General features: G+C 44.3%; 4 protein-coding genes across 4 annotated transcripts; 2 read left to right on the top strand and 2 right to left on the bottom strand.

Moving 5' to 3' along the window:
- Positions 1-5,174: 5,174 nt before the first annotated feature.
- Frem2 (FRAS1 related extracellular matrix 2) lies at positions 5,175-131,260 on the top strand. The gene is made up of 24 exons (XM_057756986.1): positions 5,175-10,308; positions 15,189-15,278; positions 61,452-61,598; positions 65,842-66,072; positions 73,880-74,005; positions 74,660-74,911; positions 95,635-95,784; positions 97,755-97,964; positions 99,970-100,167; positions 101,557-101,721; positions 102,715-102,897; positions 105,981-106,111; positions 108,218-108,376; positions 109,826-110,129; positions 111,538-111,669; positions 111,923-112,254; positions 121,348-121,540; positions 123,779-123,883; positions 124,835-124,962; positions 125,047-125,181; positions 125,883-126,009; positions 127,023-127,210; positions 127,420-127,566; positions 130,653-131,260. The coding sequence occupies exons 1-24, from the start codon at positions 5,175-5,177 to the stop codon at positions 131,160-131,162; spliced, it is 9,477 nt and encodes a 3,158-aa protein (XP_057612969.1). The 3' UTR covers positions 131,163-131,260.
- A 10,016-nt stretch (positions 131,261-141,276) lies between these two features.
- Stoml3 (stomatin like 3) lies at positions 141,277-157,195 on the bottom strand. Its single transcript, XM_057757139.1, has 7 exons — positions 157,081-157,195; positions 151,868-151,971; positions 151,719-151,791; positions 148,581-148,663; positions 147,174-147,377; positions 144,308-144,442; positions 141,277-142,259 (listed from the first exon to the last, which is right to left on the bottom strand). The coding sequence occupies exons 1-7, from the start codon at positions 157,118-157,120 to the stop codon at positions 142,035-142,037; spliced, it is 864 nt and encodes a 287-aa protein (XP_057613122.1). The 5' UTR covers positions 157,121-157,195; the 3' UTR covers positions 141,277-142,034.
- A 5,074-nt stretch (positions 157,196-162,269) lies between these two features.
- Positions 162,270-181,710, bottom strand: Proser1 (proline and serine rich 1). Its single transcript, XM_057757160.1, has 13 exons — positions 181,038-181,710; positions 178,794-178,859; positions 177,006-177,074; positions 176,213-176,307; positions 175,320-175,413; positions 173,967-174,077; positions 172,503-172,586; positions 169,553-169,631; positions 168,530-168,625; positions 168,271-168,315; positions 164,506-166,189; positions 163,999-164,149; positions 162,270-163,539 (listed from the first exon to the last, which is right to left on the bottom strand). Exons 1-13 carry the CDS (start codon positions 181,080-181,082, stop codon positions 163,417-163,419), a joined length of 2,742 nt encoding a protein of 913 aa, XP_057613143.1. The 5' UTR covers positions 181,083-181,710; the 3' UTR covers positions 162,270-163,416.
- Positions 181,711-182,054: 344 nt separating this feature from the next.
- On the top strand, positions 182,055-192,699 carry Nhlrc3 (NHL repeat containing 3). Its single transcript, XM_057757308.1, has 7 exons — positions 182,055-182,283; positions 182,859-183,011; positions 183,558-183,705; positions 186,511-186,711; positions 187,695-187,786; positions 190,074-190,186; positions 190,611-192,699. Exons 1-7 carry the CDS (start codon positions 182,200-182,202, stop codon positions 190,861-190,863), a joined length of 1,044 nt encoding a protein of 347 aa, XP_057613291.1. The 5' UTR covers positions 182,055-182,199; the 3' UTR covers positions 190,864-192,699.
- Positions 192,700-288,358: the final 95,659 nt, after the last annotated feature.

Here is a 288,358-nt window from a genome sequence, read left to right on the forward strand (position 1 = left end):
GTGGTTGCTGGGAACTGAACTCAGGACCTTTGGAAGAGCAGGTAATGCTCTTAACCTCTGAGCCATCTCTCCAGCCCCTAACTAAAAGATTTATAATAATCTATCACTTTTTTAGCCAATATGGTAATGGTTTGTAGTGTCCATAATTTAAACTCTCTTTCTACTTAAAAGAGTGGTGGCTGTTCTGTTAATCACTAATAATTTAAGACGGGGTGTGGAAACTACGTTCTTTCTGCCATTCAGATCACTTTTGCCACTCCAAACACGTTAACCAGAAACTGGAACCTATCCCCCGCATTCATCTCTGACCCACAAAGGATGGAGGGAGGCATAGAGAGGGAGGACACATTTATATAGTAGAGAAGAACCCCATCACTGTGCATATGCAACCCTGCTTCAACACTCATGGGTTCTCAAACACAGCGGCAAGGGTTCCCAGATGTGTCTTCAGGGGCAGTGGGGAGAAGCAGCAATATTTAGTCCGTACAAAAGATAACAGGCAGGAGAAGTGACTGCGGGCGGGAACGCCTGAGGACAAGGGAGTAGGGAGAATCTGTTTCGTGCTGGAGACAGAAATCTCGCGGAGGCTGTCGGGGGCTCTCCAGGAGAACCGGCATTGCAGCCACTTTAGCTACAGTGAAGGGCCCGACTCCACACGGCATGGCAAGCTTTCTGTTGTTGGTAGATGTCTAGCAGCAACCCAAGGGACAATCTATTACATTGTACGGTATACTGAAGTCTGGACAGGTGGAGAGATGGAAAGTGAACTTTAAGATTTTCTTTATATGATTCTTGTGCTAAGAAGGTTTGTGCGAGCAGTTTGGTGCCCCAGTTTGTTTGAACCAAACAGGTAAGCTTTATAGACGGGGGCTGGGAAATTCAGGGAAAAAAAATGTTTAGGGATTAATTTTAAACAATAAAAGAGAATATTTTGGAAAAAGTGTTAACTGACCTTCTAATAAAATCATTCTCAAAGCTGATTCATTTGAACGATGATTTCTAAGATTATTTCTGTAGAACTGAATTATTTCTAAGAGAAGGAAAAACACTGAGAGACCTTTGCTAAATATCTGTGCCTCCCATCAACACTGTGGAGGTTTCTAAGGACACTTATCGCAATAATCAGGAAAGAAAATTACAGTCAGAAGCATGTGAAAGTACTCATGTGCAGTACCTTTTAAAGCTTTCAGTAAAAATCACAGTAAGAGAAGAGCTTTGTTCCTTTTTTGTTTTTGTTGGTTGGTTGGTTAGTTGGTTGGTTGGTTGGTTGGTTGGTTGGTTGGTTGGTTAGTTGGTTGGTTGGTTTCTGGACTCGGCCCACTGATGATCAGTTGTTTAAATTGTTTGAATTCTACTTCAATATGAGCTTGTTTGAAAACCTGCAGGTGGAGAATCTGTGACTTTTAATGCAGAAAAAGAATAGAATCAGAATTTAACTTTAAGGGTAAAGCTCTTTGTTCTACATCTGAGACCTAGGTAGGAAAACAGGAGGCCTTCTGCGACAGCCCCCTTAGCTGGAAGGAAGGATACCCCTCCAGATTAATGTTTGTTCTCCCTTCCTGCTTCTCCAAAACCGGTCAGTTTTGTGTCTGTAGGAAAGCCTATTTTTGAAGCTGCTCAAAAATAAAACTCTGCTGAGAACCAGCAAGTGGTCAGCACAAGGCTGTGTTCATCTGTCTCAGGTGCAGCTGGCTCTATGTATCCAGGACTTCCGTAGCCTTTCAGTCAACAAACCACTGACTGAAGATATTCAGAAAGCCTTGGTGTCTGGGCTGAACATGGACAGATGGTTCTTACATGCTTGTCCTCTGAAAAACAGCACACCCATCTACACATTTATAGCATCGTGGATACTATAAATAAACTAGAGGTGACTTAAGTGTATGGGAGGTTCGCACAGATGATGCACAAACAGTACTCCTGTTTTACACAAGGGAAACACACATTCGGATTTGGGCTTTTGAGGGAGGATCCTGAAGCCAATCAACCATGGATATTTAAGGAGGGCCAAGCATATTTTTAAAGTGCCTCTGAGACTATTAGAGTCTCAGGAGCCACTAGAAGTCCATGAGGAGGGTGAAGCAGACTCTAGAATGAAAACTAATGTTCAAATTTAACCACCTGCTCCCTTAGCGCCTCCCTGGCTTTGTATTTCCACACCTGCTGGTGCCTTTCCGGCTGACTATCTTGCCTGCATCTTAAATACCTCCTTTACTTCAGGAAATCAGTTTCGTGCTACTTAACCTTAGGCCGGAAATCTTCCAGGGTTTCGGCAATCATTAAATTTGAGTTCGTTGTTTTGAAGAGACTCTTTGTGTGAATTTTTTAAGAAGAGGAAAAAAAAATAAGACTTTATCCTAAGGAATATTTTGTCTGGGTTATCTACAAGAAATGGCACAAGGTTTAAGAAATAAGACCTAAAGAACTAAACTGGGATTTAAAAATAAACAAGCATTTGTATTTGTTAGCTTTTTCGTCACCTTTAAGATCAAGAACATTTTCCTTAAAATGATATTTCCGTGCTAACTTCAACACATCTCTTTTAATGTCAAAGTATCAATAGTAATTTCTCTCTGATAATAATGTACTATTTTACTGTTTTTAGCATTGATCCTCGCTATAAAAGATATTTAAGCAACTCTGCATAGCTAGCTATCTGATTTTTAAAAAGCTAAAATAATTTTTTTAAATAAAAAACGTTTCCAAAGAAACATTTCGTCACTTCAGTTAAGGAAAGCTAAAATTAAAAGATACAATGAGTCCAGTTTATTGATTTTCTTAGTCCACTTAAAAATAAACTTGAGCCTGTATTCTTAGCATGAAACAAAATATTGAACACTACCCTTCAGGCATCCGACCATACTTCAAATACTGATCTTATCACTGCTGGAAAATCAAACATTGGTGGACTTTAAAAGGAAGAAAGAAAAACGCCTGAAGCCACTGGGAGCCATCAGAGGTCCAGCTATGACTCCCAGTCAGGCCAACACACACACACACACACACACACACACACACACACACTTATAAGGACACTTATTTGGCTTCTTTTTCAATAATTAGGATTTAGGACATGATACAGAAAGCCTCTTATTCTGAAACTGATCTTCTACCCTCCTTGAGGTCTCCCTGTGCATCTGCAAACAGAAAATGGGATATTCTCATGTCTTGGTCACTTGAGTTCCGAATGAAACCATAAATCAGCACGATAAATCATAAAATAATTAAATCAAGAGAACTGGAAATTGGCCAGGAGTCGGATGGGAATTTTCTCATGTGTTTCAAGTACTGGCAGCATCCTTTCTATTTTTGTAACAAACTGTGATATATAAGTAGGAGTTGAAGGCTCCCCAACCGCACAAATCACACAGAACAAGGCTAAAGCTCTGCTGACTAAATTTTCCTGGTTTGTTTGCATAAATGTCTCCTCTCTTTTTAAAAAGACTTTCAGAATCTTTCACTTCGGATTCTCAGAGACCAATGGCCAGTGGGTTTCTTGGAACAGAATCCGACATTTGCCAAAGTTAGTGTTGTGTAAATACATCAGGCAGGAGTAATCTCCTGAAATAGAGGCGCTCAAGCTGATCACAGAAAGGGCTAAGATGATTAACATTTCTTCCTAAAACTCGCCACGCTTAAATCTCTCATTTTTCATTTTGACTGAAATTTAAAAGGGTTCTTCACACACCCCTCTTTTTCAAATCAAGTGTTTTATTGAAGAAAAGGGGGAATTGTTCTATTATTCCAATTTCTTGTTTCATAGTCAATTTGTGTTATTGGAAAAAAAAATTTTTCGACCTAGCAAGCAAGGCTGGCCAGAAATCCACTGAAAACAGCTCTGGGTTTTGATTGTGAGGGGCTGCGGGTGCAGGGAAGAGAGAAGAAAACGTTTTAAAGGGTATCTGCCTGCCGATGAAACCCGACCAACCGACGCAAGGGGGCAGGAAGCGCTCAGGGTAAAGAGTTTCAAACTGGGCTGGCTGACCCCGAGACACTATCTAAATTCTTCTTGGTCCTCCGGGTGTTTATCAGTTGTCTCAGCGTGCGAAGATTTGCGACGTTGACAAGTGGGTTTTGCTTGTACTTCGTCTAATTACTGCGAAGGGAACAGAGAGCTTCTGCTGTGACAGCTATCCTCCAGCAGTGGTTTGAAGACAGCCTGGGGCTACATTCTCTGGAACACCTCTCTTGGAAGACTAGCGTTTCTGATCAGACTGCATTTCTCACACATTTCAAATGCCTTCCCCCCTCCCCCTTTAACTCTGTGAACTTTGGTTGTAAAGGAGGGTCTTGTTAAAAAAAAACCCACCAATCTGCGGACTATGTCCATTGTAAAGTATGGGGAAATCAGTGTAGGGAGGGGAAAAGGGGAGGTGAGGGTTGCAACCTGCTCTAGCTAGCCGGGTCTGGTTTATAAATCTCGGATTCTTTTGAAAATCCCCAGTGTCTTCCCAAACTGCTCTGAGTTCCTATTCAAACTCAGATGATAAGGTCGTTTAACTTTGCTCCCACAGCTTCGAAAGTTTCGGCGAGAAGTAGTCCTCCTGGGAGGGATGTCAATGACCAGGAAAAGGGACTGAAATGAATTAATCTTGGCCCCAGACCTGAAAACCTGAGTCCGTAGTACCGCGGGGGGTGGAAGGGGTGCTGGCGGAGCCACAGTCCCAGGTCCAGGGACATCTATCCTCCAGCAAGCAGATTCAGGAACCTGCTCTGTTCCAATTAACCTGTTGCACCTCTCTCTGCGCAGTTTCCCCGCCTGGGAGCTGATTGACAGCAGTCACTACCCAACCCTGGACTCAGAACCTCCTCCAGGGACCAGCGATTGGCCCCCTGGCAGAATTGGAGTTAGGGGGTACGAGGGGAGGGATTTCCCTCAAAGTCTAAGGTCCCGGGACCTGGGAAGTCAGGACTGTTCTGCCTGCCACACGTCCCGGACGCTCTGGAAGTGTTTAGCATCTTAGGTTGCCGCTCCAGGTCGGGACCGCACGGCGCGCTGGGCCATCTCCAGGTCCTGCCCTGCCACGGAGAGGACCCCACAGGGGCCGCGCCGAGTTTTCGGCCCTTCTCAGCGGTCTCTCTGGAAGCCTGCACTCAGACTAGCTTTGCTTACGCGCCGGGTGAACTATCGGAACCCTAACGCCGGGACCCTGCACACCACAAGGACTGCAGGGATGGCCACCCGAGCGCGCTTGAGAGTCAAATTCTCCGGCTTCCAGACGATACCCAAACAGTCCCCCAGGCTGCTCGTGCTGTTTCTGTCACTGGTAAGCCGCGTCTCCACACAGCCTGCTGCCCCAGGCGCAGCACTTCTGTCCCCGGGTCTCTCCGGGGCTTCTGGAATACCTTCAGAGGACGCTATAGTGGTGGCGAACCGCGGGCTCCGAGTGCCCTTCGGTCGCGAAGTCTGGCTGGATCCGTTGCGTGACTTGGTGCTGCAGGTGCAGCCAGGGGACCGCTGCTACGTGACGGTGCTAGACAACGACGCGCTGGCCCAGCGGCCAGGCCGCTTGAGTCCCAAGCGCTTCGCGTGCGACTACGGCCCCGAAGAGGTGCGCTACTCGCACCTGGGTGCTCGCAGCCCTTCGCGAGACCGCGTCCGGCTGCAGTTGCGCTACGATGCCCCAGGAGGGGCGATAGTCCTGCCGTTGGCCCTAGAGGTGGAAGTGGTCTTCACCCAACTGGAAGTTGTGACTCGGAACTTACCTCTGGTCGTGGAAGAACTACTAGGGACTAGCAATGCCCTGGACGCCCGGAGCTTAGAGTTCGCCTACCAGCCTGAGACTGAGGAGTGCCGGGTGGGCATCTTGTCAGGTTTGAGTGCTCTGCCTCGTTATGGAGAGCTCCTTCACTACCCACAGGCTCCCGGAGGGGCCAGAACGGGAGGGAGCTCGGAGACCCTTTTGATGGACTGCAAAGAATTCCAAGAGCTGGGAGTGCGCTACCGTCACACAGCCCCCAGTCGCTCACCGAACAGGGACTGGCTGCCTATGGTGGTGGAGCTACATTCGCGAGGGGCTCCTGTGGGCAGCCCGCCTTTAAAACGGGAGCACTTCCAGGTGCTTGTGAGGATCCGGGGAGGAACGGAGAACACCGCCCCCAAGCCCAGTTTCGTGGCCATGATGATGATGGAGGTGGACCAGTTTGTACTGACCGCTCTGACTCCAGACATGCTGGCGGCTGAGGATGCTGAATCCAACCCAGACCTTTTGATCTTCAACCTCACCTCTGCCTTCCAGCCCGGGCAGGGCTACTTGGTGAGCACCGATGACCGAAGCCTGCCTCTCTCCTCCTTTACACAACGGGATTTGCGCCTGCTGAAGATTGCCTACCAGCCTCCCTCTGAAGACTCTAACGAGGAGCGTCTGTTTGAACTGGAACTGGAGGTAGTGGACCCCGAAGGGGCAGCCTCAGACCCTTTCGCCTTCATGGTGGTGGTCAAGCCCATGAATACATTGGCCCCAGTGGTCACACGAAACACTGGCCTTATTCTCTATGAGGGTCAGTATCGGCCGCTCACGGGTCCTGTGGGCAGTGGACCCCAGAACTTGGTCATCAGTGATGAAGATGATCTAGAAGCCGTGAGGCTGGAGGTGGTGGCCGGGCTCAGGCATGGCCACCTTGTGATTCTGGGTTCTCCTGGGAGCGACTCGGCTCCCAAGACCTTCACAGTGGCCGAGCTGGCATCTGGCCAGGTTGTCTACCAGCATGACGACAGAGACGGCTCACTGAGTGACAACCTGGTGCTTCGCATGTCGGATGGAGAAGGCAGGCACCAGGTTCAGTTCCTGTTCCCCATCACTTTGGTGCCTGTGGACGACCAGCCGCCAGTCCTGAACGCCAACACTGGGCTGACGCTGGCAGAGGGTGAAACCGTGCCTATCCCACCCATGACCCTGAGTGCAACTGATATGGATTCAGATGACTCGCAGCTGCGTTTTGTGCTGGAACCACCTTTCTCAACCACCGGGCACCTGCTTCTCCGCCAAACTCACGTTACCCGGGAAGAGCAGGGGCTGTGGCAGAAACAGGGGCTATTTTATGAGCGGACTGTGACAGAATGGCGGCAACAGGATATCACAGACGGGAGACTCTTCTACAGGCACTCGGGTCCCCACAGCCCTGGGCCAGTGATGGACCAGTTCACATTTAGAGTCCAAGACAACCACGACCCCCCTAATCAATCCGAAATCCAGAAGTTTGTGATACGCATTCATCCCGTGGACCGCCTCCCTCCGGAACTGGGCCGTGGCTGTCCCCTTCGGATGGTGGTCCAGGAATCCCAGCTCACACCACTGAGGAAAAAGTGGCTGCACTACACTGACCTGGACACCGATGATAGAGAGCTACACTACACAGTGACCCAACCCCCTGTGGACACAGATGAAAACCACTCGCCAGCTCCGCTAGGCACTTTGGTCTTCACGGATAATCCCTCAGTCGTGGTGACCCATTTTACCCAAGCCCAGGTCAACCATCATAAAATCGCTTACAGGCCCCCGGGTGAGGAGCTGGGAGTAGCCGCTCGAGTGGCGCAATTCCAATTCCGAGTAGAGGACCGAGCTGGAAATGCGGCTCCGGGCACCTTCACCCTTTACCTGCAGCCTGTGGATAACCAGCCCCCTGAGATTGTCAACACTGGCTTCACGGTTGAGGAGAAGGGCCACCACATCCTGCGGGAGACGGAGCTGCATGTGAATGATGTTGACACCGATGTGGCCCACATCTCCTTCACTCTCACACAGGTCCCCAAGCATGGGCACCTGCAAATATCTGGACAGACGTTGCACGTTGGAGGACGCTTCCATTTAGAGGACATAAAGCAGGGCAGAATTTCTTATTCAAATAGCGGGGATGAGTCTTTGATGGACAGCTGCTCCCTGGAGGTCAGCGACAGACACCACGTGGTGCCAATCACTCTCAGAGTGAATGTTCGGCCCACCGATCGTGAAGGTCCCATGCCACTCCTTCCGGCTGGCACTCTGGAGTCCTATCTAGATGTCTTAGAAAACGGGGCTACTGAAGTCACTGCCAATATCATTAAGGGGACCCATCAGGATACTGACGATTTGATGCTGACTTTCCTATTGGAAGATCCACCCTTGTATGGGGAAATTTTGGTCAACGGGGCTCCAGCTGAGCGGTTCACCCAGAGGGACATCCTGGATGGCTCTGTCGTCTATGCCCACACCAGCGGTGAGATTGGCCTCTTGCCCAGAGCTGACTCTTTTAACCTCAGTCTGTCAGAGATGTCCCAAGAATGGAGAATTGGCAGCAGTATTATTCAAGGTGTTACTGTCTGGGTGACCATCCTCCCTGTGGACAGCCAAGCCCCGGAGATCTCCGTTGGTGAGCAGTTTGTCGTGCTGGAAGGTGACAAGAGTATGATCACCCTAACCCATCTAAGCGCTGAGGACATGGACTCCCTCAATGATGACCTCTTGTGCACAATTGTCATCCAACCCACCTCAGGTTATGTCGAGAACATTTCTCCGGCACCAGGCTCAGAGAAGTCAAGAGCCGGGATTGCCGTAAGTGCCTTCACGATGAAGGATCTCAGGCAAGGGCACATTAACTATGTCCAGAGTGTGCACAGAGGGGTAGAGCCTGTGGAGGACCGGTTTATATTCCGCTGTTCTGACGGCATTAACTTTTCCGAGAGGCAGATTTTCCCCATTGTAATCGTTCCTACCAATGATGAGCAGCCAGAACTGTTCATGAGGGAATTCATGGTGATGGAAGGCATGAGTCTGGTGGTCGACACGCCCATCCTCAATGCGGCCGACGCTGACGTTCCCCGGGATGACTTAACGTTCACCGTTACACGGTTTCCGACTCACGGTCACATCATGAACCAGCTGATCAATGGTACGGTGTTGGTTGAAAGCTTCACCCTGGACCAGATTCTAGAGAGTTCCAGCATTATTTATGAGCATGACGGCTCTGAGACGCAAGAAGACAGTTTCGTGATTCAACTGACCGACGGCAAGCACTCAGTGGAGAAGACAGCCCTCATCGTGGTCATCCCAGTGGATGATGAGACCCCCAGGATGACCATCAATAATGGGCTAGAAATAGAAATTGGGGAAACCAAAGTTATCAACAACAAAATACTAATGGCAACCGATTTAGACTCTGATGACAAATCGTTGGTGTATATTATTCGTTATGGGCCGGGACATGGCTTGTTACAGAGACAAAAGCCTACAGGTGTCTTTGAAAACGTCACTCTAGGCATGAACTTTACCCAGGATGAAGTGGACAGAAATTTAATTCAGTATGTCCATTTGGGACAAGAGGGCATTCGAGACCTAATTAAATTCGATGTGACGGATGGGACGAACGCCCTTATAGATCGCTACTTTTATGTGTCTATCGGAAGTGTGGACATTGTCTTCCCCGATGTGATAAGTAAGGGGGTGTCCTTGAAAGAAGGTGGCAAGGTCACTCTCACAACAGACCTCCTGAGCACGAGTGACTTGAACAGCCCTGATGAGAACTTAGTTTTCACCATCACCAGGGCTCCCGTGAGAGGGCACTTGGAGTGCACAGATCGAAGAGGGACGGCCATCACGTCTTTCACTCAGCTCCAGCTGGCTGGCAACAAAATCTACTACATCCACACAGCTGAGGATGAGGTCAAAATGGACAGTTTCGAGTTTCAAGTCACTGATGGACGGAACCCTGTCTTCCGAACCTTCAGGATCTCCATCAGTGACGTAGACAATAAAAAGCCAGTGGTCACCATCAACAACTTGGTGGTCAGTGAAAGTGAAAGCAAGCTGATAACTCCCTTCGAACTCACTGTGGAAGACAGAGATACTCCGGACAGGCTCCTCAAGTTCACTGTCACCCAGGTTCCTGTGCACGGTCACCTCCTATTCAACAATACGAGGTCCGTCACGGTTTTCACCAAGCAAGACTTGAACGAAAACTTGATCAGCTACAAACATGATGGCACAGAGTCCACGGAAGACAGCTTCTCCTTCACGGTGACTGATGGCACCCACTCTGACTTCTATGTCTTTCCGGATACGGTGTTTGAAACAAGGAGACCTCAAGTGATGAAAATCCAGGTGCTGGCTGTTGATAACAGGGTCCCCCAAGTTGTGGTGAACAAAGGAGCTACTACGCTTCGGACTCTGGCCACTGGCCATTTGGGCTTCATGATCACAAGCAAAATACTGAAAGTTGAGGACAGAGACAGCCTACATTTTTCTCTCAGGTTCATTGTGACAGAAGCCCCCCAACATGGCTACCTTCTTAACCTGGGCCAAGGTAACCACAGCATCACACAGTTTACTCAAGGTATGTTCTTTTCTCTCCTTATAACCAAAGCTCATGCTGGCTTTTATTTCTTGAGAATGAGCCCCTCACTAAACCTTATAAGTAGAGCATCAAGATTGAGTTAAAAGGAAGAGGAAGGGAAGGGAGAAGAGAGGAGGAGACAGAGGGGAGGAGCGCGCATAGATACCCACAGCTCTGGGGAAACACCTGCTTTGCTGGGTGTTGCATTGCAGAGACCTTTGTCCGAGGGACAGTAAAGCCACTGTGACCTTTGCAAGATATGCTTTTGAGGCAAGGATGAGAATACAGGGGGTTATGACAGAGGCTGACTTTGCGATGCTGTTTCATTTCGCCAATTTTCTTGCCATCCTCTGCTTTGTACACTGCACATAGCCCTCAAAACATTTAAGAGCTGTTAAGAGAGACAATGCAGTACAAATTTCAGAAAATCATGTCTGCATTCATTGGCTAACTAGTGACCCATCTCATTAAAGTCAGCAAATAGGAAAAGAGGATTAATAGCCAAAGGAGTGAATTATTTCATTATTATTTTTCATTATTCTACCTCTTTTATTATTATTTGCTATTATTTACTTTTTCCTTAATTATTTTATTACTCGCTATCATGTTATTTTTATTGTTGTTATCATGACATTTCATCGTTCTTTTTCATTCACTGTCCTTCATTCATTATTTCTTCAATGCCTTGTCTTCTGCCCTGTCCCAAGCAAAGTGTCAGACACCCCTTGCCTGAAGCACCTGCCTTCCTGAAGCCCCTGAGGCTGCAAGCTCTGACGAGGTCAGAGATGGAAGGGCTGGTGACCTCTGCAGAGTGATTCAGAGCAGGGAAGGGAGAAGCCATTCAGAGGCTGGCTGGGAGGTGAAGGCTCTGTTCTCAGACCCTGCCACTTTCATTACAAAGGGATTTGTGTTGTTTTCAGGAAAATCTCTCAGCACCAGAATGGATACTGGATCTGGCACTGTAGGCTCTGGGGTGGAAATGGAGTGTAACCCCAGGACATCCCAGCGGGGGTGTTCTTTTCCCGCTGCTGCTTTCTGCTCTAACACAACAAACACTTTAATAGACGTGGATGTTGTGTTGAAGCGATCTACTTTTCTGTTTGATACTGGCAAACAGCTTCACACTCCAAACCTCCAACTCTTGGCTGAGAGCCTGCGTGTATCTCGGGCCTGCAGGGACAGGAAAACCCCAGAGTCAGAGCCTGGCCTTTTCTGCAGTGTTAGGCTGCCGAGTTTTCATGTGAAAGACAGAAGAGTAGAAAACCTTATTTCTCACCCCGCCCCCGACTCCAAACCAATGTGTTTTCACAGCATTTTTGTTATTTTTTTTTTTTAAAAAAAAGAATTGGAAGAAGATAAACTAATAATTTCTTTTAAATTCTACAGGCCAAATTCCACAGCTCTAAAATAGCTCCAAATTATTCCTCATTTGTTGAACTTTAAAAATTAACTATTTTATTGTAGGCATTTTGTTTTGTTTTCACGGGGTTCCCATGATTAAATTCTATTATCCCTGTAATCATAGAGTAGTTATATTTCATTGCAAAAATTATAGTTTTAAAAATTACATTTTAAAGGAACTTATCACATCCTAACACAAATTCAGACTCGAAGGAGGAGCTCTTCTGATATTTAATCACACCGCACTCAGCTGAACAAGTCGAGGCCGGAGTTCGGTTCAGAGCAGTTATTTATGGAGATTAGATAAGTAGTTAAGGATGCCAAGGGCTCCTGCACAGCTGGCTGCTCCTCCTGGAGGGGAAATGGGAGCCACGCGGGGCTTGAGGACTGTGTGTGCAGTCCATCTGGTTTGGGTTTTCCCTTATGAAGAGATAAGTGAGACTAAATTCTGACGACAGAGTTAAACACTTTCAGCAAAGGCGGCCAGAGAGGTTATTCCTAAGTTGATTAACTAAATGGCCCTTGGGGGACATTTTAAATTTATTTCAAAGACTTAGGAAAAGGCATTGTCAGGAAAGGTTCGCGATGCAGAATTCGCCCAGTTAGAGATCGATGTCCCTGCCTACAGTGGAACAGCTTGCTCCCAGGTCTGAAGCGGTTGTCTCAAGTACCTAGACTTTCCTTTTTTTCTACCATGAGTACATAATGAGGCTGCAGAGATGGCTCAGCAGTTAAGAGCACTGGCTGCTCTTGCAGAGGACCCAGCTTCAGTCCCCAGCACCCACATTGCCGCTAACAACTCCCTGTAACTCCAGTTTCAGCAGATCTGTTGCCCTCTTCTGGCCTCTTTGGATGCCACGCAAGCACACAGTGTTCCCTGGTGTGTGTAGGCAAAGCACTCACATACATAAAATAAAAACAAATAAATAACGAACACATGCTGATCTTTTGGTTGGATAATTTGTTAATCGCTTCCAGGCATAAGAGGCATGAAGGCTCCTCCTTTTGTACCAGCTGTGATTACCAAGGCTATTTGATTAAAATAGAAACTTTGGAACGGTTGTGTAGATCAATGAAATAAAAATATCAAATAGAGCAATTAGAAGAAAGTCTAATTCTTAAATTACTGTTATCACAGTCCAGCTGTCTTAATTATTGTGTTCTCTTTTTACTTAAGAGAAGTAAATGTGCACATTTACAGTTCATTAGTGCTTTTGACATAACTGTGCAATGGCAGCATTGTCAGTGAGGGTCTCCCAAAGTTGGAGGGAAAGTGATAAGCTTTGAAATGGCCATAATTTCGGTGGCATTTTCTCTTAATGTTGTATATTTTAAAGAAAACTTTGACACATGTTGTATTAATAGAGGTTTATTTAACTTATATCTTTATTTTGTTTTTATTGTATGAATGTTTTACCTGCATGTGTGTCTGTTTGCTGTGTGTGTGCCTGGTCCCAGAAGATCAGAAGTGGTCATCAGCTCCTCTGGAACAGGGGTCCCCAGTGGCTAAGAGTCACTCTGTGGGTGCCTGGAATTATTCCCGGGTCCTCTTCAAGAGCAGCCAGTGCTCTCCACTGCTGAACCTCTCTCAAGACCCTGAGCTTCATGTTTTAATTGGTTAAAAACTTCTGTTTAGACTTATTTTATGTGTCTGTGTTTTGCCTGGGTGTATGCAGTGTCCAAGGAGGCCAGCAGTGATCAGTAGAGCATCTGTCACTGGAATTAAGATGGCTTCGGATGCTGCAAACTGAACAGTGGTCCTTAGCAAGAGCAGCTGAGCCATCTCTCCAGTCCCCTATCATGGTCATCATCAGTGATTATTATTATTATTACTATTACTATTATTTTAATTGCCAAGTAGTACCTTTAGACTTTCATACAAAATGTAAGAGAAGATGAGAAGTTTAGAATGGAGTTTCCCTCGTGGCTGCAGGTCATGGCAGGTACTATAAGGATGCATAGTCAGCAGGGTGCTCATCACGGCTTACTGACCAGTTAAACAGGCCAAGGAAGGGCTGTGCAGGGCTGTGCAGTGGCGGTGGTACAGGGACTGTGTAGGGGGTACAGGGACTGTGTAGGAAAATGCAGGGGGTGGTGCAGGGCTGTGCAGTGGTGGTGCAGGGGCTGTGCAGGGCTTGGAGGAGTGGTGCAGGGGCTGTGCAGACACTGTGCCTCTTAGTCTCACAGAGGCTTGCTCCAGGTTAAGGTGGAGACGTGGGTGAGTGGGTGAGGCCACCTAGCTCTTTCATTTCAAGTTAAGACTCATAAGAGCATTTGCTGACTGTAAGACCTTCAATAGAGGGCCGTGGCGTGTAAAAATGGAGGAAAAAAACCCTTCAGACTTTAATTATGTAGGAAAGAAACCTGTGCAGATGTATTTAAACACTAGGCAAAAGGAATGGGCCACTGTGGCAGGGCTAAAGATAAAGTACTACAGGGGTGCAGTACATTTGGACTTGGTCCTATGAACTAAAAAGCAGACTTTCCTATTGCCAGGAGTGTTTCTTAGGCAGGATAGAGTTCACATGTCATATCTCCTAAGGAGAAATTCAGTAATCTTTGGCAGAATGCGCTGACTCCAAGCTCTCTGCTCACCCCAGACAACTTTCTCATATTGTAGTGTGGTTTATTACCCCTGAGAGCTCCGCAGCACAAACCTCACAGAGCTTGTAGAAATTAGAAAAGTCACAAACACACAGGAGACAGATAAATACTACGTACCTGCTTGACGGTGTTTCTAGCTATATTCTGATGTCCTGTAGCCTTAGAAGTTCACTTACTGGCCCAGGTCTAAGATAGATAATGTTTTAAGTATCAATGACAAAATGATATTGGTTTCATGAAATTGTGTGCGTGTATGTCATCATTAGAAGGAGAAGCTGGTAAAATGGATGAATTCTTAAAATTGTGTATTAGTAATGTCGACAGATCTATGCACACGAGTTTGGTGGACGTGGAAGCAGTGAAAGGAGCCATTCTGAGGCGATAAAACCTCTGCCATGCCTTAAAGTTTTACAGCCGTCTACTGTACCATAGCAGCTAAGAAAAATCACTACCCTGGGGGAGAAAACCTCTGCTCCTTCCTTTGGCTTCCTGTAAGACTCACCCTGCAAGGGAGGCAAAGCATGCAATCTCAAGAGGCCCAGGAAATCTGCCATGCCTCAAAATATCTTCTTCCTTCCCACCTGTCATGGAGCCTGGCATGCCGCATTTAGAGAGCCACTCCTTTGGTGGGAAGGGACGCCACCTTGCTATTATTACAGTCTAAGCCTGACCCTCTGTTTCTCTGTGTGCAGGATCATATTTCTACAGGACAGCTGGTATTAGGGTGTGGAGATAGAAAAGTAAAGAGCAGCGTTCCCCCGAAAGGGGATCTAAACATGGTTTCAGAAACTCAATAGCCAATAAGATTTATTGTAAGCACAAGCTATCTGTTTTGGTACAGTAATTAATCACCTTGCCCTTTGATTGCTTTTTAGCTGACATTGATGACCTGAAAATATGCTATGTCTTGAGAGAGGGAGCGAATGCCACAAGTGATCTGTTCCATTTCACGGTGGAAGATGACGGTAAGCGTTCCACTCTCTGGGTGGTGAAATCGGGAGGCCTTTTCTTAATTAATTAATTATTTATTTATTTTGGTTGTTCTTGGACTACATTGCTACAAGGAATCTTTAGCGGATGTTACTTTGTGCTCATATGCTTTTATGCAGAGTGAATTCTGTGTCTGCTATAGAAGGTTTGGTCATTTCAATCAGACAGAACTCTATCCTTTAGTGGATACCAGGAAATATTGCGTTGTTTCTGTCTTGTGGTTTCTAAGAGTGACGGTGGCAGGAAGAGAGGAGAAGAAGGAGAAATCTTATATGAACAGGGTACCTCTTCCCTGTTCACACTACTTAGGTAGCGGGAAGATGCTGAAATCTGGCCATGCTCTGTACCTGCCCTAGTGGGTCTTCCCCAAACAGGATCCCCTTGGGTGCTGGCTGTACTCAACCAGAACTCTGTGATAAATAAACATGGCCTCGTGGCCCCTGTTTCAGGGTGTATACTGATCTTAGCTTGGGGGATTTTTGTGAGTTGGTCTAGCTAAAAGCTTTCCTTGGCCAAGTTTGAAGAACACTGTAGAAACTGGTGTGCGCCTTTCTATCTAAGTCTCCTAGACAAGAAGCTTTATTGCCACCACTCACCCTCAGGCCTGCTCAGGTACCCTTCTGCTCCCAATGTCTTTCTTCTCACCCTGCAAACACAGACCTGGAAACATCTAGCCACTTCTGGACTGAGGATGACAATGTTTTTGTTGTCAGGTGTCCTCGTGGCAAGCCACGGAGTATCACCAAGTATTTGAACAGGACGCAGGAAGTTTCAAGAAAGAAGCCAACATGCTAGGAGAATATAGAGAGGAAGACTCACTCAGACTAGGTCTGAGTCTGCTTCCTTGTGACACTTTTAAAATATGGCCTACTGTCAGGTTGTCTACCTCAAAAAGAGGTGCTTCTCGCCCTCCACATGCACCGAGGCATAAAATGCTCTTGCTTAAAACTCCACCGGATACAGCATGACCAGGTGTCTGAAAGCGATGTCTATTTCATGCATGCCAAAAAGACTAAAGAAGGTTTCCCAACATGGGCAGAGTTATTTGATTCCTACTTCAAATCCAAGGCTTAACATAGCTAATGCCTGTGTTTGAAAGGAACCAAATCGTAGTTTAGTATTTGACGTACTGGCAAAGGAATCTCAGTAAGGAGCAAAGTCCAAACCAACTGACAAAGCCAAAGCCGTCTCCTTCCCAAAGCCTGCTGCTCAAAGGCCAAACTCTGCCAAAAGAAATGGCAAAATAAGACCCAAAGTGATCAAATATTGATTTCAGGTAAAAGGTTTGTCTTTACAATGAGTGAACAAGCCGGGCGGTGGTGGCGCACGCCTTTAATCCCAGCACTTGGGAGGCAGAGGCAGGCGGATCTCTGTGAGTTCGAGACCAGCCTGGTCTACAAGAGCTAGTTCCAGGACAGGCTCCAAAACCACAGAGAAACCCTGTCTCGAAAAACCAAAAAAAAAAAAAAAAAAAAAAATACAATGAGTGAACAAGTCTCAATAACAAAAATAAGCTTTCTTAAAATTACAAAACCATTAAAAATCCCGTGGCTTGCTGCTAGAGGGATGGCTCAGCAGTTGAGAACACTGCTGGCTCTGGCAGAGGACTCGGGTTGGGTTCCCAGCACCCACAAGACAGCTCAGAACCATCTGGAACTCCAGTTCCAGGAGATCCAATGCCCTCCTTGGATCCTTCTGATCACATTGGGCATCGCACACATGATCACATATACCTCAAGTACAAGCAAAATACTCATACACATGAAATAAAAATAAATCCTTTAAAAAAAATACCACAGCCTTTACTTTTAAAATATTTCTCCACATTTCTATATACACCTATAATTATTCTACTATTCCACACATTTTCTTGCTGGGTGGGATGGAAAAATTACGCGAAAGCTGTATTCAGACTTTGGAAAGTGTTGTATTGTCTATCGTATCTCAAAATGGTGAGTTAGGATGCATGGTTAAAGAGGTCAGGTTTATATTTAGGTTGCTGAAGATGTGGTGGGAGTTTCTGGAGATGATCTTTATGGTTTTGAAATTGGAAATGAAATCATCCCAGGAGTTCCTTTTGAGCTTCATTTTACACGGACAGAATATCTTAGAGATATCTGTCTGTGCCTTCCTCTCCACAGGTGTAGCATTACCTGCAGGGCTCAGCTAGATCCTGGCAAAGGGCCATTAATCAGAATGTATCTGGACCTCCCTGGTGTAATAAAAGTTCCTTTTGACAGAATAAACAGGAATCTACAAGACCGAAAAAAATCAAAAGTTGTATGTGTGTCTTAGAACTGAGTTCACCGATTTTTAAGCTGGGTTGTTGTTGTTGTTGTTTTATTTGCTTTTTTGAGACAGGATTTCTCTGTGTAGCAGTCCTACCTGTCCTGGAACTCACTCTTGTAGACACACAGAGATCCACTGGCCTCTGCCTCCCAAGTGCTGGGATTAAAGGCGTGTGCTAGCACCGCCCAACTTAAGCAGGGTTTGATGTTATCTTGCAAAGGCTCTATCATTTGGATGAAGCATTCAGTTCTGCTGAGACATAAAAATTATTAGCCATAATGATCCTCTGCTTTATATGAAGAGGATACGTGCACCTTTAAGTCACCTGCGAAGTGTGTAAACAGCTTCCAGTATCTCACATCTGGGCAGCTGTCAAATACCACTGCACAAGATTAGGAACTTTCAGTGTTCCAGCCTCTTTCCAACCCGCTGAAGTCATCTTCTTCAAACCCACAGGATTGTATTTAGAATGGTGACTAGCTACGCACATTCCCAGGACAAACGTAATCCTTGGATCTTTCTAAAAACAAAATATTACAGCCAGGCAGTGTTTGTGCACACCTCTAATCCCAGCACTTGGGAGGCAGAGGCAGGTGGATCTCTTGAGTTTGAGGCCAACCTGGTCTACAGAGCGAGTTCCAGAACAGGCAAGGCTACACAGAGAAACTCTGTCTCAAAGTAACTAGATAAATAGAATATTACTTCATGTCAAGGATCAAGAAATGGTTGGAAGCAGAAGCCTTGCTTCTGATTAGTCATGTTTGGTTAGAATTTGGTGGGTCACAGGATTCTCCTGTTGTGATGTGGTCACGAATGGGTGACCGTTCACCATTCAAGGGATGGTTTTTGGGACACCCTCTTTGCATTTGGAGTTTGGAGCACAACTTAAAATTGTAAAGAGAAATAATCATGTTTCTACATGATGTACTGTAGAACATACAAGCCACATGAAGTCCTTAGATCTCAGAGATCTCACAAGAGGCTTCAACCCTTCTGAATGATTTAATGTTGCCTGCACAATTTTGCTCTCACCACCTCTGAGCTTAGCACAACAACAGCAAAATAGCATTGCTATTGGGAAGAAAGTGAAACTGAATCACAGAAATGAGCCACCAGCCTCTTCAAGTGGTCCAAGTAGGAAAAGAGGGACTGAACTGATGAAGCCCAGGTTCTTCCACTGGACACTGAAAACCTGTGACTTCCCCAACAGTTGCTCATCTGCCGAAGAAAGCAGACTCCCTTTCAGTATACTGAACTTTCAGGGCGAGTGGTGGTGGTGCACGCTTTTATTTTTAGTCCCAGCACTCCAGAGGCAGGAACAGGCGGATCTCTGTGAGTTCAAGGCCAGCCTGGTCTACAGAGCAGGTTCCAGGATAGCCTTGGCAACAGAGAGAAACCCTGTTGCAAAAAAACAAAAGCAAAACAACAACAACAACAAAATGGAATCAGAACACTGTCTGCCTACAGAGTGCCTTCTAGATTATTTTTTATTCTAAAACACTTCATATGTCCTACGGTTCTCAACTTTGTAGTCTTCTGCCCTGATACTGTGGTTTAATTGTTAATACTACGAGGTAGTTTCATATGAAAGTCATTTAGGGGCCTTTGTAATTTTCTCTCCAAGGGACTACTCTAGCATTTCAAGTAACTATTTTAGCTACGTCCCACCCTCAGCCCCAATGACTGCTAATCTGCCCTCAGCACCAGCTCAAATGTCATTTCCTCCCCAAATCTGTTCCCTGTACCATGAGTAGAAAGCCACTGCCTTGTTGGTGCTTTATATTCCTAACTTTACCTACAATAGGAAGGCCTATTGTGCTAGTTAGGTTATAGTGAGGGTCTCCATCAATACAGAAAGAACACCTTCATGTAACCTTTTGTCCCAGGACCTCCTGAGAGATGAACATGCGGCACATACAGGACCAGTGTTAAAATGGATGCGGCCGCAAATGAAGGTCAAGCCCTTTCCTGTGCAAGGATCGGTTAAACAGTACCCAAAGGGACGTTTCTATAGCTGTTTCCGGGGGAACCTTCTGTAAGAATGTTCTCTGATCCCAGCTTTAACTTAAATCCCTATGGCACCGACAAGGATTCTTAGTTAAGCCTCCACGTTTATAAGCATGCAAAACCAAGTGCTTTGAAATCTTCAGTGAAATGGACTTAAGATCAGAAAGAGACCCAGTTTAGAGTTCTTGTTACTATTCTTAAAGAAGCATTTTTTGGGGGGAGGGGGAACAGTTTTTGGTATATTGTGTAAACAATTCCACAACTTCAAATTTAAAGAGATATAAGCATTTTTGACATCACTGAATTTTTAGAGTGAGACCATAATTTTTGGCAAGTTCTTTTCTGCGTTGGTCACCCCAGTCTTTATTTTGAGGGGATAGGAGATTTCTAGAGAAATAGAAAGCCATCTTCATGTAAAGGATGCCCAGGACTCATCTGAAAGGTGTTGTGTTATTTTTTTTTTAACTTACTTTTGTTGTTGTTTGTTTGTTTTGAGTCTCCAAGACTCAGTCACTGATCTGAGATGGTCTTGGAGGAAGACAGGGATTCTGGGGTTGCGTCAGACTCATGCTTCACTACTGAACTCCATTTCCCTAGGATGTTTCTCGATGAACCTAGGATTTGGCTATGTGAACAGCTGGCTTGATAAGCGATGTGAGAGGATTCTTACTTTTATTCTTTATGAAACTGGTTTAAGTTTGGCACTTCCTCATCCAAGTTCTCATGTGTCCCAAGCGTGCCATCTAACTCCGCTCTGCCTGCCCCTCCTGGCACTGGAATGGAACAGCAGACATAATATTGATCTGTGTTGACTATTACAGTGTGTTTGGTCCACAGCCAGGTCATTTGCTGTGTTGTGGCTGTCTTTGACTTTATGGTGGCCAAATTCCCATCCGCCCGGATCTTTAATTCATGAGCCACTAAAAGATATAAATAGCGCCTTCAGCTAGTGCAGGAAGTCACGGTCATTTCTGTCTATGAAAGATCAGTTAAGGTCAAGGCTTTCAAGTTCTTATTCAACATTTGACAAACTAAATACTCAAATACAAAAGGGTCTTGGGAACCTTTTCATTCTAGACAGAAGGAACGATGAGTCTTGACTTGAGTCTGGCTGTTACGTCAAGATTGGAAGCAAAGTAGTTACTGATAATTAGCTTGAATTTAGAGAAAGGGCTAAAAAATATAAGTACAAAATGCGGAAAAATGAAGGTTGTGAGAACAAGCATTGAAAGATCACCCTGACGTTGAGCTGAGAGGGAAAGAAAGGTTTGCAGGCAGTCCAGTCACTGGCTGAAGACAGAGGCGGAGGAAGGGTGGCGGAGTCAGGACCTTAACTACAAGATGGTGTAGTGATATCAAGACTGAAGGCTTTAAACTTGATGGGATACAGGCTCCACTGGAGTACAGAACTTGGAAGGACATTGGCTACGGTGGTTATGGTCTGTAATTCCTGCTTTATTCTTTGAGCAGTTAGAATAGTTCCGGTCATCAAAGTCCATCTCTGGTGAGTTATCATCTTCAAGGTGTGGCTCTAACAATACACCTGCTTAGCCTCCGTGAAAGAAGCTACTCTTTTGGTACAAAAAAAAAATGCAATTCAAATTTTAGCAGATGTCTTTACATTCATCCCCAAAGTTCACGTCATACTAATACACACTTGGTTTTATTCTAGTTGTTATTTTCCTTACATCATAAAACCACTGGCAGAGATTGAATTCCTACAGAGAGACTTAACGTGAATCCATATTCACACCCCATAGAAATAATAGTCCCTTTAAAAGCTAAATAAATCTTTCTGTCACAGGTAATTAAAAATGCCATAATATCAAAGCAAATATTTATTTGTGGTACATGTTCTAAAACTCAGTGCTATCTTATCCTATATCTTGTAAATTTGTTCTGTGTGACTGAGACAAAGGGAAGGCTGTTTTTCATAGTCAAATTTACAGTTCTAATCAGCTTTATTCTGTATTTTGTAGAGTCAAATAAATGAAACCAAGAAACCAAGTGTGATATAGGTGAAAGGTCAGAATTTCTGTGGTTAAACTTATTTGCTATAGAGAGAGTTGATGTGGTATTTCCCTCTGTATGCTGTGACTACTATTGATTAATAAAGAAACTGCTTTGGACCTATAGCAAGGCAGAACTTAGCTAGGCAGATAAAACTAAACTGAATGCTGGGAGGAAGAAGGCAGAGTCAGAGAGAAGCCATGGAGCTACTGCCAGCAAGCAAAGCCCATTCTGAAAAATACAGCTAAACTTTGTTTTTTAGCCTGTGATAGGGCAAAAGAGTAGAGCTAGGTGGGGAAAACTAAACTGAATGCTGGGAGGAAGGAGACAGAGTCAGGGAGAAGCCATGTAGCCCCACCAGAGAGAGAAGCTGGGAACTTTACCCGGTAAGCCACAGCCACGTGATGATACACAGACAGGTTAAATTAAGATATAAGTGTTAGCCAATAAGAATCTAGACTAATGGGACAATCAGTGTTTTAAATAATATAGTTTTTGTGTGATTATTTTGGAGCTGCCGGGCAGCCAGGAAACAAACAGCCCTCTTTCCAACAGAGAGTCTTTATTTATTTGTTGAATCAGTCAACAAGTTCTTTTTACATTCCCAGGATGCTTCAGGTGGGAATGTGGGAAAACAGCAATAAATATATAAATATAAACATATATATTATAGTATAAAAATAAATAAATATGTTGATTGATGGCCTTGACCTTAGATCAATCCCAAGAATTAAGCAATAGACAGAACATTCTGGAGTTTATGAGCTAGAAATGCAGCTCAGAGGAAATGTCTCTGCAAGGTGATTATTTGAATGTAGGCTTAGGATGAGCCACATGTGGCGTGGACTTGAGAGGGTCGGGCATGTTGGTACACACCTTTAATACCAGCATTCGGGAGACAGAGGCAGACGAATCCCTGTGAGTTTGAGGCCAGCCTGATCTACACAGTGAGTTCTAGACCAGCCAGTGCTATAAAGAGACAGACACCCTGTCTCAAAACAAAACAAGATCCAGAGACAAGAGGTTAACCGTCCCACAATTTTGAGTCTAAATGCATAGCACCTCTTGTTGGTTCATTGAAGAGGAAAAAGGAGTGGGATGTGAGCATAATTCTGCATGTCACATGGAGAATGACAGTGCTGTGCACCAAGATGGAGTGGACTGGAAGGCCCTGATACTGAGCCAAGGTTGACGCTTGGGTGGTTTGGGCATACTGACTATGAGAAGCCCCACTTCTCTGAAGCCTGTGTACAGAAGGCTGGCCTTTGATTCTGCTTCTCTGCCTCATCTAGCCATCTTAGAAATAGGAATTGTAACAAATGCTAATAGGGACCCTTTCCTTCACTGAAGACCTGACCCTGAGCCAAGCATCTCCCACTTGCCTGGTCTCGGTTGCAATTATAAAGGGGTTGGAGGTTGAATAGTGAGCAGCTAATGGGGCTCTTTCAAAGACTGGGTAAAAAATGCACAGAATGATTGCTGTTTGTACATCTCAGTTCCCTGGGAGGAATTGCAGGGAGTGCTTCTGTCCAGCTGCTGCCCTTCCCTGAAGACTTGGAGAGCTTCTGACTCCTCCATTTCTCCTCTCTTCCCTACTTCCCCCTTCTCTCAGTTCTGTATTTGTTTGTTGAGGCAAGGTGTCATTATGTAGCCCATGCTGGTCATGGTCCTCCCTGCTCAGCCTCCCTGGTGCTGGCATTTACAGGAGCATGCCACCATGGCCCTCCCCTTCCAGCCTTTCTAGTGCTAGGATTTAGAGGAGCATGTCACCCCACTTATGGTCCTCCCCCCTCAGCCTCCCTAGTGCTAGGATTTAGAGGAGCATGTCACCACTCATGGTCCTCCCCCCTCAGCCTCCCTAGTGCTAGGATTTACAGGAGCATGTCACCACTCATGGTCCTCCCCCCTCAGCCTCCCTAGTGCTAGGATTTAGAGGAGCATGTCACCCCACTCATGGTCCTCCCCCCTCAGCCTCCCTAGTGCTAGGATTTAGAGGAGCATGTCACCCCACTCATGGTCCTCCCCCCTCAGCCTCCCTAGTGCTAGGATTTAGAGGAGCATGTCACCCCACTCATGGTCCTCCCCCCTCAGCCTCCCTAGTGCTAGGATTTACAGGAGCATGTCACCACTCATGGTCCTCCCCCCCAGCCTCCCTAGTGCTGGCATTTACAGGAGCATGTCACCACTCATGGTCCTCCCCCCTCAGCCTCCCTAGTGCTGGCGTTTACAGGAGCATGCCCACACCCAGAGTATATCTTTTTTCTTTGTAATCTTCTTCACGTGTCTCTGCCTCTGCACTTTTCTTGTTTCCTTCTCTTCCTTCCCTTCTGCCTTTTCCATGGCAACTCTCTGTACAGTTTGACTGGCAGCTTATGACTGACAGGTGAGGGATCTACAGACATGAAGACTGGAAGGTGATAAACTTCTCTTCAATGCAGAGGGCAGAACCTACAGATGCTTCAGAACCACTTTGCAGGGTGTCAGTGGCCTAACTAAGATTGTCGTGAGGAATTTTCCCCATGTTTAGATAGCAGAGATATACAATTCATATCTCTTCAGCTTTGTTAACTTGTTTGGTTTCTCCTTTCCTACAGCTGGGAATATACATTTTATATGACTGAAAGTGAAAGAGAGTAACTTGATTTTGTTAAAATTGTGTCTCCTTAAACAGCTATATTTAGCAAATGTTCAGTCAAAGGATAGTTTTATATGGAAATTTCTAGTACATGGTAACATTCTATATTCAGCTCTTCAAATCATCTAATTCTGCTTCATATATATACACACATGCACACACACATTGCTGTAGCCACTGTAGTGACAGATATTAGTGAAGATTGTAAAGGAAAGACCACATAAAAAAATGTACAATTGAGAATATTCATAAATACAAGCAGTGAGAAGACACAGTCTAGGAAACTCTCTCCTAAGGTTATTGAGAGGCGAGTGCTGAGTACCTTCCTTCAAAAGCCAAGCATTGCCTCTGAAATGATTTATAGTCTAAGGTGCCCTTTGACCCCTTGTAATGAGCACTGAAATAATTATTTTCCTGAGATTAGAGGAGAACTTTGTAGTATTTAAAATATTGTAATCCTGAGGCTTTTGTAAGCAAAGACTGGGAAATAAATGAATTTTACGTATCATTTACAGTGATAAAGTTTTTATCTTCTAAATGTGAAAGCCTTGTGTCTCTGAAATCCCAGCGAGGTCAAAGGTGCAAAGTGACATCATAATCCTCAGTGCAAATAAGGGATAATAAGATGTGCTGAGCTTGAACCTGGGGAAATAGGAATGAATAACACACACACATAGAACATCGGTGACTTTGTTCTTTCTGCATACACGGAGACTGATTTCCTGAGCACATTTCCTTAGGGCTAAAATATTTATGTAAAGGAGAAAGAAATTTTTATCATCAGCATTCAGTTTTGGAACATATACTATACATTTGCTAAAATTATTAATTTACTAATTTGTCTCTGGCTTTGATCATTTTCAGAAAACAACACTTGAGAAGTGGCTGGATATAAGCAATCGTTTAATGTTAAGAAAGCCAGCGTACCTTCAGCTGATTTACATATAGAGTCCTGACAATGTTGCCAGGGGAACTTTCCAGAATGAATTATTCAACTATAGCTAGTTACCATTTAATAAAAAGGTGGTATACTAGTTTTAGTATCATTTGAACAAAGAAACTTTTTTAAAAAGGCTGAAAGATAATTACAGAGCTATGTTTAGTTTAGTTTTTTTTTTTTTAAGTAGTTCTTTGTTCTTAATGTTAAGTTTGATCTAAGCTTGGAAAATAACACGCTTCATGCTACCTTGGATGAGGGAACCCTGGCGACAGTTCTTAGTCCCACTCTGGCAACATTCCTTCAGATGGAGGGCCCTTGCTCCTCACTCCCGTGCCGGATGCTTGAGCCGAGAAAGCCATCCTGTCTTGGTGATGCCACCTACTCCCTCTGACTCTGCTAGGCAGCTGTGAGTTGTTCAGCACATTGAAAAGGGTGTTTCATGGGGTGTTCAGGAAAGCCGCTTCAGAAAGTGAAGAGAAAGCCTTGAAGCTAGTCAGAGAACTTTAGAAATCCAGGGGGCAGGAGAGAGCCATTTTGTGTTCCTATAATTCTCTTCCTTTTGTGCAGAAATGGCTGAAAATTGAAGTCATATCATTGTGGCCATAAAACATGTAAAACCGCATTTGAGAAATTGTTTTATCAAACCTTTTCTTACTGTCTGGACCTCAAAGTCATTTTGGCACACTATCCATATCTACCTAGGCCCTAAATCCAGGCAGTTTTATGTAACCTTTGATTTCTGACGAGCTCCACTCACACTTAATTCCCTGGCAACTCTTTCCATTATGAGCATAACCAAGTAGATGTAAACTGCTTAAAATAATGGCTGGTACAAAGTAGGTGTAGTTGGCATTTTTTTTGAGTCAACAACCAGCTCCCAAATAAGTACACGGAGACTTATTATTAATTATGAATGCCTGACCTTAGCTTAGGCATATCCCACTAGCTCTTTTAACTTAATTTAACCTGTTTCTACACATCCATGTTTTTCCTCAGGGCTTTTTACCTTTCTTTCATTCTGTATGTTCTACTTTCCCTCTCCATGTCTGTCTGTCTGGCCCCTGGCATCTCCTTGGCATCTCTGTTCTTTCTCTTCCTGCCCCCACCAGCCTAAATTCCTCCTTCTACTTACTCTCCCTGCCCTTAAGTCCCACCTATACACCTGTATCTCCTCTCATGTTATTGGCTGGTCAGCTTTTTTTTTTTTTTTTAGACCAATCAGGTGCCTTGGTCAGACAAGTAAAACAGCCAATGCTCTGTCTTATCATGGGTCTGGGTCCATTCTCAACTCTCCTAAGGTTATTGCCTCCAAACTGCTTTTTTGTTTGTTTGTTGTTTTTCAAGACAGGGTTTCTCTGTGTAACCCTGGCTGTCCTGAAACTCACCTGTAGACCACACAGACCTTGAACTCATAGAAATCTGCCTGCCTCTGACTCCCAAGTGCTGGGATTAAAGGCATGCACTACCACCATCTGGCTCCAAATTGTTTTTAACTTTACACTACGGGAGAGCTTTTCATACAGCCAGTATCTGTATGTATACATAAAGTCAAGATGGAAATCACATTCAGAGCCAATAAACGGGAAATATGGATGGCTGTAAACCACCACATGGATACTGGGAATTGAACCTGTGTCCTCTAGAAGGGTACTCTTTACTGATGAGCCTTCCCCCAAGTCCAACCTTTGCATGGACTTTTATGTCGGCGTCAAGCTGTGTCTCACTTTTTAAGAACTGCTCTTCTGACTCGTGTGTGTCTGTGTACATGGATGGGGGAAAGGCATTTGCTTTTTGATGTCTCAGCATTTGTCCGTGCTACAGCTTCTTTAGGCTGGCTGCTGTAATAAGCATATGCGTATGTTCCAGACCCCACTGAGAAGGGAATGAATTGTCTCCTCTTCTTAATGGGTTGATTTTGCCCCCTTACTCCACATCCCTCTGCCTTCTGTCAGCAGCTGCTGCATGCCCCTTCTCTATGTCTACCTCAGACCACTCTGCACCTGGTAAGAATAAACATGTATGAGAAAAATCAGAATCTCAGTTGAGTGGCACGGGGTACCTAGTCATGTAGCATGGAAACAAAGATCATACTGGCAGACACAACGTAGACCAGCAAAGGATTTCGTAGAAGAGAAGTTCCCAAGTAAACAAGGACCTTAGATAATATGATATAAAGTAAAGGTCTCTGGGAATAAACTCCGTTTAAAAGCTGTCCACTTTTGTGGATCTCTATTGATCTTAAGTTGATGACACAGTAGTTGTATTAATATCTGTGTGACCATGATAAAGACCTTGTATGAGAACGGTTTTGGAACTGTAAATTGCTCAAGTGGGTTCTGCCATACCTAGTCCTTCCTCACAGGTTGTGTGGTCGCCTTGACTTTCTCTAACACCTATTCATTTGATTTTTGTTAACTACAGCCAATGAGCTCGCCTCTGGCTATTTCTCTGTTGTATAGCACGGTTACTGTTTTCAACTAAAGAGTAGTACTTAAGCAGAATTGGCTCAGCCTGCACCTACATAGCCCCATCCCCACACTCTTAGGGAATGGCATTGGCATTCTGTGCCCTGGCATTGGACATTTTCAACACAGAACCTTTGTGTCTTCCTCCCCATCCTTCTCACACGCCCACTCCACTGTCCGGGATAGGAATCCTCTCTGGTATCTGTTATTTCCGGTCATGCCAACACACCTGGGTGCACAGTTACACACTTGTGCACAGGACAGCACTATTACCGTCAAGAATTTAGGGCTGATCCCTAGGTGGTATGCAAGCAGGGGCAATGGTAGTAACTGAATTTCTATGACCCCAGAGTCATTGAGGAAACCTTTCAGATCCAAAACAGTTTAGTCCTTTTCTTGATAACTGTAAATGTTTTCTTGAAAAGTTTTTCATTTTATCACCTGAAAGATGATTATGGTAAATTTTATCAATGGGATTCACTGGAAGTGTTCTTTTTACACAAATATGCATATTCATTATAGGGAGATACTAAATATAAAACTAAAATTAAAACCATACATCAACTTAATCTTAAAAACCAGGCAAAATCACAATTACGTTTAGCAAAATATATTTATTATGATTTTTTCCAGATCATATGTTTTAACCCCAAAAGGCGCTGTTTAATATAGTCTGTTCTAATGCCGAATTATTGAATTTCTTGGTACCTTTTGAACATTTTCTACATCAATGAATATAGATCAAGAGGGGGTTTTGGGTGTGTGTGTTTGTGTGGTGTTGGTGAGGCATGCTTGTGAGTGTGTCGGTGCCTGTACTCATGCACACACATACAAAAGCCAGAGAGGGATGTCTTTTCTCTACCTTACTCCCCTGATAAATGTACTGTCACTGAACCGGAAGTTGTCATTCTGGTGCCATTGCTTGGCTGGCTAGTGAGCTCCCGGGATCTGCTTTTCTGTGCTGTCCCACCCCAATGTTGGGGTGACGGGCATGCACAGCCTTGCTTTTTCATCTGGGTTCTAGGGATTCCCACTCAGGTCTTCATGCTTGCACAGCAAGCTCTGTCACCACTGAGCCATCTCCTCAGCCCGCCCCTCCCCCAGAGGTTTCTAATGATAAGTCTGTGATTTGCTATGTGGTGATATTCTGCAAATTACTTAAACAACTGCAGGCATTTAAAAAAAAAAACTCTACCTTCACATAAGAAAGCTTAACTACCTTCCTCTGCTGGGTGTGACTAATTATGGCACCCCCTGCTCTACAGGTGAAGGATATTTTGAAACCGCTCAAGTCTGTTCCGTCTTCTGTTGCTAACAGGTAGAATCTTGCTGCATTCTTGTGCTTTTTTTTTTTTTCAGCGTTGATAAGAATGAGATCCCATCTGCCATGCCTTCTCCTTATTATTAATAGAAAGAAGGTATAGTTTATAATGGCTTTTTGACCTTGGCATTCCTGGCATGCTTATTCAGAACATTTGCCAGCTCTGAAGTCATTTTATATCCGCGTGTGATAAGTCCTGTGTAAACAGTGTTTCTTTAGTATGTGCTAATGGTTTCTATTCCACTGGTTTCGATTTCTTTTGCTGTTAAAAAGGGGGAAAAAGACTTTGCAAATATTTCTTTTAAAAGATAATTCTAAGACAGGATTAGTGGGGCCTGCTTGTAATCCCAGCACCTGGGAGGCAGAAGCAGAAGGACCAGGAGTTCAGGGTCATCCTCAGGTGTTTATGGAGTTCAAGGGCTACATAAGATTCTGATTTAACAAAAAAACAACTCATGAGGGAGTGGGGAGAAAGTGGAGAGAGAGAGAGAGAATTTTATAATAAGTAGTAATTACACGTGTCCGTCCCTAGTGTTATGAGCACAATTGCAAGGGTGGGTAGAGGGGAGAGAGGCGGGGTTGCTCAGTCAACATTTCCATCAAGGCGAGCACTTCGCCCTAACAATTTAGCTGACCCAGTTTCTAGAGCTTCAGCCAATAGTTCTCCTTATCTACATTTAACACAGGAGAAAACGAAAACTCAAGGATTGAACCAAATTTCTCAGAGGTGGAGGAGCAACCCAGTAAAGTAGGTGCCTGCCATTGGCAAGGATTTGAGTTCAGTGCCTAGGCCGTCCCAAACAATCAAACAGACAAATTCCTCAAAGTTTCCCCGTTTATTTCCTATTGTTATAACACGTTGTCACAGACGTGGTGCCTTAAAGCAGCATGAAGGCATGAAGTCCAAAAGGGATCTAAGTACAGCAAAGTCAAAAGTATAGCCAGGTGTGTCCACCTGGGAGAAAAGTACAGGCAGGTGTGCCTCCCCTAGAAGAACCTGTACACACACGTATATATGTATGTATACATGTATATACATATACACACATATATGTTTATATACCTATATAAATATACACATATGTATACACACACACGTATATACACAAGGCTGGAGAAATGGCTCAGTGCTTAATTAAGAGCACTCACTGTTCTTGAAGAGGACCCAGGATTGGTTCCCATCTCTGACATCAGCTAACTTACAACCATTTGTAACTCCAATTCCAAGGGAACTGATGAGCTATCTCCACAGTGGGATGTCCCCTAGCACAAGCATGGGAAGATGAACACACAGCATCGTGACACTGAATTGGTACCCTTGTTTACCCCTGTGCTGTTCAGACTTGATGGACCAAAGAAAATCACTGGTCCACTACCAACTATATTTGGATGAGTGGGCAGAGATTGACAGAAGGAGCAGCCAATCCAAGTGGACACATTTTCATTAAATACCTGGTATACACAGCACATCGGTGGAAGGTACAATGCATATCCACATTCTAGAAGATTCCCATTGCGTCTCTCGTTGAGTAGATCCTGACACAAGAGAGTAATGCATATTTTTAGCCTACAGCTGAAGGAGAAAAAGGCTAAAGTCTTCAATACTTCACTAGGGTGAGGAGGGAGATGTCGGCATGCCCAGAGGGTTGGGGTCTGAAAGAAAAATTTCTTCTTCTGAAAATACATGAATTCTATCCTTGATATAGGGCCTGTACTACTAGGACATTACCAAAAGTGGAAGGGTATTGGAGATGCTCAGCTAAGGATAGGGGCATGCGCTTGCGCATACACACACACACACATTTTTTTTTTTTACAAGTTGAAAGAGACAAACATATTTTTATGCATGAGGTCTTTGAAACTAAGTTCCAGTGTCCCTAGAACTCAGTGAGCAAGGCTGTGCAAAGGAGAAGCCTTGGGTGAGCTGCAAAGCGGTGAGGCCGGGGCCGTAGTCTCCTGGGGGAGCTGTGCAGCAATATAGCCTGACAGCCCATAGTCACGGGTGCATTTTCTGTGTGTGACAAACCGATTCTCATGGCAGAGAGGGGTTGAAATTTGTATCAGACCACTGCTAATCTATAAGTCAAATGTGTATGTGTGTGGGGGGGTTGTATCTCTATGTAGTTCAAGGTGGCCTAGAATTCATGCTCCTCCTGCCTCTGTCTCCCAAATGCTGTGTTCACAGGCGTGTGCCTCATGCCTGGCTCCGAAGGCAGTTAAACAGTAAGTTTTACGACAAAATGTGGTTGGCCAGGCTATGCATATTCCAACCATGAAACAAGCTGTGAGGTTGTAGGGCAAAAGATGCCCGCTGGTTCTCACTCCAGTTTCTGGAAGTAGTCTTCCCTCTTGGAAAATGTTTTAGCGCTGATGGATCCAGTCATCTTGAGGAAACTTGCCAAGCTTAGTTTTGAAAACCATAAATTAAGCAGCCTTTACTCTCATGTGTTAACAGAATAACTGCAAGTGTGTTACCTCCCGGTGGTACCCATGTTACTCCTGTCAGACGGAATGCCAGGATAGACAATGAGTTTTTGTCCTGCTCGGGAGGAACTGATGCTCAAGGAGAGGGTGTGCACCACTCTGCAGGACCCTGAGTCTCCTGAAGAGGTTGTGCATTTTCCTATCACCAGACAGTTCCAAGAACTGCAGCCTCTAGTGCCGTGGTTCTGATGTCTGCAGAGGCTCACACCTGAGGATGCCTTGACTCTTGGAGGAGACATTAGGCTTGGGCTTTTGAGCAATACTAAATAATTAGGACTTCGGGGATTTGGGGAGATGGGATGGATGGATGTATTTTGCATTGTGAAATGGTCATGAGTATTGGTGAGCCAGAGGACGAACACCTTATTATATACCTTAAGATCCCCCCAAAGACTCATACACTAAAGGTTTGTTCTCCACCGAGGTGCTACTGGGAAGTGGTAGACACCTTAAGAGGTAGGGGATGGCAGGATTAGTTTCTAGTCATTGGGAATGTGACCCTAAAGACTGGCTGACACCCCAGCCCTCCTCTTTTCTCATCCTGGTTGGGAAGTTTATGGGCTTCCTCTAATTTTATGCTCTTGCTGTGCTATTATGTCTCCAGTTCCAGGGGATCAGGCATCAGACACACATATGGTACACATGCATACATGTAGGTAAAACACTCATACACATAAAATAAAATTTAAAAATGAAAACATCTAAGGTTGGAGAGATGGCTCAGTGGTCAAGCGCACTCCCTGCTCTCGCAGAGGACCTAGGATTAGTTCTCAGTTCCTGTTTGGTGTCTCACAATCATCTGCAACTCTAGTCTTAGAGTTCCCAACACCCTCTTCTGACCTCCACAGGCTCCTGCACACAATGTTATGTGTACACATGCACAAACCCCTGCATACACAGATACACATAGATCAGATGAACAATTAAAGATATCTATTACTCCCGTTGCTGGTTCCATGCTGTGCAAGGTCTCACAGTGAAGCCTCGGAGGGGTCAGGAGCAAGGAGGAGACATGGGCATGCACCTCTGTTGTGGTGTGTGGGGGCAAAGCAAGGCAGAGAGAGCAGGTTGAAGCCTGGCTACTTTGAATAGTTTCTGCAGGCTTCAGGTGCAGGGTCTGGCTCTTTGTCTAGTTGCTTGTCCTAGAGGTGACTTGGCAGAGAAGCTGATTGTAAAATGAAGGGCCGTCTATCAGAGGTGTGCTGTCAAGAGCAACACTTGCTATCACTAGGAATTAGCCAGTCTTAGCCAGAGTAGGTTCTCCTATGTTGGCATGGTTCCAAATGCCTGGGCAATCAGGAATACAGAAAATAGAACCGATACTGGGGCCGAGGTAAGATCTGAAATGAAATCTATCCTGGGGGAAATGGGTGGAGAAGGTTGAACTGTTGTAAAAGAAGATTTCTTTTTATTGTTCTTTTGTTTTCTCAAGAATGAAAGACTGGCGGGGGTAGGGGGGTGGGGGGATGTCGACAAAGAAATAGCAGTTGTCTTTTCCATATCCATCCTGTTGCCCAAACCATTTCAGTGTATTGTTTTACTTCAGACAGATGGCTGTGGGTGGGGAAAATAAAAATATTTACCCACTACGCACATAATGAAATGACAGCCATGGCTACACCTTAATTTGTGATCTCATGGGTGTTTCCGAGGAGCTAAGTGGCGGTTCCGTTAATCGGTAGAATGCTGCTAAGCTGCTGGGTATGTTAATTAAAACGGTTGAAATGAAAGGTGGTGATTGTCAGCCCTGATGGAGGAAGATCCTTTATTGACTTTAATTAATGTGCAGAAAAAGTATTGTTTTAATTCTTATTGAACATAGTTGTTAGGTCTTCAATACACTTTCAGCTGCACTTAACCAAGTATTTTCGTCTGTTGCGAAAAATATCTGAATCACAAGCATGAGAGTTTTTGATTTGGAGTGAAGATATACAACTCGTTGCTGTTCCGTTGGTAAAAGTAATTCTGAAGTTTTGTTGTCTTGTTCATTTTAAACATCGTAAAAATGCAGATCTGCTTTCTGCGTTTGAGTATTTTCCTTATATAGATAAAAGGCATCATGAGTTGTGCAAGGACCATTTTCTATATAAGACCTCAGCACCAAGGAAGCCCACTGAGCATCTAGTGAGTACAAGAGCAAATGCACACGTCATCCATTCATCGGGGTGGCAGCTGGCATAGCTTCAGCCACCGATATATTCCAACACAGGCCCCGGGAGAGGTCTATTTCTTCAGCTTTCCTTCTCTTTTGCTTCTGACAATAATATTTTGTCATTTAATTGTATAATTTTAGGGACAGCAAAAGTCGATCACATTTGAGCTAGAAAGTTAATTTCATTCCCCTCTCATTATAATGGCAAATTAGCCTGAGCTTGTCATCTGAGTGAGGTTGAAATGGCAGCTCGTTCTGAAGCCACAGCATCTCTCAAACTTCCGGGCAGGTTTGCTGAACTACACAAGTGCCTATCTCAGAGATGGGTGATCCATTTCTTGGATGAAGGAAATAAGGGCGGGTACCTAATGAGTCTTTTGCTGTCCACCATCCAGCTCCCAAATGTTGACATGAAGACTTCTTACTAATTATGAAAGCTCAGCCTATAGCTTAGGCTTGTTCCCAACTAGCTTTTACAATTTACATTAACCCGTTTAGATCTACTTTCTATCTCATGGCATTACTTCTCTTCCTTCTTGCACCATGCGTTCTCTCCATGTCTCCTGGCTTCTCCGGCATGCCTCTATTCCTCCTCCTCTTCTTTTCTCTCCCTGAAAATCCTGCCTCCACCTCCTCCTAGCTATTAGCTGTTCAGATTTTTATTACGCCAATCACAGCCATACATCTTCACACAGTGTATATATCCCACAGCACAGTAGAGGTGGAAGGCATGTTTAAGCATCTTCTTCAAAGGAGGGTGTGCACATTATAGTCCCAAGACTTGGGAAGTTGAGGCAAAGGATTGCCGTGAGTTTGAGGCCAGCCTGGGATAAAGTAAGTTTAAAGCTAGCCTAGCTACAGAATGAGAACTTGTCTTCAATTTAATTTTCTGGGGCCAGAGAGATGGCTCAGTGGTTAAGACTACTGGCTGTTTTTCCAGAGGAACTGGGTTTAATTCCCAACACCCACATCTGTAACGCAGTTACAACCATCTGTAACGCAGTTCCTGGAACTCCAATCTGGCATCTGTGGGCACTAGGCACATGAGTGATGCACAAATGTACACACAGGCAAAGACACTCATACACATAAAATCAAAGTTTTTTCTATGCATGTGCATATAATATTGCTTTTTTAGTGAATTATTTTACTTATGAGATAACATCAAGATAAGAATATGTATGATATTCCTGAGACGTGGGGCTGGATGACTGTCTAGAAACAGTGAGATTTATACCAGCTGCAAAGATGTGTCCCCATTTGGTTTCTTTATTGTAGCATCCTCAGACTGTGAGGATTTCATTTAATTTTAATGCTTTTGGCTAAATTACTGACTTAACCAGGAACTTAGGCAAGTTTCATATATATCATCTTAAGTCTTACTAAAAGATTTTAACTTTCTTTACCAATGAATACTAATGTAAAAGTTTGATTGCTGTGACATGTACACCTGACAAGTCTCTGCCACTGACACACCAGGTATCGGTGTCAGGAGGAATCTGATTTCTATTTATTTTTCAAGACAGGGTTTCTCTGTAACTTTGGAGCCTTTCCTCAAACTTGCTCTTGTAGCCCAGTCTGTCCTCAAACTCAGAGATCCGCCTGCCTCTGCCTACCAAGTGCTAGGGTTAAAGGCGTGCACCATCACTGCCCAGCTGGAATCTGATTTTTCTGTGACAGTCTATTCTCTTCCACCTTGCAGACTGGAGTTGTGAAGAAGCACTCATTTCCAGAGGGATACCTTCTCTACAGAAGTAGGGTTTCACACCTGATGAAATATTGCCAGATTCCCATGGCACTCTAAAAGTAATGATTCTCAGATTGTCAAGATGGCTCTGCTGGTGCAGGTGGCACTTGTTGGAAGCCTGACATCCTGAATTGGATCCCCAGAATCCACAGGGTGCAGAAGGAAAAAAAAGACTTCAGTCTCTTTGGGGTCAAGAAATATATTCATAAAAATGTATTGCCTTAGGTGGAAGGAGAGCACTGACCCCCCCAAGTTGTCCTGTGACCCCCACACATGCACTGTTGATGTGCACACTCATGCACATGCACACACAGAAATATTAAATGCACCATGATTTTCCCAGACGCTAGTTGGATATGTACTGACGTTTTGTATGAATGACTTTGTCTGACTGTGGTCTGTTACATAGCCAAGTTCATCCTCAGTCATCACACTTGGGCAGTTGTTCTTCTCAGAGATGTGTTGAACATCTAAAATTATGTTTCCTTTAAGTTCCTGATGCTAGAGGAAGGGATGGATGGTCATACTGAGGTTGAGCTGTAAGCATAGCATATCTTTATATTGCTTAAATATAGCTCTATCCAGATGCAGACAAATAAAGAGCAGCTCTTCATTTGAGGAATAGTCTACCTCTTGCTGTAATTATTAGGAGTTATTAAAGGGGACTGAACCCAGAATGGTCAAAACTCCAGAAGCTGTTAAATAGACCAATATCTTGTCATCGGACATCTCCTCGGGCCACCGGCATAGCTGCAGTGTGAAGGGGTCTTTGCTGTAATTAGAAATTTCCAGTTCTCTGTTTGACTGCCATGGCCTTCATATGACACATTTGTTTAAAAAGTGGGGAGGGAGGGATTTGTTAACATGTGAACTCTTTTTAAAAATGATATCTCTTTCTGTTTATAAAGTGGTTCTGTCTGCTAACCATCGTTCAGTGGTGAGACCTCAAATGGAATCCAAGAATTTAAATGTAAGGAATACACAGGGAATTTGAACAGGGCATCTGGGCAGTTCTTAAAGGCACTTATAGGCTCAGCAGAGGGATTTCTTGCGTTCTTGCTGTTCTGCTGGTGTGAATCTGTACCCACTTCTGGGAGGAAGGAATGTTGGATTGCTGGAGTGTCTCATTAAAGCTTGGCACTTTCTTGGAAAGACTTGCAAGAAAAATGAGAAAGAATTACATCTGACCTGTTCTTTGGGCAGCCTACTCTCCTCTCCCACCTTCCCCCCAAGCTATTATTTGCACCTCAGGTTTTGAGATAGGTTTATGGCTTCGCTGGTATAAGATGAAAATGCTTTTATCGAACTATGATTTGTCATGTGGACAAGGCTCATTTTGTATGTGCAGATAAGATGAGCGATTCGGGAATATCCCTGCATATTACAAAAGAGAACGGGCAAACTCTTGAAGTTTTTGAACAGTAAAAACCTGTCACATGAACATGGTTACAAAAATGCTCTTGGGCCTGGGGAGGTGGCTCAGTGGGTAAAGTGTGCAAGATGAGGACCTAAGTATCCAGAGCACACATAAAAGCCAGCATGGTGAGACACGCCTATAATCTCAGTGATCCTACAGCGAGCTGGGAGGCGGAGACAGACAAATCCCTGCAGCTTGCAGGCTAGCTAGCCTGGCATACACACACAGCAGTGAATGATAAAGAGGTAATCCTACCTCAAACAAGATAAAAGGTGAAGACTGACACCTGAGGTTCTTCTGTGACCATCACATGTGCTCATGCCTACATTGCAACGCGCGCGTGCACTTACACACACCCACCCACCCACCATATTCTTATGTAGCTCATTTTCTCCCACTTCTCAGGTGTGTCTTTGCTCAGAGATTTTTCACATATATGTGTATTGGAAAATAGTTGAATATTGCCTAGAGAATCCATAGCTTTCTCTGTTGCCTTTAAATTCAAAGTCAAGACTCACTAATGCCCAACCTCAGTCTTTTTTACAATGATCCAAAATTCTAAAAAAAAAAAAAAAAAAAGTCTCAAGGAAATCTTCGAAAAGTTTGTGTTAACATCTATAAAATGCTGCTGGTGCCGTAGCCGAAAAAGAATATATGCTTAACTGACTTTCTTAGGGGCTGTTATAAACATTAAGTCAAGAAAATTATAGTGGCTAACGGTGATGTTTTTAAGAGGTAAATGATTAAAGACTGCTCTCATATAAATTGCCTTTTTAAAAGCACATTGTTGGAAGATCCTTGATAATCTAAAATGTCCATAGAGAGAGCCAAGAAGCTAGGCATTTGATGAATGGGCTAGCTTGACAAAGGGCCTTTTATTTCATTACGGGAAAGGATTGGGTGGAAATATAATTTATTATCAAGCCAGGCTATTCTGAGAGACAAGGACACTGACCATATTGTACACAAACGCAACCATGGAAACGGGGACAGTCCTGAACGAGGAGTAGACATACAGATGATGGACTTCACCTTGCCTGCCCATCTCAACTCATCCGCATTAGCAATTACAAAATCAAATTATTAACACAAAAAAGTGGTCTTAGCCAACTCCATGAAAAACGAGCATACCTTTCAACTTGAAGCAAAAGAAATTAATTAGAGACTAAAGCTACGCCACGAGTGAAAAGTGATCCAAGGAGCTGAGTTTAAGGCCTCCTAGGAAGCAGAGGACTCTGAAGCCTCATTGCTTGATGAGTTACCCGCTTGGAGGTCCTATACCATCTGCCACTTCATGTTCAGTTGATCTGGTGACCACAAAAGAGAGATGGGAAACAGCAGTGTGGAGTATACATGATCCCTCTGCCTTTAGAACAACATTCTTAAATAAGTAATCTGGGCTTCTTCAAAACCCTGCTATGCAAATGTAACCCAGTTCGGGTCTTTGGTGTTCCTTAAAGTTCAACTGAGTATGCATATATAGACAAGTCAAAGAGTGTCATTTCTGCTTCCATATCTTGCCAGTTTACTAACTGGACTTTACTTCTCCGTGGATCCTGCTAATCAAGCAGAAATTACCACCCAAAGTGAAGCAATTATGAAAACTTGTGGCTCCTTTTTCCTTTTAAGCCTCTCTCGTTATAACACACATTGTTTTCAAAGTGTGTTACATACGCAGTTCATAAGACTCTCTTAAGACTCATGGGAGGCTTTACATTAGGCTCTGTGTGGTTATTCATGATCAGCAAGATGGCACCCGTGTTGGGGAGGGTGTAGGTGGGAGGGTGCTTAGATACACAGCCCTTCTGCATGTCACCGATGCTCACTGTAGGAGGCGACGGAGAGCCTCACCAACTCAACAGTGCACTGGTGGGCAGAGAACACTGCCACACATGGGTCTGGGAACCCCAGGGCTTGGGGGTGTCATGCCGACTTGGGGGTGTCATGCCGACTTGGGGGTGTCATGCTGGTTTGGAAATAGTGAGACGGGTTACTGTGTTGCTGGGAAATTGTCCCAGTGACTAACGAAGATTTAACAGCTGTTGGAGGATGAGGGGGACAAGGCCAGAAAAGAGCTTTGATGAGGACAATATGGTGGAAGCTTTGATGGGAACAATACAGAGCGAGCTTCATCAGCTTCCATTGCTGCTCCGTGAAATATGATGATCTTGCCATTAGACAGAGGATGTCAGCAGGTGACAGAGAGAGCTGAGCTACAAGCCAATTAAGAGGATGATGTCTTAAAGGTCTAGACCCAAATGCGGCATCTAAAGAAACAGAGTATACAAAAAAATGGGCTGGGGGGATGGCTGAGTCAGTGAAGTGGTTTTGTCATGCAGACATGAGGATCTCAGTTTGAATCCCCAGGACCTGTTTTAAAAGCTGGCATGGCTGGAACAGAAGTCTAATTACATATACAGGTACATATGTAGATAGATAGTTCCAATCCTTTGTGTTACTGGTTTTAATTTTTATTCTTAGACTGTTAGTGTTGTCGAGTGAAGTGACTTTGTGAGTAGAAGGACCTGCTGCCCTGCCTGAAACCTGAGTGTGGTCCCCAGGATCCACATAGCAGAGGGAAAGATCTGACTCCCACAAATTCTGACTTCCACACTCAAATCAATTCCCAATCAAGTTGGGATGTAGCTACTGATGTATGCCTTTATTTGAATGTTAAAGTTATTCCAATATTAATTTAGTGATCCTTTAAATGTAACAATGGACTTATGTTTAACAACATTTTTATTTACAGTCAGTAAAAATCGTAGGGCGTAGAAGATCACATGTTTAAAAATAGGTTTAATACCGTGCTTCCTAGGAGACCGCTGGGCTCAGATCTGGTTATGTTCCATCTGGTTATTTGCCACTTGGGATGACCTGCCTTGAGAAAGGAACCTTCACTGCTTTCCCTCCCATGAAGAATTCTATCTGTACTTAACTCTTAAAAAAAAGTCAGAATCACCTTCATGCATAAGAAGTTAAAGTCATCCCAGTTTGCAACAGTCCTCGCATTATAAACGTCCCTCTTACTTTAGAAGTCACGTGGCTCAATTTAGATGACCAGAGACCCAGCGCAACAGCAGCACCCACCCAGTGACGTTTCTGGTTGCCAGTGAAGTCCCTGAAAAAGGGAAAATACTTGTGCCCTTTGATGCGTCTCTCTGATTATATCTATAGAAGGGGTGGCCACCCCTTTGTCATTTCATTTCCGCTTTTATTCTTACTAGAAAAAAATCATTTCTCAAAACAGTAATTACTTGCCACCCTCACAGCAGAAAACACGGGCTGGGGAGTGACTTAGGAGAACTTAGATGCCTGTGGCCATAAAGCTCTGTGTGCTTAATGAAGAGTCCAAGATGACGGGGTTAGCCAGAGGCGAAGCATATCTGTGGTGGACTCTGAGAGCTGATGGGGCTCTGCTCCTATGCGCTGCTCCTGACAGGGAAGCCTGTGAGGGGCTTTGAGCGCCTCGCCTCCTCTCTGAGCGCCCCACCTCCTCTCTGAGAGCCCTCCTGCACCCATGGCTCCTGGTGACTGAAGAAGGAGCGGCCATCTGTCTGCCTGGCTTCTTCGAGACAGAGAGGAGCTTTCTTGGGAAAGCCGTTGTTGCCTGTGGTTCCTGGGTCAGACAGCGGTGGTCAGTGGTAGGGTGATTGTGAAGGTCCCTGTGAGTGTTAGACCACGCAGTGTCCTGACTGTCCCCAGCCCCCTCCTGGACTGGTCCTGATTGCACTGCATATTAGCTCAAGCTCTTCTCTGCCATAGATGTCCGCTTAATGATAGAAGCTGCCTCAAACCTTGAGAGATAATTTTTAACTATAAAGTAACCTACTTAGAAGAAGGAGGTTTTAGCAGGTGGTTCTAACTAGCACATTTCCTGCCCTTAGGAAGCCGGAAAGTGTTTCAGGAGAAAGGTAAATGACTTAAAATTGGATGCCTGGAAATTAGAGTACAGAGACTGATCTGTGTGGAGAACGAATTTAGAAGTAAAATGATTCTGTTAACGGATCTTTTATCGGGACCTCTCTGAAACCAGGCAGCAGTTTTTTGAAAAGCTAGAGACAGGAAGTACATTTGACTATAGGATTTTATGTTAGTTCAACACGTGAAATGTTTTTGAAGGTTTGCAATGAGCATTTGCAGTATTTGTGTGTGTATACTCACACACAGATGCACACAGCAGGAAGGAGAGGGAGAAAGAGAGGAAAAGAGAGGAAGAGACAGGGAGGGGGAGACAGAGAGGGAGAAGGGAGAGAGGCTACTGTGCCCACGTGTTTATTTAAGACATGGTTCTGTCTGTCCACTGTTAGATGTGCTACATAGCGTTATATGGCAATGCTATTTTGAGCATGAGGCTTATGGAAGAGGACAAACCACAGGTCTATGGTTAAGCCTCCCCTGTTAGAAAGACAAAATAAGAATCACGGGCTAATCCTAGTTAAAATAAACCATGCAAATCATCAGGGAAACATTCGTATGGATGATAACGTATTCACTTGCTTTAGGAAAAACCAGTAAGGCCCTTCGTGGTTGCACAGACCTGGACCTCACTGACGAGCTGTCTGCTCTGTTTCCTTCTGCTTTCTCCCTCCACACTCACTTTCAGGGGTGTCTGCACTTCATCTCTCTGGCTCTAGAGCTTTTACGGCTTTCTCAACTTAGACTTGATTTGCTTTGTTTTAGACTCAACTTCAACATGCTTTCCTTCTGGAGTGTTTGCCGCCGCCACAGAGGCCTCTGTGCGTGCTCTGCTCCTGCTGGAGGGAGTTCCGAGTGAGGTACACAGGTCTGGGCCCATCTGTCACCTTCATCTTGTTTCTTCTATCCCAACACAGCTCCTTAAGCCTTGCTTATGTTAAGGTGGTGGAAAAAAAGAAATAAGACAATTATTGAACTTCGCTTTTGAACAATCAGGGACTGAAGAAATTCTCCAGATGTTTGAATATTAGAAGTTTGGAGTACATGTGGGTATGCATTCAATATTATAATCCATGTAATTCATATTGTTATAAATTATAATCCATATAATCCGTTCACCAAAGACATCAAAAAGATTGAGGAACCATATTAGAATATTTCTATTCAACATCTAGGGCAAAGTACAGGCTGTTATAGATGATCCAGTTTATAATCTATGTTTATATGTACAGTATACAATCTGGTTCTGGACTCTTAATTTGAAAGTTGGAACTAATAGTAAATTTAAAGTAAATGACTTGAGAGTTTTCTAGAACACAGGACAGGGTAACAATTCAACCAGTGTTTAGTGAGCGCTAGATGTTCACTAAACATTGACTCCTGTTGAGAGGACATGGCAAGGCCTCTTCATGTTGATAGACCAGGATAGTTTGGGGGTGGTTTACATGGAGGTATCTGAGAAGCCAGAGTGGGAAGGTTGGGGGAGGTTCGTGCATCTTCTGAGGTTTTAGATGTTCTTCTCAAGTCAGTGGGGAGTCGGGGAAGGGGTTGGAAATTATGAATATGCTTTGCTGGCATAGTCAGGGTGTGTGGAACCTAGATAAGGGAGAAGAGCTAGGACGCAGACAAACCAGGTAGAGAGATCACGTGGCAGAGAGAACAAGTTGCTATGGCAAAGGAAAAAGGGAGACGGAATTCCAGAGATGTTTAGGCCTAGTAGCAATTAGATAATGGGGCCCAGTGAATGTGGGGGAAGCCGGTGTAACTCGCAGTGTTCTGCGTAGCTGCTGAAGAGGGAAACAGCATTATTCGTATTCTCTGTCCTATGAAACACAAGAGGTAGCTAAACAAAACATGGTGCGGGTTCAGCTTTGGGATGTGTGTGGGATCCAAGGTCCCCGGGGGACAGTGGGGCTGACGCCCTGGCAATGCGAACGGATGATCCAGCTCCAGCGATGAGTGGCCACGCTGCAGTCTCTGGAGAAAAGGGCGCCGGCCGGGTCTGTGAGATGAGCTCAGTTTCAGACAGATGCAGAGTGTGAGAGAGGCTGCGCACTCTGAGAGCTCTCGCGAGTGCTGCTAACAGGAGGTATTGTGTGGAAACTGAAGAGTCCCAGGGAGCACGGAAGAAATCTCAATGAGCATGATGTCCTGCTCCATGATCCCACTTCTCAGGCGAGGCAGTTTTCAGTCCCAAGCCAGCTGACTGCACCGCACTAACTAGGGGGAAATGTTGGAAGTGAGGGACCGGACGGAACCCAGGTTCCTGACTGGAAAACAGGCGCAATAAAACTATCTACCTTGCTATGTTCACATGCGGACCTGAGAATGCCACATGGCAACTCTCAGCAATGTCTAGTCCACCCTGGGTACCGGAACCAGTATGTAACACCCCTCTGTGGCCTCTGCCTCAGCTGCTGCCTCCAGGTCCCTGCCCAGCTTGAGTTCCTGTCCTGACTTCCTTTGATGATGAACTGTGGTGTGGAAACATTCACTGAGCAAATGTTTTCCTTCCCGGGTCTCTTTGCTCATGGTGTTTCATCGCAGCAATAGTGACCTGAAGGCAGGGAGTAAGAAATGAAAAAAATCTCCACCAGGTGGTGGTGGCACACACCTTTAATCCCAGTGCTCAGGAGGCAAAGACAGGTGGATCTTTTAGTTAAAGGTTAGCCTGGTCTACAGTTCAAGTTCCAGGACAGCCAGGACTACACAGAGAAACCCTGTCTCGAAAAACAAAATGAAACAGAAAGAAAATTTTTTTTTAATTATTTTTAATTATATGTAATTAAAAATACTTGTGCATCTGTGTGTGGGGAATGTGCATGTGGGTACAGGTGCCCACAGAGGCCAAAAGAGAGCACTTGGTGTAGTCGGGGTCTCTTTGGATCACCAGCTCCCAAATAATGACACGGAGACTTCTTAATTATGAAAGCTTGGCCTTAGCTTAGGCTTGTTACCAACTAGCTCTTGTAACTGAAATGAACCCATTCATATTAACCTACATTCTGCCATGTTGCTTGTTACCTCTCCTTAGTACCGTAGGTCCCATTTTCTCTGTGCCTGGCTGGCAAATTCCACTTCTCTTTTTCCCATAGTTCTTATCTCTTCCCAGAGGTCCTGCCTATCCTCTCCTGCCTAGCTGTTAGCCATTCAGCTCTTTATTAAACTAATCAAGGGGCTGGAGAGATGGCTCAGAGGTTAAGAGCACCACCTGCTCTTCCAGACGTCCTGAGTTCAATTCCCAGCAACCACATGGTGGCTCACAACCATCTGTAATGAGATCTGGCGCCCTCCTCTGGCGTGTGGGCATATAGGGAGGCAGAATGTTGTATACATAATAAATAAATCTTTTAAAAAAAATAAAATAAAAATAAACTAATCAAAAGGTGCCTTTGCAAAGACACATCTTCACAGTGTACAAAACAATTATCCCATAATACCTTGGAGCTGGAGTTATAGGCAGTTGTAAGTTGTTCGACGTAGATGCTGGGAGCCAAAGTTGGATCCTCTGCAAGAGCGGTACATGCTCTTAACCGAGCCATCTCTTCAGAACCTGAAAAGGACTTTATTTGTTTTTTATAGACAAACTCCAGGATAGGATAAAGGAATAATACAAATATTGCCAAATGTCCAGTGAGCGTGGCAACCTAAATTGGATAAATGCATTTCTGGGGTCAAGAAACCCCACTGTTCTGAGGATGAAGTTCACAAAAGGTGAAAGGGCCGGGGTTGTGGGTGTTGAGTTCTCTCCTGATTGGTACGGGAAGGAGAGTTAGAGAACTCTGAGCTATAGGGTGCCCCTCTTGGTCTTCCATGCATGGATGAGCACGGCTTTTCTTCCTGTGCTTGTCTGGTGGATGTACGGGGTCTCCCTTCCTAGGAATGGAAGCCCATGCTGCTCCCTGCCCAGCTGCCCCAGAGAAACTCAGCTCTGCTCCCTCTTTGACTGGCTCTTCTGTGTGAATCACGGTACATAGTCCCTCCTCTGGCCTCACAGCCAAACGCTGTTCATGTGTTATCCACAGATATTCTATGAGAGTCTATATAGAGCGGAGACGTCTTTTCTGGTCTTAGCTGATATGGGATACATAACTGGGCCTTGCTTGTTGAGGATTATGCAGTGATTGGAGTACCCTACAACTTAAAGTTACTGTCTGTGCTGCTTTAGAAAATACTGCTGTTGATGTCAAAAATCTCTATTTTATGTTCATAGTTAGGCCTGAGAGCATTCAGAGAAGAATAACAGTGGTCAACGATAGCGGTGCTTTTCCCACTCCAATGTCTGTTAAGGCTTGACTCTAAAGCCCATGGAGTGGTGCTAGCAGAGATGACGCTCCTCCCAGGGTAGGGCCTCATTGGAGGATGTGGATTTAGAAAAGCAGATGCTAAGGGCTCTATCCTGTCTCTTTCTTTTGTTCTTTTTTCCTCCTTGCTTCTTGGCTGCTGAAAGGTAGAAGCCTTATTTCCCAGCATGCTCTCTGCCACGATGTTCACAAACCCAGAGCAGCAAAACCATGAGCCAAAGTCAAATCTTTCCTCTTGTCAGCTGACTCGGTATTCTCACAGCAACAGAAAAAACGAGCGCAGAAGCTCACGTTTAGGTTTACGGCTGCACATCACCCCTCTTCCTTCTAGTAACTGTTTACGCCTGCTGGGTAGCACAAAGCCAAAATAGCCAGAAGCTTATCACAACCGAGCCATATTATATAAACACTAAGGGGCATTCAGCCTAACCTAGGATCTAGGGTCTTCATCCGTGTTTTTATATAAGCAAGTCCACTTGTAACAGTATGAATAAGTTTGCTCAAATATTTAATCTATAAAAATTACTTAAAAGGACATTTCATTATAGATTGTATTTTATCAGTCTGGAACTACATTATCTCATCTCATAAACATTAAGGACTTATGAGCGAAGGATGAAATAAAATGAGTGGGGTTTTAAATATTTAAATATTCAGTAATTTCACAATGGGGCTTAAACAATGCGAGCACTCAGAACCAGTGACTCCCAAATAGACCTGAGGCAGAATTGTTTATTGAGTGTTAACCGAAGCCAACAGACAAATCCAATGATCATGTGGCCCGTCCTCCTCAAGAACAAAACACAGAAGGAGTTGTCAGTTCCCGTTTCCAGTCGCTCTTCCTCATAAAGAAACAAATGGATCCTTCTATATTCTGTTCATTGTGTTCTCTGGCTTCAATGCAATACCTGCCGTGATGAAAGGATACATTAGACTGTTATTGACTCTCTGGGCATCAATAACTGCTGCAGATAATTAAAATGTTAATTGCAAAGAACCACCATTGTATGCTACCACTTTTTAAAACAGTTGTGCCCTTGTATGCTGCACTAAGTCATTAGGAAAGTTTTATCCATGGCATCCTTTCAGAGACTGGCCCTTTTATGACTAGTTCCTGTTGGAGGAAGAGGAATGGAAGAGCATGTGGTGATAGTCATTAGTGAGGAGTGATATGGTAGACAGGTTCTCTAGTAAGGGAAAATTAGGAAGGCAGTGCTCACCCTGTTTCTAACAGCTTGATCCCTCTGCCTGTTCTCTAGGGAATCTCTCCTCACCCCGGGGTGAAAGTACTAATTGAACTCACCAGAGAGTTTCTGTGGGTCCTTATTGCTATCTTTACTCCTCTGTCCTGAAGTAATCCTCTGGAACTCTAAACCTAGCCTCAATAACTCCAGGTCCTTTCTCTGCAAAACAATGTCCCAGCTTCATTGAACTCTTTGGTAAGGCTAAGAGATGCTTATAAGGTAGAGAAACCTGCACACAGCCAAGCTTCTACATGGCTTCAATCTGTTACCCGTGATAGTTTTGCAAAGCTGTCTAGGAATGTCCAGCATAAAGCATAATGAAGTTCTGATTAAGACTTTTTTTTCTAATACATTAAAAATGATAGCATCCAGGTCACATTTCTAGGTGAACCTTTTCATCTAGCAGTGATGTGAGTGAGGGATGGAATGTTCAGGAAGTCAGAACTGGAAGATGAAGTAAACCAACCATGATTTCATGAACTGATATATAGGAAATTAGTGAAAGTCATGGCGTTGTACAGACAAAAATCATTGAAATGCTCATGCTTATTGAATCCTCTTTTCGTTAGAATATTGATATTGGGACTGGAGAGATGGATCAGCGGTTAAGAGCACTGGCTGTTCTTCCAGAGGACCTGAGTTCAATTCCCAGCCCCCACATGGTGGCTCACAACCATCTGTAACTTTAGTTCCAGGGACCCAATGTCCTCTTCTGGCCTCTGTGGGCATCAAGCACACACGAGGTGCACAGACGTGTATACCTGCAAAACAGCCATACACATAAAATAAAAATCGTAAAAGTAAAATAAAATATTCGCTATTATACAGCTCTCGTTTCTAGGAAAACTTGAAAAGAAACGCCCGTGTGCAGTGTCAGCTGGCTAAGACCCCTGTGTGTAGTATAAGCTGGATAACTAACTGAGCGCTCCCTCTGCATGGGACAGACAGCATTAGGTAAAGCACTTATAGCAGAAGTTAGGAAAAAGGGGAAATTGCTCAAGGGAACGATTGGCATGAAAGGAATGAAGGTCCTAAATACCTAAAGGGACTTGAGTCCTAGAACAAATGAAGCCCTGGGGCGGGGGGGGGGGGGGAGGTTACCTAGACAGGGGTGCACAGTTGCCCACCTCCTAGCTGGAAGCATTTCCCAACACTGGCCCTGCAGCCTCTAATCCAGGCCAAGTATCTTAACTCAGACCTTGTATGCAAGTGAGGGCAGCTCAGCCTAATGGCCTATGCCCCGATCTCCTTGGTCCAGCATGTATAGGTCCCACTGAGCCCTGGGCTCCTCTGCCACCTGCCCTGTCCCTGGATCCTGAGACAAAGGATACAGGATTACAGCCATTCTCTTTGCCACCAATAAGGTAAGAAAAAAAAATACCATGAAGGTTTTCTGTGAATCTTGAAATTCCTAAAACATGGTTTTTCTACTGTTCTTTTAAGGGTACTGATGGCTTTCTGAGTGTTCATTGTCTCAGACAGTTAGTAGTTTCAATTTCTAGGGGGCATAAAGTTGGACATTACACACACACACACACACACACACACACACACACACGAATCTTTGTATCCAGCTGCATCACAAATGGGACTAATTCATGATTTTAATTTGAAACATGTTCTATTCTTCTGAAAAGCACAGGAATTTCCCAGTAGAATATCTCAACATCATTGCAAAAACCCTTCTGAGATGTGAATCAAAATGTCATTTCTATTTCCTCTGAAATTGAGGGGTACCTGGGACTGGAGAGATGGCTCAGTAGTGAGAACACTGGCTGCTCCTACAGAGATGACCTGGGTTCAGTTCCCAGCACCTACACCATGGCTCACAGCCTCAGAACTCCAGCTCCAGGGTTTCTGATGTCCTCTCTTGGCCTCTACAGGAACTGTATGCCTGTGGTACATACATATCAGCATGCAGGCATTTCCTCTCTCACACACAAACACATACAATAAACATAAATGTTTCTGAAGAGATGCTAGACACCGAGCTGTTTGCTACAGTTCTCCTGGGAGGGAGTAGCTGATGAGTGAGAAATAAGTACAGACTTGTGGACCGTGGGCTTCCAGAATCTGTTTCTGTTAATCGGGGTTTTAGCCTCTTTCCAGAGCCCTGCTAAGCCCAAGCTGGTGGTTTCCTTGCTGCAGAAGCGTTCTTCTTAATAAGCCTGAAAATCCTTTATCCGAGTTGGACAGATCATGGAGTTTAAATGTCCACAGGGAGCAAGTTTAAGATCAACTGAAAACCAGGTGCTAATGTCACTCTACATTGCTGGCAGCTTTGGCTAGAGTTTTGTTTGTTTTATTTTTAAGCTGGAGAAAATCCTGATCTTTGTCTCCATTGAGATCTGATCCTACATTTGCTTAATTTAAAAAAAAAAAAAAAGTGGAGCACTCTGTTGTTACGTCACAAAAATCACAATATGAACATGTGATTCTAATGCTCAGTGTGTCTTCTATGGGACCAGTGTATCAGGAGCCAGCTGTATTTATTCGAACTCGCTTTTCTTAGCACCCTACAGATAAGTATATTTGCTTTGCTATCTGAATTAGAAATTAGGAGCACCCAGTTTTAGTTGCTTTTCTCAATGCTGGGTTGAAATACCCAACAGGAAGCAACTTACAGAGGAGGGGTCACATGGCGTCCACAGTAAGGAAACACTGGGAGATGAATGCTGGTGCTTAGGTTCCTTTTTCTTTTTGTTTTCTTTTTTTTAAGCTTTGAATGTCCTTTATTTTTATGACAATTATTTTTTTGTTTTTTTTATATTTATTAAAGATTTCTGCCTCTTCCCCGCCACCTCCTCCCATTTCCCTCCCCCTCCCCCAGTCAACTCCCCCTCCCTCAGCAGCCCCAAGAGCAGTCAGGGTTCCTTGCCTTGTGGGAAGTCCAAGGATCTCCCACCTCCTTCCAGGTCTTAGATTCCTTCTTATTACTCAGTGTAGGACCCTACCCCACGGAATGGTGCCGCCCACAGTTAAGGTGGCTCCTCCCACCCCATGGAATGGTGCTGCCCATAGTTAGGGTGGCTCTGCCCACCCTAGTTAACCTAATCTAGCTAATTCGAAAGATGTGTCAAGAAGTCTGTCTCCTGCATACTTCCAAATCCTAGCACACTGACAGTTGAGATTAGTTATCGTACAACTGGAACAAGAATTTCTATTTCTTTTTTTTGTTGTTGTTTTGTTTTTTGTTTTGTTTTTGTTTTTTTTTTTTGGTTTTTCGAGACAGGGTAAGAATTTCTATTTCTGATAGGGAAAAAAATATTTATTAATGGTATTGGATTTTGCTCCTGAAATTTCTGAAATCCCATCCTACCTGTTGGTGAAAGATGATGGGACAGATACCCAGGACCCTCTGCTTGGTCTTTGTCCATACTAGAAGCCGACTTGTGCCAAGATGTACCAGTTAGAGGTCACTTAACAAATGGGATCCCTTCCTCGTAGGCCTTCAAGACACAGTCGTGACTCAGAGTCCCCAGGTATTCCTTCAGGATAGGCCTTTTATACAGCTTAACGCTGTCTAACTCTTTCCTAGTCAATGCAGTGTGTGTGTGTGTTATGTGTGTGTAGCGGGGTGACAAAAAAAACCCCACACAATACGGGTCAATGTCCAGAAAATACGGATTCCAAAAGAAAAATTGCCTCCTGCATGTTGGAGGAAAATGTAAGGGGTGCTATATGTTCTATGCTTTTGTTTGTTTGCTTTTATGTGTGTGGATGTTTTGTCTGTCTGTATGTATGTGTACTACATAAATACTTGGTGCCCTTGGAAGCTATAAGAGGCCATCAGACTCCCTAGAACTGGAATTACAGACAGTTGTTAGATACCACATGGGGGCTAGAAACCGAACTTCGATCCTCTGCAAGAATAGACAATATTCTTAACCACTGAGCCATCTCTCTAGCCCTGGTGTGGTATGTACTTTTGGAAACTGTTTCATTCTCTGTAAAAGGAAAAGTGAGAACGTGCATGTATGAGAATATGTGTGTGTGTGCATGCATGTGTGTGCATGCACGTGTGTTTACACTCAAGTGCACGCTTGCATTGAATATGCAGTATTTCCCCGATTGACTGCAAAAAGTCCTACAAAGCGAAAGGCGAATAGCGTGTGTCCGGTGCTGAGCCGTGTTGTCTACAGCGACTTCAGGAGACTTTTTCTGCCTTCGTGTTTTCAGACTCTCAGGTGCTCCGGTGAAACCTCATCTACTGAACGATCTAGACTAGAGCAGGCCAATCTGATACTTGATTCCTATTAAAACCTAAGCTAGGTGTAGAGTTTCACATGGACCCAGTGAATTTCTAAAGGTCCTTCCTCACCCCAAGTGTCCCCTGGGATTGATTAGCTGTAAATTTTAACTGATTGGGAAAACTACCAGCTCAACTGTTTCCTGTAGAAGGAAAATAAAATGCCTTTGCTGGAAACGTAGCTGCACCAGTGGGAGAAGGTCTGAGCACTTACACAAGATCAACATACTGAAGATACAGTAAGAAAACACGGGTTTGCCCGGGGCAGTTTGCCGCTGTGCTTATATTAGGTACCCATGGACCAAGGCCTGTCTGCATTAGCCATGTTGATGTTTGGTGTCAGTTAATTCTCTTCTTAAGACACAGTTGGTTTTATTTTTATTTTGAAGTATACGTAGGTTTGTGTGAGTGCTCGTGGGCACATGCTTGTGAGTTCAGGTGTCATGACACAGGTATCTGATCACTTAAAGCAGGGGTTATGGGTTGTAAGCCACCAGATAGGGGTGCTGGGAACTGATCTCAGGTCCTCTGGAAGAGCAACAAGTTCTCTCGACCACTGAACCCTAGGGAGATAGTTCTAAGGATTTGTGTATGGATGCAGGGTGGGATCTGTCTGTCCTGGGTATTGTAAGACCCTTGGATTCCCTGAAGATGTTGTTCCTTCCATCTTCTCCCCATCCCTCTCTGCAGTTATGACAATCAAGACTACCTTGTCTAAGGGCTGAGGAGATGTCTAAGGGGCTAGAGAGCTGTCTAAAGGCTGGGAGATCTCAGTAAGTGCCTGTGGCACAGACATGAAGGCCTGAGTTTAGATCCCCCAAGCCCCCATAGAATCAGGTTTGATTGCCCCTGTCTATAATTTCAGCTTTGGCTCTCAGGAACTCACTGGGCAATCCGCTAATGGGTGAGCTCCAGGCTTAGTGTGAGAACTCTGTCTCAGAATATGAGGTGGACAATGAGTGATTAAAAACAAACACCTAATGCTCACTTCTGGCTTGTACATGTACACTCAACATGCAGACACATATGCACATGTACATGTACACTCAACATGCATGTGTGCACATGTGTAAGAGCATAAAAACACAAAGGCTCTAGACTTTGCCAAAATGTTCCCCAGAAGCAAAAATCATCACCCATTCCCAGAGAGCACTAGGTTAGACTATATTAAAGGCACTGTGTTTGCTGTTAAAGGGTGCCCTTTAAAAATGCCTGCCTGGGATAGGTATGACCTCTGTGTTGTGACTGTTATCTCAAAGCGTTAGCAGGTTCACCATGCACGGCCCATTAACCAAGTAGAGAAAAATGTCATTTACTTTGGCCTAAGAGACCAGTTTGTCAACTGGCCTTCATTTTCTACCAAATAGACACAAAATTTTAAAATTCCACAAGAAGCCTGGTCAGGGCTTCATGTGATTGTTCAGAACAAACGGATGCTGGGGTTACCTTTCTTAACAGCATTTTCTGAAGGACTGAAAATCACAGCAGAAATGCTCGGCATTTGGAACATTACAAAGTCCATAGAACATAGACTACCTAACGTTAGGACCCACGAATGTAGCTCTGCCTGCTTCCACTTAGTTGTAATACTGAAGAAAATTGGGCTCGCGATTTGTTGGCAGCGACTCTATAAATTTTTATCCCAAAATGCCATTGAAGATTTACAGGGATACCTTATCATAGCTAACCTGATACTACTTCTTATTGTTAATAATATATTTTTCCCTCCATAAGACATTGTTGCTTAACAAATAAGAATAGTAAAGTACTCCTAAGACCTTTTCCTAGCTGAAAGAAAGAAAACATTTTTAACTAGCGCATGGTACCACACTCTTTTAATCCCAGCACTCAAAAGGCCGAGGTAGGCAGATCTCTGTGAGTTTGAGTCCAACCTGGTCTACAGAGTGAGTTCCAGGAAAGCCAAAGATACACAGAGAAACCTTGTCTCAAACAAACAAATATATACATATACAAATACATTTATATTTAGCTTGAAAACAGTTGGATCCAAGCTTTAAATTATTTTCCAAACACAACACTTATAATCTTGGTGTTTTAAAAAGACAGAGGTGCCCTTTTAAAAATGTGCTTGTTGAAGTGTGGACAGTGGACACTTGATAATTATGTAGAGGAAAAATGGGTCCTGTCAGTTTCTTCTCCTGCTTCTCCTCCCTCCTCTCCTTCCTTCTCCTGCTCCCCTCTCCAACCTCGTTCCCATCCCCCTTCCTCCTCTTCCCAGCTAAATATGTAAACAAATTATTGTGTTTTAGAGACATACATCACCAGAGGATTCCATTGTATTGCCTGCCTAACTTTGAAGGGATCAGACCCATTACCAAAGGGTTTGACTAATTAAATCCTCCTGCAGGTTAAGCAGCAAGGCTCCCTTTGCAAATCTAATCTGAAATAGATGAGAAGAAACAATGAACACAATGAACTGACCTGAGACCCTGAGGCTGCCCATGGTCTCTGTCTCTCTCCCATCTCCTCAATGCTTTTCTTCCTTCCTTCTCTTCTTTGTGGACAAGGCTGTGCTGATTCCCGCAGGTGCAATAGCTGGATAACCAGGCATAATTCCATAATTGTTTTTAATTGTAGAAACTTAACGTTTACAACTTCAAAAACAAAACAAAACAGAAAGATGGCTCATCAGGGAGAAGGAAGCCAGGGAGTGAGTGTGGGGAGAGGAAGGCAAGAGAGATGTGACTGGTACAGGGGTGGGAGCTGGTGTGGCTGGGCCAGCCATGCATGCAAGTATAGAATGTCACAGTGAAACCCTTGAATTTGCACAGTTAATATGATTGAATCGTTATGATTTTAAAAAGAAATCCCAAATTTCAGAAACTTAATTTTTTTACTGCCAAAAATAGAGCCGAGAATGTGTGAACAATTCAGATTTCAATCTGCACAGCCAACAAATAAAGAAAAATTAGCTCCAAGAAGGTTTTTCTTAGTTCTGGCCTCCCACTGTCTGAGTTCAAAGTCAATCCCAGCGTTTTGATCATAGAATGACTTTTCTGCTCCCATCTCAACCAAACCTCCCAGCCTTGCCATCAAATTTAAATGCTGGTGATAATGGGACAAGGGGAATTAAGGGCTTGATTGTTGTTGTTTCCTTTTCAACAATCAGCTTAAGAAACATATACTTTTTCCATTTTTGTATTTTTGTCTGTTCCCGTGGATATAACACAGAAGAAAGCATAGTTGGGTTATAGTGCCCGTGGCTGTATGGCTTCACCTCACTGTGGTGTGGGGTACTGTCACACTGATGGTGATTAGAAGCTTCACCTCACTGGTGAAACAGCTACAACACACTAAACCGGTTACTCCTGGAGGTGGTGGGCCACGCCCCCTCCCTCCCCTCCCCTCTTCTTGGGTTGGGGGAGCCTGTCTGGCCCTGGCGCCACAAAAGGAATTAAGCTTTGGTTTGAATAGAGACCCGGAGGCCATTAAGTTTATTTTAAGAACCCGTTGCCAGAGATCTAATAAATTTATTTGTAGCTTCAGGCAGGACTTGCATGAAATCTTGCTGCACCAGGTGTTTGCTTTTGTGGTTTTTTTTTTTTTTCCTCTCCCCAGAGGGTGATGTGGGTGTGGATCTTCCTAACTCTGCTCTCTGGAAAAGAAGTCAGGGCTTCTGTGAAAATGTTTGTTTGCTTACGTCTTTATTTCTATGGGAAATCAGTAAAATGATAGCAAATTAGTTCTAGGTGACTTTAAAAAAAAAGAGAAAAGGTAAGACCTCCCCAAAGTTAAAAACATACACAGGTATATATTAATACTTTTATATTTCATATTTGAAATCTTTAAATATATAAGCCTATCAAAGGGCCACTAGAGCAGGCTCAAACCACCAGGTAATATATTCATCTTTCACAGTAAAGAAATGACTTTACAATCAGCCCATTGAAACTACACCTTTCTGAGACATTGATAAAATAGCAAGTGAGGATTAATTGCGGGTCCATGCCCTACTGTAAAATACCTAATGTCTGTATTTGTGCTGTTCAACAACATAATTATTTCTTTAATGTATTGCCTGATCAGCAAAATTAAGTGAAAGAAAAAAAATTCCTTAGCTGTTTGCGTGACAAGAATGAAAATAACTAAGCATTAGCTTCCAGGCTGCAAATGCTCCTGGAATAGTGGGTGAGAGTTCACCTTGCAATTACCTGTGTTTACTTTGTCCTTTGCCCTTTTCAGGTGCACATTCAGGTGGATGTGCGCCGGAATTCCTCATCCTGAGCATGCATACCAGCAGCCAAGACCTTAGTTCCACCAAGTCTAACTCAGGAGATGACATGTGACGCAAACCAGTCAGGCTTGATTGAGCAAAGACTCTCAAACCCTAGGTCAGAAGATGGACATCAGTGGTTCTTCTGTTGTGAGGGGGTTGCAAGAATGAAAATAAGCACATTGGTTTTTATTTTAAATTCCTTGTTTGTTGGGCGGGGCAGCGGGGGCAGCTGAAGCTTAGCGGGGAGGGAGGGGTTGTGCTTAGTTACTAGAAGGAGCCCTGAAGGCTCAGGCTTGAGGCTCCCACCCATCTGTGGCCTGCTGAACCCCTCCATCAGAAGCAGCTACCTCTCAGCCTACTCAGCCCAGCCTTGAGTAGCCTCTGAATCCCTTCTGAAGTTAGAGACTCTGAGCTCTTGTGTTCATTTCTGTGTTCATCTTACTGTCTGGGGGCCTCGGGGTCTTGGCCAGCAGTGGAGGGACAAGTCACTCAGATGGTGTTGCTTCTATCTCATGGCATCAGTTTATGAATTCATTAACCTGAGAAGATTAAAAGGGTGCTAGCATGGTCTGAAATTCAATGGTGACCTCAATGAACTGATCAGATGACTCGGAAGAAGCAGAAGAAAAGAATACTGGAAGTTGGTGTTAAATTGGCCCTGATATACTCTATACACGGATTTAACCCCATGCCCTCTGACCTGGTTCTCAGAGTGTAGAAATCCCTGACCTACTGTGTGTTGAATGGGGGTAATAATGGTTCAGGTGATTACAACTTAAACACCATGTGCCCATGCTCAAGACTGACCACTGAAATGCCTTATGTTGATTTTAGGGGTTGCAGTTACATTGTTACGGATAGGTGAGTTTGCAAATATAAAATGGAAGATTCGTGTGGACTGGGGATATATCAACCTGTGGTGTAGTCTGTGGATATGGATTTAACCCTTCGGAGCCTTGTGTAGCAGAACCCATCATGTACCACCTTCCATAGCGTTCGTGGAAGTATATATGGTGAGCCACATCCCAAAGGAGCACCCTACAAGGCGTGCTGTGGACTGTGGTACCCTTGGCTTCTAAGGGGGATGGGGATGTTTGTCAGCCTCGCCATCACATCTTCTTACAACTGCTTATCTGCAGAGACTGCACAAGAATAAAGAGTAGGGTAGATGAGATGGCTCAGCGGGTACACTCGTCGCCAAGTCTGACGACTTCAGTCCAATCCCCATAACCCACATGACAGTAGAAGAGAGCTGACTTTCAACGCCTACAAGCTGTTCTCTGACCTCCACTGTGGACCCACACAGTGCACACACACACACACACAAAACACCATATACATACATGCATAGATACATACGAAGAGTAAAGTGTGAGCTAAGCCACACGAAAGCTGCTCTCAGCGTTGTTCATGGGGCAGCTCTGAATATATCCTGTCTCCATCACTCTCTTTTCTGTGATGGGTACACTTCTTTATGCCTCCCCGGAAGATAGCTCTGTGTGTGTGTGTGTGTGTGTGTGTGTGTGTGGTGTGTGCCCATGCACACATGTAATAATATCCAACTGTGCCCCGTTCCCTTCCACTTATACAAGTTCTTTTACTGCTTAGTGGATCTGATCTCTTGTTCTCTGCAGCCTCTTTTATGCAACCTTTAAGGCAGTGGAAGCGGGGGTGGAGCTACACAGGCTGAGGAGCTACACAGAATGATAGGAAAAAATGATTTATCAATGACCAGCTGTTGCATGTATCAGTAATTTTAATGCCTTCAACTGACATACACTAATTAACAAAACATATAAGCATTCACTGTAGTACGTAGTCTGGAAAACAATACAAAGTATGGGCAATCCTTGGTCCGCCTCCCATCGGTCCCAGTGGCTTCAGAGTCTGAGGTGTTCTTATCTGTGTGTCTGTGTCACCTCAGGCTGAGCCGTCCCCTCCTGCCCTCAAGTCAAACGTTGGGCGAACCTCATCTACAGTCAGCTTCTCTCTGATTTCCAGTGACTTCAGTAGCAAAAAGTAAAAAATAATATGTAGCAAATTTTCTAGACACCCACAAAACTGCGTTCTCTGAAGTTCTTGTTCCTGGGTTTCTCATCCAGAAGCGCTTTTCCCTCCACCACCCTGAATGTCCAGATAACACCCTGACTTAATGACCGTTTAACCACTGTCTCTTCCGTGTGTTGTCTCGGGTTCCCTCTGGGTAAAGAAATTCCTCCTCCACATACATGCAGCTTCAGCCGCAGGGCAGCACCTCGCAGTACTTGACAGTCTCTGGCTTGTAGGGTTTGCGTTTGCGCATGCGCCGTGCCCCATAGTTGAAGATTGACCCCTGGGATCCAAAGACCCAGGTCGGCTTCTGTTTTGTACCAGGCGGTATTCAGAGAGCAGTCTTTACTTGCTGCTGACTTTAAGGTTCAGGGGTCTGACAGTCTCTCCTATGAAGAGCCTAAGGCCAGTGCAAAGTTAGAGATGCATCTTGTCACAGACACGACAGTGTCTTTCCGTGAGTGTAGCAGGAATCACGAACTCCCATAAACATAGCCGGAATCTCACCAACTCGGTCCAGATGGTGATTGAGTCTGGCTTGCTTTTAAAGAACAAAACTTTCTAAAATTTGCCTAAAAATAAAATGGCACAATTTTGCCTATAAATCAGATAATAATAATGCCTTAAATCTTTTCCAATATAAACACCCATTTTTAGGTGAGCACCCTACTATTGGCCTACATCCCCAGCCCTTAAATATCTGTCTCTATCTTTGGCTTTGAAAGGTTAAATCCAGATTAGCTTTTGTTTCATTGTGGATGCCTATGGAAGTCTCCAGATTGAACCTTATTCTTGGCAAGTGGAATTTACCATAAAAGGACACTTTTCTTCTAATTAACTTTTGTCTAAGGACAGATTCCTCATCAAAGCTAAATGTTGGGCCTCCTCCCTCAACAGCACAGGTCAGGGCTGTGGCACACTGTGTGGTGGTTATTATGTGCCCTTTGTCTTAAGGGAACTCAGGAAAGCCAGTGTTTCCGGGGAGGGATCTCTGAAGATCTGCAATTCTTTGTTATTCTAAAGTCACTATTGAGTCTGAACTGAAAGAGAAAATTGTAGCAGCCTAAAGACCAGCTGGAAAAGTTCAAAGGAAGCCTTCTCATCAAAACCGTAATGGCTCTTGTGTCAGGGCTTGGGGACAAAGCATTGGGGAGTGTGGTTATCAGCTGTCACGCACCTGTTGTGGAGATTTATGACAGAAGCCATGGGCCTTAATTTGTTTCCAGCTCCTCGAGTATCTGATACCGGGGTGTGCTTTTAAAAAGCAGCCAATCACATAAATAAAATTTGTCTGGTTTTTAAGCTGATTAATTTTATGTACAATTCCACATTCGGTCATGTAGCCTTAGTTCACAGCATTGACATGTATTATTCCCATCTACGGAGGTTAGAGGCGTTCACATGGTATATAAGAAACAAGGTTGATTTCCACTGTGTTCGTAAAACACAGTTCAGTTCTACAGGAGCAATCACACTCTTAACACACGGAGTTAAAGTCAGCCAAGTTTAGTCCCTCTGTGTCCCGGCATCTTCCTTACCCAACAAGGGACTGCTGAGGTGTTATAAGTTCTAAACCTCAGGATGGCTCACGTGTTCAGAGGAGTCAGGTGGCAGCTCATTGTTTGGAACTGGACTTCGCAGGTGTGACTTGGTATGCTCTAGTAAAATATCCACTGAAGAATCCCAGCTTTATATTAAATTCTAAATCCCTGTGATAATTCACCTGGACCATATCATCGTCCTTACAAAGCAAAGGCTCCTGGTACTGTTTCTGGTTTTCTTTCAATGAAAGTGTTGGGAATCCATGAAAATATTTATTCAGCCAGATGTGACTGAGAACCTGTGGATAAACCAGTAATTTGGTACCTGTTGCAAAATGAAAGACAATTTAGATGTATCCTTAAAAACAATATTTTTAAATGAAAGTATTCGGTACTGGACGTTACATAAGTGTCATATGACCCAGTAAGTGGGGCATTTCCTTTAACCGAAGCAGCAGAATTCTACTCCATTTAGTGACCTTTTTTTCCCCTCTAACAATAATCAAAAAAATGCCTGCTCTCTAGATCAGGGGTTAGACTCAGAAGAGGCAGAAACGATCAGTCAGAAAATACGTTTAAGAAATGAGGCTGTGGAAAGTGTTTTGTAGGAAAACGAATCCAACAAAGGGGCCAGCGAGTGCTACAGCTTGCTGGGGTGTCTTGATTCATTCAGGGGTGATCAAAGCCCTCCACCACCCAGCAGTCTTCAGTGTGTAGTGTTTAGAAGACATTGCCACTTCTTAGACTATTTCAGGAAAGAGAATCAAATTGTAAGACTGGCTAAATATCGTCAAATTTGGAAAAATAGACATTGCCAAGAGGAGGAGAAAAGTCATAGGTGTTAGAAAGGAGACCATGTATCATGCAAACCCCACCTCCATGTTCGTACATAAAAAAAAAAGTGAAGTGTTGGATATGACCGCATCTCTTCCTATACAAGTGATGGTGCACTGTGATATCCTGTCTGTGTACGCGAGAGGTGCTACTTACATTCGGTAGTTAGGGATTCTATCCCTTTCTCCTTTCTTCGTACCAGAACCTTCAGACTCTCTTCTAGCTGTTCATAAACTATGCAATCAGTTAGATCAGGTCTTCTCTGCTGTAACAAAGTGCCTGAGATAATCATCGTGATAAGAGCACGGGTCTACTTTGGTTTATGTGAACAATTGGCCCTCGTCCTTTGGACTGCGGCATGATAACAGATCATGGCTGTCTCCCTGACACCCATGTAGTGGCTCGCAACAACCTGGTACTCCAGTTTCAGGGGATCTGATATCCTCTTCTGGCCTCCACAAGCACCAGGCAGGCTTATGATACACACACATACATGCAAGCAAAACACCTATACACATAAAATATTAAAATAAATATCTAAAAAATTTAGAAAGTAATTATAGAGGGTGTGTTTACCTGTATTCAAGAGACTGAGTTAAGAGTACTGCAAGTCGAAAGTCTGTGTTCGCACTGCGTAGTGAGACCCTGCCTCAAAATCCAAACCAGCAAACAAACAGTCAAACCAGAAATTAACTAAAAAACGGAATTGTCCAGCACCTCATCAGCTCTAAGAATACAATAATCCTATGTGTACCGTACATTTTATGTAGCTGCAGCCAAAGCACATGTTGTCACTTCTGCATCACAGTTTTAAGTGCTTCAGTAAGGATTTCATATTTATTGATTTCTGTGGTGGTGCAACCACTCGGCGGTATGGGGGATCGAACCGAGAACCTTGTAAACACCAGGAAAAGTACTACCAGAGTTGCAGCTCTGCCCCTGAATCTTCTATGCAGTGACTGAATGGCTTTGCAGTGGTCTGCTGTAGGACAGTGGAGTAGTAAGCCTTGAGTTTTCTCAGGTCTGGGGTGATGAAGGAAATAATTACAATGAGTGCTTCCTTACAAATCTGTTTTGGCTCCTTTGGGGACAAAATTCCCATGGAAGACTGACAGGAGCAATAAAACATTCCTTTGCCTCTGGCATGCGTTGTGGGACTTTTTCAGAGGCTGTGATGCCAAGTCAGACAATAAGAGAACCAATTTCCCTGCATAGTCTTAGCTGCATGAGGTTTTCAGGTTGTCAGGTGTGAGAGTTGATAACTCAAAGTCACCATGGTTTTTACTTATAAAAAGTTAAGAGAAAGCAGACGGTATGTTTCTCCCCTGGTTGCTTTGCCTTGTATAGATTTTCACTCAGCCAGTTAGAGTCTTGACATTTCTCCACCCCATTTTTCTCTACATAGCTCTCTTTGTGTAGACTCAAAAGAGAGGAACCCAGAATACAAACCATCGCTTTAGCTGTGTTTGTTATTTAGGCTTTGTCCCCTTACTCTTTTCCAGAAAGACTTAAAAGGAATTAGTGATGCCTTTGTTTATAAACCTCACAGATCAAAAGACAAGACGTTGAGGGATAGGTGTGGAGTGATCAGCTGATAAGCAGTTCTTTGATTTACTCAACAGAGTAGCTCTCCATTAGAGAGATCACACACAAGGTTCTCTTTCTCCCTAGAGGCTGCCAGCTCCTTTTTGGTGGGAAGGTGGGAGGAGAGGGGAGGCCAATGAAAAAGGCTGTCTGTTTGCTTTCAGGAATGGAGAGGAGTCTGGTGAAAAGGGGGGTGGAGCAAGAATATTTGTTTTTCTGTAAGTGGTTATAATTAAAGCCTTCCACCCAATTGCTCTGTGAACCAGAAAAAGGTATTTGGGAAGGTTTTTGTGTGTGTAAGAACATTGCAACCCTCTATAGAGAAAAGCTTGCTCACCAGCGGCACCTTGTGGTGAGTGGGTTTTTTTAAAGGTATCTTTTTATTAACATACAGCCCATACAAGGTATTTCCATCACATTCATCCCCCTGCTGTTCCCAGATCTACCCCTCCCTGTTTTATGACTTTCTTGGCTTCAGAATACTACGTGATCCTTTCCGCTTCCCACCCTTCCATCCTGAAAGAAGGAGGAATTTCTGAGGGACCATATCGTCTGGAATGCCTGACCGTCACTGAGAGGCCGGCTCCATCTCCACACATGTGTTCCGGAGTCCGCGTATTAAATCTATTAGTATTCTTTTCAGAGTTTTCTCGTTCGTGGACAGTTAAGGCCGTCCATTCAAGAAAGCAGTAGTGTAAGGTTTTACATTCTTATTTTCCAGGTGGAAACAAGTTAACCAACCAGCATTTTCGACTGAACTGGGCGTGGATCTCATTTGAAAAGGAATACTACTTGATCAACGAAGATTCCAAGTTTCTAGACATTGTTCTTAAACGCAGAGGGTACCTGGGAGAAACTTCATTTATAAGTAAGTTTAATTTGCACTTCCTATGTGTTTAAATTTTTTCTCTCGTGATTAAACTACAACACTAATTTAGGTCACTGATCTTGGTTAAATTTTAGTGAGACGTTGATATTTAACTTCTAAGAGATATCAACAGCTATACATCAAGGTGCATGATTGTGACCTTTCTGTGGTGTAAAATAAATGCACAAAATTGGAAGTCATCACCGATGAATTCAAAAATTAAATCAAATGTTCCTAGGTTAGAATAAACTAATGAAAATCTAATTTATCTCCAGGGTACAATTCATCTAAAACAGAACTTTAAAAATACATATGACAGCTGGGCAGCGGTGGCGCACACCTTTAATCCCAGCACTCGGGAGGCAGAGGCAGGCGGATCTCTGTGAGTTTGAGGTCAGCCTGGTCTACAAGAGCTAGTTCCGGACAGGTTGAAAGCCTAGAGAAACCCTGCCTCAAAAACCTAACAAATGAACAAACAAACAAAAAAACATGTGACAGCTACTTTAATAAACAAGCAAAACTATTCAGGGAGTTGGGCCCTGTGGCCCTGTGGCTCACTGAAGTCCCTCCCTGACCACTACATGTTAAGATGTTACATGTTATATCCTAGCCATTTTCTTAAACCAAAAGCCAACCGCAAATGAATAAAACCCTTCTTCAACTCTGATTCAAGGCCACATTTCACTTCATATGATCATAAAATAGGGAAATGTGTGAAACAAAAATACAGTTTGTGCAGAATACTGAGGGCATTGATGAGAAGTGGCATTGCACCCTGGGCAATGATACCACTTTGAGAACGATGCATTTAATAGAGTGGGTAAGTGCTGAGGACGGAAATTATTAATCACAATAGGAAGCTAGAAAATAAAAAATAAAAGGGTTGTCTCTGAAATTATTACTTTGACATTGCGCTGGCCTGTCACCCCTTAAACATTAGGTCCCTATCTACAGACGGGTCCCTCCGCTAAACACACTGTTCTCCCCTGATGTGTTTGGACCCTGGATATTAATTATTCTTTCCTTTAAAAATAGGATTCTTATTTCTGTTTTTTCCTTAACTTTTGAAAAGAGTCCACCTTCAACTGGGCAGCACTTCCTGGCCCCTCGTGTGCTGTACTTCTGCAAGACCCCTCTTTACATTCTCTTTGAGCAGTAGATGTTCGTCCTGCTCTCCTTCTTAGGGACGCAGTCTCTCTGCCAGGGCTCCCCTCTGCACACCCCCAGAAGAATGTTTACTGTCAGCGAGAGGTAGGTTTTACCTGTGCTTTGTGCCTGAAAACACAGTGAATAAATTGCACTGAAAACAGGGGAAAGCAGAGCCCCTTGGTCCTTATCAACAATGTTCCTGTCTATTTGCATTCTGCCCATGCTTTTGGCAAGTTTGTGTAATTTGAGTTCACAGTTATCCTACGTGTAACACTGAGAAAGTTAATCATTGAGAGGTGTTTTAGAGACTTTCAAGTTTGAATATTTTCTCGCTCTCTTTTTTTTTCTGAATTATTATTCTTCAGTGGAATGCTAATGCATTTTCCTAAGTTATTTGTTTGGACCAACTATGGTTTCCTATGACTGTGACTATCCCAGCATTTTACAAGGGCTCCCTAGCTCTGCTTGGCTCGCCTCACACAGATACTTAGCAGATCGGAATGGAAGAATATTAGAAAGACCCTGCGTGTCCACGTCTCCCTGTGTGTCCACGTCTCCCTGTGTGTCCATGTCTCCCTGTGTGCCCACGTCTGCCATCATTGAAGATGACCCTGAAATTATGCCAGGACCTGGATTAGAGTTCAAGTGTAACGCAAAGCAGATTTATAGAAGTCTACAATGAGGATGCTGGTCCCATAAAATTTCCACTTCCACATATGGACTTACTTACATACACACTAGAATACATGGTAGCTGCAGATAGAATATCACTTGAGTACAGTGTGTAAATCAAGATTTATACAGAACATATAAATGCATTTTCCCAAAGATGACTCTTTATCTTGTAACCCCTTGTTAAATCATGTTTGCATGCCTGTGACAAAATTCTTGGCCAAAGCTACTTAAAAGAAGGAAGGATTACCCAACCCTGGCAGTGAATGGACAGAGGCAAGAGTGACCCCAACTGTGCCAGCAGAAGCAGGAGATGGGGCTGTTCACATCTTGGTTGACCAGAAAACAGAAAGAGCTAGACCAGGCCCAGGAACAAATATAACTTTCAAAGACTTGACCCTAGGGACCTGCTTCTGCCAGCCAGGCCATACATACAGCCTTCAAGATAATGCCAACAGATGTGGCCCACACATTCAGTGCATCAGCTGAGCAGGACACCTCATGTTTAAGCCGTAACAAGCTTCTTAAAACTAATTCTGAAGGTCGACATATAAGCTAATGGGCTTTGCTACGCCATTGTCATACACACATCGGCTTTGGTCCTGCGTATCTTCTGCTACTGTCCTCTTCCGACCCCCCTTTCTGCTTTCATGTGCCATGAATTCCCTCACCCTCTCTCTTCCACTCCCCTTAAGATCTCTTTCCTGCTCTCTTCGTCTCCTTTATACTTTCACAGCTTACACACACACACCTAGATTTCTCGTTAAAGAAAACCCATGTGCTTGTCTTTCTGCTCCTTGCGTATTTCACTTACCATAAAGATTCATCCATTACATTATTCTGAAACTGTCCTGATTCTGTTTTTCTTGATGGCCGAATGAAATTCCATTGTGTCTGTGAGCCACAATTTCTTTATAGGCCATCTTTTGCACGGTCATCTAAGCTGCCCCCATTTCTTAGCAGTAATCGGACATGCTGAGATCTCTATGGTGTGTAACAACTTCTTACCATCCACTGCTGAACTAAACGCGCATTTGTATTTGATGATAGTCTTTGCATCTCAGGATCTCAGTTGTACTAGTTAGTAAACATCTATTAATGGCAAGAACACCCTCAAGCCCACTGAGTGCTCTATCCATCCCTCTTTCCCTTATAAACCTTCATTCACCAGTTCCCCAGCCCTCGAGTCCTTACTGGTGCTGCACTAATCAATGGGCCTACAAAATGGAAGTGGTTGTTACTGCAATCTGAGTCTTTATCCATGGCCAGGGCTAGTCCCCAGTACCCTCCAGATCTTAACCCCACGAGAAAAATACCATTATATCTTCCACTTCACAAGTGAGCAGAGAAAATGTGATACTCCCAAATAGTCAGGTCCCAGGGTCCACACTGATAACCACTTCACCAGAGTGTCTCATAAACTGAGAGCGGTTAGGGTAATAATTGGTTTGCATTCTATTGCTGTGTGGCTGAGAGGCTTGAAAGTCCACTTTCTCAGCCCCAGAACGCCTCGTTTCAGCCCTGCACTAGCAAGAGTGCATCGCTTCATTCCGCCCCACACCGTTTTTTCTGCGTGAGAAAACGACACAGAAGTAGCTTCATTTAATAATGGAAGGGAACGCTAGTGGGTGTTTTCAGTAGCAGCAGTGGGGATTCGGTATTGCAGCCTGTGTCTCATCAGTGGATGACTCCTCTGTCCTGTGGTAAACGTGGCTGAAACTGGAGGTGACGCCCTGTAGGGTAGGAATTCCTTTCCGGTTTTAACTGTCCTCTGTATCTTCTGAAAAGAGTTCATTGCTAATGAAAGGAACCCCAGCCAAGCAGGCAGCGGTCGACCAGCAGGTGCTGTGATGCTTGTAGTGGGGAACTCAGCCAGACACAGAGAGCTGGCACTCCTGTTTGGAGCCCTTTATCCTTTGCCATTAAATACACTATACTGTCTGCTACCGAAGCAGATGCATATGTGAAACACTACCTGTCCGGTGTTTTTCGGAAGACTAGAAGATGAAGGCTTTTCACAAAACCTTTATTTCCATCTTCATGTTAAGATTGGCAGTCTGTGGTGCATTCAGATATATCCAAAGTCATTTTCTCTTTTCTTATTTTGATGTTTCGTGTTTCAAGACAGGGTTTCTCTGTGTATCCTTGGCTGTCCTGGAACTAGCTCTGTGGACCAGACTGGCCTCGAACTCACAGAGATCCACTTGCCTTTGCCTCCCTAGTGCTGGGATTAAAGGTGTATGTCACCGTCACCACAGGGACAAAGGGATCTTATATAAGCACTCGAAGGCAATTTGTTTCGTTTTCGTCTCTGATAGAGATTCAGCAATTAAGACAGAGCTGGATGCCCAGCAATGAAACAAAGAAAAAGAGGGAATCGTTCCATTTACTCTAAACTGAATGATTTATATTGTCTCTGCAGGCATCAGCACAAGGGATGGGACTGCACGAAAAGACGGTGACTTCAAGGGCAAGGCCCAGAAACAAGTGCAGTTCAACCCCGGCCAAACCAGGGCCTCGTGGAGAGTGCGGATCTTGAGTGACGAGGAACATGAGCACTCGGAGACCTTCCAGGTGGTTCTCTCTGAGCCCGTGCTGGCGGTCCTGGAGTTCCCCACGGTGACTACTGTGGAAATCATCGACCCAGGCGACGGTGAGCATGATCATCTCTCCCTTACGGGATTGCTGATGGGCGTTTAGGACAAAGCACTTTCCCTGTAGAGGAGTTTAAAGTCACTATGTGGACTTTCTACACAGAGAATTTTCTAGATTCTTTAGAATTCTCGGGTATATTGATGGAAAGGAGGAAATGCAGCCATAATGAAGGGAAGCTATATCTCAGGTACATTAACTGTAACCAATGCACCAATGCCAGGTCCTCTCCATGATTGTCATTCTAAGAACCAGTGTGGTTGGTTCCTCCAGTTTTTGTGGCCCCAGTTCATCAGCTTTGAAGTCTTTCAGATGTCTTAGAATACCTTTTAAGCAAATGGTTTGAGTGTCAGACCACTCTGGGATGAATTTGTTCCCTGTATTGCATTTTATTGTTTCCACCTTCGTGGGGTAGTACCCACCCCTTTGCTCCCGACCGCCCCTCTTTCTGCCATGAGCCATAGCACTGAATTTCTCTTCGGCTACTTTCCTTGTCAACGTGTGCACTTGGCTGACATTGTGAAAATGAGCATTAATGTTCTTGTAAGTTGACCTTCTCCTGCCCCTTGCATACAATCCTGGTTTGTCTTCATGTGTATTTGAGTTGGGGCGGGGGAGGGGGTACGGAGTGAATGGCTTTTTGAGGCCTGGCCTTTACACCGACCTCATTGAGACTTCTAAAGTTGAAATGCTGTCAGAAGCCAGACATGACTTTCTTTCTAACTGCCAGCCTGCATTATTTTGTCAGTCAGAAAATTCCTAAATGTTCTACAAAGATGCAATCTGCCGAGTTCATAAAATGGGGACTCCTGCAAATCCCTGTTTTAAAAGACTCAGCATGATTAAAGAGCTGGGGGCTTCCTGCATCCTGAGCTTACCAAATTTCTCTGCCTTCAGTCAAATATGAAGTTCCCCTGTGTTTGTAATTTGCATTAAACAATATTTAACATTAATTGCATAAATTATCTGTGAATGAATAATTAAACTTTCTTTTAGTCTGCAGCTTTGGGGATATACTTCGATAGTAACGCTTTTCTCTTTTAAACAATCCCATGACAACGTTAATACATTTAAGCTGCTCTGTTAGTTTAAGCTGGAAGCTAGCTTTGGGGATTTTATTTGCTGTTTAGTAAAATTGCTATCGTTTACGTTAAGGGATAAGACTTAAAACTTATTTCGGCATTCCTAACCATAAGGGAAGATATTTCTCTCGACCAGTGACATGTCTGAGCGATGGGATTTTAAAACAAGGGAAACACGCACACGTGAAAGCATGTATGTACATACATACACCTGGACCTCACATAGTTATAACTATGCTATTATGTACTCTATATTCATTTATTGTTTTTAATTGAATAGTTGTGATTTAGGGAAGGATTTTAAACTATTTCGTATTCACTCCATACATTAGCATCTGCAAACACACACTCTTTGTTGCTTATTTATTTAATGGGAAACCATGCTCAGGGCTAGCATGGATAATGTCTAATTCTGCCTTGCCTGCCCATATCTGTGCCCTCTGCACCACTGGAATAGGTGCCAACCTTCCACCTCCACCTCAAGACGAGGTCCAGTCCTCGTGTGCCTGTGGCATCCACGCTGCAGCAGTCTTGAGTGGCAGATACCAGGGAGGGTGCTCCAGAACTCCCCTGAAAATTTGGGGATGACCATGAATAAGAGTAAATCTCCAAGCTGCCCTGCCCATTGGGAAGGGGCTATCCAGAGGCAGCTTAGTCATCCAATGGATCTTTGTGTCTGGAGTAGACAGATTTTGCTGTGTGGGAATGTAGGACGGAAATGAAAATTCAGTGTTATTCAGTTATCAAGTAAGTAAGTATTTGCTGTGGGGGAGGGTGGAGAATGGTTAGAACATTCTTCTGGGAAAATAGATAGTGGCAGCCTCCTAGACTAATAGATTCACATGCTTATTGAACGTATCAATAAATTACATCAGCCAATTCCTAACTTCTTACTGGTTTCGCTTTCTGTATAAAACCTGGAAGGTATTAGCATCAGAGAATAAACCCAGGTATTGTAAACAAAACAAAAACAAACCAGAAAACAAGAACGCTTTAGTCCTTGTATTGTGCACCTGTGTAGTCAAAGGTTTACTGAGCATCAGCTGTGGATGCCAGGAATTCTGCTAATTGTTGGAGCCGAGGTGAGACAATGAAGATGTGCAGTGAGTGCTATGACCTTGTGACCACACTCCGTCAGCTAATAGTATAGAGAGCTGCATGCTACAATACATAATATAACCCATGGAAGGAGCAGTTAACCCATTTATGCCTGCATGCATGTATGTGTATTGTATCCAGGAAGTACCCTGGAAGCTAGAAAGAGGGCATCAGATGTGGAATTGGGTTAAAGATGGTTGTCAGTCATCATGTGGGTGCTGAGAACTGAACCCAGATTCTCTGTACGAGCAGCCAGTGTTTTGAATAGCGCTGAGCTATTGCTCCTGCTTTAACCCAGTTTTGAGAGGTCTCCAGGACAACAATTCTTAGCTTTCTGTCTATTAAATCTTGTATCTCAAATAATACCAGTGTTTCTTACTCTTTGAAACATATGGACGTTACCTGGTAGTAAACCCTTTTGTTTCTGTTAAAGGAAAATACGTAAGAACTAAACTTTAAAAAAAATAGACCCTATTTGTCTTTTCACTTCTTAATCTCTCCACTCAGAATAAAATGAATCTTTATGTATATTTATTAGGAGACCACAACCTCAAATAGTCAAATAGAAATGCATAGAGAAAACTATAGAAAGCTCATTTTTATGTAACAATTTGCCTTGATACACCTGAAATGCTTACAAGCTTTTACCAATCATGTCATTCTGACATTTCCCTCATTATATTTAATCATGACTAAGTAGGTCAGCTATTCCTTTCCTATAAATGTTTTTGGTGGAATCAAATTGAGTTGCTGCCTAATATTAAAAAAAAAAAAAAAAAGCCTGGCTGGAGAGATGGCTCAGCAGTTAATAGTACCTTCCTGCTCTTTTGGAGGACCTGGGTTCAATTCCCAGAACCCACGTGATGGCTCATAACCACCTGTAACTCCAGCTCCAGGGGATCTGATGCCCACTTCCGACCCCCATGGGCTCCTGCATGCATGTGGTACACTCTTATGTGGGTCAGGCTCACTGATTTCATCTGCTTCTTTCCTAAACTCCAGTTTAAAATGGGTCTGTATTGACTTGGTTCATTTTAGAAGAATAAATACATAACAAAGTGTTAAAGAAATGTCCAAGTTCAAGCATCAATGGCAGCATTCAGACGCTTCTGCACTGAGCATGCTTGCTGGCCATGGCCTGAAGTTGTGTTGGAAGGCCTTCTGAGTTGTCTTCAAACCTCCCAGATTCCTGTAAGGCGGGGAACACTCATTGCTTTCATCATGCCCCAAGTTCTCTTCCTCTTCGCCTATTGTGATGGGGTTTTAGAAGATCTTTTGTTCTGTCGTGTTTTTAGGATTTTCTTCATCTGTGCAGTGTAATGAGAGAAAGGACAGGATGAACATTCTCTCTCCACTGTAGCTCCAACTTTGTTTCTAAGAATTGAAGTCGCTTTTTGTTGTTTTTTTCCTAGTTGCAGCATCGTCAAAACTTAAAAGTAAAATCCAGAGTTCCAAAGCAGTACTCATTACGGTGTTGCCATGCTGGTGGATAAAGGATGCATCCACTCTATCCAGGTTTATCCTTCAAAATGAAGAATATTCACATCCACCCGCAAGTGGGAAGACAGCTCATGTTTACTGTCAGAGAGAAAATTCAGTACGCTCCTGAGACTGGGAAAGAGGAGAGGTGTGAGGGGCCCAAGGGACCTTAGACTTCCTGCTTTCTTGCCTCTACAAATCTGAAACTAGCAAGAAGCAAGGAGTGTTAATTTTTCGGTCATTATCCTCCCACATGGAGCGGCCGTGGCTGGTGTTGCGAGCGTGACCCTACCATTGCCTTTTCTCCTACTGGCTTCCGTTTGCTTCTTGAGAATCTACCAATCCCATAACTTATCCCTCGGTTCTTCCTTCATAGGCACTGTGACAGTTCCAGCCTGTTGTGTGCGGGGGGTGTGACGTGGGTGCTTCTATGATATATGTCTTTGTATGCTCTCTGTCTGTGCTGATGGATGCTAGTCACGCTACCTCCCTTCAGAATTCTGTATGTATGCAGTTATATACATAGACTAATACAGAATTTGTGTAGGAAGTTCTCAGCTCTTTTAAGGAGTCATCTAGGTGCTTGCTTTCAGCTTCCTTTTAACCTTCCTCCCCTCTCCTTGCCCTTTCTCCACCTCAGCCATGCTGAATACCTCTTGACATCAGTTAGCTTTTCCTTTCCTCGTGTGCTAGCCTCGCCTTTCTCACCCTGCATAGCAGCTTCCTTTGGGGAGAACCCTGGGCAACCATGGAACAAGGGCTCTGAGATGACTTGTGGAAGTTCAAATGCAGTTCCAGTGCCTCCCCACCTGTGTGCGTGTGCTTGTGTGTGAGCGTGCGCGCACACACGCATGTGCTTGTGTACATGTTGGCTCCTTAGAGCTAAAATGCAGATCATCGAAGTTCTTACCGCAAAGGTGATTGCAAAAATAAAGCCAGTCGATACATGTGGCATGTTTAGAATGGGACTTGGCAAGCAGTGAGGCTCTGTCGGTGTTAGCTAACTGCTTAATAAGGATGGTGCAACAATGGTACTCTTTAGCGTTTGTGCTTCCTCGAGGCAGCCTGTGTGTGCACTTCTGCTGTAGACGTGAAGCAAAGCTGGAAGATCATGTTAACCTGAACGGCAACCGGAGAAATCATTCCATTGTCTTTCTGATCCTTTCACGGTTTCGTCCACGGTTACATATTTATGTGGAAAGTTGGGTCAACAGAAGATCTGAACTCGATACGGGCGTATTTACCCTCTGTCAGATCAACTGTAGGAGTAAATTCCAGGTCTGAGGCCGTTGTCCAGGCACACGGCTTTCATCTCTATTCACGGTTCAAGCCCATAAGCACTGGGGAGAAGTCCTGACTTGTGTAATCCAATGTGCATGGGTCACGGGGTACAGAAGGAACCAGACCTTAAGTCCTCTAGGTTTAAATCCTTTGGGGGGTGCTTAACTAAAACCCTACACATGCGCCTTCCCTCAGAACATACTTGAAAACAAAACCGGCCAGGACAAATCTGCAGTGTGGAATGAATGCTGTCTGATTAACCCTGGTTTAATCAGCCCTGGCCTTTGTAACAAAATATCGTAGATTGGGTGACTTTAATATAACAGATAATAATATTCATCTGTGGGGGATTAAGAATTTGAGCTCAAGGTGAAGGGCTAGGAGTAGTGGGCTCGCTTAGTGTGCTTGCGACCCTGACTCTCTCTCCAGCGATGCTAATACAGAACCAGCAGATAAAGTTTGGGTTAGTATACTCAGGTCCTGCTGAGGATCCTCCGGGCTTACAGACATTTGTCTCCCGGGTGCGTCCTCAGTGTACCACCCAGAATTCCTTGCCTGTTGATGGAGAGAGAACTCTCCCGTTGCTTTTGTAAGAACACTAATTCCTGGCGGGGCCTCCACACTCATGACCTTGCCTATATCCACACACCTCTCATAGCCCATCTCCTACACCATCACATTCAACGTCTGAATATAGAGGTACGCAAATATTAGCATGTAACAAGCTTTGAGTAATGTTCATAGAAAGGCCACAGAGAATGGGGCCTGAAGACTTGAAGTCTGTGCCCCCACCCAAGTGAATTCCCATGAGTTCATGGAAAGGGGTCCCTGAGATTCACTGGCTAATTTAATGTTGTTTAGCACATTACGTGGTTTAGCACTAAAATCAGGACAATGTTTATGCGAAAGTTTTGTATTTGGCAAAATCTTACTTGATAATTATAGCTGTAATTCTTATTTATTTTTATTTTATTGGCGTAATCCTTACCATTGTGAAAACTTGCCTTAAAAATAAACCAACGAGGATGTTTCTCGAGTTGCCGCTTGGATCACCTCTAGGGCAGGGTGGGAGAGGGCAATGCATCCCCATCCCAACCACATCCACAAGTGCCAACTCTTGTTATCTCCTGGTCCTCGGTGTCTGTGATCTTTTTCCTGCCCGAATGGTTGCTAAGTCTTAAAACCAAGGGCTTCATGCCAGCTCCTCCTACTTCATGTTTATCATGCAGCAGCTGAAATACGTTCATAGAATGTATCAGAGTGCAGCATCCCTGCATGACCTACGCCTTCTAGTGCATTCACCTGGAGATATGGAATGGAGATCTGCTCGTCTCTGCCTTCCAAGTACTGAGATTAAAGGCGTGCACCACCACGACCTGGCATTAAATCAATGTTTTATAAGTGAATAATTAGCAATACAATGGGGCCATTCTAAAAGTGAATGTATTAGTGAGAGTCTCAGAAGAAGACCGATGATACTGGGAAGATTAGTCATTTCAAAAGCATTTCATGTTTCAATTGTCTTCCAAGGTTGGGGCAGGATCTAAAGCCCAGGCATATAAAGTGCTCCCAGGCAGTGAGGGCCAGTGTCAGCGTCACCTCTAGGTCTGGAGAGGGTGGCACATGCCTCTGGATATCTGAGAGTTGCTGGAAAACCGAACTCCAGAGCTCATTGGCTCTTAATTTTTTAAAAAAATTTCATTTATGTGTATCTATATCTTTGCATGTGTGTATGCATGTGGTGCTCACAGAAGCAAGGTGTCAGTTCCCCTGGACTAGAGTTACAGGATGCTGTGAACCACCATATGTAAATGTTAGGAACTGAACCCTGGTCTCTCTGCAAGAGCAGCACACTCTTAGCCATAGAACCATTTCTGGTTCTTGCCCTACAAGCCCAAGCCCCTTCCTGTGAGCTCTTCCCCTTTGGCTGACCCACCAGCATCCTCAGCATGAGGGAAATGTCTTCAAAGGAGCTCATCCTTCACACCCTCAGCCACAGGGCAGGGAGAACTGAACATCTTAACTGTGTAGACTATTCTAGAGTCTTTCATAACCCCAGAAGAATTGTGCTTACTGTTTCAGAGATGATCAGGAAGTGTGTTCTGTGTGGATGTTAAGGCTATCAGGGAAATGGCTTCCAGAGAAATATCACAATCTGTTTGGGGTTTATAATGTCAAACTATTGAACTAAATCATCATGAAAGTTTTACACAATAGATCTATTTTTAACAACTTAATTACACTACTTGTATTACTTAATGTACCTTTTATCTATGTTAAAAGGAATCATTAAGACTTATAATGTTATATAAACATAGTTTTTATGTCACAAGTAATTGCTATCCCACTAGGGAAGAAAAAGCATTATAGAAGTAATAAGGCACTCGGGAACTCAAAAGGAACTGTTGTCTGAATACAGTTGAACAAGTACGTTTTTAATCACGAACCACCCAAAAAGAAGCCCTTTGGATAAGAATAATAATAGAGTAGACAGACGTCACAGGATCTGAGTTCCAGTCCTGCCTAAGGAGCATGCTTGGGAGTCAGGTTCAACCGTATGAACCTGAGGTCTGCAAAGGAGGCAATTCCACCTCTTGAGTTACACCAGGGAAGATGTCATGCTGTAACAGGAGGAAAGAAGGGGATTGAGAAGAACCGCGTAGTGATATTTTTCGAGAAAAAAATGAGATGGCTGGAGAGAGAAGCTATGCTGAGCTTCGTGTAGGTGGTCTTTCTCCTCTCCCGCCCTTCCTCTGGCACTGTTCTTCTACAAAAGCAACTAGCAGAGAAATTTTAAGTTTCTGAGATAGGGAAATTCTGACCTAAAAAAAGAATGTTATAGTGACTGTAACTGTGTATTCTCTTTAGAATCAACCGTGTTCATTCCCCAGCCGGAATACTCCGTGGAAGAGGATGTGGGTGAGCTGTTCATTCCCATCAGGAGGAGCGGCGATGTCAGTCAGGAGCTGATGGTGATCTGTTACACACAGCAAGGTGAGGCGATTGCCGAGCAAAGTGAAGCAGCCCGCAGTGTGCCCATCAGCCTCTTTGTCTGCTGGAGGGAGGAGCTTGATCCTGCCTTAACTTGATATGATACTTTGTTGACTCCTATGGGAGGCCTTACTTCTTGTGAATGGAGATGGAGGAGTGGTAGGGAAGGGGGATAGAAGAGAGGTGTGGGAGGGGGACGGGAGGAGAGGAGGGAGGGGAAACTGTGTTTGGTATGAAAAATAAAAGAAGACTCAGTCTTGGGACCGAGGTGGCAGAACCAGTGTGTTGACTTCTGTATAGCTCACTTCCCCAACCCCTAAAACCCAGTAGATGGATGGAAAGACTAGGCAAACACAGAAAACACATGGCTTTGGCCTGTATATGGGGAACATTTGAATAGTGGGAGGGATTACCTTCCCTGTTTCGTTGATTTGAAAGCCTATAGGAAGGAAGGCAGGAGGAAACAATGGCGGGCCAATATTAGGTGTACGTGCGGACATTCTGCAGGAGACCGGTGATGCTAGAACACTGTAGTTGCCAGTGCAGTTCTGGGGTGTTGCAGTATACAGTCGCAACCGTTAAATACTGAATCTGAAAACAACACGTTTTGGAAACAGTGGTTCAGCCCTGACGTCTCTTGGTTCTTTCGGGCCCTAGGGACCGCGACCAGCACCGTGCGGACCTCAGTGCTGTCTTACTCGGACTACATCTCCAGGCCCGAGGACCACAGCAGCGTAGTCCGCTTTGACAAAGGCGAACGTGAGAAAACGTGTCGTGTGGTCATAATCGATGACTCCTTGTACGAGGAGGAGGAGACCTTCCAGGTCCTTCTGAGCATGCCCATGGGCGGGAGGATCGGTGACAAGTTTCCGGGAGCCAAGGTGACCATCCTCACAGACAAGGATGATGGTGAGTTTTGATTTATCCTCCCTGCAGCTTTCTAAACAGAAAAACTAGAAAGCGAATAGAATCACGGGGTGCACGTTGTTTCTCTGCTGGATTGTATGGTGACTTAGGTTCATCAAACACTGGCTACGTCAATCATTCCTCATGCCTGATGTATTGTTCCCATGCCCAGTTTCCTCTCTAGGTCCTCTTACAGTTCAACTCACCAGTAAGTCATTGCAGTCAGCTTCCATGGTGAAGAATCAGCATCCTTTTAAAAAGCAGCATGGATTGCCTTCTCTTTCCTAACTTTAACCCAAGTGTTTGAATCTGTTTTTCAAAGAAATCCATAAGAAGGGCTATCAGATGAATCACTGGGAGGGAAACAGCTATGTGGGAAGTTAAGTCTCAAGACAAGAGGGGTTGATACACTAGAACACCCTTCCCTGGGGAAACGTAATTCCGTGAAGCAACACCAACTGAAAAAGGTTTGCACTTTCTTGTGAGGAGAGAGAGAGAGACAGAGACAGAGACAGAGAGAAGGGAAGACTACAAATGATCTTGTGATGCAGGCAAAGGGTGAAGCAGACAACATTGCCCTCTCCTCCCATGGACTGGTTCCCGTCTCCCTCCCTTTTCCCCATGGCAGATCAAAGAGGATGGATGGTCCTTGCTGTCGGAGCGAAGCTGCAGGAGAGTCAAAAACCAAAAGAATCTTAAAACTCAGGAGACTGAAAACAATCTGCCAAGAAAGGTCTTGGCTAGCTAAGGTGAAGGAGAAAGCGTGAGACAAAGCTGTCAGGTTGCCTCCTTCGCGCGCGTGTGCGCGCACACACACACACACACAAAAAAAAAAAAACCTTTGTTTTGCCTCTAAAAGTCCTCTGAATTACAGAATGAGGCATTTTTATGGTTGTAAAAGTTTAAAAACACTGATCGTAAATTCAGGAATGACTTCTGACAAAAGACATAGAAAAAAGCTCTCCTGAGTTTTGATAACATCCTTCATTTTAAAAATTACTCCTCTAATGCTTCACTTAATAAAGGGTCCTGCATTTGTATTTTTTAAATTTTTAGTTATGCAGATGAGGGTGTGCTTGAGTGCAGGTCCCCAAGGAAACCAGACGTGGTAGTCAGGGTTCCCTGGAGTCATAGTTATAGATGGCTATGAGTAGATCTGAGCAGCCCTGGTAGGTTCTGGGAACTCAACTTAGATTCACTGCAAAAGCAAAATGCGTCTTAACAGCTGAGCTATCAACTCCGCCGTGTACTATATTTAAACCAAGTATAGGAATTTTATTTCAAATTGAATCATTCTTAGAGAGCCAGTATTTTAAATGTCCAAAATTAACCTCAGATTGTCCCTCTGTGACATTATAAAACTTCTTACATCTTAAATTAGCCTGTAATTCTTGTCCGTGTTAGCCACGTGGCTTGGTACCTTTTATCAGTGAGTCATTCTCATCTTGTGTCCTCTATGTCTGGGTGATGACTGACTGCAGACTGAACCTTTCTTCTTCCCAGAATTCTCCTGTTCTGGTTGCCCCGCCTATACTTCCTGCCTGGCTATTGGCCAATCAGCATGTTATTTAACCAGTACAAGTGACAAATCTTTACAGAGTAAGACCATTGTCCCACAGAGGGTAATTATGGTTTGACTTCACAGCTAAATTAAAGGGAGTAATGGATTATGGAGCCCTGAGGAACCCAGTTGTCCCAGCCACAGTGTTTTAAGAAAGCTCCTGGTGAATAGCTACAGGCAATAATGGCTGTTGAGAGGAAGAATCAGTATTTTCCAGGGGGGAACCCTCTGACTGCTTATTCAGTCCCAAGCAGTTAGTCCCAGACACATCTGTATACTAGTAGCACTGAATGGACCCAGCAGGCTATATTTGTATAGGCATATGTCTATATTTATTATACAACTATATATAACAATAATAATAAAGATAAGGTGATGGATGTGAGAGAAAGTTGGGGGGAAATATAGGAATCGGTGGAAGGGAGAGAGAGGGGTCAAAAATGATTTAAATACAACACCCTGGTATCAAATCCCCCAAAATAAAAATTAAATTAAAAAAAAATGTTTTCTGCTAAGCTCCACAGCCAGTGTCCTGGGCTCTGCGTCCATGCTGCTCCTGTCTAGCCATTGGGTCTTGGCCTTCCAAGTAAGCCCCCTCTTTGCTCTCCAGCCTGCTTTCCTCGCATGAAGCATGATACGGCTCGGCTGTCTCTGCTCATAGCGTTTTGTGGAAATTAGGTAACATTGTCTGTAGGGAAGTCCATTAAAAACTGATTCAACAGAAGACAGTGAGCCTCATGGGCAGTGAGTCTGGGAAGACGGACTCGAAGCACCTGAAGATGCCTCAAATAAAAACAGATGGTCTGAATTATTGCATAGGGAGAGTGGGGAAGTTTTTGAACAATATTGTGAAAATACCAGAGTGGGGTCTAAAGGTTACTGATTAGAAGACAATGGAAATTAACTGAAATCAGAACCAAGACAGACCTTGGAAGCAGAGGGAAAGGAGGTGAAGTTAAACATAAGAATGAACACTAACCCCAGAATGACTAGTTCTCTGCATAAGAAGGGAGGAGAGAAATTTAAAAAGGTTTGTGTTTCGAAAGTTTGTGGGCAGTTTAATGCATGGTCTATGATAAGATTTTAGGAGAACCAGTGTAGGGAAAGAGGTTAAAAAATGGTGAGATGAGAAATTTTTTTTTATTTTATTTTTATTATGTGTAAGGGTGTTTTGCCTGTGGGTATGTCTGTGTACCATGTATGTGCCTGTCCTTAGTCTGGTTCTTTCACCTAACCTTATCCTGTTCAGCTATTGGCCAGTCAACTACTTTATTAAACCAATCACAGCGACATATATTCACACAGTGTAAAGGAATATTCCACACTTAATTTATTTTGAACTTTATAAGTGAAAAGATTGTAAGTTTAAAAAAAATCACACACCAACATAACCCAAACCCAAAGACTACACAACTCAAAATCACACACCAGAATAACCCAGACCCAAAGACTATACAACTCAAAAATCACACACCAGAATAACCCAGACCCAAGGACTGTAAACTCAACAGTCTTTTTTTTACAGGAGTGCACCCACACAGAGTTGAATCCGTGGAGCATCTCATTGGATTTTACACTTTCACTGTTGAATATATATATATATATATATATATATATATATATATATATGTATGTATGTATATTTTAATTTTTAGAGACAGGGTTTCTCTGAAGCTTTTGGTTCCTGTCCTGGCACTAGCTCTTGTAGACCAGGCTGGCCTCGAACTCACAAAGATCCGCCTGCCTCTGCCTCCCGAGTGCTGGGATTAAAGGTGTGCGCCACTGCCACCCAGCTGTTGAATATATTTTTATGAACTTATCCACCACCAAAAATGAAAATTCCATGCCTGGCTTAGATGTTGAAAAAGAATTAACTTATTTCCTCTTTCATCACTCATGTCCATGGCCTGCATCCAGTCCTTCCTCATCCCATAATACTTATTTTCTTTTCCTTTTCCTTTTCCTTTCTTTTAATTTATTCTTTGTGACTTTCACATCATGCGTCTCCATCCCATTCATTTCTCTGTCCCTTCATATCTGCCCTCTGCCTTGCAACCTCTTTCCCTGCCCCCCCCCTCCAAAAAAAATTAAGAGAAAAAAGAAAAAGGAAAAACCTCGCAATGGAAGCTGTAGTGTGGCACAGTGAGCCACACAGTAAACCCTTTTATCCATGTATCTTTACTTAGACGTGTTCACTGCAGAGAGTCATTGGTCTGGTTCCAGGCCTCCGGTTTCTACTACACTGCCGTTGCTGGGACCTCCCTGGACCTCCTGTTGTTCATCCTGCTGTTGTTCTATGGCACAGAGATCCTGCAGCTTTGGGTCTGCAGAACTGCTCACTTCATGATGTTGGGGTGGGCCAATAATTCACAGCCCATGGTTCTGGGCATGGGTTGGTCAGCCAGTCAGCTCTCCACCGTCCTAAGCACCAGGGTGAGCTCTCCAGCACTGGCCTGGATAGTTTGAGGAGCAACGGGAGGTGTCAGTTCTCCTGCTTTCATGCCCTCAGGGTCATTCATCCACTCTTACACCTTCAGGGCCACCTGTCATAGGCTTTGATGGGAGAGATCTCTCCCCCAGCCACACCACCGTATGTCAGATGAGGGGCAGAGCCAGATCTCCCATGTTAGGTTCACCCACAATACTTTGCCTTTCTTGTTCTCTTTTCTATATATACTGTATCCACATATACATCTGTTTACATATATACATATATTTACTATTGGCTAGATTCTTCACATGAGGGAGAAAATGTATTTTTTTTCTCTATGAGATTATATAATCCCAACTGATTTTGAATGTTGCCGCTTTTCAAAATAACTGGAACTAGATGCGTTTGTTGTGTCTTCTTGCAAATCAAGTTAAATTTTAACTACTTTCTGATGAAGACTCGTGTTGTATCTTTGTGTAATTATGATTTCTGGATAGGCATTGCAGAATCCAAACACATGAGTGGGGGAAGATAGGAGGGAAAAGCCCCTGGGGATGTGAGGGGGCTAGTCACCAAAGAAGAGGAGGAAGAAGAGGATGAGGAGGAAGAGGTGGAGGAGAAAAAATACTGGAGGAAGGAAGGAGGAGACGGAAGAGGAGGAAAAAGGGGAGGTGAAGAAGAAGAGGAGGAAGAGGTGGAGGAGGGGAGAGGAATAAAGAAGGGTGGAGGGAGAGGGTCTTGGCCTCCCCAGGTTTAGCCACTGGAGGACCTGTGCTTCTGGGTCCCCAATTCCTAGCCCTCTCTCTTTAATTCTGTACCTCACCCAAAAAGTCAACAGGCCGTGTGTAAAGGGAAAGTTCCCAAGAAGCAAAGGACACTTGCTGAACTGCAGGAGTAGGCTCTGTATCAGTTGGGGTACCATTGTTGCAGCCCCCAAAGACCTGGCTGCTTGGGAGGTCCCTGATCTTTCCCAGTGTAGGCGCAGTTCACTACTCACTGCAGGAGAAGCACTGAGATTTTTTTCCCCACTGTACACACGCAAGCTTGGCGAGCAGCCATTTGGATCCCTTCTGTGCATTGCCTGAGAACATTACACCAGGATTACCAGAAAAGGAAAAGACTCGAGAGCGTTTTATGAGAAGGGCTAAATGTTTTGTATAATTTACATGGAACAGTGACCTTGCTGCCCACAAGGAAAGCAAGCCCAGGGGGACTGTGCTTGGACCCAGAACCGGTTTACCCAGAGTGAGCTCTGGGATCGTAGAACCTGTGTGTGCAAGCATGCACTGGAGAGGTTCAGGGCGGAGCTGTTGCATAAAAGCTGTCTACAGTATTAAGTTAATTCCTGTCTTCATTTTTCAGGGTTTAAAGAGAAGGGTGTGACTCAGTAGTAGAGCAGTTGCCTAACGTGTGAAAGGCCCTGGATTTGATCCCAACGCCCGCCACAAAAATACCACTTGATTTTCTAGTGCTGCATATATAACACATAGACAGCACTAAAACAAGCGCCTTCCTAGGTTCTAGAATTTTTTCCACTTATCACACATACATTTTGTAGAAGACACAGCATGCCTGTGTTCTGTCATTCTGTTGTACTTAGATAGCTCACCTAAGGGGAACAGCCGCAGAGCGTTGACCCAGCACAGCTGCAGAATGCTTGGCATTAACTGGGCAACCCACTTCGTATCCTACTGGCGGTGAAAATATTGAGCAAATACAGTTGCCTTCTGCTTCTACTGCAAGAGTCAAAGAATTTTGGATGCCCTAGTAGTGAACTTGCCGAATGAAGCTCTCTGCTCTTTTGTATGTCTCCAACCTCCAAATATCCTAGAATGACTGAAATATTGTAGATGTTCCAATAAGTCACAGCTGAGACATGTTGGCTCCCTCTCTGCCGACTCTAAGCCCTCCCGAGTCCTGGGGAGATCACGTTAGTGCCATCTGTTGCTTCAAGACGAAGACGGCACTGCCTTTGGCACGCCATTTGAGAACCCAGCCAGCAGAGACTGTTATCTCTGCAGTGCTGGGCTTCGGTTTGCTTGTCAGATTCTTTCAGACACATAGTGTCTTGTGTTTGGTTTGTGTTTTTCAGAGCAGCACTGTCTGCCTGATACCTATCTCTTCCACACTCGAGAGCGCGCTCTGGCTACACTATCCCTGTAGATGTCAAGAGCGTAAACATCCGGGCTTCTTACCACTAAAACCCTGGCAGCAGATCACTAGCATTCATCCTTGGGATCTCAGGCAGCGATGAGTTCTCTTTCAGTGCTAGAAAAAGTCACATAAATCCCAGTAGCCACTTTTCAAACACCAGACTTTTAAAATTTGTAAACTTAGAACTATCGAGGGAAAGTTTCATCTTCCTTTTTTTAGTATTTGGATTATTATTTATGTGTACATATGTCTATGTCTGTATATGTGCATGTACCTGAGGTTAGGGCCATCTCATGGAGCTGGAGTTACAAGCAGTTGTAAGTTGCCTGATGTGGGCACTGGGAATTGAACTTAGGTCCTCTGCAAGAATAGTACATGTTCTTAACCACTGAGCCATCTCTCCAGCCCGGTTTTATTTTCTAATTAATTTTTTTATTATTTTATTTTATATGTGTCCGTGTTTTGCCTACATGTGTGTCTGTGTACCACATGCCTGGTGCCCATAGAGGCCAGAAGAGGGCATCAGATCCTCTGAAACTGTAGTTCCCGATAACTGTAACCACCATGTGGGTTTGTGGAAATTTCATAATAAAATGCATTCAGAGACTGGACAGATGTCTCAGTGGTTACGAGCACATGCTCTTTTTTTTTTTTTTGCGGGGGGCGGTTCTTTTGGAGACAAGGCTACTCTGTGGCTTTGGAGCCTGTCCTGGAACTAGCTCTTGTAGATCAGGCTGGCCTCGAACTCACAGAGATCAGTCTGCCTCTGCCTCCTGAGTGCTGGGATCAAAGGCATGTGCCACCGCTGCCCAGCTTAGAGTACATGCTCTTGCAGAGGACTCACGTAGGGTGAGTAACAAATATCTGTGACCCTAGCTCCTGGGACTCTGATGCCTTCTTTGGAGTGGTTTTTATTATCTCTGGCCTTTTTTCAAAAAGTTATTTGGTTATATTTTATGTGATTGAGTGGTGTGGTGTGTGTGTGTGTGTGTCTGTGTGTCTGTGTGTGCATGCAATGACCTCAGAAGCCAGAAGAAGCACTCGGATACACCGAGACTAGAGTTACAGGCGGTTGTGAGCTGCCATGTGGGTGTTATGACTGAACCTGCTATGATCTTAACTGATGAACATCTCTCTAACTCCAGTCATTGGTCTTCAAACAATACTGTGTCTCACCTACTGACAAAACACTTATGAGTTCCCGGTACTATACTAATCTGCAAAGGACTTCAAGTCCATGGGAAGATGTGTGGGTTATACGCCAGTGCTGCTCACTCTGTTGAGGAAACTGCCCAGCTGTATACGTCGGTATTGTGAGTGAAAAACACAGTGCTTTGTCCAAAAAAGGGGGTAGGGGCTTATTCAGAGATTAATTAATATGAGTGACTATGGCCCTGAAACATAGATCCAGGTTTCCCTGATTGGCGGGTTCTATCATCAGTCAGGTTGCCTGAGCTTTTATCAGACACAGAATAAAAGGAAATTGTAAGTCAGTGTGCTTAGCAAATACATCCACCAGGAAGGACATTGGGTGGACCAGTGAGAGCCTAGCAAGAAAACCTCTTCTGTCTTATTCTTAGCTTTGAGGGAGGTGGAAGCTAATGTCTACTGAGTCGATATATTTCAGAGGTTGCCTAATAAAGGGATATTAAGTCAGAGATAAAGGCTGGTGATAATTAGAAATTAAGGGAGCTAAAGACACCCCAAGATAATTTTGGATTTCTGTCCGCAACATCCCTGCTCTCTGCAATCATGAAGTCCTAGCCAGTCAGCCTGTCTGCAAAATTTTTAACTCGGGCATGGCTTTTCTGGGAAACTTCACCACAGAGTGCCCACTAGATACCCTGCAGTGACCCACAGATGTCCAGGCGGTGACTGTTTCCTTACACGTTTGCTAACTACTTGTGTTGTTCAAGACGCTGTGCCAAGATGACAGAGAATTCGCTCTGTCTAACCTTTCATGTTTCCTGGGCCCCTAGTAAGTGTTGGGTAAGCTCCCAAGGTGCTGAAAACACAGCAGTGAAGAGAGATCCCTTTCTAGGAGAATCTGAACAAAGAGCTCCAGGGACCCGTGTACTTTACTGCAAATGAAAAGGGCAAGCTTCCCGTTGGCAGCTTTCTGGAGGTCATGAAATTTGGCCTTGACCTTCAGGAAGCCTTCACACCCCTTCCTCCTTACAGAAAAAAAACCTGCAATGGAGTCGCTCACACTGGCAGCTGGTAAATTAATGGGCATTGTCATGTGTCCCTTGGGCTGTGACAGACTCTCTTTTGTGAAGACAATTGCACTATTGGGGATAGCGCTGCCTTAGCAGGTCAGCAGTCTCTGAAGGCAGCCCTTGAAAAGAAGTAAAATGGTCTGTAGCTTTTTATGAAAATGCTTTTTAAGACATGAAATCACAGGCCTGTTACAGGCCTCTTACAGGGCTGAAATAGATCTCAGCTTCTGTCTCCCTGAGGGTGAGGGTGTTTCACAAATGTTTGGTTTCACTGTCCCCGGAAATGTGTTAAAAAGTGAAGCTGTTGGGTCAGAATGCCTGCAAGGGACTCGTTCTGGGTTTCCTGTCATTTTTGTTAATAATCATCCTCATCGTGAAGGGGGATTTTTCAGAATTGTTCACTGCTAGGAAGAATTCAAAAGCAAGTAAACACAAAAAGCCACAGAGTTCCCACAGCCGCAGTGTGGTAAGATGACCCTGGAGAGGAGAACTAACATGGAAAGAAATGCCAGGGTTTGCTCCGTACCTGTGCGTATGAGCTCCATGAGCTCCATCTCGGCTGGGGAGGGGGCTATCTAGACTACCCACCGTGGTCACAAAGATGCAGTGCCCCTTTCCAGGGACCCTTGACAGATGGAACCTGTGCCCTTGATGAACTTGAACTCACACGTTTGCTAGTTCTTTTCAAGGCTGGTAGGCTTGCCAGGTTGTGTGACCTGGATCTGGTTCAACAGGCAACCATTAGCATAAAGCCCTTGATTAATTCTCTGGGGACAGGAAATTGCTACTTTGATCAAAACATTTTTTCTCCCTTGGCTTTTCTAGAAAAGACACTTGAAAACTCCTGTGTCATAACAACGGGAGACCTAGGAATTTAGTTGTAGATCAAAAACATTTTCCTTTTTTTTTTAACGAAGGAAAGGACAGCCACACAGCACCACCCAGGTTCCGGGACACTAGCCTTAGAGGCCAGAAGTAAGCGGCACAGAGAAAAAAGCTTCAGTAGCTGTCACAACTAACCCTTGACCTCCCCTGGTTTCCCTCCTGACATTTTTAATTATAATAAATTATTTCATATGTACGGGTGTTTTGCCTCCACATACATCTGGCCACCCAGTGACCGCAGAGGCTGGAAGAAGGTGTCAGATCTTCTGGAACTGGAGTTTTGGTGGTTGAGCACCACCATGGTGGTGTTGGGAACTGTTCTTCACTGCCTAGCCATCTCTCCAGTCCCCTCCCTCCGGTGTTCTTCATCATAGTGAAAGCGATGCCAGCCTCTTCCTCTCACCGTCCACCCGAGATCTTTATTCGTTTTATGTCCCTATGGTTTATCCTTCTACCAGCTTTCTTCATTCAAGCAGCTCACACAACAGCCAAGCTAGCTTCAAGTGGCTCCTAGATGCTTGTACTTGCTGCCTGTGGTCCGTCCATCCACCTTCCACGCCCCTAAAGGCATCATCACTTAAATGATTTAAATTAAGTCTCATCAGCCTCTCATCCTTCTTAAAACTGAGCACAACTTTGGACCAGATATCTCCCAGGACAAGATTCCAGGCACAGGGGCCTGCAGGGCCTGGCCATTGCCACTTATTTCTTTGTTCATGTTGTCTCTTTTTCCTAAGGATTATACCACAACATGCCAAATGGTGCTGTCCCTAAGCAGGCAAGGCCATGGACTCATCCACACTGCTGCTTCTGCCCATCATCCTCCCTCCCCACCATGCCCCTCTACCTTCTCCTGATTAACTCACGTTAGTATCCCAAATCCAGCTTCTATAGCAGCATGCCACAGGCATCCTGCTTTTCCTATGGAAAAAAAGCCACCGTATTGACACTGTACACATAGCCTGACTAAAGTGTATTTTAGGTTTATGGAGCTTTCCAATCCCCTCATTCTCTTTGTACTATCTCCCAACTCCATAGCCTGCAGGGCTCGGCCGGGACCATCCCTCCGGTTATAAACTGGGGCTGCTGGCTTCAGTCTAGGAGGTTTTACATTTTTGTTATTATTCTCTGTAGATTATGTTTATTAACAAAGTAGTTATAAATCAAAGACTTTAAATGAGCAAAGTCTTAGCTTTAGAGGCAGGTAGGTTTGAGCATATGTTACCTGCCATGAGATATAAGAGTTGTAGTCCCTACATTTTTATCATATTGGTATATGGCTTCTGCAGGTGACCAAGTTATGAGACAAGAATGGTTTTCCAGCTCCCTCTTGAGAGACTTTTCTTCCCATTTACCTTCTACTCAGGAATATAGAAAGTCAACAGTGAATGGGTTGCATAAGTGTAAATAAAAAAGAAAGAAAGAAATGGCTTTAACTAGAACATACACACACACACACACAAAAAAAAAAAAAAAAAAACTCCAATCCCCAGGAGGGGAAAAGAGTGTGATAGCCTAATAAATCAGGTGATCTGACATCACATGGTCCAATTGGATTGTCCTTGTGTTATAAAGCAGAAATTCAAGACCCAGAGAAGTGACTCCCTTGGGATGAGGCTTTGCACAGTGACCCAGGAGGTCCCGGGCTTAGAACTTGGAGGAAGAAGCTCCTCTCATGGCTACACACAGACCAGAAAACCACCAGCAGAGCTGACAGCCAGCCACCCTGATGAGCGTTCACTAGGATTCTGACAGGAGAAAAGTGCATTCCTTTGCCCGGAACAGAACGGAGTGGCGCGGGCTGTTTATTCTGGACCGCCGCTGGCTGCCAGCAGACGTGTTCCAAGTGTCATTTCTTAATCAGTCTGTGGTCAACATTATTTATTTTCCCAATGTCAGCCACACACTCTTATCCCTGGGACCTCACACGGATTGTGTTTAACACTTTATTCGTCATGGTCTTTCTTTCTCCAGCTGCTGAGATTCCCAAACAAATCAGCCACAGGCCAGAGCTTTATTGATTTGAAATCTTGTAAATTTATCATTAGTTAGCAGGTATAAAAGTGTTTGTGTATGACTTATGCTCGGTGATTTCTGACGTAGGTACAGTCACTTTAAGGGCCATCTCGCCTCTGTCCCCATTGCTCCCCTTTAGTTTTTGAGTGACAATTGCATTTCCACAATTTAATACAAACACACACATTACATACTCTTGTTTTCCCGTGCAAAGAAAAGTTTTTTTCTTTTCCTTCACACAGTCATTTCTACTTATGCATCTTTAAAAAGAATATTCTAAAAATATGAACATCTAAGTATGTTTATTACTTCATTGCTTTAAACATTTTCAAAAAAATTGCGACATAGTGGAAAATAATTCACATTTTACTATATTAGTCTCTCATGTTCGAATCCTGCTTGTTCTATGCCCTATGTAGCAAATTATTTAACCCCTCCAAGGCCCAACTTGATTTTGTCAGCAGTAGATATAAATAATTACCTTGTAAGACTGTTAGCTCTGGTAAAGCCCTGGAGACAACTTAGCATAGGGACTAGAGATTTTGACGTGACCTGAGGAGGTGGACGCCCAAATGCAGCTGGCGCATCACCCTGACTGCACTGTCGCCAAGGCAGGAACCTGCTATTAACTGCTGTGTTTTCTCCCACACAAGAGGAACTGACAGCCAGAGCAATTCCTTTACATCAGATAGTCAGAAATCTTAACTTATGATCCCAACTCTTTTTCTTTCCCTTCCTTCCTCCTTCATTCCTTTCTCTCTCCCTTCCTTCTTTTCTTCCTTTCTTTCTTAGACAGAATCTTATAACATGCTGTGTAGATCAGGCTGGCCCTAAGCTTACAGAGATCTGCCTGCTTCTGTATTCCCATTGTTGGATTTAGACCTGTGACATCATGCCTGGCAAAAAGATTATTACCTTAATTTTTAATGTATGTGTATGTGTTGTGCCTTGATATATACATACATATGTACTACATGCCTGAAAAGGTAGAAAAAATATATTGGGTCCCTGAAGTTGTAAGCCACATTGAAGTTATAGGCTGTTGTGAGCTACCCAGTATGTGTGCTAGGAATGGACCCTGGGTCCTCTGCCAGGAAGTACTCTTAACCTCTGAGCCATCTCTCTCAACCTTGTTCCTTTATTCATTTATTTTATTTGGAACTAGGGTCTTTCTATATATCCCTTGCTGTCCTGGAACTTGCCATGTAAACCAGGCTGGCCTCAAATCTGCAGAAATACACCTGCCGCTGCCTCCCGAATGCTGGGATTTATGCCATCATATCCGGCAAAGGGAAACTGTACACACAGGCTTTGACATAGGCGCTGAGAGCTGAACTCTCAACGTTTTGGTGGTGAGCCTTAGCCTTGCACAGCCGAGCTGTCTCTCCAGCCCTCCTTTGAGTTTCAATTAAACACATGATGTCAGTGCAGTCTGGAAGCGGAAAGATACACGGGTTTAGAAAGAAGCTAACTTTACCCACATCAAAAACTTGGTTGATTTCCACCTGTGATTGGCTTTTGATGTTTGCCTCTCTGTAACCTTTGCCTTGTAAAAATAGATGTAATGTTGACTGAAGGCTTTTTAACTGGTCTCCCCAAATAATTACGCTCATGACTGTAAACCGTGTCCCATTAGCTCCTCAGAACCCCCAGCGATCTCCCTCTGTACTCGTAACCATCCGGAATAATTATCCGCTTTCATAGGCCCTCCAAGGCACCCACAGGTGGGAGCAGAACGTGGTAATAGACCTTACTGCAGCAATTTTAAAGAAATACATCCACAAAGAGTCTTGGAAAGCTAGCAAAGTAAAGTGGAGTCTCAAGAAGTCAGTGGAGCTTGGCTCAATGATGATGTGAATCTCCACCATCAAAATGCTGCCCAGCTAACATCCTTACTAACCTGCTCCACTGATAGGCACTTGCTTTTGACTAGGTCTCCAGCTCTTAGGCTAGCCCCACCCGCACAGGGCTCTAACGTTCCCTTTTCTGCAATCCAGGTTTCAGATCCTGTCCTTTCAAGGTTGCAAACTTCTATTTGCACCTCTACCTCTTCCTACTCAGTCAACACCCACACCCTCCCCTCCCTGTTCCTGAGACAAGTCTGTCCATCGTCTGCTGTTCCACCCGGCTCAGTCTGCAGGGCCGCTCCCTGAGCCAGTATCAAGCAACTGGCCACCCTCTCAGAACCTCCACACTGTAGGGTCTGTCACCCGGTTCAGTGCCGTGTTCCTGTACCCTGAGCCTGAATCTTATGCATGCGATTCACCTGAAACCCTTCAGAATGTTCTGTGTCCTGGCTGGTTTTGATTGAGATGGGAAGCCAGGAGCGAGCTCTGCCATGCAGATCTGTGAGCAGCTTTGGGAAACGTTGCTGTAATAAAAAGTGTTTGGTAAATCCTAAATTTCACCCCATTCGTTTGAGTTTGCCATCAGCAAGTTTTCCATCTCTTCGTTTGTTTGTAGATTAAAAAAATACTATGGGATAAAAGTTAATTAACTTATTAGTTAAATTTTGGACTGGCAGGATGGCTCAGCCTGCAAAAATGCTTGTCATGTAAGTCTGATAATCTGGGTTTGATCTTGGATTCAACAGTGGAAAAAGAGAACTGACTCCTAAAGGTGTCCTTGGGTTACTAAATGCATGCCATGATAAATACACACACCACACCATACACACACATCATACACACACACACACATACACACCATACACACACACCACACCACATACACCACACACACCACAGCACAGACATACATACATAACACACACACATGCCACCCCATACATATACAACATACACACACAAACATATTCCACACACACTCACATAGAGTCCATTTATAAAGTCTTAATCATACAAATGCGTAGTGAAAATTTTTCATGATTGTGATACTAAAATTTCCTTTAAAATGTGTGTTGACCCTCAGACAGATCGGGTCCGTTTTGGGGTGAAACTGTGTTGGCAATAGACTGGTAACATTATCTTTCTGGAGAAGGCTCACCACTTCTAATGCTTATCTAAAACCTTTGGAAGATTCCATTACTATCGACATCCTAAGTATGTTCTGATTTGTCTTGATTCTTTCTGAGGAAGCTGTTGTTGTTGAGAAAAAGAAATGTCAGAATGTGCCTTTCAAATGAGGAAGACCTTTAAACTTCCTTTGAAATATACATTTGAACTTCAGTTTCTCAACAAGAATTTTGAAAACTGTGCTCAAATATTGGACAGGAGGCCATTTTTAGGATATAGATTTATGTATTTAAAGTATTTCTGGAAAGAAAAGTGGGACCCAGCCAAAATAATTTAGGATTGTATTTATACTTCCAGATCAAGAAGGACTTACAGAGTCATTCTCTGGCACAAAGAACCACACACTCCCTCTGCGGTGCACACTGCCACTGTCTGGCACTGAGTGTACTTGGCTTCCGGCACGAGGCACATGCATTAATTCAGTTGCTATGGGCAATAAATGACCTTTACATTGTTGCTAATTCGCTCCACTGACAGATATGGATAGAGCTAGTGCCCAGAAAGTATACATGAATAAAGGAAGCTTAGCTCTGCCCCTACAGGCTGAGACAAGAGGGAAGGCAGAATGGTCCCCAAAGCAGCATTTTCCTAAGGGAAGACTGGAAGAGACAGCCAGAGGCTGGGAGAAGAACATACAAGATAGCCCCGATGCTGTTACCGAGCAGACAGTGACCAACACGGGGTATAAAGGGCAGAGAGAGACCCTAAGATTCAATGCCTTGTCGTCCATAGTGAGGAGTTTGGGGACATCCTAAGGATAGTGGGGTGCACTAGAAGCTTTCCAGCAAGGCGGTAAGTGTGGTGTTACTGCCTTTGGGGCTGACTGTTTCTGTCAAGAGTCTCTTTAAATGGTCCTTGGGAGAATTCAAGCATCAGGTGATGCTAGCTGTGTCTAGTGATGAACTGGAGAGAAGCCAGGAGGATGGAGTTATGGTTTGAGTGTGAACTGTCCCTCACAGACTTGTGTGTTTGAACACTCAGTCCCCATCTGTTGGCATTGTCTTTAAAGGTATAAAGCCTTTAGTAAGTGGAGGTTCATTGGAGGAGTTGTGTCTCTAGGGGTGGGCCTTGAGGGTTGCTAGACTAGCCCCACTTCCTGTCCATGCTCTGCAAATGAACGCGGAGGCAACATGTCTAGCTACCGCGTGTTCCTGCCATGATGTATCCCCTCAAAATACAAACCAAATTAAATCCGTCTTTCCTAAAGTTGCTCTGTGAGTATTTTATCACAGCAAAGCAAAAAGAAAAGGATACAGGAGTGGAACTAACCCTCTCCACCCTGAGGAAAAAAAAAAATGACCTTGACATGCCTGTGGGAAGTGGGTTGTGAGTACTCAGGAAGCCGTAAAGGTCTGTGCTGGTCAGTTTTTGTCAAATTTACACAAACCTCGGCAGCTCTTGGAAGAGGACATCTCGGTAGAGGAACTGCCTCCATCAAGCTGACCCCTGGCTTTGTCTGTGGAACCTTCCCATGATTGTGAATGGTGTGAGTGGCTGTAACCCCTCCCCCTCTGGACAGATAGGTCTGGGGAATACAAGAAAGGTAACTGAGCAAGCCAGGGAAGCAAACCAGAAAGTAGTCTTCCTCTATGTATGGTTTCTGCCTCTTCTCCTGCATGAGTTCTTGCCCTGACTTGCCTCAGAGTTCAGCTACAGTCCAGACCTGTCAATCAAATAAACCCTTTTCCTCCCCATGCCACGTTTGGTCATGGTGCTTATTTTTTACAGCAATGGAAAGCAAACCCGGGCAGCACTGAAACTCCAGAGAGATTCCTAGGTTAGAGTCGATCCCCTTGCATTATTTTCAATACCAAATCCAAAGACAGTGTTGATGCTTTGCCCAAAGATAGCACACAGACTTGCATCCCATTCAGTTTTAAGCAAACACAGTTAAATCTACAGAGCTTTGCTTGCCTGATGGTTCTTGGGCACACAGGAGTCAGTAAGATTAGGCACCGGATAGCAATTACAGCCTGCACCTCTTCCTTTCATCTCAGGAGACACAATGAAATCGTAAACACCAATCCAGACACCAAATAAATAAATAAATAATAAAGAGTTCACTTCCTCCCCTCTGGGAAGAGAGCTTGAATTATTCTGCAGGTGTGTGAGCTGTGTGGTCTTGCCAAGCCTTTCCCTTCACTTCCACGTCGGCAGAGGTGAAGTGAAAGTGTTCGCAGCCTGGTAAGTCTGACTCCGGCTATGAGCCCTAGTAAGTCTCCTAGCATGAGCGCCTTTGCCACCTCTGCCCTTGAACTTCAAGAGCGCCCCAAAGAATGAAGAGAGATCCTGGCTTCCTTTGGGAATTTCACACATTGTCTGCAGCAGCCTCTGAAAACTTCCCTTTGCAGGGGGGTTTGCCCATGCTTTAGATGAGACTTATCTGTCCTGTGCGGAGAGACTAAACATGTTCTCTGAACTCTTGTCTGAGAGGGATGAAGGGCCGAGTAATGTTTTCAGTGAGTGGAGGATGCAGGGAGCCTCTTCCCCTTGATAGTAGCAGCTGCTGACTGTTCCACATTAAGTCTGCGAGTGAGCTTAACTGCGGTTCAAGTTGCGGTACAGCAGTACGTATGTACTTAAGTGCCAAATTTGGCAACTGAATGGGTGTTTTCTACTTGGCTCTAGATTGTAATGTGAATATGTCTATGTCAGGCTTACAGAGGTCTCCAGTTAGTATTGATTTTTAAAACCCAAGTGCCAGCGAGAGAGACAGAGGGAGAGTGAAGCTTACCAAAGAGGCTCAGTGTCTTAATGTTCTAATGCTGTGAAGAGACACCATGACCACAGCAACTCTTATAAAGGAAAGCATTTAATTGGGGCTTAGAGTTTCAGAGGTTTAGATCATTGTCATCACTACCAGAAGCATGGCAGTGTGCTGGCAGACATGGTGCTGGAGAAATAGCTGAGAGTTCTAGATCCAGATCTGCAGGCGGAAGGAAGAGAGAGACACTGGGCCTGGCTTGAACTTCTGAAACCTCAAAGCTGGCCAACAGTGACGTGTTTCTCCCAGCAAGATCACACCTCCTAATCTTTCTCAGATAGTGCCACTCTCTGATGACCAAGCATTAATATAGAACCTATGGGGACCATTTTTATTCAAACCACTACACTCGGTAAAACTTGTCCTTATAAAAACTATTTGCTAGAGCAGACAAATCAGCTGTCCTGGGTTTTGCGTAGGTTCTTTGTCTTCTAGTGAGCTTTAGCCGTTCATTCATTCCCTCCTTTTGGTCCTGTGGTATTCTTTTAAATGTCCCAAGCACAAGGCTAGAGAGATGCTCAGTGGTTAAGAGCACTGGCTGCTTTTCCGGAAGACTTGGGTTCAGTTTCCAGCACCCACATGGCAGCTCACAACCATCTGTTACTCCAGTTCTGGGGAACCCAATACCCTCCTCCGGCTTCCCCCATGCACCAGGCACACAAGTGTTTTACAGACTGACATACATGCAGACAAAACACTCATACATATAAAATTTTTTAGAAGTTCCAGGACCATTTTACTACCTTCTGCATAAGATTTGACCCAGTAGTAGCCTTTATAAGTCCATTCAAATTTTAGAATTTATAAGAAAAAAAATGAGAAATTTAAATATAACCACCACCGTTTGAGTTTTCATTATCTATACTGAGAAGACACAAAGATGCCCAAACTCTATTTCTTTTGATTTGTTAAACAAGCAACTTGCTAGGCATAGTGTGGGGTTATTTCTTTTAATTGCTGTTGTTTTTGTGCTGTAGAAACGATTGTGTTAAAATCTCCTCAGGTTTGGGCTGGAGAGATAGCTCAGCGGTTAAGAGCACTGACTGATCTTCCAGAGGTCCTGAGTTTAGTTCCCTACAGCAACCATATGGTGGCACACAACCATCTGTGATGGGATCAGATTCCTTCTTCTGGTGTGCATGAAGATGGAGCACTCATATACATAAAATACATGAATAAATAAATCTTCTGAAAAAAATCTCCTCTGGTTTTAACTATAATCATTACAGCTGACTATTCAACCAATCTTCCTGTCACCTTCAGCAGATAGAAATCAAACAACTAACCTAAGTCTGCTGACCAAGGAATGCTTCATTTTAGAGAATTCATGTGTTACCTTTCCAAATTCCTATTAGCTTCTTATTAAAATGAGAGAATTTACCATTAAGGTCACACCTCTATTCCCCCTTCTCCTTGTGGCTAAAGGCACCAATGTTCCATGTCATTGGCATATGCTGATTCTGTCTGCATCTTGTTACAGCTTAGTCATTTCTCTCTCTCTCTCTCTCTCTCTCTCTCTCTCTCTCTCTCTCTCTCTCTCTCCCTCTCTTCTCTCTCCCTGGTTTCATCTGTGAACAGCATGTTAAGCTATAAGGTGAAAGATTTGCTCTATGGTTAGCAGGATGTGTATGAGTGCGCGTGCAAACACAATTTCTTCCACCCACCCTCGTCTCTTCCCCCATACACACACCACCCCCAGCATGTTGCTCCCTTGGTGTTTTATGATGATGCTCACGGGATTTTATTCAGTTCCATGTCGAATATTCATCTTTGAGGACTGGGAGGACGGAAGGTACCGCTTTTGCTCAGAAACCTAATTCACGTGATACCAGAAATGTAGAGAGACTTAGAAAGGTCACTTGTTGGAGGCACATGACCAAGCCTCCATGATAATCATGAAAGCCTCTTGAGGAGAAGCTGCTGTGCCTAGTTCAGCCCTCGGCTTAGAATAATCATTTCTGGCTTCTCTCCCTTCACCTTTGCCCCTCCTCAGATGTGAGAAATGTAAGGAATGTATTCGTTTGTCATTCAGGTCTGCTTGCCTAGGGTTATAAGATAACAACTCCATCTGTACAGACACTCAAACGTCCAAGTTGAAAGGAGAGCAGGGAGGTGAACCATGCCATAGGCAGATTTATCACCTCCAAACCAAAACAGGCAAACATTTCCAAGATTGATTTCAATATTATCTAAGAGGCCAGTGGAGCTAGAAGCTTTGAAATATGCCTACCAGTTGGAGGAAGAAAAGAAGCCAGCATTTGTAGTATACCTTCTGAAAAAGGTAATTAATTTGCAAATAGGGGAGTGAGGAAAGACTGCCTTGGGCTTTTTCTGTGGTTTTGTTTTATCCCGCATGCAGGGGATGGAATCCAGGGTTTGTAAAAGTTAGACAAGTGCTCTCTCCCAGAGCTCACCCCACCACCACATTCATCCCCAAAGGCACCCTGTGTCTCCCTTCCCCTTGAGCTTTTGGAGAGTTCAATCTAATTCTAAGAACTAGAACAACATCCCTTTAAGGATGCTAAGAAGCCCTGGAGTGAGCCATGTATTCTTGGATAAATTCCTTTTGAATCTTGTAAAACGAAAGACAAATAAATAGATTGCTTTTCGTGTGCTCACTTGGTTATTTTACTTTGATAATAACTGCTTATATGCTAAACTCTCAATGGGGAACTATTTGCAGTTTCCTGGACGGCTATTCATATTTCAAAATCAAGTATTTTAAAAAGTTTTCCCGTAATTCATCTGTTTTCCCTCGTCATCTACTGTCCTTCAGACCCCTGGCAGCTATATCAAGAGTCACAGATTAATCATAAAGAGAATAGATAGAAGAATTAACAGGAGCCAGCTACATCCATTCCAATGCATCACCAACACAGGAGAAAACAGTGCTCCAGAGGCAGGAACTACAGATAGTATCCTTCACATTCATGAGGATAGATGCTAGCCTCTTAGTATGAGATTATTTTAGTGAAACCTCAGTTTGTATAGAGGATACCAAAAGCCCTACAAATAACTGGCAACCAGTTCTGTGTCTCTCTCAAGTCTAGGGACTAATCCTTGTTTTATACTAGTCTAGTTTATAGAGTCTAATCCTACTAATTAAAAGTAGACTCAAATATCGTGAGTTAAATCTAAGTCCAATTGACCAGAAGATAGCTTAAGGCAAATACTACCTCTCTGTCCCACAGTGGGTTAGTGAGTGCTCAGGCAAAACTTAAAAAAACAAAGAGCCAGGCAGTAGTGGAGCACAGCTTTAATCCCAGCACTCGGGAGGTAGAGGCAGGCTGACCTCAGTGAGTTCGAGGCCAGCCTGGTCTACAAAGTGTTATGTGCTGTGCTTCATTTGATTGTATTTTTTCAGCTAAGCTTCTAAGGATGCCTAGAAGCCAGTTATAACCTACATATGAATTCATGGATGTAACTCAGTGGCACAGCACTTTCCTGGCACGCATGAGGCCCTGGGTTCAATCCCCAGCACCTGAAAACACAACAATACAGGCATTGCATACATGAAAAGCAAGCCAAGTCATGTACCTTGAGATGAGGTCTATTAACTCACTCAAAGGAAACATGGCAGTGCCAATACAAAGCAGGCTAGGGGATGGTTGATGTAAAGAGAGAGAAATAACAGCAGTGTTTTCTGTATCCTTGTTGACAGAACCCATCTTCTACTTTGGTGATGTCCAGTATTCCGTGGATGAGAGTTCCGGCTACGTGGAGGTGCAGGTATGGAGGACGGGTACTGACCTCTCCAGGCCTTCGAGTGTCACCGTGAGGTCCCGGAAAACGGAGCCCCCCTCAGCGGATGGTGAGCAGTCTGCTAAATTAGCCTTTGTGTCGTTCAACTGTGTCCAGCTACCAAGCGCTTCACCTCGTGGAAACATTCTTCATGGCTTACTTTTCCTGAAATTATTACTATGAAGTGTGTAAATTTAGACTTTACCATTGTAAAGAAAGAGATTTAGGCACCATGAACCAGAGTCCAAGTTATGAGATTCAATGGCTAAATTGCGATGTCCAGATTTGCATGACTTGGTTCTCTACCCAGCAAACCTAATACACTTAGCTGTTCTGACATTACCAGGGGAGCAGTCATACCCACCACCCTCACAGAATCTAAAAACATTTCAGCCTCTCCCCGGTGTGCCTCTTCACTTGGCTCCCTCCTTGTTTTAACAAGTGTCCATGTAAACACTTCAGATTCAGCAGGCTTCCCTCTACACAGCGCTACGTAAATTGTCTGAGGTGACACAGCACTGCCTCTTATCCCAGACAAACTTTAGGGGCAAACATGAAGCTGAAAGTTTTCTTTTCCTTTTTTCAGCTGAATATGATTTCTCTTATATACACCCGTCCCTCCTGTGTGACTAGTGTGTGACATGAGCAAGTGCACATGGATCTCATCATACACACTACCTGTTGAAGTCATCACTCCATTTTAAAAGCTACTCATACGTCCTAACTACTTGAATATAGTTAACCAGCACTGCACCTTGTACACTGCAAGTAACTACTAATATTTTTGACAAAGGTTTATGCCATCATGTTCAGCCCCAAATAATAATAATAATAATAATAGTAATAGTAGTAGTAGTAGTATTTTGAGGCAGGGCCTTTCTACATAGCCCTGGCTGTCCTAGAACTTGCTTTGTAAATCATACAGGCCTTAAACTCTGTCTCCCAAGTGCAGGTATTAAAAGTGTGCACCACTTACACCAGGCAAATTATTCACTTTTAAGAATGAAATTCAAATTGAGGCTGTGCATAAGGAAAAATAAGAATAAACAAAACAAAAAATACAAAAGAAACATAAGGAAACATTTGTGAGTGTGTGTGTATTTGTTTTTATTTTTGGTGGGAGGGGGGCGTTGGATGCTAAAGATTGAACTCACGTGCTCACAACTTTGCAAGTGACCAGTACATACTCTTCCACCCAGTTACACCTTTTTTATGGTTTCTATCCCTTATCGTTATAAGGAATATAAATTTTATTTCTTAATCAATCAAAGATAAATACACTCATAGTTGCAAATTCAGAGATAAAACAGGTGTGAGAGAGAGAGAGTTAGAATTGCCAGACTAGTAAGAAAAGAAACCAATCATACAGAATTACTGTCCCCCACCCTCAAATCTTCTTGGATGCAGTGGCTGAAGATTAAAAGACAATTGTACTTCTACCTGCTTTATATGTAAATGGAGGTATTAACACTACATATCTACTACATGGTCTCAAAAATGCTAAATTCAATATCAAATATGTCTTTGGAATTGATGTTTGCTTTCATGACCTAGAGTGAGTATGGGGGCAGAGGAACTTAGCACTGAAAAGTGTTGGGTTCTAACCAAGAGGCCACAATAGGCCCCAGTAAAATAGTCACTCCAGAAACAGAAACAAGAAAGACATTTAACTGACATGAACAAAATTTAAATATATCTATTATATATAAACAATCTTACCATGCATTTGATTGATATGCTGGTTGTTTTAGAACTGATTATTAAAGGACTTTAATAAAGATGGAAAAGAGAGAAAATGGAATGGTAGAATGTGTAATTCAAGTCCAGCCATTGGAGATAAGGTTTAGACCTCCAGTTTAGATTTACTACATCAACAACCACGTAGATACCAATCTTTTCCATCTTGTTAACTGAACATATTTCTCTGTGGTATTTTTGTATATATTTTGTAGTATAAATCATTAACTATACGTTCATCTATATAATTCATTTTTTAAAAATTTGGTCCCCGTGTAAATAATCCTTTCCTTATGGTTTTAGCTGGAACGGATTACGTGGGAATCAGTCGCAGCTTAGATTTCACACCGGGAGTCAACATGCAGACTGTTCGTGTTCTCATTCTGGATGACCTGGGAAGACCCGTGCTGGAGGGAGTTGAAAAGTTTGAATTGGTACTTCGCATGCCGATGAATGCGGCCCTTGGCGAGCCCAGCAAGGCCACGGTGTTCATAAATGACTCCGCCTCAGACTGTGAGTGACTTTCAGTTTTACAGTGCTAAGACTGAATGTGTATAAATGGCAGGTAGGGTGTTAAGCTATGTACAACCGTTTGCATTTGCTAAGGCTGACGATGCAAAGGGCCACAGACCAGATGGCTTGAACAACAGCAGCCTCCGCACTGATAGTGAGGAGCCTAAACGAGAGTCAGCAGCCTTGGTTCCAGCGGAGGCTGCAAGGGAAAGATGCCACAGGCCTCTCTCACTGACTTGTCCCCGTGCCTCTTCAGACATCCGTATGACCAGTTCTCTGTATGGCATGAGAACACCTGCATATCCGGCTGACATCAGTCCTAATGACCTTAAACTTGATTACCTGCCTATTACCAAGGTACTAGGGCTATGATTTCAATATATAAGATGTTGGCGTGGGAGACACCATTCACCCCATACAAACACCCCAAGTCTTTTCTCTTCCTGCTCATTTTGATAGATTTAGACAGCCTTTAAAGAAAATCGTTAGTGTTTTTATGTTTTAAAAAGCAATGTAGTATTGTCATTAATGTCTTGAGTGATTCAAACATGTCCTCACTACCTGCATGGAGCTGAGTGGCCATGGTCTTTTTCTACTTAACACTAAGACATTTCTGTCACCGAGCCACACCTCAGATTTCTGTAATCACGTGTCAAATAACACTGTTGTTGTGTGTCACTCCTCCTAAGGAGACCAAAGTAAGGATACCACAAGAGTCCAGCTGGTCAGACCTATAAGTTCTGTTGGGGTCACTGACAAGAAACAGAAATGTCTCAAAGTCAGCTGCACCACCAAAGCCCACCCCAACATGGGTGACAGTTCACAAAGCTGGAAACCCGGAGCACACTGTACAGTCTGCAGACAGCTCAACAGGATGGAGAGTGTCTCTTCTAGACGCTGGGGCTGGTCTCTGCCTCTTCCAGGCTCCTCGGCAAGCCTCACGGCAAAATCTCACGGCAAGCCTCTCTAAATATCATCACTCACCACAGAAATCTGCGTACCTTCCTACCATGAAATGGTTCTTGGAAGAAAGGAACCTGTTATCAATGAGGCCTGTGTGTGACTGACCTGGCTTTGATGTCTCTTAAAACTAACACATGCACACAGTCAGCTTTCCCTACCATTCCTGTATAACAGGTCCTTGAAAGGAAAGGTATTGGTTCAAGACCCCAAGACCAAGCCCTCACCACAAAGGAGATTTATTTGCCCCAGAGAGACAAAGGGCAGGGAATAAGAGACAGAGACAGGAGATCAGGGACAAGGGAGAAGGGGGAGGGAACAAGAGAGTGGTGGGCATTGGGTATTTGTCTCAAAGGGTCAAATGACTGCCTCTGGATAGAGAGACAGAGTGACCCATAGGCAAATGGCGGTTTATAAAGGTAGAAGGAGAAACCCTGTTAGGATGAGGTGTTTAATTTTAAGTAAGCATGTTAATTAGGTGAGCCAAAGGGGGCAGAGGCTTTTGGTTACTGGACTTAAATACTTTGATAGCTGAACCTCGGTAGTCGGCCTCAGGAGGAGGAAGTGGCCAAATAAAGGAACAGACCTTGCTGGCTAGCTTTAGGAATGTAATCTAATGGTTTTTAGCAAGTTAGAGAGCGTTGGAGAGAAGGACAGGCCTGCCAGAGCCACGTTTGCCAGGCCCGGGCTGGCAGTCCCTTCAGTTATTATGTGTACAATATTTCATGTTCTTCATATCAAGAAAATTTTAAAGTGTGTGACCTACCACACAGCAGTTTTGATACAAACATCTGAAAGTCGCCAGTTTTGTCTACATCTTCAGCTTCCATTGCGCATGCTTGCATCGTAACAGAGTCTGAGGAGAACTGCAATGACAGGGAAATGAAATGTTCACGGGGATATGAACTGAGCAGAGACCGAGACGCTTTTCTCATTTTTTTTTTTTTTTGTCTTATTATCTACCTTAAACCGTATCACCTGAAATGCCATTTGAAAGAAAGGACGTGTCTGCGCGTTTTGACCCATGCATTTCTTTTCTGCACAGTGCCTAAGATGCAGTTCAAAGAAAGAGTGTACACTTGCAGTGAAAATGATGCGCGTGTAGCTGCCGTGATCTCCAGGAGTGGCGATGTCCAGCACAGGTCCTCTGTGAGATGCTACACGAGGCAGGCCTCGGCGCAGGTGATGACGGACTTCGAAGAACGCCCAAATACCGATGCCTCCGTTGTCACGTTTCTTCCTGGTATGTGTGAGCTCAGAAACATCTTAAATCTTTTATTAATTTTTTGATTTGGGGTGTATGAGCATGGGGGAGGGGCGTGTGCACGCCACAGCTGACATGAAGTCAGAAGACAAGTTTTAGGAGTTGGCATTTCTCTTCCTCCCAGACCTTGTCTGGAGGATTAAACTCAGGTCATCAAGGTTATGGAGACAATGCCTTAAGCCCTTGAAGTTTCTGGGTGTAATTTAAGAACCCCAATTGTGAATTGAGAAACAGGTCATCAGGAAGAGAGAGTGAAATCAAATTTCCCAGCTTCCCAACAAGCTTGCAACATGAGCTTATGTGCATGAAATGACCAGGCATATGCATTGCAGCAGGTTGAATAGATATCCTGGGGTCTCTTCATTAACCTTTTGATTCCTAATGATGTATTTTATTGTTAGTTCAGAACTCAGCAGTAAAGAACCTATCAAATATGCAAATTTTACAAAGCTAGAAATTGAGTTAATATTGAAATGTTCTTAGGCAAAAATGCATCTCCTGCATTTACGTTTTTTTAAATTTATTTACTTTTATTTTACGTACATTGGTGTTTTGCCATGAGTGTCGAATCCCCAGGAACTGGAATTACAGACAGTTGTGAGGTGCCCCGTGGGGGTTGAGAATTGAACTCAGGTCCTCTGGAAGAGCAGTCAATGCTCTTAACCTCTGAGCCACCTCTCCAACCCATTATCTCACACTTTAATATATGTCAGTGCCTTCATATATCTCACTACTTTGTCCTAATAGTTTAATTTTGTGGAATATATTCTATCGAAAAGGACAAAGGTGTGGAGAGTTATGCTCGTATTGATGGAGTATTGAGAACAACTTAAGTGCCCAGCAGTAAAGCTTGTTTATTAATATTTGAGCATCCATATGCTTGTATGTCATATGGCCGCTCATCTGTTTTTAAAGAATTTTTAGTGAGATTGGAAAAAGTCAGGCCTATAATATTGGCCCCAGTTATTAGAGTCAAAAATCCAACTGTTTTGGGTCAATGATTTGTTCAACAAGCCAAAAGTTAGTAACATGAAAACCCTGTGCAGTGAGATTAACCGGGACCATGAGCAGTGGTCTCTTGATTCACTTCCCCACCACAGTTCTAGAAACTCACGCACAAAACCAGCATTTCCTTTTTCCTTTGCTGTCCAAGGCGAATGCTAGACTGTAAAGAGAGAAACTGCAGAACTCTTTATAAGTATGGGCCTGTGTGCAAATAGTCCCATGTTCAGCAAATAGCTATCCGAGACCTATTACAGACGGTAGTCTTTGCGCTGGCAGAGCAGGGGACAGCAACACCCTTGCTCTTCTGCTTGGTTCTCATTGTCGGTGTCTCCTTCTATCCTGTGTCACTGTCGTTTGCTCCAGGTGAGACAGAGAAGCCCTGCGTCCTTGAGCTGATGGATGATGACTTGTATGAGGACGTGGAGGAGCTGCGCCTGGTACTTGGCTCGCCGCAGAGCAGCTCTGCCTTTGGGGCTGCAGTCGGCGAGCAAAATGAAACTCTGATAAGGATCCAGGACGACGCTGACAGTAAGGAGTCGCTGCCTTTGCTAAGCAGTGACTCTGGAACTGAAGCCCGTTCCCCACCCCACTCCCACCCCTGAGTTCCTGGGTGGCACAGAAAATTATCCCCTCTTTTTCAGTGGGACTTGCAGACAACTGAGACATAAGAAAACAAGTGGGGAACAAAACAGCCCCCACACTGATAAATTTAGGGGCTAGGAGGATGTTCAGTAGATAGATAAAGTGTTTGCCAGACAAGCTTGAGGATGATAGTTTATGTCCCCAGAACCTCATAAAAGCTGCACAGGTGCGGAAACCTGCCAATAATCCCCTACTTCATTTAGGAGACAGAAGAAGCAGGATCTCTGGTGCAAGCTGCCTAACTAAGACTAGTCAAATTGGCAAGCTCCGGGTTCAGCGAAAACCTCTGCCCCGGAAAATCAAGTGGGGAGTTCTGGAGGAAGACAAGCAGCAGCAACTTCAGGCCCCAGCATGCACACATAACAAAAACTGACAAACTGAAAAGCTTTGGATATAGTTCAATGGTCACGTTCATACCTAACACGTACAAGACCCTGAGTTCAAGGCCATCACTGCAAAATTTAAAAATTGACAAAGTTCCTTGGGTTGGCTATGGTTTATGCCTGCATAGTGAAGCATAAGCCTTCATACCTATACTTGCCCTCACCCCAACATAGGTCTTTATGTCTACCCGGTCCTGGGCCAGTGGTTTCCCCTTCCATGCCCCTTCTCAATGGCATTCTCTTATAAGCTCTATGGGGACAAAGAGACACCACAGAGGACATGCCTTCTGTGGGCTCACCATTTCCCAGGAAGGATTGAGATGTCACTCACCAGCTTCTCCTTCTGCCCTCACACTAATGTTGAGGCATCAGAGAGAAGGCGAGAGGATAACAATAATAAACCCCCCTATGTGGAAAGAAACAGAAGTGGGGACGAGCACTACCCCCACCACCCTTTGCCAGCCACTTAATTTGTCTGTGTTTTCCACACTCTTAGAAGCTGTGATCAAATTTGGAGAAACCAAATTCAGCATCACTGAACCCAACGAACCAGGAGAGTCAGTGATTGTCAAAATTCCAGTGGTCCGCCAAGGAGACACTTCAAAGGTTTCCATTGTGAGAGTCCATACCAAGGATGGCTCGGCCACCTCCGGAGAGGATTATCACCCAGTGTCAGAAGGTACAGGTCTCCTAGGGTCTCTCACCAGCTAGATTGTGACTACACTGTTGGGACTGAGACTGTGAGGAAAGGTGGGGAAGGGGGAGAGAAAATAAATGAGCTTTTAAACTACCTCTAGAATGACAAAGCGCAGAATCCCCAGAACTTTCTCTGAGGGAAATTTTAGAATTGCTGTGTGTATTTGGAGCCCACGAACTGTGAGTTTTACTCCCATTCTGTGGTCAGATGTTATAGCGTATATTTGCGGTGACTTTGAAAGTGTGTGCTAGCCATGCTGGACAGCTTCATTCAAACATTAAAAGCAGTGTACTAACAGAGGACAGTGAATAGGTGATAAAATACCAGCCATGGCAGCCTGATTCTGTGGGGTGTAGGCGCCTCTGTCGTTTTCTCCTTCTGCAAGTTTGGGTACCAATCCATTGTTTACTTCCAAGAGCTAGTGAAACAACCAGATGCTTCTCTCTCTCTCTCTCTCTCTCTCTCTCTCTCTCTCTCTCTCTCTCTCTCTCTCTCTCTCTCTCTCCTCTCCCCCCTGCTCCGCCCCCATCTCTCTGCGTTGTTTGCTAACAGCATAATCATAAACATAAATTCTGCTTATCAGCAAATGTTCCTGCTTTTCTGCCTCTTACCTTCAGCGGCCCCAGCAGCCCTTACTTCTTTAATCACAGTGCTGTGGGCATTCACCTTGATTTTCTGACTCATTAACAAAATTTTACAAGTGACTGATGGGTTATTGAGTCAGTAACAAAATTAGTAAGTAACATTAATAAGAAACATCACAGCTTCTACAACAGAGCTTAGTTTCCCTTGCAGAAACAGTCAGTGTTATTCCCAGACTTGGAAGCTCGTCATTTGTAATTCAAAAGCCATGAAAACAAAACAGATTTTTCTACCCAATTACAAAATCTGAAGTCAGTTTTTCCTGTAATGAACAGATTTTACATGAAAGAAAAACTGTCGAAATGTCACTGTGTAACCTTTTAACAGAAATTATTTGTCTTAGAAATAAAGTTATCCCTTTAGGGAACAGAGAAAAATTATAAATATGTAGTAAACTCACAAGCAAGGGCAAAGTTAAACAATGCTAAATCCACCTGGGTGCCAAATAACCACTAAGCTTATTGCTTATAATAAAATTTGACAGATTTTTTTTCTAAAATATGTTTTAATTATTCATTTTATGATCTAAATTGGGGTCATGCACAATCAAATAGGGAAAACATTGCCACAAAAGTTGAACTTTTGTGAAATGAAATGAGAGAGCATAAGGCAAATGGGACTGATCTCATCAGGAAAATACACATCCAGAGACAACCATTGAGATGTTTGCAATAAACTGTTTTAAAACATCTTAGACTTTTGCTCTGCATAACTGGAGGGGGCTGCAAAAATTTGAATGCTTACACATTGACATCTGGTGTCAGAAGTGGGTGAAGTCAGGGAACACAGAGAAGCTGGAATGCTGGTCAACCTGAAAGTCCACTGTGGAGAAAAGCTCACAGGCGCCATTAATTGACAGTTACCAAGGAAGACACAAAACAACTCAGGTGTTGGTGTTTTCCTATGAAATTCCCCAATGTTTTTAATGTTAAAAAAGTAATTTTTAGAAATCACACCAGACAGATCAATCCAGATTATTTATAAAATGGCATCGCATTGTATACCCTACACACTCACACCAAAATTTGCTTTTAAAAATTTAAAAACCAATTGGTAGGCTAGAAATAATTATTTTCATCTTCCTGTGTTTTTCATGGCAGCTTAAAAAAATATCTAAAACTGTTGAACTCCAAGAGCATAATAAGGCTAGTGATGGGGGAAAATTATATACAGAATTGGAACAAAATTTTTAATTGTGTTGATTAATAGCTGGTTGTTAAATTTCTTTGTTATAATTGGTGATAAAGCTTTTTGAAGTCCAGAAGTGTGGGAAGCACGTGAGCAGTGCAGTCTTCTGCCATAAAGAATTGATTCCTGACTGCAGATGCGTCAGGATATAGCGCTGGCTCTGCTATTTGGAACGATGGTGTTTGTCTTTCTTCCTCTTTTCTTTCTGAATGCAGTTCCTCCAAAGGGGGAATAACACCTTCAGATTAACTCATCTAGTTTCTGCAGTAAGGTCTGCTGCTCAGACTTCAATAAAACCCAATCATCGTATTGCTTTAACTTTTTAAAAATGAATATTAGCAACATACTCTAGTGGTTAGATTGCGTTCCCATGACAGCATAGCTGTCCTCGCTGAGTGGGGCAGAAACTCTGTCCCTCACTCAAAACAACAACAAAAATAAGTACTTTTAAAATATAATTTAATAATGCACCTAAATAATTCCAACCCAGCCTATGTATCTCCCTACACCCACTAGCATTCAGTCATTCCTATGTATGGTCCTGTTCCCACTCACTGGGCTTCGTTAGTTTGGGAAACTGGAGTCTTTTTATAGCCCGACATAAAAACTGTTCACTGTCTCTCACAGTTTCCAAACTGTGGACCAACAAAGCAATTTAGTAAGTCATGGTTAGCATTTTCCTTTGGAGAGAATAGAATGGTAGGAAATGTGAGTGGACACTGGGGAGATACTTCAGCAGATAAGAAGGCTTATAATTCAATCACAAAACTCTCAGTTCAAACCCCACTACCTCTCTTGGCTCCCCATGCCTGGAACCCTAGCGCTGTAGGAGCCAGAGATGAGAGGATCAACAGGGCTTGGTGCACACCAGCCAAGGTGTCTATCTAGGTCCAGTGCGAAACTCTGTCTTGAGGAATAAGATAAAAAGTGATAGAATAAGGCGCTGTGTATCTTCTCTAGCCTACACACACACACACACACATACACACACACATACACACACATACACACACACACACACACACACACACGCCCGCACGCGCGACAGTATAGTACAGATAGTAGCAATAAATTAGCCGTTTGATTTGATTCCCATTAAGTAACCACACACATTCCACATGCATGCACCAATGTACTGGACCCCAGTGTAAAATGTCCTTGTTATAAACCACTCCAAAAAGATCTCAGGTTCATTTGCAAAAGCTTAAGTCAGTGACTTTGTATTTGATTTGTAGAAATCGAGTTTAAGGAAGGGGAAACCCAGCATATTGTTGAAATTGAAGTACTCTTCGATGGGATAAGAGAGATGAGGGAAGCCTTCACGGTTCACCTAAAACCAGATGAAAACATGGTAGCAGAGACACAGGTAAGTGAGACTATAAGTCCACAGCCTTTTCTTAGAGTAAACGCACGTAAGAAGTCACAGCAAAGGGGACTTGGGGTTAGAGAGATGGCTCAGCTGTAAAGAACACTTGCTACTCTTGTAGAGAACATGGATGCAGGCCCTAGCACCAACATGGTGGCTCAAAACCATCTGTGGCTTCAATTCCAGGGGATCCTATGTCCTTTTCTGGTCTCTGTGGGCACTGCACACACAGTGCTCATGCATAAATGGAGGCGAACACTCATGCACATGATATAAAAGTAAATCCTTTTTAAAGGAATGATGACGTTGTACGTGAAAGGGGGTGTGCATGATCCCTTCAACCACCCACACTAGTTTCTGTTCTGATTGGATGGATATTCCTTTCTGTCTTTGGAAAATCTTTTTGGTGGGAATTCAAAGTTGTAGTCCCTAGGCCCCACATCAGCACTCTTAGCCTTCCCAAGTCGTGACTGAACATGGAATTAGCTGCCACAAAGATGAAATAATTATTTAACAATCTTTGAAGCAGACATATTTACCCACCAAACACTTTCCTGGCCCTCAATGTGCCTACTCGTTCCTCCTACTATGGCTAGAATCTGATGCTGAGAACTTCAGGTACAAAGTTTGATAGTCGCAAAATGTGTTTCATACATCATAATGCCTACCAGATTTTCTTCAAAGTGCAATCGCCATGGAATTTGTTTTTGCACAGTGGAAATAATTTCTTAACTTACATGCCGTTTGTAGGAAGAAGTCAGTTTCAACAATACTATGTGTAAGTGTACTACACCGCTTTCATCATCTTGTTCACCATCAATAAGGAATCAATTGGGGAATATGTTTTTCTTAAGTATTTTTATTATTCAGTAAAAATGGTAATTCTGTGACATTGCTGTCCTTTAAGAATTTTTTAATTTTATTTTTTTGTATTTGTGGTGGGAGGGGGTGCCATGGAGCACACATGGAGGTCATAGGACAGCTTACAGAAGTTACTTTTCTCCTTCCACTAATATGAGTTCTGGAGATCAAACTAAGGATGCTGAGCTTAGCAGCAAGTGCCTTACCCTCTTGGCCATCTCCCAAGCTACATTGTTATCCTTTTAAGTCATATTTAGAACTCAAGATCTGCAGGTACAAAGTCTTGATCAAATAGATTTTCTGTGAATCTTTCACTGTTTGTATGGAGTGACATGTAACATTCTTTTGGGTAAAGTAACAATGCATAACTAAAGTCACTTTTACTGTTAAATACCCTTAAAAACAGAGAAATAAATACCTTTGATGTGACCATGATTCAACTTACATTTCTTTGCCTTTACAGTGCTGTAAAATTATAGGTAAAAATGTTAATTCGAATTTACTTTTATACTTATTCTGCAATCACGAGCTGCAACCCTACAGCCCTGTGTTTTTGGTCCAGATTAAACACACTTGATTTGCAGTATTTTCAACTCTTGAAAGTGTCAGGGTGATGCTTGAGAACTGTGCTATCAGTTATCAGCACTAGGAAAGCTGTTCAAGAGCCAGGGCAGAGATGATTTTCCTCCTTGGGTGGAGAGTGTCCAGAGCCGCCTTCTGACTAGCTCTCATCTTCTCTATCCCGTGGTCCAGGTAGTCCTGGCCTTTGCCCACCTAAAGCTTAGCTTCTCCCTGGCCTCTCCGCATCACGAAAGCCCACACAAGACCATGACCTTGAAAGTCTCACTTCTTTCAAGGTGTCTGTCAGTTTTTTTCCTCCCACCATCAATGGATTTGTTGTTGTTGTTCATGTTATTACAGCTTCACAAAGCCACATCTGAGTTAGCTACTAGCCTCACAACTGAAGAGAAAACCTAAGAACCTAAACATCTCAGGGGCTAGTAGCAAGCCTTTGGATGAACCACTCAAGGCTTAGGTCCCTTCCCTACAAACATTCAAGATGAGCAAGGCCACCAGGGTCACATGAAATAAACTGTGTGTGGCCTGTCACTCTGCATGGGGACTGGGCAGGACAGTTTCTCATCACAGTGATTCCCGGGGATTTTCTAGTCATTTTTCTGAAAGAGAGAAGTTCCGAGAACCCAGATAGTTAACAAATCAGCGATCGCTCTCCTTTCCTTCCAGGCAACCAAGGCCATTGTATATATAGAGGCGTTCAACAGCATGGCGGATGTCACCTTTCCCTCTGTCCCTCACATTGTGTCCTTGCTGATATATGATGACACTTCAAAAGCCAAGGAGGATGCGGGGCCTGTGTCTGGCTATCCCGTTGTCTGCGTTACGGTGAGTAAGAAACAGATCAAATTGGGAAAACTTTTAAGATGATTCATTTTTTTAAAAATTTATTTTTTTATGTGTATGAATGTTTGCTTGCATGTTTGTGCATGTCATGAGTGCCTGACACAAAGTGCAGAAGGAAGCATGAGATCCCCTGGAACTGGAGTTACAGATATTTGTGAGCTGTCACGTAGGTGGTGGGGACAAAACCCAGGTCCTCTGTAAGAACAGCAACTGCTCTTAACCCTGAGCCATCCCTCTAGCCACAGAGGACAACTGTTTAAAGTAATTATAAACTTTAATAAGCGTTGTCTTGGCAAATTTAAGGTTTAAACTTGAAGCTGTGAAAAACAGAAAATAACAATAATTAAATGAAGTTCCCATTTCCCCCTCCCAAAACACAAACAAACAAACAGAACCCTATTAACTGAGTTCACAGTGTGCGGCTTAAGACTCTGTCACTGTCAGGTAAACCAGTAAAGCATGATCTCGGCACAGAAGGGGTTAAAGAACAAGGCCAGGTGGGGAAACTCGGGCTCCATAGCTCTGAGGCAGAGTGTAAGAGCTGGCGTGGAAGCTCCAGTGTGGAGGATCACGTAGACTTCTGACAGTTTAAAATTCGGGTACAGGGAGATCATTCCACAGAGGGCGGATGTCAGGGAGAATGGGAGGGAGCCATTGCAGGTTTTGCCTGCCTTCTCATAACTGACTTCTAAGTTCCACGGGAACAAAAGCTATGACGTGTATTTTTATGTCACCGCAGCCGTAATCAGACACTCCACATATCACAGGCACACAATGAATCTTCGTAGGGGTACCAAGGCGTGAATAATATGGTGTTCGCTTACAAGGGGCTCTAAATGGCACCTGGAATTCATCTGTGGGTGGCAGGAAGTGTTCTCATGCAGAAATGCCTGAGAAGAGCGTCCTGTTGGAATGTTAGTGGAGCAGTAGTGTGTAACGAACTGGAAAGGGAGGACTTGAATTATCTGGGAAGGAGCCATTTATGGGAATGGCACAGAAGGAGTCAGCTTAAGGAACATTACAGCACAGAGTGGTCAAGGTCACCCACCTGCTGGATGTGACGAAGGGAAGAGAAGGATTGGGCTCCTGATGGATGGCTGGCTGGCACTCCTGCTAGCCCTGGTGGTGTGACCAGCCTCACGGGACAGGGAGATTCTAATACGTTTTGTAGGGCAGAGGGAGAGGGGACAGAAGCATGAGAGAAAAGGGTAAGAATGACTCTGGGGATTCAAGAGATGGTGCCGTGATTAACACTTCTGAGGTCAGAAAAACGATCACTGCTGGGAATAAGAATTCAGAAGTTCCATGACCGAACTGTAGCATGACGGAGGAGATGTAATGGAAGCGTGAGGGCTGGAGGAGCTTGAGAAGAATCAAGTCCCCAATACTCTCTGCTCTGCTCCTAACACTGTTTGGTTTGCTTTCCCCTAGGCTTGCAATCCCAAATATCCAGACTATGACAAAACGGGCTCTATTTGTGCCAGCGAGAGCATCAATGACACTTTGACCCGCTACCGATGGCTGATTAGCGCTCCTGCCGGCCCGGATGGCGTAACCAGCCCTATGAGAGAGGTAGACTTCGATACCTTTTTCACGTCATCCAAAATGATCACGTTAGACTCCATATACTTCCAGCCTGGCTCCCGGGTACAGTGCGCAGCCCGTGCCGTAAACACCAACGGGAACGAAGGCCTGGAGCTGATGAGCCCCATCGTCACCATCGGCAGAGAGGAAGGTGAGAGACCGTTTCCCTGTGAACGGCGGGGAAACACTGCGGTACCGTGAATATACCTCATTTCTGTGTGGTTTTTGTTGGTGGTCTGGTTTTGATTTGGTGGATTAGGTTTGTTTTTAAAGTTTTATTTATTTTCAGTTTAAGTGTATGTATGTATGTACCCATGTGTACCGTGTGTGCTCACTCAGGTCAGAAGTGTATGTATGTATCCTTGTATGTACCCATGTGTACCATGTGTGCTCACTCAGGTCAGAAGTGTATTATGTATGATTGTATGTTCCTATGTGTACCGTATGTACTCAGTGCTCACTCAGGTCAGAAGTGTATGTATGTATGCTTGTATGTTCCTATGTGTACCGCGTGTGCTCAGTGCTCACTCAGGTCAGAAGTGTATGTATGTATGCTTGTATGTACCTATGTGTACCGTATATGCACAGAGCTCACTCAGGTCAGAAGAGAACATCACATGCCCTGGAACTAGAGTTACAGATGGTTATGAGCCACTGTGTGTTCTGGGAACTGAACCCAGGCCGTCCACAATAGCAGTCAGCAGACTCAATCACCGAGCCGTCTCTCCCTGGTTTACTGTCGGAAGTGCTGAGAATGGAGCCCAGGCTCTTATGCATGCGAGACCAGTGCTCCAGCTCTGACTTAGACTCCTATTCCTAAATTAAATGGGTTTTAAAACTTGTAATGCACATTTTTCTATTTAAAATGTGTTTACTCTCAGATTAAAGAAGTAGGTTTAGGTAGCTGGGTTGATGGCTCAGTGGTTAAGAGCATGTACCAGAGGACCCATGTCCAGTTTCAAATACCCATGCCAGGTGGCTCACAGCTGTATGTCTGGCTCCAGGGGATGCAATACCTCTGGCCTCTCTCTCTCTCTCTCTCTCTCTCTCTCTCTCTCTCTCTCACACACACACACACACACACATGAATAGAATCTATAATGCAGCAAAGCTCTATGATCAGCTCCAGCACTGTTAAAACGCACACTCACTTCTAGTTTTAGTCTCCGGTGAGTGATATTTAATTATAGCTAGTATATGATACATATCTCACGATTCATCTTATTGTTCTAGGGTAACATTAGGATTCACCCCATTTGACTATACTTGGTTGGTATTGTATTTCACCCATTTTCATTTTATCTGTTCCCATTATACAGTAATTTTGTGAATATGCCCCTGGCATAAATGGTCATCATATATGGTCATTCTGACCAGGAACTGTTGAGAGGGCCCCGAATGCATGCTGCGGTTGCCTCTCACACAGTCTTCTCCTTCCTTCTGATGCCCATTCTCAGCCAAGTCTTAGATCACGGGGAATATTAAAATATAGAAAGCAATGACACGTACGTTAAAACATTCCTTATGTGCTTAGCATAAATGTGTTCCTTTTCTTCAAGGTCTCTGTCAGCCCCGCGTGCCTGGGGTAGTGGGGGCGGAGCCATTCTCAGCTAAATTGCGCTACACTGGTCCCGAGGACCCAGACTTCGCAAACCTCATCAAGCTCACCGTCACGATGCCGCATATAGATGGTAAGTACCGTGGGTAAAGCGAGACCTCGGACATAAAGACAGTAACTATGGTAAAGACTTGGGAGTTGGCGTGCTTGTAACCTGGTTGGTTTCACTTCCTTGATCCTCAGTTTGCAAACTGACTTTCAAGTCCATCCGCTTCTTCCAACTCTTTCTACCTAGTTTTGAAAGTCTGTCAACTTAAAAGCATTCTTTAAAATTAAAACAAAAATGTAAGTAAGGGCAGACGCCGCTTCGCTGTGCTTCCCTACAGGGATGCTGCCTGTCATCTCCACGAGAGAGCTATCCAACTTTGAGCTGACCCTCAGCCCTGATGGCACAAGGGTTGGTAACCACAAGTGCTCCAACCTGCTGGACTACAACGAAGTGAAGACCCGCCATGGCTTCCTGACTAATGCCACGAAGAACCCGGAGGTCGTCGGAGAGACCTTTCCTTACCAGTACAGTGTGCCGGTCAGGGGTTCCAGCACCTTACGATTCTACCGAAACCTCAACCTGGAAGCCTGTCTGTGGGAGTTTGTCAGCTACTATGACATGTCGGAGCTCCTGGCAGACTGCGGAGGTACCATCGGGACGGATGGCCAGGTACACCCTCCAACATCTGAGCCTTGCTCCTTGGACGAACCAGCTGCTTGGTTCTGTCAGTAGTGTGCAACTCTGAGCTATTATCTCAGTATTGGTGGCCTTTGGTCAGAGAGGGACAGTGGATGGGATGCCATCCAAATCTGTCATACAATATTAATATACAAGAGATACACAAAGCCCTCCGGCCACACCATCTAAAGACCACTTCTGAAATAATAAAGACCAGAGTCTGTGCTTAGCTTATAATTTTTTTTTTTTTTGGTTTTTCGAGACAGGGTTTCTCTGTGGTTTTGGAGCCTGTCCTGGAACTAGCTCTTGTAGACCAGGCTGGTCTCGAACTCATAGAGATCCGCCTGCCTCTGCCTCAGCTTATAATTTTTAAAAATCTAAAATTTATATTTGAAAATTATAGCGAGTATTTGAACTAAAATCCTGAAATAACAAAAAGTGTAAGAGGGATCTACACGTTAAAGTAGCAAGTGATATGCAGAATGAACCGTATCTTTCAGTATTTAGCCAAGGGCAATCTAATAGAATTGGAAGTCCCTGAAGGTGTATTTCTAAAGGCTATCCTCCTGCTGGGTTCCTAGTAAAATAAAGGGGAAAGTCTATGGTAACTGCCCATCAGCTCACTCCCACAGTGGAACTGTGGAACCTGGCTATCTCAGCCACGGTCGGTGTTCCATGTGTAGCCGGTCATGATGCCTGGAAGCTAGGGGGTAGCAGCTGCTAAGACTTGCTGTTCTCAGAAATCAGAGGCGTCAGGAAGTAGTGTGAATTAGTGGAAGCCTGTATTAGAGCATAACATAAAGGCAGTGTGAAGTGGTGGGAATAACCTGGTGTTCTCATCAAGCTAATGGATGCTTGACGTTTGAGTCTGTTGCGTTCTAGCTGTGTGTCTCCAGAGACATGTTACATAAAGCCTTCTTGGGCGGTAGTCCATTGGGTACTTCTTCCTCAGTCTGGCTTCGCCACATGAAAGGAAGAAGAGAAGGAAAACACCATCTCAGCCTTCTCTTAGATCACACACCTTCCGCTCTTCCTTCCAGAATCTGTGCAGTCGTTATAAAATCCCTGTCTCCTTTCTGGCCGCTCCAGACACAGGGTCAGTTGACATCCATGAACTAGGAGACACCACAGGATGGCACAGTGGTTTGGTTGGGTCTCTGCCGGCTTGCTTTTCTGTGCTTCAGAGTGTCTCTGTGGGCCTGTTTGTAGCCTGTTTCACCCCCAGGAACATCTTTTGTCCTCCCCACAGAGTGGAAACATGTCTCTCATCTTTCATATGTCACTCAAACTGCTAGTTTTCCCACTGCATCCCTGCCTTCTTGCTGCTAATGCTTGTTCTGCCTTTGCAGGCCAACCTAATGCTCCAAGCTTGCTTTGGAGGCAAGGCTTGCCTCTGAGCTGTTTAATTCTTCGTACTAAATCTGGAGGCTCAATGTGAAGTGTTCATTTAAGCTGATGTTACTTTGTTTCGTTTTGTTTTTGTTTTATGCTCATTGTTCTGTTGAATCATCTGGGTCCAGAGATGTTTTGTGTCCAGCAATCTCAAGTAACTGAAGCCAGGGCTGCATTTCTAATTGAACTGTGGGTGGTTCTGTTGTTAGGCTGGAACTGGCAGCTGCCAGTTTCAGTCAGGTTTGTCTTCTGTGAAAAGCTTGTATAACACACTAGGAATGAGAAAGAGCATACCCTAAGGTCAGTCAGCCAATAGTTATTTGTTGGTTGGTTTGTTTGTTGTTTGTTTGTTTGTATGGACATTTTGCTTGATGCCCCCAGAGGCCAGAAAAAGGCATCGCGTCCTCTGAGATAGAAGTTACAAATGGCTGTAAACTAACATGGGGGTGATAGGGTTTGAACCCAGATTCCAGGAAGTGCAAGTGCTCTTAACAACTGAACCATCTCTCCAGCCCCCAGGTTATCCATTTCATGTAAGCTTTTTCAGTAGATGGCCTACATCTAAGAATCCCTTCTTGGAAGGTTTTCTGCTTTTGTATTATTGAAAATCAATCTACTGATGGAACCATGATGATCAACATCACAGAGAAGAACAGATTATGTGTGAGCCACTGAGGTTGCAGGTTCTTTTATGAAATTCTAAAACCTTCAGTGTAATCTACGTGGTAACAAGCTAATAAAACACAATGCTTGCACACTCAAAGGAAAGCTTAAAAATGGACAATCCCACTCACCCCTACCTTCTTCCTTGGCCTAAACTTTAATTTCTCTACAGACTGCCGATGCCTTCTTCCTTTCTCTCCATGGCTCACATGCACACTGCTGAGCCATGGGTAGTGGGAAAAAATGTAAGTTGTTAGAAAAGAAAGCTGACCCTCCAGGACATCCCCTCCCCTTTCCTCCATTCATTTATGGATCTAAGAATGAAGAAAAGCAGTCAAATGGTAGTTCTGAAAATGAAGATAATGGCACTGGGGATGGAGATATAGCTCAGTTGACTGGGTGCTTGCCTAATGTACATGAAACCCTAAGTTAGCCAGCACCACACAGACCAAGTGTACCACTGTAACCTGTCATCTGTAGTCCCAGGACTAGAGGCGCAAGGATGAGAAGTTCGAGGCCAGCCTGGGCTATATAAGACCCTGTCTCAACCAAAACTAATAACAGCAATGTTGGTGAAAGGCAGAATAATACCTAGTATATTTATTGTTACGGGTGCGCCTTTCACTTTTCTAAACATGTTGTGTATATCTAGTCTTCCTGACCTCACAACAACTCCATAAAAATAAATACCACTCCCCGCCCCACCCACCCACTCCTGTTTACAGATAAGAAAAGAGAAAATCCAAAACAAACAAACAAACAAAAACTCAGGTAACTTGCTCAAATTCCTTCAGCTTGTGTGTCTATGCTTATCTCGTGTGCCCGTGCTGGTAACCCATCGCGAACTTATCCTAACGTGTAATTGACTATGAAATGGATACAGTCATAGACACTATTATAAGAAAGTCAACTGAGCTCCCCAATGTCCCTCAGAGATAAACATTGCACAGCATCCACTATGGAAACCATGTGCCAAAATACATCCTCAGCTGAGGCGATGAAATTTGCTAATCCAGGTCCTGGTGCAGGAGGTGCATGGGCCCAGGTGCTGGAGATGCATGGGGATGCACGGGTCCTGGTGCTGGAGGTCCATGGGGATGCACGGGTCCTGGTGCTGGAGGTGCATGGGGATGCACGGGTCCTGGTGCTGGAGGTGCATGGGGATGCACGGGTCCTGGTGCTGGAGGTGCATGGGGATGCACGGGTCCTGGTGCACTGCGCAGGCCCTGGTGCTGGAGGTGCCCGGGTGCTGGTGCTGGAGGTGCACGGGAGCTGGTGCTGGAGGTGCACTGGAGCTGGTGCTGGAGGTGCACTGGAGCTGGTGGGAAGTCTGCAGCATGAGCTGCACACAATCTGAAAGGGAAGCACAATTCCAGAGATGTTGCTCAAAGTCACTGCGTCCTAGAATAACTAGATTCTGATTTAGGAATTTCTCCAGTCTTATAAATGGTCACATTTCTGAATTAATAATTGGATAAACCAGTGACAATAAAGAACCATCAACTTGAGTGGCGGGTTTAGGGTGTAGGAGTGGCTCTGTGGGTAGTCAAACACTCCCATCAGCCATTCACACACTCGTCTGTCTTTCACTTGCCAAGAAAAGTACTTCAAAGTCCTGGCCAAGCGCCGAACAGACACTACCTCCAGCCTCAGCACCTGTCCTAGACTTGGCACTTTAGCCTAAGCTAGCACTGTGCAAACAACTTTTACTAACCTGTGCTTGCGACAGCTACCTTTGTGAAATATTGCTAAGTTGCTACCGTGCGTGCGAGTGTGTGTGTGTGTGATGTTTAAAGTTCTGTTTTGATACACAGGATATTCTGCCTCCAGACTCCTTATTCAGACTACTTCACCTTTAAGAAAGAGTTGCCAAAGTGAAGGGACGACTGGAAAAATCCAGGGTTTTTGTGCTGACAACAACGACCTTTGTTGACTTTTGTGCAGTTTGACTATAGCTCTCGTCAGCTGGTATCGAGACCTCCTTATTCAGCTGTATAAGCATGAAGTAGTCACTTGACATCTAGTCTGTACTGGGAAACATCCCAGGGACCCTGTGAGGACCCCATACACACCAGCAAAGGAGACTTATATAGGTCAAGTCATTACCCATTAAAAGGCTAAGAAGTTTGCCTCTTATGAAAAATAATTTTAAAGTTCTTTAATTTTATTCGACTCTAAAACAGTCTTTATCCATTAACTTCAAAAATGCAAAGGCAGATAACAAAAAAGAAAAGATACATATTTAATAAGTAATTCTGTTCTACCTCTATGTATATTCCGTTTCTGTTCTTGTTTGTTTTTTCTTTAATTAAGGTTGTTTGAGCATGCAATAGAAACACTTGATGGAAGTTAAACTTAAGGTTTTTTGGTTTTGGTTGTTTGTTTTTTGAGATAGGGTGTCTCTGTGTAGCTTTGGTGCCTGTCCTGGATCTAGCTCTTGTAGACCAGGCTGGCCTCGAACTCACAGAGATCCGCCTGCCTCTGCCTCCCGAGTGCTGGGATTAAGAGCATGTGACAATTGGAAGTTTTGGTGATATTTTTTTTCTTAAACAAGTTTGTTTTTTTTTGTTTTTTTTGTTTTTGTTGTTGTTGTTTTTTTGTAAAAGCATTCTCAGCTTTCCTGGCTGTGGTTCAAGGCTAACGTCTTGACTCTCTCGACTTCTTAGGGATGCAGCAGTTGGTCACGTTGCCCAACTGGCAGGCCTAAGCTGTAGACATGCAGCCCAATTACAGCTTGCTCTTATGGCATGAAATTGCAGTATACTCCTGGGAAGACAGACACTCTGCGGTCTGGAAAAGTGAACGAATATTTTTCTTAGCTGGTTTGTTTGAGGAAGAACTTTTGCTTCCTTTTTACAGAAGTGTTTGGTTTACAAACATGAACCCTGAGGCCAGAATGTGTATCTGAAGTCAGGTCTTTATGCTATTATTTTATACTGCCTTCACTGACTCTCTTACAAGTAAGTCATGCTGTGTCAGTCAAGAGCAACGCAGTTCACACAATGTTCATGATGTATGTGGTTGCCTACGTTCTCAGACTTAGCAGTTAATTTTTGTTACCAAAATAACATCGTCATTATGAAATGAAAGTCAACCCAAACCTTGCCCACTATCCCACCATGATGTCACAGAGACCCATTAATCTCTTTAGTAAACATACACATCGCAATGGTGGCGGCTTAATTTTTCTTACTTTATTTTGTATGCTGCTTTATGTAATTTAACTTGAGCATGTGCCATGACAGGGAAAGGTCTTCCGAGTTATTTTTTTTTTCCTTTGAGACAGCCTTACTACGTTGCCCTGGCTGGCTTAGAGCTCGCTGTATAAACTGGGCTTGCTGTGGACTTATAGAGATTCACCTGCTTCTACCTCCCGAGTGCTAGGATTAAAGATGTGTACCCCCATACCTGCCAGACTCAAAACTTCATGGCTGCATGGTGTTCCCCTTTTGAGTGTTTCATCATTATGTCCTCAACCATGTTTCTATGTTGTTCATTAGGTTATCTATAATCCTCTATAGCAAGCATCCCTTGAAGTTGTCCTTCATTGTACAAATTAGTGGCTCAATATTGTTGCCTACCTAGGGTCTGTGTCTTCCTCTCTGATTTGCCCGCCTACAGAAGAGCTGTGATTGGGCAGAAGCCGAGGTCTCTTTGCTCCTAAGCACTCTTGGGTGTCACTCAGAGAATCTGGCTGAGGATTTGAAATGATCCCCTCAACTGAGCAGCTAGCTGCATACTATGAGACTTGAAGCATTATTTTTTTGATGGGTGATGTTTTATATAATCACCAATACCTCCATCTTGATAGATGTTTGAAGTGATAAAAGAACCAAGAAAAAACACATCACAGTGGGGGTCATTCCCCACTCGTGGCATCCCTGAGCAAGAATTCTAACAACTCTGGCTGTGTTCTGTCTTTCAGGCAAATACAAACCACACATGTTGCATTAAGGAGCCATATACATGGGCTGGCAAACAAATTGTCAATGTTTTTTGTTTCTAGTGTATGTGGCCTAACTAAAAACCCTCAGATATGGAGATCTATATCTGTGCTGTCTGGTGTGATCGCCGTCATCTCTGTGTGGCTACTGAGTATGGGACTCTAGAGCATGGTAGCCATCAGCTATGTGTGGCTAATGAGCCTTCTAAACGGAGACCGAGTGGCCAGCTTCTGTATGTGTATAATGCCACATATGACGTTCATCCCCACCCCCACCCATCTCACACGCAGAGAGCCCCCTGCCTCAGGCCCTTAGGCAAACAATATCCTCTCTACATAATATGCTTGGCACTCAGTTGCATAATATAAATTTGACGGTATGTGTTACTTTCTCCAGGATATTTGCTCCCTTTAAATATAATCTTAAAATTGCTGTTTGCCTCTCTCTGTTAATTAACTTTAAATGTCAACAAGGGCAGTCAGTTCACTAATTGGGCCTCAGTTGATGATTTATGCCTTTAAAGGTCCCCGAGGTTAAGGTTAAAAGAAATTGAATGCTCGGGAGAGTGGCGTTGGAAATTAATGGTTGCACTGCAGTTTTTGGTTGAAGAAACAGGCGTGTGATTGAAGGAGTGAAGTGGGGTCCATGCAGTTCCTGTCTCCTCCAGGCAGAGATTCTAGGTAGCCAGGAAGACCTGGCCCTAAATAAGAAAAACAAAAATGTATGAGACGAGGGTAGATCCTATGTTGAGAAGTCACCACATCGAGAATTAAGCAAAATAAACAATGAACAGGTATGGGGACTCACACCTGTGATCACAGCACTCAGGAAGCTGAGGCAGGAGGATTGCCACTAGGCAGCATAGTAAGTCTCAAAAAGTTAAATAAAACCCAGTGAGGATCATACAGAGTGCCATATTCCAGTTATCTTAGTGAGTGTAAAAGTTAAAAATTTCCTCCTGAACTGATCCACATGACATTTGATGGAGAGTAGGTCAATATTGGTCAACATAAAGCTACATTGTTTAATTGGAAGTCCATGCCTAAAGCCTAACATTTTAACTGGTGGATTATGAGAATCCCAGAATGAGGTGTAAATCTTAACCACCAGTGGCATTATGGGTTGACCAAGTCAGTTTCCCAGATAGCCAGAGTGTTAACTGCCCTTCAGAACCTGTTGATCAGTGGTAGTAATTATGGCTGCTCTTGGAAAACGCATCCCAAAGCCTGACAAGGCTCTGACTTGTCAGGGAGCAGGGCGTGTCTGCTTCCCACAGGTGAGAACCATGCAAGTTGCTTGTCTAGTGGCTGGTTCTTTCCTGTTATGTGTATTCACATTATTGATTTGGCTTGTCGTGTATGTGACTGGAAGACTTTGTTCTCAACTCCATGACAGTGTGACTTATCATAGTGCCATTCTCATGACTGTATGTCTAGTCCCTATGTCAACTCTTTGTGGAACACCAGTACCAACAACCTGATTGGAACGTCCAAGAAGAGTCAGTTGATGATTCCTTCCTGCATGGAGAGGCAATGTGATCACTACCCTGGTCCCTTAGAGCGTTTGGAGATTAAAATGCAGTAATTTCTGTTAGGTAGTCTCAGGGCTGCTCTGCATTGTATGGAGTATACTAAAGCGTGAGAGAGATGATCGTGGTCTAGAATCTAGGTCCAAATTCCATAGGCCACTCAGGAGGTTCAGAGACTTCTGATGGGGGCAGGGGGATGGAGAGATGGAGAGGTGGCCAGGTGGTTAAGAGCACTGGCTGCACCTGCAGGCTTTGGTTCACAACACCCACATGGTGGCTCACAACTGTCTGTAGCTCAGGTTCCAGGGTATTTCACGCTTTCTTCTGACATCTGTGAGCACCAGGCTCGTACCATGTGGTACACATACATACATGCAGGCAAAACACTTATATATATGAAATGAAGATAAGTTTTCAAAAATTTTGGTGAACTTGCCCAATTTCTCTGAGTATTCATTTTTCTACCTCTTTGCTTTTAGTCATCATCCATCTATCCATCCATCCATCCATCCATCCATCCATCCATCCATCCATCCATTTATTCATTCATCCATCTATCCACCCATCCATCCATCCACCCATCCATCCATCCATCCATCCATCCATTCATCCATGTATCCACCCGTCCATCCATCCACCCATCTATCCATCCATCCATCCATCCATCCATCCACCCACCCACCCACCCACCCACCCACCCATCCATCCATCCATCCATCCATCCATCCATCAAACCACCTTGCATAGTACAATTATGAGAATGAAAATATTAAATAGTTTTCATCAGTTACCAACAGGTTGTCTGAAATGTGGAAGATACTTGACAGGTGTTAATTTGTTCTCTGGACATCTCTTATCCCACTATTGAATACCAGAAGAAAGAAAATATAAAATTTAAAGACAACTTAAATTGTTTTTGAAATATCCTAACTGCACCATGTCATTGTTAAATATGTTTGTTTTTACATCTTTATGTTCTTCCTAACTTCCTCTATATGATTAAAAAATAGTTCATAGACACATCTTTGCATAGGAGTTCTAAACACACACCATTCCTCTGATGTGGATCGATAAAATGGAATATATCTATATATCAGCCTGTTATCCCTTAATAAAAGGCAGAAGTGAACTGGAATAAGGGCAACTAGCAAGATTCATTTCTACATGATCAGAAGAGGCAAATACAGGGCGTGGATTAGCAGCCACCCAAACCGTGCGGAGGGTGACTTCCCCGGGTACCAGATTCCTAAAGTTGATTGTGGTGGTGGTTGCTTTATTCACTTAAATGGTAAATTATGTGGTATGAGGCCTGTACCTTGACAAAACTGCTGTTATATGCTGCTGAAAACAGTGTTTATTTTAAGGAAGGCTAGTGTGTATCCCTGCTGTCTGTGATAGTGGTAACAGGTATGTGAAGTCAGGAAAACAGCGCTGGGAAAGGATGTCCTTTATGGTCTTCATTGATGGCACAAAGTCCTCAGCGAAAGGAAAAGAGATGGCTTCTGCCAGATTGGGCTGGTTTGCTTAACGCTGATGGGAATGCTTTCATCGTTTTAGGTCCTGAACCTAGTGCAGTCCTACGTGACCCTTCGAGTTCCTCTGTATGTCTCCTACGTGTTCCATTCCCCTGTCGGGGTGGGAGGCTGGCAGCATTTCGACTTGAAGTCTGAGCTCCGCCTCACGTTTGTGTACGACACTGCCATCTTGTGGAACCATGGGATCGGAAGCCCGCCTGAAGCTGAACTCCAAGGTGGGTTGGTGTGACTCCTAAAACGTCCTTACCTATGGCAAGGATCCAGGAAGATAATTTTGTTTTTCTCTTAGGTAAAAATAATTGGAGCACCTTTTAATACATTTTATTTCTGTATTCACCAATAATGTGACTTTTTAAACCTTTCTCACGCATGGAAAACTCTTGTTTAACGAAATCATATCAATGCTTCAAACTTTGCATTGTGTGTGACTATGACATTTAATTTCTTTATTTCAGGCATATCCCACTCTATTTTAAGTCTATTTTAAGTGACTAATTTTTATATTTTACATAGTGAATCCATTTAGCTTCCTGGCTTTTACCAGATAGAGAGACCGGAGTTCAAAATTGGGTGTAAAATCAAGGAGTACAGTTGCACATTTTGCTTCCAAAATGAGAGGATCATTTTGTAGTCCAATGATAAACCCCGCCATGGATTCTAGTTCTGACACTATAATTAATTAACTGTGACCTGTACCATCTCAAGCACATTGCTTAAACTTGGGGGGCGGGTAATTTCCTATGAAGGGTACACAAAGTTTCTATCGCTTTCTGGTTTGAACTGTGTCACCCTGTGATACCTTAGGCAAATGTCCTACAGCCCAGGCATGGAGAGCTCCTGACTGTAGGCCCTTTAGCACCTGCAGATCTGCCGGTACCCATGTGGAAACTGTCAAATCCAGACTTACCAGGGCATGTGGCTCACACCTGTACTCCCAGCATTCAGAAGATGAAGCAGGAGGGTAGCTGTGGTCTGAGGACAGACTGAACCACTTAGTAAGACTGGGTCTCAAAAAAAAAAAAATATTAGTAAGCAAAAAGGAAGCCAAAGCCACCAGTGTCAAACTAACCCATGAACAGAGTTTGTGGACTTTTTTATCAATAGCACAGCTGAAGTCTAATTCCATCATATGGGACAGATTAAAATCCCCTTAGCACTATGGGGGAATTGCAGTGGCCACCTGGATGATCAATCCAGATTATGTCAAGGGTTTTCACTCTGCATCTCATTTTAGAAGATGCCTTTAAAGTTAGTACCTCCCCAGCTCTCTCTTTTAGGGGGTTGGGAGGATCTTACCAGGCTGGCCTGGAATTCACTGGGTAGCCCAGGCTGGCCTCAAATTCTCTCTCCTACCTGTAACTCTTCAGTGTTGGAGACGTATTTGGAATCTCCAGTTGATTTTTCTCAGCTTGTTCATCTGGCAAGGGTGCTGGTGGAGAATCACCAGAGTTTTCTCTAAACCCATAAATTTTGCAGTTGTTCTGGGAGCGCGAGCCAGTTTCCACTCACTGGTCTCAATCTCTACAGTGTCAACAAGGACATTTGTTTGTCATTTCTCTTGAATTACAGATTGGTTTTTTTTGTAAACTAGAACTGTGAAAAAAAAGTATCATAGTCATCTGTGTATTTTATAGTGACGTGACTTATATTACTTAATTTATTTTGTCCCCATTTATCCTTATAAAAGAAAGAAACTTGTACCACTTATCATTACTGTTATTATCTAGAATTCAACTAATAATATCTGCTCATAGAAAGTTTAAAGAATGTAGTGGTACAGTACTTGTATTTTTTTTTTTTTTTTTTTTTTGTGGTTTTTCGAGACAGGGTTTCTCTGTGGTTTTGGAGCCTGTCCTGGAACTAGCTCTTGTAGACCAGGCTGGTCTCGAACTCACAGAGATCCGCCTGCCTCTGCCTCCCGAGTGCTGGGATTAAAGGCGTGCGCCACCACCGCCCGGCCAGTACTTGTATTTTGATAAATAAATCTTGCCTGCAGACGAGAGGTAATCGTGACACATTTGGTGCCCAGTGTGGAGATTCAACCCATGACCCTGAGATTAAGAAGAGTCCCATGCTCTCTCTCCTCTCATTTTATATTCCCTCTAGTGCTGGGATTAAGGGTGTATGACTCCTTAGTACTGAGATTAAAGGTTTAGGCCACCACCACCACCTGGATTTGTTTCTGCATTGATCTTGTGTAACCCAGGGTAGCCTTGAACTCACAGAGATCCATCTAACTCTGTCTCCCAAATCCTGGGATTAAAGGTGTATGTCACAATTACCTGACCTCTAGTGGCTTTAGCTTTGCCTCTGGTCTTCAGGCAAGAGTTATTTATCGAAACATAAATAATATACTACTACAAAAGACTACATTAGACCACATGTGTCAGAAAGGAATCTGTCCATCGGGGTCTCCGACCATCTATATTTTCACCCTCGTGTGTGTTCTGTAGGCTCTCTCTACCCGACCAGCATGCGCATCGCTGAGGACGGACGCCTGGCTGTGAACTTCAAGACGGAGGCTCAGTTCCATGGCTTGTTTGTGCTGTCCCATCCTGGTAAGTCCTGTTGTCAGGGAGCTGCCTCCTCCCACACAAGCACATGTACAGCTTCCTGTCCACACAGGTCTCAGTATGCTTCCTGGCTGTGGCTTTGAATATTGGTAAAGTATGTCAGTATGTCAATAAGCTCATATCTGTTCGTTTTACAAAGGCTCCGTGATTAGAAATGGGTTTTTTTTTCCCCCTTTGGCTTCCCACGTTGCCCAACTGGTTTCCTGTGTTACTGCAGTGCCGCTTCTGTCGGGTTGGAAGTGGAAGCCGTCCACTGGCTAGCTTCACGGTCATGAGCTGCCCAGGCATGAGCTCTAACTAAGGAAGGAGAGAACAGCTGAATGATCCAGAAGAAAAGAGGGCCCGTTGTAATTTGTTAAGCATATTAAGCTGTAGGAAATGGGGACCCAAAAGGGATCATATGGCCTCATTGCCATGATGAGTTCTGGAGAGCAAGGATATCCAGGACTTTGGGATGTCTTCTAAGTGCCTACCTCTCTAATGGACTGGCTCTGTGATTAGCCCCGGTTGCAGGCAATCTAATTAGAATTACAGTTCATTCATAAGATGACTTGGCTAATGGAAAGTTCTGCACCTGGCTCTGGTGTACTACCCCAGCATTCGCTCAGCCCGGGTTGCTGCATGGACTCCCTTGGAGAAGCCCTGAGCCCCTACCTTTTGGCCAAATTATATAGATCAGAAATATAGCAAATGAGGAGTTCAAAGTCGCACAGCCTATCTGGGATCTTTGGAGTGTCCCCATAGTCACTCTCTGCCCAGGGCTTTTATTGTTGTTTTGTTTTGTTTTTTCTATTTTACAATGCACATAAACATACCAACCTTAAAGACTTGTAAGAACAAATTAAATTCAAGGCGATATGGTACTTCAAAAACTATGCGATTGTGGACTCTTTCAATTTAACCTCCAAACCTCTGTGACTTCTGGTATTTTTTCAGCTTCCTTTACCAGCTCGGTGATCGTGTCTGCTGACCATCCAGGCCTCACCTTTTCCCTCCGCCTCATCAGGAGTGAGCCGACCTATAACCAGCCAGTCCAGCAATGGAGTTTTGTGTCAGACTTTGCGGTAAGTGTCTCCAAGACCTTTCTCTGCTGCCTTCCGATGACACTACACATTTCAAACAGAAAATGCCTTCTCTCCTCTTCAAAGGTTCGTGACTACTCAGGCACATACACGGTAAAATTGGTGCCCTGCACCACCCCACCCAACCTGGAGTACCGGCTGCCTGTCACCTGCAACCCACGAGAACCTGTCATCTTTGACCTTGACATCCGATTCCAACAGGTACCTGTTACAGAACTATCCACTTTGTTCAAAGTTGTGATTTTCTTTAATCAATACATGTGTTTTCACAAGTAGTGGGTGACTTAATTCTCAAATACTGAGAGAGAAGGAAGTTGGACAGGAAGGAATCAAGAGTGAAAAGGAACTCATTTTGTCTGTTTTTATTTCTAACATTAAAACCATAGTCTCAGTTCGTGGAAGAACTATTTAGATGTTATTTGATCTTATGTCTCTCCTGCAATGTGCCGTCTTTGAGCTGTGACAATTTCCCATAGAATTCTACACTTCATTGTGTTCTCAGTCTTCAAGGACAATGGGAATCCACCTCTTAATATATAACTGACCTTACGTACTGGTAAAAGTCGAATACCAGTCTTGGTCCAAGAACTTATACTGTTAGCCTCTTGCTGACCATGATACTTACAAACACTTTACATATATGCCCTGATCAACCTGCAGATACAAGAGCAAGTGACACCTCTTACCCTCACTCTAAAAGAAGAAATGGTTTCATGTCACCAGTTTGGTTTCTCAATAGCAAAATCAGAATGATAGCTCCTTAAGCTACTTTGGATGGATAACTACATTTTGAGGACGGGTTCTGCTTGGCAGTGTGTGATGATCGTGTGCCTATGAGCAGGGTGGTGCCTGCCTGGACACATCAGGGCCACCAGTAATAAAAGGTTTCCCCTTTGGCGTAGGTCAGCGACCCAGTGGCAGCCGAGTTTAGCCTGAACACGCACATGTATTTGCTGTCTAAGAAGAGCCTCTGGTTGTCCGATGGATCCATGGGATTTGGGCAAGAGAGTGACGTTGCTTTTGCAGAAGGTAACACTTACCAGATGAGATGATGATTCTGTCCTGCGTGTGTGTGATGTTCTGTGTCCTATGTGTGTGTGATGTTCTGTGTCCTATGTGTCTGTGATGTTCTGTGTCCTGTGTGTCTGTGATGTTCTGTGTCCTGTGTGTCTGTGAAGGTCTGTGTCCTGCATGTCTGTGACATTTTGTGTCCTGTGTGTCTGTGATTTACTGCCTCTCCTGTGTCTGTGATACTTTGATTTATTAACATTTCCTGGGAGAAGCCTATAGCCTCTTTGACATGATAGATGAGTCTTATTCATTTTGACTTATGCAAAGAATAACTAAAATTTGGTATATGATGCTGAATGGTTTTTACATTCCAGGAAATAAAATGTCCATGTCCATCTCCATTTCCTAAGTCACTTTTGGGTTATTCTGTTGTTGTTATTGTTGTTCACTGGTTTTTCAAAATTCTTTTTGAATTTTCTTAAGTTGAAGTCTCTGGGCTGTGTGAGTAATACCTCATGGGTGAAGTCTGTGCCTCTCTTGTTCAAGGCTGTATACTCAACTCCTAGCAAAATACATATGAACTCATGGATGGGATGTGGGGAACAATGTCAGGGGCTTTGTTAAACCCACCTTCAAAAGCTAATGAACTGAATTGGTTTTTTTGTTCATGTGTTCTTTCTTAGTGTTAGTTTGTGTTGTATTAGTCAACATTTCACAACTAATTACCTCATGTAAACTGGACTTCAACCACAAAGGGGTGCTATACTACCATGTCATAGATCAGACCTTTAGATCACTGCCACACGCGGTTGAGAATCAGGGCCTCCATAGGCCTTGCTTCTCTGTGCTCAGTCTACAGGGCGCTCTAATCTGAGTCACACGGTGTAGGCCAGATTCAGAGGCTCACACTGAGAGAGCATCCATGTTCAGTGACAGGTTAGGGGGCAAAGGAAAGAATCTTTGTCTCCGTTGTCATTCGTGGTTTGCAGTGTCACCTCATTGAAAGAACTGCATTTCCATCTCTGCTCCAGGGGACATGATTTATGGCCGTGTCATGGTGGATCCTGTCCAGAACCTGGGTGACTCCTTTTACTGCAGCATTGAGAAGGTGTTCCTGTGCACAGGGGATGACGGCTACGTGCCAAAGTACAGCCCCGAGAATTCAGAATACGGCTGCCTGGCTGACTCTCCTTCGCTCTTGCACAGATTTAAAATTGTGGTAAGTGCTTTGACCCGGCGAACTGTATCAAGTGTCAAAGATGAGGCTTCTCAGCTTAGCTTATATGTTGAAGCAATATCATCATTTTATTTAAATTACATAGTGACATTTCGTGGTGATTTGTTCTTGCCCAACATTGCTGGAGAACGTTCCATTCTTGCAAGCTTGGCACTGGCTACAGAAATAATCATCTTCCTTCTTGCTTCCAGGATAAGGCTCAGCCCGAGACTCAGGCTACCAGTTTTGGAGACGTCTTGTTTAATGCCAAACTGGCAGTGGATGACCCTGAAGCCATCCTCCTAGTAAATCAGCCTGGATCAGATGGCTTTAGAGTGGACTCGACACCACTCTTTCAGGTAGGTGTGTTTGGACCTACTTATGGTAGCTATGTAACCGGTAAGTACACTCTGTCTCAGGCATCACATAGAGAAATGAACATAAGAGCAGCTATGCATATAGTGAATGGGAAGACTGGGAATGCTCAAGTTCTGCCTATTATTGTCTTATTAGTGCCTACGGTTAAGAACACTGGCCACTCTTACAGAGGACCTGGGTTCAGTTCCCAGCACTCATACATCAGTTCACAACTATGGATATATGTGTGTTTGTGTGTGTATATATATATATCCAGTTCCAGAGAATCCAAATCCTTCTTCCATCCTCCTCATGCATGTGGTACATAAACATACATGCAGGCAAATACCCAACCACATAAAATAAAAACAAATAAACCTTTTTTTCAAGTCGGGTGGTGGTGGTGCATGCCTTTAATCCCAGCACTCGGGAGGCAGAGGTAGACAGATCTCTGGGAGTTCGAGGCCAGCCTGGTACAAGAGCTAGTTCCGGGACAGGCACCAAAGCTACAGAGAAACCCTGTCTCAAAAAACCAAAAAAAAAAAAAAAAAAAAAAACAAAAAAAAAACAACCTTTTTTTTCAAAAGAATGTGTAATGAAGATTCTTATTCAACTTGTCATACATGTCTGACAGTTGCGCAGTTTATTTTTCTTAGTCCTGTGTTTTTATGATCCATCTTAGTGGAGTAAGGGCTTATATAAATTGATAGGCTCAGAAAAGCCATCATGAACAGGAAATAAAGTCTTCACTCTTGGAGAGTCCATAGACCAAGACTGAACATCCTGACCCAAAGACAGAAGGAATAGAGAGATACAGGTTGTTACGACGATGCCAGACACACATGGGTGCTGCACCTAGAATAAATGGAGCTGTGTCGTGGGCAAGGGTGTTCTTCAGGAGAGTTCCAGAGGAGTTACACAAAGAGGACTTTATACACACAGGGGAGAGGTGTTATTCTTTCTCAGCCTCAGGAAAAACATGCACATACATGCATGGGCACGCACATGATGGGGGTGGGGGTGTGTACGTGTGGGGGTTGGGGTGTGTACGTGTGGGGGTGTGGTGGTGTGGGGTGTGTACATGTGGGGGGTATGGTGTGTGTACATGTGGGGGTTGGGGTGTGTACGTGTGGGGGTGTGGGGTGTGTACGTGTGGGGGTGTGGGGTGTGTACATGTGGGGGTGTGGGGGTGGGGTGTGTACATGTGGGAGTGTTGGGGTGTGGATGCTAGAGGGAGGAAGGGAGAGTGCATATGCCCACAATACAGGGTATGTGCACGTGCATACACACGAATGTGGAGGTCAGAGAACACTCTGGCCTCTCAGCAACTGTCCACCTTATTGTGAATCAAGTTTCTCACTGTCCCAGAGCTCACCAAGAAGGCCAGACTGGCTGTCAAGCAAGCCCCAAGGGTCCAATACTTTCCCTCTTCCTATTATGGGAACTACAGGTGTGGGCCACCGTGCCCAGGTGTGGGTCACGATGCCCAGATGTGTGTGCTCAGTCGGTAGAGCATGAGACTCTTAATCTCAGGGTCATGGGTTCGGGCCCCCACGTTGGGCGCCATTCTGTTGTAGGAGCTGCGGGCTGCGTTCCTACCACCCAGCTCCCGGCCGTCTGGCTAGCTTATGCCCCTAAATAACAACACACAAACTGTATTCTTTTAAACACTGCCTGGCCCATTATATCTAGCCTCTTCTAGGCTAATTCTCACATATTAATTTAGCCCATTTCTAATAACCTACGTAGCACCACTAGGTGCGCTTACCGGGAAAGATTCAGCATGTCTGACCTGACGACTGGCTGCATCATGTCTGGCCCTGAGAGGAGCTGCCCTGCATCTGAGCTCACTTCCTTTTCCTCCCAGCATTCTGTTCTGTTTATTCCACACACCTATGTTCTAACCTATGAGGCCAAGCAGTTTTTTTTATTAATTAACCAATGACCTTCCTCCATCATGTGTGGCCAATCAATGCCCAGGTATGAGCCACCATGCCCAGGTGTGGGCCACTGTGCCCAAGTGTGAGCCACCATGCCCAGATATGGCCCATCAATGCCCAGGAGTGGGCCACTGTGTCCAGGTGTGAGCCACTGTGCCCAGGTGTGGGCCAGTGTGCCCAGATGTGGGCCACCATGCCCAGGTGACTTCTCAGGTATGAGCCACCATGCCCAGGTGTGAGTCATCATGCCCAGGAGTGGGCCACTATGCCCAGCTTTTTTACTTAGGTCTGGAGTTCACTTTACCAACCGAGCCATCTTTAAGGAAGGACTGTTTCTTCATCTGAATCTTCTCAAACTAGTATTCCACCATTTTCATTCTGAAGTCTCAAAGCAGCTCACTTCCCTAAATCTTGAATGCCCCAAAGAATTATTCTAAAAACCTTCCTTTTCCAGGTACTTTAAAAAATAAAAATAAAAACTGATTTGCCAGCAGGGCATGGTGGCTCACACCTTTTATCCCAACACACAGGGGGCAGCAGCTGGCGCATCTCCATGAGTTCAAGGCCAGCCTGGTCTACAGAGTGAACACTTCTAGGCTCCCCAGGGCTAAACAGTGAGGTTCCGTCCCACAAAAGAAACTAAGAAAAACCTGATTTCCCAACCCCCATAGTTTTGCAGGCAAAGAAGTCACATCAGATGGGCTGAGGCTTGCGCTGTGTTTCTGACTGTAGCACTAAAGAGGCGGACAAAACACCAAACTGTGTGTCCTCATTCGCCTGTTTTTTAATTAACACGATAGACTAAGAGATCATAGTGTTTACTGTGACTGTAAATACAGTCCATGGTCACCTAAGAGGGGTACAGGATGCTCGGGGGCCATAAGGCAACGATATAGCACTTGTTTAGCATATATAACGGCCTGAGATTGAGCCCCCAAACAGCAAAATAGAAAGGTGTGAGAGTCACACAGAGCATATTATAGAGTTGGGGTGCTTTATCCAAAGGCTGTCACCGAAGAGTATGGTGTAAGTTAATTCCCAGACAAAATGTCATTTCTCATGACTTCTGTCTTAATATCTCTTGCAGACATCCTGAGTTGGGACTACACAGAACTGAGTTTCCTAACACATAGGGTTGTGTTTTCTAGGTTGCTTTGGGTCGAGAATGGTACATACACACAATATACACCGTCAAGTCCAAGGACAGCAGCCATCGAGGAATTGGCAAGAGGAGCTTGGAGTACCAGTACCACTCTGTGCTGCATCAGGGACAGCCCCAGGCACCTACCAAGAGCTGGAAGAAGAGGGCCATCAGGAGCACACCCTTGCTGGCTCGGGAAATAGGGGCTGAGAACAATCGGGGAACAAACCTCCAGCACATCTCCCTGGACCGCCGTGACAAGAGGCAGGTCCCCCGTGGAAGAACTGCTCCTGATGGTGTCCTGCCCTGGGAGCTCAACAGTCCCGGTTCTGAGGTCAGCCTTATCACTGTCTTGGGAGGCACTGCAGTAGGATTGCTTGCTGTCTGCCTGGCTGTGTTTGCAGCCGTCATGTGCAAGAACAAGAGCAGCAAGGGCAAGGATGCACCACGGGGCTCTGGAAGCAGTGAGCCCATGGTGCCCCCACGGAACCACTACAGCGACAGCTCAGAGGTGTGATAGTGTTCTCTTCCTGCACCTCAGAAAAGACTGTGAGAGCCCCAACTGTCTGGGTCCAGCGGCAGAGAATTGGGGACTCCTGCGACAAAGGTGCTCAGAGACCCTGACTGTATTAAAAGGTTTTGATTTAAACTCCACTGCATCATACATGCATCAAAGGACAAATTAAGGCCACATCTTTCCTGCCCCCTGCCCCCAGAGGAGGCGTCCAGGATGCTTAGAGCCCTGGACAGCTGTCAGGGGAGGTGCTTCTTGTTGTCGGCAACAGAGGAAATGAACCTTGTCAGAGATGCTCAACGGTGCTAAAGGACTCTGCGAAGTCTGAGAGAAGCTGGCTATTACTCTATTGTCACATTGGTGTGAGCTCTGAAAGCGCATTTGTCACATTGTTCATTGTATAACTGAAAGGTTTCCCTTGGTAGTTCAGACGGGTGATGAACACACTGTTTGACAAGTTTTCCAGTCTGTGAAGACAGCATGAAGTCGTGACCAGGGCTAGCTCAACCCACAATTCACCTCTTACTGCTGGGAAAGCATTGGAATGAGTAGAGAGAAGGAAAACAGCTCACTTGGCTCTGAACTGCTTCTCATTCTCCTCCGACCTCATTTGTCTTTATTTGCTTATTTAACGTTAAGTTAAACCAAAGAGTATGTTCATTCTGGAAACGAGTTTTAAGAGACTGGTATGTTTGGTATATAGCAGTGCCCACGCTCTTGCTAATCAGCCTCACTGGTGCCCAGCCGTAGAATGGGGAGCTAGAGAGCTGTAGACTTGATGGCAAAGAGATGCCATAGAGTTAGATTCACCACAGGACAAGGTTCTTAAGAACTGAGCCTAGATGTTTGCAGTACTGAACCCATAAATCACAGGAAACATCTTTACCAACGGTGAAGGGAGAAGTCGTACTGATTTCCACACTGTGTACAATCAGAATGCCTCTTAGGCTTGCTGTTGAGAGCAGGGATGGCAGGTGATGCTAGCCCTCAGAGTCACGCCCACACGGCAACATCCAGCACATGGATCAGCCATAGGAAGTTGTATTAGGTTTATATCCGTCTAAATAATTGGAATCTCTATGCACGTCACTCGGGAAATTGTCTGGGAGGAGGCCAGTACTGTCAATCATACAAGAGGAGAACACACCTGTCTGGCCTCTTCAGTTCAGGGAGCCGGTGCTATGAGATGCCCCTCCGTGATTTTATCTGGGGTTTGTCACTGTGCAAAGGTTCCTTGACATTGCCTATCTCTTCAAAAATGGGTCTCTACCTGACGTAGGATTTTCTTCTTAGAAGAGGGGCATTTCAGCTGAGTAATGGCCACTCCCCTAAAACCTGGTGAATATATGTAATACAGAGATGAAGTGCCTTCCCCTTATAACCCTAGCCTCCAGTGCTGCACGGAGTGATTCACCCTTCAGCCGCACCCTGGCCAAGCTGGGCACCCTGGTAGCATGGAGATATGTGGAAGGCAAACTTTATTTCTGTCACTCCTGTATGTCTGTGGGGGTCTATGAGTAGCCATCAATTCAGAAAGGGGGGCTACATTACCCCTTCAGTCTCTTCCAAGGGATGAGGTAGGCCCTAGCGTACTTCTCCTGGGGAGCTTTACAAGTTCAGAGGGTCCCCCCACCCCCAAGAGGACTCACAGGCACACAAAGAACTGGCCGAGCCGGGGGTCAGATCACGTGGTTTGTTACCAACCTGACTTTGTTTTACTTCTAGCAGGTGCTCAGCTCGATGCTTGGCTACCTCGTAATTTGGGAATTCACGTGATGCCAACAGCGTAGGAATTTTGACTACTTAGCTTTGGGCCCTGCTTCTGAAGACTGCTCGAGCAACTGTTTCAGTTGGCTGTCTGTCACTAGCAGTTGAGACCTTCTGAGCCTGATTACCCTGTGATCTTCAGGTCAGGAAGTGCATAGAGTAATTTATACCACATCATTGTAACGTGTATTTTTACCAGGCAGCTCCTATGCCAAATTTCAGTCAGCTGTACACTGTTGTACTGAAGCTATTGTCTATAAGTTAAATGGTATATTAAATACAATTCCCAATAGGATAGATAAGTATTCTTTCTCTCCCCATCCCTTCCCTGTCTTCTTTTATTTGTATTTTTTCATAATTATAAAAGTATCTATTTACTAAACATGGTGCTTAAAATGCAGTAATTGTTTTAAAAGGCTTTTCAATAGGAAAAAAATTTTCTAAATAAAGTCCTCGTTTCCAATGTTTTTTTAAAACATTCTGATATTTTGAGAACAAATACATGAAATAAATTTCCATAGAGAATAGGAGGTCAACAATTACAGTTCTTGATTTCCTCCAAACCTCCTTAGACAGACCAACATCTGGTTGGTATTACATACTAAAAACAAAAATAAATGTTACCATGAGTGGTTCGTCTAAGCATACAGACAAGAAAACATTAAAATATGTGAGTAATAGGATTGGAGAGATGTCTCAACGGGGAGATACACACAATATAATATATACAGTCTGTACTGGGGATTGTACTATGACTTATGGGCCAGGTGGCATCCCATCTCTGACCTACAGCTCTCAACCCTTTCTGAACCTTTTGCTTTGAGACAGCCTAAAAAGTTGCCCTGACTGGCTGGGAATTCGCTCTTTAGTTCAGGCTGGCCTGAACTTACAGTCTTCCTGCCTCAGTCACTCGTGTACGGAGGGCCAGAGGCCTGCGGCAACACTGGCCTCTCTTCTAAGATTGTTCATCCATTCTGAACAATGGCTGGACACCAAGCTCCTCACCTTGTCTTTGGGCAGCAGGTAATCAAATACGGCTCTATCTTTGGAGGAATGGATCAAGATTAGCGGAATCTCCTTCACACGAGAACACAGAGGTGCGTATGTCTGTGACCCCCAATGAAAACCTCTTAGAATATCAGCATTAGGTTCCACTTTTTAACCTTAAAGATAATAACCCTGTGAAGCAAGACTAGTAGTAGACAGCCTGACATTTGGAAACACTCCATGTCTACTCAAAATCAGGGGGAACACCTATGTTCAACAAAACAGTTCCTTCAAGCCACCTTACTGTGAGTTCTCCCTCAGGGTAACAATAACAAAGTCAATATATAAACGTGTGTATAGACAGGTGTGGTGACTCACACCTTTAATCTCAGTACCCAGGAGGCAGAGGCAGGTGGATCTTAATGAGTTTGAGGCCAGCCTGAACTTAATGAGTTCCAGGATAGCCAGGGTTATGTAGAGAGACCATATCAAAAATAAAAATTTTAAAAAATAATAATGTAAAAACGGCTTCATGCAGTGGTGCATGACTTCAATGCCACCCCTGGGGAGGGAGAGGCAGGGTGATCGCCATAGTGACAAGCTAGAGTAACACAGAGAGATCCAGTCTCAAAAACCAAAGCAAATCGTGTATGAAAAGATTACAGAGAGCCCTTTTTCACACACAGGTGCTGGGGGTCAAACTGTTTCCAGGAGGAGAAACAAAGTGGCGATCTCAGAATTGAAGGCAGAATCATGGAGTTTAAGAGTTGAGCGTTCGTTTGGAAAATCTGTTTGATGGTGACGTGGAAACGTCCAGTTCTTTGATTAAAAAGAAAAGAAAGGGAATATTTATAATCATGCAAATTCTTTACAAATTGGAAATGACCTTGAAAGCAAACCAGGTGACCACCTTCTTGCATTGTTTCCTCTTTCAAACCGTGAAAGCATCCACGAGACAAAGAATACATAAGTTTTCACTGGCTTACTACAAATGAATGGGTCCCGAATGCCTAGGGGTGCTCAGCTGTGTGTGATTAGAAAGAAACATCTAACTACTGCTATTAGAATGCTATTACAATGCTTGCAGACACATGCACACACACACACACACACACACACACACACAAATCTCAGTTCCGGGCAGAGAGAATTGCTAAATGCATTGTTCTCATCGAAATAACATGGGTGATTTTCATTTGTAAAAACCTATTGTGAGGGTTTAAGATAGTCATTCAAAGGCTAATATATTTCCTGAAAATGTTTTCCTAGAACTGAATGACAGATATTTCAGGACAGATGCATCAGCTCACAGTCACACCTCTGTGAGAGAGGGGAGGGTTTGCAGGGTTGAGTGGCTGCTTCCACTTTGATCAAAAATTAAAAGGAGAACCTGTTTTCCTTCCTTTTCCACCAGAAAGACCACAGAGAAATCAAAGGGGGGAGGAGACCTGATGTCCTAACCCAAGCAGATAAAATAAAACAGGCTAAAATGATTCCTTTGCTTGCTGAAGAGCTGTGTTTTCTCAGTTTCTCCTGTCATAGGAGTGCGTTTGATTTCTTTTCTTTTGCATGTTTTCTCAGTGTTACGCTTTGCACCAACAAGAAACTATCCCTGTCTTGGCGTACCCTCCCCTGCCACCGCCTCCCCTTTCCTTTCCCGTCCTCTTTCTTTAACAAAATGGCCTAGATTTTTCTGTGGGGTCTCTTTCCCATGCCTCTTAGCAGCACCCTCCATTTCCTTGTGAAACCTTTAGCATTTCAGTGGGTAGTGAGTGTTCTAACCGGTCCTAATGCCACACTGCAGGCCTGCTGCCACCTTCCTGTGTAAGATATTCCAGGTTGAGAGTGGGAGAAAAGCCTTTCTGCCAAAGGAAAGGACCATACTGAATGATAGGACAGCCACGTACATCTCAATGTTATCATCTCAAGATAAATTTCATTAAGAATAAAAGTCAAAAACCACACATATAAAATCCATTAGACTAACTGAATACTTTGTCACAAGATCAGCAGTCATGAATGTCAAGAGCATTGAGGCTTTTAGAATTATAATTGTTAAACACCCAGTGTTCTTCTGCTATTGGCCAGACAGTGCCTTCTCTGACTACGTGAGTGCTTCAGCAACCCAGGCCAAGTTCCACATGCAATTATTTTTTCCAGGGCTTGGACACTCCTCCACACTGTCAGTATTGTGCTCTAAAGAGAGAGGAGGGGCGAGAGAGAGAGAGAGAGAGAGAGAGAGAGAGAGAGAGAGAGAGAGAGAGATCATAGATTTTTAACTAACTAAAAAAAGGGAGCATATAATAAAAATGACATTGTAGAAAGTTTGTCTTGGATTAGAATAAAACATCAATTCTGTACGGTAGCTCACATTACCACCCACAATGCTCAGTGGTCTTCTCCTGTGATGGGACTTTAAACTTCCAGCAAGGTTTCTTTGGTTTGTCTTTTTGTTTTTTAATATTTTTTTTTTGGTTTTGGCCCTTTTATGTATAAAACAAAGCTTTATCCTGGACAAGGACTGTGTTTTATAATTGTATTAAGGACGTCCTCCCCTCTAAGGTGACTTCCACTACATTAGCAAGCACTTATTTATCTACCACTGAGAGGCACATCTGGGTCATGGAATTATTTGCAGCCTTCCCCGTTTCCGGTGGGAATGCTTCAGACGCTGACAGGGTCTCATTGTTTGGTGTCTTTGCTAAAGGTCTGCATATTTGCTGGATATTAAAGTTTATTCCTGAAAATCCAATTATGCAGATAGTTTGGAGCCATGCACTCTTAAATCCATGTCTTAAATAACTCCTCCTGTTATTTGTATAGCCACACCTGTTCTGCTTCAGATTATATCATGTGCTTAATATAAATAAAAGTCCGTTATCACTTGTGTTCAGATGACCAGTTTATCGCAGTGTGTTCTGTCACTTTTGTTTGTGCTAAAGTGAGAAACTCCTGCAGGCTGCTAAGAATAGCGTTCTGGTTCTGGATTGGGGCTCGCATATGCCTGTTGGTGGGTGTGTGACTTCCACTGTCTTTCTGAAACAGGTAGCAAACATATTCTGTCTCTTAGCAAGATAAACTCACAGGTCCAGGGGCTTGCCCACCAGCTGTAACATGATGCAGCCAAAGGCCTCCTTGGTTGTTTAAATGAAACAAGTTTGAATTCACCAGGCCTTTGTTGCAGGGTGGTTGGACCCTGCTGTGATTAGGAAAACTGACCTAGCTTTACTGATGAGGGCAAATCCACTTTTCTGGTCTTTACTACCAGTGTAGGCTGGGCACCCTTACCCAGACTTCTCGTACGCCAGTGATATTTCTGTTAGCGTAGATAAAACTTCTGGCCAAGAGAATAGAGTCTCTGGCCTGGACATAGCATTCCAGTTGGAAAAGGTCAATCACTTTGCTAAGGGATCATCCCTAGGAAGGTCAGCTCACCCTAAGCATTGCTAAAGAGATGGTTGGAATAATTAATCTTTTAACACGACACTACTCTCCTTCCCAGAACCCCCACCTCTTGTGACAAAGCTTATGGGGCTACAGCCAAGTAAGAATCCTAAGTCTGCCCATTTTAAGTCATAGGCAAGTGCGACTTCCTTCTTCTGACTCTTTTCTGAGATGTTTTTTCTTATTTTCAACCCCCCCAACATTTCTGGCTAAATGAAGGGACTCTAGCCAGTCTTAGCATGGCAAATGTGGCTCTGGCAGGCCTGCCCTTCTCCCCCATTCTCTCTGCCTTGCTAAAAAACCATTAGATTGCATTCCTAAAACTAGCCAACAAGGTCTGTTCCCTTATTTGGCCATTTCCTCCTCCTGAGGCTTGACTACCAAGTCTAGCTATAAAGTATTAATGTTCAATGCCGGGCGGTGGTGGCACACGCCTTTAATCCCAGCACTCGGGAGGCAGAGGCAGGCGGATCTCTGTGAGTTCGAGACCAGCCTGGCCTACAAGAGCTAGTTCCAGGACAGGCTCCAAAACCACAGAGAAACCCTGTCTCGAAAAACCAAAAAAAAAAAAAAAAAAAAAAGTCTTGATGTTCAGCAATCAAAAGCCTCCTTTGGCTCACCTAATTAATATGCTCAATTAAAATTAAACATCTCATCCTAACATAGGGTTTCCCCTTTTAACTTTATAAACTGCCATTTGCCTATGGGCTGTGTCTGTCTCCTCTCTATCCAGAGGCAGTCCTTTATCTGAGCCCTTCTGTCTCAGACAAATACCTTTTTTGTCCCCCTCTCCCTTTTCCCCCATCCCTCCCTCTCTTGTCCCCCATTCTCCCTCTCCCTTGTCCCCCATTCCCCCTCTCCCTTGTTCCCTTCTCATCTCCCCAGTTCTCTTTCTCCTGTTTTTGTTGCTTCTTCCCTTCCCTCCATCCATAAATCTCCTTTGTGCTGAGAACTTGGTCTTGAGGGTCTTGAGCCCACTCGAAGGTTCCCTACACCAAAACCATCGTCCCTGCCTTGTGACTGCCTGCCCTCCAAGAGTCTATCTCCCATGCCACCTTAAACCAAATGTACTTTTCATTTCTCCATCCTGCTCCCCTGGGCAGCAACTGAAGTTTACAGTTTACCTGCTCTGGGTTTGTTCGGTTGGTTGGTTGGTTGGGAGGGGGGGTGTGTAAACTCTAGTAAAATTGTTCTTGTGCTTCCATTAATTCCATCTAAAATTGTGTTATTAATAAGACTAAGAGCCCTCAAAAGGGACCCTGATTTCCTCTATATCAAATAGCTTAGCCTTTTAACATGAAGCCACCACTATTTAATAATGATAATAGTCATAATAATACCTGCAAGCATATGTTTTAGGTACCATAGTACAATTCTAAAAAGAGGGACCATGCTAAAGAAGGTGAAATAGAAGAAAAGAAATTCACTGTGTTGTCAAAGCACATTCAACATCTTAAAGATGAGGGACAAAACTGACCGTGTGCCAGTGGAAATGCTGTGAGCAACAGAAATGCTGGGTCAATCAGGCTTCTAGAAAGAGTGACAACCAGCCTTTGCAGTGGAAAATCCCCCCACTGCTGAGGGGAGCCTGGTCTTCCAGATGTCAAGGGAAGAAGACTGGAGAACAACAGGGAACCTAGAACCACCAGGACCAGAGAGCAACAGGAACCCAAAACCACCAGGACCAGAGAGAGCCAGGAACCCAGAACCACCAGGGCCAGAGAGCAACAGGAACCCAAAACCACCAGGACCAGAGAGAGCCAGGAACCCAAAACCACCAGGACCAGAGAGAGCCAGGAACCCAGAACCACCAGGACCAGAGAGAGCCAGGAACCCAGAACCACTAGGACCAGAGAGAGCCAGGAACCCAGAAGCAACAGTGCACACGAACACAAAAAAAAAAAACCCAAGCCAAGGCGAGATACGTGACTAGAGGAGAAACTAGGGATGAGTGGGGGCAGAAGGATGAGGTGCACAGGTGACATCACCCCCCTCGCTTCAACCAAGCCAGAATCTGCCTTCAGAAGCTTGCCGGTTGTCTTTGACAACTGCCCCTCCCTCACAACAACCCAAAGTGTATTTCAGTGTAAGGTGCCACCCACAATGTAAATGCGACAAGCTGAAAAACAGCAAAAACGGTGAAAAAACAATGGAGGGTTAAATCCCAAGGAAGTAGAGCAGGATGCGGATGTATCCAGGGGCCGGGTCTTTTAAGGGGGCATGCGCAAAAGGAAGAGGTCGAACTATGGCTCCAGTCCCATTCTTTCCTTAGACCTCGGGATGCTTAATCTTCACCGTCAGCTTAACTGAATTTAGAAGCTCCTGGGACAAACAACTCTGAGCCTGTGCATGCGGACGTTTCCAGAGAGGTTTGTCTGAGAGCCGAGACCTACCCTGAACGTGGGCATCACGTGGATGAGGGTCTTAGCCCGCCCGCTGAGCACTGGCATTCACCTCTCTGCTCCCTGACAGCAGGCTCCTGTTCGCTTCTTTCTTCCTTCTGTTCCCTTCATCAGGTATTTGGAAACAGCCCCGAGAAACCTACTGACTACTGAGTCAAAACTGTTACACACAACTTTGTCTGTCTTCTGCTTTTCTTACCTCCTGCAGACACAGCTGCCTTAACGGTTGTGAATGTGAGCAACTGGTAGACATCTGGCTGGAGGGAACCGTGTTGTTCAGCCCAGATGCTACTACCAGGGAGGTGCACCGGGAAAGGTACAATTCAAATTCACACACACACACACACACACACACACACACACACAAATTATTCCACGTTTAGCTACACAAGAGCATTCTTGTATAACTGTACAGGCTGCTATCAAGAGTCAGAAAAACTCAGATTTCACACAACACATTGGCTTGTTGTGAATTTTGTTCACTTGTCCATTTCATACGTTGTAACCCTACCTGGGGCAGCTCAGCTATTGGCCATCTCCCTAGAATGAGAAATACACACACTCCCTTATTTAATTTTGGGGTTGCTTTTGCGGGCTCCCCCCCCCACACACACACACAATAGTGGTGGCTAAACCTAGGGCCACACACATGCTAAGCAAATGCTCTACCAACAGGAAGATTATTTTCTCAGTAATCCGGCCCCACTTCTGATGCATCAGTGGGCCTCTGTCCAGTTCTTCAGGGACACAAGAACCCAGAACCCCCATGGGGGTGATTAAGGAGCCGAAATATCAGAGGGTAGCTGGTAAGGCAAAGGACTCGACTGACAAGGGTTCTTTGCCCCCCTTCAAGACTGATGCAATCAATGGCTGTGCCTCCCGGGAGGCATCACAGGAGAGAGGTTACTTGCCATTTCCCTTCCTCTCCCCAGGGAAAGGACCTTACCCTAGTCTCAGTGGAGGGGGTGGGGGTGTTTTCAATGCCATCCTGGCAGTCTACACTCCATGATTCTTCTAAGGCCTCGTTATCACCAAGCACACTTATTGATCTTCAGAGGGTCTTTGTTTAGTCAGTCATTAGTAAAAGCATAAACTATAAAATGCACTAAAGAAAAAAATCACCCTTAATGTCATCAAAGACAGAGTCACTTGAATCTGCAGGGGGGTTCTTTTGTCTTCTTTGCTTCATTTTGTTTTACGATGGGCTTTCACTATGTAGCTCTGGCTGGCATGAACTTTCTATGTAGACCAGGCCAACCTCCAACTCGCAGAGATCCACCTGCCTCTGCCTCTAGAGTGCTGGGATTAAAGGCCTAGTCTATGTATCAAGTTTCAGATCCGTCAGCATGACATAGTGAGTACCAAAACCAAATAAATAGGTAAGCAAAATAAAATAAAATAGACCTCATTTCTCAAAACTAATCCCAAAAGAAAATCGCATCTCGGCAATGAAATGAACTCCACCAATGCAATTTTTAAAACGTGCTCACTCTCTATGATTTTCTTTATTCACAACAAGTTCGAGTTGGGGAGAGAATACAAACAGCTCTTAATCACTATGGCTCTTGGGACTCTCAGAGTGAAAACATGCAGCTCACGGAATGACCTCCCCAGTGGTTACAGATGTTCTGACTAGTATGAAAATTGCCCTGTGCATTTCTGCCTCGCTGCTCCTCTGCTGCCGATAATTGCGCACGATGATGAGAATGGCCCAGACCCTAACAGGACGTGCAGGGCGTTCGGAGAGCGGGACCTCAGCTGGCACCTTTGTCCTGTGCTCTTGCTGCTGCGTCGCAGCTCTCCATCCAAACTGATCCTAATTTTCAGTCTTGAGGGGTTTCCTTATGTCTACTTGAGCTACAGCAAGTCATTTTCTTGGAATAACAGTAAATCGCATACATAGCAAAAACGCAGACCCTGCTTTCCTTTACAAACGACCTAGGGTCCTTCTCCAATACAGCTTAAATCTGAAGTTTTTGCCAAAGTCTCCCACAGTCTCCACCCCATCTGAGAAAAAGGCCCTGCTGGTTGTCAGGGACAAGGGACAATACTAACTAATCACGTAAGAATATTGAATATTGGTTATGCCTTAAAAAGAAATGTACTGTGCAGTTCTCAGCTTTGTTTTTGTCTGTGTAGCTGCTGTTTCCCCCGGGAAGTCTGCTAACTGTGGCGTTACTGTAGTGGCATGGTGCTGGCCTCTGTCTTTTCTAATGGCTGACCTCTCATGGCACAGAAAGGCCTCTCTAAGCAATAGGCAGTCACTTGGGAGAGCTCAGGTCTTCTTATTGTCGACCTTCTTATTGTCATAGCTGATGCCGCCAATGCCCTCGAGCATGTTCATGGGCAAGGGGAACACGATGGTGGAATTCTTCTCAGTGGCCACAGTGGTCAAGGTCTGCAGGTACCGCAGCTGGAGGGCAATGGGGGATTCGGCCAGTACCATGGAAGCTGACTTCAGGGACTTAGAAGCGTTCATTTCTCCCTCAGCTGCAAGGACCTAAAATGAGAGAAACAAAAGTTGATGACTGCATGGTATCTGGGGCTTCTTTTTCTGGGTGTGGGTCCCCATTATGCCACTTGTGTCTTCTCCACTTACTCTCTAAACAAAGACAAAATTTTCACATTCAAGAAGCGCAAAAAGCGAATATTCTGGTTAGTTGTGGTTTTTTGTTTTGTTTCAGTTGTTTTTTGTTGTTGTTTTTTGGGGTTTTTTTTGTTGTTGTTGTTTTGTTTTGTTTTTGATTCACTTAACTCAGAGTCGCCTGGGAAGAAGGAGCCTTAACTGAGGAATTGCCTCCACTAAACTGCCTGTGGGCAAGCCTGTGGGGCATTTTCTTGATTAATGGTTGATACAGGAGCCCCCCCCCCCCCGGGCCCCATGGGAGGGCCCCTGCCCCGCCCACTCTGGCAGTGGCATTGCTGGATTGATGGTCTGGTAGAAAGCAACCTGAGGAAGCCATGAGGAAGAAATTAGTAAGCAGCATTCCTCCACAGCCTCGGCATCAGGCCCTGCCTTGGCTGAAATGAACCATTCTCTCCTCAAGTTAAATTTGGTTGTGGGGTTTGTCACAGCAACAGAGGTGTGGACTAGGACCCTGGAGCTAAATATTTTACAAATCGTTAGCCCTCAAATTTTACTTTCAAGCAGATAAAAGCGGTGCCATTTAAGCCAATGAAAACTTGGCCTGAGAACGTGAATGTGGAGGCCTGAGAGCATTCAGGAGCCAGCTGGCCCCTGTGGTGGATGATAGGAACCCATCTCAGGGAGTTAGGCTTGCACAACAAGCGCTCTTACTTCCTGAGCCATCTCTCTGACTCTCACTGTATTCTGTCGCCAAATCAGGCTCATTCTCACAGCACCAGAATTGTTTCTAGTCGCTCAGCTTTTGATCACAGCAGTAATGAGCCCCAGTCCAATAACGCTCACTGGGGCTCTCTCTACTGACTGTCTCTCTAAATTCTGAGATTACTCAAGAGAAACCCTGGCCAGGGCTCGACGGGCCCGTCTGTGGGCACTTGCTTTATATATGTCAAAGGAGTCCTACTTAGGAAATGCTGGCACTCAGTAGACAAAACAAGAAAGACCAAGGGTAGAGAAAACCTTCCTTAGCCATAGTATGGCTTCCTAAGATAGTGTGAGATTCCCCTCTGTATGCTATGAATATGGTTTATTACCATTGGTTATTGAAGAAGCTGTTTTGGCCAATGGCTTAGTAGAGTAAAGCCAGGCAGGAAATCTGAACAGAGATATAGAGAGAAAGTAGGCATAGTAGGAGAGATGCCATGTAGCTGCCAAAGGAGAAAGATGCCAGCCGCCAGCCAGAACCTTACTGGTAGGCCACAGCCTTGTAGCAATACACAGAATAATGGAAATGGGTTAATTTAAGATGTAAAAATTAGCGAGAAATATGCCTAAGCTATTGGCTAAACAGTGTTGTAGTTAATATAAATTCTGTGTTATTATTCGGGTCTGGGTGGCAGGGAAATAAACAAGCAGCCTCCGTTTACCTTAAGAATCATACCTGAAGATTTCCAGTCACGGACACCAGCAAATCTATCCATGCAGAACAAAGGTGGTAACAGATTCATGGACACTCAGGCCCAGCCTGAGTTTCCCATGTTCTAATTCTGACCTGGCTTGTATTCAGACAATCTTTTAAATTCAGTAACATTTATCCTACTCTAGTAACAATGTTGAAAACATAAGCACTACATTGGTCGCTCCAGAAACGTTAGCTTTATAAGAGCCTTAGACTTCAGGCTCTGCCTCACAGGATCTGAAAGGCTTTGCTAAGTCACAGAAGACCTGACAGGTGACCAGTGTTGCTCCCTGCCTTGCCTTGCTAATCACGCCACACGCAGCAAGCAGAGTCATAACCTGTTACCAACCTCCCTCAAGGTGTGGCAAACGGCCCACTGTCTTTTAGGGAACTTCTCAGGAGAGATAAATCAGTGGAAAGAATCTCTTTCGGAACAATCGTTGGGATTCTATGCTCCCCTCGGCTCTATCCTTGTCTGCCACCATGCTAACCCAGTGTTTTTTACCTTGGCTCTGGCTTCCCGGGTGGCCTCAGCCTCGGCCGCCATGGACCTCTGCAGCTGCACAGGAATCCGGACATCTTTGATTTCCACCCTGGCCACGCGGATCCCCCAGAGCTCAGTGGCATCATCAAGCAAGGTCTATATCCAGAAGAAGAGGCATTGGTCAGAAGACATGTGACCCGCCCCATGTATCTGGTGTGTTTGGTGAGGCTCTCTTCTCTAAACTCATTGGTGACATTTGGAATTGAAGTGAATCTCCTGAAGGTTTCGTGAACAAATCTTGAGTTGGGGGTTGAACTCTGTTGGTAGAGAACTTGCCTAGCAGGCAGAAAGCCCTGGGTTTGATTCCCAGTACCACATAAAACTTGGCATGGTAGTGCCTGCTTGTAATCTCAGCACTGGGGGTAAATAAAGGCAGAAGAATTACAAGCTCAAGGTCATCCTCAGCTACATAGGGAACTCAAAGCCAACCTGAGATACATGAGGCTGGATCTCTCTCTGTCTCTGTCTCTGTCTCTGTCTCTCTCTCTCTCTCTCTCTCTCTCTCTCACACACACACACACACAAATCTTGATATATCACCTATTGGTCTGATATAAGATTTCCTTCTGTATGCTGTGATTACCATTGATAAATAAAGGAACTGCTTTGAGTTTATAGCAGAGTTATAGGGGAACAGAGCTAGGCAAGGAAAACTAAGCTGAATGCTGGGAGAAAGGAGGTAGAGTCAGGGAGAAGCCATGGAGCTGCTTGCCAGAGACAGACGTGCCGAAACTTTGCTGATAGTTCACGACTTTGTGGTGATGCACAGATTAATGAAGATGGGTTAAATTAAGATGTAAGAGTTAGCAAATAAGAAGCTAGAGCTAATGGGCCAAGCAGTGATTTAAATAATATGGTTTCTGTGTGAGTACTTTGGGTCTGAGCTGCTGAGCGGCAGGGAACTAAATAGCAGCTTTACTACAACATTGGTCCACTAAAAGAATCCACTCCCTAAGAAATTAAATAATGTCCTTGTAGATCTGAGCAAGTGTTCCAGACATCAGTGACTAGGATTTTGTCCTGGTTGCATGATTAGCAGCTAGGAATCATTGCATCTGCTTGACAATCCGAGCACCATTATCTCTCACTTAGGAAAGACTCCCTGTCAGCGTTGTCACTCGGGTTGGAGGCAACACACATACAAACCAGTGCCTCAAAACAACCCAGGGGTCCTTACCAATTAAAAAAAAAAGACTTGATTTGCTTTCATAAGCCTTTGCCCTGTGATCATTTTAATAAGCGATAATATATATGCTTTTTAAAGCAAGAGATTTTAGAATGTATTTTTCATACATTTTAGGAATAGTCTGCCCAAAGGACAGACTTTGTTTTAAAGATTTATTTGTTTATTATATTTATCTGTTTATATGTATACAATGCCTACATATGTACCTGCAGGCAAGAAGAGGACACCAGATCTCATTATAGATGGTTGTGAACCACCATGTGGGTGCTGGGTATTGAACTCAGGACCTCTGGAAGATCAGCCAGGGCTCTTAACCTCTGAGCCATCTCTCCAGCCCCTTTGGGCAGACTTTAAACCCTGGAAGACAGGTTGCAGGTTGCTCTAGCAAGACACAGGGGCGACTGCACAACAAGCCCCAAAAGGAGGGAGAGGCAGAGAACTCTGCCATCAAGCGGCCAAGACTCCTCTCCTGCTGGCTGTGACTCCGTGGGACCCCAGGAGTTGTTGAGACCCCCCTAAGGTGCTCGAAACACAGTTTGGGGGTGCTGTAAAACTTTCAGATTTCTTACTGATGCTGTAGGGATCCCTTATGTAGAACTGACGGGGTGCTTTTTGTCCTTCCTTACAGACTGCATGGGATGCTGTGAAGGATTCAGGTTGAATTTCTTTCTAACTCACAAAGAGGAGGTTCAGAATCATAAAGTCATAGACATAAGAAAACATAGAGATGTCACTTATAAACTAGAATATGGCAGTGGTGAGGCCAGATTTGATAAACCCTCCATGGTTATTATTATGGATGATTATTGACACTGGGTAGAGGATGAGGTTTAAATTGCCCATATTTTGCCCAGTTTTGCTGTCTCAAATGAGCTTTCCTGCTTTATTCCACTGAAATTTAGGGATCCAAGGGCTGCCTGGTAAGGTTTGTACTTCCTTTAGAATAGCTTAATCTGAAAATAAAAATGTCTTGTAATTTTTTTTAAAAGTTGAATGTGCAAGCCGGGCGATGGTGGCACACGCCTTTAATCCCAGCACTTGGGAGGCAGAGGCAGGTGGATCTCTGTGAGTTCGAGACCAGCCTGGTTGACAGAGCTAGTTCCAGGACAGGCTCCAAAGCCACAGAGAAACCCTGTCTCAAAAAACCAAAAAAAAAAAAAAAAAAAAGTTGAATGTGCAGTGTTTGTTGTTCATAATTTCGTTTTTAGAGAGAGAAAAATATAAGAGAAACAATTCTCAGAGCTTCCTCCTCCCATGCAAGTAATTAATGTTTTAAAATTATTTACTTTACATCTACAGGTGTTTTGCCTATATGTATATCTATGCACCATGTGTGCCTGGTACCCAAGGAGACCAGGAGAGGGCATAGGATGCCCTGGAACTGGAGTCACAGATGGTTGTGAGCTGCCATGTGGAAGTTGGGAACCAAACCAAAGTCCTCTTTGCAGGAGCAGCCAGTGTTCTTAAGCACTGAGCCACCTCTTGATCCCCCGTGTGATGACCAACAGATGGTATTTCCAGAGAAAAGAAAACCCCTCTTGAGGAAGCTCTCTCTGAGTCGAAGAGTTCTCTGTTCGGAACTATGGATGTTAGTGGTCACTGATACCCAAGATGCAGGCTCCAAGTACTCCGTGTCCTTACCTGGATGCTGTGGGCGATCTCTTCTCGCCCAGATAAGATCTGGGACAAGGTCTGTGTCCCTAAGACGTTTCTCAGAGTGGTTTGCGCCAGCAAAAATGTGGCTTGGTGAACATCATTCACGTTGGCCACCGCTGAGACAGCGCTGTAGATTCTGTAATAGACAACTCCGTCCACTTGGGTGGTCACAGAGTCTCTTGTGAGGATCTGCAGAGCACAGACAGAGTGAAACCACGTGTATCTTACTTTACCATTGACTGCACGGGTTTGGTCCCTACCTATCCCTGTAACTTTAATTTAGAGATTTCTTACATCCCATAGGGAAAAGCCCCGCCTTCTTCCAAACAGATTTGCATCCTGTTGTCTACCTGGTGTGCAGATCCCCCTCGGACTAAAGGAGAAGCAATACTTCTTAGGAAACATAGATGGCGCCAGAGACCGTGTTCTATATTCAAGCAAAGCAACTGCGCTCTTGAGATCCAGTAATCAGTCATTCTGAACAGTGATCTCTTCCCTCCTCTCTCCCTCTCCCCCACTCTTCCCCTCCCTTTCCCTCTCTTTTAAAGATATTTCTGGGAGGACCCTGGGATTAGAACCCGAAAACTGTACACTACAGAGCCACAAAAGCCTTCGGAAGCTTTCCAGTAGCGTCTGCGATGGCTCGGATCTGAAGCCGGTCCTCCATGTCTCCTGACAGCCCGCGGCAACTGGTAGGTACCTGGGCCTTGATTGGTTCCCTGCCTGCTTATCGCTCCGGTCATGCCCCATCTTTCCTGCGTTTTCTTTTCTTTCTAGATGCCTTTGGTTATAAGAGGGCAGCTGGAAAGCTTGTGGGTATCACTTCCTCTTCTCTAGCACCCAGTTTCTGCTTTGGGTCATTAATGCTTACGATTTCAAGAACCATTTGAAGTTCAGCTTCAGGCGGGTCCTGTGTAGCGTCTGTTCTGTCACAGTACGCACACAGAGACACCAAAAGCGAACGGCAAAAGTAAAGTTAAGCGCGCCACTGTTTCTAAAAGCCCCTCTGGGAAGGCTGTGGAGAGTGCAGCCTGACCTCCGCAACACACACCACCCCCCCACTCCACCACCTCCCCCTCCTGCTCTCCACCGCGTTCCACTCAACTTTCCCTGCTGCGCCCCTCGCGTCTCCCTTCGCTAAACAGCTGCCGTCACTTTCCACCGCTTTCCCTACAGCGTTCAGCCCGACTCCACCTGCTGTTCCATTTTTTCAATGTTTCAGCCCGGTCCTTCCGATTCATTCTCGTTGGCTAACTGAAGCCACCTGAAGCATTTCAAGCAGGTTCGGGGGATGGGGGTAGGGGATGGGGGTTAAGTCACCTCCCCCTGTAGATTAAAACTATGCCCAGACCATAGGGTTTTGTTTTTAGCAACCTCTGTTTGATCTTGTACCTCTTGTGGAGGAATGTTGCAAGTGACTGTTCGCAGATCTACTTTGACAAACACGTCAATGCAGGGCAGGACCAGGATCAAACCTTTGAAAAAAGAAAACTGATTTAAAATTTGACCTATTCAAAAAAATGACGAAGACGGTCTTCTACAGGGGTTGAGCATTGCTTTTGTAGTGCTATATGCATTTCTTGAATGAACACATTCAGCTTTGGTGAAGTTGACTGAGTCTGGTCATTCAGTAATTAAAGGAAATGAACTATTTAGGAACCAAGGACCTGTGGCAAAACGCTAAGGTCCCCGACACACGTCTTGAAATTTTTTATTCTTCGGTAATCTACTTATTTTTGAGACTAATTTTAAAAAGATATCTAGGAAAATGGTTTGCTAACTGGAAAGAGTCAAGCTGGGCTGTGATTGACAACAGCCCCCGCATCACCAACAGTGTTGAAGGAATACGGCTTAAAATCTTCCATACAGTCTTGGATTCAGGAAGGAGACTGAGGTTGGTGAATTACAAGTTCAAGCCCTTCCTCGGCTACATAAGGAATCCAAACGCAGCTTGGACAAATTAGAGTTTGTTTCAAAAACATTTTATATATTATATATGTATATGCACACACGTACATACTCAAAAACATATACATATATACGTACACAAAACATACATATATATGTGTTAATGCTTGACCCTTGGCTAGCACAGTCTTCCAGGTCTCAGGGTCCCTGCAAACAGTGCACCACAGAGCTGAGAACTCACTGTCTCTTTAGCTGTGTTCAAGTGCAATGATGTCGTGTGTCGTGTCGTGCCACCCCCCCCCACCCCCCGTGCAATCGTTTCTGTTTCTGAGTAGTAAGTACTGGACTTGGAGCAGGCCAAGAAAGGGCAAAGTAAAAACCCGTCTAAGAACACCGGGTCCCCAGCTTTATACCAGAGGCGTTTGCTCTTTACGGAGATCACAGCTATGAGGCAGGACAGCAAGGTTTGGACAGGGAGCCATTTCCATAATCAGGACATCTTTGTGTTACTGCGTTTGCTTTCAAGGCAGAAATCAGCTTTTAGTCTGAGTGAAGAGTCGACAACTCGGACTGAGTACATGGTACATGGTGGTTTTGCTCATTTGTTCATAGTATTTCAAGCTTTACTTTTTTCTCTAAATTTTCTTGAATCCTGTGTCCTGTGGTAAGAAGAAACCCCACCCTTCTCTCTCTCTCTCTCTCTCTCTCTCTCTCTCTCTCTCTGTGTGTGTGTGTGTCTATGGTCTCTAGTTAATCCCAAATTCCTGAGAACTACCTTGAGTTCAGTGCCAGCTAACCCCATGTCTGGGACCATTCACCCATCCCTCCTGAGCTTTACCAGAGACATAGAAGATGTGGTGAAGCTGAAGCACAGGTCACCATGACAACAAATTAAGTACCAAGCACGATATCAAGCACACACGAAGTGCTGGATATGGCTGCTCTTCTCGTTAATACTTTTATTACTAAAGGATCATTTGCCATTTGCAAAGGCCTTAGCAATTTGGCTTGCTTCCCATTGGCCCTCATGATGTTCTGAGGTAAACCATTAGCCCCAGAGACATGTGTGACGGGGGTTATTATCCCGGGACTCTCAGCAGAGAAATCTTTGGGGAGAATTTGTTTAAGAAGAACACATTCTCCTCCGGAGTTCTCCAAGTGGTGGCTATTCTGCCTCTCTCCCTGCTCTAGTTTTACTTATTTATTATTTGTTTGTTTGATTGGTTGGTTGGTTTTTCAAGACAGGGTTTCTCTGTATAACAGCTCTAGCTGTCCTGAATCTTGCTCTGTAGACCAGGCTGGCCTCAAACTCACAGAGATCTGCCTGCTTCTGCCTCTGCCTCCCGAGTGCTGGGATTAAAGGTGTGCACCACCACCTCCCAGCTCTAGTTTCACTTTAATATAACCTTGGACTCATCTGATGGGGAGCGTGACGGAAGAGAGAGCTTAGTGACTCTTCATTGGTAGAGTCTCTAACACTGGTGTCTTGACACGTGTATAAAGGCATCCGTAAGAAGTGATGCTTGTCTTCTTCTCTTAGGTTGGTTATGAAGTTAGACAAACGGTAAGCCATCTGAAGGTCAAAGCTCATTCAAAAAATCATCCTGGGAAGTTTCTCATGGGTTTTTTTTTTTTTTTTCGTAACGTATAAGAGCACACAGTGTTGCTGATTTGTGGTCAGGCAGAGTCTCACCATGCATATAAGGCTTCTGCTCCCCTACCCCAGATCTTACAGTGTGGATGGAGATTAAATAACTTCCCTCAAAGCATAGGAAATGGGAAGGAAGCAAATACTATCAGGGAAATAAAGCTAATGGCCACTATCCTTCCTAACCATAATATTAATCAAATGAAATTGCCATTGTTATACATCAAAACAAGTGCAAGCAATCTGTGATTGAAGAGAAGCTGTGACTCAAGACCTCAGGTCCAGGGCTCCTTACTATTCAACACCTCCCGTCCACTCCCCCAACCAGAAGTCACTTTATAATCTGAACAGTTGGCAACTGATTTTACTTCCCAGAGTTATAGAGAGCATGGAGGGAAATGCCGCACCTGGAACTGGATGCAGGGAATCTCCTGTTTACTGCCAGCCATTGGGATATTCACTGATAAGTCATTAAATCTATATTGGACCCAAGGTCTTCATTCTCAAAACTAGAGGATTCCACCCAGGGAATCACATCTGACTTTCAACTCCTCCCATTATTCATCAGCTCACCACAAGAGGGATATTTATATATCTATGTGGTATGTGTGTGCATGTGTGTGCATGTGTATATAGTCTGTTAGCCCTTTCCAAAGTTAATAAAATCCAGCTCCTTGAACAGTCCGATGGACCATTCACTTTCTTCCTTCACTCCCTGGACCTGGCTCTTCACAGCCCTGGGCACAAAAGGCATCCAATCAATGTTACCCATCCATTGGACTACTCGGGGGTGAGTTATGGGGCAGAGGTTCAGATTACATAATGCTTTAACTGGCGGTCTCTCCCACTAACAAGCCCAATGGATCGACATCTGTTGACTGCCTGAGAAACAAGGTCTCCAGCTTTTTGTGTTTTCTCCTTGGACATTCCCTAGATCCCACCACTGGTGGTAACAGACATCCGCAGTCTCCTACCTGGTCCCTTGGCTTTATCAGCTTGGATGCGTCCCAGTCGGAAGACAACAGCACGCTCATACTCCTTAATGATCTGAAAGATTAAGGGAGAACCTTCAGTCTTCCTGTCAGTCCTCAGGGAGACGCCCACTTCTTTCCCAGGGCCTTACCTTCAAGCACATCCATATGGAGATGGGGAAGGTGATAAGCATTAATAGCAAGGAAAGGAAAAACAGAATCCAGCCACACACACCAAGCCGGTTTTTGTTGATGCCTGGGAAGTGAGAAAGAAGTAAGTTTGTAGTCCAGGTGAGCCTTAGCAAAGCCATCAGGCAGGGTAGGTGGGGAGGGACTAGGTCCTGACACGGCCCACACCTGACAGGATGGAGGAGCAAACCTAACTCCATTCACACCGTGAGTATAGTTACAAACAGTTGTGTGCACTCATACACACGCGCGCGCGCGCACACACACACACACACACACCACATACATACATGCAGTAACTCAAAATTTTTTTATGGGGAGGTGCTTAGAAATTAAAATCGATCTTCCCTTCCAAGAACTCTCCCGACAATCAGCAGTGATAATCATCATTATGTTTTTGTAAGGCCAGCATGGTTTATCATTATCCAAACAGGAAAAGATGCCTTGGAATATGTCCATGAACCACTCACACCAGGGCTAGCAGATTCGTGGGTTCCTTGAAGTCTCCACATGAAATTCAAAACAAGTCCTGAGAAGGGCAGGGAGGCACTATCATCCCTCGGGAGGACAATGCTGAGCATGTGGGAAAACATCGGAGAACCCCTGGGTGTGAGTTTCTGTGCAAGGTCTCTCGTGTGCCGTCTTTGGAGCTTTACACAGCCTGTTCCAAAAGAGACTGCGTCTCCTCTTCATCAGTAAGCTAGGGACTGAAGTTACCTACTTTGGAAGACCTGATAAAGACTAAATGATAATCCATACATTAATGTGTATGTCTATGTCTGCATGTGTGCCTCTGTCTATCTACCTGTGTGTGTATATGTATGTTGTCTGTATCTGTATGTGTGCGTGCATTTGTATGTCTGTATCTCTGTGTGCGCATGTGTGTGTGCGCGTGTGTATCTGTCTCTCTGTGTGTATCGGATTATTCCATTCATATCATATATACAAGTGGATAGAAAATTTAGGGACTTATCAATCTGCTTTGTAGTAAGAGGAATCTTATTTTAAGTCCTCCTTCAACAACTCAACATCTTGAAGCTCTAGTCACATCATTCATTTCTTGTTCATAAAATGTGCATATCTGGCCAAACTTAATCTACATTCGCTTGATCTGCTCCCACATCAGCAACCTCCTCTGCTGCAGGATCACAACAGCTGGCTGGGAGGAGTTGCAAGTACGGAAAGGAACTCTGAGTGCCACAGGTGGGGTGGTGAGACCCTGACAATTGTCCAGGGTTTTGTGTGTGTTCATATGAACATGTGTGTGTGTATGAGAGAGTGTGCGTATGTCCATGTGCGTGCAAATGCATGTGTCTGTGCGTGTGGGGGTGGAGATCAGAGGTAGATGCTTGGTGCCTTCATCTATTAGTCTGTCCTTAGTTTTTGAGACGGTCTCTCATTGAATCTAGAGCTAGCTGTTTTAGTAACGCTGACTGGCCAGCGGCTCTGCACCCCAGGGATCTTCCAGTCTTTGCCTCCTTCTCATTGGCACTGGGGTTGGGATAAATGACACATACATTATTATTACCAGGTATTTCCATTGGTTCTGGATTTCTAAACTCATGCTCTCATGATTGCACGTCAAGTATTTTACCTCCTGAACCATCTTCCCTGACTCTAGCTTTTAGTAAATTAAAGAGAGAAAGAGACAGAAAGACAGAGGCACAGCAAGGACAGAGAGAGAGAGAGAGAGAGAGAGAGAGAGAGAGAGAGAGAGGGAGGGAGGGAGGGAGGGAGGGAGGGAAGGAGGGAGGGAGGGGGAGGAGGAGGAGAGGAGAAAAAGAAGAAGCAAAAGAAAAAGTTGTTTCTAACTGTCCATGTAAAATTGCACAGTTGTTCATGCCGATAATACAAGCGTGTGCACAGCTGAACCGGTACAGTGAGTTCACGTCCATCCTAGGCTACATAGCAGCACCCATCTCAATAATAACAGCGAAAGAACCTTCTAAATCAGAGCAGGTCAGTGATGAACACCTCCTCATGCACCCCTCCCTCCAGAGGCCTGGCTCCACAGTTCATGAAAAAGACCCAAAGTGTCAGCAGCACCCCAGCCTGGGACTCATGAGGCTCTCGGGTCCACTGTGGGTTTTAGCTGCTTCCTGTGTCTTCCCTGGGAATGCTTAGCACTCTGGAGGGGTGTTCCATTCCTGGCTCCCTCCTGGGTCCCAGTAGAAGCCAGTGAGTGAGTGGATGGTCCCCTCGAACCCACTTTGAAGTCTCAGAATGATGCTCCACCACAGGTTAGCCTTGTGGGTCTATTTGGAAGCTCGTGTCAGAAATAATGATCCATCAGAAGAGACTCTCTCTCTCTCTCTCTCACGAGACTTAATTAGCCCAAGAACCACAAGCCAATGCATTTTCTCCTTCATGTTTCTGCCTTCCTGTATACCCGACCCCACATCATTATGAGAAAATGCAGAAAGAAAATGTCCTTGCATCATTCTGCTCTGCCCCCCCCCCCCCACACACACCCAAGCTTTCAGGGCACTCTCTCTCCGAAATGACAGCACTGCCCACAAGCACAGGTATTTTGTCCTTAAAATTTATCTCCAGATGACCTCACAACAGTTCCATGTATAGCAGTGTATAGCAGACACCCCGACAGACACATGATATTCTATTTTTGCATACATTTTGTGAGTTAGTTGTGGACAGCCTCATGCATCCTAGGATGGATCCAAACTAATACATGACTGGAGATGACTTTGAACTTCTGATCCTCCTGCTTCCTCCTCCCCAGTGCTGGCATGACTGGTGCATACCCTTGTCTGTGCTGAGGATTTAACCCAGTATGTTTCTGTGCATGCTAGGCAAGTAAGTACTCTACAACTTGAGCTGTGTGTTCAACCCATGCGCATATGTTTTTACAGTTTATAAAAGTACTTTATAAACTTATTATAAAGTACATTATAAAATTATAGAAACATAAAAAAATTTTATGGCATAAAATCCTTCCGTCAATGGGCACCTAATTAGTACAAATATAAGCATAAAAAGAAAATTAAAACAAATGTCTCCGAGTGGTGGAATCATAGTGGTTCTGAGTTTTTTTTTAAATGTTTTGATGTTCTATGAATATTTTGTTTATGTTTGTTTTTTGTGTATGAGTGTTTGCCTTCATGTCTGTACCTGCATCGTGTGCCTACAGGGCTATGCAATGCTTGAGAAGGCCAGAAGGGGACGTCAGATCCCAAGAACTGGAGTTACAGATACTTGTAAACCGCTATGGGTGCTGAGAACTGAACTGACCTTCTCTGCAAGAGCAGAGACAGTTGATCCATCTCAGCAGCCCCTGACTCTACACACTCTTGCTGGGAGGTCTGCACACTAGATTCTGACTGTATTGGAGTTGGAGCAGGAGAAGGGCAGACCCAGTCTCTCAGTCTCAGAAGATCCACATTGCACTTCTCATACATTTCAACAGCACAGGAAACACAAGCCCCCCAAATGTCTATTATGTTCTGCAAGAATATAAGTTTATCGTTTGACTAAAAGGTCCAAACCACAAAAGCCATTCTAAGATGCCTCACTGATGAAACAGCATCAATCATGTCCTCTGCTCAGGTGCTGTCTGCCCCTGCTGAAGTGGAAACCAATAATCCTTGCAGAACCGCTTGTTTAGAAAGGTGAGGCCTGGCATGGCACACACCTGCAATAGGAACAGTACAGAGGCTGAAGCAGGAAAATGGCCAACCTGAGCTATACGGTGTAAAGTGAAGTTCCCATCCCCTCCCCCCAAAAGCAACATAAGGCTGACCAGTTGGTTGGACTTTCTTAATTGGGGAGTTTCTAAGTCTAGAATTTGTAGGTGCAGAAGCAAAATTCACATGGGGTCCCTTCATCTCCTGATCACCCCTTTATAGCCCGCCTCTCTGTCCCAACATCATGTGAACATCAGGCCAGTCTCTTTGGAAGGAGTCCTCTTAAGAGATTGGCAGGTTCCACCTCCACCCCACTGTACCCTTTCTGATGTCCCCAGCAACGTACATAGGGAACATCTTGATTCAGGGATTTCTTTTTTTTTTTTCTATAAAAACCTCCACAAACCATTTCCACAGTGGAATGTATTGTTTGGGACAGCTACACTCCATGTTCCTCGGCCATAGTCACTCATATATGGCTCAAAAAATAAACTATCTCTTATTCTTTTTGAGATGAGAGTTGTGCTTTTTATTGACAACACGAGAGACCTTGTCTCTTAAAATAAAAGAAAGAAAAGAACATGGTGTTTGCATCCCTGCAATCCCGACACTTAGGAGGCGTAGGCAGGAAGTTCAGGGGTACCCTCAGCTACCAGGTTCTTGAGATCAACAACATGGATGACGAGAGAAGAACTATTATTGAATTTTCAAATGATGTTTAGTGCTTTAGGCTATCAGTATTGCTATGCCTACGTCAAGAAACAAGATCATGTTCCAATTTGGCTAAATATCTATTTTTCTTTTCTGAATTAGGAGCACTAAAGGCTTTCACCTTGAAAGATGGTTTTGGCAGTTGAAGATTACAGAGCGTAGTTTAAATCCCACGCACAGACACACTCCCCACCTCCACATCACCACCATCACTTTTTAACCAGCTCCTAAACGCTCTAAGACCCAGTCCTTCATATGTAAAATAATAGTAAAGACTTCATCTATGTCTGTCAGGCCTGAGAAGGTAACAGGAGTCAGCCATTTCCCAATTCATCGCAGTCATTAACATGAAGCATAGTTTGGTACTTATGGGCCAAGTCTCGCTCTTTGACCTTCTCTCCATTTATCTGAAGTTATTCACCTTAAGCTAACATACATTTGAAGATGGAGGAAAGCCAGCCTCCACCATATCTTGGCTCTGTAAAGTGAAGAAAGCACTATAAAGATAAACAAATGACTATTTGATCACAAAGGGAGCCAAGGCGAGTTACATACAGAGCACCATTCAAAAACCGAACAAAACCAGAGCAAATACAAAACAAGCGGTTTAAAATGGAATTGAAGGCCCACCCGTCTTTGAGACAGGGTCTAGACTTGAACTCATAGCAATTCTCCTGCCTCAGTCTCCGGAGCGCGGGGATCGCAGGCATGCCCAGCTGAAGTCAGTCTTGGTAGGTATACCCGTGACACATCACACCCCTCCAATGCTCCACACCCACTCTGAATGACACGTGTGGACATCCGGAGAGGAGGAAGGAACCTACCCACTAAGCTGTTCTTATCCAGTTTCTCGGGTGAATCCATCTCATTCTTGAGATGCTTTCAGATCTGGCAGATGGTCCTGGGTCTGGATCCAAGCGAGACTTCAGGCTTAAGCTGAGCAGTGTGTGGAGCGAGAGCCAGAGCAAGGGAGGCTCCCTCCCCTTGGCACACACCCTGAGGAGTGGTAACCCTGGTGCGAGAAGCCTAGAAACATAAACAAAACACCCTCCCCGACTTCACTCTGTCTTTGTTCAAAAAGAAAGGGTAAAAAGCAGAGGGCTTCCTAAAAGATATATCATGTGACCCTGTATCATTTACCTACTCTTACCTACATTGCTAGGCCCCTTGTGGAACTCATTGTCTGATATAGAAGGATGTCTGTGCTCACGTATTATAATACAATAATGCAACCTAATTCATCCATCACATTGCAGTGAGAACACTTTCAAATGCAAACCTAATCCAGTCACATCCTTAAGATAACCCAAGTGTTAACTGATAGACAGTTGAGGCTAAAGTCATAAAGTCATAGCTGTCCCGGGCAAAGTTTGAAACTACTGGCCAGTCCTTCTTCCCTAACCTGGCATTCCCCTCTCCCCATGCATCCATCAATCACTTTAAGACTTTTAGGTGTTTGTTTTCAGATAGGATTTCATTCTAACCCAGGCTGGCTTTGAACTCCTAGGAATCCTCCTGCCTCAGTATCTCACCTCCCCCCTTGCCCTAGTGCCAAGATTGCAGGCATGAGCCAGCACTCAGCTTTCTAAGCAGCCTCTTACCTCAGGGCCTTTGCACTGAGAGCTCCACAAACAAAGCTCCACTTCTGTTTTCTTTTTCTTCTAGAAAAAGCTGAGTTTAGCCTGCTACCTGTTTGCTTTAAGTAAACCGTTAAGTCGCACAGCCATGTCCCTTCCTTCCTGTATCATCTCTGGGCACTCTTGTGCCACCTCAGTAGTGAGTGGCTGTGACAGAACCTACATGGGCTGTAGAATACTTCCAGTATTCTATGCCCCTTTAAAGGAAAGGCATGCTGGCCCGTGCCTGATACCACATTTCTATGTGGAGAGTAAATAGGTTATTCCCCATCACACCCGGAGTGTCTGGAGCATCCCGGACAAGAGCTCAACAGATGTTTGTCCAGAGGATAAATAAGTAAGGCAAGGCTGATAAAAGTTCCTAGGAGGCAAAGCTCTTTCTCAGATGCAGAGCTTCAGCTTCCTGGCTGTGCAGCTCAGAGACTCATTCATTCATGTCTTTGTCTTTGTCAGCGTTTCCTTAGTGATTGGTGTGGGAGGGTCCAGCCCACCGTGAGCAGCGTTACTCCAAGGCAGGTGGGTCTGAGTTGTATAAGACAGCAGGCTGAGACAGCCATGCAGAGGAAGAAGCTGTGTTTCTCTGTGGTGCTTGCTTCAGTTCCGCTGTGAGTTTCTGCCCTGCCCCCCCCCAAAGGTGGTCTGTGAGCTCTAAGATGAAATCAGTCTTTCCCTCCTCAGTTCCTTCTAGTCATGGTGTGTATCAAAGTAATAGAAACCTAAGGACATGGCTGAGGATTTCCTTTTTTTACCACACTTTTAGAAACACGTGGCATGGTAAATTTATTGTCATACTGAGAATCCCTGTCTCGCATCAGTGTTCTAAATATTTACTTCCGCCTGTGTGAAAGAACAAAACAGGACCAAACCGACAGCTCTTTGTTGTCTTGCGTCTTTCTAAGCTTTCTTTTCCAACCTGTCTAGCTGTTTTACTCCTAGCAGGAACATCTTTAAACGTTTCCCATGGCGTGGCTAGATTTACCAAGGGCTGAATTGTCTTCTCTGCAAACTCAAGCATGGCTCTTATATGGATACATGTGGAATTTTAGAATTTTAGACAAGGTAACTTGGTCCAGAAAACCAGATTCCAGCAGAAATGCGGACGAGTCCACATGAGGTGGGGTCCATCCAGTCTACACCTTTGTTCTAGTGCTCTGTGTAGAAGTGATGTCGGGGGCGGGGGGCGGGATGGGCTGAGAAGGCAGCTTGGAGCCCACACTGCCAGAAAGATCAGAAACTCCTGCTTTGTCATGTATTAACCATGTGACCGTGCATCAGATTTTGTTTTTTCCTTTTAAGTTTTTCGAGACAGGGTTTCTCTGTGTGACTTTGGAGCCTGTCCTGGAACTCGCTCTGTAGACCAGGCTGGCCTCGAACTCACAGAGATCCACCTGCCTCTGCCTCCTGAGTGAGACTTTTTTTTTTTTTTTGTTTAAGATTTATTTATTATGTATACAGTATTCTCAGTATTCTGTCTGCATGTATGCCTGCAAGCCAGAAGAGGGCACCAGACCCCTTTATAGATGGTTGTAAGCCACCATGTGGTTGCTGGGAATTGAACTCAGGACCTTTGGAAGAACAGGCAGTGCTCTTAACCACTGAGCCATCTCTCCAGCCCCTGAGTGAGACTTTTATATGCAGAATAGAAACAATAGAATTTACCAACAAGTTATTCATGTGAAACTCATTCCAATGTCGCATTTAAATGGAGTGCTGTTTGGAGCTGTTAAGGGGTAGTTATCATTACCAGGAGTGGGAGCCAATATAATTGTGACTCAATTATCTTCAAAGTGGGGAATACTGAGTTAATTCAATGTCTCCCTTTTCTTTTTCTTTTTTTTCTTTTCTTTTTTTTTTTTTTTCCGAGACAGGGTTTCTCTGTGGTTTTGGAGCCTGTCCTGGAACTAGCTCTTGTAGACCAGGCTGGTCTCGAACTCACAAAGATCCGCCTGCCTCTGCCTCCCAAGTGCTGGGATTAAAGTTTTTTTCTTTTCTTTTTTTCTCTTCTTTTCCGGTGAACCCAAGCTCGATTCATTACAAGAATACTTTGATTAGGCCTCCTCTCTTCCTCATCTACCATGACCCTTATTTTTCTATAAGTTTGAAAACTTAGGAACTGGGCATGATGGTGCAAACATGTAATCTCAGCATTCAGAAGGCAGGGGCAAATGGTTGCCGCAAAGTTGGGGGTCAGCTTGCTCTACATAGAAGGTTCTAGATCAGTCGAGAATACATATCAAAATTCCATGAAAGACAAAAGAAAACAAAAACAGAAAAGAAAAACCGTGAAGTTCCAGGCCCCCACCCTGGCTCTGTGTTGCTGATGCGTAGATTCTGTTTCTTCTTAGCCTTTGCTCTACCATCTTGCCATCATCCTTCATGACAAACAGGTGCTGTAAATAGAAATAGGAGAGCTTCCTGTTAGCATCATTTCTCATGCCTAAGCTATATTCAGTTTCTATCCAGAATGGGACAAACGTTCTCCTTTGAATCAGATGCCCCTTTCTGGTCATCTAGCAGAGGTTAAGCTTATTATTCTAAGGATATTTCCTCCAATATTGGCCAAATGCCATTTATGTTGTAGCTGCCGCTCAAGGAAGTGCAAGATTCACAACAAAAACAGTAATTGTTCCCAGGGGCCGCTAGAAAGCATCTCGGGAGAACTCACCGAGCGTCCCCTTGGAAGATGACTAAACAGCTGTTTTTCTTCTTGCAAAATGTTCCGAACTCTCCACCTCGAAAGCAATGGTGGCTTCAAGTAATAAACACCCTGAGTCCCTACAGAGGGGTCTGGAAAACAGGCTATTTTTCTGTGGGTAGAGTAACCCCAGGTCAGCCTCAGGCAAAGAACTATCTGATGTCCTTTTCTCTCTTCATCCTGGAGGGGTGGGGTGGGGTGGATTTTGCAGTTTGGATACTTTTACTCCATCCGTTTTTGCACTAGCTGAAGTTCTACCCAGAGGACAACTGTCCCTCCCCTGAGGACCTCCAAATGCCAGGTTCCACCCACAGAACGTTCTAACTGCCTTAATGGCTGAACTCTGCCCCGCACCAGTGTAAAAAGCCCAAGGTTTGGACTTGAAATCCCACCAATCCCCACCCAGGAGAGCGTCACCTTGGAAAGGTCCACCCCACTTCCCAAGCAACTTGTTATAAACCCTGCTTTCTGTTCAGCTCCTTGCCTGAGCAGAGGCAGCCACCCTCCTGGTTTTTTCCCTCCCCATAAATGTCTTGTGTGAGGTTGGTTGTGTGGCTTGACCGTGGAGTCCTAGGCTCCCAACTGTCAGGATACCTTTCCATTCGAGCTGTAATGCTTACACTGGCACCAACGGGGTTTTTAGGAACTCAAGAGGCCGTCAAAAGTAAAGTTTAGTGATCTCCTTACTCAAGTCTCTCTTGCTTCTTAGTTTTGTTCAAACCACTCACTATAATCCACTCAACTATACTATTAGCAGGCAGTTTTCTCAAGTTTTTCACCTTTTCTAGAATGTTCCTACTTATCTCTTAAGACTTCTAACAACTTTTAAGTCTTTCTGGACGCACAAAGCTAAGGTTACCTCCCTGCAACTTGTCCAGTGGTTGGTTCCCTTAGCAGCTGGTGAGTAAACATCGGGTTTCTCCTGCCCAGTCTGTGCCTCTCCTCTGGGCTCCTCCGTCAGCTGAGCAGACTGATTAGCTGTTACTTCAGAAGTTTGTGCACCACAAACATAAAGCCAGACCTCAGTGATGACTACCTGTATTCAAAAATGTTTCCTAAACGTTCCCATAAACCTTTGCATGTCCAATGCACTCATATGCTAGGACACAGTAAAAGGAAAACTAGATACACGTTCTGCTCAAGGGGCCTGGAGGGTAGCCTGTATTTCACAGTAGAATCACACAGAAGACTACTCAATCGGTAACCATTTTCTGAAGGGCCAGCACACATAAGACTGACACAGTCTTTTTTTTTTTTTTTTTTTGGTTTTTCAAGACAGGGTTTCTCTGTGGTTTTGGACCCTGTCCTGGAACTAGCTCTTGTAGACCAGGCTGGTCTCGAACTCACAGAGATCCGCCTGCCTCTGCCTCCCAAGTGCTGGGATTAAAGGCGTGCGCCACCACCGCCCGGTTAGACTGACACAATCTTGACCGTGGACTTGAAAAAGACAATTTCCAGCTATCGGTATTGATCTGTGCTTGAAGAGACCTTTCTGTTCCAAGTGTTGGTCATTGTGCGACTTTCCCATAAGGGTCTTAAGGGTCTGGGCAATCAGTACTCTAAATGGAGTTTCAACTAAATTCAGACAAAAATATTCAATATACTGGCCCTAGAAATTAGAAAAACTAAGTAGCCTGTGTACCTAGAATATAAATAAAACACTTCAACAATGTTTGTCATATTCATAAAGTTTATTTTAAAAAATGTCAAAAACTAACCATACGGGATTATTCAATATACTTAAAAAGTTTGTTCCCCATGTCAAAGGAAAATACATTTGCAACATCTTCCGGACACCATCTTTATAAAAGTAGAACCTCTAGATGTTGAGATGAACTACAGCAGAGTGTACAGTTTACATTCGTCCTACATCCCTCCCCCAGTGTGGCAGACACTGCTCAGGACGACGGTGGGTGGGTCACATTCTGCCACCACGGGCCTGTAGTGCACGCTGCACTTCCTGACAGAGCGAGCCTCCTCTCTGCTGCCGCACGCTTATTCCTGATGAGCGTTTGAGTAGAAATACATCCATGACTGTAAACATTCACCAAGAGCTTCCAGGGTACAAGTAGTAGTGATAGTGGTGGCCGGGGAATCAATCACCTGTGGGCATACTGCTCGGATTACGAAAACCGCTTTGCAAAATTATCCTAAGCCTCCCTTCCTTATACATATGTTCTGGGTATACATTTTTTTTTTTAGTTGAAAACACCTGAAAGTCATTCTAAAGACTACAATAAGCACCACTTTTACCTGGAATACATTGAGTTAAATTCAGCAGTATGCACGATTACTAATAACATTAAAAACAGTGGGTCTCGCGTCCCCCTTTGTGAATACACACGGAGTGCTGCATTCCAGCGGATGCTAACTGGAGCCGCGCATGCATTTGTAGATAGCAACTCCCCCACGGCCACATGCAACCCAGTCTGAGGCACAACGATCACTTCTGTCCACGGAGGCAACACAAGCAGATTTAAGGCTGTATTCGGCTATGAAGAGTCCCATCTCCTCTTTAATAGTCTAGATCACATACACAAGTCAAATAGGTCACATATGTAATTCAAACCCCTGTTGAATGGGAGGTGAAAATTCCCACATAATTTAAACCACTATTCTCCATACAATTCATTGTCAGCATATTTACATGTATAGGAGTGGGGGTACTTACAGTCACTTTAAGAATGAAACCTGAACGCCTAACCTCTGTCCCAGTGTCCCTAAGAGAATGCCCTTTCGGACTATTGGACAATTTCATATCTGTCAGATTGTTCATTGCAGTTCTTGGGCAAATTCATGGTGCTCCTAAGAATAACCGTGTTTCAAATTCATTGCCATCCACTTTGGGATAGACCCGGTTGCAAAGAAAATGGTGTTCCAGGTGTGGAGGGATAGCTAGGGAACCCGTCGGGCTGGGCGGGGTAGCTCTCCAGAGCGGAGGCAGAATGAACCTGCAGGAAGAGGGACACAGTTATCAGAGCCCCAGTTCACTGGGTGTGGACCAGATCCTACCCACATACAACCAGACAACACAGGCACGAGAGGGCAAATACTGTTTTAAATATGTCAGGAGGTGGGGTTTTGATGTTGTTTTCTGGACAGAAGTAGTCTTACTGTTCATTATAGCTTAAATATAAGACAAATTAAATTGTAATTGTCTTGACTTTAGTTTTCATGTTATTACACCTCCGAACTGAGATTTAAGAAAATTCTATAAACAGGGAAAACAATTCATGTATTTGACTCCTACCATCTTTGTCACTTCTAAAGGACAGAAGTAGAACTTGTGAATTTGGGGAGAGCTAATTTTTAATCAAACCACACTCTTGACATTCTGGTAAGTCCCATTCCCGTCCACATTGGGCTGTAGGGAGGTTCACCCCTGCAGTCTTACTCGAGACACTACGTACCTGCTGTAACAAAGCCGACTGCGCAGCTGCGCTGTGCCGCAAGTCTTGCAGGGACGACTGTGAAGGAGTCTGGGAAAACCCAGGGATACCTGGGAGGGACAGAAGGCCTGGAAAAACAGAGCTTCCAGCAGTTTGGAGTCCAGATGACAAACTGAAAACAATCAGTAGAAAAACAAGTCAGACAGCAGACAGGGTGAAAGAGGGAAAGGCTGCTACCGTATTTAGCAAGGGGCAGCTTAAAGATGGTAAAAGCAAGAAAACAAATCAGCTCACGTCTCCGTGGGTCGGAACCACAGAAGTGAGCCACTCACTGTAGCTAAACTTACTCAGAGTGGGTAAAATTTTCAGCAAACCAAGTAACCACTCTACCGAACATAGGTGAAGAGTCATGGAACATTCTGGGCACTGGTCTATCCTCCCACCCCTCCGTAGCCAATACAAATCAAGACCCGGTTACATAAACTTGGTGAGAAGCGACCTGCATCTGTCTGCAGCCCGATCACATACCCTGCTTGTGCCACCAGGGCGGAGTTGAAGTTGGAACTGAAGGCCGAGGCAAATCCAGGGAGGACAGGTGCAGGTGATGGGGCTGAGGCAGCCACCGGCAGTGGGGTGACCGCTACTGTGGAGGGTGCCTGCAGCCCCGGGAACGAGGGTATTGTGGGGGCACCACTTGGGGCACTGGAGACAGGGAAGCCGGGGTAGGACGGGTTAGATGCGGGAAGAGGGCCCTGGGTGACCGCGAAGAGTGAGGGCACCGCAGTGGACAGGTTGAGTGGGAAGGCTGCAGGCGAGGCGTTGGAGGTGGGCAGCATCGGGCGCACGGTCGCAGAGCTGGGGTGTGCAGCTGTAGAGGTGGTGGTTGACGGCCCCGTGAGGGAAACAGCGGAATTGAGAGACGGACTGCCCGGTAGAGGGAAACTGTTGGTCAACGAAGTGAAAGGGGGCAGGGCCGTGAACACGGGAGCAATGGGCGTGGAGGATGCGTGTGGCGGCAGGGACATAGAACCAGCCAGGGGGTTGCTCAGGCTGGGGAGCCCGGACAGTGCAGGGTTAAGGCAAGTGGACACACTAATGGGCACTGAGGTCGTGGGGTATCCACGGCCCAGAGCGCCTGACAGGCCCAAGGTACCGCGAGCAGGAGTCCCCGGGTGAGCAGGGCCTTTGAAGGCCGAGGGAGGGGGACTCGTGGGCTCACTTTTGATCATAACGGGCACAGTGACCGCAGCAGGGGTGGATGAGATGCCACCTGCATGGGGACCATGCAAAAGCGAGCCCGAGGAGCCACAGCTGAATGGCACTGCTGCGGAGGAGGGGGTAGCTAACGGCGACTGCGCGGGAAGCACTGGGGCTGCAGAGGTGGCGCCGGCCGCAGGGGACTGCAAGCCTGGGAACATAGCCATTCCTGGGGTGGAAGACCTCTGTGTGGCAGCAACAGCTGCTGGGGTATAGCACTTGTTAGTGGCTGAGGCAGGAGAATCCGAGTTTTGATTGGGAAAGGGGGATAATGAAGCCAGGCCACTTGTGCCCACAGAGGACAAGGCAGAGGAATTGATTAAGTGTGTGTCATTCGACGTGAGGAAGCCTTTTAAGGCAGACAGGAGAGGGCTTTTTACGGCGTGCGGATTTGAAGCACTGGCAATCAGCGAGGGAGTTGGGGTGGCTATGCTGCTGTGGCATGCGGGCGGGAAGGGCAAAGGCAGGCCTGCGAAAACGGACGACAGGGAAGCTGTGCTCGGGTTACTGGCTGAGCCAGCTGTAGAGCTGGCGAGGGAGTGGCTGGTGAACGAGGCACAAGTGGAAGCGAAGTTCTCACTGGAAGCCATTGTGACCCTTGGTGTAGAGCTGGCCTGAGGAGATGGGGAAGGGGTGCCAGAGGGACCTGGCAGGGGCACTAGGCCAGAAAAAATGGAAGGGACAGGAGCAGGTGTGATGCTGTGGGCCGAAGTAACGGGTGCCGCGGGCACCGAGGGAGTCCGGATCACGGTTGGGTTTGGCGTGGCTGGCTGGGGTGCTGGGAACACTGACAGGGCAGCGTTGGGAGCACTCATTCCGGCCCCGGTGGCAGCTGCTGACACGGAGGGATGGTTTACTGCCTTGACTGGGGACACGGCAGGGACAGGAGTCACAGCAGGAGTCGAAGGATTGGAACCGTGAGGAGACAAGAGCTGACTTGCTGGGGTGCAAAACGCTGGGCGGGGAGAGAAGAGGCGGAGTTTATGCTGTGCTGGAATGTTCAATTTAGAAGAAACATAACCATTTTTTTTTTGTTGTTATATTTCACAAATACCAAGGAAAACTGATAGCAGACTTTAAGAGGCTTTTTACATGTCTGGACTGCTGGGTGCCATTATCCTGCTTCACTCTGGAGCATCTGTGGTTAGGACAGTCAGCCCTGCTGCACCACAGGAAGCCGGGGGAGCTGGAAATCTTCCTTCTCTACTTTTCTGCTTCATAAACACTAGAAGCACTGGTGAGGAGGCACTCACTGGCTTCACCCTGGACCCCTCACTTGGGGAGAAATCTGAACTCATGCATGACCTCCCACCTCAGGCCCAGGTCCTAAGCCTCACTTAGCCCGCCCTGAGGACACATTTAAGTGTAACACTGTGTCTATTTCATCCTCTACTTCAGGCCTTGCTGTTTGTGTCAGGGATCCAAACAGGATCATCTTAGAGGACAGCTCCCAAACCACCCAAGAACTCGTTCTCAATATTATTTTCTGTTTGCTATGCCATCTTAATCTGATAAGCCCTATAGATAATTAAAAGAAGGATTTGGGGGTAATTTGGGTTCCTCCTCCTAGGATGAGTTCAATGTTGTGTCCGAGGCAACATAGATCGCGCCTCCATCTCCAGCCATAACTACTGAACAGCATTTTCAGGGAGCGATCCATGTGGAAGGCAGATTCTCGACCTTAGGGCGCTCACATGGTCAGTGTAGTAATGGCCTGGTGGGAAAGGCACTCAAAGAAAACACCAGAACTGAGCCACTGTGCACAGTGGGGCTGTGAAACCCTTGACATTTTTTCAGAAAAGAAACATGATAAGAAAACTAGAAATCAACACTATGAATATTTCAAATTCAGGGTCACACCATATTCATGTTTCTCACTTAGGTCTATTTTTTTTCCTGGTGTAGGAGATTAAACTCAGAACCTTGCACATGCTAAACACGCACAGTACCAACAAATGCATTGGTCCACCGTGGCCGGGAAACGTGAGAATTCAGTCTTATTCACTGAGAGGCTGAAGAGAAGGCAAACAGGCCTTCCTAGAGCTCTCAGAGATATTCCCACCGAAATCTCCTAATCCACAGAGCACAGACTCTGCCACTAGCAGTCCCTGCCGTAATCTACACGACAAATCATACCTTCCTGTCACCTGCTGTGGACACTAACCATCACACACTGTCACAGCCCAGCTAGGTCACTTATGGCCACCAGTCCATCTGTGTTCACATTAACCCCGAGACCAACACTCTCGAGGTGTAGCAAGGCCAGCTGTTTATGGAGAGCATGCACAGGGCCCTGGGCTCAACCCTCCAGCACAGCAAAAAGCACAACACAACAAATAGTATCTCAGGGCTAACAAGTACCGAGTACCATGGTCTTACCCTATAGAGGCAGTCTTCATTACTGTTCAGTAGGTTTTTAAAATTATAAAACTAAATGTAAAGACTTTAAAATTATTTGTTATAAAATTATTATTGTATTTCCATAAAGTTAGATGACTTGTTCACAAGGCTTGGTGGCTCCATGGTGACAGTAAGTAATACTGATGTTTGTTTCCTCTGCACCCCTCCTTTACATAGGAGTTGCTGCACCTACTAGGCACCTTCACGGGGAGGGAGTTTTCCCAAGACCACCTGAGCTCAGTGCCCTTTGCAGCTCCAGTGGCCCTTATCACTTTCCACCTCAGGACCTATTAGATTCATTATCTGTCAGAAAGGGTTATCTTCGTGCGCACATAAAGATCCACCTTTCCCACATCAGAATGCTAAGTGGATACTGATGTATATGCCACGTGACCTTCAGATTTCACAGAGTGCAAACAGGACACAAAGTCATAAAATTCATTGAAATCCAGATAATATGAGCATTTCGTGACTGTCACACCTCTCCTATCAAGTCACTCTCAGCGCCATGTGTTACTCCGCACCCAGGAGCCTCCTAAGACACTCCACAGATGCTAAACTCAAGTCTCCAGTGGGGAATGGCCAACCATCACGACAGGCAGCAGTTCTCTTGTCTTTGGGTCTGTTGGTACTTACTTTGACTCTGTGCAGGTTTTGACTGACTGGAGAGGTCTTCACTGTCTATGGAAAAATAAATGATTTCAAGCTTTAGTCCGATTATTCCCCATCATAATCACAGACAGATACCAAAAAAGAAAAGTCAAGACATAAATAGACAACACTGAAAACACCGAAAGGACACGAGAATCCTATTGCATGGATAAGACAGGCTGTCACAGCATAGACACGGCTATAGACGAATCATGGGCACGGAGTGTTCAGCAGCAGCCTTTACCCGTTCCTGCTGGATTTGGAGTGTACGGAGGTGGAGGGGGGACCCCTGGAGCTATCACATTGGCTAACGGCACCAGACCCGCATTGTTGTAAGCACCTAAAATAAGAACATAGATAAAGACAGAGAACTTTGCATCACTGTTGGGGGTCACAGCTGTGTGGATACAGGTGTGCTTCACTCTAAACTGTCACGTCACAGAGATGCACCTGGGAGTCACAGCTGTGTGGACATAGGGTGTGCTTCACTCTAAACTGTCACGTGACAGAGATGCACCTGGGAGTCACAGCTGTGTGGATACAGATGTGCTTCACTCTAAACTGTCACGTCACAGAGATGCACCTGGGAGTCACAGCTGTGTGGACACAGGGTGTGCTTCACTCTAAACTGTCACGTGACAGAGATGCACCTGGGAGTCACAGCTGTGTGGACACAGGGTGTGCTTCACTCTAAACTGTCACGTGACAGAGATGCACCTGGGAGTCACAGCTGTGTGGACACAGGGTGTGCTTCACTCTAAACTGACATGTGACAGAGATGCACCTGGGAGTCACAGCTGTGTGGATACAGGTGTGCTTCACTCTAAACTGTCACATCACAGAGATGCACCTCACATGGAGAGTCTAAGTGAGAACTGAATGAAGGGAAGACAACTCTGCTGCACTCCTGGTCCAGACAGCTTCTGAACGATGAGGTGGGCTGGACCCACCCCACTTAAGTCCCATTACATACTCTTGATGTTTTTGAAATGCATGGACACCAGCTTCATAAGAAATGGCATTTAAGGCCATTTATCAAAGTGAGAAGCCCTAATAATAAAGTGTGATTAAAACAATCTGCAGTTAAACCATCAAATTAGGAAAACATCCTAAAAATAAACTATACCTTCAGCAGCACGCCATCAGCTGGCCATCAGCAAATTAAACTCTCAGAATTGTGCTGTAGATTTCCCAAACACATAAACCAGCCCGTCCTTTCAATTTAATGAACAGCAGAAAGAAAAAGTGAAACCCAGAAAATGCTTACTTGGTGCGATAGTTGCATGTGGCCGGCATGGAGGTATCGGGTAGGGGACAGGCTTGTGTGGATTATATGTTGAGGGAGGCTGGGAAGGGAAGCACAGTGGTTAGAGATCACCAAGACATCATCTCTTGATAACACAGTACAAGTTGCCTTTCTAAGCACCTTGTCATAAAAGACTGAAGATGCCCCAGTTATCAAAGCTTCCAACTAGGGAAAGTCCTTGCTTTAATATATTAAGGTGGTTCTTATTCCAAAGGTATAGCTTGTTAAACATGCTATGTTTCTTTTTCTTTTAGCAATAAAGGTCAGACCTGACTCTGAACAGCAGGCATCTTTCTGGTCCAGCCTAGGTCAATCCCAGGAATTCCTAACTTCACTATGAAAACACAGAATCTTCAGGGTTTGGTCTCTACATCACATAATGACCTCAAGGGCAGTGTCCTTTTACTTTATTAGAATCTTAGAACCAGGAGGGTCATTAGCACCTAGCAATCCAACAATTACACAATGAATTAGGAATTCAGTGTTTTTGTTCTTTGGAAACCTGTAGATTCACAAGCACTTTATTTTATAGCTGACAGCATTTACAGAATCTCAGGTATCCAAAGCTACACTAAACACTGTATTTTACCCAGATCAAGAGAGCGAGTAGGCATTGCTGGGCAAAGGGTAGGAAGGTGTTATGGAACAAGCATTGTACACTGTAAATGTGTAGGGCTCTCATTGTTAATAAAAAGCTGATTGGTCCATAGCTAGGCAGGACTGTTGAAGCAGAGAGATGCTGGGAAGAAGGGCAGAGTCAGTGGAGTTGTGTGAGACACAGAAAAAGATGAGCGTCCCTGTTGAAAGAAGATATCACCACGTGGCAGAGGATAGATAAGAAATGTGGGTTAATTTAAGTTCTAAGAGTTAGTAACAAGTCTAAGCTTTTAGCCAAGCATTTATAACTAATATTAAGTCTCCATGTTGGTTATTTGGGAACTGACGGGAGGGAAAGGAAGTCTAGCTATAAATGGCATCCAATGTGGGGCACCTACATCCACATAAAACCCGAGAAAGTTTTAAAAAGGTTCTAAACACACAAAATCAGAGCCAAAAGCAGATTCCTAGTTTCATGTCTCTCACGCTGGCTGTAATACAGACATGTATCTCTTGGCAGCTGCTGGCACACCAAGAGCTAAGCCACATGGCGGATTCTTGCAGTCTCTCACACAGGCTGTGGTACAGAGAAGCATCTTCCAGTCACTGTCTGAGGGCTTGAGTAGCCAGCTCGAGCTCTCTTAGCACACTGCATGGTGAGTTTGGGGTTTTGCTCAAGCAGACAAAAAAGATTACAGATGCTCAGTAAAGACAGACTCGGTTGGTAAAAAAACTCTAAATAGGTTACAGTGTGTTTAAAAATGTGCAAAGGCTTGGGAGAGAAAAGAAAAAGAGTACAGATATTCATAAAAATAATGTAGTTTTAAAATAATAAAGTCCTTCAAAAGGGAGTAAAGTGATATAAAAGGAAAAAGTCACATAAAGATGGGAAATGTTATTATGTTGTCTTTAAATTTTTTGACTGCTAACGAACAAGCAATAACTGCTAAGAAATACTGGAATAAACAACCTATATAATTTAAAATTATCTCGACTTCAAAAGGCAAGTCAAAAGGCATGTTATTTAGGGGAGAAGTTGTGCTTTTATTTCCACAGGTTAAAGATGATCAGGTTTGATTGAGGAAGATCCCCTGAAAATCTTGACTACAGACATAAAGAAACAAACCTAAAAAAAACTATAAAATATGTAACATATATTTTACCCGCTAAAACATAAAACAAATAATCATCTTTGGTTAACTTGTGTACAACACACAATCTATACTTGTACTAATACAGATAGACATGTTACCTTTAAAAGTCTATGCATTTTCAGAGCAAGGGAACCAGACACCAATGAAAACAGACGGTCCAGGTAATCAAGCCTTTCAGAGTGCCTCTACTGCAGTTTCCTCAGAGTTCTGCATCCAGAACAGCTTCAAGACTGCTGGCTGTGATTGTCTAACCTCATAAACTACTTCAATCAAACTAACAATTATCCTGATTTTCTTAAGGTTCTCCCAAAGATGCCAGTGACCATGGACAATAAGGAGTAGTCTAGAAAGTGATACCCATATTCCCAAGACATGGGATATGAGTGAGTTCTGGTTGTTCAATGGATTATAAATCAATGGCCCATAGCTAGGCAGTACTTTTCAGGGCAGAAAGAATACTGGGTCGAAGGGTGGAGTCAGGGGAGTCAAGAGAGATGCAGAAAGATGAACGTTCTGTGTTAAAAGAAGGCGCCACCATGTGGCAGAGGGGAGGAAAGGAATATGGGTTAACTCGTAAGAGTCAGTCTGTAACAAGTTTAAGCTATCAGTCAAGTACTTATAATTAAGTCTGCTTTTGGGAACTGACGGGTGTGGGAAGGAAAACTCTAACTACAGGAAGGCACCATTTCCTCCTGGCCTCAGGAACAGTCACCACTGACTCTCCAATCGTGAATGGGTGGGGAAGGCAAGGCCCACGTGTGGGCCACGAGTACCTATGCGCTTTCTCCATTCTGGAGGTCCTGTTCTCCTGTTCAGTGCACATTTCCAATCAATGCAATCACTCCCGTGAAAGGACAAGCCCAGCTGTTTCACTAATATCAACACTAATTAGCCAACAGAACCCTGTCTAAAATAAACACCATACTCCAATATTCATCTGAACAGATGAATGTGGCCAGATTGAAACATTTACCTGGATGAAACACTTATGCTCCAAAGAGCCATGAACATCAACATGTCCTTACACTACAAACCCTAAGTCATTCTCTCTGATCTGGAATTTCTACATTTAAACTTTGCAACACACATAAAACTTATTTCATACAGAAAGCTACACATATAGGAATTAACACTTGTTTCCCTTTTATTTTAACACATACTGGTTTGGATGGTCCAAGAATCCGTGCTGCTATTCCTTTGCCTTCATTGGTACTTTCTTCACCATCCTTTTTCAGAGGAGTTCCCTATTTAAAAAAAAATAAAGATAGCGAGGACTTTAGACAACAAATAACTACGCTGTGTTATTCTGAATAAAGGGACTTAACTTGTCAGGAATAAGTCATGGATTCTAGACCCAATCCAGCCCCAGTTTGCTGCCCGACTTCCTGTTAACCCTCCTGTGCCATGGAAGTAGAGGGATGAAAGAGGGAAGGATGACGTGTACTCTAACACCTTCTACACACACACACACACACACACACACACACACACACACGACTTTAATGCCAGCGTCCATGACTTAGAATCTAAAAAAGAAACCTGGCAACTGAGACCCCATCAAAGACTGCTCTACAGAACAGATCAGAACAGAATAAGCTCATTCTGATCTGTTCTATATTAGCCTGCCCTCATAGGCTGTGTCCTTAGGAAGGACACACTGGGATGGAGACCAGCTTCCAAGATGATCCTTGCCTCCCACCTTCCATCTCAGAATAACTAGGGTTGACTTCTTCACTAACATGACATTAAAGAATGGCACTGACACCCAGAGCCTAAAAGGCCTTGTCACAGTTGTCCCTGCCTCTGCCTGGTTCAATGCACTGTGGAAACCAGCTATGTCATGACGGTAAAGACTCCTGACAACAAGCAACATTGATTTGCCAGGCATTTAAGTGAGCCTGGAAAGGAAAGGATATCTCTGTGTGCCAGTCACGCTTTTGGATGAAACCCAGGCCAGAGCTACAGAGCTAAGCCACTCCCAGCTTTCTGAATTATGAAAAGCAGGAGCACAATATGGTGGTTCATGTCTTTAATCCTAGTAATTGAGAGGCAGTGGTGGGTGGGATCTCTATGACTTCCAGGGCAGCCTGGTCTACACAGTGAGTTCCAGGTCAGCCAAGGCTACTGAATGAGACCCTGTCTCTAAACACCAAACCCAACAACAACAACAACAAACTACTGGAAATAATAAGTGTTTGCTATCAAATCCATGAAGCTCTGGGGTCATGACACAGCTAATAGAAATGTAAAAACTTCAGAAAGGTTATTTTCCAAGGGTTTTGAGGACCACCCACTGGTATGCAAACAATATTCTCACAGGGCTTTATCAAGGAGTTTCCTAAAATGGGTTCTCAGATATGCAACTGTCAAAAATCCTGAGAATGCTTGGAAAAGAAAAGCAAAATCACCCTTTGCCTGGCATGTTCTGAATTCAGGTAACAATCAGTTAATGGCATTTACACGTGAACTGTTGACTTCAACTGTTAAGTTGAAGGCATGAGACTCCGTCCTTTGCAGAAGCATCATGAGCTGGCATGTCCTTATATGTAGCACATACGTGTACAGATCTGTGCTGCAGCCACACTTAGTCATGGGAAATTCCATGTAAGTGGAAGCATACTTACGGGAAAAATGCCATTTATGCGGCTGGGTTTTCCTTTGGGATAGGGGTTTCCTGGGATAGTTCCACATGAAGATATCATGGCGTGAGGGGCTTTGCAGCCTGCTTTGAAAGCCTGTGATGCAAAAAAGAAGACAGCGATTAACAAAACTCAAACATCACATTGGGCACTCCAGATAACAGAAGTCTGGCTAAAGTCACGAATTAAGGAACAGCGTGACATTCACACATTTGCCCATCAGTTACCATGGTGTCCAAAGAAGTAGAGTAATTACTATATCACCATGGTTACACTCCCAACCACCATCACCAGTGCTATAAGCAACAGGTTCAAGAAAATCTATATCTAACAGCAAGGTGTGGTGCGCACACCTTTATTCCCAGTACCCAGAAGGCAGAGGCAGGCAGGTATCTGTGAATTTGAGGCTAGACTGGCCTACACAGTGAGTTCCTGTTCCATTTCTTTAATAAACCTTCAAGAAAAAAAAAAAAGTTCCAAACTACACAAGTCCAGCTCATGTGATGAGATCGCTCTGAAAAAGTTTATAGTTCAGTTGAAAAACACACACAGATAACACAGGGGTGTGTGTGTGTGTGGCGGGGAGGTTTCAGCTGTTAAAAAGCTCTCGTTGCTCTTGCAGAGGACCTGGTCCAAATACCCACGCTGGGCAGCTCCAGGTGATCTGGCACCCTCTTCTGGCCTTCTCAGGCATCCACACGTTCACATACCCACACAAAAATAAGAATAAAACAAGGCATTTTTAAAAGCTTAAAAACACAACCCCAAAGAGCTAGACTACTGGAAAAGCAAGAGCAACTTATTATAGTGTTCAGTTGTGAGACACAGGGAATGGGGTTAGGTCTATGGTGTTTACACTGCATCCTCAACTTCTAAAATGGCACCTTAGACACTGAGCTGGAGTTGGACTTTGTAAGGCAAGTAGACTCCAGTGGATGCACACTGCATTACAGGAATAAAAGATAATATGCAGTATACAGAAAACAGTCATACTCGTATAAAAGCACTTACAGGGATGCTGTTTGTATTTATGATTATTTTTATAACCCCTCCCCCCTTTACAGATGTGGAGCGCAGATTTTGATTACTGCAAGACTGCTGACAACACAATGTAAAGTCACTGTTCCTGCACACGAGGATAGAATGCTTGGCGCCATGGCAGCGCTCCGCAGAGGGAAAACGTGAGTGCCTGCAGGGTGACCGCCACTGGGTTTCCACTCCCAGTGACCTCTGCCCCCAACAGCCGTTTCTACAGGGCCCTGCTTTGCTCCTTGCTGACCAGAATGTCCATGTCTACGTTTGTCCCCAGCACTGCCACTGTGAGCCTGGGAGGAGTACCTGCTCCAGGACTCTCTTGCACCGTTTCTTCTCCGACATGTTGATCCTGAACAAGTCTTCAATGGGGCGCGAGTTCTGTGCATCCACGATGTTTCTGCCAAGGGAACATGACTTAGCTTGTCTGAGGACCCAGGCACACACAGGTCACAAATGTCTTTATAACACGTTTTTCGTTTGTGGACATAGCAACACATCCCGAACTATAGACTACATTGACTATGAATAAGCAACTGAATCTCCCCCCCCAAACTTTGCAGAGGGTTCCTTCTCCTCAACCTCACGCTCACACAAGGTTCTCAAAGGTCAAGTGCGGAGCACTGCACAGCCCACATCACTCCATTACTGGGTAATCGCAGGCTCTGGGGTCACAGGTGCCCTGCTCAATAGACACCCTACATTTTCATCAGCTCGCCTTTCGAGCTACTCAGGGTGGGAAGGAGGCGAAGCACATGCTGACATGCAGAAGTGTGGGGCAGCCTTTCGACTGTGAACCTCGAGCACAAATGTAGGAAGGACCCGTTACTCTGGGAGCCATGTCCACATCTGTAGGAAGCACAGGGCTATCGACTATGTAAAGATCCCAGAACCCAGTACCGTGCTTTGCCAGAACATGGGCATTTTGTTTGCGTTGTTAGGAGACGGGTACTGTCTTACTCAGGGTCCCCTGCCTCAGTCTCTGAGGTGACAGATGTGTGCTGTCACACCAGCTGTTTCCACGGGTTATGTCCCTAGAGCTCTGCTTCCTCCATGATTGACACATCCACAAAGATCATTTATCATGCTATCTCATCAGCACTCTGTTGCCTCGCGTAACCGTCACACCGACACAGAGCAGGGACCTCAAAAGGCAGGCAAGCTTCCAGGTCTGAGCGGGCGGTAAAAGAGGTACTCACGAGGCCAAGAGCTCCAGGGCGGCCAGCTTATCTTTACTAAAGGTGAAGCAGCTGAGGATGCTGACCACTTCCGCTGGGTGGACAGCCACCATTTTCTATCAGAAAAATAGCATGTTTCAACATTAGACTTCTGTGCCAGACCCTACCTGCTTTGGGGAACTATAATTAAGTTGTTAGTATAAGCATTTCAGGACACAGCCTACCTCTTAGCTGAGAGGAACACAAGCAAGAGGTAAGCCCCAGCAACTCAAGGGAATCCTAGAAACACCGAGTTAAACTTGGGCTTTTTAAAACATAACCATTTCAGAAGCAGGTCGACGTTGTACGTGTGCCATAGATGTCTGGTTTCCAATGTGCTCGCCTGTACCAAGCCCAAGCTCCTCTGAATGGCCACCGAGAGAGCTGGCATTCACACAGGGGACTCAACTCATAGTGCAAGGCACAAGAGTCACAGTCAGGGAAGAACTGGGCTTCAACTTTCCCGATGACAGGGCCTCCTTTAGCCTACAGTGATGCGCGCGGCAGATGTGCAGAACCTGAATCCAAAGGGTCTAAATCCCAGGACTCTGCTTTGCGATGAGCATACGCCCTCAGTTTGCCAATTAGGACGGAATTTAACAGCAGCACAGTGCAGTTTCACGCCCTGGATGGCTTTCACTTTTTAACATAGTACCAAAGTATAACGGGATTTAAGCTAGCTTTTCTGATACAAACCACAGCTTGCTCTGGCTCATGCAGAGACAGGGGAACGACACAGTGTTACTCTGCACATAGCGAGAAGGGAGACACTCACATGCTGGAGAGCTTTCATGGCCTTCAGCTGCGGTTCTGCCCAGGAGAAGTACCTGAGGAGGTCAACCACCTGCAAACAGAGAGAGACACTTCAGCTCCGATGACAGCGTCTGCACACGCTTCTTTAAGACGAACCTCAGCACTTGGAACTCCCATTGCCGTGTGTAGATGGTGAGCGAGGCACCAGAGTCTAATAGCGTGGCAAAGTTCAGCTACTTTATAAAACTTAAACCTCAGTCCCATAGCAGCTCAGGCCTCATGATGCCAACAGCTTCCACAAAGGACGATGTGGATAAAAATGTTTCTACCATCACAGAACTTAGTAGACAGCGCTGGTCTAGGAAGAAAGAAAAACATACAGGACCGGCAAGATGGCTCCGTGGCTAAAGGGATCACCATAAAGACCGGTGACCTGGCTGGGATGCCTGGGACCCATGAGTGGGAGAGAAAGGATGCCCACAACCTGTTCTCACGTCACCACATGAATGCAATGGCTTGCCCTGCCTACTCCCCACAATATGTTTTTCCTCTTTCTCTCTCTCTTTGCTAAGAAAGGAGACGTACAATTTAGAATTGGCCTGGTAGTGCAGGACTGTTAACACCAGCTAGTCTGTTAACACTAGGAGTTACAAGAAAAAGAGCTGGGATATGGCTTAGTGGAGGGGCACTTTCTCAGCATGTGTAAGGCCTTGGGGCTTAATCTTCAGTATCACAAAAGAAATAAATCATTAAAACATAATGAAGAAATCCAGGAAATGGTGTATACTGAGAGAAGAGAGAGTCGAAAAGTTGGGTGGAGATGGACCGCCAGTCTGGTGATGTGAACAGTACAAACGGGAAACCACACAGCACCAGGTGGCAGCTCAAATCATTCACTGGGGTGTGTGGCAGCCGAATGAAGGCCTCGGGTCTACTTCTGCCCTTGGGTCTGAATCCGCAGAGCACATGACAGCGGTCAGTCACGGATCTCGCTCAGTATTGCACTATGAGAGACAGGATCTTAGGGGCTCCAACCACCACCCACAGACGCCTCAAAGCAAGGGTGAATACTGCGTGATGCCAGTCAGGAGTGAGCAGGGTACCCAGAGTCCCTGACCCTGGGCCACTGTCCTGAAAGAGAACCTCAAAAAAGAGCACGAAGGAACAGAACAACAGTCTGTTGGCCGTGCAGTAAACAGTTCAGCGTTTATTTATGTCCTCTTTGGCCATACAGTGAACTTCAAAACTGTTATAAATACCATACAAATTTAGTAAAATGTACGAATTCATAACGTCAAAAGTTTTTACTAAAGACTATGATTCATGTGTATGAGTGTTTTGCCTGCATGTATGTACGTGTACCACACGAGCTTGGTGCTCCAGGAGTTCAGAAGGCATCAGATGCCTTGGAATGGGAGTTTTGGAGGGCTGTGAGCCACCATGTGGGTGCTGAGACAAACCTGGGTCCTCTACAAGAGCAGAGAGTGCTCTTAACCATCCAGTCATCTCAAGCCCGAGTTCATGAACTTCTGATATTTTCCCCCAGAACAACTGAGAGTTTAAGCTGCTTCTTAAAAAGACAGTGTTTTTAGATGGACACACATAGAGTAGGGAGTGTGCCATGCGTGCACAGCACATAAGCTGCCCCTGGAACTCACATCCTGTAGAGCCTTCCACCAGATCTAAGAGCTTCTAAAGCTCCAGAGCAAAGAAGGCCACAAAGTCAATGCAATTCTGAATGTATCCAGCAGGCAAACAGACCTTAACCACAACACTAGTATAAAAAAAGGCTTTGAAAAATGACAAATACCTGTTCACTGGAGAAGTACCCATGAACATATTCAATTGCTTTTAATTTATATTCTGTCAAAACAGCCTAGAAAAGGGAAAAAAGGAATTAATATACATCAGCAGCATTGTAATAAGCAGCTACCCAAATTACATAACCCTCCCAGGCAACCTGATAGGGACTAGCAGCAGCAACTCAGGCAAGAAGAAATCCTACCTTTTAGACCTTCTGGGTCTCCATGAACACTTACACAAAAGAAATAAATAACATTGTAATACAGTCAACAAGAGTAGAAATGATGTATCAAATTTCTGAATGTCTAATTAGTTTCAAAACATCTCTAATTGTTATAAATTGCCATTCCTTTTCCTTTTTCTTCTTCCTTCCAAGAGATGTCTCACTACATCAACCAAACTGGCCTGGAACTACCACTGTGGCCTCAACAGGCACCTTACAGCTTGCTTCCTCATTCATGAAGGGGAATCCCAATCATAAACCTCAATGCACTGTAGTGAAGTGCTAATACTCAGAGATCTGACACACACAGGAGTTTCATTAATGGCTTCTTTCCTCTCTCGAGCCTCTGACCTGGCACACTATTTAGGGCTAACGGAGACCAAGCAAACCACCCTAGTTTGTAAGCCACTCATCACAAAATACAAACAAGCCATTTTCTCCTCACCGCAAAACAGCTACAGTATTTGCATTTTTCATATATATCATTCTACTAGGAGCAAATGCAATGACCAGTCAAAACATTCAGGGTGCTCTACAGTTTAATTTTTACAGTGCATGCTGAGAAATGCACTCTGAGGCGTGTGATCATCACCATTACAGAGACAGTCAAAAACAAGGTTCAAGATCAAATCCTGGCTTGAGCTGATGACATCAATCACCTCTCAAATCCTCCCCCAATGACGGGGAGGCCCAACTGTGGGGCCACACACAGGACATGGAGGTCAGGGTTCCAGGGCCTTCACGCCAGACTCCCAGGTGAGCACTAGCTACTGAAGGAGACTGAACTTGGGAGTCCACCGGCCCACCACCAAACTCCACAGATGGGGAAGCTGAAGTCAAACAGGAAGGGCTCCAATTCATAGCTCTTACTAATCACATTTTGGAAAAAGAAATGCCTCTCCAGCACATTTTGATTTGAGACCAGAAATGCGGAGTTAAAGGCTGCATCAGATGAGCAGACTTTCATCTCTGGAACCTTCCCGAGTCCCTCAGTGATATTTATTACCAGGCATTTTCACAAGGCTGAGAAGGGAGAGGATATACACACGGGCTGTCTGCATTCCTCCAAAGCAAAAGTCTGCATTCTCGTCTACTTTAACTTGAAATTTATCATCTCACAAAAGTGATTAAAAGTCAGTTCAGGAGCCAAGTGTGGCAATTCTAAGCACACGGTAAAATGAAATTTTCTTTCAAATTTTAATTAAACAAGAGGAATCTATAGGAGCAGAAGTCTACTTGAAAAGAAAAAAAAAACCTAGCACCATCAAATATGAAAGATTAACCTTGTTAATTTGAAAAGGAGCAAAGGGGAACTACAGGTCTGGCAGCAACCTTCGCAGTGAACCTTATAAGCTGACGTAAATAAGGACGGCAGTGTATGGAAACAACTCTTCCAGTGCCAGTCAGGGGGACCAGTTTGAGATGCCAACTGAGGCAGGAAAGCCCAGTGCCAGCTCTACGGTGGTGGCTCACGGTCACAGAACTACCCTTTCCGTCTAAGGGGTAAACTTTTACTTTTGCACAGGAGATACTTTTAGACTCAACATTACATTCTACATTTGCTGTGTGGTTCATGTTAGGAGAAAGGAAATATAAAACAATCTCAAAAAGCAGAAGGAAAAAAAAAGCCAAGGCAGGGAATAGATTTCAAGATTTGAAAAGCAACTTTCTAGGTATTACTTATTGCTTCCAGTGTTGAGTCTTTCCTGTTACTGGGACATGGAAACATTGAACCAAATGTTATTTAACCAAAAGGTCTGACTTAGTAAGAATTTACAGTTGGCTCCAGAACTGTGGGCAGCACAAATGTAATTCCCGTACCAACCACACACAGTGATTTCTCAAGTTGAGCATTCAGGTGGCTTATCTTCTCTTCGAACCGTGCAACCTACCAAGATCACACAGGAAAGTCAAATACCTTTGGCGATGCGATGACTCTTACATTGCACTATCATCTACACATAACACCTCAGAGAAAGTAACCCACGACAATTATCTCAGAAGATTTTTAGGGCTCAAAGCAGTTACCTTTCGAATTTCATCCAGCACCGTTTCAAAGGACTTTTTGTCCATCTTGAGTACTATTCCGACGTGGCCTTCTCACAGTTCTGCTTGCTATTACAAAACGTTCATCCCAGGTCCGCCCCGCGGATAATACACCGGGAGGAAAAAGGAGGCGAGGAGGTAGAGGAGTATTGCTAACTGCACTGAAACAAAGCAAAAATCCCAAAACGGAAACTGAGAAAAAGTTTTTATTTAAAACCAGACTTCAGTAGGTTCTTCGCACAAAGCTTGAGCAGCTCAGAGCAGAACGGGCTGGGGCGTCTGCAGAGGCCGGAGCTCCAGAGGGCGCCGAGGGCCGGGCGCTCCGAGGGAAGGCCGCCGCGCCACGCGCCGCTCACCGCCGCGGAGGTGCTCGGTCCCGCCACTCCGCCCGACCCCGGGGTCCCGCAGCTCCGGCAGCCGGCGGCCCTGCAGGTTCTTTGTTACTCGTTTTCGTAGCTTCCGGGAGCGGGCCGGCGGTCGGGGAGCCCTAGGAGACGGGCGATCGGGGGGGACACAGTCCAGGGCAGGGAGACCCTCGAACACCACGGCGCGCACACGGCCAGACGCCCCGCAGGAGCACCCCTAATCGCCCCCACCAACTCCAGGGGACCTTCGAGAGAAGACGTCGCGCCGATAAGACGCAATCGTGCACCGCCAGCACAGGTCGCAATAACCCAAAAGACAGTAGTTGGGGGTGAAAGGGTGGAGGGGTCCTAGTGTGGGAATATAGGTATCCATGGCAGACGCCTGAAAGCTTTGAAACGGATGTGCCTGAAGTCTTTTCTAGAGGTTCGTAGACATTGTTTTAGCGTCATAGTTCCCTTAGTGTTGAGTTTTGTGGCGTTACATTTTGATTCTTGAATGTGAATCTAGAGGAGTGGACTGTAAACGGGTCAGGAAGATCTGCGGGCGCCACCATGGTAGCGGCGGCAAGAAGCCCGGGGCCAGGAGCGCCGCCGAGCGGGGAAGCGTGGTCACTGGGTCACACGGTGGGCACCTGACTCGGGGGCGGGAGCAGGGAAAGGAGGAGCCGGAAACCCGGAATTTAGAAGTTTCTGTGCTCTAGTTTTCCGGTGCTTTATGCAGACGACCGCTCCAGACCCGGCTTCAGTCCCCGCCGACCTCCGCCTCCAGGACCCGCAGGATGGCGAGAGTCTGGGTCTGCGTGGGAGGCGCCGTCTTCTTTCTCTCCTGTCTGGTTTTGCACTGGCGCTTCAGTGACCCTCTGGTGAATAGCGGGGATGAGGCTGTCGGTTGTGGGTGACGCCGAGGGGTGCAGCCCCAGAGGCACCAAACCTGCTCCTGGGGCCCAGCTTCTGGCCATTCACTTTCTCTTTTAGTGCTAAAAAGTGTGCGTGTCGGGGCTGGGGAGGTGGCGCGGAGGTTGAGAGCTCTTACCGAGGACTAGGGATCGATTCCCACTACCAACATGACTGCTTACTCCCCCACTGTCACTCCAGTTCCAGGGGACCTGATGCCCTTTCTGGCCTTTGTGAGCGCGTGGTGCACATAAACTATCTCGGGCTCACACAATACGTCTAAATAAAAATAAACATATCCTTTTAAAAATACACGTACATCTGGATTTTTCCCCCAGCTCTTACTACACTCTAGAGTAATTTGCAGACCTTTTATTGTGGTTGTTATGATATTTAGACACCAAAACCTGTTTATCTGGAATTATTCTGGTTGTCAAGGCAAGCTGTAAAGATCAGAGAAACACACACCTATACTGTTTTGGTGTTTAACCTGGAAGACAAACTGAATCTGAGGTTTATTTTATTTTATTTTATTTTATTTGAGGTTTCAAGGACAATTGCTTTTTACGTACCCTGGAGAAAGGAGGATTCTCTTTTCCGGCTGGATTTGGGTTGGCCCAAGTATTCAGAGTACTTCACTGGTTCGACCTTTTCTGTGGCGGTTGACTCCCTCAACGGGTTAGTGTATGTAGCTCAAGTAAGTGGAATGAATATTTATTCTATGCGAGCCCATGAGATCAGAGTGTGAATGTGGAGATCTAAGGACACCTTTTGGGATTTGGTTCTCTCCTCCTACGAAGAGGTTCGGGGATGGAACTCGGGTTGTCAGGCTTGCTCAGAGAACATTTTTATCTTCTTAGCCATCTCCCCAGCTAGAGATTTTTTTTTAATTACACATATTCAGTTTGGTCACAACAGAAAAGAAAGAAGAACATTCAACCTGAACATAAAAAAAAAATAAAAAGAACTATAAGGGAAGAAGTGATTTACCACCCTTGATGGTCAATTGCATTTGTTTTTATATTTATTATGTTTATATTATGCTAATTGTGCAACAATCTTGAGTTGGCTTCAGCACACATTTTTGATTTGTATTGATGCATGTTATTGTTAGGTTTTGAAGTTAGATTTTTACACATTACAAGTTTCTCAGTTATCCTTTAATTTTGATTTCTCTCTGACAAAAGTAAAGATTAGCATTCCTCTTAAGTGATTCTAAGCAGTTATTTTTGTATGCCTTCAGAGAGGGGATAACATCCCCAAGGTATTAGTGTTCACAGAGGATGGATATTTCCTTCGATCCTGGAATTATACAGTTGACACACCCCATGGTATATTTGTCTCCGGCACACCATATGAACAGTCCGTCTGGATCACGGACGTAGGAAGTGGTATGTGTAGTCTTGTCTATTAAATTGCTTTTCTAGGTGGAATTCAGATCTTTGCCCGTGTTCTTGCTTGTACGTTTTAAGGCTAGCATTGCTGAATCTAATCAGAGTTTCTTTAATATTTCACAAAATCATTGTTACACCATATTCCTGTTGAATCAAGGGATTCCATGATGCTGTAATCATGATCTTTTAATCTTGTCAAGGGACTGTGTGGGGGTGGGATGGGGGAGGTGTAGGCCAGAGTGTCGTTCCTCAGGGCCATCAACCTTGTCTTTTGAAACAAGATTGCTCACTGGCCTGGAACTCACAAGCAGTCTGGGGTACCCTGGCCAGTGAGCCCCTGGCAGCTTCCTTTCTCCCCATCTCAATGCTGATTACAGTGCACACACGCATACTAGTGGGGTTTTAGTTTTTTTCTTTCTTTTTTTTTTCTTTTTCCGTATGTGGGTTCTAGGTATGGAACCCAGGTCCTTGTGCTTGAGTGACAGGCATTTTCCTGGTAAACTGAACCATCTTTCTCTACCCCTGCCCCCTCCCAGTTCAGGATCTTTTCTCCTTCGACCCTTCAGCTGCTCTTCTCGGACTAACCCTAACCTCTTCTGTAAAGTCAAATCAGATGTCAGTATTTTAAAGGAAATCCGTGGCCTCTTAACTCCCATTTATACCAGTTGTCTTTTGAGAGGATGAAGGGACAAGAACCCGCAATTTGCTGCCCAGAGATAAAAGATTCGCAGAAACTGGTGTTATCAGTTCTGAAATTCCGTTGCCTTAAGCGTCTCTGAAACCTTCCTGTGTCCCATGTCTTTACTAGGCAGTGCTGAAACCGGGTAGACCCTAGCTTCACAGCCGCAGGAGACATTCTCCCAGGCCGCGCTCCACCTGTGCTGCTGGTGTGTCCTCGCAACACCAGAGCCAGTTCCTACTGCCTGGACAGGCCAGCTGGAGTGGGGTCAGCAGGGAGGGTGTTGCTAGTGTCCCTTGGTCTGCTTATGTCCCTGACTTGAAGGGCATCCTGTTTCCCCAGCGTTTGATAATCCTCATAACACTCTTCAGAACCAGTAAGGTCTGGGTTTCTGTGAGGACAGCTGTTGTAACTCTCGTTCACAGGGTGCAGACGCTCTCTGGGCTCCAGGTAGTGAGCAGGTCCATTAGCGAGCGGTCGCTCTGTTCGTTTAGTCTTTGTTTTGGGAGGTAAACGTTGGTCCGGCAGCTCAAGACTGGCAGCCGCAGCCTGTCCCTTCAGGAAGCATCGCTTTTCCTCTCTCTTCCTCTCATCTCCTTTTTCCTCCTTTCGGATGCTTGCCAAAGCCAGGGCGTGCATCTCCGAGCCCTCGCATCCCGTTCTGCCGTGCGACTCTGTACAAGCTGCATGGCTCCCTCAGTTCCCCTTCTTCACCTTCCTCTCCAAGCTGCTGCAAGATTTACATCTTGGCTTCCCTGGAGTTCTTCGTTTAAGTCCTAGTAAAACTGGCCTTGAACTTAACAGTAGACCTAGGAGCAGGAGAGATGGCACAGTGGCTTAGAACTCTTGTTCTTCCGGGAGACCTGGTGCAGTTCCCAGCACCCACACAACAGCTCACAGCCATCTGTAACTCCACCCTCATCTGGCCTCTAGGCACTGTATACATACATACATACAGGCAAACATTCACCTACAGAAAATAAAGTAAAATAAACTATATGAAAACTCTTGGAAGTATATCTGAGTTTATGCAGTACTGTAGGGAGATTTTACTGTTTTCTCCTCTGTCCCCAGAAGTCACTTGAAAGACCCTTATTTTTAATGTATTCTGATCATGTCATCCTCTAAAAAGAAGAAAAACTCCCCTGGTTCCTAGAAGTAAATGCGGCTCGGATGATCTCATTCGTTCCATTGTGTCTTGTTTTCCGCCCTCACAGCCGAGAAACTCTTTTTATGCTCTTCCCATTTTCCAAATGAATTCATTTCTTCAGATGAAGATTTGGCTGCAAGTCAACCACTTAAAAAAAAATTTAAGTTCCCTGCCTTTCCAAGTCTTCAGAAACTTTGAGCTGTGCTTTCTCTGGTATGTCGTGCTCTCTGTTGCTAAAAACTTCAACCCAAGCGTTCTGTGCAGTGGTCAGGTGGTTCTCTGGTAGACTGGTAATGTGGGCTCACTCACTTGCCATCTGGAAGCTCGGTGCGTCACATCAGTAGTCTCGGGTGCCGCGCCTCCTGTGCCTTCTCCCTGGCCTCTGCCAAGCTGCAGCCTGCCTCCCTTACTTACTCTTACTTACTTTATTCTTTAACTTGTGTGGTCCTTTTAGCGCCAAGATGATTTTTCTCTCAAGAAGTGATCAGTTTTGAATTTGTTTCTGCTAGGAGAAAACGTATGTTTTTTTTTTTTTTTTTAAATATGTGTTGTTATATAGAGAATTTTTTTTGTTGACTTCTAAAATGTAAAACCTGTACATGGATGACTGAAATAACAGCTTTGACTGTAAGTTGCTTGTTTTTTAGTTCCTTCTGGATTTATTTTGCAAGCAGTATGTTTTATGAGGGAAACATGCACAAATCGTTCTAAGCTTTCTGTGTAACAAGCCAGCATTTTTGCTGTAGTCCTTTGTGGTTGCAGTCTCATGAATTTGGAGTGATTAGGTACTAACTCGTCGGCAGGTTTGCTCAGACCTTAGGAAGGGCTGCTTGCTGTCACCTGTCGCGTTCACGTGTGCAAGTCCGTTGACTTCTGTAGCCGTTCCAACCTTGTGACAGATTTGCCTTTAGCATATAAAAGAGGATGTGCACGCTGTGCAATGCTTCTAACATGTGTTTGTCCATCTCTACAGGAGCCTATGGTCACACGGTTAAAAAATATAATTCCCTGGGTGATCTTGTTCAAGTCTTGGGTACCCCAGGCAAGAAAGGCACGGGCTTGAACCCGCTGCAGTTTGACAACCCTGCAGAGTTGTATGTAGACGACACGGGAGAGATTTACATTGTGGATGGAGACGGGGGATTGAATAACAGACTAGTCAAACTGTCCCAAGGTAAATCTTTAACTTGCTATGATCATAAGGATATTATTTTATAACAGAATCTGATTTATTTGCTGCTTGGCATAATGTAGCCATATTGCACACGAAGCTGTGTAAAAGGCTCAATATGGGGAAAGCAGACGGTGGGATTGCCAGCAACAAATGATTCTCTCATTGGCCTGCATGTCCACCGGGGCCAGGAGACGCCTCCCAGGGACTGGGGGCGGTGTGAGAATTTAAAGGACTTCTGAGGATTTCTTGTCCTGCGTGCACTGGGGAAGCCGCAAAGCTGGATCCCTGCCAGGCTTCTTGCAGCTGTGACAGGGCAACTTTGCCCTCTTCACCGTGTGTCCTCTTTGTGTGCCCGACTCTCCTATCTCCCTCTTACAAGGATTCAGGGTGATCTCAAGATCGCTAGCTTCATCACAGCCTTAAAACCTTGCAGCCAAAGGCACATTCCCAGGTGCGATGTGTCAGGAGTGGACTGGTCTTTTCAGAGAAAGAGTTGAGTGCATAGCCTGCAACTCCTTCCAGAGACTAGAGGGAGACTATAGAAATCTAACAGAAGGTGTGATGGCACACATCTGTAATTCCTGCACTCTAGACACTGAGGCAGGAGGATTGCTAAGAGTTTGAGGCCAGCCTGAACTACATAGTACAAGGCCAACCAGGACTACATAATGTAACTGTCTCAGAACAAGAAAAAGAAATTTGAACAAAAGTGAACGTTTTGTACATAGGGAACTAGTTTGAAGCAACCAATGCAGGAGTTCTGAGCAGTGCGTTAGAAGAAATCGGAACAGCTCAGGCAGAGACAATGGAGCAGTGGATTGTTGGAAGGAGCACGTGAGCTCGACAGATTCAGACAGGACTAGGAGACCATACTCAAGTCCTCGGTGTGTAGTACTTCTTTCATAGTTTGCAAGACAAAATTAACATGTAAATGCATAAGGCATTCTATATGCTCACTGCTTGTATGTATTTACCATTTATAGATTTCATGATCCTCTGGCTGCGTGGAGAGAGTGGAGCAGGACCTGCGCAGTTCAACATACCTCACAGTGTCACACTTGACGCAGTCGGTCGGGTAAACACAGCCTCCTTGTGTTTGGAACCGCATGCGTGTGGGTGGGCGGGTATGTCTTGGTGTGTGTGTCTGGGTGGATGGACTTGAGTATTAGGTGGTGTTTCTATTTTATTTCTATTGCTGTGATAAACAAAGAAACAAACTTGATGGAAAGCCAGGTAGGGAGAAAGCAGTCAAGGTAGGAACTTCAGAGTCTCCACTGTCGAGTCGGCATAGGAGGAATGAGTGTACAGGCACACACATAGACACTTACCACAGTGTCTTACCACAGGCCAACCTGCTGTAGACTTTGCTTGTTGAGTGCTCTGTCCCCCGGCCGTCCTAGGTTATATCAAGTGACGGTTAAAGCAAGCCACAGTAGGCGCGTCTAGGCAATTTCTCCAGAGCTGGCTGTGCACACTTGCTCTCAAAATGTGTGGGCTCTATTCTGAGCAAGTTCTCCAAATACTTAGAAATTAGCAAACTAGATAAGTCTGTACTCTTCCAGTGACAAAAGGCACAGGTAGTGAACCCAAAACCAGAAAAGAACTTTGCCTTCTGCTAGGAAAACCATACTGCAAATGTTTGAACTGTCTCTGTTTCACAAGGGGGAGAAGGCTGCCCTGATGGCAGTGGGCAGATGAGCCAGAGGCTTATCCTCTCTGTAAACTCCCGCCCTTTCTCTCCCTTCGTGGGGCAGCCACACCTGGGGAATGGAACTGTCTCCCTGCTTCCCCGCCTCAGCTATCGCCCCCCCCCCCCACCTCCAGCTTTGCCTCAACCTTTAAGTAGAAATGCTGCTTCTTGACATCCTGGGGTTACCTTCCACCAAGCATGTCTCCATGAGCCGTGTTTCAGTTGTCTACCTGTTTCCTGCCTAGCTGCTCCTCTATAGATTACGGCTTCTGGTGGGCACAGCTAGTCCTAAGGGGTCATACCTGTGTTATTAAGTAAATATTTTGATGCGCAGTGCTGTGTCAGCCTGCCTTTATTGATGCAAACCCTATTTATAATGATATATATTATTATATTATTAAATTCCACTTTGTCAAGCATGAAAGTTCTGACATAATCAAATTCACCATGATGAGGAAGGTTGTTAGGGGCCAGCAAGAGCCTCTGGTGGGACAGCCTGAGATTGCTGGGGGGACAAACGACAGCCCTTTCTCTACATCCCTGTGGATCAGTGGCCAGCTGTCGGCTTCTCCATGCCAGGAGAGCACCCTGCTAGGGCCCTACACCCTCGCCCTGCACCTGCTGTTTATGACATGGATATGACTCATTCCATCACCGCCATAGCCTCTCACTGTGGAGTGAATTAACTCCACAGTTAAGGACTTCCTGTTTCAGAAGACTTTCTTTTGATCAAATGTGCTCTGAGAAAGAAAAAATAATCTGGAATGTCCTTCAGTCCTGAGACGTGACTGTTCCTTCCTTGGTCATCTGTCTGAGGCAGTAATGCCCGATCCCTGAGCAAACCCATCTCGGATCAGGAGGAAGCTAGAGCTGTCCACCCGCTTGGGCACCAGCCTCTCACTGTCCCATGTCTGGGTCTAAGAAGCAGTCAGTGGCTACCAAAATTAATACACACCAGTGAAGATAAAGTCAGGGTCTCCCTGGGCTACACAGACCCAGGAAATCCGAAGGATCTGCAAGGGGTGTGGTCTGTGCTGTGAGGTGAACCTGGAATTGTATAACTCAGGGAGCTCCATAAATGCTATTGAGAACAAACCTGAGCCTCTTTTATTACAGGAGAGTCTTAGTAACTCATTACAGTCTATAAAACCCATATCAAACCCATCATGCTTATGTGTTCCTTTCACACCCAAGCTTCTTCCTCTTTGGTGACTGTGCTTTGACCCATCCCGGGAGTCCCAGATAGAGGTTTAGAGATGGCACTGGGAGAGTAACAAGACTGCTTTTCTGTGTCTTGTGACCTGGCTTAGGAGCCAGCCAGCTCAGTTGTGCAGTGGTGGTGATGTGTGTTAGAGGGGTGGGTGAGTCTGCCCCGTCAGTGTCTCTGGTCTGCTGCACAGAGGCGGAGGACTCGGGATTTTAGGTACTTGCATGTTTAGTGTGGTTGATGGCCCTGTGGGCTGTGGCAGAGAGAGACACACGGTAGACTGTAGCATTCACGTTTGTTGGTGCGTTTCAGACAAGGTGTTTAACCCTCCTGAGAATGGAGGCTAGTGATGCCCTCATTAGGGTCCTGTAAACACTAACGGAGGCAATGGGGTGGAGCTAATGAAATAGTCATGTTTCTTCTCGTGTCGTGCGACTCCCAGCTGACGTGATTTTGGTTTCGCAGGTGTGGGTTGCCGACCGAGGAAATAAAAGACTCCAAGTATTTGATAAAGACACCGGAGAGTGGTTAGGAGCGTGGGACAGCTGTTTCACGGAGGAGGGGCCTTCGGCTGTTAGGTAATCGCTGCTGTTTGTTTGAAATGCTCGTTCTGGCTGGTTGTGTGACCCCTTCTTCTAAGGGGCAACTGAAAGTTTCAGGTGTTTGTTGTCAATTTTAAGCAGGAGTAATGGAAGGAAATAAGTTTCCAAAGAATAGTCCAAGGCTTTCTAGTCCTCTGGGAGATTTCTGCTCACAGAAGGAGGCCCAAAGCTTGGGTCCACACTGTTGACCTCCCGAACTTCTCGTCCTCCATTCGCTATGCTGTGCTTGTTTTAATGGAGGCGTGCCTTCAGCTTCTCTGCTATCCCAGACTTCCATGCAGATTTGAATTCATAGAATCCTTCAAGCAGTGATGGCCTCTGCTGCTGTCAGCATGCCCACCTGCAGAGGACACAAGCATTGAAAGAATGATCGTAATAATTGAATTCTCCTTCCTCCTAGGTTCACCCCGGATGGGAAGTACTTAATTGTGGCCCAGCTGAACCTCAGTAGGCTGTCAGTTTTGACGGCTCCCCCATCTGGAGGCATCGGCGACTGTTCTGTGATCAGCAGCATCCAACTGGCAGATCAGGTTCTGCCCCATCTTGTAGAAGTTGACAGAAAGACCGGAGCTGTCTATGTAGCAGAAATTGGTGCAAAACAAGTGCAGAAATATGTCCCGTGGCACAGCCCTACTCCCACCGTTGGGGCTTAGGGCTTCCATCCTGGAGGAGCTGCAGGGAGCAGTCCAGAGTCATTGTGTTTCAAGTCACTGAGGCACAGGGCCGTTGGTACCTCTTCCACCAGAGAAGTGTGTTGGGATGTCATTGAGAATTGTGTCTTCTTGAGGTTCCTGGGACTTAGTTTTACAACTAAGAGTTTTTTGTTTCTTTTTTCCTTTCCTTTTTTTGAGGGTCATGGATGTTGAACTCAGGGCCTCGTGCATGCTGGGCTTCTGCCCTAGCACTGAGCTGCATCTTCACCTAAGCAGCTTTTAAAGAAAGAAATGCAATCCCGAAATAGGGTTGTGAAGGGGAACTGTGATTGCAGCCGAGTTACTTGCTCAGGCTGATTGACTCTCTGGGCTCCTAGGATAGCCTTTTGATTTCATGTGAAGAACTGGACACTGCTGGTTTGTTTAACGTCTGTAAAATGGCCTGTGAGAGATGCGGATGGGCGGGCTGTAGAGCAGTCTGGTGCGTGCAGAGTGCTGCACCAGGCCAGAGCATGCTGGAGTGAGGAGCAGCATGGTCTGCCTTGAAGTCCAGCAGGGACAGAGTGGGCATGGTGATGCAGGAGCAAGAGGACCATGACAGACAGGACGAGCCATGCAGGGTGGATGTGTGGAAACTGCAGGCAGCGACAGCTTGGCCTCAGAGACGAGCGAGACAGAGTCGACAGTACCATCCAGGTAGAGGAGACCTAATTCTTACAGACTTTCCTTGAATTCTGAGGAAAACACAAAACAAAGGTTTTGGTCTTTGTTTTTTTTTTTTCCTTTAAAGTGCTTAATGGCACCCTTTACAAATAAGACGACAACAGCCAGCACCTAGCACTTTACTAAAAAAATGGAGATTTAGCAATGGTATTTTAAGAGTTAGTGCCAACAATGAGTCCCTCTTCACTGTTGCCCATCCCATTTTTTAGAATGAACTCACTTTGCTACTAGCACTTATCTACCTCCAAGATATTTTAGGGGGTCAGAAGCCTTCACACGGAAGTGTGCCAAGCATCTCCCTGCCTCTCCAGCCCGCTCTTCCCTATCTGAATGCTGGCCTTCACACGCAGGCTCTGTGTTTTTCAGTCTGTTCTGGTTTATTCTAGGTGTCCATGCAACCTTTCCCTCTCAGGGTCTTTCGATCGCTCATCCCCTTTGCTCCATCAGCATCCCTCGCTGTCCCAATGGTACATGGTGATTGTGCAGCACACAAGATGCCTAAGCTGACTTCACTCCCCACCCCCTACAGCTGAAGGGGTCTGAGTTGTTTTGGTGCTTGGGTCACATGCAGCTATCTCTGCAGCTTTACACAATTGATACATTGTTAAAGACATACTTTTATTATTTTCAGTTATGTTCGTGTATGTATCTGTACTGTGTGGGTAGGTGCACACCGGAATAGATGCCTATGGAGGCCAAAGACATTTGATCCTCCTGGAGCTGGAATCACAGGCAGCTGTGAGACCAAACTCAATCCTCTGCAAGAGCAGAAAACACTTGTAACTTCTGAGCCTTCTCAGCCCTAGGAGCCTGCGTTTTGTTATAGATGTGAAACTTCTCGATGCCTTTGCTTCCTAGGGTTATTCTTGATAGAGGAGGAGGAAGTGTCCTAACGAGAAAGCCAAAGGCTGTGGTTGTCTCTCCTTCCGCTCTGATAAGGATGAATGACTCTTTAAGACAGAGTGTTTGTCAATTGCAGAAAACTTGGTTACAATCTGGTAGAGACAAACCACTGTGTGGCATCGTGTGCCATTGCTGGAAGGCTAAGGTGACAACGAAGTAACTGGTTTTGCTGGTTTTGCTTCTTCTGGTTCTTAGAGGTTTTTGAGTTTGTTTGGGTTTTTTTTTTTTTTTTTTTTTTTTGGTCACCAAATATATTTATTAAGGTTACTGAATATATTTATATGGGTTACTGCAAAAACACAGTAAAAAGAGTGAAGTTTGACCTTTTCTGCTCAGGATGTCCCCTTACTCCCAAGCTTCATGTCCTGGCCTCTCTCAATGCCTTGCCACTGTTAAGTGTTTCTCCTCCTTCTGATCTTCCTTCTGTTCCCCAGTACCAGAACTTCCAGAACCTCCCCGTTCAGATGCCATCTTTTTATATACCATTTCAAAGAATTTCAGTGATGCCTGTTGAAGTGAAGATGCTGCCTGTCTAATGTTTTCTCCCGTTTCACTGTCCTTCCAAGCAAGGAGTTCTCTCATTTTGGAAATCTCTTTCTTTAGCTTGTTGCACTCATTAGCAGGTAACTGGTCCTTGAATTCTTCTATCTTGCTTTCTGTGTCATGAATAATTCCTTCAGCCATATTAACTGCTTCAACATATTCCTTCTTTCTCCAGTCTTGCTCAGCATACTTCTCTGCATTTTTAACCATATTTTCAATGTCATCTTTGATTAATCCACCAGAAGACTGGACCACAATCTGTTGTTCACGACCCGTTTCTTTATCTTTGGCAGAAACGTGTACAATACCATTGGCACCAGTGTCAAATGTGACTTCAAATTGAGGGACTTCCTGAGGGGCTGGTGATTTTATAGTTAATGGAACTGGGGATTCTAAAATTTTCATTCTTAGATTCACTAAATTAAATCAGACTCATGAAAATAAAATCCCTGAACTTATATGGGTGGATTGTTTTATTTTCAACTGCATACTTTAAGCAATAATAAAATAAAAATTTCGAAGTCAGAATTTATCAGCTGTATTTGTTTTTACAAAACCTATTACAAATGGGAGGTTTTTCAGACTAGTCAGAGCAGCCACTCCTCAGAGCTTCCTGAAGGAAGGTGCGGTTGGTACCTGTGTTACAGCCTTCATCCAGAAGAGGGCAGCAGCGTTCCATGTATGGTAGGCATGGCTTGGAATGGCTGGGGAAGTAAAATGCCAGGCTTCGTGTGCACCTGAGTTTAAAATTGAAGCTGCAGTATCGAACACACTTGTGGTTTCCCTCTTGTCCTACAGCACAGTTATATCCTGAGGAGGCTGGTGGTCACCTGACACACTTCTTGGAGATGAATATCCATTTTTATGGCTTAATTTGTCCTACGTTTAAAGGGAAAATGTTTTAATTCAGTAATTAAAAAATAGAAGTAGTAAATAAAATAAAATAATAGTAGTTAGACTAGCAGGCAGAAGTGAGTTATCCAGGCAAATCTATAGTTGGACGGTGAGCAGTGTGGTGCTTGGGGACTCACGGGGTGAATCTGCTGAGTTCTTTTAGCTGACTGGAACTTTGAAGTGTATTGCTTGTCATTGCTGGTTAGTTTACAAATTAGAAAAGTGAATTATGTATTTAAAAGGCCAAATTCATTTCTCTACCTGGCCCTTAAGCCATCATGTGAGCTTATGGCATAAATTAATTACTCAATTACCTTATAACATGTAATTGCCTTCCACATGGAAGAGTTGAGTGGAAGCTGAGCAGTGTTTAGTTAGGGTCACCGTTGCTGTGATGAAACACCATGACCAAAAAGCAGAAGGAAAGAAAAGGGTTTGTTTGGCTTACACTTCCTTATCATCAAAGAAAGTCAGGACAGGAACTCAAGCAGGGCAAGGACAGGATATGGGGACAGGAGCTGATGCAGAGGCCATGGAGGGACGTCACTTACTGGCTTGATCCTCATGGCTTGCTCAACTGCTTTCTTATAGAGCCCAGGGCCACCAACCCAGGCATGACACCACGCACAATGGACTGGGCCCTCCCCATCAATCAGTAACTAAGGAAATGCCCTACATACAGGTTTACCTACAGCAGAGTCTTATGGAGGCAATTTCTCAACTGAGATTCCCTCCTCTCAGATGACTGTATCTTATGTCAAGTTGACATAAGTACTGGCTGGCAAAATTGACCCTTGTCAACTTGACACACAAATGCTTCATGGTTAAGCCATAACCTTTCCTTTCTTGTTCACCCACAATGCTGCCCATGAATAAATATCACAATATAAAACACATTACAAATGTAAAAGTCTTGCAGTCTTTACAAATTTAAACATTTTAAAAAGTTGTCCCTTAAAAAAATCCAGTTTCTTTCTAAAAGATCAAAATCTCTCAACCATGGTCTGTTGTGAAATCAAAATAAGCAAATTCTTTCTTATTCCAAGAGGGAAGAACCAGGACAGGGTCACAGTCAAACCAAAGTAGAACCAAACTCCAACAAACGTTTTCTTGTTACTAAAGAGAAGACAGAGGTGACTACTGAATCACAGTCTGGTGAGAGGCAGGGACACTTCTAAGAGCCTTGGGATCCGACACATTTCTATTGGAGACTCACTTTCCCCCCACGCTGCATGTGACCCAAGCACCAAAACAGGCCAGGTCCCTTCAGCTGTAGGGGGTGGGGAGTGAAGTCAGCTTAGGCATTGCGTGTGCTGCACAATCCATGTCCCATGTAACACTGGGACAGCGAGGGGTGCTGATGGAGGAAAAGGGATGAGCGATCAAAAGACCCTGAGAGGGAAAGGTTGCATGGACACCTAGAATAAACCAAACCAGAACAGACTGAAAAACACAGAGCCTGCGTCTGAAGGCCAGCATTCAAATAGGATAGTCTGAAGGTCAGAGAGTTTGAGCTTATTTAAAGTTGTTAACAAGTGTGGCTACACATCCTGACCTAGGGTGTGGTTACTTGGTGTTTTGACATTAAGATGGCCCACAGAGGTAGATCCACTTCATCCTGATCAAAGGTCAGAAAATTCAAGATATGTCTACTTTTGAAATAGGAGGTTTGACCTAGGGAATGACTGCCTGCAGGATACTTGGTCTTAGGTGTTTTAATAGAAATACCACTATTTTGTCAACTAATGACATTTGCTTAAATCTAGGCAGCTGCATTTATACCATTCTTTGAATCTCCTGTAAGTTTATTAACATTACTTTCATAAATACCTTTGGCATTCATGTATGCCACATATTGATGTTAGGAGGGATGAGCTTTTCGTTTTGTGGAAATGACATCTTGCTTGGAGCATTTATCCCTGAAGCAAAGAGGGCAGTAGAGCTCTGTTCTCAGCTTACCTGTGATTTCCCCTGCTCTGCAAAAGGAATGTGGGTTTCCTTGCTATAAAGTATTCAGAACTCATTAAGATGGAGTGAGCCATGTCAGACGTTGTATTGGGAGATAAAAGAGTATTTACTCATAGCGCAGATTAATGCTATAGTGGTGAGTAGCTGTGACAAAGGAGAAAACGCAGATACGTAATCGTTACCCAGTGAAAGCAAATAGATCTAGTCTCTAGAAAGCGAACGCGTCTGTTTATTTCACCCACATTCTTACAGTGAAGCAAAGAAATGCATATTCAGAGCTTCAATATACTACGACGGGTCGTGATTGTTTTTTATGAAGAATCAAGAATGAATGTGAAGAGGGTATCTTTAAATGAGGTAGGAAAACAAGTACAACCGGTCACATTTGGGGTCCATGATGTTTGATATTGATTAAAATCTTGACAGGATTTAGGGACACCCAGGGGACGAGCCTCTGGGCAGGGCTGTGTCAGTGTTTCTGGACTGAGGTAACTGACATGGAACAGTCCACCTTAAATGTGGACAACACCATCTCCTGCACTAGGGTCCTGGACCGTGCACACGTCACCATTCAGATGCCTGGGCTTGACACTAACTACCTAAAAAAAGCAAAGATGCTAACATCCTGTGTCTCTGTCCTCCAGTGTGGTAGCCCCCAGCCCGTTAGTTTAGTGAATACCTGCCCTCCAGCCTGTATGCTGGAGAGACTGGATATTATGCCATATTTTTAATTCAGTCATCCTACATGGCTGCCGGTTACTGTGCTAGACCACATAGCAAATGGCTCTTATTTTTTTTTTTTTTTGAGATTGAGTTTTTAAAGTTTTATATAAGACTGGGACTTTTAAAGTTTGAAAATCGGCAGCTGCTCTGAGGAAGGCCACTGAGGTGAGTGTTTGGTTTTTAGTTGTGCTGTGGATATTAATGTATGGAATTGGGGATGAACAAGAAAGGAAAGTTGGTGGCTTAACACTAATGTATTTGTCTGTCCAGTTGACAAGGGGTCAGTTATGCTGACTAGTTTCATGCCAGCTCGGCACAAGCTAGTCTCTTGAGAGGAAGCCTTAATTGAGAAAATATCTTTGGTCAGGATTGAAGGGCTCAGCCTCCCAAAAGCTAGGCTCACACACCAAAGAGACAAAAGAAAATGCCTCCAAAAGATCAGGCTGCAGGCAATCCTGTAGGGCATTTTCTTAATTAGTGACCAATAGGGGCGGGCCCAGCCCATTGAGGGTGGGGCCATTCCTGGGCTGATGGTTCTTTAAGAAGGAAGTCTGAGCAAGCCACAAGGAAGAAGCCCATAAGCAGCACTCCTCTTTTGCTTTTGCATCAGCTCCTGCCTCCAGATTCCTGCCTTGTTTGACTTCCTGTCCTGACTTTCTTCAGTGATGGTCTATGTTGTGGAAGTATAAGCCAAATAATCTGGTTCCTCCCCAAATTACTTTTGATCGTGGAGTTTCATTACATCAGCCGTGACTCTGACTGGAACAGCCAGAGTCAGTGAGTTACCGAGACTATGTAGCTGAGACTAAGTGGCCTCTGGGTGGGTTATTTGGCTAGTACTTTACAAAGTATCTACCCTGTGATTCTCTACCCGGTGATTCTCTCTGGCGTGACTAATACTGGAGTCCTTACTACTGTGTTGGGACCATTTGGAATCCTGGTCTCCAGCTGCTCTTCCCTGCTAGAGATCTTTATTTTCCTTCTGATTTGAGTTACTGAAAGCTGTGTCAAAGTTGTTTACCAGCTCTGCTTCACGAGCACGTGTTGCCTTGACCTTGAGGATCAAAGGATAAGGTTTTCACCTGTTGGCCCACTTGACTGTTGGGTATATAAGCCTCCATGGTGCTATTGAATAAGGGGTTTCTTACCAGTGACTAGAGGTCCGTGTCTCTATCTCTCTGTCTGTGTGTGTTTGTGTGTTTCAACCTCCAGCCCTTTGCCTGAAGCTCGCGAACTGTGTGGTAGCGCATAGAGCGCAGACAGGCGTTGTGTGCAGCACTATTGAGAGCTGTGCAGCTAGTTACTGCCTGAGACTGTTCTTCACATGTGATTGCTAAACTGTGTTATCAGATGCAGGGAATTTTGTTTGAGAAAGACAGACAGACAGACACACATGCATGAGAAAGAGAGAGAGAGAGAGAGAAAGAAAGAGAGAGTTGCGCATGACTGTGCCAAGCCCTGGAGAATTTTTTTACAGTCCCCTATTTTTAATTGTAAAATACTAAACTTATGATTTCAACTATTTTTAGTCACACATTTCAATGGCTTTAGCTGTGTGGACATTGCTTGTTACAGAGCTTTAGGGTCTTCACGCAGAACCGAAATCACTTACCAAACAAGACCCCCCTCTATCCTTCCAGCCCCTGGCAGCTAGCGTTCTCCTAGCAATCTCAGTCTCCCTCTCTGTGCCTACTCTCTCTCTCTCTTTGCCCCCTCCCCTCTTCTCCTCTTCCCTCCACCCTGAGTCTCACTCTCTCTCCCGCCCCACCTGTTTGACTAGCATTGCACTTAGCCTGATGTCCCCAAGCTTCATCTGTGTTACGTGTGCTAGGATTTCCTTATGTTTAGAGGCTGGATTGAATGTATAGGGTATATTTAAGAATCTTTATGGGAAGTTAGCCCATTTCTTAGCTGTTGTAAATAAGGATAGAATGGACATGAATACACATACCTCTCTGAGATCTGACCTTCTGTTCTTGAGGAGATATTACTGAAGTGCGATTCCTGATCATATGGCGATTCTATTTTTAAGCTGATGATGTTCTGCATTGCTGTGCCCTGTATCTGTGTTATGCACAAGCCCCAGCAGTGCACAAAGGTTCTCTATATCCTTTCCACACCTGTGCTTTCTTGGTTTCTTTTGATGGTGGCCATCCTAACTGGTGTAATTTTGAGTGTTAATTAGAACTTTAGTGCAACTGGAGGTTTCTCTCCTGCCTGCCAGTTCCCGAATAACTACTCTGAGGCTTAATATTAATTACAAACTGTTTGGCCTATTAACTCAGGTTTATTATTAACTATCTCTTACAGCTTAAATTAACCCATTTCTCTTATTATATATTTTACCATGGCTGGTTACCTCACATCTTGCTTCTCTGGCTGACGTGGAATTCCCCTCTGTATGCTGTGATTACCATTAATGAATAAAGAAACTGCTTTGAACCTATAGCAAGGCAGAATGTAGCTAGGAGGGGAAAACTGAACTGAATGCTGGCAGGAAGAAGGCAGAGTCAAAGAGAAGCCACGGAGTCACTGCCAGAGACAGACATGCTGAACTTTGCTGGTAGGCCACTGCCACATGGCGGTACACAGCTTAATGGAGAGGGGTTAAGTTGTAAGAGTTAGCCAATAAGAAGCTAGCTAATAGGTCAAGCAGTGATTTAAATAATATGGTTTCTGTGTGGTTATTTTGGGCCTGAGCAGCCGGAAACCAACAAGTGGCCTTCCTACTATACCTGGTGGTTACTTGGGTTAGATCAATATGTAAGAGCTAGCCAATAAGAGGCTGGAACTAATGGGCCAGGCAGTGTTTAAAAGAATACAGTTTCCATGTAATTATTCCAGGTAAAGCTAGCCGTGCAGGAGCTGGGTGGTGGGGACACAGCACCGCCGCTCCACACTACATAATTGCTAATATTAACTCTTATCACACAGAACATGGCAAATATGTCTATAAACCTGTCTGCACACTATAGCTCACAGAATGAATCCTAGTTAAGGAGGTTGCAGCTGAGTTGGAAAGGTTTCGGCAGAGGCCGAGAGAGTGTCTGTGTTGCCAAGGTAAGGGACCAGACTGCTGTGCAGGGGCAGTTACTGCTGGAGCTTCTGAAGTCGGGAGCAAAGCGGCAGAGGTGAGCTGCTAGGTGAAAGACGTAACATCCCAGAGCAGAATCGGGTCAGGAGTGGGAAACAGTGGGTCAGGTCAAGCCAATGGGAGGACAAATAGACAGTTGAAAAGGCTATACCAACAACAGGACTGAGCGGAGCTAAAACTCCATCATTGCATGGGGTCCAGGGGAGAGAGTTTCATCCTTTCCTTGTTCTGGTCAGTCAAAGTCTGGATTCTCTGATGAAATTTTATTACGCCCGTGTGCCCCAAAGCTTCAGTTCACTCTAATAAACTTTCGTGAGGTTCCCTTTCTATCCCTAATCTAGTCATAGCCTAATCTCATTACATATATTATACTGAGCACAGGAAGATGAAAATAAGTAATTCTAGAAAGGGAAAAAACTATAATAAGAAAGAGATCAGTGGTTTTTCTGAAGCCATAATTACTGCCAGATATTGACTAGATAATAAATTTTTCATATAATTTAAACAAATCTTCATTTTAGTGATGGAATCATAAACACACATATGTATTATGTGCATATATATATACTTGTCAAAATTTATCAAACTACATTTGACATGTATATTCTATTAAAAATTAAATCTCAACATTTTTGTTAAAAACAGAAACAATGTTGGAGAATGGGAGCAACAAAATAGAGGATTGGAGAACGGAGAACAAACAAAAGAGAAATAGACTTTAAGATGGACAGATGGCAAGAGATGGCTCGCTAACCTTGACCTATAAGGGCCAGCGTAGAGGACACTCAGTGAGTTAGCAGGAGGAGTCGCTGTGCTAGGCTTTCTCCCCTCTCTTCCCCAGCCATGGCTTTCAGGGCAGAGAAAGCAGAAACGAGGGGCTGTAGAATACAGATGGCTGGTAGGCACTGTCTGATGTGCGGGAGAGAAACGCGGATGTGGCTAAGTGGTTTAAGCAGGGTAATTCGTGGGTAGAGATGGAGCGGAAGTGCCGAACCTTGGGAGAGGCCAAGAATACGTGGAGGGTGGTGAAAGTCATAGGAAAATGAGTTGAAATAAGAAAAATTAGTTCCTATACCAGTTGATATATAAGCCAGTTAGAACAGTAATGGCAGGCAGTGAAGGTTGGAAATATAAGACGTTTTTATTTGGCATGGATGTAGAAAAAGTTCCTCTCCTTTCTGTGGGGGAATAATATCTATAGATAACATTCTTTTTTTTTAAAAAAAATATTTGTTTATTTATTTATTTATTATGTATACAATATTCTGTCTGTGTGTATGTCTGCAGGCCAGAAGAGGGCACCAGACCCCATTACAGATGGTTGTGAGCCACCATGTGGTTGCCGGGAATTGAACTCAGGACCTTTGGAAGAGCAGGCAATGCTCTTAACCACTGAGCCATCTCTCCAGCCCCTATAGATAACATTCTTATCATTTGTAACTTTGGTGCTCAAATACTTAGTATCATACTTAACTATGATTTCCTATGGACAATTTTTAAAAATTACTATTTTATGCCCAGCCTTCCAGTTTGTGGTACACCTTATAGTCTGTGCTATAACTCCAAGAAGGAAGTATGTTTTCTTTAGACAAAAGTATGGACTAGGATGTCCTTATTGGGGCTGGTGATGGGTAGTACATGAGAAGAGGGGGACAAAGTAGCCTCTTAGTTCCTCAATAAAGTGGCTCGATTTCACATTTAAAATTGACTTTAAATTAATCTAAAGCAACCCACAGGAAGATTCTTGCCTTCCCTATTCAGACATCTCAGATTTATAACTATAGAGGCAGCAGCTTAGAATCAATAGCAAAATGAATGTCACTTTTCTTATTTAGAAGTTCTTCTAAATAATATACATGGCAAATTTTAAACAAATAGACTTGATACCATCTTCATTATGAGTTTCTTTTATATAGATTTTGATATTTAAAAATTTAATACCTATGTGGCTGGAGAGATGGCTTGGGGGTTAAGAGCACTGATTGCTCTTGTAGAGGACCCAGACTATGTCCTCGGCATCCGCATGACAATTTACAACCAATAACTTCAGTTGCCCGGGATTCAACACCCTCTTCCTGCTTCCATAGGTATATGTATGATGCCCATGGTGAACATAAATTTATGCATACACACATAAAAATAAAAATCTTAAGAATTAATAATAATACATATTGTTTATTTTAATTACCACACTCTTAACATGCTATTAAGTTTTGTGCCTCTCTCTTCATCCAAACATTAGCTTTGGGAAGAAGGCTAAGGAAAGAGAGAAACAGTCCTGGGGCAGAAGCTACACTAAGAAATAGTACGCCGGGTTCCTCTCATACGTTATTTCATTTGCTCCTGACAGCCTCCTCCAAGGTAGCTATTATTGTTATTGTTATTATAAGGAAACTGAATGCCAACACTCATCGAAAGGGTGGAGGGTGACCAAGCTGGGCTTCAGCCAAGGTCTCCCTTCTCTAGAGTCTCGCTGGCCCTTCCCAGCCCACACGCTCCTCACAACTTGTGAGCAGAGCTAACATCATCTCAGGCCACAGACTCTGCTTATGAAGAGAGGATTCACAATGGGAAATTTGACCAACTGACTCTCAAGGCTGCCTGAAAACTTCAACCACAGCCCTTATAGGTCAAGGTTAGCGAGCCATCTCTTGCCATCTGTCCATCTTAAAGTCTATTTCTCTTTTGTTTGTTCTCCGTTCTCCAATCCTCTATTTTGTTGCTCCCATTCTCCAACATTGTTCGTTTTTAACAAAAATGTTGAGATTTAATTTTTAATAGAATATACATTTAGTGATGTTCCTAGATACGTTGCGTCCTGCGTCACTCAGGCCTGGTGTCCATCAAGGAGCTCAGACAGTGGAAGGATTGATGGGATGCACCTTTTCTATAAGTAACATGTGCTGCTGTGCTTGACTGGTGTAGTGTTCACTGTATCCCAGCACACGTGGAAGAGGTGATCGGTCATCGGGTGGATTCAGCCATGCTTCACACCTGAGCTACAAATTCAGTCAACTGTCCCCGGGAATGCCATCCTGTGTGCAGTGGAAGGAAGGTAGCTTCTCTCTGAATTTTAAATGCAATTAATTGCTCTATGGGATTTTAATCATTCATCTTATCTTGTTTATTTCATTATTTAAAATAAATAAGTTTATTAAAGATTTATTTTTCATTATTTTGTGTATATGTGAGGGTGCATAGACAGAGGCTGCTCATTTGTTTCTCAGTCTCCCAGATCCAAAGTAATTACACAGAAACTATATTAATTAAAATGCTGCTTGGCCTATTATCTTAGGCTTCTTATTAACTACCTCTTACATCTTAAATTAACCCATTTCTATTATTCTATGTATCACCACAAGGCTGTGGCTTACCAGGTAAAGTTCTGGCACCTGTTTCCTTGGGTAACTACACGATGTCTCTGCCTTCTTTCTTCTAGCATTTACTTTAGTTTTCTTGCCTATCTCTATTCTGCTCTGTCACAGACCAAAACAGCTTCTTTATTAACAAATAATAATAAAACATATTCACATCATAAGAGGGGAGTCCCACATCAAGAGTACATATATGCATATATTGCATGTGAACCACATTCATGCCTTGTCCCCAGGGAGGTCAAAAGAGGACAATGGATCCCCTGAAACTGGGCTTATAGATAGTTATAAACTGCCGTGTGGGTTCACTCAGGTCCTCTGAAAGAGTAGTAAGTCCTCTTAAGTATTGAGCCATTTCTTCAATGCAAAATATGTTTATTTTTTCAAAAAAATAAATGAGACTGTAACACTTTCCTTCTTTGGAGTCACTATGGTCCACTAATGAAGACTATTCATTGTGATTTCTATGTTCACATCAGGAATCCAGTCCTGTTGATAGTCTTCACTATTCTCAACAGTAATCAACGGATAAGATGCTTGGTCTAATGGGTGATTACGTGGATCAATAACTGACTGCACATAAACCTGGATCCACAGGTCATCTGTTTATTCTCTTCTGTTGTAGACACTTTTGGCGTCGGTCACAGCTTGGGCTCCTCTCCATACACAGAGGACTACTAAAGACACATTACTGTAGTTTTGCTTGTTTATACCATCTTGTAACAACAGCCATTTATTATCTAAGATATTAGTTTTTGGCTTTCAGAAACTCACTTCCTGTGAATAATTTACATTCAAGGCTTAGCCGTTACCATTCAGATACAATGAATCAAATGGCTCTTCAATTTGTAGCATGATTCCATTATATTTATTTCATCTTTGTATATTTAATACCAAGCGTGATGTATATGGCATATAATCAATGAATCAATATGATTCTGGATGGAGCTCTCTAGGCGGTTTGTTTGGTTTTTATCTCTGTAAAGCCAAATTCTATGGATCCCAGCTTCTTCATAGCGTCATCAAATGTACATACCCTTTAGCAAATAAGCCATTGTTCTAGGTTCCTTTTTTGTGACAAAATACTTGGGCCAACAGCAACACAGGGGAGGAAAAAATTTATTTGGCTTACAATTCCGGGTCACAGTCCATCATCCAGGGAAGTCAAGGTAGGAACTTGAAGGGGAAAGCCTTCTTATTGTTCCACACGGTGTTATCTCTGAGTACGGAACTCACTTCACAGCCAAAGCAGTGGGGCAGGAACCATGGAGGATGCTCTTTGTTGACTGGCAGGCGGTTAGGCTTGGCAGCTTTCTTATACAGTTCATGACCATTGGCTTAGGGAATGGCTCCTTCACAGTGGGTTGGGCTATCCTCCACCAATTAACAGTCAAGATGCTCCCCTAAAGACCTGCTTATCCAGGTAATTCCTCAATTCAGATTCTCTTCCCGGATAATTCTAGGTTGCATCAAGTTGGTAAATAAAGCTGAATAGACACCCATGAACCCTGTTTCATTTTGTACTACCTAAAGACTTGAAGATGAGAACACAAGGCACAGGGGTTTTATTGTAGGAAGATATCATAAGATAATAGCTGTCCTGAGTGAAAATCTTTCACTCCAACTGCACACAGCAACAATGACTCAACCCCACAGTGCAATAGAAGTGACCACCATTTTAATTATTTTCCGTGGCTTGGGCATTTAAAAATATTTCCGTGGCTTGGGCATTTGCTGCCTTGTATAAATTGGCAGCCACTATTCCCAAACATGACATTGCTTACTGTCATCCCTGTGAGCACTGATTTAAGTATATCAGAATAGAAACTCTTGTCCAGTACAGTGGACAAGCAGGAGAAAGGGTTAAAATTCTGCCCGCTTCTCCACCGTTCTCATCTTTCAAGTGAAAAATGATTGCTATGGAGAAACTGAGCTTGTATGCTGGAGGTTCATTTTGTGCCAGTAGAACCCAACTCAGGTGCTCTGCCCTTGGGTTTTATATGAGAAGAGAGCAGCTTCCCGTAGTATATGGTTATTCAGAGACACCTCTGTTCCTGTCACTTTGGAAGTTGTGATGCCAGACACACAAACGCGGAAAACACAAGATAGAAATGATGTGTGGCGGCGTATCAAGATTAAACTTCAGGGGAAGTAACACAGGAACAAAAGGCAGCCTTTTGACTCAGATCTCTAGGGAGGCTGCAACCGTGACATTCACTGCATCGCTGGGCTAACGCTTCTACCTCTGCACACCTTCCTACGTAAGGGGGAGGGGACTGTCATGCTGGACAAGAACACAGAGCCCTTGTCTCGATTTTATAGATTTTATACTCAATTTCATGAGTACAAGCTTTTATGGCCTAGAAAGTGAGTTTAAATCATGAGATGAAATAACCCACTTCAGTGACCAAGATATCAATTAGGGATTAGGGAGACGAAGCATTTGCACCCCCAGCATGTGAATCTGTGCTGGCATCCCCAGAACCCATGTAAAACAGGCACTGTGACCTGTGCTGTAACCTCCTGCTCAAGGATGGAGCAGGAAGCGGAGACAGGCCAATCCTGGAAGCTCATTGGCCAGCAGCCAGCATAGCCAAGGAGAGATCCTGTCTCAAATGAAGGTAGAAAGCGATTGAAGAAGACAACCTATGTTGAGCTTGGGTCTCTATAGGTACACACACACATACACATGTTCACATGAATGCACTAACGAGAGCATCACACACACATGCACGCAATATTGGGGCAGCAAATTCTCTCCTACCAGCTGAGACCCAGGAATTGAATTTAGGTCGTTAGTAGCAAGCTCCCCTCCTGCCTAAGCCTTCTCACTAACCCTATAATCACACATTCTATTACAATTTTATTAGTTTCTACACGTCTCACATGTCTTTGTCTCATGTAGAATTCCCATGCCTGCACCCCAAAGTCATGTTTTCTTTCCTGGCATGTCCTGTTTGCTTCATTATGAAATGCATCATTTTCTGTATCTTCTTTGAAGTTAACGTCAACATCTTTAAAGAGAAAATAGGTAGCTGGCCCTGATGGCACATACCTGTTAGCCTAGCACTTGGGAGGCTGAGGCAGGAAGAGTGCTATGTATTTGAGCCAACCTGGGCTACGTGATATACACTAGGCTCTACAGGGGTACAATGGGACTTGTCCCTATGGGAGGAGAGCTGCCTGCTTTCTTTGTAAACAAGAACCGAAGTGAAGGCATTGCTTGGTTTTTATGTTATTTCATTTCTGGATGCCTACTACGTATTGGGTGGAATTGATGTTCACATATCACACATCTGGCAACTTACATCTTTTTTTTTAAAAAAAAAAACATAGTAAGTGAAAAGAAATGTGATCTGAGACCTATTAGAGCAGGGTTTCCTGAAGCAAGTCCATTTGTCTTTTGGGCCTCAGTTTCCTCACATCTGCAGTGAAAAGCCGAACCAGTTTATTTCTAAACATCCTTCCAGCTCCTGGCGGCGTGCTCGGTGATGTTTTTCCTGCATTTTGGACCTTGAAGTCTGAGCATTGGCATCTACTATCTAACTATGCTAAACACGAGTGCAGAAAGCAGGTGTTCACCCGCAGTTGCAATAAGAGGTTAATATGTTCCTGTACGTGGCCTCTGATCCCCATTTCTTCTCTCCCAAATTACAAAGACATCAGTATCACTTTCTAGAGCAAACAGACAACGTTGCTTTTATTCACCTATTCACCTTTATCCACTTTTCTTTTTACAATATAAAAAAATGTCGGGGTATTAAAGTGCAGGAAGTAATTGATCCATTTAGTGGATCGCGCCATTGGCTGAATTTCCCAGTCTCTGAGTTCCGAGGCTTGTTCATTATTCCTTGCGACTTTTATGGTTCAATTAAGAGTCAGAGTTGCATTAAAACAGGAAGGAGCTGCTTCCAGGAAATAGGAAGTCCTTGGGAACAGTGCCTGCTTCCCTGCTAGCTTCCTGTGGGAGTTGACAGTGCCACCAACAGTGGCTTGTCACTGAATGCTTCTGTGAGTGAGAAGGAGCATGGGGACACAGTGCCCATATACCTCTTCATAGTCTAGCAATTAAAAAAAAGAAAAGGAATTCCTGCCCGTTCCTTTGAACTGAATTAAATAAGTTATGGCAGCTAGATTTGGTGACATTTTTGGGTTTCCATTTCATCTTCCACGTTCCATTGTTCCTCATAGGACACTTTGTTACCTCAGTGAGGCCGTTGGTGCTGTCTGATTTTTTAGGGTTATTTTTATGGTATGTGTATGAGTGTTCTGCCTGCATGTATATATGTGTGCAACATGTGTACCTGGCACCCTAGGAAGCCAGAAGAGGGCATTAGGTCCCCCTGGAACTGGAGTTACAAGTGGTTATGAGCGGCCCTGTGGGTTCTGGGGACTGAGACTGGGCTGTCCGCAGAAGCACTCAGTGCTCTTTCCCACAGAGCCCTTGCTTCAGTCCTTAAAACAGTTAATTTTTAAAGATAATGTACAAAACAGAAGTTTTTGGACTATTTAAATTAACAAGCATCTTCCTTGCTTCCCCAAATGTAGGCTCAGTTTCACAAGCTTACTCCAAAGGTTTTCCACTTCATTTTAGCCCCATGGGAATTATTTTGTGCTGTTTTACAAGATCAGTTAGCACATGCGACAGGATGCTCGCTGTGTTTCATCCAGCGCTTTCTGTTGTGTAATGGGAGCTTTGTTATTCAGATGAACTACACAAACATCTTGTTGAAAATGTCCTTGGTTTCCACCTTCCTATACACACTAACGCCAACATATGCAAAGGACCTCCCCTGATTTGTGAACGTTTTTATGTGAAAAGACAGGCATAAAAATTGAAATTATTATACAGAGAAACCATGTCTTCAAAAAAATTAAATTATTTTATCCCATCTTTAGTCAATCATTCAACAATCCTCTCTGAAAGCATAAAATGATATAAATTGAGAGAATCACAGAAAATGCTGAGCATATGTTGTCTGTTCCCATGGCTCATTAGTCTTTGCTCAACTTCTCTATCTCTGATCAGGGCACAGCTGCATCTGGGGCTCGCTGTGGGCCACTGAAGATGAGGGACAGGCTGTTTAAAAGAGAAAGAATTGTTTGCAAATGACAGCTACCGAGTCACAGCTTACAAACCAGGGCTTAAGTGCTTAGCAGTCCTTAGACTTTGCTTCTAGGGGCTGGAGAGACGCTCAGCAGTTCAGAACATCTGCAACTATTGCGGAAGACCCACATTCTGTTCCCAGCACACTCTTGGTGGCTCACACTTTTCCACAACGCCAGTGCCAGAGGGTCATATGCTCTCTTCTGGCCTCTGTGGGCATGGCATGTATACACAGATACAGTGAGTTAAAGCCCTATATACATACACATAAAGAAATCATTTTTAAAGATGAGGTCTGTTCTGTCATCTGCCGCTTGATTCCACTGCCTGAGCTTGACTTAAAGACATTGATGCCCTTCCGGATTACTTCTTTCCATGGAATATATTTTCTTTCTCTCATGGCAGCCATATGTCATCATAATTCATCTTCTATGCTGCCTGTCTTTGGCTATGATGAGTTCTGGTTTCTGACTCTCGTGGATCTCATGATCCGCCACCGAAAAGGAGGTTCTCCCTGTGACTGCACTTTGATACCTGACTCATCTGGGTTTCCCGCTGAGATTGAAGCTTGAGATAGAAAGCCAATCAAGAGTTTTCTGTTTAGGTAGGGGTTGTGGTGTGTGTGTGTGTGTGTATTGGAGTGCGTTTGTGCTCATTTGGAGAAGGCAGACATACATTGCTGAATCCCATTGCTCAGTAAGCAGGGAACAGATGGCGCTGTCAGTTCCAGGCCCAGGACAATCACACACCATATGAGCATTCCTAAACAGGACTGCATATGCAAACCCAAGCTGCCAGCCATCCCTCTGGTACTCAAATCCCCAGAGCTTCCAGACGGCACATTGCACACTGCCTTCCGTTCAGCGGTAAAAACTGCTTGTCATTCTGCTTCCCTTACACATTCCTCCCCACACCCCGCTCCCCAGGGTGCCTTAGATGAGTGGCAAGTTTCCATTTTATGAAATCGAGTCTTCAGTCCTTTGTTCTCCAAAGCTAAGAGATCCGGACACATGGCGATTTTTGAAATAAAAGAGTAAATTCATTGCAAAAGGTGGGACTGGTGGTTTTACTGTATACAGTTCCTGCCTTCAAACCAACACCAACACAGAAGAGATAAGACACACAATTGACCAAATACACATGGGGACATGAACTGCAGAAAGGGACAGCCTAAATGAATGACATCCCTGCTCACTGGGAGGATAAAGGGCGCTTCATAGGCAGGGGATTGAAGTTGGATTTTGTGAAGGTCATCTTAAAGCTGCAGGACCAGGGACTATCGTTTACTAAGGATATAACAAACCTTCAATATGTCACAGGAGTGGTCACCATCTCTATCAAGGATTGTCCTTTATTCCATGAAAAATGAAAGATACATTAAGCAAGTTGGGGATCTAGGCATTTTCTTCTGAATGATGCTCCAGGACGTCCACTTTGAAAATGAATGTCCTGCTAGACCCTGCACGGTGCTGGCTGGGTGTAAACTGGTGTAAAAATGCACCGTCCCTTTGTGAAGGTGGTGCTGACCATCCTCCGTGTTCCCTTGAGTCCACTCCCACCTATTGACCAATATGCATATTCCACAATGCGCACAGTACCACCTTCAGTCTGTAGGAAGTGTGTGTCATAATTATTTTCCATCATTAGCATACCCATAGCGATCTTTTAAAGCCATATAAGGAAGAGTACGAACGAACTGATGTAGCAATCGTGAATGTATCCTGCTATCTACTCTGCTTCATAGGCAGGGGATTGAAGTTGGACTTTGTGAAGGTCATCTTAAAGCTGCAGGACCAGGGACTATAGTTTACTAAGGATATAACAAACCTTCAATATGTCACAGGAGTGGCCACCATCTCTATCAATGATTGTCCTTTATTCCATGAAAAATGAAAGATACATGCCCTCCCACCACTGATGAATTCCTACCCTCTAGTGAAAGGGATTCAAGGTGGGATCTTTGAGAGGTAGGTAAGGGAGATGATTCTGGAAGGGGGATTGACTCATGAGACTCATCAGAATTAGCTATGACTGTGTATTATTGGGAACCTCTCTGAAAACATATTTCTCTACAGGTTCTTGCTTTGTCTTGATTATACATTTGAACTGGATGGCAGATGTCACTAACCAGGTCACGGTTACTGTGTGATCATATACAATCACAAATAAAATCATGAACCTCTCACCTGCAAGGGAACTGAATGATCTCACCACTGTAAAATGAGCCCAAAGCCTACTGCCTCTCAGGCAGAGTCTGCTATGCCTATATTTTGAGAACATATATTCTTATGTCTTACTTTTAATTACTTCCTTCTAATTGGCTGCTAACATGCTAACCAGTGTTTTTTTTTTTTACCTCTTTATCGATTCATTTATTTTATCACGTGTAATTAAATTTGGAGCTAGAGATCAAACCCGTGTTCTTCCACTAAAGTCACACTCCCAACCTCCATGTATACTTAGGACAACATATCGAGTTACAGTTTTAAGAATCCAAAAGTAGCGCTAGCCATGCGGCTCGGTTGGTAGGGCGTTCACCTAGCAAGCACTAAGCTCTGGGTTCAGCCCCCCAGGATGGCATAATCATAGGGGGTGGCACACGGAGAGAACTCAAGCACCTGGGAGGTGGAGGCAAATGATTTGAAGACAAGACCATCTTCTGACACACGGTGAGTCAGAGGCCAGACTGTGGCATATAAATAACACAAAATCCAAGCCCATTAACTTGGTATGTTTTACAGTCTAAAAACATGTACCTTTTCCACTTTCAGTTTCTCCCCAGAGAGGATTCAGCTGGATCAGCCAGCTGTCACTGCCAGAAAACAACTGGAAGCAAGCTATTCAATTTAGAGGTTTAGCTTCTACATCTTTAAGCCCAGCACATGTCCGAGGAAGACCGTGCTGAGCAGCTGCTTTGACAGCTACATTCTCCTGGATGATAGCCAAGGGTGCAGGCTCCCATGTTCGAAAAACTGGATTCCCCCGTCACTCCTTGGTGGAGACGCCAGAAAAGGGTATTATAAAAATCTTTAAATTTGTATTGATCTGAAAGATCCTTTCTAGTTTGCAGAATCTACTTTGGAAGCAGAAAGGCCTAAGTCGGCTCAGCGCCTCCTGACTGGTTTGTCCAATTGTTTTAATAGGGAAAGTCAATTTGGTGCGCAGAGATGATCCCTGAAGGGTTGATTTTACATAGCAATCGGGTCATGTAATCAAACTCTTACAATGAAGCAGATCAATGGTCGCTGCACAAGGGTGTAGACTCACGGGGCAGTGGGCCACACTCAGTCCCTGGGCTTTGTTTCCTTGCTGAGTGCCTCCTCCATGGCTTTTCTGGACAAGCATAGCTACTGTCTTCAGAGAATTTTCCTCACTTCCTATTGGGGAAGAGTTGTTATTTTTGGTGAATTAGTACTATTTTGGCTGGGCGGTGGTGGCGCACACCTTTAATCCCAGCACTCGGGAGGTAGAGGCAGGCGGATCTCTGTGAGTTCGAGGCCAGCCTGGTCTACAAGAGCTAGTTCCAGGACAGGCTCCAAAACCAGAGAAACCCTGTCTCGAAAAACCAAAAAAAAAAAAAAATTAGTACTATTTCCAAACTGCTGTTTCCCAGAGTGGTTAAAAAAAATTTTACTGAATAGAACTGAAAATATTCCAATTCTTCAAGTACGCTTTCTTCAGGCTTCTATGTGAAGTTTCTACCAGCCCCTTGTGGGAATGGGGTGGGGTTGGGGAAGACACGGCAGGGGACGGGGACAGCCTTGGAACTGGGAGGTGGAGATGGAAGAGATGGTTTAGTCATGAGTTGTTAGTGGTCACTAGGATGCTAAGAAATGGGGGAGGGGAACAGGAGGTCCAGTGGAGCGGAGCCTGCGTTCGAAAGATCAGCACAAATCTGGTCCAGAAAACACAGCCCGAAAATAAGAATTTGTCCCTCCTTTCCCCTGGAAAAACAAAACATGGGGCTGGATGAATGGCACAATCAGTCAAAACTAGGCACCATCGGGGAGCCACCACAGGGCTGCCATTCCTTGCAGGGCAGGAAAGGCTTGATGGGAAATTACAGGCAGGGCTGTTCACTGTAACCACGCAGGACCACACACTGCCCTATCAGGACTGCCCTTACTCTCTAGGAGGGCTTTGCATGCTGGGAAATTGTACACAAGTTGGCTCACCCTGAGCTGCGGGGACCTCTGAGTTTCTAAGCACAAGGTGGTTTTTCTCTCCCAGCATGCCTGTTGCTGTCTTCCCAGGGTATCCACTGAACCTGTTTTCTTCTCAGTCGGACTCAAGGGTGAATTTGTTCACCCACTTGGCCACCCCCTAGCACAGATGGCGGTACCCTTTGGGCTGGATTCGTAGCGCGATCCAGGTGAGTGTTGATGGGTCTCCACTCTGTTTACTGCCCTCCCCTCTGCCTGCTCCTTTCTGGCAAATTACCCTGGAAGCTTCACAGCTATAACCCTGGAGGGACCAGACAAGCAGGAGGTGACCTTGGCTGCCTCCACGCAGGTCCGCTTTCCTGAGTGTCTAACCAGACCCACAATTTTCAGTACTACTTGCCCGTTGACACTGTATTTGGTTTTTAAGCTATTAGCCAAGAGCTCACCGATGTGTTTATATCAAGTCCTCGTGATTCCTGCGGCAGATAATATATTTTTTTTTAATTTTCATTTTCAGTGTTGAGACTTAAACTCAGGTTCTTACACCCTGTAGGCGGGCACTCTACCACTGAACTCTAGTCCCAGCCAAGATAAAAAAAAAAAAAAGAAAAAGATAACTCTTTTAACCTGAATTTGCCTTTCACAAATGTTGTGATTTGTTTTTGGGTCTTATGGTATGCAGCCTGTTTCCTAGATAAAAATCTTTTGCTGATCAAGATATGGTACACAATTCAAGGGTAAAGAATTCTGTAAGTCCAAAATTCAAACAAAATTTTGGTATTGTAAAAATGACTGTACATGTTCTTGAGGGACAGGTGCTGGTGTAGGCCCGCAGTGCTGTCTAGAGGTCACGATGGTCATTTGTAAGAATTTCATAGCAATGGATCCTAATGTCATATTCCATTTCTGTCTTCTCTACGGTAATTTCTTCAAGAGGCGGCCTTCCAAATCTATTAAAACTCATGGACACAAGGGAAATGTAACAGAAGCCAGCTGAGCACCCAGGCCTCTACTGAGGTGCTTGGTAATTCAATTCCCTTAAACAAGGTCATCAAAGAGACATTTGATTAGTTGTCAGGAGACAAGAATGCCGAGCAATGTCAGCTTCAAGCCGCCCTTACGTAATTGCCGGGGCGTGTAATTAAATCATGTACAAAGACATTAAATATTTGAGCAAAGTTTTAAGTTGTTTTACCCCTTGAAAGACTCCAAGGCAAGATCATTCCCCCAGGTAAATGAGCGTTAGCTGTGTTGGGGGCTCGACCAGACAGCAGCTGCGGGTTTAATTAAACGTTTGCGGACCCATCTAAAAAGACAGTGATAGATCTGCGTGGCATCTGGCAGCGTCACCATCCTCCGGCCGTCCTTTAATTAGCATGCTGGTGAATTTAAGAGAAAATGGCTCCGACTCCCGAGCAGATGGCACTTCCGAGCAACATGGGGAATGACAATTTCTGTCATGTTTACTTCCTGTGTAGCCTTCTGGTCTGAAAGATTCCTTCAGCAGCACAGGGCCTGATGGGATCAGGAGTCAGGTTTCCGGACGGTTTACTCCGAACTGAAAAGTCTGACCCGTGAGCTCCTAATCACCTTTCCCTGTCCCCTAGTTCTCATGCGTTCCCATGAAGTGGGCCTTCTAGGAAGACTGCGACTTTAAAACAGTCTCATGGTATTTCTGAGGTAGATAAAACGACTTCCGTGGTACCCAAAACAGGCTCTGAAATCATATACATCGTCACTTTTAAAGATTAGGAAGCTTGAATCCCATCTCCCTCGTGGATGGGACTCAGATCCATTTTATTCTCCACCCCCATTTCCAAGAATGATGCTAAGATTTTTGCTTGCGTTCTCCCTGTGCTAACTGATGATGATGGGGCATGGTAGTCGAGACGTGGCAGTCCTGCAGAACACTTAAATTCACCACAAGAAGCTCCTACCGCTTGTTTAGTAGACAGCGCTGGAGTTTACTAGACCTCCTCAAAGGGATTCAGAGATTTACTGAGTATTTAAGTGCACACATCTCTCAAGCACGTGCCTTGTCTGCGGATGTTGTGCAATGGGCACTTATTACAACCATGACAACTTCTTCTTAAACGAGTTTCTTGCTAGCAGTTTTGGGAAAATGGAACATCACTCTGAAGTGAGAACTCTGATGTGTGAATTAATGTTTATGTAGAAGTTTCTATTTCTTTGGCGTTACCACCTTGGGGATGTATTTAAACCGAAATGACTTCACTTTGCCCCTTTGCAGCAAGTTACTGACACTTGCTAGTGGTAACAGGCGCGGGTATTTGGCTATTCAAAGAAAAAGGTACAGGCTTGAGTTTATTAATACAGAGAAAATATCAGAGAAATGGGAGGGGCAGCATGGGTAGGGTGGGGGAGGAGGGAGAGGGAAACAGGAAACTCAGGAGGGAAAGGAAGAAATACACCCAGCTAGAGGAAAGATGCCAGGCCAGGAATTCCGGTGCCCTAACAAAGTTCCTTTTCTCCCCTAGCTCCTTGTAAGTCTTATAAAAACCTCAAATCTCATCAGGACACATTTTCTTAAAACGTACAAACAAAAAACCTCTAAGTCCATATTATCCTGCTAACCACAACTTGATTTAAAAAAAAAAAAGTAATGAAGCAAAATCTATACCTTGTACTCTCCAAAGGAGTGGATATTGCCAAAATAGCAAGGAGATATGGTATTTTTTTTTTTTTTTTTTTTTTTTTTTTTTGGTTTTTGCGAGACAGGGTTTCTCTGTGGTTTTGGAGCCTGTCCTGGAACTAGCTCTTGTAGACCAGGCTGGTCTCGAACTCACAGAGATCCGCCTGCCTCTGCCTCCCGAGTGCTGGGATTAAAGGCGTGCGCCACCACCGCCCGGCTGGAGATATGGTATTCATCTTAGAAACAGAGTTATGAACCGTGTGACTCTAGTCTTGGCTTCTGATCTTGGGCAAGGACTTGCTACCCAGCCTTCAGAGACATCAGTGCTCAATAGTACTGGGTTCTTGCAAGGAGACGAGAATTCTTTATAGGGGTAGTGAGTGACCTGCAAGAGGACTGGGAACCATAGGGTCAGATCTGTCCCGAGGGCTGGTAGCAGGGGAACATCAGTTCAGAGAAGGGAGAAGCTGCTTGTTGAGTGGACCACAGGAATGGGGAGCAATAGGCATCTTTTGCTCAGGTGTAACTGTCACCATGTTACTGTCCAGGTTGAAAGCCTTTTAGGGCATATTCCATGTCTTTAGCCAGACTAGCTGGCTTCTTTTGTCTGCCCAGTCTTGAACAGCCAGCTCCAAATCATTCTTGAGTGGGCTCTGGGGACTTTTCCTGAAAGATCACATGAACAATTGGCCGAAGGAATCTATGTTTGAGCGTCTAACCCTTGGCTGGTTTTCTTTTTAATGGGGATTTAGCCTAGACTGTAGAAAGAAATGTTTTATGCATTATAAAATCCTCACTACAGCAGTTTCTTGGAAGCCATAAAATGGTCCATAAACATGTGAAAAGATGCTCTGTTTGCCTCCCAATAGCAAAAATGCAAATTAAAGCAAATGAAGATATTACTTGTTTTATCTATCACTTGGCAAAAAAATTAACACACTGTCTACAGGACTGTGGGAAAAGAGTTGTTCTCATATATGATTGACAGGAAGGCAAAATGGTATAGCTGTTGTAGCAATCAGGACTCCGCAGGAAAAAAGGAACCAATTGTGTGTGTGTTTGTGAAATGAGCACACACATGCCCATGCAGCAACACAAAATTCTTCTAAGGAATCTGCCCATGCTCTTCTGGAGGATAATAAGTTCTGACACTGCAGGGTGGAGCAGCAGCCTGCAGACCCAGGAATAGCTGATGCTGAAGCTTAAATCCAAATCTGTCAGTCTGGAGCGTTTCTTCTTGCTGGGGTCTTCAACCAATTGGCTGAGATGCAGTCACAATAGGGTGGCCATCTGCTTTATTCAAAGTCTGTTGGTTTTTGAAATTTAATCTTAATAGTTACATCCTCAAAGAGACATGGAAGAATAATCTTTGACCACCTATACAGGCACCATGGCCCAGATATGACGACACAGAAAATTGTTCATCACAACCAGGGTATAAGAGAACTCAATAATACTATATCTGCATTTTATCTTTTGGCCCTACAAACTTTCTTCTGGGAGTTTTGAAAAATTCACAAGCAGGAACCAAAGTTTTCATTGCAGTATTGTATAAAATATTAAAATGTTGGGGGAAAACTAGAGTTTGTTCAAAGAGAATTGGTTTACAAACCATGACATATCATCTGTATGACAGAATATTGGCCACTTATAAAGATGCTAATATGTTTGATGAGGGGATATACAGTTATTTCTGAAATGGTTGCCCGCAACATTCAATGCCTGTCTGCACTCTATGCGCTACCATACAGTTCGTGAGCTTCGGGCAAGGGGCTGGAGGTTGAAACACACAAACACACACAGACAGAGAGAGACACGGACCTCTGGTCACTGGTAAGAAGTTCTTTATTCAATACACCATGGAGGCTTATATACCCAACAGTCAAGTGGGCCAACAGGTGAAAACCTTATTCCTCTGATCCTCAAGGCCAAGGCAACTCGTGCTCGTGAAGCAGAGCTGGTAAACAACTTTGACACAGCTTTAGTAACTCAAATCAGAAGGAAAGTAATGATCTCTGGCAGGGAAGAGCAGCTGGAGGCCAGGACTGCAGATGGTCCCAACAGTTGCCCAAGTTTTAAAGGCAAGATGCAAATGAATACATCATATTACACTTTGTAAGAAATAAGAGACAATACATACATAAAATGTGTGTAAATGTGCACACATGTTCATAAAAATACAAATATGCACATGTATATACAGGGTTTGGCACAGTTATACATGGGAAGTCTAAAAATTAAGCAAAAATATGATTAACTATAGAAGGTAAATTTAACAAGTAATTTCAAGTGCTCTCCTTTCCCACATTGTAGGGAACCACTTTTTTGGGGTTACTTCTGCCATGATCCTAGCCATGGTGGTTTTGTACATTCCTGGGTAGGAGCGTGAGGATTAGAAATGTTAGGTAGGAGGAACAGAGATAGGAAGGAAACACAGAGACATGAACAGTAACGGGAGGGCAACTCAGTGAATTTTGAATTTACCCCATGTTTATTTTGCATAGACTTTTATACCCGAATGCTTAACGGGGGCAGAAGGCAAAAGACTATTTTAACATGATACGAAGGACAACCTTTAGAGTTACTTGTTTCAATACTTGAGACATCAAGCCATTAATTTCTAGGAAAAGTATTTGATGTTTGGGGCAGTGAACCCACCCCAGACCAAGTATCCTGCAGGTTGCCATTCCCTAAGTCAAACCTCCTATTTCAAGAGAAGGGGCAAGTATGCTTGAATCCTCTGACCTTTGGTCAGGGTGGAGCGGCTCTACCTCTATGGGCCATCCCAATGTCTAAAACCCCGAGTAACCACACCCTAGGTCAGAATATCTTGTTTTGTAGCCATCCGTTGTCAACACCTTTGAACGAGCAAAAATAAGCTCAAACTCTCTGGCCTGTAGACAAGGTGGAATAGGCTCACATTTTTGGGTCTCTATACCACATTCCACTAGGAATCATTTTATTAGCGGTTACAGATTGGGCCAGTGAGACAGCTCAGGGTAAAAGCACTTCCCACATTAACCTCATGACCTGGGTTTCATCCCCAGCTCCCAAGTGGAAGGAGAGAACTGACTAACCAAAGCTGACCTTTGACCTCCACATGTATGACAAGGGAACACCTGAGCCTTCCCTCTTTCTCTTTTTTTCTCTTTCTCAATAATAATAATGATAACAACAATAAATAAGTAAATAAATAAAAACCCAGTCTGGATCTCTAACAATTACCATCCCGTTCACTTAAGATTCATATACCAGGGGCTAGCGAGATGGCCACTGGTTCAGAGTCCTTGCTGCTCTTACAGAGAACACTTGGATTCTGGTCACAGCAGCTCAAAACCGCTACTAAGTCCAGCTCCAGAGAATCCAATACCCTCTTCTGGCCTCTGTGGTCAATATATGCATGTGTTGGACGTATCTACATTCAGGTAAATACTCAAATGCTAAAACTTAAAAGGAACATTTTTTAAACTAAAAAATAGGTTCAGATACTAGTCACCAAGGACTGTATACCTCCTCAGAAGTGAGAGCTAAGAGCCTGAATTCTGTCAATTCTATGATCATAGAAAATGGAGATTTTTTTTTTTGCCCTAATCTCCAGAAATGAAGCTTTCCAGATTGTAGGTACCTTTTGACTCCCCCCAACACACCACTTTTTTTTTTCACTCACAGGACATATGATGTCAGGGGGAAAATGCAAAGTTATCCACCCAAGTTTCATAGTGGGCACATGGTTCGTCTCTGGATGTCAACCCTCTGTCCAGTGACACGCTTCCCAAAGCTTTCCTGGATCAGTCACCAGAAGAGGATGAAGAGAATTGCTGGCTTTTCTGGAGGCTGAGCGGAAGGAGAGGAGGCACTGAACACAGCATAGCTAATGACTAAACTAAGGCCTTGACAGCAAGAGAAAAGGAATGGTGGATGGGCCGCTTTTGTAGATGCTCCGATGTTTGACTAGAGTGCCTAGATCAGTGTTCTCAACCTTCCTAATTCTGTGGCCCTTTAACCCAGTTCCTCGTGTTCAGGGGACCCCGAGCAGAACATTATTTTATTGCTATTTCATAACTATAATTGTGAATCAGAACGTAAATACATGGTACGTAGGATATCTGACATGCGACTCCAAAGGGGTGGTGACCCACAAGTTGAGAACCGCTGTTCTAGGTAGATAGTTGCCTAAGGTGGCTCATCTTGGCTTATGTACTATGTATTAATGTCAAAAAGGACCGCACAACAGTTAAAGATGGCAAACAGAAAATAGAAATAACCATAACAAACCAAAACAAAAAATGATTTATTATTTTGGCAAGCTGGCTCTTTGGGTCCTAATTACATGAGGGAAAAATTATAAAGTTTCCCTTCCATGCTAGGGTAAAATATAAAATGTGCTTTTCTTGTAGCCTGGTGGGTGGTGGGTGGGACTTATCAGTAGCCTTTTTGATATCCGTGTACTTGGAAGCTCACCTTTCTGGAGCGATGAGGGAAAATGTGATCTCTATAACCATACACAACATTTCTGCTTGATTTGGAAAATGAATGCTATCTAATTTCCCATGGAAAACACTGATGTCTGAAATACAGAGCAGTGTTGATGTACCAGGGAGAAAATGGCAAGCTCTATATTACTGCCTGTCAGTCTTGTGAAGAGTGATGTGCCCCCCCACTCAGGGAGGGCATGACAGCTTGCAGATCCACATGAATGCACAAATATGCTCTTTGCTTTGAAGATTCAAGGGGAATATAATTCAAGACAATCGGGAAAAATATAAAAGATGAGGTCAGGGGTTAGCGTTAATCTACTCCATAATAAATACTCAGAATGTTCAAATACTGTTACAGTAGGTGTATATTCTTTCTTCCACAAGTGGGAGCTTTCTGGTGAGCTGTTTGCTGTTGAAAGGCTGCTGCAGGAGGGCTATGCACTCCTGCTTTGCTTAGGCACAGCTGTGCAACTTGTTTGCACCCAATAAAATATGAGTAGGATCAAGAGTGATATTTTTGAGTAAAATTTAAGAAAACTAGTGAAGAGTTCTGTATTTCTTTGTTCTCTGATAGACTCGTAAGTCCAGGTGGAGGTTTTTTTTTTTTTTTTTTTTTTTTTTTTTTTTTTTTTTTTTTTTTTTTTTTATGTCAGGCAAGGTCTTGAGTGAAATGATGGGGCAGAGCCTTAGTAGACTCATGATGGCATATAATGTGAGAAATTGGGGTGGGGGTGTAATTTTGTTACTGAAGCAAACATTAACCCACACTGACAAAATTATTATTAGAAATTTAAGTCCAGTGGTGGTGATGGTGGTACACATCTTTAATCCCAGGACTTGGAAGGCAGGGGCAGGGAGATCTCTGTGAGTTCAAGGCCAGTCTGGTCTATAAATCGAGTTCCAGGACAACCAGGGTTACACAGAGAAACCCTATCTCAAAAAACAAAACAAAACACAAAGAAAAAACAGGTAAACAAAAATCCCCAAATCTTGTAAAGATTTGCATTTTGAACTTTTGCAGATTTGACATTTTAAATAAATGCATTGCATCGGTCTTGTAAATGTGGCCTGTGAAACCAAAATGTTGTCATGACTTTATACCATTACTAGCCGTGAAAGGATACAGGAACAGCATTTATAATCACAAGAATTCTTCAATCATTCCTTTCTCTTTTAGTTCATATTTTCATCCCACTTCTCTTTCATTTATCCTGAGTTATAATATGTTTTTCTGCTTGAAAGAATGGTTTTGCTGGTTATTATAGCATAATAAAGTAAGTAGAGGTTTATATTTTATTTATTTATTTATTTATTTATTTATTTATTTATTTATTGATTTTCGAGACAAGGTTTCTCCATAGCTTTTTGATTCCTGTCCTGGTACTACCTCTTGTAGACCAGGCTGGCCTCGAACTCACAGAGATCCGCCTGCCTCTGCCTCCTGAGTGCTGGGATTAAAGGCGTGCGCCACCACCGCCCGGTGAGGTTTATATTTTAATCAAAAAAGCTTCTGTGATTGTAATAAGGCTTAAGACAATTTCTTCCTGAATTCAGCTTTAATAATTTAATTGTTACAGTAAATTAGCCAAAGTATCATAAACATATATCTTGTTAGAGAATTATTAAATAAAGAAAGATATATTAAGTTCATATTTCTTAATAAGATGGAAATTCAAAACAATTACTTTATAAATGTTCACATATGCTCATGTATATTTATTAGCCAAAATGAGGTACTCAGCATTGATTTTTTTTCTCTATTTAGCATTTGTACTAAAATTTGTCCTGGTATTTTGTACATACAATGGCAAATAAAATCCATTTATAAAGGACTAAAAGAAACTGTGCTGGGAATGTGGTTTAAATCTTTGAACTCCTAGGTACCAAAAGCAAATCCCATGATGGTTGACGATCCCAGTTATTTTTAATTAGCTATCGCTTGACAGCAGGGTGGCCTCCCTTCAGATTATCCGAGGGCAACACATCAGAGCCCTCCGACTGTAGACACGCTTGTGGTTTGCTGTGTTAGTACCTGGGTACTGGTGCTGTTTTTTGTCTGTCTCCCCACATTTTGGACCGCTCCCCCTGAAAATGCGCCATGACAAGCTGTGAGGAGCGAGGCACAGACCTCCCTGCACTCCCAGCCCGGAAGGCCCCACAGTTGGCTTACCAGGCTCGCTTGAAATTCCTCAGAATTTTGAAAGGAGTGGACTCACATCTTCACCTTGGACCGGTCCCCCGTCCGTTTTCTGTAATGCAGAAGGAGGGCCGTTGTGAAGAGGAGTTGATGGAACAGATACAGCAGGAAATGGGGGCCTTCAAGGAAAAGCAGCCTGGACAAAAGGTGGTGCAGTGAGGGGGGTCTTCAGACAGATTTCCTTACCTCCTTGGAAAGCCTTTTCACAATCCCCAGCCCCACAAGGATTTGGCCAGCCTGAGGAAGCTGTGGGAAGTGTAAACAGTCCGCAGACCTTCCTCTCTAAGGGTTAAATGAGACAAAGCTCCATTAAGACAAACTGTAAAGAAGCCCCTTGGCAGGAATTCAGATTCTCCCAGGGTCAGCACTTCTCGAGGTCAAAATATCTGCTCTGGCTTTATTTCTCCCTAGAAACTGCAGCTCTGTTTTAGCCAGTTTCATAAGGACTGGAAGCTGAGCTCTGACCAGAGCGAGGCACAGGACCCCTTTGTGTTAGGAGCCTCAGGGGTGTGCTTTTTTCTTCAGTGTGGGCACATACCCCTCGGCCTGCACCCCTCTATAGACGTAAAACGTTTTGTAGCATGAATTTTAGTTGGTCTTAATAATAAAAACCCAGAGACAGATATAGGGCTTAATGCTGGAGATCAGAAAAGCAGAGTGGCCAGCCACTAGAGAGACATTTTACCTCTACCAATGCTCAGACCAAAGGGACAATACTGTCCTCAGACCGCCTCTTCAGACTTCCTTCATCCTCAGTCTGCACCTGTCTCCACCAAACCTCAGACTTCACTGAGTTCCTGTCTCCTTCTGCCTTATATTCCTCTCTCTACCCAGCCATGTCACTCCTGTCTCCACCTCCCTAGTGCTGGGATTAAAGATGTGGGATCCCAAGTGCTGGAATCACCACTGTGTGAGCTCTGTTTCTCTTTTAGACAGATGCAATCTTTCGTAGCCCAAGGTGGCCTTGAATTAACAGAGCTTCTGTCTCCCAAATCCTGGGATTAAAAGTGGGTGCCATCACTCCCGGGCTTCTAGTGGCTTAGCTCTGCGCTCTGATCTTCAGACAAGCTTTATTTGTTAAAACATAAAATATCACTATAGTTTTTCCTTGTAGAAACACTTGTATCATGTGGTTATTTCTCTCAACTGCTTCTGTCTTCTGATGTATTTGTCTGCAGGGCCTGCTTAATATTTGCACTGCACTGATAAAAGTCTACATATACACCCACCGCCAAACACAATTCAAACCATCATATCATTACTCTGCTGGTCTGATTATTCTGTAGTCGTGATGCAGGGGGTGGTGGCCACAGCCCCAGTGCTTCCTGATGGCCTGCGATGATGTCACACCCCGAGATAAGCACTGCTGCAACCCTAGGTTTCTCTAGAATCCACTGTGGGATCTCTGAGGTGAAAAGAAATCCCATCATGCCTCAGATCTGCAAGCCCGTTTCCTCTGCCTTCTTTCTTTGGTCACAGGCTTTTAAAATGCTCTTTCCAGGGATTTTAGCTCTACACAGGGGGAGGAATAAGGCCCGGAGGTCTTGGGGTTTTTTAGTGCACACACTGCAGATGCTTCTGTTGTCTCTTTTACTCCATCACTCTGAGCATGACATCGTTTTGTCTGATGTCTTAATGCTCTCTCACCCGTCTTTTATGTTATCTGCCATTTATCGTAAATACGTCAGAAAAGACTTCCTGATTGTACTCTTGGCTCTAGACACGGGAAAGATTGTTTAGTGAGGGACATACTAGTCTATAAAATAGCGACACAAGAGGCTCTTAATTTTTCTAATGAAGACATTATTCTTCAGTCACAGTGCCTACTCAGAGGTCTAACCTAGTAGATTGTACAAGGAATCCTTTTGTTCTAAACACAACGGAATACAGAACATCCAACCGGGACCATTTTTGGTGCTTGGAAATGCTTTCTTTTTTTCTTAAATAAATGATATCCAGGGGCTGTAATAGGAAAATTGGCCACAGTCAAGGACCAGATAGATTCCTCAGTCAGTGTGGATGCTGTCACTGCTTCCAGAGCATCTCCAAGAACCAGCGTTTACGGACAGAACCATCTTACACAGTCCTCATGCTGCAGCAGGTTAAAACTGCTCCTCAAGACTCTTGGAATTAATCCTGTTCTCCTGCTAGGAGTCTGCATCAAATGAATGGCAATTCTTTGGGAGACCTTATCCCCCATTTTCTGAGCATCATTCTTTAGGGCAGTAGCAATGCTGGTTGGTTTTTTGTTTTGTTTTGATTTGATTTTTTGAGACAGGGTTTCTCTGCAGCTTTGGAGCCTGTCCTGGAACTAGCTCTTGTAGACCAGGCTGGCCTCGACCTCACAGAGATCCACCTGCCTCTGCCTCCCGAGGGCTGGGATTAAAGGTGTGCGCCACCACCTGCGCTGGTTGGTGATTTTGTCACCTTGACACAAGCTAGTCGTATGGGAAGCGGGAACATCAATTGAGCAATTGCCTCCATCAGATTGGTCTGTGGAAAAGTCTGGAACTGAAGGTGTCCCTCAGAACTCGTGTGCTGAGGCAGCAATCCAGTGTTCGAGAGTGGGGCCTCAGAACATAATTGACTCCTGAATACTCTAACCCCTTCAACTGACTGGCCCATTGGTTGAGTTGTAGTTTAATGGCCTATTGGTAGAAGCTTTACGAGGTTCTTGAGAGCTTGGATTTGGAGATTATCTGTGGCTCCTGACCCCTACATTCTCTCTTTCCCACTGCCCTGCTCCATTAGGGCATTTTCTTAGTTAATGATTGATGGGGGAGAGCCCAGCCCACTTTGGGCGGTGCCACTCCTGGGAGGTGGGCCAAGGTTGTGAAACAAACTGAATAAGCCTTGGGGAGCGGGGCTAGTCAGCAGGATTCCACCATGGCCTCTTCTTCAGTTGCCGCCTAATTTCCTCCCTGTAGCTCCTGCCTTGGCCTCTCTCGGTGATGGATTATAAAGTATAAATCAGCATAAACCCTTTCCTCCCCAAGTTGTTTTTGGTCATGGCATGTTTGGTTATGTTTTTATTGTAGAACTAGAAAAGCCGTCTAGGAGAGCAGCTGAGGGGAATGGATAGTTCTGTAGCTTCTGGGCCTGAGGTGAGGCAGGGCATTTACGATGAAGAGCAGGACTGGAACAAGGCAATTCATCCAATGGGGCAGGGCAATGGGAGAGAGAGAACATAGCAAGTAGGAATCATAGATAACCTTCAAATCCAGCTCCCAGGGACCTCCTAAGGCGTCTACCAACAGGCCGTTAAACTACAGCTCAATGAATGCACCAGTCAGGTGGTGGTGTTAGAAAACTCAGGAGCCAATTGTGTTTTGAGGCCCAACTTCTGAACGCTGCTGGATTGCTGCCTTTTGCATGCGAGTTCCGAGGGACGCTTCCGATCCCACCCACAGCAACAGCTCACTGCTGCACTGGAGCAGTGCGCTCTGTATGGGCCGTGCTGTGACGTGGATGTGTTCTGAAATAGTGTGTGTGCTGGCAGCTTGGTCCTCAGCTGATGTTGACATGGGGAATGACAGGTCAGGGGAGAAGCCTAGGGAGAAGTCACAAGACCTGTCACTCCCTGAGCTCCAGGAGAATGACCTGGTTGTCTGAACTCTCCTGTCAGCAGACTCTTCTAAGCAACCATGAATTACGTTGCTATCTCTAACCCAGTAAGTGCAGTGAGAGACAAACTCAGGCAGGTGCTAATAAAAAGCCGGGAAGAACAAAGGAGCTATTCTCTGCGCTTCTCAGGAAATGATGCCCACAGGAAGGGAAGCATTGTATGCCAGACACAGAGGACTCTTCATCCTGGCCCTCTAGACAGAGAAGATTCAATGTTGTCGCCAGTGTGGGACCACTTGGCTTCTGTTAGCTGAAATGCCTAGTTCACTGAGTGGCCCACCTACCATTCTTCGACTGTGGAAGTCAGATTCTGGTACTTGTGGAAGCCAGAGCCTGGAGAGAGGTCACTATAACAACTAAGATCTGAGCACAGTTCAAATCTGGATCCCCCAGTGCAGGAACTGTTGGAAATGGGAAGTGTGGGATCACTCTTCCCTGGCTGGGAGGCCATGACAACTATCCTCAAAACTAAATGAGACTCATTCCTCTTTCCTTCTTTTTAAAATGAATATTAAAAGTGCCAGTGCTAGATTCTAGAAATGCAGCCAAGAAAGTCACATCTTCAGCCAGCCGAGGACATCCGTCACTTGGGAACTGCACATGTGTGCAAAAGGTACTGACCGTGGTGACTTCGGGCTAACAGCCAGCCAGGAGACCATCTTTATCCACAACCCTTGTTAATTAGGAAAGATGACTTCAAGATAACTTAAAGGTGACCATTAAAAGTGGAGGAAATTGGGGTATGGCATTTATTCTGAAGAACTGCCTTCAATTATGGAAATCAAAATATGCATTCATTATAGTAGACAAAATTCCACCCCCAAAAAAATTGCTTCTATGCACCAGCTCACATAATGACCAGAGATAAAATGAGGGTTGACTTTAGGCATCATATGAGATTTTCCATTGACTTACATGACAACCTTCCATTTTGCCATTCGCTTCATGTTTAAGCTTGTTGCTCCAGCCGTTTGGTAACTCCATTTGGAAAATATGTGCAAAGGCCTTCCTTTTTCTCGAATAGTCCCAGCCCCCAACTCACTATGTATCACTATGATCACCATCCTCCTGCCTTTGTGTGAAAGTACCACAATGCCTGGACCCAGACCCCTTTAAAGTCTGGAGGCACTGAAGACATTTCTCTTGTGGAATGCCATTGGCCTGCTTGAGAAGAAACTGCAGAATCAGTTGAGAAGAAACGTCCACACATCCAGAAGCAATCTAGCCAATGCTCATCTGGCCTTTTGGTCAGTTCTCATAGGTTTAGCCAATTATGTCACCTTCTCATTCATGTGTGTTAGTGCTGGACATCTCAGAGGTCCCCTGAAGACAGAGCAGGCAGGTGTCTTCTTTCTCTTTCTTTCTTCCAAGTTCTGGTTTATTTTTCTCACCGCCTGCCTCTGGTCATCTTGATTTGCACTGATTTTCATTTTATCCTTGTTTAAGTGGAGTCTAGGAGGAGATGCACCAGCAGGATGGGCCACCTTCTTCAACCTGCAGCCTCTGTGGAGTTGAGTGTGGACAGGGTCATAGTTACAGCAACAAAGAGCAGAGATGAAGGCCGTGACTGGGTAGGAAGCAGTCGGAGGCTCCTTATCCTCTGCTCATTCCCAGAGTTGATGCAAAGCACACTGCTGTCCTCAAAGGGAAGAGAAGATAATTTAGTCTGAGCCAAATATGAGTGGCCATGGCCCGGGAACACAGAGCCGGTTACCCAGAATCACAGAAGCAGATGCCAAAGTCAAGACATCTCCTAAATACATTAGTTGGTATAGTAAGTAGGCAAGGCGCAAAAGAGAGGCGAAAACTATGCTGTGGGTTTTAGATGCTATCTGATGATGCTCTTCAGTTTTGCCTGTAGGCTGACGACTCCAGCGGTCTGTTGATGTACTTTAAAGCTTTTACCTGAGAATTAAAAGGATGTGGAGTCATACACAGAGATGGGCAGCGAGTGGTCATTCATGGGGCTAAAGATAGCCCAAGATAATTTGTTTCTAGTCCTGCAGTATTCCAAGGCTCTACAATCGTGGTGTTCTAATCAGTCAGTCCGCCTGGTAGGATCTCTAACAGAGGTGTGGCTTTTTTCTGTAAAGTTCAGCTCACAGCAGGGAACTTTTCCAGAGTACATTGTGTTTCCTGCCTCTGTGTGGTGATCTCTGGTCATGCCTCAACCCATCGTAGCCTGGTTTTCGTACTTACTACTCCGCTTGAATATGCTTTGGCCAGACTTACAAGTAATGTCCCATTTTTGTAGCCAGCCCATCTGTCTTTCTCTTAATGGTGGCACTCTGCCACTTTTTGTTTTGTTTTGTTTCTGTATTTTCCCTTCAGATTTTTGCCATTGACTAACATTTCACATTTTATCCCTCTGTTTAATCCTTGTCTGTCTTTTTTTTAAGGTTTATTTATTCATTATGTAGTCAGTGTTCTGCCTCCTACCAGAAGAGGGCGCTAGATATCACTACAGAAGGTTGTGAGCCACCATGTAAGTGCTGGAACAGAACTCAGGAAATTGTTTTTATTATGTATTCAGTGTTCTGCCTGCAGGCCAGAAGGGGGACACCAGATCTCATTATAGATGGTTGCAGACCACTGTGTGGTTGCTGGGAACTGAACTCAGGAAATTGCTGTCTTTCTTTAAATGCTGATGTAAACCATGATCTCCCAGTGGCTCCCTTCTAGTTCTCAATGTACTCTTCTTGGATTTCAAATGTAATTCTGGTGCTCTCCCCTTTGTGAGGTCCAGGTCCTTACATCCATGGAACTCCTGAGACATCTTTGTTTTGATTTCCACAGGCATATCAAACTGAATGCCTTCAAAACAGGAATCCAGGCTCTTTTTTCTCACCCAATCTGTTTCTGTTTTCTTACGTACCATTGTCATAAATGATGCCACCATCTCCATATTGGTAGAGCAAGGTCTAGAAAAACATTCTAAAGTCAGAACTATTACATCAGAGACAGATGTGAAACTCTCCACTCCTCAAATTGCTTTCATTGTTTCAGATATAGGAAAAGACCATTAAATTATGCAAAAGAAATATTGTAGGGTAGGAAGAGGGGCAGATTGAATTATGTTCCTGGGGTTTCAGGAGCAGAGAGAAAGCAGTCAGCAATGCTGATTTCACGTTGTCGTTCCTGGTGGAAGAGTCGCTGGAGTCTGATAGGAGTCTGGTAGCTCTTTCAGGTCACTGAGGTCACTGCACCTGCAGCCACCCTTAACACCAGACACCCTGCTAAGGAGCTGCGCCACCAGCTAACAGTCTTCTCATGGGGGAAGTGAGTTTGCATCCAAGGGGTGTTGGTGGCTGTACATCCTGCTCCCTGCTCTACTCTGTCTCCTGCCTGGGGTCCGAGAGCCTGGCTGCAGGTCTGTGCTGTGAAACCTCCCCACCCTCTGAGGGGAGAAGAGACAGCCAGCCCCACATTTAGGCCAGAGGGGCCCTGATTTTCTCTTTGGCACCAACCTCATTGTCCGTCTCTGGTGCTGGGGGCTGAAGTCACTTCAGAACTCCTCCATGTTGCTGTCTGTCTGGTCATAGCATTAATAATCCAAATAACAGACTCCTATCCCCTAGCAATGCATCTTAGTGTCCCCCTTGAATCCTCCATCCCAGACCTTGCACATGGGTGCCTCTTTTGATACATATTCTGACCAACCATGAGCAACGCTCTTGGGGACTGTTCATGAGCTATTAAAGGTGAAATTGACTACTCCTTCTCCAATACACCACGAATCAGAGATTTTTACAGTCAGCCGGCGTGTCTAATGTGCTGAAGTTCAATTCAGCTTAATTCATAAAAGCACAATTCAGTTTGTAATTCTAAAGCACCACTTGGAACTGCTGCTGATAAACCAGTTAGCATATTGAGTTGCTCTGCAATCCTACCATATCTGAAGCCACTTGTTATTTATCTAAAAATAAAAATATCATTTGAAAAACATGATAAGTAAACTACTCTCCAAAAATGGCTGAAATCACCATGTGTCAGAAACCCTCCTTAAAAAAACAAAAAACAAAAAACAAAACCACACCTCCTTTAATTGGCATAATTATAGGTGACAGAGGGAAATGGGCTTACAAAGTCTCCATTTTGGGGTAGTTAGCCAAATTCTGCCAGCATCCCATGAGTGATTTAAACCAATGGTTCTCTATCTTCCTAATGCTGTATTAAACCTTTTAAATACAGTTCCTCATGTTGTGGTGACCCCAAGCATAGAATTATTTCATTGCTACTTCATAACTGTAATTTTGCTACTATTATGAGTCATAATGTAGGATGTTTGATATGCAATCCCCAAGGGTTGAGAACCAAAGGGGTCATGACCCACAGGTTGAGAATCTCTGACTTAGATAATTAGCCAACCAATTTTTGGGAAAAAATAGTTTTTAGGGCTGATTCATCATTTTTTCAAACTTTTTTCCTAAACTTATAAAATAGTCCTTGGAGTCTCTTTTCCTTCAGAGAACGCTTAGAAACTCCGAGAGAGATAAGACTCCCAGCGGCCGTAAAAGAAGTCAGCGCATAACCAGCCGAGATGAATCAAAGCGCCTTTGATCACGGGCTTAGCTATTTGTTTATTCTTTCAAAGGCCAGGACAGGAGTTTATAAGATTGTGTGACGTTCCAGGAGTGGTTCTTCCCATCCCATTTCTCACCTGCCAGCAGTGACAGTCGGAAGCAGGGGGTGGCCTGGAAGAGTCCCGTCCTCTTCATCTCTGTTTGTGTGTCTGGCCTGCTGATGTCTGAGCCCGACCCGGCAGTGGGTGCCTTGGAGAAGCTGTGCTGCAGCATACGCCACAGTGAGTGATGCCTGCCTGTAAACACACCACAGTCCAAAAACTACCTACTCTTAGTCATGAAACAAAACCACCCATCAAGAGAGTTCTATTCTAACCTGTGTATGATACGGCACAGACGGGACAATGCCAACATTCTAGGGGACAGTTTCACATGGTAGCCTTCTTGCAAGGCATTCAAGCCTCATCATTAATGAAGGAAGCATCTCTGCAGACATCATAAATCAGCTCTCACCAGGAAACTGTCCTTCTCTGCATGCTAGTTTAGAATCTGTTAGTATAGAAGTCAAGCCCTAAGACATTTACCACTGCTCAATAGTTCCTAGACACGATGTATTGCCCAGCAGGTGCCTTTGTATTTTCTCATCCTTCTGAGATGATAGAGTGACTGATTAGGAACCATCTTGCCTATTGCAGTCATAGACATAACTTCCTAGTGCTTGGGACATGGGCTGCATTTAGAGACGAAGTCACAAGTGTCTAGATACATCACTTTGTTAAAGTTTCCAGTAACTTCAGAGAAGTATGGGAGTGGATTTTGGGCACTTCTAGGCAAATTCCTCCTGTAAGGGTTAGTCTTGATTGCTAATTTGATAGGTTCTATAATCACCATGGAAACAAACCTCTGATCTTGCTTGTGGGGGGACATTCTAAATTAGGTTAGTTAAGGTAGGGAAACCCAATCTCTGTGTGGGTGACACTGTTCCACAGGCACCAAAAGGGAGAAAGAAAGCCAAGAACCAGCATTCATCTCTCTCTGTTCACGGCCTGTACTGGCTGGTTTTGTGTGTCAACTTGACACAAGCTAGAGTCACCAGAGGAAGGAGCCTCAGCTGAGGAAATGCCTCCTTGAGATCCAGTTGTAAGGCATTTTCTCATTTAGTGACCAATGCGGGGGGGCATGGTGGGTGATGTCATCCCTGGGCTGCTGGTCCTGGGTTCTATAAGGTGGGCTGAGCAAGCCATGGGAAGCAAGCCAATAAGCAGCTCCCTTCCATGGCCTCTTCATCAGGTCCTGCTTCTGGGATCCTGCCCTGTGTGGGTCCCTGTCCTGACTTCCTTCAGTGATGAACAGCCATGCTGAAGTGTAAGCCCAATAAACCCTTTCCTCCCCAGCTTGCCTTTTGTTCATGGTGTTTTGTCGCAGCAATAGAAACCCTAACTAAGTTATGACCTGAGGGGGCAATGTGGCTAGCTGCCTCAAGTTCCTGCTCCCATGTGTTCCCAGCCAGGATGGACTGTGTCCTGGACCGTGAGCCAAGGAAACCTTTTCTCTCTAAATTGCCTTTTATTAGTTATTTAGTTGTAGTAGCAAGACACGTCATCTCATGTAGTAAGTGTCACCCAACCTAACACGGAAACACAGAGTCCTCTAAGTTTGCTGCAGGACCCTGGCTTCTGGGTGGAGACCTTCAGAGGTATCCACAGCTTCTCCTTCTAGGGCCATCTGCTCAATATAGCATCACCGATGGATGTGGCAATCAGCACCACTAGGATTGAATGTGACCCCACAGTTGCTGGAGTTCTGATTCCCTGTACCTCAGAACACGACTCTATTTAGATACAGAGTGTAGTGAGAGAACTAAGAATCTTCTAACAAAGCCATTAGAATGAGTCAAAACCAGTAAGACTGGTAGTCTAGTAGGTGAAAATCAGTATAAATGCATCCATTGGGGAAGACCCTGTTGAGGACACAGGGGCAAAATGGCTGTCTACACGCTAAGGGTTTGAGGTCTCGGAAGGAGACAGCAGCCTACTAGCACCGTAATCTGCGATTTACAATCTTCTTAACTGGGAGAAAATACAATTCTGTTGTTGAAGCCATCCAATATACGGTATTGAATGACAGCTGGGACAAATGAACACCAAGCTTCTTAGAGTCTCTTTAGGACCGTATTTTAAAAATAGAATGTGGTTACCTTATGATCAATATATTTGTCCAGAGGCATTGAGGCGAGAATCATGTTGCCTTGCCTTAGCCTTGCGCAAAATAGGCTGAGAAGTTTTAAGTGAATTGGCTGTATAGAGAGGATTATTAGCAATTTTATTCAGTAAATGAGTAGATTTATTTCATTTTTAAAAGGAACAGTAACTGTAACTTTAAGAATGTGAATACTTGCCTAGCTAGCATGCATAAGATTCGGGGTTCAACCCCCAGGCCGCACAGAAAGGATGTTGTCTGACTTTGTCCCACGTGGGTACAGTTTTTGTAATAAAGGCCGAGGTGATTCTGTTGACTTTGCAGTGCCCTGAGGATGGTACGTCAGAGTTTGTGTTTTTCTTGATTCCTGCTCTGGGCCCACGCTGCTTATTTATTTTGTGGCAGAAGGCAAGTATGGAGGAAGAGTGAGACCTCTTCCTGTCCTCTGAGAGGACCCGAGTTTAGATCTCAGCACTCACCCGGTGGCTCAACATCTCCCGTGTCCCCAGCTTCAGGGTGTCTGACACCTTTGGCCTCCAAGGGCATCTGCACACATGTGCACATACTTGCCTCTATGAACAATTTAAACTAAAACAAATCTTCTGCGTAGTACTCCACTGTGTAAATGTACCACATTTTCCTTATCCATTCTTGGGTCGAGGGGCATTCAGGTTCCTGCTATTACAAACAATGCTGCTATAAACATAGTTGAGCACATGTCCTTGTGCATCCTTTGGTACTACACAGTGGAAAAAGGTAATAACTTCTTGAAATTCGAGGGCAAATGCATACATCTAGAAAGCATCATATTGAGTGAGGTAACCCAGACCCAGAAAAACAATTATCATATGTACTCACTCATAAGTGGCTTTTAGACATAATGCAAAAAAAAAAAAAACAAACCAGCCTACAATTCACAATCACAGAGAACCTAGACAACAATGAGGACCCTAAGAGAGACATACATGGATCTAATCTACATGGGAAATAGAAAAAGACAAGATCTCCTGAGTAAATTGGGAGTATGGGGACCAGGGGAGAGGGTAGAAGGGGAGGGGAGAGGAAAGGAGGGGAGTGGAGAAAAAAAAATATATATATATCAATAAAAGCATTTAAAAAACTAAAATCTTTAAGAACACTTATCTTGTATTCCTTATATAGCCTTTTTGATTGGTTCATGTAGGGAAAGCGTCCTTAGGCATTATTTATGCATGGTAGATTTTTCTCCTCTACAGATTTTCATTCCCCTCTTCTCTTTTCTCCTTCTCCCTCTTCTTTCATCTTCCTTTTCCTCTCCTCTTGCTCTTCTATCTCTCTACCTTTATTCTCTTTCTTTCATTTTTTTTTGGGGGGGGCGGGGGCTGGCCTTTACATTCACTACTCCAGAAGCAAGTGACCCGACTATCTACCCGAATGTCAAAGTATTAGAGTTGCTTAACAGGCTTGAATAGCTTGTGCCTAAAATTAAAAGGTGTGCTTAAAATATATAAAGAAATAGCAAAGTAGAGCACACATAGCAACAAGCTGGGGATAGGAGCTGTGTGTGACAGACACAGAGTCTCAGCAAGGGCTGCTTTAGGGCAGAGTCTTCAGAACCGATGGTGGGACACTAAGAAATGCAGGGAAAACTGCCCTACAGCCCTAACAAATAATTGTGATTAGGAGATGTATTGGAGTAGTACATACCTGTTAATGATTAATATCAAGACAAGGAGAGAATGATTTCCACAGTATGGGCCATTCATGGAAGACCCCACCATGGGTCTCTGCTTCTTTATCCTCATTCCCTGATGTCCCCCACCCACATAAAACTGAGTACCTTAAAGAGGACAATGGGTTTTCTAGCATCACTGTAAGATTATGAAATATAAGCACATTAATATTTTGTAGTACTTGTTTATTATATGTAGGTGTCTTTCTAAATGCTTTATGTCAACTCATTCAATGTGTGTAGAGGTGAATGACCACTATTATTATAAAAATATAGGCATTGAGGCTTGGAAAACTAAAATCTCAGAAACACGCTTGCTCATTAGATCCCAACAGTCTAGATCTAGCATTGCCTTAGCCACACAGCCATCCCCATGTCACAGCAGATACCAGATGTGTGGTCATATCTTATACTCCAGGTTCCTGGACCACATATTCTCAAGCATTCTCTTGTACCTATATAAATTACAGTGTTCCAGACGTGTTTGGTCACAGACAATAAGTACTTGTAAGCGTATGTAGAAGTTCCAGGCACCAAATAGTCTAACTGTAGAAACTCCAGTAAAAGCAATTTCTGTCAATTTTTTATTATCTCCCTTCAGGTAAGTAAGATGTTAGACTCATAATTCACCAGCATGCAGATGCTTAAGCTCTCTGAACCTTAGTGACCTCACGGTGGACATGCGGGTATCGGAGCAGATGTACTCCTGTCATTTGCACTCAGGTTTGGTGTCACTTCTGCAAAAGTGGTGTGTGATGCACGTCACAGAAAATGAGAGTAAAAACGTCTTCATTTCTTCTCTGGTCCAGCACGGTACATTCCTAGAGGTAGCTGCATCTGTCAAGTCGGAGAGCAATTGGTTATCCTTAACTCCCAGGGATTAATTACCAGCACCATTGTTAAGACTATTCTCTGTTTTATTTATCTTTAGAGAAATGTTCCCTGGCCTCACTCCTAATTTGGCAGCGGCAAATACTCAGCCCATATGTTATACTCATTGGTCTTCATGGCTGCTGTTTCCCACAGGCTAGCCATGAAAGTGGCAGAGTGCACAGCGCACAAGATAGCCGATGAGCACCGTTCGGTGAATCTGCGGTATGAGCCAAATGGGGCATGAGGTTCATTGCAATCCCTAGTACAGCCACGAGGACTTGCGACAGAGGGAAGAAATACGTCATTTAAATAAACTAGAAGAGATAAGAGCTCAAAAATCACTCAGCCAGTTGAAACTGGTTTAACCCCTTCATTGAGTTTAGGACTTCTCTCCCGAAAGCACTTTGGTAGATGAGGCATTCAGAGGGCGAGGCAGAAAGAAAGGACATGGCATGTGTGGGCATCGTTCGATAGAGTCTCACTGTCATAATATAAAAATACCCATCAGCATTTGTCTCATGGGCACAGCTCTGATGCTTTGCGTATCTTAATTCACTTAATCCTCACATTAACCCCAAGGAACAAATATCATTTACATCCTTATTTTTATTGATAAAGATGTGAGAGGGCACAGTATTGTTCCTGTTTATCAGATAGAGATACAGCGAGCCAAGAGTAACAGCTGGGCCACAGCTGCATGCCTGATGACAAACAACACATTCTTGTTATGGCTTCCTTTATGTGGCCTGGCTAACAGTCCCGACCCCCGTGAGAGGCTCTGCATTTTTGGCATACATCGGAACTTGTAAGTTGGAAGGGGACCGCAAGTGACCACCCTGCTTTTCCTTTTAACTTCCCCAAGTCATAGATTTTTCAAATGGTCAAACTTGGGTCAGGTTAAATGGTCAGCCACTTTGAAGCCTGGGTCCTTGAGTTTTGTCCTAAACCATCTACCTTATTTCTTCGACTATTACTAATAGAGCTATAATAATGATTTTACGGCTACGAAAGCCAAAGATTCCTAGCACCATATATCTGTGCCAGAAGCTAGTCTACCTTGTCAGCAAAGGGCTTTATAACCAGCTAGACAAATGCCGCACCACTGAGCTGTGTCCCAAGACTTTTTAATGACGAGATGGGTTCTCAAAACAGTGTTAGATAGACTGATCTCAGCTATAACCTTTAACCCAGCATCTCTTGAATTTTCAATCCTTAACTTGAGTACTGGCTACCGAGCTTGGGTCCTTTCCGAGCACAATACATGTTCTTAGCCGCTGAGCTTAACCACCCCCTCTGTGGGAATTAAGTCATCCTTTTGTTAGCCAGAACATTCGAATACCCTTCCCATGTTTAAAAGGCTCCCATCCCATGATTCTAAGAACACATGGAAACCAGTCCACTGTCAGTGTCAGCAAGTCCTCGCCCATGGATCTGAACCATGCATGGCTCTGTTCGCATGGCTGCTACAATCCCGTGTTCCTGTACACCGGAAGACCGACAATAAACAAGCAAGCAAAAACCGAGAAAGGCAGAGGGTGTCTCTTCTTGTTAAGCGTTTTCCTGAAGTGACAGACATCACTGAGGACTCCCTCCTGACCAGAACCTCCTTTGTCTTTCACTACAGGGGAGCCTGCAAGTGGAAAGCTCTGACTCAGTGGTTCTCAGATTGTGGGTCACAACTCCCTTGGCTGCCTTCTATTGCCAACAGCTTTGCAGTGCAATTTATAACAGTAGCAAAAGTACAGCGAGGAAGTAGCAATACACATAATTTTATGATTGGGGGTCACCACAGCGTGAGGAGGTGTGTTAAAGGGTCACAGCATTAGGAAGGTTGAGAACCATTGCTCTAGATGGATACCCACACAGCAATATATTCCTTGTTATATTGCAATACCTGTTAAAAAATTCCAGAAGGAAAAGAATATGTCCAGGACAAGCTGGGTTGTAGAATTTCTACCCTAGCTTCTGAGGATCTGAACCCTTTTCTTTCAGCTCCTTCAATGTCTACCCAGTCTGCAATAATGGGCTCCTAGTTATAAATCTTTGACAAGGTAGATGTCATCGGTCTGTCTGTCTCTTACAATTTATTTTATGCATATGTGTGACTTGCCTGCATGTATGTCTGTGCACCAGGGTCATGCCTGGTACTCATAGAGACCAGAAGAGGGCATTAGATGCCCTGGGGCTGAAGTTACAGACAATTGTGAGTCACCTCGTGGGTGATAGGAATTGAGCCCAGGTCCTCTGGAAGAGCAGCCACTGCTCCTAAGTACCGAGCCATCTCTCCAGCCTGTTGTCATCTGTCTTAACGCTGCACCACGCTGCTCAAAGACATCTGCCTCTGCTTGGCCTTCTGGCCAGGGTTTGATCCTAATAGTTTGGTGCATTTTGCTGTGTTTAAGCTGTAAGTGCAGCTACTGAGGAAGTGGCAAATCAGGCCAAATAGAGTATTCATCACTCAGAAAACACAGGCCCTGACGTGCCAGATTGTGGTTTATGGGTTATATCTTGGGAGAACTTACTCTCTTAGTCACAAAACCAGCATTTATGTTAAATCACACTTAGACTTTCGGTGAAGTCTCTCATCTTGGAGGAGGATTTACCAGCCTATGTTGGGAGCTGTCAGCTTTTTTTCCTTACCTGTGAACGAATTCGCCTGTATTTAAGCCAAGACTGGACTTGTAGGGAGGATGAGAGGAGCTAGGGTGGCTGAGAAGGTGGCCTCCTCGTTTGCTGACCTTGTTTGACAAGGACCACTTAGTTTCATGGTTTACAGACACGGTTCCACCTTCAGTCTGCAGAATCTTACATTACCAGTCAAATACATTAATTATGTAAGGCACCAATCTCACTTGCCAATGGCCAGCATCATTGCTGTTTTCCAAATACTCCATCTTTTGCTAATTGGACCAAGAGAGCTAAAGCTAGCAACTCTCTAAGACATATTGATGAGATCCCTGCCTGTCAAGAGAGGAGAGAAGCGACACGAAAAATTCAAGGGTTTCCCACATAAGTGAGGGTTCTAGGAATCTATAACATATCAGAAACCTCCCTTCTCTTTCGGTTTGACTCCTAAATGCCCCACACAGGCACATGTTTTGAAAGTTCAGCCAACCTGAGGCTACTTTTGGATGTTCTAGAAACATGGAAAGGTATGTCTAGCTGACAGAGTTAGGTCACTGAGGGAAGTCCCTGATGTTTGTTATACCTGCTCTTTCTGTCTCTGTCCTGTCTCTGTCTGTCTGTCTGTCTGTCTGTCTGTCTGCCTCTCTCTCTCTCTCTCTCTCTTTCTCTGTGTGTGTGTTGGTGCTGTGGCCTTCACCACATTTCCGTAACATCCTGAACTGATCCACCATGCCCTTCCATGGCATCGAGCACTGAAACTATGAGATAGTATAAATCTTCCTTCTTTAAATGACGTCTTAAGACTTTGTTATCTTCCAAAGAGATCTGATTCCCATCCCTAGACCCTGTGAATATTATATATAGAGTCAAGGTTTTTGGAGATGCAATATATGTGTTACACATCTTTAGGTGAGGTTATTATCCTGAATCCCTAGATGGAACACCTGCCTGCACATGTTCTAAGGGAAAGACAAAGAGATTTGACCAACATACACACAGAAGAGAATATAAGGCAGAGGTGAAGACTGAAGTGATGTGGCCACAAGCCAAGGAATGATCTAGAAGAGGAAAAATTCTTCCCTAGATTCCCTAGAGCATAGACAATATGGTCCTGGTGATATCTGGCAGCATGCATTTTAGATGTGTTAAGCGATCAGATTTGTAATCATTTGTTGCTACAGCCACAGGCAACAAGGACAGATTTTACTGTAAGAGAAAATATCTGATCCCAGCATCTTATCTGCCCTGGCTCCTTGCAGCAACTCATACTGCATCCCAGGACTGTGCCAAGTGCTCAGATATAAAACTCTCGAACTATAGAAAGTGCTCTGTGCCAGGCCAGCACTGTGGAGGAAATGCCTGATCACACAGCACGTATCTAAGCTCCGGTCTCCAACCTCCCAGCAATTCTGTATGTTACTAAGGTCCTTTCAATGCTCTGCCTCTGTACACAGTACTGCTTTCTGCTATTTAACTAGAACCCTGGCCAATACGGGCCTTCTTGTTTAAGAGAGTAATTCCTTAACATGGAAACAGAGGCAATGATCTCTTCTTTAGAAGGGAGATGAGAAAAACATATTGATTATGCTCCACCTTCCTTTTTTTTTCATTCATGAGACGATATCACGGCTGACGTCATGGCTGGGTGCTACCTTTGCACCTGCTGCATCATCTGTCTCAATGTGTATCACAGGTGTCAGTCTGTTTAGTATATAGTTGATTGTACGAAGTAGTATTCTCAGTAGTAAGATTGCTTAACTCCAGGCTTGCTGGCAGCCACTTTGAATCATGAACTAAAGTGATTCGATTTCTCTCAAAACTGCCTTAGTTTTGAGTGTGTTTGTTGCATCCATTAAATTGATCATAAAAGACTTTCCGCACAAAGGCCTTTCATTCCATTCACATAGTATTTGAGATGCCTGTTTTTATAAGGTCAAAGTGGAAATAAAACTGTGGCGGCGTGCTTTAAAAATACCATTTCATGAGTAATATGTGTGAGACAGAATTTCTGGGTCTGTTTGCCAAGCTGCCATCAATCTGTCACCGCAAAATATTTTCACTAGCCTTCCCCCCATTTGGCAGTCTTACTGCCGTAGAGTCACATGGTGACTGCTAACTGAACGACTGTTGATGTTCTGATGGCAATGCTTTTGGGAAGCCGGAAGGTGCACCAGGGAGAGGGGAAATCTGGAAGCATCATTGGGAAGGTGATGTTGCTTCATGATTTCCAAAGGGGTGGCTGTTGGGATGCAGTTAACAAAGGAACTTACAAATAAAGCTTGCCTGGAGACCGAAAAGGCAAAGCAGTCACGCACTGACTCTTATCTTGACATTGGTCTGAAAATGGTGATCCTGCCTCCAGGACATCTCAGAATGAGACTGAGAGCTGTCTCCTCCCATTTTATAATCCTCTCTAGTTCTGGGATTAAGGTTGTGCACCACTACTGCCTGGTTTCTATGGCAATCCAGTGTGGCTACTGGGATTAAAGATGTGTGTCATTGCTGTAAACCTGGCCAGTGTGACTATTTTACTTTTCTGATCCTCAGGCATGCTTTATTAAAATACAAATAAAATGCCACTACATGTGTGGTTTTAATTAAAAACAAAAAAAGAATTTCCCCAAGAGGACACTAACAGTTCTTTGTTATAAGCTAAAGAGATTTCTTCAAATTAATTCAAACAAACATGAAATTTATTAAAAATATACCATGTAGTTCATAGAACAACAGGGCCGGAGAAGGACGGTTAGAAGGTGTCATGGTTTGGGTGTAAAGTTAGTCCTCACACCTGGTCCCCACCTGTCCATCCTTCTGGAGGTGCGGCCCAGCCGGAGGAAGTGGTCTCTCAAGGGCAGGTTTTGTCATTTATGGCCACCTCTGCTTCTTGTCCTCTGTTTCTAGTCCTATAAAAGGAGCCCCCCCACCTCACATGCTGCCCCCCCCCTCACATGCTGTCCCCCCCTCACATGCTGTCCCCACCTCAATGCAGCCCCCACCTCACATGCAGCCTCTACCTCACATGCTGTCCCCCTCACATGCAGCCCCCCTCACATGCAGCCCCCTCACATGCTGTCCCCCCACCTCTCATGCAGTCCCCCCACGTCTCATGCTGTCCCTACCTCACATGCTGTCCCCCCACCTCTCATGCTGACCCCCACCTCTCATGCAGTCCCCCCCACCTCTCATGCTGTCCTCCCACCTCACATGCTGTCCCCCTACCTTTCATGCAGTCCCCCACCTCTCATGCTGTCCTCCCACCTTACATGCTGTCCCCCCACCGCTCATGCAGTCCCCCCACCTCACATGCTGTCCCCCCTCACATGCTGTCCCCACCTCACAAGCAGCTCCCACCTCACATGCAGCCCCCACCTCACATGCAGCCCACCATGCCTTCCCACCAAGAGCCAAACACATCCTCCCTTCTCTAAGGTGCTCTGCTAGGTATTCAGTCATCAGGTGAAAAAAGTAACTATCATAGAGGACACACAGTCACACACAGTCACACACAGTCACACCACGTTCCCCAGATCACACTCCTGTGCCAGCTTCTGCTTTATGCAGCTTCTTCTACCAATACTCTTGGCCTTGAAAAATAGCTTATAGCCAGGGGATACCACAGCGAGTCCTTCTGTCGTATTGTCTTCTTCAACTGCCTCCTGCATCAGAGAATTCCTCCAGGACTTCTCTGCGAGTCCCCCTGTCCCTCTGCCAGTCTAGGGTAGATATATCACAGGCTATACAGAAGAAAGGGGGGAAGACCATAACATAAATTCATAGAATACAATGTGATTTTTCCCAGTAGTATGTGTAGCTTAACTACTTCTATTTGAAATATAAATATAACTACTTCTTTATAAATATAAAGTCTGAGTTATCCTTTCCTGCTCTGCCAGGTTCTGTCCTTCACCGACCGTGTTCTCTGTCTGCAAAAGGATAGATAAGGACATTCAGTCACATCATTCATTTCTATTTAGGATCCTTGGGCATCTGTGGTCCTTTCTGTAGTGTCTCTGTGTCCAACAATCTATAAACACAAAACCATTGACTTTCTCATCCTTCACAAATTTGCAAATAGCATGCACTACCAAAGCAGAAAGAGATAACCAGAGACTCCAGCTTGAGGAATGGAAGACTAACATAAAAAGCTCACAAATTTTCAGTCCATAGCGATGATGAAATTCCAGGAAGCAGGAAACAGGAAGCAGGAAGCAGAGGGACTCTTTGCCTTGCCTATGGAAATCCCAGGCAATTATCTCTTACCTTAGAAGTGTGCTCACTCCGTGACTTTGCTATCTGCATTTTCCTTGGTGTCCTTCTCCAGTCCACATCTGGAAGGGTATTTAGAGAGTGCCCCCTCCATGACTGCTTGGACAGTCCAGGATTATACAAGCCTCACTTATAACCATTATCACTGTGCTACCCTGCCCCTCATAATAGGTTCCTGCCCCCTTGTTTCCAGCTTGTTACATGTACCGGTCTTCTTCTGGGGTTTCGTTCACTTTTCATTTCCTTCCATCTTTGCTTGATCTCCTGTCTGTACCAGATGAAGGCTGTTGGTGACCAGCAGACACACATGAACACTTTCACTTCACAGTCCTTTTATCTAGACCTGCATGCACCTTGCATGCACATGATCTGCTTTTCATCACACAAAAGGCTATGGTTTCCCCAGATACTGTGTTATTACATGTTAGGATCATGCTTTTTTTTTTAAACTCCATATTCTCACCAGTTTTCAGTGGACTGCCTACCAAGCCACTGATCTACATGTTAGGCACACATTCCAAATCCAGGTCCAAGGTATTTTTCCCTATGGTGTCAAACCATCATCCTTATTTGAAATGCATAACAAATGTCTAGAAAGCACCAAGAAACAGGGAACATGGGGATGCACACGAGTAAGGGGTTCCACGGGGATTAAACAAGGGTGTTAGTGTGAAAAATTTCCTCCGAGGAAAACTCATGAAGACAGATTCACAAGCCTGCTCCTGAAAACAAACAAGCTCTCAGTGCTTTCTGCAAGGATGTTTTCGTTTTGGCTTTTCCTGTTGATTGTCACGGCATCATGATAGTCAAGAAAATAGGTTTTAAAAATGGTGCCATTTCTTACTAGCAGAAATTAAAATCTGGCAAGATTAAAATTTTCATAAGGAAGTAGCTTGGTGTCACTAGTAAAGTTTTAAAAAGTTCTAAACAAGGAGATTCTTGTCTGTGGGGTAAGACCTGGTGAGTTCATGGTGGTATTGCTTGTAATGGCAGACTGGAAATACCCAAATAGCCACCCTAGTAAGAGAGGGAACATGCTCCCTCATGTTTACTTCATGGAATACCATTCTTCAGTGAGACCTGATGAGGGACAGCCGCACTAACGATTGTGTATTGCTCTCAAAAACAGTACTAAATAAAAGTCGTTCCAGAAGAAGCCTCCGGTGCACTCCATATATAAAAAGTTCAAATGCAGCTGTGTGGTTGAAGGATGACCATTGTGATTTAATTGCCTGGAGGCCTAATACAACAATCAAAAATTAAAATCACGAATGAACAGGGAAGACATTCACGAGAGCCACTAAAGTCCACACAGCTCTAGTCTCTCACTCTTGAAGGTGGTCATGAATTGTGTATTGTTTATGTTCGTTATTTCTAAACACCCACATGTACAATTTCTCGCCGCTTTGATACTATAAGTTTCAGCATTCAATTTGTAATCTCTCTCTCTCTCTGTGTGTGTGTGTGCTGAGGTTCTCTCTCTCTCTCTCTCTCTCTCTCTCTCTCTCTGTGTGTGTGTGTGTGTGTGTGTGTGTGTGTGTGCGTGCTGAGGTTGACCACAGGACCCCGGGCTTGAAAGAAAGCTGCAATACTAGTGAGATACAACCAAGCATCAATCTAGGTATTAAAGAATGTTAATTACACAGTAAGCAGCAGTGTTGGGGAGGACGAGTGACTGTGGCCATGTGGTAGACTCTAGAATTAGGGATATTTGCAGGTGTCCTGCTTGGGATCAGCTTCTTCCATGCCTTGCCACCATGCTGAATGTTTACAACGGGGATCAGAAGAAGGACAAGTGGATGGTTAGCATTGTGAAGGGCTCTGTGTATCCTGTGGGCCCTGCTCTCATAGTTACAAGGTACTCTGTTGTCTTGAATGGGCACTGTGTATTGTTTTTAAATTACAATGTAGCTGTTCCTAGTTCATGCTTTTTGCACAGTGTATCAAGTGGGTGATAGTCACACTGCAGGCGCCCTTTCCATGATCTCCCTTTGTTCCTTACTAAACACTCTTCCTCTAATTAACCTCTCCTCCCCCTGTGCCTCTGATTTTCCCAGCTCTGGATGGTCTACCCTCTAACCAGGACATTCATGGTTGTCATACTCTTCCTTGGGTCTCTTCATATTTTGTTAAATCTTGCCGCCTGGCACGTGAGGTCTCAACTGTGTTCTATTTCACTCATTTACATTCCCTCCATGAGGAAGTAAGGGTGACTTCTGCCTGCGTGTACTTTCCTGCCTTTGGAAAACATAGCAGGATGAAATTTAGCCCAGTGGAGGAGAGGTGGCTCATAGAGCAATGAGGAAGATGTCTCTCCTGTACCACTGTTCCTCCTCTTCTGTATTCAAAGTCTAATGTATCTAATCTTAGTTCAGAACTCCTTCCAAAACCTTCTAGTGCATAGGAAGAGTTCAGAGTGAGCCTATAATCAAGCTTCTACCCCTTCTCATTTTAGTTAATTAGAATTAATTAAGTTTTTTGCCAATCAGTACCAGATGCTGTTACTTATTATATTAAGAGAGATCTCCACTGAGTTGCATCAGAAACACTTCTTGACCAACACTGAATGCTTAGAGAAGCAGGACAGCTAAGAAGTCATTGTGGGACTAGAACAACCCAGCAGACTGTAGGACTAGAACAACCCAGCAGATTGTAGGACTAGAACAACCCAGAAGATTGTAGGACTAATACAACCCAGCAGACTGTAGGACTAATACAACCCAGCAGACTGTAGGGCTAGAACAACCCAGCAGACTGTAGGGCTATAACAACCCAGCAGACTGTAGGGCTATAACAACCCAGCAGATTGTAGGACTAGAACAACCCAGCAGACTGTATGACTAGAACAACCCAGCAGACTGTAGGACTAGAACAACCCAGCAGACTGTAGGACTAGAACAACCAAGCAGACTGTAGGGCTATAACAACCAGGCGATCTGGATTTGAATGGTACCTTCACAGCTGGCTAACCATGGACAAGTGGCCCAACTACCCTCCATCAACTTTCCCCAACACATAGAAAAATCAACAGCTGCCCCTCCCCCACCATGAACTAGCGAATGTAGAACACCCGGCACACAGCCAGCTTTCAATGCTGGTTATTATGTCATGTCCCAATCACAGCTGCCTAATTAGAGTCTCCCTCGTGAACTGTGAGGCGAGGGGTGAGGGACGACAGACAAAGGCGAGGGAGAGGAAAGCTGAACAATTTCCATCAGCACTGGGTGTTTTTCTCCGAAGCATGCATGCCTGAGAAACGTAGCAGGTATTTCTCCAGCGGGACAGGCAATAGTTGGGAAAACATCACACAACAGGAAACAGCTTTGAGCTAAGAACACTTCTTGGATCTAACAGAACAAAACAAGAACAAAACCAAAAAACACACAACCAAATCTTCTCTTCCCTTATAAATACGTCGCTCCAGAAAGCTGTGAGAGCATGTCTGCTTTCCAGAGCAGGCTCATAAATTTGTCTTCGCTAGGTTTCCTCTGAGGAACAATGTGGCAAATTAATGTACCTACTTGAGGAATCCCTCACCACCACTATTTTTCCTATTTTCTTTTTTTACTGTCAAGAAGACAAAGCCAATACTAAATTCCAAACTGGATTTGGTAAACAGATTTTTTTTGCGGGGGGGGGGGGGAATAGACCTTGGATCTGTCAGTTGTGAAAAGCTCAAAAGACCACTGGGAGGCCAATGGGAGAGCGCTCCAGGGGGCATGTCGGAATGGGTGGTCTGTCAACAGCTACCCTGCCAACATGGGGGGAGGGGAGTTAGCAGCTCCATTAAATAGACATAAATCTGACGAGAAAGTAGGTCACGGAATGTAAGCTGGTGTGTGTTAATTGGGATGTGGTGGACAATCGAGCGCCCTCTGGAGGTAACAGGCTGGCAAAGCTGGAGTGCATCAACTGGAGTGGGATGGACAGTCAAGCGCCCTCTAGCGGCAACAGACTGCCTTTTAGACGTTAGGAGCCTCAAACCTAAAAGCATACTTTTCAAGTTGGTGCCTGTAGTTGGCAGCACCTTAGTTGTAGACAGTGGCTTGAGAATAGAGAGACAGTCATTTTAAGCATGTTTTATTTATCTTGCTGACTTCCTTCGGTCTAGGGCAATAATGAGATCTTTCGGAAAACATGTTTCACACAATGGACATCTAGGGTTCTACTTGAATAAATGACTCTGATAAAAATTGTCAAAGGCAATGAGGAGAGATAAGGAGAGAGAGAGGGCGAGGGAGAAGAGGAGGAGGAAGGCAGGAAGGAAGCCTCCCTCTGCCTGGAGAGGCCATGCTGGTGAGGGAAGTTTAGCCAAAGGATGCACAAGTTTGCACCCAAGCTTCTAAAGAGAAGAGAGGGAGGGAGGGAAAGAGAAGAGGCCAGAGGAACATTTACAAAAGGTTCTGGCAGGACTCATATGTGGACTCTGTGTTATGGTTTAAGTAAAATGCTGTGGATCCCCGAGGGGCGCAGCAGCAGAAATACTGCAGGTCCCCGAGTGGTGGCAATGGGTAGCAGGCACGAGAACATGGTGGGCCACAAAGGGCAGAGTCCCAGGCAGGAACGGCATAGTGGGTGAGGGACCTGAGAGTCAGAGAGCAGCAAGTCCCAGGCAGGGAGCCACATGGCGGATGAGAAACCAAGACGGAGAGACCATGCAGAGTGAGGTTGAATATTTATTTAGTGGGTTATGGAAGGAAAGGGAAAGGGGAGAAGGGGAGAATGGGGAGGAGCACAGAGAGGCAGAGAGAGAAAACCAGAGGGGAGACGAGAGAAGCCGTGGCAGCAGCTACCTCTTTGGGAAAGAGACAGAAAAAGGAAGGACTCAAGCTGGAAGCAGAAGGAAGATCTGCCTGTCTCTGTGGTGGATGGGGGATGGAGTGGGCAGGGCTTGTCTCTTAAAGGGACAGGAGAGACTGTTACATTTCCATCTCTTTTTTATAATATAAAGGCGGGAAGTTAGGCACAACAGGTTAAAGGAATTGAGGCGGCGATTCTCAAGACTGCTTCCTGCTTATTCTTGGGCGTTGTCTTGGGGGGGGGCTGAGAAAGCTGGGTGCTGGTCACATCCTGGGGTAGCTAGTCTCTTTGCTCCTGTCCAGTGTTTGTGGTATGGAAATGTCTGGTGTCTCTTATACCTGTTTAAGGTATTGGCAGAACAGAGGAACTTATATTTCACAAACCCAAAATCTTCTTGTGAGTTCCAGGGAGCTGAATTAAAGAACCCACCTTAAACAGGTCAGATACACCCCTCTCAATTCCCTGGTCCTACATTTTTTTTTCCTAAACTCAACTTTGACCTCTGTTTTTCCAATATGTTAAACAGGTGTAAGGTGCCCTGTTGCCTCTCTTCTTGGGCACACATGTAAAATGGTACAAGTCCATTTGTATATGCTAAACCTGTGGACACTTCTTATTTTATAGTTATTATTTTTTCTTTGAGACAAGGTCTCACTGTCGTTCTGGCTATTCTGAAACTCATTTTGTAAACCAGACTGGCCTTGAACTCACAGGCGTCTGTCTACCTCTGCCTCCTGATTTCTGGGATTAAAAACATGTGACGCCATACCTGGCTCCCACACACAGTTCTTAAATGTGTTTATTTATCTATTTATTTATGTTTATTTGCATGCTTGCCTGCATGTATCTATATACCACACATGTGTCTAATGCCCTTGGAGACTATAGCAGGGCATTAGATCCCCTGGACTGGGGTGACAGATGGTTTGGGGCTGCTGTGGGGGTGTGGGAACTGAACCTGGGTCCTCTGTCAGAGCTGGAAGTGCTCTTACCCACTGAGTGATCTCTCTGGTGCCTAGGTCCACATTTACACATGCAGACAGGCATTCAGACAAACAGGAGCGTACACTTATGCTCATCCCAAACCATGCTGTTTTGGGGGGCATGGGCTGGAGGGAAGGAAAAACAGTAATTCAAGCCTTTGCTCTTTTTTATGGATTAATTGTATAGCTTCCCTGTTTACCACTTAGTTTCTTCATAAGGAGGCAAGTGAGATTTGAAGATGTTGTTTGCTGGCTTGCTTTGAGGAGGCTCAAAGCCAAGGAATTCAAGAGAACAGCTAGCATTTAAGCCATTTCTAAACCTTAAAGAAAATGGAAATACAGTCAGCTCTTGGGAAACTGAGGCTAGGCCCACATGGTGACTTTATGCTAAAGTAATGCTTGGGGCCCTACAACTAACGTGATTTCTTCATATTTCAGTATTATGGTTCTCAAATGACCATATTTCTCTTCTTATTGAACTAAAATTGTATTCTTCTCTACAGCTCCTGAGGCGGCCCATCAGTTACTAGTAGCCCCCGTCACTTACAGAATCCTTCTTTAAATTGTGATAAAGCTGTCTAACTCTTGACTCTTCCCATTCTTATTTAAATCTGTTCTTTCCCAACCAAAATGTAGACTAGCAGAGAATAATCAGAAGTGGCAGAAATGGGCAAAGGACTGCGTCCCAAGGCGACACCCAAATGCCATTATATAAGCAAATGAAAACATGCCTTCACAGTCCCGTCCCCACCCCAAGCGGGAGAGTGCTAGCTAAAACCTCCACACAATTCCAAATGGCAAACCCAGTGCCTGGATAAGGGGGAGGGTGTGCTGGCAGGAACTCAGGAGTGCCACAGAAACAGTCCAGGGGTAGGCTGGTTAGAAGCAGTAAGAGGGGTTTATTTTGGCCCACAGTTTGAGGGTACAGCCCACCCTGGTGTGGAGCCGGGAGCCGGGAGGGTTTGTTACATTGTGTCCGGGAGCCGGGAGGGTTTGTTACATTGTGTCCGGGAGCCGGGAGGGTTTGTTACATTGTGTCCTGGAGCCGGGAGGGTTTGTTACATTGTGTCCGGGAGCCGGGAGGGTTTGTTACATTGTATCTTCAACAGAGAAGCCCATGCTCAGCCTACTTTATATTTCTTCCCTTTTTATTTAGTCTAAGACAAGGGTTCTCCCCATGTTGCCTCCCACATCTAGGGACAGTCTTCTCTGCTTGGTCACACCTTTCTGGAATCACCCTCACAAAATAAACTAGAGCATCCTAGAACTCACCAGTGTATTTCTGTCTAGTGTTTCACTCTCACTAAAGAATGAAGATATCTTAGAGTTGTCTTAAGGCAGGTCCCCTAGGAGTAAATTCTAAGCTAGATGTTTATATGCAGGGAAAATACTTAGAAACAATACTAGCCAGGGACCAGAGACATAGGACTGGCCAGCGGCTGATGCTGAACAACTTGGTGACTTAATTTTAACCAAAGACAGATAATTCTTTGGGGACCTATGGAGGTTGGGTACCCTTCAGGGTTGTCATGAACTGAGATGAAAGAGCCAGACCTTTGTAACCCATAGCAACCATTCATTGAATTAGGCTACCCTGGGAATGGGGTATATGCAAGAGAGAGAGAGACCAACTTGAAAGAAGTCCGCCTCTCAAGTCTCCGCATCTGGGAGCTATTACAGTGCCATGAATGGGCATTCTGGTAACGTATCACATTGTTTACATAGCGCTGCATGCTATTTGACATATTTATTGTGTGTGCACACGTGAGCGTGTGTTGTGTGTGTGTGTGGTCAGTGGACAGTTTGGGGAGTAGATTCTCTAGACCTCTGGGCTCAGAGCTGCTCTTCTTTGCGCAGAAAGCAGCCTCTTGGTCTAATATGTGTCTTCCTATTATCCCATGACCGTGATTCAGACACTCGATGTTGAGTGAGGACCAGGGCCAGGAAAGACAAACACATACCTGGAATATGGTCATACCTGGAATATGGTACCATTCCAGTCAAAGTGAACCCCAGTAGTTTTCTGAGTGGAGGTGCTCCCAAGTATTCAATTCTCCAAATGATTAATTTAGTCCTTTGGGGGCTGGTGTCAGCTCTGGTCGGTGTGGATCACTATTTTGAGCAGTTTGGATGTGCAGAATGGTAGAAATCTAAATTGATATTATGAGTGGACACTCATGCTTTTGATTGCCTTCTTCAACATATGCTTCAGCCAATGCTTGCATGTATTTGCTGTGCTAGAGCAGGAGAGCTGAAGGCCACAGATTGGCTAGCACCAACTGGTTGCGTCATTCTTCTCCTTTGGTTGTGTTTGGTGCAGCTTGCATGGTGAATAATCTCAGTGTATGTGTGGGGGGCATTACCTGGCAATCCACAGGGCACCATTCTTGCTTCCCACTCCCATAGGAGCATCCCCTTTCCCCAGCCCTCTTCTACTTTCATTTCTCCTAGCAGCTAAACTGTTGGCTGCTCACCACCATTTACAAGTCTGTGTTGACAGTTGATCACTCTGCTTTCTTTATGTCATGATGAGCTGTGATGCTCACATCTCTGATAATTTGAGGGGTTTCATCTCAGTGTGGCTAGGAGTGGGGCTCCGGAATGATGATCATTTATCTCTAGGTAGGACCCAGATACCAAGTCAGTCACTCTTAAACCCTTTCCTCCTCTGTCATTTGTCTATAGGCCACAGGAATGTATAGCCACAGATACCAGCTGGTGGAGGAGCAGTGGTTTTAGTAATATTGGAGTCTAGCCTGTGAGACTTTGGCTTTCTGGCCCTGGTCCAGAAACTGAGCACAGATCATAATGTTTTATTGAAACACCTTCTGTGGCCTTTGACTGTCCTGATTTCTTTTGGCTTTATGGATTGAACTTTCGGGTTTTCACACGGCTGGTCCCTAGAGATTCTGCGTTCTATCAAACTATGTTCACAGTTCTCTGTAGGTCAAACTCTCCTGGATGCCTTTGACGTCGGCATTTATTGCATTGTTTTCTTCGCTCATCCTGAGCTGTTAAGCACCTCCAGGGTGGCTTCCATTACTGCAGCATCCTACACCCTCAGGCCCATTGGAGATCCAGCCAGGCAGCGGCACACCGAGCGTAGGCCTGTGCTGTGGAAGACAGCCACCACTGAACTTGCAGTGAGGTTGGTTTCCTCCGCGCGCTTCCATGCTGCACGTCAGCTTCTGGATTCCCTACTCTTGCAAATGTTTCCTCTGGAGCGTCTGCTTCTGTGAGCTTTTGATTCCCTGCACTGTTAGCCACACCATTTCAGCATTTCCACTTCATTCTAGGCAGGCTCTCAAAAGCCACACCCCTAGCATCTTCGCATTGACGGACCAAGATCTGTACCAGGATGCCGAAGCCTGCGCTTCGAGAGAGTTCTTCCCCTGCATACACTTTCCCTTTCATGACTGGGCATCCTGCCATCTGAAATCCAGCATTCTCTGGTCCCACCTTCCTCTTCTGGGTCTTTGAAGGTTGTGCTTCTTGGGGTGAAGAGCCCCTCTCCTTCAGGCACGACAGCACTGACAGATGAGTCAGCGCTGCAAGGCTCTGCTCTGCACTTTCTTCAAAAGGGGATAGTGTTAAAGCATGTCACCATTGAAGAGGAAAATGCGGGAATATTCTACAGCCCGAGAGGGTATAAAATTTAAAAGTTTTTGAATATATTGACCCATATGTACCATCCCAAATTGCCCTCTCTTCCTTTTTCCTTAGGGCTCTGTGGCCCTGAAGAAGCCATCTTAATGCATTCGATAATTTAATAATCTCCTGGGTCGTGAGCTTGGACTTTGGTCTCTCCTGCCCTCTGCTAGAGAGAAGAGACTCCTTTTAAATGCAATAAATGAGCCCCTCTGGCTTCCATAATTTACCTTAAGTAGGTTGTTAATCACTCTGATGGTTTTAGACATATTAGCAGATTTTGACATTCCAGCCAGGCTTCACTTCTAACAGGTGAAATGCTATTGGACTGATGCTGCGTGGCCTCTAATATGAAGTCGTAAACGGTCACACAGCTTCCAGGAGGCGCTCTTCCCTCTCTCAGGACTCCCCCCCCCCGAGAAACCCAGCTACAGAGGAATGAGGCACCGCGTAGGTGTTCATTTGACAGCTCGCATCAATCAGCAGACTTAGGGGGAGCTAGACTTCCTGTAGCTTCTAGTATTTCAATCTCTCCTCCACCAGAGTCTTTCTCATGAGAAAGAGATGAGCTGTCTTCTCTGGGGCCCTGCCCAGTTTCAGATTAATGGACATATAAATGTCATGACCGCCACAAAGCCTAGCAAGTTTGTTAGAGATCAAGAGTAGTCAGGACAGGTTCCCAGCCCTCCCCTGTCTTGTTTCAGACCACCAGCAGCACTCAAGATTGCTACACACTTTTACAAACATTTTAGTCATCTTTTCCCAGGACTTTCTGGGATTCCTTTATATTAGAACCTTCTCTTTCACTTGCCCACCATCCCAACCTCTTTGCTGGTAAAGACCTTAGTAAATACACAACCATCACACACAGTATGTGCGGACCACGAGGAGTCCAGGTACCTCTAGCAGAGGGAAGTTCGCAGTTATCTGTCATGGATGATGGAGCTCCAGAAGTTCAAGCTGATTTCTGTTTCTAGAGATCCCATTTTCACTTTTTTTCTTTTGTTGTACGGTCCATGGAGACCTGCTTTGTCTGAGAGGATTTGTGTATGGAATTTTATTGAGGGCTACTCAGAAATAACACAGGTAAGCAAATAAGAGAATCAAAGTAAGGTAGAGAGATAGGAATTGAGCTGCGATATGGGTTCAGATAGACTGTAGCCTATAACATGGTACTCTGTGTAGCTGGGACGGCCAGATTGTGGCTAAGCAGCTAAGGCCTCTGAGTCTTGCGCTAGTATCATTAGGAAGCAGAACTCTGAATGATACAGCTCTCAGAGGATAACCCCCAGACTGAGGTACATTCATGGCCTTAAGAAGCCAAAAGTTCTGGGAATGGATTCTGTGGAGAGGCCTTGTGTGATATGCCAAAGAAGATACTTACAGGAACCACGTCTCTGGGCGATTGGGGCTAAGATCCTGACCAGAGGAAGCCAATGAATTTTCAGGACTGGGAGTGTCTGTGCATTATTTATGCAATCAGTTCATCTCAAATTATTGAACTCCATGCAGCTAAATCAAACAGATTTTTTAAGAAAAAATGCGTTTTGCATTTTACCAGGCAATGGACACGCTTGTTGGGGAATATTATTTTTAGGTGTGTGACTTTTGTTTACGCTGCATTTGTTTAACTCTGTGCAACTGTGTTACTGTGCCTGTCTAAAACACCTGATGGTCTAATAAAGAGATGAATGGCCAATAGTGAGGCAGGAGCAAGGATAGGCGGGGCTAGCAGGCAGAGATATTAAAAAGGAGAAATCTGAGGGGAGCAAGAGAAGCAAGAAGCAAGGGAAGAAGGAGAGAAGGACATGAGTGGCCAGCTACCCAGCTACACAGCAAGCCACGGAGAAAGAAGCAAAGAAAGGTATACAGAAATAGAGAAAGATAAAAGCCCAGATGCAAAAGGTATTCGGGATAATTTAAGAAAAGCTGACAAGAAACAAGTTAAGGTATGACATTCATAAGTAAAAATAAGCCTCCATGTGTATGATTTACTTGGGAGCTAGGTGGCAGGCCCATCCAAAAGCCAAAAGAGTAAAATATCCCACAATATACTCTTGTATACACACACACACACACACACACACACGGACATTCACACACACCCCTTCACTTTAGAATCAGTAACTTGAAATATCTTTTCTTAAATATCTTCTCTGACTCTCTTTTAGTTCAGCAACAGCCCACTGATTTATTTTTTTATCCTACCCCAAATGTCCCAGATATTTTCAGATTGCCTTAAAATATTTATCTTGGGCTTGTTTCCGTTCTTGCTTGATCCATCTTGTCTTGCCTCAAGGAGAAAAGCTCCTTTGATGCCATCAGTAAACTGTTTTGTTGAAAACCCACATGTGGCTATTGAGAAGATGAGGAAGAGACTTGGGCAGATGATGTAGTTTGTAAAGTTGTTCCATCCTTTAAACTCACCCCAGCAAATTCTTTCAGACCTTCCAATCTGAGAGAATGCATCTGATTTTTCTTTCTTCCTGTTATTTGATGGGGGAGAGGGTTTAATATATATGCCTCTTAAAATACCTTTATTATCGAGTTGGCCACTGGCCCCACTACCTGAAATAGAAACATTTGCTCCAAGACAACCTTCTGTGTTATCCCTGCCATTTCACAAAACACATTCTGTTAGCTGTGTGTAAAATGCCTTTTATTAAAAGCCCCTCAAAAAGCCTGTTTCTGTTTTCATTTTATGTGAGTCTGCATATGTGATTATGTACTGTGTGCATGCAGTACTCTCAAAGGCCAGAAGAGGGTGCTGTATCACCAGTTCTGGAGTTACAGGCTGTTGTAGGTACTGGAAACTGAACCCCAGATGCTTTGCAACAGCAGTCAGTGCCCTTAACCACGGAGTAATCTCCACAACCCCAAGGGAAAAAAAATCATGGGTTTTTTTTTTGCCATTTATGTGTGTTTGTGTCATATATAAGAGTATGTGTATACATGTTCACATGTGTGTGAAAGCCAGAAGTTAATGTCAATAGTGGCTCTCCATGTTATAAATTAGAGACATTTAAGGAAAAGCTATGCATGTACCAGTACTGTTTAGTCGTAGGTCATTTGATAATGATCTGTCTCTAGTGTAGGCCACTTAGAGCCAAGATGACTGAAGACTTGAGGAGTTAAATGCTTAAAGAAGTCTAGATGTGATTAATCGCTATGTCTCCTTTTTCCCTTCTAAAAAAAATTCTCTCTTCCCTCTTGGGATTCCCTGGCCAACAACTCAATTAGATCATAACCCAATCCTGGTACTGAAAGCTTCATTTGGTGACAAGAGAAGGCCATTTGGGACTCTGTTTCTCTCATTATTTGGTGGTTTTATTTAGATCACCTTCATGTATGTATATATTTTAGGAAGCTTCTTCTGTATTGGTTTCCACACTACTCCTTAAATGGCCCTTAATTTGAGCTATCCCTCCCAGTATCCCCTCCTTCATCCCTTTCTTCCATCCCCCCCTCACTTGATCCTCCTGCCTGCCTTCCATCCATAGCTATCTGTTCTTTTCCCCTTTCCTAAAGAGATCTTTCTAGCCTCTAGTCCCTCACTCTACCTAATCTCTATGGTTCTATGGATTGTAGCTTGGTTATCATTGACTTCACAGCTAATACTTACTTATAAGTAAAGGCATATCATATTTGTCTTTCTGGTTCTAGGTTATCTCACCCTAAGATTTTTTTCTGGTTCCTCTATTTACTCGCAATTTCACAATGTCAATTTTTTTTTAATGACCGAGTATTACTCTGTTGCGTATGTAAATGTACCATGTTTTATTTGTCTATCTCTCTGTTGAGAAACATCTAAGTATTTTTCTAATTTCTGGATATTATTGATAGAGCAGCAATGAACATGGTGGAGCAAGTGTCTCTACAGTAGTGTAAAGTAGGGTATATCCTTTGGGTATATGTCCAAGAGTGGAGCAGCTGACTTTTGAGGTAGATCAATTTCCATCTTCCTGAGGAGCCACCACACTGATTTCCGTGGTGGGTGTACAAGGTTACACTCCCACCAGCAATGGAGGAGTGTTCTCTTGTCTCCGTGTCCTCACCAGCAGGAGCTGTCATTTGTTTTATTGCTCTTAGCCATTCTGATGGGTGTAAGATGAAAACGAAAATGGTTTTGATTTACATTTCCCTGATGGCTAAAGAGGGGGAACATTTCTTCAATGAGTTTCCTCTTTTGAGAATCCTGTGTTTAGAGACCCCATTTTTAATTGGATTATTTTTTCTTGATATCTGGGTTTTGAGTGATCCATATATTTTGTATATTAGCCCTCTAATGGATGTGTAGTTGGTAAAATCTTTTCCCATTCTGAAGGCTGCTGCTTTTTTCTAATAACAATGTCCTTTGCCTTACAGAAATGCTTCTGTTTTATGAGTTTCCATTTATTGATTGTTGATCTTAGTGCCTGTGCTAACTGTTCTGTTCAAAAAAAAATCTTTTACTCTGCCAAAGCATTCAAGGCTACTCCCCACTTTATCTTCTGCTAGGTTCAGTGTATCTGGTTTTACATTGAGGTTTGGTCCATTTGGACTTGAGTTTTGTGCAGGGTGGTAAGTATGAATCTATTTAGATTCTTTTACATGCAAACACCCTGTTTGACTAGCACCATTTGTTGATGATCTTGTCTTTTTTTTTTTCCAATATATATTTCGGACTTCATTATTAAAAAGTCAGGTACCTACAGATGTGTGGATTTATGTCTTAGTCTTCAGTTCAATTCCATTGATCAACATGTCTGTTTTGTGTGTGTGTGTGTGCGTGTGCGCGCACACGCCAATACCATGCTGGTTTATTTTATTTATTTATTTTTTAATATTTATTGCTATGGCTCTGTAGTACAACTTGAAATTGGGGATGGTGATACCATTAGTTCTCTTATTGTTTTAGCTATCCTGGATGTGTGTGTGTGTGTGTGTGTGTGTGTGTGTGTGTGTGTGTGTGTTTATATGAAACTGAAAATTGTCCTTTCAAGATCTGTGAAGAGCTGTGTTGGAATTTTGATGAGGACTTCATTGATCCTGTAGATTGTGTTGCAGAATGGCCATTTTTACTACGTTAATCCTACTCATCCATGAGCCTGGGAGATATTTCCATCTTCTGATATCTTCTTTGATTTCTTTCTTCAAAGACTTGAAGTTTTTATCATACTAGTCTTTCACTTGGTTAGAGTTATCCCAAGATATTTTATATTTATGTTATTTGAGGTTATTGTGAACAGTGTGTTTCCCTGATTTCTTTCTCAGTCCACTTTTCGTTTGTATAGTACTGATTTATGTGAGTTAATTTTGTTTCCAGATACTTTGCTGAAAGTGTTTGCTGTAGGAGTTTCCCAATGGAATTTTGAGGATTACTTATGTATGCCATCATAGGACTTTCCAGGACAGAGAATTTGTGAAACGCTAGATTAACAAACATACATAGAACTATTCAAAACACAAACATTCTGAGATCCTTTCATATACAGAAGTACACTATGATCTGCTTATAAGGGTTTACAAAGCATAACATTTACCAAAAACTGACAAAGACTCATTTTCTCAGAGTGTCACTGGGATAAATGTTCTGGGCCAGCTATTAGAAGCCATGATTACACATCTGTGGATGTGTTTTAGAAACAAAATGTGCTTTGGGATTAAAAGCAAACAGAAGGGTGGGGAGGAGAGAGGGATGAATAGAGGGGGGATGGGAGGGAAGGAGAAAGGAAGGAAGAGTGGAAGATGGAGGGGGAGAAGGATGTGCTATTGTATACATGGTAGCAACCTCACTAGACCTTTGGCTACAGGAGTCAAAGAGCAAAACCTGTAACAAGCCTCACTACAACCTCCATGACAAATGGATGTTTGAGTTCTGGCTCCAATTATTTGTCAGTTTTCTACAGAGTGGTACTCTCAAAATAGAAATAGAAAAAAAAATGATCCTAAGAGAGGTATGTTAAAGTTTAAAAGGACGTCCAAGGGGACATCGAGGGTGCAACAAATTTGCACAATGTCTACAGGAATGTCTAGAGAAACAAGGGGGTCAAAAAAACAGACAAAAGAAGGATGATTAATCATTTCTTGAGAAAAGGAGTTTTGAGATCTCTCTCCTGCATAATTATACTGTCTCGTCTCTGTAAGGGCTATCCTTGCCAGGAGAGTGCACGCATCATCAAACTTTGCTTACACCCAGATCCTGAAACCATCATGCATCGAATGAGTGAACCGATGTCTTCCTCTTATTTTGCAGTATCCACATGGTCGAATCAACTTGAACCCTGTTGACTCAGGGTAATTGAAAAGTGAGATCCTAGATGCATGGAATAAAGTCAAACAAACACTGTCAGCTTTCCGAGGCAATTCAGCAGATCTTCCTCCCTCTGTCATGACTCTCGTGGGATTTCTTTTCCTCTTCAACAATCTCTTGGAATCAAGCTTTTTTCATTTTGGTCTTCTGTCAGAAAACTGACAGACGCATAGTGCTCCTGGGAGCATACGTGTTTTCAATTGCCATGGAAGGCCATGTGGCAGTGACTGTAGCTTTGTTTTCCACCTCCTGTGACAAGGCACCCAGGGATGGATCTAGTGGTGAAGCATATAGTTCAGTGATTCCTTCCGGCCAGGCGGTGGATGGCTACATCCCATGGTGATGCGCATGTGCGCTGAGCAACCACGGTAGGAAGCGCCTCAGTCATGGTGGGAGTTCTGAATAAATAATGAGGCTTTGTTTTGATGGTGAATTTGCCTTTGAATTGCCTTTTAATATTTTTCTTTTGTGGCGCATGTGCGCGCACACACGCATGTGCGTACATGTAGACGTCAGAGGCTGACATCAGGAATGGTCCACAGCCACTCCCCCTCCACTTTAGTTTTTTAGCTAGGGTCTCTCACTGAACCTGGAGCTCACTTCATTGGCTCAACTGGCCTGCAAGCCTCAGGGATCCTTCTGTCTCCGCGCCTCCAGCATTGAAATTACAAGTTCACACTATGCCCAACTTTTCACGTGGATGCTGGGCATGCGGACTCAGGGCCTCTTCCTTGCGTGACCAGCCCTTTACTGGCTGAGCCGTCTCCTCAGCCTCTCTACCTTGTCAAACCTTTCCATTTGTCAACAAATCTGTGCAGTCACTCGGAAGGGGGAGGAGACTCCTTCTGCGGCACTATGGGCTTGTGTAGCCACTGTCTCCAGAATGATGGCAGTGTCCCTTTGTGTTCCTCATCACAAGAATGGATCCGTGGCTTTCTATTTTGTATCCCCCTGGTAGCCTGTGTCACAAGGAGAAACGGTGATATGTTCTTTCTGAATTAGAACATGAATGACTAGTCACACTAAACAGGCTTATAAACAGGAATATTCCATTTGCTGAATTTTTTTTTTTTTTTAATTTTGAGTGGCTATCCATTCTACACCGTCCCTATCCAAGGAGGGTGAGGAAAGGAAGGAGCTAGGTCAGCTAGGAAGGAACAATGTATCAAATATTAAAGAGCTCAGGTCAAAGCCTTATAGTTTATTACCACCATGATTCACAGGATATACGGGCCATTAAAACTCCAATACTGTACCATATTATTGTGATAAAGGTCGTAATGAGAACAAGGAATGGCACCAAATGAATCTGTCCCCCTTGGCACTGATGATAACACGAGCAAGAAAAAGGCATAAACAACGCCAGTTCCTGTCACAGAATTAAAATGAGAATCTGACGCACCTGTACCGAAACCCAAGACGCAAGCAGTATACAAATAAGGACAAGAATATCATCAAGGTGATTAATATGTCATTTTAGCAGACAATGGAAGGTGACTGTTGATTCTCCATACGCAGCATGATAACTATCCGTAACCTTACCCAGTCCATTTTTAAACGTCCCTCCTCCATCGCTCACGTTTGTGATGTATTGGCACTTGTTTAATAGTTCAATCTCACATTGGTGTCAGGAGCACAGTTCTACCTTTATTAGTAGTGGGATCCTTGTACCGGCTTCCAGGACCTCCCTTTCCTCATATAAAAAATGAGGTGAAGAATATTTTTACTGCAAGGGAACTATGGGAAATCTAACAGAACAGAGAACAGGATGCTGACAAAGCCGGCTAGTAAAGACAGTCATAATGCAAGGGGGGTTGCTTGCATCACCTCAGCCTAACCCGCGATATCAAGGCACTTTCAGATGCTCAAAGTTTACACCTGGAAAGGTGGGTCTCGCACGGCACTCTGTCCTCCCGGCATGGTCTGGGAAGATGGAGTTTGTCTTGGAATATCTGACAGTTCTTGCCACATGGATTGACTAGGTGGCATGCGAGGCCGCCTTCACCTGAAGGTCATTATTGAGCACGTGAGCTAACGAGGCAAACTGCTCAGACTCAGTGGTCTTAGCTGGGTGACAGGAACACCTGATTGGTCCTGTCAGACTACGTTTGCCCCCAGCAATCCTACTAAGGAAGAGAAAGTTCTAGCTCTGGTAGGAACTCTCAGCCTCTCTGTTGTCTGTACAAGCTGACTCCCACTTCTTTCTTTTCTCCCAGTTCTGCAAAGGTTGTTTCACTGTTTGGTGTGGGAAGATGTTTCAAGAATGCAGCAAGTATGTATTTGTTTAAAGGCAGAGAGGTGGTGTGTGTGTGTGTGTGTGTGTTCATCTTTCCTTAGGAGCATTTTGAGATGGCAGTACAATCTTGGACAGGTCTTTGGTTTTAGGTGCAGTGCACAACGCCTATCTGCGCTCTATGTGCTACCATACAGTTCACGAGCTTCGGGTTGGAGGTTGAAACACACACACACACACAGACAGACAGAGACACGGACCTCTAGTACTGGTAAGAAGCCCTTTATTCAATAGCACCATGGAGGCTCACATACTCAACAATCAAGTGGGCCAACAGGTGAAAACCTTATCCTCTGATCCTCAAGGCCAAGGCAACCCGTGCTCGTGAAGCAGAGCTGGTAAACAACTTTGACACAGCTTTAGCAACTCAAATCAGAAGGAAAGTAAAGATCTCTAGCAGGGAAGAGCAGCTGGAGGCCAGGACTCCAAATGGTCCCAACATTTAGACCCAGGGAGAGACAATGCATGACAGGACATATGATGGAACAAACGTGCTGCCCTCATGGCCAGGAAGCAGAAGAGAGAGGATGAGGACGATGTCCTATAACTCTTCCCAACGACCCAATGTTCCTCCCATATCACAAAACTACTGCTTTCTCCCAACAGCTCCATCTCTGTGATAAAGCTTTGAATATGTGGCCTCAAGATACGAACTATCTCAGCATTCTGCAAACACAACCATAGGAAACTTCTTAGCAATTGCTGTGGAACTTCTCAACTCCAGACATGCCCGAGACCTCAGTTCTTAACAAATGAAAAAATCACGAGAGCTCATTCATCTCCCCAGAGGGGAGCATCATTTGGAGAGTGAACGTGTAACTGGCAGAGCTTTCAGGAAGGCTTCTAAATGCTTGATTTACTGTGTTTGGATCAAATCTGCCCTTTATTCCCTCCCCTTCGATTCTATCCCTTCTCCCACTGCCACTGTCTCTTCAACTCACATTCTCTCTCTCTCTCTCTCTCTCTCTCTCTCTCTCTCTCTCTCTCTCTCGTGCATTTAGTGGCTATCTGCATGTGTCTGTGTATGGGTGTGGGACCATATACTGGAGCATAGGCAGCCTCTTGGGGCCCACATTCCTGAACAAAGACCACTCCCCTTCCCCAGCAGCCATCAACTGCCATTAGCTCCTTAGGTAGGGTCATGAGCCCCTCCCGCACTGAGCTGGGAGTTTGGCTGGCCTGGCTTTGTGCAGGTCTCATGCATGTGATCGTAGCTGCTCTGAGGCCATGTGTGCAATTGAGCTATCATGTCCAGCACGTACTATTTGTCTGCAGACATCCACTCCTTCTGGCTCTCAGTCCTTCTTGCCACTCCTTCTGTGATGATCTTTCTAGTTTATGGGAAGGGATATGATAGAGATGTCCCATTTGGACCTGAGCTCTCCACAGTCTGTAATTTTTCTCATTGTTGACCAGTTGTGAGTCTCTGTATCAATGGCTATCTACTGTGAAAAGTTTTTCTAATGAGTGTTGAGAGACATACTAATATGTGGGCATAAAGATAAGAACTTAGGGATCAGTTTTTCACCATGTCAGCCTTTTTTAGGGCCTATGACCTACCTAATAAGTCACAGAATTCAGCTCATGTAACAGTACCAGGTGTGGAGTTTATCTTGCGTAGTTGTTTTCAGTCCCCCAGAAAGTGGTTGGTTACTCCCATAGCTTTGAGACTCTTATTGCCTTTTTGTTGAGTCTTTTTAATTTTTTGCTTTTTCAGTGCTGGGATGGAACCAAGGATCCAGTACATGTGAGGCAATTGCTATGCCACTGAGTGTAGGTGTAGAAAGGAGGGCCCGCTTGTTTGTCCTGGCTGCCCACCTAGCTTAGCCCTAAAATAACCACACAGAAACTGTATTAATTAAATCACTGCTTGGCCCATTAGCTCTAGCTTCTTATTGGCTAACTCTTACATATTAATTTAACCAATTTCTATTAATCTTTGTATCACCATGAGGTTGTGGCCTACCAGCAAAGTTTCAGCACCTTGGCACCTCTCTGACTCCGCCTTCTTCCTCCCAGCATGCCATTTTCGTTTTCCCTGCCTAGCTCTGTTCACCTACAGCTCTGCTGTTGATAAAGCAGTTCCTTTATCAACCAATGAAAGCAACACATAGACCAAAGGACCTCTTACACCAACTGAGCTTTCTCACTCTGTACCTTGTAATGTGAGTAGGTCCTGGGTTTCCATAAAGAGGACACCATGAGTCTCTGTCTTTGCTCATCACCTGCCCCTGAACAACTTATCTAGTGTTGTACTGTGCACTCCAAAGGACCCATCTTTGCTCTCTCTTGCGTTACTCTTGTCGCTCATGTGGAGTCTTCTATAGATGGTTGATCTAGCTCTAGGGCAGCCCACCTTAACTCACTGGTATGCACAGCACATTCATCTTGGGGCATTGCCTCTCTCCATGTGCTCAATTGATCTCTTTTACAATTGTCTTCACCCCAGCCAATGCCAGAAAGCAATTCAAGATCAAAGGCTAAATCTGTTCGCCCATGCCAATCATCTGCAAATGCTTTACAAAGATAAGTGATAAAATAAGGGATAGATATCCCAGCATTACAGATAAAATAGTATGAATGGATTAATATCAGTGGGCAAAACCCCTAACCGTATTCCACATATACCTTACCCTTTTAGTAATATATCCTTTTCTTTTCTTGATATATCCTTTTCTTACAATCATTTGGCTCAGGAGCTGGCAAATTTCTGCTGGGAAGGGCCAAGTCATAAATATTTAAGTCTTTACTGGCCAAGAGTTACAATCTAAGATGCTGTGAAGGGACTTATGTAATCATTTAAAATGAAACCATGGGGCAGAGGAAGACAGAGCAAAGCACGCGCTGGACTGGGCCAACTCTGGCTGCAGTTGGCAGATCCCGGACTTAGCTGCGTGCCTTTTACCATCAGCAACTTAACTAGTTGAATCCAGCTTGAAAGAGTTCTTTCTCTAAACTGTTTGGAACACGACATACTTTTGTTGTGTTCTTGTGACTGATTTTAAGACAGGAGGGGACGAAACCTCACGCAAACTTTATTGAACCCCGTCCAGCAAGTGACTGGGAGGTTGGCTCTCTTCCACTGTTTCGCTTTGAAATGTTTACTACGTCAGTGTCTCGGTTTTCTTCCACAACCTATTTAAAAGAAAACACATTTCCGTTGGGCCTTTAGTCTACCCTACACTTGGCACCCTTTAGGACCTTTTAAAAGAATGGTGTGGGGCTAATTAGTCACAGCTTGTTTGCAGCTAGGGAGGCGCATTCTTTGGTGACTATTGTCCCAAATTATTAGCGTTGTTTTAACACATTCATATTTCTGAATAACTATTCATTTCCCTGTAGAAATGAATCTTCAGGGAACCGTATTAGTGAAGGAAACTTCCACAGAGTAACACACACCTGTGAATCCTTGAAGTTGAGTGAGATCGTTCCAGGTTCACATTATCTCCACACTTAGATTCCAGCAGGAATGTCTGGAGATGAAAGGAAGCCCCGTACGCCTCCCCTCCGATTCTACTGCCGTCTCCACAGCCTTCCTTTGGAGCTGTGAGCCTCCCTCGTTATGAAGAATTGAGACGAGTCTCAGTACACGATCTTACTATTTCTGCATCTCCAAGTTCAATTTCACTGGCGATAAATATTAAAATAAAAAATATTCTCTGCCTTCTCGCTGTCTTCCTTTTTCTAAGGAGGATGCAGTTTTCCTCCTGAGCTCAGCGGTGCTTAGCTTCCTCTTGGCCCCGTACACTCGTTCTTACTTCAGGGCTTTACTCTATGGATCTGTTTGCTGCATTCTCTTCTCCTCGCTGCCACATCTCTCCTTGGGTCCTACAGATATGTATATGTTTCTGTGTTTATTAGTGTCTTTGTTTTACATCCCAACTGCAGTTTGTCCTCTCCCCTCTCCTTCCACTCCCTCCCCCTGCCTTTTTTCCACCCTCCCCATCTATCCCTCCTCCATATTCGCTCAGAAAGGGACGGGCCTCCCATGCACATCAGCAAAGCATGGCATATCAAGCTGGAATAAGACCAAGTACCTCCCTTCCCCTGTATTCAGGCTGGGCAAGGTAATGCTGCATGAGGAATAGATTTCCAAGAGGCAGTCAAAGCACTAGGGACAGCCCTGCTCCCACTCTTAGGAGTCCCACAAATAGACCAATCTATACCATTGTCACATGTGTGTAGAGGGCCTAGGTCAGTCTCATGCAGGCTCCCTGGTTGTTGCTGTGTATATTTCTCATCATGTAAAATAGCATCTTCTCCAGTCCTGGACCCCTCAACCTCTCCTGTTTTTGTGCTCTCTTCCCACCATCCCATTTTGAACAAAATCTGCTGTGTTCCTCTCCACTTTTTCTCTCCTCCCTTGTCATCGTCTGTCTCTCTTGAAACTAAGACGTAGCTTACTAATTGATAAAAGCTATAGCCTGTGCTTTTTCCTACTCACACATACACACATGTTCAGTTTGCACAACCTAATGTATTTCTTTCTTTTCATCTGACCACATCTATCTATTGATGACCATGTGTACGTATCTGTGTGGGCACAGGCACGGCATAGCATGGGTGTGGAGGTCGGAGGCCAAGCTGTGGGAGGTGGTTCTCTCCTTCCTCTGTGCTGGTCCCAGGGTTCTAACTCGGGGTGTCGGGCTTGGCAGAAAGTGCCTTCCTCACTGACTATTTCTAAAACCTGCTCTTCAGATACTTGCAATGAGGCTCTCCCGACCGCTGAATTAAGCCCTAGCTCAGTCATGCAGTAGCGAGAAGTCACAGCTTCACATGTGTAACTAACACCCTTCAACATCTGTGTGGACCTTAAGTCACAAGCAGTTTGAACTGTCATCCCTTTTTGAACATCTGATATTTCCTTCCCTCTCTCCCCCCTCCCTTCTTTTTCTAGAATTTTTTTTGTCCATTTTTCTTATAGAATTGTAAGAATTCTTTTTTACTTTCAACACTAAGTCACATACACACACACATATTTATTTATATCTACATATATATGTAACCTATACACACATGTTATATTCATCTTTTTTCTGGGTGAGGATTTAACCTACGGCTACTTGTATGTTCCGTAAGCAACACATTACTGAGCTACATCCCCAAACTTCTTTATATTTTTAATTTTGAAATCTAGGTCTTACTAAGTTGCCTAGGTAGTCTTGGACTCAACTTGTAGCCTAGCCTAGCCTTAGATTTGTGTGATCTTTCCTCCTTAGTCATTTCTCTCCTTTCACCCTGTGGGGTCCATGGCTGCTACTCAGATTGCCAAGCTCGAAGGCACTTGTACCCACCGAGCCATCTCACTGACTTACACGCAAGGCAGGGTTCTTCCTTCCCCTTCGTCAGTGCTCAGCCCCCGTTTCCTAGCGTCTTTCAGTGGAGGTCAAGACAGCTCCATCTTTCTTTCTCAGTGTTAATTTGACATCATGAATGTTTCATATTAAATGTTAATATTTTAACACGCTGACAGCTTCCTCCAAACTTCACGGTGACAGATTTAGTTCATGCATTTCTATTTGTGTTTCTTTGCTTTCTCTTGTCAGCCGAATTTATTAATGACTGGTTCCTTTTTCTTTGCTGACTTGTGATTAGTTTTCATCCTTTAATACACATGCCCAGTTTCATGAATTTCCCATTTTAACATGTCTTGCAAGCAATACAAAAATTGTTGGAATTTTTTCACTCTGATTTTCCATTTCCATCATCTATGCTATTTTTCTTTCTTGTCTTAATTTTACTTAAGAAACCATTTTGGTTTCTCAGTTTTACTGTTAACATTTTTTTCCCAACCGATATGAATTTTCATTTACCAGAGCATGGGAAGCATAACTGCTCCCTGAATCCCACTGCTCGGTTTCCGTTTGTCTTCTTGAACCAAGTCTTTTAGCAGTTGTGTGGTAAAGCCCCAGGAATAGTAATTTTTTCCAGGCATTTTTTAATATGGCTATCCACCAATCTCTCGAGTGACAGTTATGTTGGCGATGAAATTCTAAGCTGGCCATTGCTTTTATTTAACAATCTGAGAATATGATTTTACTTGTTTCGGCAGCCACTGCTATTGACAAGTCAAATTACTCTTGGTAGTCACATTCAAGAACTAAAATGTAGCCGGGCGGTGGTGGTGCACGCCTTTAATCCCAGCACTTGGGAGGCAGAGGCAGGTGGATCTCTGTGAGTTCGAGACCAGCCTGGTCTACAAGAGCTAGTTCCAGGACAGGCTCCAAAACCACAGAGAAACCCTGTCTCGAAAAAACAAAAAAACAAAACAAAAACAAAACAAAACAACAACAACAACAAAAAAAGAACTAAAATGTAGAAGGGCTAAAAAGTTATAAAAATTTCAAATGACACCTTTGTTCAATAAAATATGCAATACGACATCTCAACTGATGTTTAAGGATGCTTGTGCAGCTCACAAATATATAAAACAGTGTATCACTATATATCAGCTATAACCAGTTTCTTTGGCAAAGAAAATGAAGCTTGCCCATGGTGAGATCAAATGGAGAAGATTGAAAGAAGATTGTTAAGATTGTCTAGGAGAGAAAATAGGCCCAATTTCAAAGAACTGTATTATCATGCCAAGCAAGACAAGTGTCATTCTAAAGCAGCCGTTGAAACACCAGAGGAGTGTAAAAGAAGAAGCAAAAACCAAGCTGCGCCATTTGAAAAGGCACATTAGAATAAGAGATACAGGGCTGGAAGAGGCAAGGCTAAGGATGGTCAGGGCTCCAGGAGGGAAGGTGGGTGTGATGGAAGCTGGGAAGATTCATGGTTGAGCAGCGGGCCAGGAGCAGAGCAAAGGAAGAACCACAGGACCTGGGTTAGGCATCGGAGGGAATGGTGGTGTCCCTTCCAGGGAAGGATCTAATTCAGCGCACTATGAACTGGAGCATCCTCCAGGAAAGCTGTGGGGCAAGAGGCTTGATAGAAGGACCACGAACTCATAGCTAAAACGTCTACTTTCAAATGCAAGTTGAGTTCAGAAAGCCAGAGAGGCAAGGAACAGAGAGTGAAAGAGGAGAGCCTCATCAGGAAGGTTGTTCTAGGCCGGTCTGGAGAATGGGTTTGCAAGTACAGGCGGAGGCATCCATCTGAGACAAAGACGCTTTATCTTCTCCCGGTAAATGCCTGCCAGTTTTGTAGATACAGCGCACCGAAGCTAAAGACGATCTTGTTTGATGGCAGCTAATTCTTTTGTAAAGGAGGAGGCAGACCATGTGCTGGGAATTACAGAAAATAATTAATATCTTAGGTTGCCTGGAAGTTCCTAATTTATATTTCTATGGAACATATGTCATACCCTTAGGACCTCGCGGGGAACCATTACTAATTAAGGCATTTTAATAGGCCAACTGTAAGTGCTAATCTTCGTCATTTATTTCCTAATTTATTCTGCTTTCCAGCAAGGAATTTGTTATGTTATTTGGCAAAGCTAGATACCTATCCTTCTCTAATTGTTGATGGAGACATTCCTGCATGCTTATCTACCAGGGATTTTCCCATTGGCCCTATGAATTTGATGGATGCTGCGGGGCAAACAATCTACATTTATAAGGGAATACATGGATTTCTTTTTATTTTATTGTTTTCATGTAACAATTGTTTTCAGCCCAGCAAAAGTAACTAGGTCAACATAAGGATTTCTGTGTGAACAATCTAATTCAAACCAAAAGCATTGGAGGGTGACGTCTGTTGCCTTGTGCCATCTTTCTGAGGACAGACGTATGATGCCCCTTGGGCTAAAAAGGTTGGAAACAACATTGGAATCATTTTATTTCAGTCCATAGTTATTAGGGGTAAGGGTGGAACATTATCACGGGGAGCATGTGGCTGAGTGTAGCTAATCACTTCATGTTAGATGGGAGAAAGAAGAGGAGAAAAGAGAGAGAGAGAGAGAGAGAGAGAGAGAGAGAGAGAGAGAGAGAGAGAGAGAGAGACTAGCTCCCGAGCGCACATCACTAGTGGTCTGCTTCTTTCAACGCGGTCTCTCCTGCTTTGTGTCAGTCTCCTCACAGTGGCCCACTGGGTTATGAGTCATCACTGGATCAATCCACAGATGAGGTCGAAGCCCTCAGAATCCAAAGCTTTGCCTCTGACCGTTGTTCCGTCAGAGCCCAAACTTTCAGCAAACTCTCTTTGGAAGACACTTCATAGCCAAATCGTAACAAACATATCTGAAGAAAATAGAAAACTGGACCATGAGGGAATGATTTAGCATTCAGGGAAGGATTGTGACAAGGGAGTCTAATTAAAATGGGGACCTGGAGGCCCCACACAAGTGCCACTTGAGCAAAAGGTTTTAGTGTGATTAGGATTTAATTAGAGGCAGACGTGGGTGGGAGACGTTTTCAGGCAAAAAGAACAGGACATTTGAGTTCTGACTGTTCCAGTGAGCCCTCCTACCCCTCCATGGCCTCACCTCGGGTATAGGAGCCAGCCACGCACTTAGGCAGCTCAGAATACGAAGTAACCGTAAGGTATGCTCCTTAGTTGAGGTTTGTCCCAGGCCTGTTCCTTAACCTGCCAGAATGACTTCAGCAAAGGGTGACTCACTTACAGTAAACATTCTCCTTCTCATAGAATTTTAATTAAATTCTGAACCGAGAGGTGACAAAAGGAGACAGAGTGACCTGCTTTGGCCACAAAGATGCTGTGGCTTCCCAGTGCACGCTTGTAACAAAGATGGGAGCCCTTTGCTTGGGGGTGAACTTGAGAAACCCAATTACAGCGATGAGAAAATTAAGGCCTAATTATCTCTGTCCCTCAAAGATGACTGTGAGCCACACAGGTGTGCCATCCATCCAGCACGGCCAGGAAGTAAGATGAAAATCTGTGGTTGTCAATGTCCAGTGCCTTGAATACTTTGATGGTGAAGTTCCTTAGCATGGTCCAAGTTCCAATATGACAAATCTTCAACTCAAAGCTTAAACCGCAGTGGTCAGAGCTAATATTTGTTCAAGAAAAGCAGCATAAAATCAACACACATAATGCTTTCAGTGAGCAGTGTTTACAGGTATATCCCACATCCCCGAGATGGGCTGTGCTTACAGGTGTATCCCACATCCCTGAGATGGGCGGTGCTTACAGGTATATCACACATCCCTGAGATGGGTGGTGCTTACAGGCGCATCCCACATCCCTGAGATGGGCGGTACTTACAGGTATATCCCACATCCCTGAGATGGGCAGTGCTTACAGGTATATCCCACATGCCTGAGATGGGCGGTGCTTACAGGTATATCCCACATCCCCTAGATGGGCGGTACTTACAGGCGCATTCCACATCCCTGAGATGGGCGGTGCTTACAGGCGCATCCCACATCCCTGAGAAAGCTTAAGCGGCTGTTCTGTATTTCTCAACCATTTGTCTCCAGAGGAAGGAGTGACTGTTGAATCTCAGAGTCACTCCTGGGTACTGAGTAAGGTTTACTAAATAGAATGTTTTGGACTCTGTTCTCTAGCTCAGTTCAAATTTCTCATTCTTCACCGCATCATGTTAGACAGTCTATCTCTTTGTAGACAATACGTTGTTAGATATATTTATGACCGGGAACCTGAGCCATTATAGAACATATTTTACATGTGTGCTCTCATGTATGCACACACACACAGGCACAAACACACACACATAAGAGTGCGTGCACACACACACACACACAAACAAACCCAGTCACCCCCATTAGAGTTCATGTGGTAATTACAAAGACTACTTATCTGCCCCAATAAGAGATTCACTTGTGTGTGGTTTTTCAAATGTGTGAAGGCTACTGTGATAAAGTTTTTGCAATTGAAAAGCACAATGAGTTTTGTTTGTTATATCTTTGAAGCAATAGGTAGAAGTCAAATAATCATACTATTTTTAAAAATTCAAAAATAAAACCTGATGGTTCAAAAATGTAGGCTTTAATCACAGGTGTTGATTAAAACAGTGCTTGATCACGTATCACAGTAAATTTAAAAACAAAGCCCCTTGCAAGTGTGTTTATTCGTAAGCTGTGGGCACACAACGCCTGAGTAGAAGGTGCGTGTGTTTAACACGAGCTTATTTTGCAAAACTAAAACTTTTCAGTTGACAGAGGTAAAATGGCGTCACTAACAGTTTCAGAGTGAGAACACAAGCATGCTTCAGTTTCTTCCTGATCTGCCTAGCTAGACAGATGACTGGGATTTAGAGCCCCATCCTACACTTCTGCTTGGGTTTCTGAATTCCTTCCAGGCAGTAGAGGCTTCCCCTACACTAGCCCCCTTTTCCCAGCCCAAGGGGGCTCATAAGATACAAGGAACTAATGAAACTTAGAAAGTTCAGGAAACTCATAAGGATCCTGCAAGTCCCTCCATGAAGGAATAGAGGTGGTGATAAATGTGGCAAGGGGTCTCTTGCAGAGCTGATTGAAAGCCGTGCAAGGAGCCCCAAGGATGCCATGAGTGGTCCCTCAAACTGGCTGAGCTTTGGAGTGATGCCTGTGAGTCACACCTGTCCTTGAAATAATCCCAGTAAACTCACTGACACACCAAGCTAAAATTGCTTCTTCCATCTGTCAATGGAGTTCTTTTCTGTGGCAAATAAACATTTATTTATGTCTCCCCAGAAAATGTCACATAACACACCTGAAGGCTGGATGTAGAGAGAGGACAGCCTGCCCTGTAGGATAAAGTGAAGTTTCAAAGACAAGGAGCATACCTGAAAGTAGCTAAGTAAAAGATCTACTGCCTGGGCGGTTCCTCTTGAGAACCGAATGAGGAAGCCATGATGGCACAGTATTTGTGTGTAGCCTTGCTCTCCTTTGGCATCAGTTCTGAGACTGCTGGGATGGAAGAAGCTACAAGATGAAGGTGAGTCTGGGGGACTCAGTACTACATCAGCTGACGATGACATCACTTCCTTCAGTTCCATTTGGAGCAGCAGGGCCTCTGGAATGGGAGGGTTCAGGAACCGGTTAGCGCAAGAATTCAGAAACCCAAGCAGAAGTATAGGACAGGGCTCTAAATCCCACTCATCTGTCTAGCTAGCTGGGCAGATCAGGAAGAAACTGGAGCGTGCTTGTGTTCTCCCTTTGAGACTGTTGGTGACGCCCCTTTACCTACCTCTGACAGAGAATTGTAGAGGGTGCGCTCCCTCTCTCTCTCTCTCTCTCTCTCTCTCTCTCTCTCTCTCTCTCTCTCTCTCTCTCCAGGTGACCTGCTCCTAAGTAAGCACATGGAGGTGTAGTGTGTGAAGACCCGGGTGGGCAGTGTGATCGTCAATGAGCCCTCTTGTCTGTTCACACCATTTCTCAGATTCCCACGAGTGAAATGGTAACTAGTGGCGGAAGTCAGAACTAAATTTGTGAGCTTCGTGTTGTGGATGGCTACAGAAAAAATAAATAGATAAAAAGACACATAAAATAATTTCTAACACCAGACAATCACTACCATCCTAGAAAGTGTGGACAGGATGAAATCCAGAAGTGAGCCTCATAAGTGATATGCTATGCTATGCGCTTTTGTTCTTTTTTTTTTTTTTTTTTTTTTTTTTGGTTTTTCGAGACAGGGTTTTCTCTGTGGTTTTGGAGCCTGTCCTGGAACTGGCTCTTGTACACCAGGCTGGTCTCGAACTCACAGAGATCCACCTGCCTCTGCCTCCCAAGTGCTGGGATTAAAGGCGTGCGCCACCACCGCCCGTGCTATGCGCTTTTTAATGAGTAAATTTGTAGATCCAGCCGCAAAGCGCAGCAATTCAGAAGCAGCTGGGAACTGGGCATCCGGTGTTATGGCTTCTGTAATGTGATTACAGAACCCTATTACTGTGACTGTATTCTAAGCAAACCATACTCTCTACGGGAAACAAAGCTCTCTGGGAAGGTAGAAGGGTGAATGCCTACAAGTTGAAGAAGTCGGTAAAAGGAATCGAGTCTGAAGCAGGAAACCTAGGAAGATCCACGGTGGCATGTTCACCCAGTGGGTGCATGGCGGCTATCCCCCGTAGTCCCACCCTGAGAGTCTGTCAGCTGATTGTACGCTTTTCTTCCTTGTGAGAGGAACACAGAGGGTTCACCGCTCTGACTCCTGTGACCTTACTGACCCTCCCACCCCCCTTTAAAGTCTCTTCTGGACTTGCTTTTATCTTGAACCTGTTCCCACTCCCCTGACGGCGGCGACACAGCCTGTCGGGCAAGGTGGGCTAAGATAGGTTCGGTCCTACTGCAGCAGATGAGGAAAGGGGCTCAACACAAGTGAAAAATCAGGTGGGTGCAGTGAAAGGGGCTGCCTGCGTTTGCTCCTGCCGTCCATGAGCAGGGTGCCTTCAGACAACATCCGGAGCCTCACGCACGATTCCTCCTCTGCACAGTGGTGGATTTGTGCAGATGTTAACATTCTATTATAGAAGAGAGCTGAGGCCAAGAGGCCAGTATATGAAGATGGAACTCACAAGCCTATCAAAGAAATGACTTCACCTGGTTCCATCCTCGGTTCTTTGTTCATACTGATGACTCAGGAGCGCAGCCCAAACCTGAAGGTTTAAGCCGCTTGTCTGGCTTGGCTCTTCCAGGCCTCTGTTAATGGGCTCCTATGTTCGTGGCTTGGGTCCACCACTGTTTAATGATGCGTTCATCTATTTCTTATCTCATTTTCAAAAGTGTTTGGCTCAAAGCACAGCCCTGTTACCTGCCACTTGCGGCAGCTCCAAGGCAGCCTAATTCTGTCTCCTGGAATAGTTTGCTGTGGTCTCCTATCGCTGTCCAGTATCGTATCCCTGTCAGAGCGTGCTCGGTTGGGCCTGATTGCGGCTTCTAAAGCTCTCCTTTAACCCTTTGATGTGATAGGCAAGAGTCCGCAGCAACCATAAATCATCTCGATAGTGAGGGAGGCTCCCCCAGAACAAGGCAGGATGACCTTTCATCACTGGCTGCCCGCATTCCACACCTGACCCAGGACCCCTTCTAGCAGCACGTCGGTTATCATCCCTCCCCCTCGTCCCCTCCTCCTCCACTCTCAGCGTCCTTTTACCCATCAGTTCGTCAAAAAGAATCTCACGGGAAAGATGTCTTTTCAAACAAAACTGTTTCTTTGTCTTTCTCCGCGTTGGCCTGCGAGCTGGAAGTATCCATCAATACTTTATAAAGTAATTTATTTGGAGCTGCAGCCTGGCTTCTCAAAGGGCTTCCCAAGTATTGCCTAATACATCTTTATCCAGGAAATCATCATTGTCTCAGTGACAGAAAAATGAAGGCACAAAATTGTTACGTGTCCCATGCGGTGTTAGGCTCTGTCACAGACCCCTTGCTTGTATAGTTTTAAACCTTCTTTGAGAAGTCTCAACAATAGTCTCTCCTTGCCTCCTTGCCTCACCTCACCTTGCCTCCCCTCCTCTCCCCCTCCCCTGCAGTCCCATCCTCCCTCCGGTACCCTCCCTTCTCTTCCCCTCCCCTCTCCTATGTCTAGAGTGGCCAGAGCCGGGATACTTTCTGTCAGCTTCACATGCAGCCCCTTCTCTCTTATTTTCTCATTCTGATGCTAATTGGGATGGCATTCTTCTGGCGGGGCCTTATACATTTAACTCACAGTTATAACCTAAAGCATTTAGAAAATATACGATAATTGGACATATTTCATGGTCACATGTAATTGAATATTTTGCTCATTGAAGTTGCTTTATAAATGTTAAAGAAAGCTTATTAAATTGCATTGCCAATAGTATTTCTAAAATATGATGGTATTTATCATATCATAGTCAATTGTAACTTATATTTACAAATACATTAATGAAATAATAAAAAGATTATTATAACATGAGGACCCCAGAATGTGGGAGTTGGGTCTTAAGTCAGGGTTTCTGTGCACTGGATGGGTAGATGGCTATGAGTATCACCAAATGAGATACTGAAAAGAAAAAGAAATAGATTTGTAGAAATTACCCAGCATTTAGAAGTGAGTATTATGATAGTCATGAAAATCCATTCCTAAATATGCTCAGTCCCTCCTCCTGGGCAGATGGAAGATACATTTTCTAACTCATTTATGGACAAGTGAAACCACATAATTAGTTCTGGGCAATGTGTTTTTTAAAAAAATGTCACTTCCCTGCCAGTGTGGGGCCCGCAGAGCTCTCCGCTGTTCCGCCTCAATAAGTGGCAATGACTTCTGTGGGGCTGTTCTGTCAGCTTTGTTCTCGGGCGAAGACCACACTAAGTAGATCCCTCAGCCAACTCCTGATGGTGACATGTGACATGTGACGACGTGTTCAGCATGGTGTGAAGCGTGGTGACACGTGACGTGTTCAGCGTGGTGTGAAGCACTGCATAGCACGCAGGGGAGTATGCACCTCACCCAACAGAGCATTGCAAACCCATGGATCGGACTGTCTCAGGCTTAGAACTGACTAGACCCTTTACTTTGACTCAGTCAAAGACTCTTGTTAAACTGAGCAGAAAAAAGGGGTGATGGCACTCTACGGCTCAGCAACCCCCAGCTTTTTAATTAATGAATATCTATTTAATATCCCCCCCCAAAAGCTCAGAACAGTACCCAAAGCAGTATATTTTTAAATGTCTATTTAGACTCATTTTTACGGTAGCTTTAAATTGATTTGAAGACATTTGTTCTCTGGTGGTGACAATGGAAGCCCCAGAAGTCACTTTTGCTTTTATTTAATATGCTTTCATTCAATCACATCGTTTTAAGTAGACATTAATGGAGGGACCTGTCACTTGGTGTCACATTGGTGTCTTCTGCCTCGCTCCAGCTCGGCACAGGATAGATCTTTGGGGTGGGAGCTGCCACACAACGCAAGGTACTGGGGAGCCGCAATTGTGACAGAGCGGCTCTGAAACTGTCGCAGCTACTTGTCAAAATCTTTAACTTCCTATAACTCAAGCACTGTCTTCATCATGTGGACCTTGAGGGAGTTTCTACCAGCGAGCATAGACCCTCGGGAGCCCTTGTTTCAGACTTATTAAGCTGCACTGGATGGGGGAAAGGAACATGCCTACATAGCATCACAAAGGCTAGATACAAGACCCTGAGATGTCACACAGTGAGAGTAACTAGAAGGGCTACTAAAATAAACCATATCTGTTTACCCAGCTCAATAGTTCCCCTGTTCTGAGATACCTGAAGGAGAACTTGCAATCTCCAATTCAATGTTTTTCTAAAGCCTTTTGCCACTGTGAAAATTCACGTATATGCCAAAGTGGCTAGGGCATAGTGTCCTGTTATTTGACTCCGTAGAATTCTAGATATTTTCATGAAGGCATTATTTACTTTTGATTGATATTGAAATTTTCCTACTGAGTAAAGTTGTCTGCTTTACACCAACTGGGAAGACTCATTCAATCAGTCAGAGGCCTTCAGCATAAAGAATGAGGGCCCTTCAAGGAGGACAAGAGTCTGTCTGCAGTCGGTCTTGAAATTATGATTATAATCAATTCTTGATGAAGTTTCCAGCCTGCTTATCTACCCGACAACTTGATCACTTGTCAAGCTCTATAATCACAAGGCTCTTCTATAGAGCAAGTCTCTTAATATATACTTAAAAGATAGATAGATAGATAATAGATAGGTTGATGATAGGCAATATATGCATAGATAGGTAGATGATCAATGATAGATTTAGATAATAGGTTGATGATAGACAGGCAATATATGCATAAATATGTAGATGACCAATGATGGATGGATAGATAGATAGAGATATATAGATGGTAGATAGAAGAGAGAGAGAGAGAGAGAGAGAGAGAGAGAGAGAGAGAGAGAGATTACATCCTATTGGCTAAGTCTCTCTGGAAACCCCAGCTGATACATGCTGTGGGAACTCCTCCAGCCAATGACCTTTGAGATACTGGTCCACTTTGGGCATGACCTTGGCTACTATAGAAACAGATGTAGAAACATGTGTACCCTCTTGGCTGCTGGATTCAATTCCTGTTCTCTGCTTTTGCAAGGGACTGTTGTTCTTTGAGCTTACCCCTAAATAAAGAAGGCTTTATTATGCTCCACTCTGAGCTGTGTGGGACTACTTTATTGTAATCGCCAAGAGATACCGCCCCCAATATGTTAACAGTCAAGCAGAATGTAAAGGTATCTGGTTTCTCATGGCTCTCTTGAATCTTTTTTCATCTTTGCTCTTGTTTTCCCCTCTCTTGGCACAGATTGGGGAACGAGAGACTTCTCCTCCAGAGCCCTACCCCAGACCCTTTAAAAACACAGGGACAAATAGAGCAGCTGTCTAGGCAATAAGAGGAAAGTAAGTTTATCTTAATATTTTCTGAAGTGGGAAGACATCAGGAAGTTGCTTCATCGTGGGGTAGTTTTCTGTGAACTTTGACACACACACTGGGTGTGGTCTTAAAGAACAAGGCAAGTCCAAGGTAAACCTGGGGCTGGAAGGCTTAACCCTCGGGTTCCCGTTAGCGGTCTTGTGAGAATTTCTGTAGAGACTGTCTGGGTTCGTGACCTTGGGCTCCACCGTTCCCCTCTCATCCCCTCCCCTCCCCTCTCCTCCTCTCCATCATCCCTCTCCCCTCCCATCTATCTCTGCCCATACCTTCTGACCCATCCCCTCCATTTCCTTAACCTCTGTTCCTTTCTGTCCCCTCCCTCCCTTCCTTCCTCCTTTCTGCTCTCACTCCTTCCCTTCTCCCCCATTCCCCAATTTATCTCTCCTTTTGAGACAGCTTCTCACTAAGTAACCTAGGTTGGCCTTGAACTCATGTTTCTCTGGTCTTAGTTTCCCTTATGTTAGGTGTGCAGGTATGTGCCTTCACTACCATGCTTGGCTAACTTTCTCTTTCTCGACAGAGAAACTTGGATAATTTTCTTTTGGAACTGTCTCGGTACCACATTACAGCTGAAATTCTTTAAAAGCAAAGAAACAAATGAACACTCTCACATTGTATTTGATGTTAGCACAAATGAATTTAAGCTATATATGGTCAATTTGTTCAAATGAATACTTATTTAAAGATTTTAAAGCAATCATCTTCATACATGAGCAATATTTCCACAGCATCAAACCAAGGAGTTATTTTTTAATAAACAATGATAAAGAGGGTCCTTAGGAGTGAGTGTTTCTCCCTTGCAAAAGCATTATTATTATTATTATTATTATTATTATTATTATTATTATTATAATATATCAACAGTCTAACTCAAGTAAAAACTGTTGGAACCCAACACTGGCTTTCAATTTTTAATCAAGTGTTTGAGAAATAGTGTCTGTGAGTTCTGTCAGGCTGCAAAACTGGCTTTCTGCAAGTCTCAGATTTCAGACTGTTACTCACATCAAAGACTATTTATAGCTCGTTTTTGGAGCCAGTCTATTATCGGTCTCCATGCGGAGGTCTTCCATCAGCACCCTCTCCCAGGAGACCACCTGTGTCCATGCCATCTTGGCCCAGCTGTAGACTGGGGAAGAATAAGGAGAGCAGAAAAATCATTTCCCATGGAGAAGGAGCTTCCCCTCCTCGTGACTCCACAGACGTCAGAATGACTGATAGATGCTAAATCCCAATCAGTAAGTCAATTTACCTCCAATCAGGCAGCAGCTAGCCATCTGGATTAAAGGATTTACCTCCAGAGAGCAGTCTTTTTCCTTGCTCAATCCCAACACTATGTTCCACAGACATGGCTCACAAACATCCAGAGTGATCGCTGGAATTTCACCAGCAAGAGAGGAGAAAGGTTAAGTGCCCTTGCACCCAGAGTCATCAAAGAGCATAGTGTACCATTTTGTCTAGTCTGGGGTTTAGGTTCCCACTGATACTCGTGCATGGTGCAGGGTCTGGAATCATTGTTGGGATGTGTCTGTTTTTCCTGAAGTACCAGTTTCTCACACCAATGGACAATAACTTTACTCTTAAGTTTATTAATTTTATTTTTTCCCCTTTAAAATAATTTTGTGTGGACTTTAAAAAATTATTTATTTTTATTCATATGAGTGCATGCCTGAGTGTATGCATATGCACTGTATGTATGTAAGAACCTGTAGAGGCCAGAATAAGGCAGTGGATCTCCTAGAACTGTAATTATAGATAGTTGTGAGCCAGCATACAGCACTGGGACTTGAACTCAGGCTCTCTGCAAGGGCAATTAAATACTTTTAACCATGGAGCCATCTCTCTGGCTCCTTCACATTTTATTTGAGAATAAGCCTTATCTCACTTATAATTGTTTATTAAGTATGTCATGTAACTGCTTAGCAGGAGAAATGCAACAGATTGGTGGTCTGGATGCTTACCATGCAGAAAAAGAAGACAACTCACGCTTCTGTAGATAGCTAGGCACTGTTAGGGTCATTTATTACGTTGGGTTTAATATTGAATTTTCATTATTCTGGTTCAGAAGGTAAGGTTAGTCTTAATGAAAGATGGTCAATCCTTGCCACCAAATAATTGCCTAAACTCTTACATCATCCAAGCTCCTCAGAGAAGCAGCTCTTAAACTCTGGAGATTTGAAGCAAAGACCTGCTTGACTTGTCCAGCCTATTTAGAATGGATAGAGCCAGGCAAATCCAAAATCCAAGGTCTGAAAGCAGGCAGCAAGCAAGGGACTGCTGGAAATCTCAGACAGAGATGAGCCATTGAATTGCTTCTTCAGGGAAGCCTGAGTGTGCTCCTAAATCCATTTGCCTGATCTTGTACGGGTCATCCACATTATTCCTGATAACTTCGAATTTTAAGGTCTGCTCATTACAATCTTCTCTCTGCAACCATAGTTCTTCCTGTCCATATAGCATTGCTAGAGTGTCCACAGGGTTCAGCACGGTGAGTCCGCCTCCCATGCATCTAGGTTTTCTTTTTGAGGTAGAACCTTCACACGCACCTTCTGACCTGAGCAGATTCTCAAATCATCCCCAGTAAGGTCTTTGTTGTCTTACCATGGCCTATGAGGACCACAGAGAGCTCACCACTGTGGCACAGCCTTGCAGAACATGAAACCTGTTAGCTTTCCCTCCACCCAGCCTCATTGTGCACAGAGGTTATGTCTGGTACCCTAAGGAATTATTTTTAGATTGTTACCTGGTTTTGGAAGAAGACAACATTTCAGAAAAAAAAAATCGATTTAATTTTGGTGGAGGGTTAGTAAATATGCATTGGGGTTGGGGGGTTATTAGCAATATTTATTTTGTAGACCTTTACATTGAGATTTCAAAATGATAAATAATTTTCCAAAAGTTATTATTAAAAATCATTATATAAAAGAAACATTTTTAAGAAGCCAAAATCTACTTCTACTTCATAAAAAGTGTAATTTGTAATCTTAAAAGAAACAAGTGATACCCTAATTTAATTAAAGATTTGATAGACATATTATGTTTCCTCTTCAATATTTTTAATTGGTTTTTTTCCTGATAATTCAGAAGAATGTTTTCTCCAGAGGTTTAAACTATTTCTCAAGCTTCATATTATTATGAAATTATTATTCTTCTTTTAAGGCCAAACCAGTTATATATAATTCATTTTCTCGTTTCTAAAGCAATGAAAATGACTTTTGATTCTGAAGGAGTAGGTAGAAACACAGTAAACAAGAGTACCCAGGCCTATTAGTGTTCCTGCAATTGTTGTCTCTCCCAACAAACTCCCCTTACTTTATACATGAGGAAATGAGACAAAGCTAACTTTTTCTTTAGGGCAGAGCTATAGCATTACTCTCCAGTTACCAACTGAATGTTCTAGAATGCACTACCCCAAGTCACCACAGACCCCACAGGCTAAAAGCTCAGTCCCAGGAAGCTGCGTCCTGTTCAGTCCACCCATTTTCATGTTTGGTTCAATCCTCTGCTAGAGTAATTCACTTAACTAAGAAGAAAAAGAAAAAGTCAACAGTTTGTAGATTTCTATGAAAAATTATAGTGTTTTATGAAGACTCCAGCTCATGAGAGGTCAAATGGAAGATATGCAGATGCCAAAGGATGGGAAAAGAGTACAGACCTCCACATTCCCCGCAGGACTGCCCTTAATGTGTTCACCAACCAGGAAACTATCAGAGAAAATCAAATCATGTTCTTGTTTCTGTGGAGATTGCACTAGCACTTGGGAGGCAGAGGCAGGTGGATCTCTGTGAGTTTGAGGCCAGCCTGGTCTACATAGTGAGTTCCAGAACAGCCAGAGTTACATAGTGAATTAGTCTTACTGATCAGAGGCTTATGTACTGGAGAATACTCCCCAGTTATGTCATTATTATATAAAATACAGTCTTAGAATTGCGGAAATCAAAGATTTTGAAGATCTGAGAGTCAAGGGGAAAATTGTATTTTTCCCTACACCGTAGAGTCTTAGAAGCATGCGATTAATTTAGATAAGTTATTGGGCAGCATTGCCACAGCATGGGGGCTCACGGAAGTGGGTCCATTCCACCTTGAATGATCATTCCACCTTGAAAGGTCAGAGAATTCAAGCCTATTCCTGCTCTTTCAAGGATGTGACAGGAAGTTTGACCCAGGGAGTGACTGTCTACAGGATCCTTGGTCTAAGGTGTGATCGTTACATGTCCTGCCTAAACAACAGGATACGTAACTCGATATAGTTGCTTGATGCTCCAGGTATTGAAGCAAGTAATTGCTCTGGTTGTCCTTTGCCATGTTAAATCCGTCTTTTGCCTCCCCCCCTTTTTGGATTGGGGTATAGAAGCACATGGAAAATAAACTCAGGTGAACTCAGTATTCACTGGATTGCCCTCCCAGTTCTGTTCTGAGTCTCTATTCCTTCTCTTTCATCGTCTCTGTTCCTCCTGCCTAATATTTCTAATCCTCATGCTCCTACCCTGGATGCATGAACCCCGTCGAGACTGGACCGCAGCACCACAGTGTACTGCAGCACTGTGGAGAAGGATGGAGTTGCTCCGGGAACCATTGCTCATCCCTTGTCGTTAGTGGCGCTTCCTCCCTCACCCATCACCTCCTCTGTCTGGTCTGATGCTGGGTGAAGAACATTCTTCCTCCCTCCTCGCTTCGTTCCTCCTGGAGAGGAAGAGAAAGAAATGGAGGAGGAGACAGAAGATTTGCTTTAATGATTAATGGAGGGCTAGAAAGCAATCTCTCCCTCACCAAATTTGACTGTTGACTTTTTCATCTGAAGCACAAGCTACAGTGCACAGCCTTTGTTCTTGGCTTTGACATACTAGTGGCGGGAGGGACCAAATAGCAAATCCCAGAAAGGCTCTTTTAATACGGTGATGAAACGTGTTCAACCAACACAAATTAGGGAGTTCAATCTTCCTGTTTCCTTCCTTCTTCTATTCATTTGTCTGTACTCGAAGGGCCTTTAATTCATTCCTGATTGTCAAATGTCTTTATCTGATGCCCGCTGTGAGCCTGTTACCAACAGCCCTCTCTTGAGTGAGAGACCCGTGTACAGCCAGTGTGCACCAGGGACACATCATAGGACCTCCTGAGCCCTAGTCCTCTTCAGCCACCCGTAGTTTGCTGTTTTACCTACTTCACCGCCTTCTTGGTCTTAACGTGCTGAGATACCAGGATTCCCACCGAAGTGACCAAGCTGCTGGATTTCCATGGCTCTGTCTGTGCCTGTGCTTTGGAGCTATCCCACAGGCACTGTCAACTGCCGTGAACCCCTTCCAAAGGTCAGGAGGAAATGCAAAATGTTCTAGCTATAGCACCTTCCAAGAGATTCATAAACCATCCATGTGATTTATTTAAAATGACTATATCCTAAAGTTAGGAGAAATCTATTTAGCGATGACTCGCGGTGATGTGAATTGATTTGACCGTTGGATTCCTTTGTCACTGGGGGGGAGGGGGGCGTTAAGAACTCTCAGCACAGCGCCAGTGTCCCGGGAACACCTTCTGTGAGACGCTGATGCACAGCACACAGCTCCACTCTTCCTTTTAGGTATTTTCAGAAACATTGTTCTGTGGGAGTCACAATCTGCTTCATCCCCCTCGGAATGCACATAAGATTGGTAAATTTAGGTCCTAAGTGGTTTTACGTGATAACCTGGTGAATCTGGAGTGCATGCAAATTACCCTGAGTCTGTAGCATCAGCTATACTGGAGGGGATATTAAGCTGTGGGTGAGCAATTAAATAGTTCAATAAAATTGGAAAGCAGAATGGAGAGCACAAGGCTACTGACCAAAATTTAATTTGCCCATTATACCATTATTTCTGAGAAACCGACAGCGTGGTGTACTCTTGGAATAAAGCCGTGTAGCATTCTCTTAACACTACCTGGATCTGGAGAACGCAGCCCTAAAGGAAGTGGCTTGCCCAGATAGGCAGAGGGGAACGTGGTCCTGGTTGGAGTCCCGCTTTGGACGTTCAAGGACAGCACTTACCTGTGCCTTTAGGAATGTCTACATTCCAAGGGGCTCAGGTGACTTTACGCATATTTGAGTGATAAATCTAAACTTATAATTTGCTCATTTAGAATTCAACTACTGCTTTTAAAGACAGGCAGTATTTTTCTACAATGAAGGGGGGATTTGTAGAAACTGAGATGCCCACGTCTGTGCATAGCCTGGTGAGTTTCAGAAAGATGTTTCAGGCCCCCGCTCCTCTTCCTCAGGAATTTTGCTCCTGTTCCTTCTCTACTTCATCAGTTTTTCTCTTCTCCAAATTCCAGTCTCAACAAGCTGCAATATTTTTTTAAAGATGGTATTTTTGTAAGTATATTTGTCTACATGCATCTGCCTGCAGTTCTCTCACAGGCCAGGAGAGGGCGTCAGATCCCCTGGGTGTGGAACAGCAGACAGTTGGGTCCTATATTATGTATCTATATTCCTAGGTTCATGTAAGTTTCTCAGATGCAAAGGGGTCATGAGTAAAAGACTGAAGATTTGATCCATCTCTGAACAGTGGGCACCTTAGGTGAGTTCAGGTCATCTGATTTGTCCTTGGAGAAGTTTTTTAGTAATTAAATGATAATTTGCTAGGAGAATTTCTGGGACATGGTGAAATCCATGGAGTGCACATCTGGACTGCCCATCACATTACCATCTTCCCCCATTCCTGCCTGCCTCTGGCTGGGCCCCTTCCTTTTCCCAAATAGTCTCTCCTCATTTCAGGATTTTAAAAAAAATTAGTATTGAACCAAGGACTAGGGAGGCAGAGGCAGGCAGATCTTTGAGTCTGAGGCTAGCCTGGTCTGCAGAGCTAGTCCAGGATAGCCAGGGCTACAAAGAAAAACCCTGTCTTAAAAAATAAAAACTAGTACTGGTGTTGATTTTATCTTAACTAGTCCATCTATCCTTTCTGATTGGCAGACTGGGAGAACCAGCACAGGTGTCAGCAGCAGGTAGCAGTGACTCCCGGGGTGTAGCGCAGTCCTTCGTGTAACCTGCTCATAACCTACTGAAGCCCGTCCTCTCCAGGAGCTTCGCCACCCAGGCCCGGGTGGGTCTGTGCAGGGCTTCATTAAAACCATCATGTCTTGCGTGCATTCTAGGTCTCTGGCCCCGCAGAGGACAGCTGCCTCCTATTTCCCTGAGGGTGGATTTCTTTTCCACTGAAGTTTTCTGCCTGAGGAATTAAGTGGCAGGCCCTGTGCTCCTCCCCGCCCCCAGAGACTCAGCCCTGTGGACAATCCATCAGTGAATCCAAGCACCGACTCCCCCTTGAGACACATCTGTCCTCATATGAAAGGGGCTGCTGTCAATCTTCTGGCTGGTTGTCAATGACCTATATATAACACCCGATTCCAGCACAGAGCTGACTTCCATCCTCACCCAAAGACCCCAGGTACAAATAAAAAGATTTGCATCTGTAAACACTCGGCCAGCTATGGCTTCCTGATTACCAGTTGGGGCCTCGGTAAAACTGGGACAAGCACTCACGTGTGGGGGCAAACCGCTGTCAGATTAGATTAATCTTGCAGCTGTCGAAGCGAGTGATCGTCAAATATACATGCACAGTAGCATGTGTGACGTGGCTTTGAAACCGAGGTTTCTGCCTGCCTCCTGCGCCTGCCGAGGAAAAGATGAATTAAGCCACTTATACCTGTCTACCCTTACAGCTTTCATCTTCAGAGCCGTTCCATCTTATTCTTATCTCCTCCTCCCACCCTGTACATACTGAATACAAAATTACGTGTTTCTGATGAAGTTCCTACCACAACTGTAAATTAGCTACACTGTAACAGTGCGGTAGTCAAAAAGCAAGTGGAAGTATAGTCTCTAAGGTGAGACGTTACAAAGAGCATGCAAATCAGACGTGCGAGTGTAAATGAAAGTCTTTCTTGGGGAAGATGGAGCTCACATGGGTCTGTGCATGATGGCTGAATGCTTCTCTCTCTCCTCATTTTCCTGAAAACACATTAAGCATTCCCAAGCAGGTGGCTGTGTGAGAGGCAGCATAGAACAGGACTTGGACTGGGCCTTTAGATCCGCTCCACACCGAGATAGCCTCCCCACCACCTTTATCCATTCTGAGATGGAGAAAAGCTTGTTGGATCTCTCCTGGCCAGCAACCCGGGGTTGAAATGCTCTTTGCTCTTCAAACTTTGTAATCCTCTAGGCATAACTCAGCAGAACAAACCACACCAGGCACAATATGTCGGAAAAACTAGCAGTCAACTATTCTTCTAGATTTCTAGTTAGAATCATCTTATCAACCATCTCTTAAATGTGGGCTGCATGGAAGAATCACAATCTTAGAGACGGCATGATTTTACTTTAAACTTTAAATAAGAATACTTTTTGTCTGGTACAATTTTGTTTAGGCTAGCTCACGGTATACCTCCCAGAACAGTGGTTCTCAGCCTTCCTCATGCTGCGACCCTTTAATACAGTTCCTCATGGTGTGGTGACCTCCAACTATATAAAATTATTTATTTTATATATACATTTTATATATACTTCACAACTGTAATTTTGCTACTGTTTTGAATCACAATGTAAATATCTGATATGTGACCCCTGTGAAAAGGTTTGTTCAACCTCCCCAAAAGGTCTCTACCTACCAGTTGAAAACTACTGTCCTAGAAAAATTCCTGTTCTCTTCCACAGTAGGGATCTGGATTTACTGTTACTACCTACCTGCTTCTTTGCAAGGTAAAAGACTTGTGCAAATGTTCAGAGGAAATTACTTCCCAGAGCTGAACTTCTGAGAGAAACTGGACCAGCAAAAAGTCACCTCTTGGAATTCTGAAATGAAGTCACTAATCAGTTGTCTCCAGTTGAGCAATTTGTCAACCCCCAGTGTGGTGGTTTGAATAGGAATGAATGGCTGCCATAGGCTCACAGATGTGAATGCTTAGGCCCTAGGGAGTGGTACTGTTTGAAAGGAGCAGGAGGTGTGGCCCTGTTGGGGGAAGTGTGTCACTGGAGGTGCACTTAAGGGTTTCAAATGCTCAAGCCAAGCCCAGTGTCTCTGCTTTTCCTGCTGCCTGATGATCTGGATGTAGAACTCTCAGCTCGTTCTCCAGCACCGTGTCTGCCTGCATGCTGCCATGCTCCCACCCATGATGACAATGGACTAAACCTCTGAACTGTAAGCCAGTCCCAATTAAATGTTTTCCTTTATAAGAGTTGCCGTGGTCATGGTGTGTCTTCACAGCAACAGAACTGACTAAGACACTCAGTTTCAAGACAGTGATTATTTGTATTTTATTGAAACTCCGATCATAAAAATATTGTCTCTGTTCCAGGACTTGGGGTAATTCTCAGCTTGTTGTCACAATCCATTTTGTACCAGGCAGAAAATTCTGAAATGCTGACACAAATGTTGGAGTAGGTTAACAGATGACATACAATTCTGAAAATATTTTCTATTTAAGATATATTTTGGAGCATTAGCATAGTGTATTGCCAGACTCTAGCCTGTATAAAGCTGAGGCAGGAGGATTATGAATTCAAGGCCAGTATGACCTACATAAGAAAATCCTACCTAACAAAACAAAACAAAGAAAACATTTTAAATTGTTTTGAAAATAAAAATAATTAGATTCCTACATACTGACATTCTGTTTCATCAAGCAGTCTAGGGAAGACTTTGATCAAGTCCCCCTCACCATCAATACTGCTATTATTAATTGAAGTTCATTCCGTAAAGTGTAATTCATGCTTGTGTGTTATATGAATCCACACACACATTGCTTTAAAAATAAGTTTTATTTTTCAATTTCAGAAACATAGGTGTCTCATTAAATCTGCTTTTCTTTGCTCCTTGGATATGGGGGTAACGCAGTGATCATTCTGTGAGAAAATGATGTCATGACACAGCTTACTGTTCTGTCCATCACTGTCACTAAATGTCCAATGCCTTTCTGCTCTCTCTATTGCCGACCCAATACATCCTCTTTTTAAAACAACATTTGGAGATAACAGATAAAAAGATGTCTAACCAGCACTAGATGGATGTAGTGTGCAACCCATAGGGTCAATTTCTTATTGAACGGCTGAAAATAAATATTAACATGTGGCGGAGGTCCTTCCTGCAGTGAGGATACTTCCGGTACCTGGTGGCATCCTAGGACCTGCCGTGGAGCAGAGAAGATGGTTGCCCACAGTACTGAGCTGAGCCTGTATGCCAAGGAACTGGAGACAGGGAGGGGTGCCGTCACCAGGTGGGGGTGATGTAGTTCTCACGTCTCCCACTCTCTTCACACATCCTCTGTGTCTGCAGAGTCAGCATTTCCGAGACACAAAGGCCCCACCGTGCCTGTGTGCTGATCTTAGCAGTAAAAATCTTTACTTATTTATAAGTACACTTCTCACTTCTATTTTCATCTGAGCATCCCGAATAGCTTCCTGGGCAGAGAGGCGTGATTAATCCCACTTTATATGATTGGGTCAAAGTTTGCCAGAAGCCATCATCTTCCCCTATGCATTTCCAAGTTAAATTTTTTCTGCATGGGAAAATACATCTTGAAAAGAATTTCTCTTGAAAGGTAATACCGGGACCAAGCACACAAAGTCTCTATCCTGTCTTTTCCTTGTATAACTTACGGACTTTTTGGTCCTGAGCAGTTGTGCTAATGGAACCCCATCTCTGGATGGGCATTTCGTTTATTCCTTGCATTGGATGTTTAATAGGACCGAGTAGCCTGGAATGATCACGTGCCATATGGACTGAGCTGATGAAATGGGGTGGCATTTCCTCTTACTTTTCCAAATAGACTTCAGCTAGCCGGCAATAAGGGAACTCATGTGTCTATGGAGTCAGACTTTAGAATGTCCGACCTACCTTCTGTGTTAGACTTTTATCTCTGTGACAGAGCACCCGGCCTAACAATTTCCGAGGAAAAGATGATTTATTTGGGTTCACGTTTGCAGAACTCCACCTGTATTCCTTGGCTCTGTGGAGTCTGGACCTGAGGAGCTGAACTTTGGGAGCACGTGACTGAGCTACTGGCTTTAAGGTGGACAGGAGGCGGAGGGAGAAAATGCCTGCGCCTGCCAAAATTCTCCCTTCTGCCTTTTATTTCGTTTAGGGGCCTATACCATGAGTAGGGTGCCAGGGTGCATTTCTGCAGTCTCTGTTACTAAGATAAACCTCTCTAGTTTCTACAGAGTTTCACCCTCGTGGACACATTCCCTGAGGCCTGCTTTATTCGTCTGGGTACCTCTTAATCTAATCAAGCTGACAGGATTGACTACCCGCCCTAGTATACTCGAGAGTCGCTGATTGGAAGGCTAGCATTTGGGTCTGCACCAGATCAGACTGGTGGCCTGAAGAGAGAAGGTAGGTCACAGAAACTTCCTTGAGATGCAAGAACTTGATGCCGAAAGAGGGAGTGTCAAGGAGGGAGTTGTCTCTCCTTTGCTGTAACAGATATCTTGGAGAAGCAATCTGGGGAAGGCCGTGTTTATTTTGGCTCACAGCCCACAGATGGCACGTTACTCTAGGATCTGCGGTGAGGCAGCACACCATGGCATGAGCTCACAGCAGAGGCCTCCCCTCCTGGCCAAAAAAGAGAAGCTAGGAGAAATGAGAGAGCCACTTTACCCTTTGAGGGTCTCTGTCTCCGATTTTGAAAGAAGAGAAGGAGTATAGGAGAGGTCAGAGTAGTTTCTCATCAGCAAAGGAGGCATCGGTTGCTAATTCTAAAATACGCTAAGAAGATAATGGTCTCATTTGTCTGAGAACCAAGGTGAGGTCAAACATTCCAGTCATGGGATTACACACTGCTTAAGGTCCATTACAGTTCATGTACCTTTTAAAATTTTTAGTTCACATAACTCAGACACAAGTGTCATTGAGTTCACAGGAGTCTAGTTCACATAGCTCAGACACAAGTGCTGTTGAGTTTATAGGTGTCTATTTCAAGCTCCCTGATTTTCTGATGCCTCAACCGACAGCTGAGTTAATGATTTTTTTTTCTAAGCAGTTTCATGAACCAGCAAGAAGATCCCTGAACTTAGAGACAGAACCGGTTTGGGGTGACTGCCATTGATTAGCTGGGCTACTTCTATGACTCCCATAAAGTCACCAAGTCACATATAATATGGGGAAAAGAGGAAATACATAGGAAAGCATTTGTATCAACTGTCAAGCAAGAAACAATTCTCTCTCTACATTAAGGGTTATTTTAATTAACATTAAGCTGACCCTGGCACTGAGCTGAATGCTTAGTAAGTCAAATATATAGTATACAAATTGGAGTATCCTTAGTTATGATGTAGCCCATAGTAGGAAGGGCAGAGACAGGCACTGGTCAGCCTTGAATCTTCCTAGAGTGGGCATGTTGCTGAGAGCATTGCAAACACAGCCAGGTGTATGATTACTTCATTTCCAAAGATGAAATCTTTAGCGTGAAAGCCTTGACTATGTATAAACATTTGCTGGTGTCTGTAAAGGGGCATCTGTACCTCACAAATGAATTTGAAAACACTGAGTATTAAACAAGAAAGGTAAGACCGCAGGCCATTTTTACAACTGAGGGTGAAGCTGGAGGAAC

Source organism: Chionomys nivalis, chromosome 24 (assembly GCF_950005125.1).
Source record: "Chionomys nivalis chromosome 24, mChiNiv1.1, whole genome shotgun sequence".
In the NCBI taxonomy this organism is placed as follows: Eukaryota; Metazoa; Chordata; class Mammalia; order Rodentia; family Cricetidae; genus Chionomys; species Chionomys nivalis.

What these genes read in the sequence shown, in the direction of transcription:
- Proser1 (XM_057757160.1), bottom strand. Translation starts at nt 181,082, where the DNA reads ATGGACAAAAAGTCCTTTGAAACGGTGCTGGATGAAATTCGAAAG. An exon ending in TGCTGGATGAAATTCGAAAG is followed by an intron (nt 178,860 to 181,037) that starts GTAACTGCTTTG and finishes TCCCTTTTCTAG; the next exon opens with GCTGTTTTGACAGAATATAA. An exon ending in TTCTTGGACCATCCAAACCA is followed by an intron (nt 169,632 to 172,502) that starts GTATGTGTTAAA and finishes TTCCCTTCCCAG; the next exon opens with CCTCCCTCAACATATAATCC.
- Nhlrc3 (XM_057757308.1), top strand. Translation starts at nt 182,200, where the DNA reads ATGGCGAGAGTCTGGGTCTGCGTGGGAGGCGCCGTCTTCTTTCTCTCC. An exon ending in GGCGCTTCAGTGACCCTCTG is followed by an intron (nt 182,284 to 182,858) that starts GTGAATAGCGGG and finishes ATTTTATTTGAG; the next exon opens with GTTTCAAGGACAATTGCTTT. An exon ending in CACTTGACGCAGTCGGTCGG is followed by an intron (nt 187,787 to 190,073) that starts GTAAACACAGCC and finishes TTGGTTTCGCAG; the next exon opens with GTGTGGGTTGCCGACCGAGG.
- Frem2 (XM_057756986.1), top strand. Translation starts at nt 5,175, where the DNA reads ATGGCCACCCGAGCGCGCTTGAGAGTCAAATTCTCCGGCTTCCAGACG. An exon ending in ATCCCGTTGTCTGCGTTACG is followed by an intron (nt 108,377 to 109,825) that starts GTGAGTAAGAAA and finishes GCTTTCCCCTAG; the next exon opens with GCTTGCAATCCCAAATATCC. An exon ending in GCCTGAAGCTGAACTCCAAG is followed by an intron (nt 121,541 to 123,778) that starts GTGGGTTGGTGT and finishes TGTGTTCTGTAG; the next exon opens with GCTCTCTCTACCCGACCAGC.
- Stoml3 (XM_057757139.1), bottom strand. Translation starts at nt 157,120, where the DNA reads ATGGATTCACCCGAGAAACTGGATAAGAACAGCTTAGTGG. An exon ending in GGATAAGAACAGCTTAGTGG is followed by an intron (nt 151,972 to 157,080) that starts GTAGGTTCCTTC and finishes CTCACTTCCCAG; the next exon opens with GCATCAACAAAAACCGGCTT. An exon ending in TGATAAAGCCAAGGGACCAG is followed by an intron (nt 148,664 to 151,718) that starts GTAGGAGACTGC and finishes CTTTTTTCAAAG; the next exon opens with GTTTGATCCTGGTCCTGCCC.